Raw genomic sequence first — 288,358 nt, 5'->3', positions numbered from 1 at the left:
CTTCAATGACATGAACGATAACTTCTCCTTCTCTTTCACAGACTGGTGGTGGATCCTCATTGCATTCAGGTTCTACGGCAACAATGCTTCCGTTTTGTAAACAGTTGTACATGCAACAGCCTCTCGTGGACCCATTCCAGATCTCCCCAGCAGAGCGGGGTTGTCCTTTGTTGTCTGTACATGCTGAGAGAAAAACATTATAACTCTTCAAGAAGTGGAGAGCACAGGTTTCCTGTGAGCAACTATGAATTAGTTTGCTATCTAGGTAGCCTTATTGCATAAAATAAGAGCACTGCGGGGCATTATGATCAAGGAATCCAAGAAAAGATGATGACCTTAAAAACCTCCAATGAACAAATGCTTTGCTATGGGTGAAAATAATCAGTGAGTGCAGGGGAAAGAAGCTGTCTATGCTATTCCATCCTGAGTACTCCAGGAAAGAAAGCCTGGGAGCTACAGAACAATGACCATCATTTTTCCCCAACAAAAGTACATTGGCACTGGGTCTTGAATCCAAGTGAAGTGAAAGCACAAACTGCTGTAGCTTGAGATAAAGCTAGGCTCTGTTGAAGCAAGCTGTACCAAACGTACACCTACTGAGGACTGACATAGAATTTAAACATTGCTTGCACTGAGACGCAGTTAATATTAGCATATTTGCAAAACTACTCTGTCTTGCTGCACTTACTACATTTTTCTTCTGGTATACAGAGGTCAGAGTCTGTTCTATGCAGAATAGTGCCATTTTTACACACACAGTCTTCCCTTAAATAGGAACAGGGAGAATCTTCATAGAACCACTTATTCAAGCATGTTTTGGCTTCACAGGGTTGCACACAAGGCTGGTATTCCTTGCCCTCAGGACAACTCAATGCTGCAAGTCATAAAAATAGGAAATTGAGTGCTGCTATTATTCTTTCAGCATTTCACTGGATAAACAGGTAGTACAAACAAGTGAGTGTATCATAGAAAGCATACATTTATATTTTTAACAGTACTTTAGGTAAGCAACTAATTCAATCAAGACTAAAACTGATTCATAACACTTTAACTAAAACACCTTAATAACTTGTACCCTGACTTACTAATGCTGTGACAGAATGAGACAGTACTTCTAATAATAATAGAAAGAAATATATTTTTAAGTCATCACTAAACACTGCAGCAGTACAAAGCCACACTGGACTACAGAACATGGTTATCTGCTTACAACAGTAGTCAGGTGTCCTCCATTTAATGCAGATGTTGTGCTTGTTGCATAAAGCCACATATGCAGAAAGTGCATCACACTCATAATTCCAAAAATAAGTACTGTTGATCCACATCTTCTCACAAAACTCCTGTGGTGACACCTAGGAACATATTGTAATTGATAATTAACAAGTAGAAGAGCTTTCTGTAATTAAAAGAAATCATTAATTGCAAGAAATAATACAGCTGCAGGGGAAAAATTACAAGCAGTGTCTAAAGTAAAAAATACCATTCTTTTTCAGAGCACTCGTTCTGCAACACTTAAACCGCCAGAATTTTTATGCTCATTAGTAGGCACAGAACACAGTCCTAATAAGATTGTCACACTACTTACAAGAACTTTTGCAGTACAGTCCTGTCAGCTAAAGGTCAACAATCTCAGCTAAACATTGCTGCTATACCTTCCATAAATTCCTGCTGTGACTGAATTATTACTGTGCTCTGTTTCTGTGTCTATAGGACCCGACAGTCTATGTTACTGGGTCTAAATGCAGGTAGTCCAACCTATCTTATTTCTGCTGTTTTTATTTGCATACGCTTATAACAAGGTGGAAGAAGTCAGATTTTTGTTTTATTCTGCCTGTTAACTACTGTGCTGCAGCCCAGCTCTCCCTGTGGTTTCAGGAAACCTTCAAGCAGTCGCTCACTTCTGCCATAAAGTTCATCACGCTAATGACTCTCTTACGTGTTCTTGTCCGGTTACTTCATGCCCTGTGAAGCGCACAATACGCTTCATCCACTCTGGCTCTGCCACCATCGTGTCATGTATATGAAAGAAAACAAAGTTCGTATGGATGAACCAAGTGCTTGGCAATTTTGATGCTATGTCAGGTTTTGCTATAAACCAGGAAAAGATGCAATTGCATTGTATCTGAGGCTATGAGGGTTCTCCTGGAAGCATATATGAAGTAGGATTTCTGACTATTCATATTCCCTTTAATTACTTTTAAATGAGATATGTTAAAACAATTACGAAAAGCATCCTGCTACCCACTGGTGCTACTCTCCCTTCTTGGTTCCAAACTGCTTACCACTGCTCCCTCTCATTAAGTTTCTGTGGCAAATATCTATTAATATTAAAAAAAACCCCAAACCTCTTTAACCCCTTCCTTTCAGAACTCCCTCCTTTTTTTTCTACCTGGGGAAAGATAGAAGAGGTCTTGGGAGTTTGAAGGAAGGGGCTCAGCTGCCTGCAATACCTTTAACAGCATTTAAAGTGAGCGAACATCATTTTCTGTGATGAAAACCGAAGAATAACACAACACAAACCAAGGGTGGAAAGGCAGAACAGCAAGAAGTGAATCAGGAATCTGTACGCATCTATCTCTGAGAAAGAAAGGGCAACTTGAGTCATTAATCCTTTTTATTTTGAATTAAGTGGGAAAAGTAAGTCGGGCCTCAGAGATTTGGGGCTTCCTCATTTCCCATTCCGGGAAGCAGCTGTGCTGCACTACCCACCTCTAGTGGTAGTCTGCATGCTACAGATATATCCTCATTGGAAAGTACAGTGTCCAGAAAAAAATGATAATAATTCCTGTAAGAAATGCTACCAAATTGTCAATGTAATAGTGACTATGTCAAAATTTGTTTAACTGGAAATTTCTTTAGTCCAGTCAGTCTCAGACTGCATGAGTTGCTGTTGTATGCAGCAGAAGCATGAGGCTTTCCGTTCTAGTGCCCTGTGTCAAGCATTTATTAAAAATAACTCTTTTGGAAGAGACAATGATCTGATGTCTCTCCTTTGAGTTTTGTCTACTAAATAATTTAAGAAACAGCATAATAGCACAGGGATCCAAGTAGATGTGTGTTTACAATAGGCAACATGACAAAAGTATTAAAGCCATCACGACAGAGGTATTAAAGCCACCCATCCAGTTGTCAACTCATGAAAATAAGCAAAACATCATAAAAAATGTGCATATCTCTCTCACTCTTTTCTTAAATATACATCTTTTATTTAATTTGCACCTGGAATTTCTCAGATCTTCGTACTCACTTTCTTGTGACAAGGGATGAAAATGCTTCTGTTTAACAGTTCCATACAGTATGTGCAGTTATCTTCAGTACAGTTTCTTACTGGCCTCCTGGTTGTTACATCAAGGGATTTCTCAATTTCCCAACTCTTAATGAACACTTCAATTTCCTCCATATTTGTAATTATGGTCCTGTTCTGCATTTTCAGGTCATCAGTCGGATCTCCATTACACACCCCTGGAGACAAGGCATCACATTCAAAACGCAAGCAAACATGCCATGTTACTTCCTTTGGGAAAGAAGAGTGAACTTGATAAGGGAAGATTAACATTGCATCAGGCTCACCTGTGAGACTGAGTCATCTGAATTTATAAACAAAAGCAGCTATATGTCCACTGTAGTTCCGACTTTCTACTTGTGATTTTAGTTGCAGCTCAATGGCTTAGCAAAACAAGCAGATCATGCAATACAAGTAATGATACTTTTCCCAACAACGAATTAACTTTTGAGAAAAACTGCTACGAAAATGTGCTGTTGAGTGTAGCAAATTCACTGACATGGCACCAGATTCTGATCTCATTCTACTGAATAGCAATCAGCTCCATGGGAGTAAATGTAGATCGCTTTCAAATTAACTGCACGTTGCTGATGATTTGACACTATATTGAAACTTAATTGAACATTCTAAATGCAAGAAGTTATGAAAGGAATCTTTTGATGAACAAATTGCTTTCTCTAGCGAAAATATATTTCTTACTCAATTTATTAATACAAAACCACTGAAAAAAAGCCCCACCCAAACCCCTGACATCCACTGGCTACCTGAATTCATTATTGTATGCATTCAATTAATTCATCAAGGAAAACATATACTTCCTCTAAGCACATAACAAGTCAGTAATGCCAAAATTTTAATCTTCATAATACCGTGTTACATCCCAGGGACTGACCAGCCAAAGTTCCAATATCCTTTTTTCCCTTTCCTTCCGCATTGCTAACCACACCCTAAGTCCTTGCCTTCATGCTTCCAGCCCTGCATCCTGATACTCTCCAGGGTCCCTCGTTAGAACTGGGCTAGCCTGGCATGACAGGCTGTGATTCTCTCAGACAGTGTGGAGAAACACAGAAGGTCATATTTGCATGATAAGAAGCATTTGACAGTAGCACAGCATTCCAGTATTCTTAACACTTCTGCTTCTTGCTGCTGTCCTAATGCCATCCCACAAACTGTGCTGGCGTTAGAATTTGTAGGGCCACACTACAGAATTGCAGAATCAATACAGCTTTAAAATGAAAGCCAATTTACCACATAGTTGCACAATTTTCTTCAGTATGAGAGGGAGAGGGTAGGAAAATCCCAGACAGGAACAAACAGCAGAGAATAGGAAAGGAGCACCAAAGGAGGCGTCAGACTTTACTGCAAGATACCAGGTAGAACAATACTTTACAGCGGAGGTTGGATTTGTCTGCGTAGTCTTCCTCTTTCTGTCTTTTCACGGCAGAAAGAGTAACTATTCTATAATGCTTCCTACATTTGACCTCATCTCATCCCAATCTTTTTCAGCGTGCATAGAGAAGATGGCATGATACTGGGAAAAGTTGCAGTACATGCCAGGGCCAGCATTTGCCTTCTCTCACTAGATCTAGGAGAACTTTCCTTTTGTTCAAGCAGAATATAGCAATAGATTTTAAACAGTTAATTTGTTTATATGTGTATTTAAACCATATCTGAATTGTTTTGTTTGCTTTTAAAACTAAAAGCAGTTTAAAAGATTATAAAAAGTTCATTTCCCTGTTCAATATAGGGTAGATTCTGTAAAATTACAATGCACCAGAAAATGAACATTTATGATAGAATTAGAGTAACTCTAACATACCTGCTTACACTTTTCCATATAATTCATACTGGCAGAATTATAAAAAGGCTATCAGGGAAGCCTGAAACATTCAAAATTTACTATCGTTGCAATTTAAGTCTGAGACACCTCAGCACAGTTTTGGACCCTAGATCCAACCTTAAGAGGTCTGAATTTGGATTCACTATCCTCAGGGGACTTGGACCCTTCCCAAGATACACCTTTTATCAGTATTTGCATAGTGATAAGCTGCTGCTGCTAACAACTGACAGTTGTTCTTTTCTCCCATAATCACTGAAATACACTGTAGCTACCTGACCTTCTTCAGCAGCCACTTCTCCTTTGAAAATTTTCCCCTTTTCTTCACTTGACTTCAGCAATATTCTTAAACACAGGCAGAGATGAGTACATTTTTTAAAAGTTAATTAGATACAATGTACTGATCATTACTTGCTCTGCAAACTACTTCATTAGCAAGCAGTGCTTTGAAACAGAATTATTGATTTATTATTATTAATTAATAGAATTTCACAAGCCTACCTCAAATAGGATTGTCAGTATAGTTAGTGGGGGTCACAAGGAGAACTATAGGGACAGCAGGTCACAGACACAAAAGGGAAGAGTAAATTTTAAATGGGAAATTATTAAATAAGAAAAAATTGCCACCATAGCCTCACCACAAAGTCCTTCTGTCTTCATCGATATGTTAGAGTGTAATCCATACTGTATATCTATGATGCCTGTAACGTGAGCCCACTTGATGCTAATACCAGCTGGGGTATTAACGACATACATTGCACCAGTATCCTGAATATTCAGTCCTTCTTTTGAAAATGGTAATGATTGAATTACAGAATCCACTACTACCTAAAATAAACCAAACACATTTTAGGGATAAAAACAGATTGCAAGGATGTATTTTATCTGTCTTTACATCTTACAGCAAAAGACATTTTTTACAGCCTCTGCCACATACAATAATAGTCACAGTGCTTAAATCACAGAGCTTCCCATCAGTGCCATTTCCTATAACTGCAAATGAAGTAGACATGAGAAGAAATAATGATACAGAAATCTTTTCTAATTAAGGAAGCAATAAATCTTATTTATCACATATCATATGATAAAACAACAAAAAACTTTATCCCAGTTATTCAAAGTTATCTGTCCTGATCTGTTATTGACTAGCAGGAAAGACAGCTTAAGTATTTATCACGTCTTGGAACATTTCTGTTCGGTTCTAGGTTGTCTGGAAATATAGTCTCAAGTATAAATGACTTTTACAGCTTTTTTAAAATCTCAAAAGAACTTCGAAGTGTCATTTTGGATAAATGACATATAACTGAAACATGGTATCAGAAATGTATATTTTTTGCTTCTAGCACACTATGAATTACTGGGAACCTGAACTGCAAAAGTAATCCCAGTCCTGTAGTACGTTCACTATTAACCTGATCTATTGCATTCTACAACAGAATAGCTCTCCAGCTATCTTTTAAGTGTACACACGCTACATATTGGCGATATATACTTACTTTTCTTGCTAAACGATTGATAAGTAATTTATATGTGCGTGTTGTTACATTTAACTTCTTAAAACAGAGCCCTGAAGTGCTTGCAGGGGGAACCTTGAAAGAAAAGTGACAAACAAGTTTAGTTACTATTGTTTTTCTAATTCTGTACCAGTGCTATAGGGAATTTTTTCAATATGTCTAATATTATTGTATTTTATAATAAGAAAAAAAAAAAAGTACTCACTAGTTTTCTTATTGAATTTGCACTCTGAAAAACATTAAAAATAGATTAGAAGTGCAATGATAATCAGCAGCATTCTTATTTGGCAAAAATAAGTTGACTGTTTTGTTTGTGTTTGAAGTTCGTCTACAATCAGCTTCATAATTAAACTAATCTAATACATTCCTTACAAATAATAAAAAATACACATTTCCCAGCTAATGTAGGACACCTTTCTATGAACTATTTTTAGAAACTTGATTTACTTGTGAAAGATTTAAATTAAAGGGGTTTATGTGGAAATTAATACAGAAAAGAGAACACAATGACCTGAAGAAGTTGAATTAAAAATACATAAATATACAATGGTCATGCCAATAAAATTCCCTGCCCTAATTTTGATAAAACTGCTATTTTAACAGGCATCTTTCTGCACAAGATTGCAGCTTGTATATACCATACCTCAGCTGGCTTTTAACTAAACAGCTTTAACATTGAGAGCAACTCATTACCAGCATCATAAGATTCAGCATAAGCTTCAAAGCCCTTTCAAAATATATTTCTTAAAGAACTGCAGCTGCAGACTTCTAAAGCTCATCTGCCTGTGTGAGCTGCATTCACACCTTTAGACTGCAACCAAGAAACAGTGAAGAGTGCAATTTAAAAGAAAACCTCCAAAACAGTGTAAGACTCAGGACTTAAAAATCAAGTGTGCAGTTGCCCAGTGAGAGTAGGTAACAGACTAAGTAGGGATGGGAAGGAAAGCAGCTTGATGAAGATCCTCATCAGGAACTTCCACAAACCTCATCCACAAACCAAAGATGGAAATACAAGCCACTTGTTCAAGGGCTTCATAAATCAGGACTAGGGACAGTGCAAAGGAAATGTATGTACAGACTCTAAGGATGAGACTGACCCGACCTAAACTGGCAGTCTAAAAATAAAGTGGCTGGATCCCCTCTGTAGGCAATGCAGAGAGTTAGACAACTACAAAGAACAACTCATCACACTAATCCCAAACTCAGTAATACCTTCCTAAAATAACTACAAAATATTTCTGTGATGATTCAAAGTATTTTAGTATTTTGGAAATATTTTAGTATTTGGAAACATTCAAGGTCAGGCTGGATGGGGATCTGAGCAACCTGATCTAGTTTTAGATGTCCCTTCCAATTGCAGGGGGGATGGACTAGATGACCTTTAAAGGTCCCTTCCATCCCAAAGCATTCTATGATTCTATGATTTGACCATATAGTAAAGTATAAATTCAAGGCCTCAAGAAGATTTGTGGGTAGAGAGCCTGAAAGGAGACATGCAGATTCAGATGTTATGTAACCCCTGATGATTTAAAAGGAACCTACATTTGAATTTCCTTATAACATAATAAAACAATTACTATTTAACCTGAGATAAGATTCTTTTATCTAGACTGCATGATTAAGCATGCTCCTTGAAAATTAAATAACTTGCCATTTTTCAATGGATATGGCTTTTATCTGTAAGTTTTAAGTGGTACATTTTTGCAGAATTTCATACCTATAACACAAAAATTCAATAAACTACTACAATTATTGTGGAAATGCAAGAATCTTACCTGATTAGCAGGACATTTTTCAATATGAGCAACAATAATTTCTCCCGGTAACTTAACTAAAATGTAGGAAGCCATATTACAGAGGGCTATGTTGTTTCCATCAAATGTAATAACACTCAGTTCGGATAGTACAGAACATTGACCTAAAAAAGAACTGTCATTTAATGAGGTTACCACAAAACCGAATACAGGGCATTTCTAAAAACTTTCAGTTTTAGCAATATTTGCTTTCATATATATGTTCATATATATATTGATGACCTTGTTCTGCAGACAGCATACTGAGCCATAAGCAGAAGCAAGTATCTTATGTTACTCAGTGGCACTACCCTAACGTACTGCTATGTGCCCTGGGTAGGGGAGAAAGTATAAATAGGTGAAAATTTTCACTTAAGTCAATGTTTTACAGGCAAGGTCAATGAATCTGTACATTGTGAGATAAAATATATGCATTAAAATATACATATTTTTGAGATACTGATAGCAAGAGACTGATCTTGAGACAAATATTTAACAGTGTAATATTGGTTTTGGTAATCCTGCAAATTTTAATATGACTTCTCTTTGGCCTTTTTGTTCTCTTGGCAGACAGTCATCTTCCAGTTTCTGCAGTTTCTAAGTATGTGTAAAAACTGCAGTTAGAGCTAACTGAAATTTGGGGGTTCTGTCTTTCAGAAAATGCCAGTATTTAATTTGTTTTCTTTACAAAATGTTGAAATCTCAGCATTTCTACTGATAGAAATTCTGAAAAGTCTCAGCTGGAAAATGTTGATGTTCATGTTGCAGATTTCATTTCAATGTTTTCATTCAAAACAAAATATTTTGACTCTCTTGAATGTTAATTCAAAGATATCAAAACATTTAATATATTTCATTCTGTTTTGCTGATGAACAGCTCTTTTAAATTCATTCCAGTATTCAACCTTATATTCCCGCTGTAATAAAACCTTAATTTATTACTTGAAATTTACAGATCAAGGCTCTACGTTGTATTTAAAAATAAAAGAGTGACTTACAGGGACATTCCCATTCTGGGCAACAACTATCAGTGTTAACTTGAACTGGCATTCCTCGAAAACCACAGTCTGGCTTCTGCACATCCTTAGGGCAGTTCCTTGAAAGGTTGTACAACATCCAACCCGTATTAACACATACATACTGGCTACATTTGTCAACAGGCTCAAGGTATCTTGGCTGTCATATAAGGAAAAAACAATCAGAATCAACATTACATTCATTGCCCTTATCAAGTCCAAGCAATCACTTGTTCATAACCCTGCTCTGAGACAGAGTGAGCATATCTACATGACCCCTCATCAGTTATTTTGGAATGAATTGCTTTTGTGTGGTTGTAACAGGTGACAATGATGCACGTCCATTCACCCACACCCTTCCTGTTCCATCTAGCTTTGGTGGAATGCTCTATGTAAAGCATTATGCGTCAAGGCAACATGTTATATTGCGTAGTAATCTGAAGCATTTTAAGAAATACAGAATCATGCATTCCCATCATTTTAAACTCTGTGACAAAGAAACAAGTGGAAAAAAGAAAGACAGGGTGAGGTTATGCAGTAACCCAAAAATTCCATGGATTATGGCTTTTTCTGCACCTCAGAAATATATTTTGCTATCTAGAATCAACACATAGCTTTAAAAGTAACTTTTTTCCAGAGCAATACATCCAAGTTGCAGAACATACCAGGGCAGTATAAGAGCACAGATACAAGAATCATCTCAGAATAACTGAGTATTTTAAAATATACAAAAAAAACAAAAATAGGAGATATGTAAAATCTCTGGTATTATATGCATAGCGTATCAGAATGGACTGAAAAGCAATATATATTTTAACACATAGGGGCAAGTAAAACCGATCGTACCACACATTCGGAAGATGTAGATATCAGTGTGTACATCACTGTACCAAAGGAAGCCTTGTCAGCTATAGCTGGCATTGTTTCCATGCTTGCCAGAGAAGTTTGTGTTTCCACAGGCTCTGAAGAGGAAGGCAGAGCCATTCCACCACTAGAATGAGACAAATCTATTATAGTTCTGGTATGCAGCTCTGTGGGTTCTGTTAAACTGAAATAAGGTTTACTGGTTTTCTGTGTTGAGATTTTGGACCAATCTGATGTTGTTACATCCGGGGCCCCAGAAAGAGAGAGATTTCTTACTGAGGTTGCATTTCTTGAAAAAGGTGAACTCTGAACTGCAGATACTGTCAAATAAGGCAGGGAAGATTTCTCAGTTGTAGTTGACTTTGTCTTGGTAACATTCCTTTGCTCATGTGAAATCTGACCACTTTCTAAAATATCTACAGTTCTTTCAGATGAGGTTGTGTATTTAACTAATGAAGCTGTAAATGTGGTGCTCTTTGTCTGTGATGATGGACTTGTAGTACCAGTTGTTTTAATAATCATCATTTTGGAAGTTTCTTTAGTGCTCTGTGAAGCTTGAGTTACTGCAGATGTAAATAAAGATTTGTGTGACACATGCATGGGTGTTTCCATGGTGGTAGGAACTGAAGCTGAAGCCATATAAAACTCCAAATCGGCAACAAAAGAATCAGTGGGTTTTGTAGTAATCCTAGAGGCTACAGGAGTGCCAGAATCAACTAATAAACTGGCTGAAGAGCTAGGTGGTATTTTTGCAAAAATATAAGGTGCTTTTAAGGATGTAGCATTCACTGTTGTGTTCGTGATCATTGGCGTAGTGGATTGAGTGATGATTCCAGCTGATTTGGCCAATATTGTTCCATCTTCTTCTGAAGAACTTACTGAGGAACTCTGTTTTCCTAGAGAAATGGTAGAGATATGAGTGGTCTTAGGAGGAGGTGAAGACACAGAGACCCTACTGGACTGGCTTTCTAAAGTGGCTTCAGGAGTTGTAGGCATTAGTAAAGAGGGCATTACAATGGATGTTTTTAGCGCTGCTGAAAGGCTGGTAGAAGGGCTTATGTTTAAAGTGAATGTAGAAAAATCTACAGAAGTTGCAAAGTTTATAACTGGACTTTTTGATGTTCGTTGTGTATCTAGAGATGAAACTGATGTTTTGGTAGCAGTTATATTTTGTGTTAATGATGATGTCCTACTGACTATGGGAATCAATGAAGAACTTGTAGTTTGAGACGTCACATAAGATGGTACTGGTGTTGATAACAAGATTGTAAATAAAGATGATGACCTTGTAAGAGAAGGATCTTTAGGAAGGAAAGTGCCTGAACTTTGTGCCACAGGGTCAATTTTCAGTTCTGTATGTGAACTGCTTGGGTACTCTGTAATTTCTGAAGCGCTTATTAATGTAGCATTTAGAGGTAATACCAATGCCCTAAGAGGGAAGACTGTAGACATAATGGATTTCATTGGCTTTTTAGAAATGGATGACACTGAAAAGGAATCAGTGTGCATTATGTATTTATTTTCTGTTGAAGCTTTACTTGTTATAGACTTATCAGAGATTGTTGGATTGACTAGAAGAGTGGAAGCAGCAGAAGGTACTTTATAAAGACTTTTGGAGGCAACAGGGCCATCTGCCATAGCTTTGGGCCTCAGGGAGGTAATCAGAGAATGCACTGGTATAGATACTGTGTGTGTTACAGAGGGACTCAAAGAAGTGTTTATAGGGCTTTGAGAAGCAACTTGAGGTGAGGATACAGTCATTATGGGCAGAGCAGCAGAAATACTGCCTTTTATTAATGGAGATGTCTGCTTGGGAACAGTCACCGGAATGCCCACTGAAGATAAAAATGGCTTTGGAGAAAAACTAGCTAGAGAACTTGCATTTAATGATATCAGAGAAGCCTTAGACAAGGGTTTTGCTGTTTCAAAATATGAAACTGTGATTAATTGAGGAAAACCTGTCTCAAAGCTAGCAAATCTAGTAGTCATATGAATTTGAGGAGCAGTTGAAGTCAGTGCAGAAATGGGTGTTGGGTGAACTGCAGTTTGACCAATGCCAGACCTAGTTCTAACAGACAAAGTAGATATAGGAGAAGTAGATGTGCTTAGTGTCAACCGTGAACCTAGAAGAAATACAGGTCTTGTGAAAGTTGCTCTGCCAGACTGCAAAGCAGACAAAGACACTTCAGAGGATACTGCTGCTCCCCTAGAATGACTTTCTGAAGGACTCCTACTCTTCCCAATCCCTGCAGGCAGCTCAGAAGTGACAAAAGATGGCTTGGAGGTTAAAGTTGTTAATGCTGAGGTAGGGGGAACAGTTCCTAGCTGAGTGGTTGATATTTGAAGTGGAAATGGAACTACCACTAGGGAAGTGGGCGCTAGTAACGCAGAGTGTGTTGGAGTAGGACTTGCACTGAGCAGGGCTGTTGGAGTTGCTATTGTAATGGGTAAAGTTATAGATGCAGTAGAACTGACAGTACGTGATGTGACTGCTGAGGCTTGAGCAGCTGGAAAATCTGTTGAAGAGATGAGTCTGGAAAGGACAGTAGGGCTGGCTGTGATGTGAAGTACATCAGAAGGCTCCACTGTACTTGGTAATGAAAATGTTGAATAGGTGGCTGCATTAGATGCTTCTAATGAATAAAAATCTGTAATGGACTGTGCCGACATATTCATTCCCCTTAAAGTTGTGTTTGCCATCATGGTTATTTTGTCTGTCATACTGGTACGAGTTGACTCAGTCCCTGAAGTAACAAATAAAGGAGATGTCTGAGGAAATCTCTCCGTGGTAGCATCTGTGAGAGAGATTAACACTGAAGGTTTTGTTCTGATTGCTGATTCTGTAGGTGTCACAGGTATGCCTAAAAGGAAAAATGCATGTTTCACTGTCTTTTATGGATTATTGGTAAAACAAAATAGCAACATATATCTCTGTTCAAGTCCCATTTAAATATTAGCAAACCAGAGCACCATTTTGCTGAGAAGATAACTTTCCAGTGGTTCCAGGTTGCCTGATGACTTTGAGGAACTCAGCTGACTCAAGGAGTTTCCTAATTTTCTTTGCAAATGAAGTAGCTAATTTTTTATTATTAGTGAAAACCTTGATTTTGCAGAGCAGTTTTGAAGCAACAAGGGAATTCCCTGGAAAATTCAGTAAATCCAAAATAATAATATATTTTGAATAAATATATCTTTGGAAGGTAGTATACCGTATGAGATAACTTTGTACTAGCAAATATCAAACATAATGTATTTAATACAAAACTTGTAAAATAAAATAAAATACAGTATTAAAATGTAATTGTTATGTTAAAGGAATACTGTATCCCCAAACTAAGCAAATAATGTGGTATCTCCACACACCAGACATTATGAAATAGATGCACTGAATTTGTTAGTGGTGGCTTAACAACTGATAAGTCTGAACTTTTTGCCACAGCAGAATTTCTTCCATTTGGGATCTTTCTCTTATATACATATGATATACTAGCAGTATATAGTCAAATATAGTTGTGATGAGTATAACACCATCACAAAAGGTAAAATGTAACACACTATTAGAGAAATGAAAGAATTCAGCTTTAGATATGGCTTGTTTGGATGTAGGAGATGTATTTTGGATGACTGAGAATGGAGTCTATGACCCAGAGAGACATTCCTCAACAGAAAGATGTTCTGGTAAAGCATTTAATAAAAAACCCACAATGTACATTTGATTAAAACCTTTTCTGGGATCTCAAGAGTGATTTATAAGATTAGACCAATATAATAAAAAATACTTACAGTCTTCCGGATAAACACATTTAAGTGTGACCTCATCAAGGATCATGTTTTTGGGACAGTATGGCAAGCATCCTTCAACCCTTTAAAATATTGTATAGTTAATTCTAAAGTCACAGTAGAAATCTAAATTAATTTTTTTTTTTTTTTTCAAAATGAAACATTTAAATGTCTTCCTCATCAGGGTTCTGAGAACTTTCCAGTGTAATGGTGAACACAGTGTTTCGAGGCATTTTAAGGTCAAAAAGACATGGAACAGCACAATTCCGTTTCTAAATTTTTACTAATCAATTCTTTGTATAGGCTGACAAACATGATAGGTTTGGACAATTCTGCTTCCACAACCAGGTAGAAGTTCAGATCCCTAAGCAGAAAGGTTTTCCATAGGATGAAGAACTTCTCTACAAGACCTCTGTTTTATCCAGATGTCTCATTTGGGACATTAAAATAATTAGACAGACTCCATAGAAAGTCTCATTCTTGTGCACTTTTAGCATAGGGGAGTGCAGAGAAGTCCATATATTCCCTTAATTTTTCATTTTGGGGGGATTTTTAATAAGAAAATCATTACATTAGCAACCAGTGTGCCCATATGGAAAAAGCTGAGAATACCAACAGAGAAAATTAGTAATATTCCTAATCATAAACTGCATATGCTTAGGGAGGTAGTCTGAAATTCAAAATATCATTTATTTTCCACCAGATTTTTTGCCTTGAGTTTTTAGGCATTTTTCCTTTTAGTTTTTGGTGGTTCCATAGATGCCAGGGGAGATCCGTGAAGACAGGAAATCTTGTTACTAAGTAACAAGATAACAGCAGCCGTGTGAAATCCCTCCCGTCACGCCAATGAGCATCTCTTGGTATAAAGTTCCCTCCTCTTACAGGAGAGGGCGTAGTCCACCCTTACTATTCCTACAGTTTTTCATCTTTGTTGTTTAAACACCAGAAAGAGGTAGTCATTTACAGTATCATGGGATGCTAGTTTAGGATGTGAATATAAATCCATAGAAGGGAATAACCTCCATTTAACTTAATAGATTTCTACGTAACCACTGCCAGAACGTAATCCCCTAGGCTAAATACAAACCTTCTTATTCTTGTGTTGAAAGATCGCATGTGAACAGGAATACATACCATGGGAAATGAGAGGCTTGTTACAAATGTTTTCACGTGACTTGTGAGAGTTGCTCACAAGAGTGATACTGAAATCTTGTTGAGTAAAAATGAATGGATATTGCAGCTGCAGTAATTTTCAGACAGCATATGGTACGCATATTACAAAAAACAATACAGTAGCAATATGAGCTTAATTTTACTTACGGAGGAAGGAATTTACATGCTGTCCCTTCAGGATCACTACATGTTTTAACACAAGGATTAGCACAAGATTCGTATCGCCACTCACACATCCTTCTATAAGGCACAGACGCGCTGAGTTCTGAGAAAGAAGGAAAAGGTATTATTTATTGATCATATAGTCAATAAACTATAAATTTATAGTCTTTTCTATAATGTACATTGGGATTTTCAGAAAAATGAAAAAATGAAAACCAAGTAGAGAAATTCTTGAGAACTTTCAAATAGGTGAGATTTTATTCACTTTCAGTTTCATGTATTTTAAGTTCAATCAAGCTAAAAGGCACTGAAGCTTCAAAGATACAAATAGCTACTCACTTTTACAATATATTCTGCTTAAAAACCTTAACAATCAGTTAAACATAGTGAAGGTACTGTTGGTTGCAGAAGCAATACAGTTACTCCATTCATTTAAAAGAATAGAGATATCTAGCTCACTAACAAGACATTAACATGCAACTTTTTGTGACATGCCACATTCATTTTGAAAGAGTAAAACAATGAAAATGTAGTTCAAAGATAAAGTGATCTTCATATCTCCAAAAATTAGAAAATGATAGCATTTGGAGGCAGAATGGAAGACAAAGACAGAATAGTAATTAAAAATAGGTTAAAAAAAAATATGTTACTATTGCTGATGAAAGACAAGTGCTCTGAAGGCAACCAGAAAAAAACCATACTTATCCCTTGGGATTATGCAAAATTTACCTTCAATACTAAAGCTACTCAAACGTTTGAATTCTTCTGAATCATCGTACTTTGCCACTTTAACACCGGATGAGGTGAGAATGATGAAAACGCCTTTTTTGCTGTGCAGTTCAAAGGCACTGAGCCCTGGACTCCAGAGGCCCTGGTGGTGGAAGAAGGTGGCTCGTCTCTGAAAGGAGGCACTTGGCTGCCACTGTTCCAACCCAACGGTTTCATTGTCATGTACATACAGAAAGTAGTTTGGTCTTTCAGCAGATTCAAGGGAAACAAGAGAGAGAGCTTCCACAGAAGAAAAAAAAAAATAATAATAGTAAGATTTTCACAGCAAACAAAAGTGAGAGTAAAATCTATATATTGGCTGTTAAGTGGCTCCTTTTAAACAACTGCTTTTCACAAAAAAATATTTCAGGTTTAAGTAACACAAAAAAAGTTAGAAATGCAGGGTCTAAAGGAGACTTCAAGTGATCGCGTAATCCAGAGCCACCAGAGACCTAATCAGTTAGATCAAAACTACATTCAGCCTACTGCTACCAGCTTTTTAATTGATTCATAAGCAGTCTCAAATTGGGACTTGCTCAAATTGGGAGTTTTTTCTCAAATTCAGACACATGCCTGACAGATCAGCTGTACCAAAATTTCATTAGTAAATAACATCCCTCAAATATTGTAAGAACATGCTTGACTTCACCTTGAGGTCAGGCTTTTTTTACATACAGTCATATCCAGCAATACACTAAGAAAACCTGTGGCTAAATAAAAGAGTCAACCCTTTATTTGCTCTACCCATGCCAGAAATCAAAAGTGAAGAAAATTCTCTGAAAATTTAGGAACTTAGAAGAAGACTGACTTCATATTTGGTTTTCAACTTGAATAAAAACTTGAAGTGTCTTTAATCTAGATTAATACTATCTCATTCCTCACAGATGAGAACTACCTGTGTACGGCACAGATATAAGGAATGTTTTACTTCTACTTAACGTTGACAGGAGAATTGACAGGACTGAATTAATTCTTCTATTCTATGTACTTTCTCATTTCAAAATCATATATAAAAACCTAATTTCTCCACTGCAAAATTGTCAACTGTTTGTGAATATAGTTTCAAATTTTATTGCGAAGACCGCCCTTCTCTATGTTGATTTTTGAGGGTTTGGGATTTTTTCAACAAATTAAATTCTGTGAGAAAGCAATGACAAAATCTGTATTGACTTAATTGGCACAAACCCACTACATGTGAAGAAAGGAAAATATGTACAGAAGGAAAAATATTTAAACATATTTATTTTTGGTTGTATAGTTTGGATCAGTCTCTGGTAAGTGAAAAATACAGCTTAGGAATAGTTGTTCACTTAAGAAACTTCCTCCTACATTGTATGGAGATACTGCTTACTAACAATGCAGGAGAGAGACTGGTTGTTCTAAGTTGCACATTTTATAGTCCACTGAAAGTCACAAAAAAGAAGAAAACATAAAGTAGACATGATTTTACTGGAGACAAAAATATCCTGCATTCACCTTCAGTGTTGATACTTCCTAGATACATGTGCAAAATTTTCCAGTTTCCAGTTATACAAACTAATTAATATTTTTCACAAAAGAATTCTATTCACTTGCCTTTTGCCATATTTCTAAAACAATCTCTGAAAAGTCAGCTTTAAAGCTGGCATCAAGGTTTTCCAATACTTAAAGAAAAAAATTTAAAAAAACAGTATTCCTCCTCAGTTTTGAAATTGGCTGCTTCATCCTCACTTATTCCAATAACTAAAAATATCTAGACTATTTTAGGAGATTTAGAAGATGCAGCAAAAATCATTCATATAGTTTGAAAAATATGTATTGCATTAGCAAAATTGTTGAGAACACTTACATAAATCTTTATCTTTGAAAAGACCTGGAGTTACCATGAAACTGAAAAATACATTTCCATATGCTCCAGTTCTAGGCAGGGGAAATATCCTTCTACTGGATACGTTAGCTCCTACAATTGTGTCATTCTCTCCGTAACTTGCCAAAATATAGGGTCCTTCACCAAGACCTAAGGGAAGAAAAATCAAATAGAAAAAAAAATCTTCCTTGCATAACATACAAACCTTGAGTCTTAGTTGACATAATACATTGCCTTAAATATTTCACCATACTTGGAATCAAAGAAATTTGGAACTACAGCTCAATACCTCAAGGTATTATGCTGGAGTAGGTCTGTATCTATCTGTTCAATGTACTCCCTTATTTTTTGCTTGCTGCCCAGAATACAACAGATAGAAAGTGAGCACAAAAAAGTGTGGGTAGCTATCCTCAGAAAATGATCTGTACAAGAAAGCAATCTGGGCTGCTTTTTTATGGTATTTAGTCTTTTACATGTCTGTATCTCTATACTTTGAAAGATCAACAGAGCAACTTTAATATTATTCCCCAAATAGACAATAGGCAATTCCCCCCCCCCCAAAAAAAAAAAAAACAGATTTTAAATTATAAGGCTGTAATTCAACTTTTGGCAGCAATATCGCTTAAGCAGTTGTCTACTTCATCCTCTCCCACAAAACACTTGCTTCTGCCCCCCTACTGCCCCATTTATTATGCTATCTGAAGTGCTTCAGCAGTGAAGTGATCCAGCTGAAAAATAACCAGCTGATTTTTCCAGTCTGGTTCACCACATCGTCATTCAAAATCTTGTGCCAATATAACAGTGACAACAGCTTCAGCTGGTACCACTGCCAAAACAGTGCTGCCTAACCATGCCCCGCGGCAAACCCCTGGAGCTATTTCTGCTGGGCTGGAAAGGATCACAACGATACATCCAGATACAACAGCATCTGTCTTTGTCACTATATGCCACTGAAAGAACCAAGAGCAGCATAGTTCTAAAACATCACCTTGAGAGTAATAAACAAAATGTGTAAGTTTTGTGAAAGCTTTTAATCCTTACAGTGAAAAGACTGAACCCTTTTCCCAGCCTAAGACAGCTCCATTCAAATATGACTCTTCCCAGAGGAAGGGAATTCTCATAATAATGAGATTTGGCTCAGCTAGAAGTAAAACACCGATTTCTGAAGAAAACTGCATGAAAATAACCACTGTTTTTATGGAAACTATGTTGGAGCTCATATGCACATGAAGCCAACAAGCTTGCCACAAAATGACTGCTTTTAAAGAAATGGCAAGGCAATTTATCTTAAAAAGACTCTTTATTCTAAATCGATTGTTTATCCTTACATATTAACAGACATTTTGCCTATGACTTGAGCAAATGCAGGAGTGAGCTGTAATTGATAAAGTTGCCATAAAGATTCAACAGTTTGACATCATGCAGAACAAAAAAGAATTAGAGGAGGAGCCATCCTATGTCCCAAAAGGTGTTTTGCTGGCACTTGGTGGTGGAAACATGCGTAACACCGTCCTTGACTTTAACCCTGGTAGGCAGCTAAGCACCCCACAGCATCTTGCTCACTACCCCCCACAAGAAAATCAGAGAGGAAGAACTGAAAAAAATAGTGGGTTGAGATAAAGACAGTTTAGTAAGTTGTTTGTTTGTTTGTTTGTTTGTTTGTTTTTTAAATAAAAGGGAAAAGAAACAAAGGAAAACAAACCCAAGAAAAGTGATGCAAAAAACCCCATTGCTCACCACCAGCCGACCGATGCCTGGATGGACCCTGAGCAATGCCAGCCCCAGCAAACTTCCCGCCCAGTTTTTATTGCTGAGCATGACATCATATGTTCTGCAACAGCCCTTTGGTCAGTTGGGGTCAGCTCTCCCAGCTGTGTCCCCTCCCAACATCTTGCGCACCCCCATCCTACTCACTGGTGGGGCAGCGTGAGAAGCAGGAAAGGCCTTGACACTGTGTAAGCAGTAGCTAAAACATGGGTGTGTTATCAACACTGTTTTCATCACGGATCCAAAATATATCGCCATACTAACTATATGAAGAAAGGTAACTCTATCCAAGCCAAAACCAGTACACCTTACTACTTCTTAAATAAGATAAAATTCCGTGTTGCAAAGAAATTATGGAAAGTCAGCTATACCTGAAGAGATCTACGTGCTGCTACTGTACTGGGCCAGACTTCTTGGAGGAGAAAAAAAAAATCTACTATATGATGCTCATTATAGGATGCAAGTCACTAAAAAAGATGTATCAGAGTCACAAGCATATCATTGCATTTAGTCAAGTTTCCCTTCCTCTTCAATATCTTGCTCCCAACAAAGCACCTGCGCAGTATCCAAATATAAGATGGGATGCCACAGGAATTAAGTTTGTTAAATGAATACAACTCTCATTCTAAGGAACCATTCTTTACAGTACAATACTTGCGAGACTTGTGCATAAAATCCTGTAACCTATCAATTTCAAAATATAATAGGTCCCAGTTCTGAAATTTACAGTACAAGCTCAAGCTAACATCCCTCTCGAGCTTCTCCCTGACTGCCAAGATATGCTGCATGTTGCATTAATCCACCCCCACATTGAATATGATGAGCTTATTAATTGAGACATGAGGGATTACTAGGATCATTCAACACAGCTGGGCCACTGACCTTCACCTATTAAAAATAGAAGCAAGGTTAAAACTACATACAGCAAGTCAAAGAAAAAGCCCATCAATTAATTCAATTGGGTTTTTAATTGAACCAGAGCAATCTCTTCTATATGTCTTTTTTATATGAAAGAAGGAAAAATAAGACAAAGCAAGCCACTTCAGCATGAAAACCTAGAAGATAATTGCATAGTGTGACAAGTGTTCATAAAATTTATGAGGCTTTTTTATTTTTTTCCAAAAATCATACTGAATTAATTATTATTCTGATTAATCATAACTCAGTATCATCAGAGATGCATTATATCCACACCATTCATTTTTGCAGAAATGGACTTGAATTTCCCTGTGCCAAAGACAATTAGTTCAGTGAGGTGAAAATTCAAATGGTAATAACCGTGTATAACCTTCTAAGATGCACACTAATGTGTCAGTATTTGAATTCCTTACTAATATAGGATTGTCTGTTTGTATTTATATAGGACAAATCTCAAGTAATACATGAGATATTGCACAGAAGAACAGTGTTTTAGAGATCTATAGCAGAGCAGGAGGGAAGAAAAAGTCAGTATGATGACATAATGATATTAAATAGACAAGGAATATGTCACAAAATGACATACAATACTCCAAGCTACTCATACAAGTCACCCCTCCTTTCTAATGGATTTGAAGGTCCAGTGAGCTCAAGGGATTGTGATGGTGCAATCCTACCCTAGGGAACGGGGAGAACAGAAAAAAGAGAACCTCCAACACTGCTGCAGCTAACAGAGATTCTTCTCAGCACAAGCTATGAAGGATTTTAATTGCAGTGTGCACTGTATCATGTTTCATCTGAGATGCCAGATGTGTTGTTTTGCTTACGACTACGATGTTGGTTTCCATGCCACCACTGTCCCTGGACATAGAGCAGAAAGGCCATAGGGACTTGCTTCGCTAACTTGCTGAGCTCATTAAACTCACATACACAAATTAAGAGTACAAAAAAAATCATTGTAACCTGTGAAAGAGAGAAATTACCAAACTAAATTTTCTTCCAGGGTTAGTCTGAGTGACTTGATATAAGAAAAGTGTCTCTTTGGTATTTCTTTTTAAAAGAGAAACAAAACAAGGCAGGGTGGGTGGGGAGAGATAAATATCTCAAAATAGCATTATACAGAAAGAAAGATGATAGAACAGTATGTCAAAGACGCCTTCCGTATTCTAGAGTGGTCGATGTGAGGAATTAGCTGCAACTAAATGCTTCATAAAAATGGATTCCATTTTAGAACCAGGGAGTACAGACTTGTTTCGAGCACATAGCTAGCTGGTATGGTAGAAAACAGGAAGGGTAAGTGTATTCAGCAAGGTATATAAATATGAGGATGAATCAAAGACAGTAATATCAAATACTACATACCTTGATTGTAATATTCACAGTCATAAGCTAAAAGAAAAAGAAAACAAGCACATTATTATTACAAAGTAACAACAGAGAATGTAAAATTCACTGTCAACAGAGGAAGTTTCATTTCCCATAATGTATTTCAGTCAGTGACTTTATTTTCTTAGGCTTTTATTCAGTGACATACAGCTGTATTTAAATAGATGTGCCAGCACAGCAGACCTGAAACATGAATTATTCTACAGGCAAGAACCCTTCTCGCTGTCAATGAAAAGTAGAACGGACTGAATCTCTTTGCAGCCCTACACAGAACACTGGACATAACCCGGATCTGGTATACGGGTGCCTTTCCAACAGTCTCCGCGCTGGCACACCCTGAGCACAGCCAGTCCTCTTCAGTAAGGCAGCAAATTTGAGTGCATAAGACTAACAGCTAACACACAGACAGGTTGAAAAATGTGAAGAAATACATTTATTATCCACCTACTTCTGTCATATTTGTATTATTGGGCAGCAAAAGGCCGAAGATGCTTTGCAGATGAGCTCCAGTGCAAGGCCAGCCCAGGTACGTACCACAGAGTGAAGGAGATCGCCAGTGAATCGCTGCTCCTTGCTGGCAGCATTTGTGGGCATAAGCTGCAATACTGGTACACAAGCACTCGCAGTCCCCACCAAGATTGCAGTTGCATGTATCTGTGTGACAATTTTTGACAAAAGAAGTCACATCAATCTGGGGGGAAAAAAAAAAGAAAACAAAAAGAGAGCTGGTGACTTAATTGCATGAGCTGGACAAATTCCTGTTGCACCATTTTCAGCAGAAATGCTACCTCTGGACTGACTGAAAGAATTTAACACAAAAATAAGGCGTTTTCTAAGGTTTGGGTACATTCCTATACAAAAAGTACACTGCGAATTATCAGCTTGTACCTATGTCACAGGCCAAGAGAAAATTTCATTCAGTGACTCTTCACAAGTATGTCTGTCCATGCACTTGCTGTTCATTGATTTTGGAGAGTATATTGAAGCTGGCAGTTCTGTGTTTTTATAAGGCAAATACTGCCATCTATAGTCATCCTGTCAGTTTTGCATGAACAACAAAATCAGAGCTGCAGCTCTAACTATCAAGTAATTAAAGTAATAGTTTGTGGAGGGGATTTTGGTCAAGGAAAGAAAACTTGAGCATGCTAGTGACATTTTACAGGAAAATATTTCTGCACTTACCAAGATTTTAATATACTTTGCCCACAAACCTTCATTAGATCAGAAATCCATTTCTCCACTCTAAAATGCTATCACGTTATTTCATGGTTTTACATGATACATTATTTCTTGGGTTTTAATCATCTTTTTTTTGTAATGTTGAACAGTGTTTCCAAAACAGTGTTCTTACTCAACACATGGAATGTTTAAAGCAATGCTTTTTTTTGGTTTAGACTTGTTTTTAGACTCTAGCTTAGTTGTGGAGCACTCAAATGGCACACGTCAGATCACAGAGGTGCCATCACAGTAACAAAGCAGCACTTATCTAACACGGAGACAGCTTCTCAGCTGGCAGTTGGTAGAAGCTGGCAGTGATACGAAGACTGTTTTTGTGCCTTCAGTGGAAAGAGATGCTGTTTTGCTTTCATTCTTTTTCTTATTTTGAAAACAGGGATACCACTGGGGTGGGGGCATGAGCATTAGCTCCATTGAAAATGGCTGTAATAGCTTCACAGGAACCACCAAACACCAGATTGTCTCCAAAAGCTCAACCTGTCTCTCAACCTGTCTGCAGGACAGCATCTCTCCATGGGTCAGCAATATCCTGCTGTTGTGACAAACTGGCAGCCTAGAGTCAAAGCTCCTGCTGAGTTCAGGAGTTATGAGTAAGACCTTTTTTTCTGTGTTAAGGCTCCTCAGCCCCCACTGAGTTCAGTGCTCAGCTGGGCAACTGCAATCCATCAGTCACTGCAGCCAGAGATGCAAGATTTTGTCTCCCTGAAAACGAGGTTTTCCAGCCTCAGCTGAACTCTGAGGCCGCCTGTCCCACGGGCAGGAGCTTGCCTCCATGCACAGCAGGATCCTCCACCACCCACGCAGAAGGAGCGACTGTGAGAGTGCTGCACCAAGCACATCCTGAAACCCACATCTACGCTTTCTCTTCCTTCCGTGCCCCCAGTCTCAGTCTCTGCTTGGACTTTTTCCCTTGGCACCCAGTTCTCCACCTGTGCAGCCAGCTCCAGATATCCTTGATAGGAGGTCACTTTACATTACATTTGTAAGAGCTGTATTTTCACATGCTGATGAATAGGTTGTAAAAGCACCTGAAAGATGTTTGCTTTACAGGCTGTCCCATACAGGATGGATATCTGCATGTGAAAATACTTGACTACTAATTAAATGGCATGTTTTGCACCTGACATGCATTTTTTAACATAATTATGCTGCATTTTTGGCATAATGTTTGCAAATTTTAATCACAACATGGATAAGATACAGAAAATGAATGTTCAAGTGAAAACATCTTTCTTTATGAGTTATTACAATACAGCTCCTTAAAAATACTCAAAAGTTCCATTTTTATTTATTACTTTCCACTTTGAAAATACACTCATCACTATGTTCTCAGGCACATGCTCAAAAAATTCTTTACATAGTAACTAAAGTCAACATTAATAAATCTCTCGGGTTAAGCTACTGCAACCTCCTCCTCAGGCAAATTCCTAACCATGTTGATATCAAACTTCAGTCCTGAAAGTCAGGAGGTTCAGCTGGGACATCCAATGATCTCATTTAGTATTAATAGTCATAAAGAAAATAAGAGACTGAGATGAAATGTAGTGGTTCTTGCTTGCACAGGTGTAAAGAAGCACCTTCAATAACTAAAAACCTTTGGGAGGCTAAAGTCAGAAATAAGGAAAAATGCAAAGAGCATGTCTTGCGTTGATAAAGGGTGGACTAAAATGGAATAAAAGATTCCCACACAAGCTATTGTTGTCACCATCTTATCTAGACTGAACTTAAGGACATTCTTGAAACTCAAGTCCCTGGCTCAGCCAGGTATTGGGAAGACAAGGACACCAAACCTCAGAGTTTTGATAAAAAGCAGATGATACGCTCTCAGCCAATTAAAAATACCAATAGCTCTGAAGCTGACATCTCACTCTCTCAAATTTCTTTCTATATTGAGCAGGACAATTAACAAAAGAAAACCATTTCAGATAAGCTGTAGGCACTTTACACAAATGCTTATTTTAGAATCCTACAATATATACAAAAGCCTTAAAAATTTAGTTACCTATATAAATAAAAGATATAAATAAAACCTAAAGAGAACAGAACCTTGATTATCCAGTCTGCTAACTCATGGCTCCCTGTTATCACTATTATGTTTAGGCTCCAGTCTTGAAAGGAACAAGGATCTCTACACAAATATAGCCCACCCACATAGAGATACTTGCAGGGCTCTACTCTGTATCCTCCACAGCATTCAGACTGAGGGGAATAGCAAGAAGAAATTAATTACTGGAATTTCAATATTTTCCTACATGAGAGCACATCTTGGATATTTAATAAACTTACCACATTGCGACAAGGTGCAAAAACATCACTGTATAAAATTGAGCATTCTTTTTTGGCATAAGGGAACTTGCTCTGATGCACCTCACATGGTCTTAGTGTTTCATTTGGGCTCTTGCACTTAAAAACAAGGAAAAACACCACAAACATTTTATACAAAGGTGTGTTTACCATGGACTCAGGTACACTACAGTATCATATAATTCAATACCTGCATACTCAGAAAACAAAAATAAAGTTTAAATGCTATCTTCTTCATCTTCCCCTTTCCCTGATTTGTTGTTATAACTGAAAACATTTGCACAAAAAAGAATCTTTGTGTTTTGTTCTGAAGTACTAAAATGTTCCTGCTGTCTGCTCAGTGCATAAAGACAAAATGTTTTCTTTGTGACACATTATAATCATTACCAGAGCAACCAACTGTAACATCACAAACAAATCCATGGTCCAAATCCATCCCTGGTGGTTTTGCACTGACTTTAAATGGAGTCACACTACAGATGGCTTTAGCCCTGTAAGTTCAAATAAAGAAGCAGCAGTAGGAAGAGAGCAACCCATAAAAAAAATAGAGTCAAAGATCATCATGATAACTCAAAAATGGCTGAGATACAACTCCCTCTCTTAAAGTCTCTCTTCAAGAAGAAAACAAGCGAACAGAAAAATATAACAAAATTACACTCAACTCAGAAAACACGAGTTCATCCAAAACCATACTGTCTTGGTGCAGCAGGGAAGCTCAGGAAGGGGTAATGATGGATCCGTAGGCAGCACTGGTGTGTCCCGACACAGCCTCAGCTGCAGTGCAGTCACCCACCTACGTTGCCCTCCTGTGCAGATGCTTGGACAACGCTGCCATGGGGGCGTGTGCTGCCACTCCCAGGAGGGAGAAACCCTGGGAGCATCCCACACTTCACAGTGCTAATGAAAGCACGTTTACTAGTAGCAGAGTTGGGTTCTAGGCCTCCAGCTATCAAATACTCCTTTACAGTATTTAGATTTTGCAGAAAAGATGACCAGGATACATCTCTACGAAGGCCAAAGCTCCTTTCTGAAAAAATCCCGAACTCTTCATCACAGGCAGATGAAGTATCAAGTGTGCCTGAGCGCAGGCTGCCTGTGAGGTCAATATTGAACTCAGATCCTGAGTGCTCTGACAGTGACAGAGATTGGAATATTACATGAGATTTTACAAATATATGTGTATATGGCCACAAAAAGGCAAGTGGAAGTTTGGGCTGCATAAGCAAAGGTCATAACATCCTAGAAGTTAATGTGCTATGTAAACACTACACACTTGTAAAAGCAGCCACTGAACTGATAAATTGGAAAAGAAAAATTCATACAATTCATACAATTCATACATAGTATTTACACATTCCTTTATGTACCATCTTCTAGATGAGCAGTATAACCACCAACACTACACATTTGCCTCACTTGCTTACACAATTTAAACATTTTATGTAGAGTAAAATAGATCCAAAGGGAGATATTGAGGGAGAGAAGCCTCAAAATCTTTACTCCAAAGCAGAATAGGTGTCATATTCTTTCATGAGGTGAGAGGTTTTGGTTCAATTTCCTGCTGTGAGTCAAGGAGAGAACAGATTAAAAATTGGTTCTCACAGACATCCTAAGGGAGCGTTCTACAAACACTGATTTTTCAGGAGGTTCACAAGGCTATAAAACCTTACATCTCCTCAGCACAAATTAACAAAATACCTATTCTCCTGTGTTATAAAACACAACTGAGGTCATCCACTCTCTACAGCCTCTTCCCTTCTCCTCAGAAACTAAGTTTCCATACTGGGTTGTGTCTGTTGCTGTTCTGAGCCTTTTCTGTCTCACCCCTTCACCACTGCTGCTTTGTCAGTTTGTTCTCTGTTTACAGACTGCAACTAAAGAAAAATCACCAATTTTTTTTTCAGTGTTCAGAAAGAAACTTTTTTCCAGACATTTTTCCAGCCTTCAGATTCGGTTCACTTTCAATATCCTGATGCCTCCAATGCCAGAGAAATTACAATTGTTTTTAAAATTGGGCTGAATCCAAAATATCAGAAGCTATGTATCTAACTTTGTAGAAAATTGAAATCCAGACAGCTATGATAATTATCTTATATCGGAAAAAATATATTCTTCTCTGAAGAGATTGTTTGGTATCATTTAAATTCAGTATATGTTTGCTATGACATAAGACATTATTAACACATTTCACATCTACACACATAAAAATTAAAATGCCCTCTTATACATTGACCATGAGTTTAGAAAATGCCTGTACATCATGTGCTTATAACGTGTTCATTTATAAAAGAAAATTATCATCCTTTTTTGCTAAATTTTTACTGGACATGGGGCTTACCTGTCCTAATACCCAGCTGTCTCCAAACACCTGTGCATTTCTCACCTCCATGTTGTTTGATGTAGTCAGATCATTTGAAGTATATTTGTCAAAATTTCCACACAAACCTGCCAGTTTACCCTAAACGAGAAGATGGATTTTTTTTTTTACATATACTGACAGTCAATAATTGTTACAAATTACATACATGGAATAAAACATTCTTAAACTAAAAAAGGTGAATGCAACTCTGACTTATACTTTGAAAATATCTGACACTCTGTTATGCTTACAGTTCCATATTGCAAAAACTTTTAACAGAAATTTATGTTTTCCTTTTTCCTTCCTGTTTTCCAGAACCTGTTCTTACTGTCTGCCTGTAAAAAGGGACTGGAATCTAGTCCTATTTTTTTCTGAAATCTTAGTAGTGCATCCAGTCCAAAAGTCAAAAGTTCAGGTGAATTACCTCACGATTGTGAAGCCTGACTAGTTGTTGTCATTAAAACTTGCTGTCTCTAATTTTAGATCACAATAGCAAGAACATTTGTAATAGCAGTTACAAAAGAGACAGCTGCAACTTTCTTGTGTTGGGGTATGTGCTGCTGATGGAAAAAGTATATATACATGCATACACATATACATACGTAGAGAAAAAGGTATTTCTGCACAAGAGTAAAATGTAGAGTTGCATTTCTAGGGTGCTGTGGCTCACTCTAATGAATTCTTTTTCCTTAAGGTCTGCTGTAGACACTATCTTACTGAACTGGAGCCTCTGTAAAAAACAGTTATTGGAAACAGAAATAGCTTGACGTATTTCTGTCCTTGCATGCAACCCGTAGAACTCAGCTCCCTGCTAGCTTACTCAAAAACAGAAGAATTTTTTTTCACTATGTGTATTGATGGCTGATAAATCAATTTGTGTGTGAAGTAAGCATTTTATGGGTATTGGGAAAAAAAGCCTATAATAATGTCGCTTTAAAACCAGATTAGATGGTCACTGTAACTTTACTTACACTTCAAAAAATCTGATATTGTATTCTAGCATAGAGTGCTTTCTTTTCTTTTATTAGAAAGAGTCCCCTTTCAATATGCGTGTTCATGGTTGAGATGAAGCAGGAATGTAATTATTGAATGTGCAGATAAGGTTACTCTGCCAGGACCCAAAGACAGAGTTGCAGAAACACCAACGCAGATATGATGTAGGAACAGAACAGAGAAGAGCAACTGGCAAGAGAAGAAGCGTCGTATTCTTCCCTGCATCATGGCTGAGCCCTGTCACAGTATACTTATTAGGTTTAAATGTCAGTTTTTGTCTAGATCCTTTCCTGTATCTTGTCTTCTTAATTTAAACCCAAGATGTGACTCCATCTGTTCATCTCAGCAGCCTCTACTGTATCTCAGGGTGCAGTTCCATCATCGGCCTAATCCAATCTGTGTTACAAACCTGCTGTCTTCCATGTCACTAGGTATGGAAGCTTCTGTTCCATTGGCTTCAGCAGTTATGAAAACATGCAGTGAACTGGGTAACTCAAAACTAATCCTCTCTTCCCACCCTCAAAGTAACTTTGAGCCAGAGCTGAATCACTGCGTATCTGCAAGGCTGCAATGTGTGGAGCAACAGAGTAAATATGCATGTAGGAACCACCCCTTCTCTTCAGGAATCCAGCCATTAAATCACATTCTCCGTCTCTTCTTACCTGGGAAATGCTAGCAACCTGAACACCATGATAAACAGCTGTATCACTGGGAAAGTGAGTCACGAAGAAAAGACAATCACAGTTATTCAATCAGAGATCACATTAGCAACACAGAGAGCTACACAAAGTCTCAGGGTTTTATTTTGGCTCACCTTCCATCGAGGTCCAACTTTAACATGCATCATCGTCTTCTTATCCCACAGAATTGTAATGTCCTGTTCTGGAAAGTGTATCACAGTATAATATCCAGCCTTCCAAAGCTGATAGTTAGATTTTTTTTCCTGTCCCCTTAAGGTCTTCTGACAGAAATGAATATTTATTAAGATCTAATAAAGTAATTCTACCAAGGTATGCAGCCAATTAATAACAAAGTGTATACTGAAGAATACTTTATCTTTAGGATATAGCTGGATCAATAATATTACTAGAAATGTTGTTTAATACTTTGATATTTTGTCTTTTCAATCATTCAAGTTTTCTTTGATTTTATACTTTGGTTTCCCTTTCAAAACCAAGTGGAAAGAAACAAATAAATGCCAATATGCTTGAGGCTGTTGAGCAGTCATCTTTGTAGGACAAATAGAACTTGAAAAAAACAATGAAAAAATAAGGTTTTTCCTGGGACCTGCTGCTTTATCCAGGCTTAGGCACTTGTACTATGTTAACTCAGACTGAGAGGCATTTTCCAAAAACATGCTCCTTTAAAGTCGTAACTTTACAATGCTTATCTTAAAGGGCAACCCAAAAAAGAAAGAAAATAACTAACCTGCTTCTCAGAAGGTTCACTAAAATAAATCTCAGTGTCTCCAACAGTAATGAAAACATTCTTTGAGCAAACAATATCATTGTCAAAGCACTTTTTGTTCTGAGCAATTATAGATATATTTGAGTTATCTGTGCTCTGCAATATGAAGAAGAAATCATTTTACTTATAGATTCAATTGCATTTAATTACTGCAGATTTATTCCAGGCTTACCATGACAAAATGATGGATAACTTCGTATTTACACATCTTTGAAATTAAATTTAAGAAAGCTACCAAACAAGGAAATGCATTTTTAAATTCAAAGCTGAACCCACAACCAAATCAAACTTTGGAGTTAAACACAAAGAGCCACTACATTCAGCTGCGAGTCCTCTTTCTGAGGACTTCACAAACTCAGAGGATCAGCCTACCACTAAAATAAGAGTCTGGTTTACATGCTTACACGTGGAATTCAATATTTACTGCCACAGTATGGTTGTCAAAATCGAGACATGCTATAAAAAGAGCTTTATTTTTAAACCAAGGTACATGAGATCAAGCTGTTTTCATATTTTTAAAACCAAGAAACCTACCATCTGGCAGTAGTAGATAGAACAATTTTTGTACCACCACCCGTCAAAATTCACAAAACCATGAGTAATACTCAATGTTATTGGAGGGGGCAAAGGTTTCTGCTGATATTTTTGATTGTGGTTTTTTCTTTAACATTTAGAAGATTTTTCTGCTCTTGTCTTTTGATTTTCTGTGGTTTAGTACCCAAAATTCAAATTTACTGCCTTCCCAATCCCATATCTGTTGGCTTTCCAGCTTGTGGATTAATTTGCATTCTAGGCACATAAAATCACTGTTGCACCTTGGTTCAACATTTCTGTTTATTCACCTACAGCTTCTGTGGTTCGTCTGTACCCTGAGGGAAACACACATGCACCTTGTAATTCCCCATGCTAGGATTGGTACTGGAACAAAGGAGACCAGCTCTATTTTCAGAGTTGATAACACTACCACAAACAAAAATAAAGTTGAGTTACTCTTATTTCTTATTTTAATTTGCCGTTCAATTAATTTCTGTACCAATCCTTGCAAGTCAACAAGAAGCCATAACTATAGAAAAGACTTGAGAGAGTTAACTTCATAACATTAATATAAGCCAGTAACAGTGCTTCTGAATCCAGTTTAATTTTTGATCAAATTCAGCCCTACAGTCATTACAAACCTAGACAGATACGAAATAAAAATCTTGGAGGTGGCAAGCTACATATCTCGCCCACTGAGTCATCCAGTCTTATATGAGACACTTGGATAGTGCTGGAAACAAAAAGACATTTAAACTTCCCTTCTTACTCCCACCCTCCTTTAAACACTCTCTGAGACTATGACTAGCTGAAACTAATTGCAGGTTCTAATAGGCATGGTGGGCAAGATGGGAATAGTGGCTTTCAGCAGTTCCCCAGTCCTGGGAACTCCTCTGGGCTCCCAGCGGTGCTCTTGGAGAGCTCCACTTGGCCACAATGGGAGGGATCCCCTGTCTTGGTTTGTGCCCACATCATCTCTCCTCAGAGCTTTGCCCCCTCCCTTGGTCAGTGTACCCCAGAAAGGTGCTGGGTACATACTCCTAACTACTCCTTGCCTGTCTCACATTTGTACCCTTATTTGTTCTGTGCTCATCAGAATTCAAGAATAAAAAAACATATCAGCAATTTTTCCTCACCAGTGAGAAACATTGCATACAGAAAATATGGATGCTACAGGAAGCAGCTTTTTTTTTTTCCTTAATAAAAGTCACAATGACCAAACTGTTTAAAGAGCACTTTCAATCTAAAAAAAAAAACCAACCCCAACCCTAGACGATGGGGAGTGTAGAGGTATTTTTGTTGCCACACAGAGGAGGTGCTACAGCTTTGCTGCCCTTAGTGTAGCATGGCCCACGAGCCAGAGGATGCTGCTACTTGGCATAGAAAACACTCTACAGCAAGCATGAGCAAATGCAATGAACATAAGGTATGGGCGACTGCCTGCAAGCTTTATATTACCCTAATGCCAGGGCTTAAGAAACAGGCGGTCTGTGTTAGCAATTAGCTTGGAAGACAACAGCTAAGGTGGGTAAAGTTAGCCACTAGCTGCTGGTGGTAAGGGGGTATAGCAAGTCAGCTGTTAATGATTTAGTAGGGGAACTCAGTTTAAAAGTACTGAAAGCCTCAGGGTAAAGCAAAGTTCATCTGTTCCATTCTGTTGTAAAGTTGGTTTAGGTTGCACTCAGAATAAAATTGGTCACTACCTTTTTGGGAAATACACTGTGTTTTAATTAATCCAGGCTTGCTGCTGGAGTCAGTCCAGTAATTATTCCCCTCCAAGTCAGATAACAGCCCAGAGCATTTTTTGATATATTGGAGGTGATGTGGTAAATTAAAAAGAAGACAAACTCATTAGTTTGGTACATAGGATGTAAGCTGATACATTCTGTGCTGGCCAAATGAAAAGTGAGGAAAGAAGCTACCTCCCCACCATGAGTCAGTTCAGAAAAGGACTTTGCTTGCAGTCTATGGGTCTATTTGATGCCTAGGACATTGTGGGCTGTTTTCATTGCTGAGTTCATTCCTCTTCAGTTGGCTTAGCCTCAGCAAAGGGGACACTCTGAGTTAATAGGGAAGCAATGTCTTCACTGTAAGAGAAGAGACGGAGGGCTTTATTTTAAATAAGGATAGTTAATTCAGGCTAATTATCCCACAGTAAAATTACACCTTTTTTGGCAATGAAGACAAGTTCTTGGAGCAGCGCTGGGTAGCTGTATTCGCTATGCTAATTGAAGCTGCTGCCTGTGCCTTCTGACAGTCCAGGCCAATCCCTTCAGCTGAACAGCATCAACATACTCAAGTCAGAAGTTTTTGTGTATGGTTGGGATTTGAGCCAAGGGCAAAAGTTGAGTTATATTTCAAGTTAACTCTGCAGTAAAGAGAAGCCTGGAGACGGGGAGTGTTTTGCTGACCAAAGCCAGAACAGGGAGTCCTGAAGATATGTGAAGTACTTCCTTACTTGTAGGACTGCATGTTGGTGTTAAGTTACTAGAAATGATGCAGGATGGAAATGCAGAAAGACAGTGGTAGTGGTTCAGCAGATCTATAAGTAAACCAGACATTTAAGAAAAAGGGCTTTGCATTAAATCCTGAGTCTTCTGTGCTTTCTCTCTTTCTAATTAAATCTTAGACCTAAACCGAAATATATAAACACCATTATGGATTATGTACCTCTTGTGGCTGAAAGCTTTCATGAGGAGATTTGCTTTACATATATACCCTTGCCATTCTCTCTATACACCTCAATAAAAATTGGGTCTTTTCCCACCAGTACAGTACCAGCCAAATTGAAAGTTGAATGACAGTTTCTGTCTTGGTCTTCAAATTATTCTGTAACTGCTATATGTGCAGCCTCTGCTTTCAGCAGGGAAAAAATAAAGTGCAATTGAAACTTAGCACTTAACTATTGCCAACGCAAAAGAAAGAACAGGGACTATTTAGATAAAGTGAGGGTCATCTTTTAATGTTTGTATAAGACAGTGAGGCCTTGGGCAAATCTCGACAGCTCCTAGAGACTGTGATAGCATAAATGATAATGATCTAGTTCCATCTCTCTAGTCTGCACTGGATCCACACAGGTATGAGAACAAGCTTTTGTCACTACCGCTGGAAGAAATGTCCGAGTAGACACTAGGAGCAGGTCTAACGAATAACAAGGTGGGGAGTTTTGTTGGTTTTCTTTTTTTTTTTCTGCACAGTCTCTTTCCAAGGCAGAGTCACTCTTTACCTTTTTAGGTAAAATGCACCCAACAGGGGATGTACTACAGTTCATCATGTGAAACCTACTTATGCTGACAGAAACTAGAAATAAAATGGTTTTCCCACTGCAAGAGTATCTTCCCACGTAAATTACCATATCCAGCCTGTTCCAACTTAATATCAGTTTCTTTGTGATAACATGGAGTTGCCAAGCAACAGAGAAGACAGAGTCACAGCTCCGGGCAGTCAGTCAAAAGCTCATTGTCAGTCCCGCTTCTCGGGACATTCTTTTTCTAAACTTCACTGCACTTTTTTTCCATATTTCTTCCTAGCCGAAAAAGCAAAGCACTGCTTTCCTTTTTTTTTTTTTTTTTTAAAGTAGTGCTTGGGAATGCTAGGGTTTATTTTTGTTAGAAACTTTCTATTTCAATATCCCGTTAGAAATTTTCTATCACTATTAACCAATAACAACACTGTGCAGTGTGCTTACATAGTCAAAATGCAGCCTGGGAGAAGACAATTTAAAAGTGGCTGTATTTATCTTCTTTGAAAGTTTCATTAAAATCTCTCTAACTGTTCAGTGTAAAGACTCATTCTTTTCCATTCTTAATACCCTGTTTCCCCATTTTTTTTATTTCGTTCCCTACAATATGCTAACTTGCAAACTAGGGTGGCCATAAAAGCATCCAGGGACATACTGAGAACTGGATAGAGATAGATTAGTCCTATTTTCCTTCTGGTTTAATGACTCCTTAGAGGTTTTCATATATAGCCACACACACAAACAAATGCAAAAAGCTCTAAAAATACTGAAAAAAATATACAGTAGATTAAAAAAAGTAGAATTTACTTTCTCCTTCCTAGATATTTTCAGAGATATACCGTTAGCTCTGTTCAGACTTAACCTTTCAGGAAATTTTATGGAAACTCAGAATTAGTTTGGTCATTGTTTATTGGGCTCTGAGTTTCTTCTGAAGGAACTTAACATTTGAAACTATTACTTCTAGTGAGCTTAATCCTAGGAGAAGTAAAGCATCTTAGCTCAGATTTAGTGAGCATTTAGGCATAAATATTTAAGTGTTTTTGGAGAGCAGACAAATGCCTTGGCACCTGACATGATCATGCTCTGTTAGTTTCTTGTGCCATTTTACGGTGGGGTTGATCTCCAGATAATCAGTGAAAACACATTAATTATGCAAAACTCATTCACAACTTACACCAAGAAGCATCTCCTATTGGAAGGCTTTTTTCATTTTGCTGGTGTAATAATTTCTTCTGTACCATTTCAAAATTATATATATACATTCTGTGTAACTTTATTTAATCCCTGCTTTTTGCATCCTGTACAAATTTGTATTGTCAAATGCTTTTCCCCATAGCTATTCAAACATTGGAGCAATATTGCTTGGAGTCAGCAGATGGCACTGATACACACTGTCTCAGAACGGGAAGAAATCCACATGAAAGTTATAGGAAAGATAGTAGGTGATCCTGTTACAGGAGAGAGAAAAGGAATAATAGTAGTACTTATTTTTCCACTGATGTTATGTATTTCTATACAAGTATTTAAAGAAAAACACATTTAGGAACTAAGAACCTAAGAGCTAAATTGCTCATGCACGCACACATGCACATAAATTCTCTTTTCCTTAGCATCATCTACAGAGCTGCAGATTATGTGATTATTTTCACTCAAAATATGGCAAAGAAACTTGCAATACACCTGTAAGATATGAGACATTTCTAGCATTGTAGCACAGTTGAGTAGAAATGCGGGAGAGCAACATGACTGAGTAGATTCACTGATGCAAATTCAAAGGGAGTGAGATTATTCCAGCTACTGACTCACCCTCAAACAACTTCCAGATGTCTGCTAATGCATCCACGATAACTCTTTCCTACTTCTTTAAAAGTGACTTCCCAAAAGGATACACCTCAGGCAGAATAAACTCTCAACAACTCTTGAGAAAGATGCGTTACAAGTATCTGTGTGTATGTATACAAGCAACAGGAAAAATAAATCATTATATCATATTTTCTTCATTATGCATAGTTTTTTTGTAGTAGATTTTATGGCAATATAGAGTTGTTGGGTGTTCTGAGGTTTTGCCAACAATATTTTTTAAATCCAAATATTTTTTTAAAATATACTGCTGATAATGAAAAGTACATGACAGGGAATATTTTACTTGATATACTTCAAAACCTTGTTCTAAGTCAATGTTTCTTAATTTTGGAAAAGTTGGTTAATCAGATAGAGCTCACTGGAAAGGTTTTGGTTTTCTTTTTTGTATTTTAAGAGAACTATATTAAAAGGTTTGAGAAATGATCATTTAAAACAGATTTTGTTTTGTTTCATTTACTTAGCTTTGCCTGCTTGTGTATCAGATCTGGCTTTTGCACAGGTCACATTACTGCAATCCCTTTCTAATTAAAAATGAGATATTCTGAAGATTAAGGATTTGGGAACATTCAAGTATTTGTTTCCAAGTATTCTGCAACACGAGCTATTCTGAACCACAAATCAGCAGCACAGTTGGTGGTGTTAGTTTTAAATATCTAAACAGTTATTTATATGAGACCTATTAGTATTGTTTTACTAATAAGTGCATGATAAATGTCAATATTTTATCATTGTTGGTTGTAATGATAAAGCACAACATAACAGGAAAAAAAAGAACAAGACATAGTGGTGATAAATTTGCCTTTTCTGAGCTCCAGGAAATGATGGCAGGAGCTAGAAAGCTGGAACTTGCACAAAGCTTTAATTTTTTAAAATATAACGAATGTTAAATGTGTTCATTTACACTGCTCAAGTTTAGTTTCTATGTATTCAAAACCAAAAATACTCCTATCCTGACCTAAACCAGAGTAAATTTAATTCACAGTTCTCATAGCTCACCGACAACACTGAGAGTCAGAGGCCATAAACTGCTAAGCAGCATCCACAGGTGACTAGCCTGAGCATCCTCCCACTTCAAGCACAGCAAAAGGCTTTCATTTTACTGCTGCCAACATACTGCACAGCTTCCCGAAACAGCAGCACATGATGCTGGTTTTTGTTCATCTTTTACTGCTGTATCAGTAGAAGATGGGCATCAACAGCCCACAAAGCTGTACCCACCAGTGGCAATCCAACTCAGGCAGTCATTCTTACAGTGAACTGCCTTTTCAGGCAGCCATCAGGTTATGACATTTTAGAGTCAGTATAGCCAAAGGGCTGTTGGATGCTGAACATTAAGCCAAAAGCAGAAATTCAAGGTGAAAAGGTCACTTTCTTCAAGCTGTGTGGTCACTAAATGGCAAGGTCCTCAGAAAGAGGATCCAATTTCTGAGTCACACCATGCACACATTGCCTCCAAATCACCATTCTCATGGCAAGAAACTTCCCCAAGCCTTTCCTGGAAGCCCTCCATGCTAATCTGCACAAATGGAAAGAAATCTTTCCTTTGTTGCAGAATAAAAATGATTCATTCACTGCATAATTTAAAGGTCTGGAGAATCAGGTGGTGGAGACGGAAAGGCATGTAGAGGTAATTGAGTCTGAAATCATTGATCTGGAGAAAATGGAACCAGAGCATAAATCCATTGCCAACTGTAATCAAATCTTTTGCTCACAGAAAAGGTAGAACAAATGGAAAAATAGGTACAAGCCAACATTATCTGAGCACTGTGCTTCCCAGCTGAGGACAAGGATGGAAAGGGATGTCTCCCACAGGGAACTCACTACTGACCCTTACAGGGCTTCCAGAAACCCAGAAAAATGAGGGCATCCAGAAAGATTTCCCCTGAAATCATGGGACTGATGAAAAGCAAACTGTTGGTATTCTTTGCAACTAGAGCAGGGCAAACTATTCACAGTAAATAATATATTCACTGAAATGTAGTCTCTCTTTTTTTGGACACAAATTTGCACACAAATTGTCAAGAAACACATCATTATTTCTACACAGTTACTGTTGCTATAAATTATTTGACAAGTGTTTTATATTTGACAAGTGTTACATATTTTGGCACATCACTTACTCATGAAACTATTTGCTAGAATGTGGCTTCGAGGATTAGATATGTTAATTAAAAAATTAAAGGCATTCTGATTGGAACCCCATGTTACAGTTTTATTGCCTGAATAGATGAAAATTACTTCTAGAGTCAGGTTTCCAATTTAAAACATTTGTAATTTCAAATTCAACATTATTTACTTTCCCATTAAAATCTTCAGAGTCTATTAAAAGAAAATATTTGTCTTAACTATGAACAGTCAGCTTGACAATGGTAGTTAACCATGAACCTGCAGCTTTAGTCCTCCATAGAGTGACTAACAGCAAGCAGAACGTATTAATTTTACAAACAGTCTACGAGAGAGACCATGCAAAATACTATTTCATTCTGTAGGTTTGCCAGCTTCATGGATCTACAGACTGGCTACCTGGCACAAATGATGTTGAAAAAAGCTGCACAAAAAATTACAGATATTCAATAAGAAGACATGGGATAAAGGCTAATTCTGCCTCCTCAGATGTGACAAATGAGTCCTTGAAGAATTGTTGCTTTGCGTGTGATTGTTCCAGCTTATGCCCAGTCATCATTTAACAAATTTACCAATCAAGATAAATATATCAGCAAGTAACAGGTAAAAGATTATCAGTGTATCAACCAACTTCTGTGTTAAGCACTCTAATAAAAGTATCATAAAATAAGAGCTTTAAACTTGCCTCAAGTTAAAAAAGAAGGGGTATGCAAGAAAAGAGCTTCCTTGCTGTGTTCCCCAGGGCAGACCAGGTATCTAACACTGGGGACTGCTCATCGATAGGATAATCATTTGGGAAACTGTAGTACTGGTTAACCAGATCATGCATGTTTTGTTAAATGAACCTCTGCCTTAACAAATGGGCTCTCATGTGGTGTCTCCTGACCCAAAAGAGTTACATCTGCACTTCTAATTGGCATAACAGTTCAATTATTTGATCAAATGTCTGGTTGTTGCTTTCATAATCCTCCAGCACAATAAATCTGGTGATAACTTTGGCCATAAAGAGCCTTCATGGTTGCATCAAAAAGATTAAAAAGGTGACTTTAAAGTGGCCAAACCCCCAATGTCAGATGAAAAGAAGTGAAAATATTTTTATCGCATACTTTAAAGTTAGGACTAATCCATAAAATGTGAATACTTGAGGATGAGGGCTTAGTTCTGCTGACCTCCATCTTTCACGATACGGGAATAAAACAATCCTTCCTTTTCTTGGCTTTAGGACCATATTGACAGCCTTCTAAAGTTAATGGAAAGACTTCAGTGGGTTGTTTTGGCTTTTTTTTTTAAAGGCAGATAAGCATTACAACAGAGCTCCCTCTCATTCAAAGATATAGAATATCCCTTTAAATTCTTGCTTGGAGAGTCGCCCAAATCAGAGAAAATATAATTCTGCTTCTCAGAAAAGAACAAGTCTGAGGGGCTCGAAGGGCACTAACCCTACAAGCCTTACTAAATGCACTGAACTGCAGGACTGAAAACCACCACAAAGTTAGAAAAAGGCCAAGACATGTGATAGAAAGACAGCAATTTTACTATAAAAGCAGAAGTCTATGAAACAGGCAAGTGGAAGAAAGAGACCGCAAGTACAAATAACACTCAGTAAAAGTTTGCTAGAAAAATAACACCGTTTTATTAGGAAAAGAATGTAGCATCATCAGACAGAAGATAAGCAAGAAAATGGAAGAAAGCAAGATATTTAAATCTTTTTAATTAAGAAATTCATTGGCTTAAATTCATCAATATTCAGGTTAGCTAAAATGAAGGGTTTACATGATCTAAACTGATAAAACTTAAATGAGATGGTCTACTAAGATTGTTCTTTTTTTCCTTTGAAATTACTGAGGTTTTAAAATGTTAGAAGCAAATATTGATGTCTTCTCTTTGAATGTCATTTATCCATACAGGGACTTTACTTCTCTGTGTGTAATGTAACTCCTAATTCCTTGAAAAAGATTAAGTTATCGTTTCATGAGACATTACTGCCCTTATTTTCTTAATTGCTGCATTAAATCTTTTTGGTCATTTTCTGACCAACGGATAGATCTGTTGAACTAGTTATAAAGGGCTTTTTCATACACCTACTGTCACCTTAAACAAAAAGGCCTGACAGATGATACTAACGTTGAAAACAAAGTTTAAAGTTTCATAGTTGGCTGAAAGTTGATACTTGAATTTTCTCCCATAAGAGCACAAGAGCTCCTTATTAAAAACATAGTAAAAGGTAAGGATGACTTCTTTGTTTGGTACAGTGCAATACAGTGACAAATTAATGAGCTGTTCAAACAGATCACATTTAGGGAGGCTAACAGCCAAATCAACAGTGAGGCCTAGTAATGTGGATGGGAACAGTGCATTATCATGCCACTGGGGACATGGGATTCAGATTATAATTCTTGGACTCAGTTCTACATCTGGGAAGAACTAGTATGCCAACAAATTTACTGTAGTTATCATTTCCCTTATTGCACGGCTACAACACCTTTGTTTAGAGTATGTAAGATAGCAGAGACAAAGCAGTCCTCACAGGAAAAAGATTAGTAAAAGGGAAAGGACAAAGTTATTACAGTGTTGTATATACAATATTCTAACCACTTCAGCTGTTTTGATTTCAGGTGTTTGGTGAGCCTTTTACATGTTATCCATAAAAATCAGCCTCGTAATAGCACTGCGAACTACCATTAAGTCAATGGATAGTGTACTAGAAACTATCAAATCTATTATGTTCTGTAATACCTCACAGGTGGGGAACATGAAGCACACAGCACGTATCCCTCATGGCAGGGGAGCTGGACTAGGTGATCTTTAAATGTCCCTTCCAACCCAAACCATGCTGCGATTTAAGTTAAAAAATATATGTATGTTGGTTTGTAGAAAAGGTAGCATGGTTTAGGTGGCAAGACTGCCCTGGACAGCTGTGCCTGCCAAGGTGTTAGGCAAGGCATTTAAACTTTTGCAACTACATATACTTTCCCACCTTTCATCTGGCTTGTTTATTTGGATAACAGGCTGTAAGAGAAGGGGCTCTCTTGCATACCTTCTGAACAAAGAGTAGCTCAAGGGAGACTCATTATATTACTCTGATACTACTATTAAAAAATGTCCCTGCACATGGCCACAATGTAGGGGAGGATGAGTATGAAGAGGCAGTTGTGGAAACCTCTGCTCCAGGAACAATGAAGCTTATTTCAAAAACGAGCAGCCTCATCATGCTATCATGTCTGCACATATAACGTAGTTTAACCACATCAGTATGTGGTACAACTGCATACAGGTATGTGGTACAACTGTGGTGTAACTATGTACATGCAAATAAAAGCACATGTGAAATTGGAGAACAGATGACGCTTTGGATTATCACTCAGGCTGCCACTAGGAAGATGCCAATTACATCTGTTTCATATATTTTTCTCACATAAAATTCCATTCCTGCATAGTAGTAGCTAATTTAGTGCCTGTCTTCATGGTAGCATAGTTACAGTTATTTTTTCTGTTCACTGATTTGCATATTTTATTGTTGAATTTCATCCTCCATTTTATCATGCAGTGTTTTCTGCCATAAGAACTTCTGAAACTTTTGGTAGTCCATCTTTGTTTCAGCTATTCAGGCTGATTCTTTACCATCAGCATACTTCACCTCAATCCTCACACCACTTTTTCAAAATTGTTTCTGAAGATGCTGAACACAGGTCTCAGCATGGATCCCTGTGGGATGTCACTGGGATTTCTCCATTCTAAAAAAAGGCCATTTATTCCTATCTTTTAACTTCTAACTTATAATTTGTGTCTCAAAGAATCTTCACTTTCATCCTATGAGAGACTAGTCTCTAAAAAATATTTGTTGAAATCTGTTTCCAAAAGGTCTTTAAGCTAAAATACACACATATTGACCTGATCATCCTCATCCATATGTTTATTGTCTTCATGGAATAACTCTGAAGTTTCATCACGCAGGAATTTCTTTTACAAAAAAAAGAGTTCAACTCTTCCTCAATTGTCATTTCTCTTGATTATAATTTCGATTAATTTCCTTCATATGTAAATCAGACATATTGGTCTGCTCCTGCCAAATTCAGCTGTGGAATCCTTTAAAATTTTTCATTATACCGCCATATTTCATTCCTCTGATTCCAGGATTGCACATCACATATTTCACCAGTTCTGTGTTTTAGTTCCCTCAAACCTCTTGGGCACCTGCCATATAATCCCATCCTTTGTTTCTTTTGTTTTTTTCCCTAAAACCTCTCCAAACATTTCACAGTCAAAAATGAGCCCACAGATACATCATCTGTTCCAGACATAATTGTGCAGTGTCTAATTTATAATAAACAGTCCTTCAATATAGATCATGAAAGTTTTCCATATACTAAAGAGGAAAGAAAAAAGATAAACAAATTAGGCCATACTTTCTCACATTAGCTAAGTTTGGGGAAAAAAACAGTTTGAAAAGCTGAAAAAAAGTCTGAAAAGTCGAAAAGCAGATCTACGTAGGCAGCATTTTCGTCATTTGTGTCATCATGTTCACCTGAAGAAAGGCCTGTTGGCAGTGTGGCGCGTGCCTTAATTATGTGGCTGCCAACTTTATTCTTGGTCTCCAAATGCTCCCCACGGTTTGTTTCCAGATAGGTACTTTCTTATGCAGTAGAGTGGCAGGTGACATTTAATTGTAAAAGCAGAGCATTGCAGTATCATACTAAAGTTTGAAAAAGCAGCATAGATTTATATTACACACCTCTCTGGCTGGATGGCATAAGAAGAAATGACAACCTACCTTTCCACCTCATCATACAGGCAAGTTGATTTTACAGGTAAAGCAACCCCTATTTTTTGCATCTTAAAGGAGGAAGGTTTGTGCAAAGGTTCATATACCTCTAAGAGTAAGAGCTCTTTTATGAGACAATATGATACATGCCAGTTTACTATAAGGTATTCTTATTATCTTTACCAAACCTCTCTCTCTTTTTTTTTTTTTTTTAACAAAGAGAAAAATCTGGAACTAATCTATTTTACTTCACAGCTGTGAATATTCTACTAAAGCGTACATGAAATAAACTCTTTGCAGTAGTCCTTGTTGAGGAACCATGCTTTTTCTTAAGGTTAGACAGTCAGGGTTCACAGAAAATGAATATTCTTCTGAACACATTACTGTAACTCAGAAGACAGACTCTTGGCTTTAATAATAGCAACAATGATAATAAACAATAGTGTTGTTAGTAATAGAATATATTTCTAAATGTCAGTAGTGGTATTTTTAAACAAAAAAGGCCAGCAATGTACTGTAAATGTGTGCTATGAGGAACATTAGCATATAGCTGCCAGACAATCTCAATGAAGGATTTCATTGTTGAATTATGAAATCATTGTGTTTGATATTATTATACACATACACTCCAGATCCGATGCAGATCACATTCAAGAAGGATTCCAAGCAGCCTCAGAGGTTGCCATTAAACCTCTGCCAAGCAGAGTTTATAGATAATTATTAAATAAATCTATACATTATACCTAGTTCTAGAACAGTTTCTGTAGTGTTATTCTTCGCTCATTGTGATGAAAGCATGGTTAAGGTAGAACAGAAAACATTGTTTTCTATTTTTCTCTAGACCACATAGATATGTAAGGACACACCCATGTACCATTTTCAAATGGCTGAGCACGAAATGTCATTTACAGGTTCTTTCAGACACATCTGTTCTCCACCTGTTTTCTTAATGTTTGTTCCTATAGATCATCTCCCGATGTTCAAAATACTTGCCCTGTCATGGAAACTTTCACTTGGACGCATGGAAATGTATGAACAATCCTCCTACCTTTAGCAGGTAAGCTTGGCAGTCACTGACATAATCATACTCTAATCCGTCAAAGGTATAATAATGTCGATCTCCATAAATAGTGCAAACAGCAGGACAGGGGTAACTAGTGCAATTGAATATCCCTCTCCGACAAACACTGTAAGGAAAATTAACAATCAGTATCTTCTCATAGCAGGGTCATTTTCTTTTTATTTTCAAGAAGCAGCTTTCTTGGGTTCTTTATTTCAAGTCATACAGAAATTCCTGAAAGGAAGAAAATTCTCAGACCTTGAAACACAGAGCTATTCTGTGGATTGCTTCTGAAGTTATTGGTGATGCCATGGCAGAAAAGTGTTGAGCATTTTGCCATCAGCACATATGTACAATAAAAATGCATAAGAAATGAATGCAAAATCTTTATTTTTTTATGGCTTATGCAGGTATTTCCATCACTGCCTCCAGTATAGATAAGACACCATGCCACAACATGCTCATTCAGAAAACATCAATTTTATATTTTTTCTCAAGAAATTTTAATAAAAATCTGCACATTTTCAATGCAAAAGACCTCCAGTTGTTACCTGTAAGATTTCAGGGTATCAGACAAGTATGGAATGAGTTTAAGAAATAAATGCTCATATTTTGTGGAATTACTTTTCCTGTCAGCTACATTCAGTGACTTGCATGAATTTGTATTAAGGTAGTACTGACAGCTACTAGTTTTGCTTGTGTAAGTGTATAAGCTCAGTTGATTTGCCAATGAAATTTTAAAATGATTAAAAGCTTCCATGCCAAACTTTTTTTTTAATTATTAAATATATATGTAACTGAAGATAAATATTTTGGCTAGCAAATTATAATGGATGAAAAACTGTTTTGCGTCAGTATGAGTTAGGTAAGGCTCCTTAAAAAAGATGCTGGGCACTAGCTCATTTTCCAATTATAATGCTTTTTTATTTCCTTTTTTTTTTTTTTTAATTGCCCATCTTCTTCCTGTACAGTCGCTCATGCTGACTGGTAACTCACACTGCAAACAGTCCAGTTCCCAAAGGAGCAGACTGTTTACCACTGTCATATATTTAGTTTCTCTTTTTTTCTCCTTGGTTGTCTTTCATGATATTCTATTCTCCAAAATGCCAGATGTCTTTTCTTTCAGAGATTAACTGATATGTGTAGAATCAAGCATTTGTTCTTGACTGCTTTTTAATTTGGATATCTTCTGCTTCCTTTTCAGACCTGAAGAAGCACTCACCCAAGTCTTCCTACGCTTCCAAGTCTATTAGTGAGCCTAATAAAAGATATATCCTGTAACTGTCTATAAACAAGCATATACATCTTTTATTTTCAGTGTACTCAACGTGTTTTCTGTATCGATTTCCCTTTGTGGCTAGACCCAGATGATTTGGAAGTATGCAAAATGCATGTCACTCACCAGGTGTAACATGGTGTAGCTATCACTTCTCCTGACAGAAATTCCCTGTCTTTCCAGGTGCATGGACAACTGTCAGGAATATAACATTTCCCTCTATGCTCAGCCATCCTTCAAAATAAAAGAATTATTAAGATGAAAGCATAAATTCACAAGTAGATCAACATAACTGAATGTGTAGTGTATTGTCTAAATGCTGCCAAGGGCAACTGGTCTTCCATCCAGCCAAGGACAATTGTTTCAGCAGCAAAAAGCTGTCTGAATCGAATGATCTCCACTGTGCACAGCTGGAGGCCTTGAAAAGCTTACATCTGTGGCTCTCCTTCTATCTAGAAACAGGTATGTTGGTGTGGGGCAGCAGCTCCTATGCAAGACCACAAGCGGTGCAGGTACTCCTCCCTGCAAACTTCAGAGCATCTGTGTGTTATGCACGCTGCTGAGGCTGCAGCCGGGCTGCCCTTTCCTCTCTGCCATTCCGTTGTCCTCCTGTCCCAGGGAAGCAGCCAGACTGATGTGCCTGCTCCTCTGCACAGAGCAGCAACCGTCCTGTTCTGAGCACAGGATAGTGAGCCGGGCTATGGCAGCTGTTGCAGAGTTAGCAGGCCAAAAGAGACACAGTTTGTGAAGGGCGGTGGTGGAGGTTACCTGCCTACCCCGGGGAAGTGGAAACAACTATCAAGGTTAAGACAGAACAGCGGCATTTAATGCAAAAAGCGGCAAATCTAATTGCATCATGAATAAGTGACCCAGAGATGTGCTTAAACACTTTTTTGCCATCTCCTCATTTCCATCTGCTTATCAACATTAACTCTTAAAAAAAATGTTACTGACACTCCCATTGCTGCTTTTTAGGGGAGCAATTCCTGCAGTTGTCATTGCAACACACGGTTAAGAGTACAGAGATATTTTTTCAAAGTATGATCTTGAGATTGCTTCACTTGAAGTTAAAAGGAATACACAGATTAGTGTTTTCTTCTCCCCATAATTACTGGTTCATTAAAGATTAATTGGTTTTAAGTAAAAGAGTCAAGTGTTCAGAAAAAATGATTAAAGATAGGAAAGTACGAGAATGGATGGCTTGAGAAGGTCATTTAGAGTCTCTGTCAATGGAAGTTAAATATCTGCCAAGAATAACATAGGTATAGTTGATGCTACCTAAGGGCAGGAGAATAACTTCGCCCCATGAGGTCCATTTCCATATTACTCTTCTGTACTTCTGTAATTCAACTTATCCTCTTATATCTCCAGTTCAGGGCTAGCATGACTTTCAGTGTATCTTTGGGTGATGAATTTACTGTCATTCTCAGCTCATTTCCTCATGAAATTTTGAGCTATTCTATTCAATTTTTATAGCATACCAGAGACTTTCAGTGTTTCTTATTCTTTGCAACCTCTTTAACTACTGACTAAAAGAGCCACAAGCTGTTGTGCAAGAATTTTAACAATAGAAAATGTAAAACATTTTTACTTTAAGAGGACCATTTTTTGCATACTAGAGTCCATCCTGTCATGGGTTTCCAAAGGAAAGGGTTTCAATACCACGCACAAGCTGCTTTACTTTGTGAGCACCATAAATACCCAGGATGCTTGAACAAGGTGCTAGTCTCCAGGAGAATTCAAGATTCCACCCCAAAAGGTTAGCTCATTGGGTCAAGCAATGGGTAGTGGTAGAAATAAGGTGGGAAAAGAGAAACAAAGAGAAGAATGGCATCATAAGAGAATAAAAAAGTGACACAGCAGTAAAACTTCTCATAATAAGGCTTTCATGACTTGTCCATATAGATTTAATATAATGAGGTATATGCTTAACATTTTCTTGTATAAAAAAGAGAACTGCTGAACCCAATTTTTAAGATAACCCTGCTGATCCCTTCCTAGCTAAAAGCCATACTGACTTCTTCGAACCATGAGCCTGAAAGGCATAATGGCTCCGGAAATACAATTTAACACCGATGATAGTACTAACGACACTAGGTGTTACACATTTACTTTTCTATCTAATAGCAAATAAGTGTTTATTCTCTTACTTAACAAAATAATTCATGTGTTTTACTCCATTATTTGACAGAAACTTGGGATTTGTATTGTATGTACCCCTTTTATACTTTATCATTCAGAAAATAATCAAGTAACATTCAATTTGAGATGGTATAATACTACTTGACTGTGAGAGCAGGGCTTTAGCTCTGTTTTTTAAACTATATTTTAATTATTTCAAATTTTCAAATGAACTTTCATGACAATGCTGCTAGTTTAAGTTCATGCAAATAGCATGGTGATGTTTCAGTAAAAATGTACTAGTTTTTATACGATGCCTTGTACAGATTCATGCGTTTTTGTGTTAAAAATAATTGTTTATTCCTATTACACTAATGGTCTTGAAAGCTAACTCCTCAGTTGAGGCAGAGGTTGTAGAGGACTACAGAATACCAGGCAAGAAAACCTAGTGAAATCTTAAATAGCTATGCCTGAAATCTGTCCTTCACCAGTGCTTAGTCATCTATGAACATCACAAGTTGCTGAAAGGGGTATTCTGGCAGTCTCATTACACTCTGATCTGTACACAACTGATATACTCTCAGGGGACCATTGGCTACACATACAATGAAATAAAATCAAATGTTGAGAAAAAACAGGGAGCACTCCACCTAAGGTCAAATTGCAGCAATTTGCACAACATATTTGACTCTTCAAATCTGAAAGTGCACAGAGCAGGTATCAGGGGAGGGAATGGAAACAGATGGAGGGAGTGATAGTTGATCCTGATAGAAACTTACAACACATGCTTTTAGCTTTTGTACTTTGATTTGTCCCCTGCAAAGCTCAGCAGACTGTTTCTGGGCACCAAATCCAAATACATGAGCTGAGAAAACAAAAACTTCGGCTGAGTTCAGATGGGCAGAGAGAATGAAGGGGAAGAGGGCAGGATCCAGCCTGCACGCCGCCCTCCCTGCCCCAGGTTGGGCATCAATAGTGTAAGCCTGAGAAGAAGTCTAGGTGAGACAACTACTTGGGCATAAGCAGGAACACAGATGGTTTACATTACGATTTTTTGTCATGTTTGCTTCTACACTCAAATAAACGATACTGTGCAAGTGGTGGGAGTCATCTCCTGTCCAGAGAGTCCCAAATACCAGCCAACTGGACTGGTAGCAAGCTGGATATCTCATGGGATAGTGGAATCATGGTCTTAGGATGGAGAAACTGTGAGACTCCAACTGAGGAAGCATTATAGCATGGAGCCTCCCACCAGCAGGAAGGAGAAAAGGGCTCTCAGAGACAAAAGAAAAAGTTGGCCTTTTAACTGTGATTGTATATATGCAAAAAATTATAGAACAATAGCTTCAAAATTAGAGGTGTGATACCACTGGAATTTAAAAAGCAAAAAAAAAATATGCAGAGTGAAACTGTGAAAAATATGTATATGGCTTGTGCCCCAGGTTGTTCTGCCAAGGCTTACCCAGGGGGGCAAATGCAGCCACTTGCACAGGGTGGTGAGGGGACACAGGAGAAGTTCATCGCAAGGTTCGCACAAGAGATCCCGCAATTCACACCCGCTGCTGGTAATCCAGGCACAGGAGATCTGCAGTCATAGTAGATTTTTCCTTCAGGGCATATGTGAACTTCAAATGCAAAATGCAGGTTAAATGAGATCAATTGCTCTTTTACACTGAAGGTTTTCTATTTGTTTTTGTTCAAAATCTATTTATTTTAATGAACAGTCATCCTCATTGCAGTACACATAAGACCACAATCTGAATAAAAGTCTATAAGTTCATTTGTATTACAAAGATATAAAATTAATGTATGTTTTAATGAAAAAAAAAACCCAAACCAAACAAAACTTAACATTAAGCATCTGGATCTATGCACCCTGGATCTGATACACAGCCCATTCTTAAAGGTGGTAGAAGTGGCATAATTTTCAGTGTACTGAAATCCCTTCCAAAACCATTAGAAATTCCTTAAAAATTTACTTTCTAGAAATCAAGATCTTAAGGCTTCCTAAACATGAATAGTGAGCCTAATTTTAGGTATTCCCATGAGAACATATTGACCTACACCTCACATGTAATTATTTATTTTTTTTAATTTCCCAAGTGACTTAATAGTACAATTTGTGCTGCAGAAAAAGGAAAAAGAAAAAACCAAGACAACTTGTGCTCCTAACCTGCTATTTTAATATGTCATGACGTTTAGTATCCCATAATGAAAATACATATGAGGAGAAAACCAAATGACTATTTAATGTCAAAAACTTTCTCTGTGCACCTGTAATATGAGACAAGACTGCAAGTTACCTGTATTTTCTGTAGTGGCTTCAATACATTTCACTGTTCCATTCAAACACCGACTAGAAAAGAAAAGCAAACCAATCTTTATTCAAGGGGAAGATGTTTTGTAGTCACCATGTTAAAAAAGATAATACAACTTAACCCAATTTAAACAACAGGAATCAGGAAGAGAAGGAGGATTAAAATCTGAAAGCATGAGTTCTGATCAATTTTTTGTTGGTATTTTCTAACTGCTGATCTGTAATGAGGGCCCAAACTCACAAAGGTGTTTATGTACTATTTAATTGCCTAACTTTCACTGAAACAAAAAAGAAGCTGGGTATGTCAGCCTCTATGGGAATGTAGGGCCAGGTGATTCAGGATGCTGGCAGTGTAACACAAAACCTTATCTGCCTTGGTGAATATGGAAGGATACAGTATGCAAATTGCCAGTTGCACACATGTTAGGATACACAGCTGGATTCTTTTATGATAAAACACAGAACTGCAGAAAAACACATTTGACAATAAACCTAGTCCTTATTTTTTTTCCTTAAAAAAAATTGTGAAAAAAACAAAGCATTGCAGAGGCATAGCAATGGCAGAAAAATGAAGCCCCTACTCTCACCTCTTGAACTACATAATTACCAAGCTTCAGTTATAATGACTGTAATACCGAACACCTCAGCAAGAATCAACCTTGACACTCAAGCCACAGACATGATTTTAAATCAGCAGGTTGACAGCATTTCTTGTAAAATGAACAAGTTTTACCAGGAAACCTGGGAGGTTTCCCGACTTGTTTCAGTGAGGTCAGGATTCCATCATGAATTAATAATACAAAATGAAACAAATATAGCTCCCTGCAAGCCTTTGTTTGAAAGACTTTCCAAAATAGAATCACATTGTTTATTCTTCCGAAACCAGCCTCATATTGCTATATCATAATGCCCCCAGGCCTAAAAGCAGGACTGCAACCTCTATATGTGTGTTTTGAGATACTCTTTAGTCCCTGGCTTACAGAATTTTCCAAGTATCCTGTTGTTAAAATAAGCATGTATGTAATCCAATTTATATTAGGCTCCCTTTTACTCAGTGTGTAACAAAAATAAAATCTTGATCCAGGAGTCCTTCATTCTATGTGAAAAAATTCCAAGGCTCTCGAGTAGCATCCAAACTGTGATACATGAAAGATAAAACTCTTGGTGCTCAAACCTACCAGGAGCCTGTTGGCGTAGGGAGGATTTCTCCAGGCTGGAGGGCTTTGCCCTTGTAATGACAATGACAGGCAGATCTGTTAAAAGAATATTTATGCATGTAGATACAAAAGCAAGATGAAATGGGATTTAAGGGCAATCCATTTATCAAACTATTATGATAAGCAGGCCTTATAATTCATTAACTCAATCTTTATATTTACAATATACTTCTAAAGGCAAAAACTGAAGGATGACACTCTGACTGTATTGAAGTCAGTGACAAAACTCCTACTGCCTTCAACAAAGCCAGTATTTTCCTCAATCTCCATATTATTTATTTGCTGTTTCTGTGCATTAGTCTTATAGAAAGGAGCTTTTCTTCCCTGTTATGGGAGTAGTATGGCAGCGTGTAGTTCCCACTCAAAGTACTGTCAAAATCATCGGACAGAGGAATTATCATAGCAAAATCCATTAGCTCTGTCTGTGATAAGAGCCAGGTGGGATAGAACTTGCAACAGAATTCCCTAGAAAGCACATAAAAATATGGGAATACCAAGTTATCTCACACTCTTTAATAGTTTGAAACAGTCTTTATCCCTACAGTATGAACTTTACTGATCTTTCGAAAACATATGTCGCAATGAACAGCAATAACTCTGTATAATCTTGAAATTTATATAAATACTCATTCCGGTCTTTAATTCAGTACCTGAACTCAGTAACTCCCCATGGTCGTAAGCTGTAAAATTCTGGTATACAATGTACAAAAACTGTTTCCTTTCATTCACCATTTCCTCCCATTTAACTGAAGGGGTTTGCATTATGAGACAGAAAAAGAGACACTCTTAACCACTCTCTCCATACTATCCCTGACTTTATAGGTTGCTACTACGTAGATTCCTTCTCATTTTTTCTTAAGTGTTAAAAACAAGGTTTTCATGTGAAAATCCTTTCCCACTAATTAAAAACATTTCATCACCCTTCTCTAAGGCAGAGTGACATATCTTCTCTGAAGTGCAGTAGATGGCTGTACACACAGTAGGCGATGAGGCCCCGCGATTGATTAGTACAAAAGAATATGAAATCTTCACATATTGCTTGCTATCCTGTTTAGGCAGCTACATCTTGAGGGAAACAGCAGAAAAACTACTTCAAATCTTGCTGGAAAGAGGAAAATGTGCCTACACATATATTCTATTTTCTTATGACTTACATTGATACACAAAAGTTGACCGACTCTTCAAAATATTTCCCATCAGGACAATTACATCCTTCTGCACAGTCATCACCACAGATTTTTGCCATAGAAAGTGAAGCACAGGAGTGTTTACAAAAAGAAGAGCACTGACGATAAAGCATACCACTGTGACACATCACAGCTGGAGGAGAGAGAGGGAGAGGAAAGGAAGAGCAACATACTCTTAAAATGTGAAAAACAGAAAACAAAGCAGTATATCATGGGAGTGCAAAACAGCAAAGCAAAATGGTCTTTTGCTACACTTGGGTGAGTTAAAATGCATGAGAAAAATATGCTCTTTTACTGATTTCTTAAGTTAGAAATGTTTAGATTCAGGTGGGTTTATGTTAGACATTTCCTTGGCTGGAATTGTCTATTTTGTAAGCAGTAGGTGTCTATTCTTTATACATGTTAAGTGTGTGTATGTGTGGTGGGTGTGTCTATCTAGTTACTCAGGGTTCCAAGGGAGGAAGAATGGTCCAGTTAAGGTTGAGGCATTACTCTATGGTTTAGAAATGCCTTGTTTTAAATCATTGCTGTATCCTACTTGGGAAATCACTGCCCACCCTGCCCTGCCCACCCTGGGGAGCTCCTGACGTCCTGGCTTGCCTTCCCTTAGGGAACAGCCCTGCTTCTTTCCACTCCCTGACTACTTTCGCCTAACGGGGGCTTCTATGTGACTTAGGGGTTTAAAGCCAGAAATTTAAATTCTCTCTGTAGCCAATGGAAAGGGACAGGCACCCCCTGTGAGGCAGCTCAGGGTCCCCGACTCAGATGCTTAACATAAAGGCTATTAGCATTCTCCCCTGAGTATGTGATTAGCCCATGGCACAATTCTAGTTTCCCTGTATTTTGTGGAGAGAATTATATTTGTAGAATTTTACAGATTTCTAAAAGATACTCCATTCTGCAACCATTACTCACCACAGTAAGAAATATGAGATCTGAAGTCAACAGTGACCCCATGCTTGCCACAAACGTAAGCATAGTGTGCCAAAGCATTACACAAACAGCTGCTTCCGCATTTGCACGCGTCAAAGCGGCATAGCTGGTAGTATAATCCTGGACTGATGTAGGCATGGCAGGGAGCAAAAACTTCTTGATTGATGATATCACAGTGAGATGCATACCCAGCTAAGAGAAGGTGACATTGTTTTAGCCAGATCCATTTTAATATAACAGTTAGTCAAATGAATAGCACAGAATATAAAAACCAAACATAGCCAGTTGTGCAACAAAAACTTGTATACAATCTCTTTCTGCAAATTTCTATAGTTTAAAACTGATATTGTAAGCAACTCCCTCAACAATAAACTCCACTTAAGATAAAAATAACTATATAAAACCAGTTATGCCTTCCTCTAGTAGTGCAGGAAACTTAAATGGTAAAATAATATATTTCAAAAGAGTCCTCCAAAGCTTGGAATATGTTTTTCCTACTTGATGTTTCATTTAGCTTTGCAGTCAGCAATGGCCGTATACTTCTTAGCATGTGGACTCAGGAAGCATCATAAACTGGAGCTCAAGGGTATGCAAGTCCCAAGCTGGCCATATACCTTCTAGCGCCAACAGACCCTCCTCCTACCACTGAAGCATACTACCAGCACAAGTGGTGGAACATCTCAGGAACACCATAGTGTGGATCACATTTAAGCCAATTTTGCTGCTAAAAGAGTATCCCTACCCTTCATCTTCCCTGTTTATTCCCACATACACACACTGACACAAGGATTTCTGGAGTTTCTCAATAAACTAGATTCAAGGACTGAACTTGACTTGGTTGAAAAGTAACCTGACAAAATAAGTAAACAAACAAACCATCATTTCTTTTTCAGTTTCATCAGATTAAGATCATCACAGAACTGGAAAAAATGCTTGTGCTGGCTCAGCACAGGTGGTAGTGTGTGACAGGATGATTTACCCAGGGACTGCTTTTTTCAGTGATGATTACAGGATCACAGGAAAATTCAGGCTCAGAGGGACCTCAGAAGGTCATGCAGTCCACCCTCCTGCTCTCAGCAGCTTACATTTATGTCAAACTCCACCTTCGCTGAGGAAGCACAGAACTGAAGGTGAGGCATGAAGTATCTTAGAGAGAGAGAGCTAACTTGGCTGAGATGTACTGCTTTAGAAGACAGCAAATGCTGAAGGCATAAAAAGTCTTAGAATGCCCCAGATTCTTAAAGGTTTATGGTTATTCTAGGCTTGCTCCCACAGGCTCTAAATATGGCCAAATCCCACATCCTTAGTGAGATCTTATGTCTGAAACATTAAAAACATTAGACTAAATTCTGTCAGAATTGTCAACTACTGTCTGCCCATTGTCTTCATTAATTGAAAAGAACAGCAACGTGGAAAGGAGACAATGAAAGTCCAACGCAAAACATAGGCATGTCAGCCAGCCAAAACTAAAACTTTACTCAGGAATTTGAACAAATCCACAGATCTCAGATTGTTTGCATCACTTTGTGTCAGAAAGCATAGATGAAGGATAAGGAAACTTTTAATGCAACAAGCATGGAGAAGCCAGAGACAGGACTTTTGATCTGAACACTGTCTTGGCAAGACACTGACTCCCGTACTTTCTTTGTCAATCTACAAACATGCATCACATCATTCCTCTTGACTCGCGTAATTTACAGGACTACAGACGGTGTTCTGCCTAGCACTTTGCATGTATATTAGACAGCAGAATTTAGGTCTCATAGCCAGTACACCCAGCATTAAATGATCAACTAGCTTGTGTTTATGAAGGATTTATTTAATTTTACATGCTAAATGTACGGAAAGAATGGTCTTTGCCAAAAAAGAAAAAGGAAAGAAAGAGTGCACATCTAAAATTGAAGTTAAGATACAAGTAAGTGAACTCATTCACAGAGAAAACAAAAAATGTCCCATAATAATAAGATACAGCTAATTCTAGACTCCCATGTGAAAACATACCATTTTGCTGATGAACATTGCAGGGATCAACCACAGGAATATTGATAGGCACAGAACAAGCTGAGGAAACTTTCCATGCATTGGCATGAAGTTGTGGGGTCCCTTCTATCATCCCTGCTGGAGAACTGAAAAGGAAAAGATCAACACTGCAAGCATCCTGCTGACCTTATGAACTACATAGGTGAGGACGCAAGCACATCAAAAAGCCTTAGATGCATAGTCACACTGAACATTCAACGTGTCAAAAGAATTTTCATCTGTGAGGTATAAAAAAAGAGAGGGCTTGTGAAGCTTTTTCCTCAATATTTTAGTCATGCAAAAATATTCTTACACTCAAAGTCTGACCTCACTTACACTTAATTCAAGTACTCTGAAATCAGTTGGAGGAGGCGTTAATGAGAGGAGAATTTGGCCTTTATTCGAGTACATACATTCAGTGAAATGTCAAAAATTTGACCTGTTAGCTAATGTCAGTGTTCTAGAAGGGGGCTGTTTGCATTTTGATGCTGTTTTTCACCAAGTATTTCAAAAGCATTTATCATTGCTAGAAAAGTTTTGTGATATTATAGCTTGAGGAACTTTGGAGGAAATGAAGTAAAAGAATAACGAAAGTGTGCCATTCTAATTAAACTATTCCTGTGGTTCAGAATTACATCTTTTTCCATTAAAACTTGATGTAGGCAAAAAAAATCAACTGGTAGTAAGTGTTAATCAGTTGAGGATGATATTAGTATTATTATCCATTCTTTTTGTCAGTGCTCATGTATTTCCTCTGATGATAAGGGAGCAGCAAGGAAGAAAAAAAAGTGCATTCAAGCAATATCATCATCCAATAACTTCTATAAATAATATGGTATTTTTCTAGAATTACTTAGCTAAACATCTTAGAATGACTTTGCTAAATTTATGAGTTTCATATTTTAAAAAGTGACTAACATTTTCATTAAGAGATTTTATATTGGTTAGTTTAATAACGTATCAGCATGTTAATGAAATGAAATAATCAAGTGATTGCATTCAACAAAACTTTTCACTTGTTATTAAACACAAGCTAAATGTACAATATGCGACTTACAGAAAATCATCTCTTAAATTCCCATTGTACGTTCCACATAGTCCTAATGTTCTTTTCTTCCAGCCAACATCGACTTGAACATAGATCCTCTCTCCATCTTTAGCAAACAGTATCTTCAAACCAAAACTAGTTTTCAGTTGAACGAAGAAAGAAGATATATTCTGAATTTCAATAGCCCCTGCACATAGCAAAAGAAAAAGAAAAACAAAGTTACTGAAATCCAACTTCCAGGTTGTATTGGTTTACCCCTTATACAAAATAAATTTTGAAAATGCAGAAATAAAATGAGAAACTATGCACAACCTCACCTGCAGCCAAATAACCTCACCCATTCTCCATCCTTATGAGACTACATATCTTTTTCATTAGCAACACAAATCAGGAATTGCAGCTACTGTCGACAGTAAAAAATCTCTCACCTTTCTGTACCTGTGAGTTACCCAGAAACCACTCTTACATTTCATTTTTTTTAGAAAGCAATGCAACAGCATGCCTCTGGCAATGAGAAGACAAGACAAGAAACCGCTTGTTTCTTAGTCTCCAGGGATGTTATAAGATTAATTAACAGATGTCTATAAAGTGTATTGCAATCTTTTGATTGCAATCCCTTAGAAGGGTCTCTCTTACTACTATTGATATGACATCAGTATAGCTCCTTCCTTGGACTGTATGTGAACTAAGGCCCTATCAAATTCCCAGCTTTCCTTCCCAGGAAATCCATTATGCGAGGAAATGGAAATTTCACAGTCACAGCATTCATTTGCTACACATTGTTGGGCTACTTGCAGCTGCAGGCTTAAAGCAGATCTACCTTCACAGGCAGCCTCTACGCATGCACACACACACACTTAGGTGCATAAACTGAGAAGAGGCAGATAAAATGCTTATTTGAGCTTGAAGATGTTCTTAGCTGATAAGACTTACTAGATACACCCAATTATCAAGAATGTGACACCAAAGTATTTGTCATCATAGATTATATTTGTCACAGACTATGGAAAGAGACAAGAAAATTAATAAGGACTGGTTCAAAAGACATAAAATGAAATTATCAATGAAATTTTGAAGCAGAACTGTCAACATAACTGAAAGTATAACTGAGCTATGGAACTCATTGCCATTAGAAGTTGTGAATGCCAAAAGCAGAACTGTGACTGGACAAATTCAATGAGGAAAAGACATAGCTGTAACCACCAGCACAGAACTCTCTAACCTCTGTTTTGCTGGAGGCTGGGAAAGGAAAGGGGAACTCCCACTTTATTCTTCCAGAAAGAGGGCAAAAATCCAGTAAGAATTTACTACTGATCACTGTAAGATATGAAATTTAGCAATATCATTTCTGCCTTCAGTGCTTAATTTTATAACATCCTTTTAAGGCTGATTTATTTTACTATCCTTTCCAAAAAAATCACAACATAAGTCAGCACTGAAAGCAACGTAGATCCTGTAGAGTACATGGATTCTATTCCATGCCATTTATTCCAAAAGGCTTTAATCAAGCTAGGCCTTAACATCAGCATCAAGATGATTTCCAGCCTCTCTTCACCTCCTTTCTTTTTCTTACCTGCTCCCCCTAAACACAAACAAAATGAGTGGAATTTCTAGGTACTCTGCAGGATAAGAAATGCAAAGAAATGAGGGCATAATGAAGGACTCTCTTTCACAGGCTGAAAAAATACGTTGCTAGAACCATTACTAAGGTTATAAGAAGTAAGTGATCATACATTTCATAAGTTCTGTTTGAAGAAATTCCTTTTTCATAGACAGATATTATTAAAAAGCTCTGGAGCATATAAAAGAAAGAATGTGAACCCTGGTAAAATTCTACTCCATGCACTTCTTACCATTAAGGTTAAAAACGTGGTTAGGGCCAGTTTGGACTTGACCATATCTCGTGAGAGTTACTTGTTTGCTCGCATCATCTTCAAGAACTAGTGTTATAGACTCAATGCAGGCGTGGTCAAAGTTCTAAGTAGAAACAAGTTTCACCATCCAAAACAGGCAAAGACATTAATATTACCATAGAAAGCAAAACCAAACAAGCAGAGGAAAAAACAGTTGTGTAGAAAGGAAATACCAGAACTGTCATCAGGTAAATCAGTTGTAAACTATCACTCAAAGCATTAAACAGAGCACCCAAAATTGTGTGTAGAACATAATAAAACATTGCATATGCACTTAAGAGCAAGGAGAATGCATTTTAGCTATTATGGCAGGCTAGTAGCAAGTGGACAGAGGTCCCCAAGTACTGATACTGGGTTCAAAAGGCCATACTTGCATGGCCAGCCTGGGTACTCCTCATTGCTGGGTTAACCAGTGTTTGAGGAAGAGTCTGACCCCATATATATCAAGCTGGTGCAACCAGAGCCCAAATGCATCAATGCAGGAAAAAGAAACTGTCGCGCACATGAAGGTGCTTCTTGCCTTGAAATGTAGTCATGATCTCTGACTGCAGACCAAAAGGATAAAATCTCTCCAGAATTATACTACAATACTTTATAAATATCTGACTATCAAAAAATGGTGACTTATAAACTAATCACACCCATCATTTTAGAGTGCTATCCAGGCAGAATTTATGAACCTAAGTACAGGACAAAAGGTGACACATAACCAGCTTAAACCAAGCATCTTATGCTCCCCGGGGCCTCTATGTTTTCACCCAGAAACTTTCCAAGGTGCCTAGAGTTGTGCTAAGGGTCATTTCCAGTAGCATCCTTGTCTCTCAGTGGCTACCTAACCAACCATTTCATGCTTGAGATCACTTGAAATGCAGAAACAGGAGTAACACTTATGCAGGAGAAGGAGGTGCTTACAAAAAAAACAGAAGCACCACCTCATAGTCTAGCTTTTGAAGGGACACGAGAGGCAGTCCCATGATAGGGCAGCTTCAGTGCATCACTCTCTGCTGATGAGTTCAGGCACCCCAGCCTCAGCACACGGGCAGCTGTGAATCACAGTCTGAGAGCCCCTTATCCTGAGAGCCTAGGTGACTAACATCATTAAATCCAGTCTCATAGATAAGTACTTTTTATAAGCACCTCTATTCATAAAGCCTGTTGTTGGATACTTGCCAAAATACTTTCAAACAAATATATGTGGTGGCTAGTCTCTTCAATAGTTTTCTAAAAGGTGTTGTTCCAACAAATTAAATATGCTATAATATATGAAATAAAAATCTAAAGCTACCAAAAAAAAAAATCTCTTGCATAACTAGGAGTGTATTAAACCTGTTCAGTGCTGCCAGAAAGTTTTTCTAAAGCCTAAGACATCTGTTTGTCCCATAACCAAAGATGTATATCCTTGTTTAATGTGCATAAATGAATAACTCTTTAGACTTTAACCCCCTAAAGATGCAATTGATTTTACAAAGGGCAATACAACATGTAGCAATACAACTGCTTACAAAAAAGCTGCAAAATGGTTTCAATTTATATTTTTTATTAAACATAACCCAGTATTTTACAGTAGAACCTATACAAGATTGCCTGAAATATGAATGGACACGTTTGTTTCGAATGTTCAACAAAAATGTGACTTACCTGTCCACAGGGTGCTTTCTGTAAAGTGATTGTGAATTTGTTTTTCCCAGTGCCTTTTACCAAAATGTACTGGCAAATCCCAAGAAAGGTAAAATGACGTCCATCAAATGTTGTGAAATGAGAACTACCTGTGATGGAGCACTCAGCTTGAGAGAAAAAGGATAAACAAGAATGTTCACTTGAATAAGAATGTATCATTATTCTGTAAATGATGGAAGAGAGATAAATAAGAAACTTTCTCCTTATTTCTAAGCAATAATCCAGGCTAACTTTAATCTATCCAGCTATTACGGCATTTGGAAATAAAATGTTATATACACCTATTTCCATCAGATACCATCTCATATTGCACACACCGATGTGCAGCGTCTTTTGGTCCTAACTAGATGAGATGCCTTTGAGTCACGAGTTCTCTAAAATACAAAAGAGTTTTCTCTTTATTACAACTCTGAAGTTTTCTTCCTCATCATCTTTTGGCATGACTGAGTGTGAAAGAGGACAAGCTTCTTTCTTCTTCCTTGTAGGTACTATGGCACTGCTTGTTATTGCAGGTATGAAGAGGCTGCAGGTGTCTGTCTTCAGGGTGCCTCTATATTCTATATAATATATAATATATAATATATAATTTATAATTATATATTTCTATATAGAAAATATTCTTTATTTTTCAGTTCAGATCAGGAGTGCACTGTTGAAGCAAGTCTCCAGCACATCCCCACTTACTGCACTTTCATTCACACTATGGGGCAGCGTCAGAGCACAGGAACTAGATTCATTTTGGCTGCAATGACTGCAGGAGGTGCTCTGCGGGAGCACATCTAACTTGCTCCCGCTACTAACAGGCACTGAGTCGCTAGGAGCAGACTAGAGTAGTCATAATTAACCTCCCACATGCACACACAACGCACACAAGACGAATGGAGTGGTTCTCAGTGTCAGCTGTTTAACACTACAGATCCACCCTGTCAAGCCTTGCTTAGTAACTGTTAAGCCTTTTTTGTTACCTCATTTAGAGGGGGCTCCTTAATTTGTAAAAAATTTTCTCCTTCACAGGTTTCATAGCATAATCTTGTCTAAGATACAGAACTGTCAAGGGAGTTTCACTACCTGACTACTGCATGTTCCTCTGAGTAACTCATTACAGAGACATGCAATCTTTAAAGATAAGGAGCATTATCCAAACATAAATTGCTGTTACAAGGGAGAAAATACAGCACATTGAGCATCAGAGTGATGTTTTTCTTATTATTTGCATTACAATTGTACCTAGAGGTGAGGAGATCCTTGTACCTTGCCTAGGTATTGCACAGGCAGTAGAAATAAGCCGCTTGCCCCAAAGAACATAGAGTGTGAACAGGAGATAGCAAACAAGAGGTGGATGTAATACACTGAGTTACAGAAGCAAATGGGAAAGGTAAGATGAGTATGGTCAGGCAGTTAACAGCTTCACCCCAGCTGGCCCACTGCTACTCTCAACATCCATCTGCTTAATCTTTCTTCTTAAATTAGCATCCCAAGCCCTTGGATCATATTTGGTTCTGTTCTCTTCTGAAAAGTTTATCCCTTATGTTCATTGAGGAGGGAAAAGAATAATGAAATACAGATACCTGGGCAATCATGATCAGTGCAGTTCCAAATGCCACCAACACAAATACTAAAAAGAACAATCACAAAACACAGAAATTCAGTGTTCTGATCTTCAGCAAAAAGAGCAGCTTTGAGATAATTAATGTCTTGAATTCACCCTTTCCATAGAATAGCCTGCATATTTTAGTGATACCCAGAGCCCAGACTGTAAAACATAGATACTAACTATTCTTTAAAATGTAAGTGTGACTATGATATTAAACTAACTATGGGCAGCAGTCACAGAGAGAGGAAACACAGATGTGTGGCTTTCACATACCAGTTGCTACATTCTTGTTCAATTTTTGAGCCTACAGGGAATGCAGTTCCATGATAAATACAAGGACAATTCGACAGAGAGATACAAGTTCCATTTTCCATAATGAGACCTATTGGGAAGGAAGTTAATAAATGGGATAAAAAACAAATTAATGAACTCCGGATCACTGCTCGTCCCTCATCTGACTCAAACATTCAAATCTGCCAGAAGGTGATCTCACCAGTCAACTGGGGACCAGCAAAACGAGTCACCCAGTGAGTGCAGAGAGGTCAGAGTGATGAACAGCGAAGCTCTTTCAAAGCAGTTGTCACTCTGAATAGTTGCTTTATGAAAAATGTCTGCCTCTAAGCCTGTAAAACTGTACAGACTCAAAAATGAAAAGATTCTGAGATCACATAATCTTTAGTCCTTCTAGAACAGGACTGTTCATAGTCCAGTCCCTAATTTTTGTTGAGTATAGGTGTCAGGAAGTGTGTTTTCTTGTATAGAGCATAAGACACATTCTGTTTAAACAAAACCTCAATAGATTTTGGAATAATTCAAGTAAAGTGGATTAAATCTATGCAATATCTTATTGTAGCAAGCATTAGTGATGGCTCCAGATTTTAACTGATATTTCATTCTGAGCCATCTTTGTATTCTAGAGAAATGTTTAGAACACAACAAAAGGAAGAATCACAGTGAGAATAACAACAGCTAGAGCAGAATCAGACTAGATATAAGGAAGAAATTTTTCACAATGAGGATGGTGAAACACTGGAACGGGTTGCCCAGAGAGGTGGTAGGTGCCCCATCCTTGGAAACATTCAAGGACAGGCTGGATGAGGCTCTGAGCAACCTGATCTAGTTGTAGATGTCCCTGCCAGTTGCAGGGGGGATGGACCAGATGACCCTTAAAGGTCCCTTCCATCCCAAAGCATTCTATGATTCTATATTCATATTATCAGGCTTTAACTTTAAGCAGACTTTATTTTAATGTTGGATATTAGCTTTACACATATTTTTTCACATAAAATTGACAGTACTTACCATCTGGACAGTAACAACCATCTAAGCAGTGTAGGTTGCTGCCAAGACAATCTTTTTCAAATGTGCAGGTTGGTGGACAGCAACTGATACAGTCACGGTGTACAAAGCTGTCTTCACACTTCTCAGCTAGAAAAAATACATGGTACATTGAACATTAGTGCCATTTCTCTTTCCATACTGGAGAACCCCCCTCTCTCAAATAAACAGTTGTGCAGCATTTCTGGTATAGGTAATTATTCAGATCAGGTACGATGGATTGTTTGGAAAGGTTTTAACTGATGAACTGTGGTGGATCTCTCATCAGTATTTAAGTCTTTACCAAATACTTACATCACCCTCCAAAAGTTATAGTTTCTGTGACAGAGAAACATGTGCTCATACCTCAGCTAGTTCAGTCTTGTGCATGAGACTGAACTGCAATTGATGGGTGGTGGTAATAACTAGAAGCAGCTGGATTAACTGTATTAATTCTGTTATAGGGCCAGTAGAGGCTGAAAGGCCATCTAGGAAGAGAGGCAACATCAGATCTCCACAGACGTTTGTTCTTTGTCCTAGAATATGATCAGCACACATAATGTTTCAAGTAATCTGCAGAAATGTGAATTTTGTATGGATCTAGATCAGATCACAATGGAATGAAAATATTCCTCTAGCAAGTCATTAACTTCATTGTTTGCCAGCAATAGTGAAGCTGGCTGATCTACTTCAGTATCAGGTTTGAGTCCTACAGTGACAAATGTTGTCAAGATGGAATTATTTGAAATGAATACATGGGTTACCTCAAAGATCACATAGTATGCTTTATTAAAGAGTCTTACTACAGGCAGGAAAGTCATCCCTCCAGTCCCGCACTGGGGACCCAGCATGAGAGCATGCTCTAGCGTACTCTGTCACCGCCCTGCAGTATGTTTCATCGTCATCCACTCTGAAATGACAAAACAAGAGAGTAATCAAGGAACTCAAATCCCATCTACAAATCTCTTCCACAGGACACTGCACAGGATACTTCACACATAGCTGACACCACTCAGTCATAACAGCACGCAGTGAAAATACTATGAAAAGGAACAAGCTATACTGAAAACACTGTTGTGTTTTTATCATTTGATAATGATAAAAACACAAAAAGTTATTTCATTTTAATACTACCACAATGAACAAAACCACTAATTTATTTCAAAAAAGATAAATGCTGCTTATGGTGAAAGAGAAACATGACCTTGTCTTGAAGACAATGGACAACTCAACAGTCTCAAGATCCATGTCTGAGGCCCTCTCCCTCCTGCATGACGTGGAAACTCTGACCTAAACCGATAAAAAACATTCTGGTCCAAGTAATAAGTTCAAGTTTCCAATTGCCTGACAATCCTTGAACTTAGGCAAGAAGAACCCTGTTGGTGGACTCCTGACCTTGTGCTGAAGTGCTTGACACCAGAAGCATTATCCAATGGATACTGTAGACAGGCTAAGGGATTTACAGCATGACTTTGGGCAAAGACTTAGTCTATACAGTAGAAGCTGTACAGTGCGCTTTTGCCAGGATCAAGTAAAGAAATGTTCATCAGTGTTCAGGAAAACTCAAATTTTATTCAGAAGTCAGTCACATAAGGTGAGATACCACCAACCTTTTGTTACTGTGAAAGTTCAGCAACTCCCATCACTCACTGTGGAGGACTTGATGCCAAAATGAACTAGTCATAACACGACATTTCTATTATAAGCATGACTGTGACAGATCAGCTGAGTTTGTCTTTCACCACGCAAGATCATGCTTCCTGAAAATTAATTGTCTTAAGAATATATTATATTGTGTTCGTATTCTGCTTTCAACACATCTGTTATCAAATCAAACACCACTATGGTCTTTGTTACAGTGATCAGAGTCTCTCCAGCTTTCCTTATCTAATCCAATTAAATGGGTCTTAATAGAAAGAATACTTGGCATATACTATGGCCCCACAGAAAGCTTCATAGACTGACACTAAACCACAAGAAGAGAGGTCTCTTTTATAAACAAAATAAGCCTAAATTAATGAGGTTCTGAGACACAGAAGGTTCCTTCAAAGTTTTTAACATTCACGTAATTCACATCAATACGTATGCATGTTGACAAAAATCGAATCCACCTTAATGCCATGGCACTGATTCAGTATCACATTCGAAAATTTGTTTTACATTATACTTCTTTTGCTAAGAAAAAGTCACAATAAACTCCTGAGTTACAATTAGACCATACAGAGGCAACTCATCTCTTCTCCGAGCAAAATCAATGTACAGATCATAAACTTCAGGAAGCACACTTGGGAGATTTGCCTACAAACACAAATTCTTCCATCCTGAATTTATGGTAAAGCAGAAAACTAAAAATTCATCAAAAATGAACTAACAAGTTGTAATGGATTATACTGAGTAATTCTTACTTTTAGTCTTGTGATCCTTTTGTATGTTTTTGATTAAATTGATGATACTCTGAGAAGGCCATAATAGTATCTGGTGAAAATTCTACTATTTATAACAATTACTTCTTAATTTAAAAACCCTACTAAAAAGGAAGTGGTACACTGCTCAGTTATCTATTCAATTACACTCTGGAGCACCAGTTTAACTTGAATGACAAGAACTAAACAGGAATCTGGAGAGCTAAGGGAAAAATACCAGGTTGCATATAATGCCAGCAGCTGAGGGGGTGTAACTCCCACCAAAGCCAACAAGAGTTGAATTTCTTTTGACAACTCTGAATTTACATAAATAAAACAATGTTGAAAAATTCTACCATAGTGGTTGCTCATAAAAGCAGTCCAACTGTGTCAGACAAATGGTCCAACTCCCCCAGTATCATTGATATTTCCCCCTGGTATCATCTCCATGTATTTTTGATTCAGGACCTCCAGATACAGGTTTCAGGTTTTTTGTGATTAGCAGCTCCTCTTTTATCATTAGTGATTCTCCATGGATTTCTCTTCCATGGATTTCTCTTCCATGTATTTGTCTAGTATTTCCTTGAATCTATGTAAACCTTTAGCAATCAAAATATCCCTTGACAGCCTGGTTCTGTGTCCTTTGTTTCCACACTAAATCACCCACTGAGAAACCCCATCTCTTTTGCTTTGAACTTGGTTCCTCCTAACTTCCCTCAATGCTGCTCAGCTCTGGTCTCAAATGAAAGAGTGAGCATTCATTTCATTCATCAAAAATAAATACACAAGAACTCCAGTCTTACCTGCAAAGATCATTCATACAGCTAGAAATATAGGAATACGGATCTATGCTTTCATGACAGCTGAGAAAAGGAAACTGCAGGAATATTTGGCACTTGAAGAATATGTCCTGCGTATTAAGAAGAATCAGTAAACAACAGTTAGCAAATACTTTCTGAACAAGCGTAATTCTTTTTAGCTTTGTTTTCCTAGCCTAGGGTCCTTTATATCCCCATTAGAATTTGAGAATCTCACAGTTTCAATTTATTATTATGTCTCCTTCATTATTCTTCCTAAAATTTGTCCTCTCTGCCTAGGCTGTTTTGATTGCATGCTGCTTCTAAACCAGCTGGGATGAAAGAGTGTGAAATGACAAAAAAAGCATTTTGTTTCAATGCAGGAGCTGAGCATGTTACTTCAGCAGTATTTCACAATTTTAAAAATAATGAGGTGTAAGATGCCAGGACTGGAAACTGAACCCAAGTTTAATGCAGCAATGAAGTGCTCTGCCAGCAGACCTGTGCCGCTTGGCACATCCTATCTGAGCCTTTGTACTTTTAAGCTAAACATCTGAAGATCTTCAGACATTCCCTAGCAACAGTCCTGATCTGAATCTTTCTTTTCTCAAAGCCTCAATGCATTTAAGGCTTTTTTCAGCATGGTGTATATTGCTAGATTCTTGTACCATCACTAGGCAGTGAAGATTAAGAATATATATATATATACATACACACAACACAATTAATTTACCTCAGTGGATTCTGCATCAGCTGAACAAGGACTGGAAAAATCTGAGGCAGTAGGTACACAAGCTATGTCATCTGAGGTTTGCACAGCCCAGCTATTTGCAAATTCAGCAATGTCTTCTGTATATTCACCAACTGCACAAAAACATTGGAAGATCATCCAGGAAAAAAAAAAATTGTCAACACAAGAACAAAAGACAGCTTGGAAATTTCTGGTAGTTTTTCAATGTGTTCGTTACCTCAGTTACAGATATGTTCAGAGTATGAGTGGTGTAGAAAAATGTTATTTTTCTTTTTTAATTTCAGGTAGTATTTTATACTACATTTAAATGAAAAGATAAAAAAAATATGACAAGGTGTTGGTTGGGATTTTTTTAAGTGCGATCACTGACAATCTTATAACAAATATACAAATAAGGACAAACATTATGCATTGAATACTTAAGAAAAAATACATTTCTTTAGAACAATTTAAGGCTTTCATTATGTTTCACAAAGGTCAGTTAGCACTATTATCTCCCTCTTTTTCCCTTGCTGCAGAAAAGCCCTACAACAAACACACCACTACACACCCACCTCTCCTCACAGCATGAGCATGGGAGAATTAATGAACAAGATGCATGACTGGAAGTCATGGCAACAGACTGAGGAAGATACACGAGCATACAAGAAGGCTGGCAGTAAAGAAACAGACCCAAAATTTCCATATTTTTGCAGCAAGAACTAAATATTACATTTTCTCTATGTTCTTAATTATGTTAAAAAGGGTATGTTGCCTCTACTTCGAAGAACCTTAAAGTAATTGGTACCTATGCTACAGTTATCTATATCTATGCATGGTCAGGAGATAGGGTATTGAAATGAAATCAGCTACATTTTTTTTCACAGGGCTGTACTATCCAAAACTTAAACTAACGTCTTCCAGCACAAGATGTACAAAGGTTGACACTCTGCAATGTGGAAAGCCCCAAAGCACACTAATCAGATATTTGTACTTGGATCTCCACAAATAAACAAAGACAAGATCCTAACCACCAGTCTATTTTACTTAAGAGCCAGGGAGACTTAAAACATTTCTCCCTCTCTGACAGAATAATTCTTTACTTAGAAAACCCTTCCCAGACACAAAAAGATGGGTTTTGATCTAGAGGTAAACCTGTTGACATAACTCTAGTTCTGCAAAAACATTCAAAATATTTTATTTATGTTTCGACATGGCTTTAAAATAAATTTCTAAGTCCTCAAAAAATGCCACAAAATCGCTGTCCTTGAAACAGTTCTATACACAGATACAACCTTGTATATTAAAGCAATACAAAGGTGCCATTAAAGGTGAAGATAAGGAAACAGAAAAGGAGTTTGTTTTTAAAGTGTGCTTTGAGATGGAGTATTACATGCCTCTCAGCAACTTATTTATTTAGGACATTGCATATAGAAAACATTCAGACTCTGGAAGACTCAGGATAAACGTAAGAGTTTCCCTTACACTACTGGGTGAAGTAGTTTAGCTGGGGGACATAAATCATCATCCCAAATGATTTATAAGATTTGGAAACACTTAGAAAAATGTTGCGGCTTAGAAGTGATTTGAATTAGCAGTCTGTTCTTGTGAACGTATCAGAACTTTGTGCGTTATATTTGCACAGAGTCAAGGCACCACGTTATACAACTGGTTCAAGGTTAAAATGATTCATAGCACTCTTGATTGTACACTACAATAATACTATCATTTCTGATAAAGAAAAATGCTAGAAGAAATTATGATGGTGAAGAAATGTAGCTGCGGAAATGAAGAAAGCTAAAAGCTGGAAGTCTTTTATAACAGATAATACATTTAACGATACTGAAATTACTGTTTTTTAGAGATGATGTGAATTCATTATCCCCTCCAAACTCCATTTTTTCTTCATTATTACAGATCACCAGTTTTAACTAGTTATTAAACATACTGTACTCTGGTGTGCAAAAGTTAATGTATGAAGCAGGGAACTTACTGCTCCCATGGCAGAAGAGGTATGAGAAATTTATATTGGGCAGATTTTTAAAGGCTATACAAAGATACATACACTGTGTCTTCCTTCACTTAGAAAGTCAAAAAGCTCCACTGTCAACCATAAAAAATGGGGGAAAACAGAGGAAGGGAAAAATGTTACAGTGTGATAATTTTTGTGACTTTAGAATATGCAGGGCCATGGGACTAGATTCTCTCAGCAATTAATGGTAACAGTAAAACAGTCCTATCTTTGTTTTTATCAGAAGCTGAGAAAAATATTCATCATATTCTCAAGCTTGTTTGTTTTTTTTTCACATTAGGTGCAAGTAGGACAAAAGTCCCAACAGAGTATTCCCTACATCACAGACTACAGAATATTCTACCAGCTTAGCAAGTCATCTCTGCCTCAGACACAGCATTGGGCAATTCCTCATCCTACAGGGTAGTTGGAGGCCCATAATACACCATACCAACAAAGAAATACAAGGAACTCTCTGGCAACAGCTTTGAAATTTACATATTTCAACTAGCATTTTTATGATGCTCATATAAACGAATGACTGGAGATGGTGCTTTTTCCAAATATTAATATTTTGGCTCTTATCTCCTTCTCCCTCCATCCTTAAGCATAGAGAAAACCACAAGCATTTGTTTATTTATTTATTATTTGAAGGCACTTTCATGAGCTAAGATAAACATACCCCAAGTGCTTTGCTGAGCAAGAAAAGGCTAAAACATAGATATAAATACTTTCTTGAACTGGGACCTTTTCCCTTAACATCTTTAATGATGAGGAAAAGTAAAGCAGATACTCTTTTCTACTGAAATAACTGAAATGGGACTCTGCCTTTTTACAGTATTATATTTAAAGTGAACATGGAAGTTGTTGTATTTCTAAGCTATTTACTTACTATTTTGCAGTATCAGGTCATCATATTTATTGCCATTAAAATTTCCACAGAGGCCACAAGGTTTTCCCTTATGATCTTCTGTCAGCTTAATATAAATACCAGAGTTCCCATCCCAAGCAAGAGAAAAGCCAAAGGTAGTCTTCACCAGAATATAGTCAGCCAGTCTCTCAAGGAAAGCATTTCCAACTGTCTGAGGCAACATTAATCTGGAAAAATAAACAGCCTGCTTCAAAGATCTCAGATGAGATGAGGTTAGTGCTAGAAAAATACCACATAAAACATCACCTTCTAACTCACTAAGCCCTTTTTCCCAGGTGTATACAGTCACTTCCACTCAATTCTTCATTATGTTTTTACTAACTTTTCCTCTCTTTACTTCTCTATATCGACCATCAGAAATGAATGATTTTCTGCTGTATACACCTATCAGTTGTACCAATTATAAGCCTGAAAGAATAATGAATTTTCATTTTCAAAGTCCAGCATGGGCACATCGAGGAAAATATGACTTCATGTGCGTACTGCGTTGAGCAAGGAGCTATGTGACACTATGACCATCAACAGCCCTTCTGGACACAGGGTCCTCACTGGGTTAGACATCTACAAATGGGGGAACTTACAGTACAGAAAATCCTATTGCCCAATATACTGTATATTTTCCTCCTGTGGCCAAAGACCACTGGACATGAATATTGCAGTACGGATCTAATCCTAATCTTCCAAAGTTGCTTCTGTTGGGATGAAAAGCATCACTGTAGCTACCAGTCTCAGATGCTAATGGCTATAGTATTACATCAAAGCGGATGGCAAGAACACCTTAACAACTCTGAAATTTTCTGTACTTTATCAACCAGTAAAACATACTTATGATAGCCTTGCACTCATCTTTTTACTGATTAAAAAACAACTGGTAAATTTGGGAGTTTGATGTACCTCGGTGATGTTTTGTGGAGTTTTTGCCCCAAAGGGGCAAAGGGGATTTAAGATCTTTGATTCAACCAATTCAGACTTGTCTAGAAGATTATGTCTTACATTAAGTACATCTACCAAGAATAAATAATGACTGCCTTGTTCAAAATGGTATTAGCTAGAATTGTCTGATGCAGACTTTGTCTATAAAAAGTAGGGATGGGTAATTGTTAGGTTACAGCTGACAAGCTGAACTCAAGGTTTATGTGGGGAGTGTATGCTTTCCTCACTCAGGTATTACATCAGCACCATTACATCTGCTCACACTAGAGCTCTATCAGCCCCAATACAACACAGCTCAGGATCAGTAAAGATATATATCAAATTATTTTCTCTGGCTGGTGTAAAAAGCATCGATCTCCCAAACTCCACACTATCTTTTTGCAATAAAATGTTAAAAGCCACATTAGAACACTTACCTGATTCCTTCTTTTCTTACTTCATGTCCCGAAATAATTATTTCTTCTTGGTTTGAAAAAAATAAGCTGACGGACCTCTGACAATTATACACCGAACCATAACAATGAGGACTGTTATGAACCTTAGGGGGGAAAAATATACACACAATAAGAATAAATATTTGGTTTCAATAATTTCATGCAATTTTTCATAAATTCATATATAATATTTTACATTTCTATGCACCAATCACTGAAAGAGCTTTACAAATAAATATGTAAAATATTAAAAAGTCATAATTACAAAGATATGCAAACCTAGAAGTTCACGCTACCCAATACTACTGGGAAATATAAATACAGCAACTGTTTAATAGCACACGGCATCACAAGACAGTGGTTTAAACACTGGATGAAATACTCAGGTATTTTATGTAGATGAACTTCAGAGACACAGTAGTAAGCTAGCTTATAACTGCCAACTTAGGAGCTTGGTATTTGCACTCACGAGACACCCCTTTTGCTGTTTCTAGAGGTCTAATCTACAAGAGCGGACTACAAACCAACACGAAACCTCAGAGTAATACTAGCGTTCTCCATGCCAACTGAGACTGGCACCAGCTGAACTACAGCATGACTTCATGAACCACTCAGGATTTGTTGAGATTTTGGAGTGTTCCCACGGATTACTGCAGGCATCTAACTTACATGGATCTGTTAAAACCCGTTTTGTGCTGGCTTTGCAGCCCTGCTAATGGAGAAGGGGAGGCTTTTCTGAAGTCTGCCTCTCCCCATTATACATATATAGCATAGAGAGCCAGGGTATTGGTTTGAATCGCATATCAGCTTCCCTAGTTTGAATACAGCAATGGAAATACAAGTTTCAGTCAGTCAGAGAGAGATTTGCAAAACTGTGTCTCAGATATTAGCACTGTGTGACTTCCATGACTGCCTGCTACTAGAGAGAGGTGTTAACCTGATCCCAGATGCATGCTTCCAGAAATGAAAACCATGCAACTCCTATCTCAACATGTCTACAGTTTTATGGCAGTGAAGTAGATCTCACATAAAAAATGTATAATCAGACCTTGAAATAGGCATGATAAGCCAGCACTCTTCCTTTTTATAGTTCGGCAAAAAGAAGGCTACCCCTGAAGTCAGACTTCCTTTGCATTCCTGGCCTTTGGTGTGGCAGAACATGACTCCTGCAGGAAGGTCCTTTTCCACAGAGGCCACACAGCTTTCGTTGGCCAGGGTGTGCTCTCAGGACTTGAAGACTGGGCTCAGATTTACTCTGACTGATGATAGGGATATAGGTCTCCAAATTCCTGTGCATATGCTCTAACCAATTAACTACTACAGAGTTTTGAATTAAACTCACATAGTCTAAGTGAGTTTTAAGCACATACCTACTCCAAGGGTTTGAGCAAAACTTCAACTGCTTTCCTTAATCTCAGTGGGGCTGAGCCACACAAACCTGTGGGATGCCCTAGACTATGTTGCTTCAAAAGCCTGTGAGCTGATTTTAGACACCACTGAGGAGACAGAGGAATGTGTTGTGAATCTTAGATACCTATCACTAGCTAAATTAAAATGTAGACAGAGTTTAGATAGCTCAAATATGACTCCTATGACTGTGTGCATCACCATTCTCTGAGAAGGATAGGAGTTGCATTACCGGTTTACTTGATGGTGCTATGAAGCTAAATAGATTAGTAACTGGGAAACGTTTTGCCAACATAGTAATGGAGGCTGTAAAAGTAACTAGAGCTACCATTTTTGTAGAAAAGATCTGTTGGTAAACACATACAGTGCTAACACATACTCAAATTAATCTTCCTAAACTGATACTTAATCCTGGAAGTAAAAACCAGTTACTGTTTCTTTGAGTGAAATAAATCAAAGCAAGAAAAGCATTAGAGTTTTTACATGTATAAAGAAAATCATAATTAAAGACATAATAAATGTTACTAGTATTGACAGCTGGCTTCTATGTGAACCTGGCCCAAGACAGAAACACAATCAAGGAAAAGCAAAATAGTTCTTCTGTTTTCTTCTCTTAGAGAGGTGGATTATTAAAGCCAGAAGGACCATAATGTGAGGATTTGGCAAAGTTCTTGGCTCTCCATTGCCCAGCCTATAGTGACTGCAGTGCTTCAACATTACTTACAAGTTTTCTGAGTAAACATTTTCAGTATTTAGCAAAACATGGCATTTGTTCCAGCAATTGGATGGTAGTTTCTCTCTTCACAGAGCAACTGGAATCCACTGAAATATTGATTCTAGATTTTAATATAAACTTGGGCTTTGCTACAGCATTTTCTGAAAACTCCTAAAAGATCATAGCTGCACACAGAATCCAAAGAATTACAATGAAATAATGGAACGCGGGTGTAACAGCACCTGTCTATAACCTGAGTGAATAGAAATGGCAGTTCTAATGGCAGATTTATCTTCACGGGATGCTATTATCTGGGGGAGAGAAAGTCATGTGTTTATAAATGAAAACTACTCCTTGGAGCAGAAATCAGCATCTAGGTCTGCCCTTGCCCCTGCAAGCACTGTGACCAGCAGGGCTCGGAATTAGGACCCCTTTTGTCCCCTCTCCCCTGCCCAATCAGCACCAAATCCCAATCACTGTGTAAAAAATAACATAATGAGCTCTTATCCTCTCACCACAGTAACCAACAGCCTGATAAATAGGGCATCTGCCTGCAAAGAGGGTATAGGTTTGAACTCTACGTGACCCAAAGTCATTAACCATGGATACTCAGCAATTTGAGGAAATTACTAAAAATAGTTGCTTCCATACATAGGTCAAGATGAAGGCTTTTGAGCTGTTAATCTTCTCTGCATGACGTAGAGGTAATCCAAAATTAGAATGCAAATCCCCAGAGAGGACAGAGTTTTCCGTGGTCCAGGGAGGCGACTGCCCGTAGTGTGCCGATGGCTGTGAGTTGGGGCCCAGTACGCTCGGGTGCCCAGCTATCGGGCAGGTGATAGCTGTTTGCACTTTATTCAGCAGCTCAGGTTTTTTTACAAGGTGACAGCTAAAGTTTATTGAAGTTTCCGAGGTCTGCTTTAAGACTCACTTTTGCTCCCAGAAAGGAGAGATCAGAGATCCTTTTTAGGATAGAGGGAGTAAGAAATACTATTTTTAAGATACTGACTCTGCTGATTATCATTTCATCAGTGTTTTGAGTTACTGCACATAGGCTTAGACATTTTCCAGCAGCATAGTCTTATATTTAAGTAAGCAATGCAACGGTTTGATCCATTTATTGTCTCTTGACTTATTTTACTTATGATGACAAATAAGTCCTGTAATACAGGGATACTCAGTGTGTTATTTCTAGCGTATGTTCACATACTTACCCAAACCGTGTACTGGGGTTCTGGAGCACTGCAGTCTTTTGCAAAAATATAGGAGCAATTTCCTGGGAAGTAGTAGTAAATGCCATCGAATGTTTCAAAATGATACTGTCCCCACGATTTGCAAATCCCGTCTCGGTCCTTACCAGTGTTAGGTACTGGAGAGAACACACTGAGTTTACAACAAGCATGGTAATCAAAAATTGACAGGTGTCACAGGCATCTACAAAAGTAAGAGCTCAGAAAGGAAATAAGAGCTTATGAAGGAAATATATAGCAAGGAAAAAAGATGATAAACTCATTTCTTCAACTTTAAATAAAGTCAGTATATTTTTAATCTTTAGGCTGCAGTTTTCGTCATGTGCAAACATCATAAGCTTTTAATTTGCCTCTGTGGAGATATTTTAATAATAAGTAGAGGCAAGGGATTTAGATCTACTGCAGATCCTGGAAGACAATTCTTGTTGATCCCTACCACAGCAGATTCCAGAAACCAGTGCATTGAAATAGTTGGTAATTTTATTTGCAATAAGTCACTGTTTGTTAGAAAAATGCAATGACTTTTTGGTTGTTCAGCTAACTATAAAAAAGCTGGCTAGCTACTAATGTACTAGACAGTGATCTATCTGTTATGGTACCTATGTATCATTACAACCCAAGTGCTAAAATGTAGGCATTCCTGATGTTGCTCTCTATATATATCCTTAATGCATATCATTTTAATCCTCTTAGCTTCTAGGGGAATGACAGTCCTACTACAGAGGAACCACAAATATGCTTTTAACAGTGTTGTTTTAAAAACCTGCACCTTAAATCTCACTTGAAGCTGAAACTTGACTCTTTTGGCCCAAAACTTACCAATTTGGCACCTGCTTCCTTGAGCCTGAAATAACTGACAGTCACAGTCACCTGCCTCTGTGCAGGCTGCTCCATTAAGGCACTCCTGAGGACATGAACCTGTAAGCAAGCATAGCAGCCTTTTAGTAGATACAGTATTTTGCAAATAGGCTGAGAGATCCACATTGAATCTGTTTATTGTTAAATCATAAGCAGCTATATTAGCTAAGAAAATTAACCAACAACAATCCCCAGTTTTTAACATTTACTTTATTTTATCCTTTGTGTTCCTTGGTTAAAAGAAGCAGCAAGGTTCTCTCTCGTTTGGTTTGAGACTTGTAAACTAACAAAGGAGCAAAAGGTCAACCTCCTCCCAGCAAACAAAAGGTCAAGTTCCCATGTAAAGAAACCAAATCCCAGTCCTGCTGATCTTGAAATACACAGGACACAGATTATTCTAATTGACTAACTTCCGCACAATTTATACATATGTTCAGCTCCTCCCTCCTAAGCATTAAGATAAAGGGTACATTCAGCTTATGAACAGTCCAGAATATATAACTTACAGAGTCAAAGCAAATTACAAATAACCTTCCCCCCATGCTAAAAAAAAGTCAAAGGTTATTTCTCCTTAAGAGCTGACTGGAGTCAGAGACTTAAGATTCCATGGGAATAGCTTGTTTTATGTTATAATTAGTAATTGTTTCCAAAAGCAGTTTCATTAAAGGGTTTTATAGCCTGTTTGGAAGGTAAGACCTCACTGTCATCTACTAACCATTCGCTGAGGTTGTCTAAATCATAGTTCCCCAAAAGTGGAGAAGAAAGGTAGTCACAAAGCAAAATTTCATTAGGGGAAAAATGGGACCTTTACAGTAAAGCACACACAGAAGTTACCAAAGATTAAGAACATCAGCCTTTACTCCTTTCCATGCTTAGTTGTAAATTTTTTCCATTTAAGAATTGCTTTCCAAATATATACAGATACTCTGAAAGTAGCACCAAAGCAGAAAATACTCTTTCTAGAACAGCACTAATATGGAAAACTTCTTTGTTGTTGTTAGAATTGTAAGCTGTAAAATTACATATATTCATTTACATGGGAAAACACAACAGAAAGCACCTACCCAGGCATACGTGTTTTCCAAGAAGGATACCAAAGTTCAGTTGCATACAATGAACTTTTCTGCAAAACCACTTCTGTAACTTGGACCTGCTTTACGTGTTTATACAATGCTTAAAACCCTCCAGGAGCAGCTGCGTGCTCATTGTCTGAGCAGCCCTGTCCCTTTGCATACCCAGTTACACACCTCTCAGACATACTTACATCCTCTGCCAAGGCCAGAAAAAGTGGCAGAAAAGAAAAATTGCAATGGAATTAAACTTTAAAAAAAGTCAAAGGATTGGCTTAGTTAGCTGTTCAGATTTGGTTGTAAGACATTATTTTGAAAGTACAATTTTAACAGGAATTTTCCATGATTTAACATGGGTAAAATGAGAAAATGAGACAGGGCAGGGTTTTGTAGGGGACATAATGAGGAGGGATTCCACAACCCACAGTAACACAGAAGAGCTGGTAGGAAGACAGCATTTGTGGGACCATGTCTCCTCCTGTGGGTGAGGAGCACGGCACTGACCTCCTGGAGGACTCCGCGTCAAAGCCCCATGAAGGTGTGACCGAGGAGAGGCAGCTTGAATCTGTCAGAGAAATGCAAAAGCAAAATCAGGGTGTTTGTGCTTTACAAATGAGATGGTACAAGCCTGAGGCCTTGCAGCCTAACACTGGGTTGGGACTTGTAATACAGAAGAGTAATTTGTGGCTTGGCCAGCACATGTCACAACTGTGGGTGCTGCAGGAGGGATCGGCAGCCTGGGCCATGGGAAGGCAGCGACTGCAGCAACCGGCACTGTGGAGAGGGGAAGCACAGCTTTTGGGGCAATGGGGAAGGATATAGCTGTCCTGTGGGATCACCGCTGGCCTCTTCTCCATGCCCTCCAGTGCCAATGAACTAGTGGGACTCCACCTGGGGAGTTCTGCATTTACATTTGGAAGGAAGAGTGAGGGGCTGGAGAGCACTTGTGTTCTTCTCACTTTGGTCAAATACCAATAGCTGGACAGCTTGGAGATGTGATATCCCTCCGTTTCCTCCTCTCCGCTAACTCACGCTCTGTGCCGCACCCTGATCATCCCACTGTGGCCACTCCAGCTGTGATGGATTTCATGTCCTCCTTGAGATCCTTCAGAATTGCATTTCGGTTCACCCCAAACAAAAGCAGAGGCGGATCTGCCTGATATGCTTCCTGTCTTGTTTAGGAACCAGGGAGCATCGGACTATAAGGAAGCCCTGGATCTGACCCAGCACTGCACTACTGCAGTTTGTCACGTCGCATCGTCCCTTCCAAGAGCTGATCCCATTCCAGGCTGAAAGTACTCTGGGGTTTTTGCCCCCACTAGCCTGATTGGAGAGTTTACCAGGGTGAATTGCTGCGTAGTTAGATATTTTCCTCTTACATTTACTCATGACCAGTTTAAATCCTTTTGTTTTATAAAGCTTGGCCCTCTTGCTTAAATAGCTCTTCTTCCCTGTGGTTTTTATTTATTCCCTCTCTGATGTACTATGAGAAAACAGTTACCCTTCTGTGCTCCCCACAGACGTATACGCCAGCCTTCAGCTGCACGACTAAGCAAAACAAACTGTTTAAGTCTTCACTTGTAAGCTAATTTCTCTCTTCCCTCCTGCCGCCAGTCATTCTCCATGTCTGGGGATGGAACTAATGGATCTCAAAGTGAACGGCACTGCGCAAGGAACAGGTTAGGTTAAGTCTCACTAATGCCTTGCCAGTGACACAAAACCTTCCCTTTTCTAACTGGAAATACTTTGTGGGGTGCATCCAAGAAGCACAATCTGTCTAAAATCAACCTGAAATGGACTTCTATCAAACCACCACCTGGAAGGCCCACACACCAAAATTATTCCTGGTCCCCATGGCCCATCGTTTGCCGGAGAGGATCTTTTCCCTCTGCACAACAAGACCTGTTTCTAATTCCCCTGATAGCTACTCTGAGCCATCCTCCTCAGGAAAGCAGCTTTTGGCCTTTGCGTTATTTTGGGGAGGTAGAGCATCCTTGCTGAGGCAGCACTTCCCTGCTGAAGGCCCTCCTGGGACACCGTCAGTCCCAAAGGCCCATTTCCCTCAGAGGCTCGATTTGCCTTAACGCAGTGTTTCACACCAGCTACCTTCTGTCTCAGCCAGGAGACACGTAGATCTCAAAGGGACTCAGAGAAAATCATCCGTGGTTCAGCTGCAGGCTCCCCACAAGGCCCTGAGGAGGGACCGCCGGGGGCTTCACGCCTGCACCCATCGAACAGGGTTGTAACCCTTGTGTGGGCTCTGTAGCCTGAGACGTGTACCAGCGAGGGAATGAGATTCCCTCATTTACTATTAAATTTCAGCACAACATTGCCGGGATGCAGCGTTGAGGCAGCGGGGGGCTGGGGCAGTGGGAACCAGGGCCCAGGCCAGAGCCACCAGCACACCACATGTGGGAGGGAGCCTTGCGGGTGGCGCCGCCATTGCGCCTCTCACCAAACAAACACTAACAGCTTTCCAGGGCTCTCTCTTCACCCTGACAAAAGACAGAAGCATCGCGGTTTTATTTCCCATGGTGTGCGTCAGTCGGCTCGTCAGGGTGGGTCACCCACCAGGCTCTTTGCTGAGAGTGAATGAAGGCATGAAGCCACGGGCTCAGGCCGGGGGCGAGCAGGTAGGGAATAGCTGCTCCTCCTCACCATCCTCCTGTTACCAGGGCCCTTCTCCCCACAAAGGCTCCTTTGTATGGACAGCAAAGGCCCGGAGCAGAAAAGGGGGGAGGGCTTCCCCTCACTCCCACTTTTGGAGGTATAACCTACCTCGGCTGTTATGAGATCTCTTTTCTGTCGAGTAGCATTAAACTCATTTCTGGAAGAAAACAAAAAGGATCTTGTATAATCAAAGGTCCCTGGAGCAACCTGAATAAGCGGCTCCCCGGAGAGAAATGTTTCTCTCTGATTACCACCACTTTATCAAAGAGGTCTATTCTTGGGTTAACATTCTAAGAGGTGACTTTTTTTTCTCTTTTTTCTTTTCATGGTCTCATTTTACAGAATTGGGCAGCACTCCAATCTCTGCTTGGACAGGGAGGTACCTGCAGCTTGTGGGGGAGGCGTAAATAGGCAAAACAGGCTTACATGACAGGATACAAAATTGTAAAGCGGCTTCATATTTACTTGACTCTGCGTGTGAGTGGCTGCGAGTTCCCCCAAGTGTTATTTGAATATACTGTGATGGTACTTTTAATAGCAAGAGATGACTCTCCGGCTGTAGCTGACTTAAATTTGTGATTAAGTTTAGAAACAAGGGCATCAAACTATAAAACGTACTTAGTTTTATCAACAGTCCAAGATGGCATATGATTTGACGTGCATGTGTGTTCGCTAGATGTATCAGAGGTCGTTAGACATCCGAAGCTATGTCCAACTGGGTGCTTCCATCAAAATTGATGGCATAGTTCCCATTTAATTCAATGGGATCAGGAACATTCCCTAGTTTGGATTTTGTTTGGATTTCAGCTTCTACATGAAAACTTGTATTGAAAATGTTTATTTTAAGGCTGTATAGTACTTACTCTTCTGTGCTTCAAATAGCAGCTAGGATTTTATCATGCAATTAAAACTGTAGAAGGATATTCATTTAATGTATTTTTCCAGTCATGAAATCATGACCTCATCCTGGTTTCATTCCATTATTCCTCTAAGCTTTCTCGAGACCATAGAAGTATCATTTTTCATAAGGACCTCCATTTTTCAAACAGAGGACCCATGCCCTTTATGTAAATTCTTTGAAAAGAGTTGCAAACATTCTGAAAGTGTGTTTCGCATCCAGCGTACAATTACATGACATTTTACATGTCGAGTTCAAGGCTATATTTTACTTTCTACTTGCAGTGTGTCACACTTACTCATTCTTGTTCTGTTTGTAGGACTTGACAAGTAAGGAATAAAAACTTACCTTGAAGTTCTTCTCAAAAGAGAAAGCTTGCAATAAGATCCTGTAGATTAAAAAGTCATCAAGTTAAACGTTTTTTCTACAGCCTCACTCTGCACTTGGCAAACAACAGTTTGTTGAGTTTAAAACAACACTGTTGAATTTTGTTCTTTAATGATCCCAAGTTTTCCGGAGCATTTTTACACAAACTTTTTCTGTTTCCAAGGGATGTAGCACTACATGCTTTCCTTCCTGAGAGTTTGATTCTTTCAAGTACTCATCACCTGCAAGTTTCCATGGTCTCAGTTCTGGTGTATGCTACCACAAAAAAGAGCAAAGAGTTTGTAGTTCTTCAGAGGCTCAGACCAAAACTGATAAAATACAAGAGGTGCTCAGAGCTTTCCAGAATCAAACTTCTAGGGTGGTTACCTACAATCAGTTTCTGAATGTTACTTGTAAAACTCAATTGCAATGCACTTAACATGCTCTAGAGTCTATGCTTTAAAAAAAAAAAAAAGAAAAAAAAACACAACAAAACAACAAAAAAAACCCCAACCAAACAAAACACCCCTTCTTTCTCATATTGCCTTAGAAATTTTTATAATTGCTGCAAGAAAACTATCTACAAGACCCATTTGCATTACATAGAAAATAGGATCATTTCTATAACCAGAAGAGCGATTATTTACCCTAGCATTCTATAATTGCTGAAACAAACTGCAGGTGTAGTCTGATCAAACAAAATCATACACCACTGAAAATCATTATATGCTTACTCATCTAGCAATAATGGCAAGAAAGCCAAGAAACTTAAATTTTGTTCTTAATTAATTGTTTTGTAACAAATTCAGACAAAAAAAATGTATCTTTTGAAAAGAAAATAAGAGCTATATTTTAGTTTCTACATCTGTGAGAGAGAATGGTGATATATAGTTTTTTAACCTGTGTTAAAAAACTTTTTTATTTATGAATTCCAGCAAGGGTCAAAAAAATTGTTTTATAGTGATAGAAAAATAAGGAGCTGTATTATTAAAATATTTAGAAAGATCTTTTGAAAAGTTAGTATTACTACAAAAATGGAATATAGTTCTTACCTTGCAAAGAGGACAGCAGTGAATGAAGCAAGAATATACTCCACGGTATCATTAAATTGAGCTTTCCCACGATGTTCATTTCAGTATAACTTAGCAATAGGAAATTTATCCAAATTAATGGCTTTGATTACGATGGCATCTTAGAACTATGTATTTTTTACAGTGTCTTTAAATCCTTTAAAAGTTAGATAGTTGGATGCATTATTTAAAATAATGCAATACAAAAAAGGAAAAGAAAAGGAGACATCATGCTTGGTAGCTACATACAGCTTCAGGAGCTTTGCAAGCGTTGCGTGCAACTTTCTGGCTGCATGTGTCTCATTAGTAATGCATGGTAACTCCTCAGCAGAGTCTGTATTAGTTACACTTTCACTAGACCTGCAAGTATTACTCCTCTGTTGAATTGAATCAGCCCTTTATAACATAGCAGACAATGACATAGAAATGTTGCCATGTCATGATGGTTTGAGAGTTCCTTCAGTCGTCACACACCTTTGTGTGCTTTGAGGCTTGCGCTGAGTGCTGCCCTTTACAGCTTATTACAATGAAACACTTTTGCAAGACCCTGCAATGATGCTACTGTATAAATTATAACCAGATGGTTTTAGAGATTAACATATTAATGTTCCTTATCTGTTCTAAAAGGAGACACACAAACTTCCATTAAAAATACACCTGGATTTTTAAGAATATTGTAGATACATTTTTGTGTATAGTTTGCTTATATCACAAAAGGAGACTTCCCAGAGTATAATTATATTTCATTTTTAATAACACATTATGAACATCTCATATTAGCAAAAAGGAGAAAGAAGTCAACAGGCCAAATATGTTTTGTCTCTAATTTTCATTAAATTATAAAAAGGAAATTACACCAAAATTGAAAATTATCATCTTTTAAAATAGAAAAATCTTACCTGCTTTACCCTAGCATTAACAGAATCATCAAAAAGTGCCGTTTTAAAGACACATATAATGCTAATTGAAACTGCTACTACTTGTTTTATTTTGCGAAGCCTATCTTTTGCCTAACCCTCCACTCTCCCTAGGATGTGCTTTGTAAGACCCTCTGCACATGCTACAGAAGGCGGGTTTGGACCAAAATAAAATTGAGAAGTTGATGGCATCTCTCAAGTAAAAAGTTCTCCCATCATTTCTTCTAGCCCTTTGTCTTCCCCGCTCCCCAGCTGGACTAGAAGAGAAGGCAAAGGAAAACACTCAACCTCTCCAACCACAGACAAAGACAAAACCCTGTGTCCACACAGCACCCAACAGTACTCATGCAGGTTCGGGATCACTGGTGGCCCAAGGATACTTATTGCAACCTGATATATGTTATAATGCTACACTACGTTTAGAGGATTTCTTAAGAATTACTTTTATTCCTGTTGGATCTGAGAAGCTGACATTCACATAATTCACATTTCACAAGATTTTTTTTGCTTTTTTTTACTTCTGACTAGCTATGGGCTGGTCCCACAGACTTCCCTGCAGCTGGACTTCATCTCCCAGCTTAGCTTCATCAGCTCCATGTGGTCCAAAACCACTCCAGAGTGCAAACAGAAGGAAAGGAAGTGACTTCCTGATCCAAATTAACACACTGATACAGTTGTACTTACAGACTGTGAACTATTATGTGGGCACCTATCTCATAGGAGGTAGCATAGTCTACTCAACATTTCACCCTCTCATAAACCTACTCATAGAAGATGATGCCTTAGGTTGCTCTCAAGCTGAGATGAACGCAAGCATTAGAGCTTCCAAATTCCATTACCAGTCTCCGTGTTATCTTACCTTCAAGCTAAGTCTGGTTTAGAAACTGTTTCAAACTCTTCTGAGAAATCTGATCTGGGATTCTTCCCTTCCTCATGACCATATTTCACACCAAGCTTCATACGCAGCTTTACAAATAAATCTTTCCATTAATATAAATGAACTCTCTTGGTTTAACAGAAACTATCAAAAATAGCCTTTTTATTTTTTTTTACAATTTTTCTATAGCAAAGTTGAGGGACTGATTGGTGCGTGTTAATATTTCACAGTTGTTTAACTTCTAATATTTAAAAAGTAAGCTAAGCATCATCAGCTGCAACAGGACTTTGTAAGAGTTAGAGCAATAGCTTTCATTAGGACTGGATATCTCTGCTCAAGGCAGGGTAGGAAACAGCACAGTCTCAAGCACATGAAGGATGTTAGCTAATAAGGAAAAAGAATTATTCAGCCAAGTACACTGAACTGTAACTCAGAGGACTATATTAAGAAAGAGATTAAAAGAAAATGAATCAAATTATATCGAGGCAACAACACAGATTACCTACACATGTAGTAGAATACAGATTGGGACTTCTGAAAAATTTGAACAGAAAAAATGCATTAGAAAATAATCACTTTTGTAAGAAAACAAACACAATACAGAACACACTGGTCCATACGTAAAAAATGCTAGTGTTATATTTTTAAGTTACAGGTTTTTCTTTAAAAATAAGACTTAAACATTTCAATGTTAATATATTTGTATATTACTGTCAAAATTAATTTGTCCCAAAGTTTCCAACATAACATTTGAGATTACTTAATTTTATATACAGGTTACACTGTTTATCAGGATTATGAAAAAATGGGTGAGAAAATAACCACCTTCAGTGCCCCGTGGCACTGAACAAGCTTGCCCTGGTTTGGAATCAAATCCACTGTCGTCATTAACAAAACACGGTGCTTTTTAGAGCTCACACTCCAGCCTTCATTGAACTGGTATTTTCAACAAAGAATTCAAGTGAGGCCACATTTTGATGTGCACACCTGATCTTCCTAAGGAAACTAATGAAAGGGCTGGACGATATGAGGTTAGGGGCATTTCTTCTTTTCCAAGAACCACCTCCACAGCTGCTCAAGAACCTCGTTAGGGGCTTGAAGATCAAACTGTAACTATTTCTCTGTGAAGTGTGTCTCTGAGTGGTCAATGACAAAAGCTCAATTGCCATCCCTGCAGAATCAGGGCATCAGGAAAGGAAACATTTTTATGAACATGTTTTCTCCTTACACCTTCAAACTTCACGGTAGATGAAGTTAAGCCCTCTAGTGGGTGATCAGTAAGTAACCATTTAGAATAAAAATCTTCAGCCACCCAGGCAGACACCAGCCTGATTCCATGAACGTTTCTCATTTAGAAAGCAAGTCTGTGGGGATGACATCACTCTACAGGATTAATGGAGCATTTTTATAGGATCAGAGTTCAGTTCAGAAAGCATTTTTATTATGCTAAGAGCCTTTTGCTTGAAGAAATGACATGCAGATATCATCTCTGGATATATTAGTAGCAATGTGAGTTTTATTTTCAGCCTTTCCATAAAAGAACAGCAAAACAAAAATCCCCAATTGTTACAAGCTGTTCTGTGGGCAGAAAAACTGATACATCAGGTTTCCCCACAACGGTGAAATCTACCCTAGGGTTGCTGGCATCAGGTATTGCATCTCCCCCGCCTCCCCGAATTTCGCACCACAGTAACTTTGTGTCCTCTCTTTTTCCTTGCATCCAACTGCTCTAACAGCCAGGCAAGAATCAGTTCTGGACAAGCCACAGCACAGGGTACGTATGTGCCAACTGGCAGGCTAGTACACATTTCCTAAGAATGAGTGAGCCATTGCTTTTCAGTCACCACACGAGCCAAACAACTCAAAGGCTTATTTTTCCCCAGCTGAAGCTAATTAACATCTATCAAGATGCCAGTTTTCACAAAACTCATAGGAATTCAAGTAATCAAATTTGAAGTTAGCCCTGCATAGCATCTTTTCCTTAGAAAGCCAGGCTAGGAGGCAGAACATCGCAGTTTTCAGCAGCCTAAGAGCTAGAATAATTTGTGAGCAACTCTACTACAGGGTAGAAACTCTGAGGAACTCACTGGACAAGAAATGGGTCAGATCTGAGGGTGCAGAAAGGGGGGACTGAGGAAAGCAAACCATGCATCTTGCCAAAGAGACAGCAAGCGTCTGGAATAGAATATATCTCGTTCACTTAGTAAGACAAAAAATCCTGGTATGTAAATTGGCGATGGAATACACAACAGTCCCCTCAACTTCAATGGGAGTGTGAGGGGTTTGAACAAGAGTGTTCTACTTCTATTCAGGTCATGTAATGCAGTATTTTGTGGCAGACGCTGACAGCTAAAATGGGAGATGGATGGAGAATTCCTTTTCAGAAGGGATTTGTTCAAGTTACACGTTTAACTCTTGAATAACTACACTTCGGTGAAGATGACTTAAATGCCTTTCTACAGAAAAAGCAGAGACATCATAACAAATAAAAATTGCACCGGGGGAGGTTTATGTTGGATATTAGGAAAGACTTCTTCACTGAAAGGGTAGTCAGGCACTGGAACAGGCTGCCCGGGGAAGTGGTTGAGTCCCCATCCCTGGCAGTCTTTAAAAGACGGGTAGATGTGGTGCTTAGGGACATGGTTTAGTGGTGGACTTGGCAGTGCTAGGTTAATGGTTGGACTTGATGGTCTTAAAGGTCTTTTCCAACCTAAACAATTCTATGATTCTATGATTCCATGAAATCTATAAGGAGCCATAAGCACCCATTTTCCTAAACTAGAGCAAAAGGGCAAAATTGTACTATTCTTTCCAGTTCCCCAACCCAACTCACTAAGGAAGCCAACTGAACTTTGTGTTGACTGAGTACACTGAAATGACCTACCATTAAACAAGTGAGAGAAGAAATACCACGTTAATAGAAAGCTCAACAAAAATCTCAAGTACCAAGGTGCTCCTGTAACAATTTCAGTACCGGCATACAAAAGTATGATGGACACAAAAATACCAGGTTTAGAGAGCAATACATCAGAAGCTCTCTGTTGCTTCGTCTCCAATGTTTCTTCCAGTTCCTCTCCAAACTGGTTTTCAAACATAGGAAACTACAGTCCAGGGCTGTTCCCATGCCTGTTGGGTCAGCTCATATCCGAGGCCTCGCTCAACTACTTGCAACTCCTCTAAGGGACAGAATTAGCCTTTCCAACAGTCTTTTGTTGGCACATCCCATGTCTTACTCAGAACTTTAGTCATCTTCTTTGGATCATTTCCAAAACAAAAATCTTCAGTTTCAATGGACAAGAAACTGGAACTTCTCCAACATTTCATGTTTGATACACACACCCCCTAGCCAGACCTTTGAAAATTAGTCATATTTTCAGCTCCAGGTTTTTCCCACTTACTTCCCTAAGGCCTTCAAATTGCCTCACCTAGCTCATGACATAAGCAACTGCCTGACATCCACAGGGATTTTTCTTATTAAATCATTTAATGATGTTCTCCAGGTCTACATTCCTCTGTGCTTGTACTGCGTGAACATGTGGTTGAAGGATGAATAATTTAGACCCCATCTTATTTGTAACACAAAATCTTTTTTATGTTTTACAGTTACAAAATACTGGGTTTGAAACAGAATATATGGGGTTTGTTATTTCAAGGAAAAAAAAAAAAGTTTCCTACATTTAGACATACTAATCCAGAAAAGCCTGCCTCTGTATCATCTGGTATGGAAAGAGTTCAATAAACCTCCCTCCCCTGCCCCCATAATTACTTTGATTTTGACCATGTAAACTTTAAATACAAACATTAGAACAGCTGCCTGAATACCCCCTTTAGCACTATGTTGAGGGAGTTACCCTCGGGGGGGGGGGGTAAATTACTTGCCACTAACCGCTAAGCAAGTGCAAACAAAAGCAGTTCACGCAGATGACACCTCAAATACTGTGTTTGGGCCTCTCACTACAAGGACATTGAGGTGCTGGAGCGTGTCCAAAGAAGGGCAACGAAGCTGGTGAAGGGTCTGGAGCACAAGTCTTATAAGGAGCTGGGGTTGTTTAGTCTGGAGAAGAGGAGGCTGAGGGGAGACCTTCTTGCTCTCTGCAACTACCTGAAAGGAGGTTGTAGTGAGGTGGGGGTCGGTCTCTTCTCCCAAGTAGCAAGTGATACAACAAGAGGAAATGGCCTGAAGTTGTGCCAGGGGAAATTTAGATTAGATATTAGGAAAAATTTCTCCAGAGAGAGTGGTTAGGCATCGGAACAGACTGCCCAGGGAAGCGCTGCAATCACAGTCCCTGGAAGTATTCAAAAAACGTGTGGATGTGGTGCTTAGGGGCATGGTTTAGAGGTAGACCAGGCAGTTAGATTAACAGGTTGGACTCAATGATCTCAGAGGTCCTTTCCAACCTTTCTATTCTATGATTCTATAGACAATACTCATTGCCATAGAATATTCCATAGCAGTGCTTGGAACTTCACTGTCAGTGTGGTATTTCAGGTGAACATACAAGGAAAACAGAAGTCCTTTGCAAGAACACAAACTGCCAGCGCTGACATGTATGTAGAAAGATGCTTAATGCTGCATTACACTAGGGCGGCATACTAAAGCAAGTCACATAACACATGATATGCAGGCTATCAGCCAGGAGTTGGATCCGCACTCTCGTGCATTATGGACTAAGTCTGTAACTAAGCTGGGACAGATATTTTCACCAGGGAAGAACATAGGCTGCTCGCGTTGGTTCATAACACCATGAAGAGTGGCCGCCCAGGCACTGGAAAAGGTCCACATTTGTTTAGATTTACCAGAAAGGCGAAGATCGAACTCTGCTTTAATGAACTGCTACGCTGTTGCATGTACCCACAAAAAACAGGATGTAAGCCTTCTTTATGTTCTGATAACCACACATTCATCAACAGGAGAAAGCTATTCTTTATTCCCAAGACCCTATCTATCTAGACTTACTTACTAGGAAGGGATAAAAGAGAACAGCTCTCTGATTTTACTTTAATACTGATCAATTATCAATCTTAAGTTAACACACAGTGAAAAATCTATTTACCCATACAGAAAAACGCAACTTAGAAACATGAAATTTATCAAATTTTCTTTGTTTATTGACTGTCACATGATGTTAGAACAATTTTAACGGTAAGACTTCTGGTAGCGTGCACGAGCACCAGGTCCTCCAAATTTCTTGGATTCACAACGGCGAGGATCTGCAACCAGCAGGGTCCTGTCATACTGGATTAGAATATCCTTGATCTCTTTCTTGGAAGCTTCATCAACATCTGTGCAAAAAAAAAAAAAAAAATTAAAAAAATCTTCAGTTTAAGAAGTTTCACATGGAACAAATCCATATTAACGTTTTTTGCACCAAAACTACCGGAAAACATACATTTCCACTTAAGGCTAATATAACAATCAAAACAACTTACATTTTTGATAGTAAGCCACCAATGCTTTGGAAATAGCCTGACGGATAGCTGTTAAAAAAAAAAAAAAAAAAAGATAATGGATCAGTAAGGATTGCAAATGTACTTAAAAACTTAAACACAAAGTGCCAGTTATCTTCGAAACTTGCTGTCTTGTTTTCTGCCAAATTGTCCTTTTCCTCCTTAGTCTCCCCTCCCATACTCCACGTGACATTTACGTTGGCAAATCTTGAAGAAATCTGTGCCAAGAGGCCATCCACAGTTCATTTGTTGATTTGACAACTGCCGGCTAGCCAAGGAATTGTGCAAGGGCAGTCTTGATCACCTTCTCTTCAGACTACTAACGTAGGTTCATCTGCTACCTACAAGCATCCAACTTCCAAAACCCTTAGAAACACAATCCTCTGAAACATCTATACTTTTCAACAAGGATAAAATTGATCAGTGTGCTCAAAGACTAAGGAGGCAAAAGGGAAAACAGGATGGTATGAGCGGTTCTTCTAGCATACCTCAACAAAACAAGCCTGTAGCACAGTAACACAGTAATCAGAACTCAAAGCAGGAGCATAGGCCTAACTGTGAAGATTTTGTTAGGCTGTTATCTGTCAGAACATTAAGATCAGGACTTCAGTGAAAATCTGAATTTTCTGAAAAAATGAATGCAATCAACTTTGAGACTGAAACATGTCGCGGCTCTTCACGCAGCTTCAGCTCCATTTCACTAACCTATACCCAAACTGTGACAGCAGAACAAATCTATCATTTGTAAAAAGCAACTCTATCAACAGCTACTGCAAGCATGTTCTCAGTCTGCTCTGCAAGGGAAAAAACTACCTAGCTTTACAGGTCAGTTGCAAAATGCTTCTGAATAACATGGAAACTTACAACTACAGGTAAAATGTCTAATGATAAATCCCCTTTTCGCCTCCGAAAATCTTTCTGCTCAGCTGTGCTTCAACTGTCCTGTCAGACTGCCAAGACACAAAGATCATTTCCTCACGTTTCCTCATAATTTCATCAATTTACTTCATTCAACTTACTCTAGATGTTACAGCTCTGCACATAAAATATAACCAATAAGCCCTTAACAATAAATGAAAAAGAAACAGTCGAGATGCACGAGTTACCATTCTAAATTCAAGCCTCTTAAATATGTGGCTTGACTTGTTCTAGCCCACACCGAAGACCCCACACATAATCGTACCATAGATTTGTGCTACGTGGCCACCACCCTTGACACGGACTCTGATGTCGACACCAGCAAACCGTTCCTTCCCCAGGAGGAGGACAGGTTCAAGCAGCTGAGAAACAAAACAAAGAAAATTCACTTCTGATCAGAGACAACAAGGATTAGAGCTTGTAGTAGGTCTACCAAATGTGAAGTTATTAAATGTTCTGAAAAACGGAGCCTTGATTTTACAAGCACACACCCAAGTTAAGCACACCTCTTGCAGAGTTCTTTGACATCTACTAGTACTGTTGCAAAACAAACGTACTGAAGTCTTGAACTTTTTTTTTAAAGTTTCAAAAATCTTAATAGCTAAGCATATGTACATGGGAATTAAGAGCAAGGAAATAGTTTAAGTAGAATGCCATAATTACATCAGCACTAGAAAAATAAATCAAGTTATTAAAATTGAAGATCTGAAGTAATTTGTGAGTGGTTTTCTCCACTATTTATTACACTTTATGTTTATCTCGTCAGTTTTAGGTTCTCTCAGCAGTGTTCAAACAGCTACTGTATTAAGTTCTAAAGAATCTTCTAAAAAGGAGGGGTTTAAGTCACTCATTTCAATTTAAAAAATGGATGTGTCAATTTAAAAAATGGATGTGAAGTGCTGAAAATACTTCACGTTACATTAATATGCATTAATCCAATTAAGCAAAAAAACCCCACCCCTCCCAACGAGACAATCATAAAAAGACAGTTTTGTGAATTTTCATAACAGCATCTACACTTCAAGTGGTCAGGCAACACACCACCAAAAATTTAGTACTGTCAATATGGCAAGCAATTCCTCTCCACCGCCAAGCGATTATGCGTATAATAGTATTTTAATATCCAAGGGCAGTGGGGGAGGCTGGGTGAATGCTTACTTTATACTGCAGAGTTCTGGGCTCAATCATTTCCAGAGGTCTTCCATTCACTTTTATGAGGCCATTTCCTCTCTTGCAGTGGGCAACAGCAGTTGCTGTTTTCTAAAAATCCAAACGTGTATTAGTGCAGCACTTCATTTTTGCACTAGTGAATCTCTATTTAACAATCTAAAAATCTTAAATTTTATGCCCGAGATGAACATCTCACACTAAACAAAACAGTACACTCCTTACATTCCCACGTATTCACTCAAAATATTAAGGCATCGTCTTAACAAAGTTATATTTAGGTTAGAGTTATAAATGTTATATAGCTGTAAAATAGTTGTAAAATAAGGGAAAGGCACCATCTCCGTTCTGCAACACAGTGTTTTTGTGGCTCGTTTCCTCACAGGAGCCTGTTACCTAGAATTATTTGAGCCACTGGATCCCAGCAGTGCGAACTGTACCTTCCCACCACCCCCCCGTAACATGGCTCTCGGACACCGGCAATGATGACCCACGCCCCTACGGCCGGGGGCCGTAGTACTGCCAAGAGAGAGAGAGAGAGAGCAGAGCTCCGACCCAGGGGACCCGCGTCCCCTCCCTAAGAGACCAAATCTCCCCCCGCTCCCGCACGGCCCCGGGACCCGGCGCGCTGGGGCGCCCACGGAGCGGGACACGTGGGCTGCCCAGCAGGCCTCGCCACCGCCGGCCTTCCCGCCCGCCAGCCCCGCCACACGGCCCTGGCGAGGAGCCGGCGCCGCGGCTCCCGCGCTGGCGCCGAGGTACCCCTGGCGCCTACGGCCACGGGGCGCGGCCCAGCCCGAGAGCGAGCGGGAGACGGAGCGGGCCGCGGCGCCCCGGCCTCACCTTCCGCCCGAAGACCTGGACGCTCTGCAGGGGGCCCTTGGCCGGCATGACTCCTCCTGCAAGAGAGAGGGAGGCGGCGTTAGCGCTGCCGGGGGAGAGGGCGCGGGCAGGGCGGCGGAGGCCGGAGCCCCCCGGACACTCACCCTGCCCTCAGCGGCGGCACCGGGAAAAGGCCGAACGGGGTTTCCCAGCCTCTGCTCAGGGGCGGCTGGGCCGCAAAGCGCAACGCCGTCTTCCGGCAGTACGACAGAGCGCTGGGCCGCTCCTCCCCTGCCCGGCCGCGCTTTGCGGCAGCCCGGAACTTGGCGGGCAGGGGAGGGCGGGCGCGTGCCTTCCGTTAACCGCCGTCCCGCGGGAAGGGGGGCGGTGAGGCTCGGTAGGCGCTGGGGCGGTTAAACGGGGGTCGGCCGGGCCTTCGGTAAGGCCGCCGCGGGGGGGGCTGGGGCCCGCTGCGCCCGCACGCTCTCCCCCTCGGCGCGCTGGTGTAGGGTCACCCCGTCTCTTACCCCCCCCCCCCCCCCTCCGTTCTGCTCCGTTTTTGTTTTGTTGAGTTTTGCTTTTTTTTTTTTTAATTGCTTTCGTTGCACAGAGAATTACCTCACTTTCTGCGTTTTATGTAAAGGCATAGAGTCCCGTCAGCCTGCGTAGGCGCTGGGTAGGCGTTGTGCCCCTTTCAGAAGCCAGCTTCTCCCACCTTAACGCTGCTGCTGCTGCTGAATCTGCCCGCAGGGCCTTTCCCGCCGCTCCGCCGGAGGAGCGCGGCTGCCGCTCCCGGGAGGGAGCCCGGGCACCGCCCGGAGGAGGCCGGGCGCCTGCACGCTTGCTCCCAGCCAGCGGCCCAGCGCCGTGGCAGCAGCGCGGCCCGTCCTTAGGCGGGGAAGGGTCAGTCGCTGCCCGAGCTCTGACATGGATTACAGCAGCTTGGAGGACTTCTTGAGAGGGATAGAGGGGATGCGCAGCCTGCGGAGAGGCTTTTTCTTGAGTTACTTGTGAAACATCTAGTGTTGACACTGGCGTGCCATCTCTTAGGTATCCCGGTCACAAGCAGAACCCAGCGGGGGTTCTGGTGTAAAGAGAACAACATGATGCCTTCCCCGAAAGAATTACAGTCCGTCTTTGTACCTCCTTGAGATGCAGCAATACAAACTACGTAGGTTTTTTAGTTCTGAAGTTTAGTAAACAGCTGGAGAAGATGAAGCATTAAACCTTGTATTCTATTCTAGCATCTTGCACTGAGGCATATTCAGGCAATTCTTTATACCCACTTCAATAGTCCGGGACCATTATGTTTAAGATCAAGCCAAGGAGTTCTTAGACTCAGGGCATCCATGGAGCACCATCAATTTGAGCTTTTATTTCTGTTTTCCTTGTTTAATACCTGTCATAAAACATGGAATTTAAGTCACTTTCAGACTGAAAATATTTTACTTTTAAGGCTTGGTATTTAGAATGACAAATTTTCCAGAAGGACAAAAGCAGAATCTATCGATGAAGCAAGGTCATGCTTGTTAGATAATTCAAACGCTAGAGATTTAAATTACTATGATTAATTAGAAAGTTGACTGCTGAAATGAAACAATCAGTTCTTTTGTCTTTGGACAGGATTTTAAATACTGAACATTAGTCATCAGTCATGTGAGGATTTAAACAAGCACTTAGCTTTATGCAATTTGAGTGATTAGTTCTATTCAAGTGAATAGTACTGTGCAGAGCCTGTAAGCTTTAGCACATCTCAAACCCCCAATTGTACAAAGCTTTAGCATGTGACCTGAAAAGTGAATTTTTTTTTTTAAGGCTGTTTCCTAAGGAACAGTGTTTATGCAGTCACGTGTGTCTATCATCCACTCTTTCCACATCATTGGGGGAAGGGGAATGGTCACCAGCTTGTTGGCCGATTTCAGTTACTTTTCACAGAAGAGTGGAAATTTAAAAACCAATTTAGCCTGTACATATTTGGTGAAAATAAGTGGCTCTGTGTAAGAGAGATCTTTTGCTTGCATGATGAAAGCCGCTGCAGGAGCTGAAATACTAGATACTACAAAACCTTTATTTAAATTAAAAAGAGAAAACATAATACCCAATTATCCACTTAGACAAAAAGGTTCAACTAAGACTTGTGATCAACCCAAAGGTGAGCCATTAGTAACTGAGTTTTGTTGGGTGTTCAGGGAGCTTTTAAAGGAAAAGAAAACAAATCTAAATCTGTTCCTTTTGTGGGCATTATCTGAGGTCTGCTAATGAAGACCCGTGTTTTAATACCAAGTACATCATTAAACTGGGGGGGTTTCAAATATCTGCTTGTATAAAGCTTGCCTTTTGGGAGCATGCTTGCTTAGGTCCTGCAAAATTCACCCTCTTTTGGGTGTTCATCTGCTGCACACTCTTCCTGGAACTGAAAATGTTCATCCTAGAAGAACCTGTGCATAAAACCAGTGATAGGCCTACACATATATATCTTCCTGTTTTCTGTTAGCAAAATAAGATGATAACCAACATATATTGATAGTGTAGCCTAGAAAATAAGGTTAAAGGCTTTGTGCTGCCTGTTTCCTTTGCTTTCTAGCATAAAAATGGGAATAGAAGCTAAAAGGCATTTGGAGTCCACCTACCACAGAAATTAGGCTGTAACATGGGAAGCAAGAATTAGATCATAAATATCACCATATAGGAAAGAAACAAAAAGAAAGATACCAGAATGGAAAAAAAAATCAGGTAAGATACTATATTTTTAAGAAAAGTCCAAGCACTAACAATATCCCTATTTAGTCTTACTGTGCACCAAATACTTTAAGATGGTAATATATCTCTGATCTCAAAAATAATAACATAGTAAGAATCTCCAAGCACCACCCACAGACTCTTGTCTTTGCTTCCTCTTTATTAGTAAAATAATTGCACCTGTGGAATGTAAGGCACTTGTTTGGCAGCCTTTTTTTTTAAGCTTACTTTGCACCGGTGTGAAGAGTTACATAGCATTCAAAACAGTGAATAAGGCCCAGAGAAATTTAAGTTGTATTTGCTGGTAAGCCACTCTTACCAGAAGGAGCGTTTCAAGAGAGAGCTGGCAGGTTTGAACCCATCTTGACAGAGCATTTTTATTACTTTCTAACAGGAGGGAAAATATTTGGATTTGACTCAAGTCTAAGTGCTTGATTTCATCGTGATTCTGTATTGTACTAACACATGATCTCTTGTGTATCTTTGTACCAACAAGTATCTTACAAGCACTAAATCTTTTACATGGGTGTTTAGGGAGGCTTTAAGGGATTGAGAGTTTCTCACTGACTGACCTCCTCCACTGGAGCTGCTTTGACCTCGTTGCAGGCTGCGGTGTAAGATGCTGCTGTGACCTACTCTCCTCCCACAGACCAGGCACGCGCACTGCTCTGTCAGTTTGCTGGAAAAAGCTAGGGTATAGCAGCAGGGTATAGCACCATAGGGGAATGTCTCTGACGATGTCTCCAGTTCTTTCCTCACTTTGCGACAGGAGCACAAACCTTGCGTAGGTAACATGGCTCCATGGGGAGGAGGGCAGGAAGGGAATGGCAGGAGATGGGCAAAGGTGGAGCAAGCAGAGTCAGTGAGCTGGGCTGAGCAGAGCAGCATTGTGTCTGTTCATTTGGAAATTTGTCAGTGTGGAGCGTATGGAAAATTGCAGTACAAAACGTGGGTGTCAGTCCACTGCCTGCCAGTACTGTCAGGCTGATGTAGTGTAACCAATGAATTTTAAATATATACTCATTTGTTACTTGAGTGCTAACAGAGATTTTATTTGGTGTCCCTATGCAGGAGTCAAATCTATTGAAGATTTTTGCTATTTATGAGTTTGTGCGTTTTTTTTTTTTTTTCTGGGATTTTATGTAGTTTGGAATTTAAAATAGCAAGTGCCTGGACTTCTGTGTGGAATCATGATGTTGGTTCTCCACTTGGACCTTGTCACCTTTCAAATCAAGTTCACATATGAGTTCAAAAGGTAAACATTCCAAGGGGACGGCATTTTAGCTTCCACTTAACACCAAAGTATGTAGCTACTCTGAGTGTAAGGCAACAAAGAGTCAAGGTCAATATGTTAACAAGGCCAGCTGTAAGGTGACTCTAAATTTCCTCTTATTTAAAGGAGAGAAAATGCTCTCCATGGAAAAATAGTGTGAGAATCAGTGAGATTATCTTCCTCATGTATTACCTGAAACATGAATAGAAAGGCGAGAGCTATCACAAAATATGGTCAGTTACTTCTATGTATGTTGTCACAGAAAATAAAGAAAATTTTTGCAAAAGTAAAGCGGCATTTAAGGGAAATACGAAGAAACATTTCTTCTACATAGTCCATAGTCACATTAAAAAAAAAAAATCCATGCCTTCTACAAAAATGTCCTGATTTGCAATTGAATTATACAGTGTAGGATTTTTTTTTTTAGCAGAGTGGATAATTTTAGCCAGGGAAAAGATTTGTTCCCATTTCATGCATGATAAACAAAGCATATTCCCTGAAGTTTTTACTTCAGACAGCAAAATCATCTCTATATGCTTCAGAAGGCTTCTGTCTTGTACCTTTTGAAAATCAGTGGGTTCCTTCACTGAGAAGCATGAAGCATTTCAGAAAAGAAGATACTGACATGCTTTTTTTATGGCAGCTCTTACAATCTGAAAGATCTGGGATACCAGAATATAGTTCTCATATTACATTTTGCGACTGATGCATGACACTTGATGATAAAGTGTAATTAGCTAATGGATCCCATTATTTCTGATGCTTGCTTTTCACAGATCGTATTCATCCAGGCAGCAGCTGAAGAGTTTTCTAAACTCAATTAGTGCAAGAATGCTGTGACCAATGGAAAAATGTTTGATGCATGCCAGAAAACAAATCTTCCCAGCTCTTGGAAATATGCTCTGAAAACAAATAAGGATCACACAAGATTTTCATATTAATAAATTTTTTTTTTCCTAAGAAAATATTTAAAATCTAAAGTAAAATTTTTTGTTTAATTATCCTTCTCTAAGGAACCTCTATAACATAAGCTCTGGAACATAAAGATATGGATTATCCTGGTTGGTGTGAATACCGAGTCCCATTTGCAGATTATAAATGTTAATATCACATTGAGATTGAAAACACAAGCTAATTTGTAGTGTAGAAATTGACGCAGTGATAGGCATATTCACACTGAAATTTATTGCATGTAAATAATTAGCAATACAATAGGTCACTCAGGACCCACTCTTAGCATTGCTACTTGGGAAAAATCACAATTAAGGATTATCTTGACTTTAGTTTTGAATGAATAGGATAGCTCTTCCAGTACAATAAACAAAAGAAATACAAAGCCCATCTTGGATCTGAACATATAGACAGACATTAAGGCTCATTGTTTTAGCTCTGTTACCTGACTTGTTTCTGGAATCTGATAAGATGTTGTGACTTAAATTTACAACATGCATCCTATTTACAATGGCGGGAGATGCATATATTCAGTTAACATAGTTTAGCTGGAAAGTGATAGTGTATTAACTGCTCCTTTTAGAATCCATCCAGATATTAAAGGATAAAAACTAAAAATCTAGGACTTGGATTTGGAATATGACTTCATCTATGTTCGACCTCTCTTGCATTATACAAGGCTTTAGTGAAATTTATTGACAGTAAATTAGAATTACTTAAAACTCTTCTCCTGTACATCCACAGAGGCTGCTCTTAAGTATGGGTGCGTGAGCTCATACACTCACGCTTTTATATATCAACAGGAATCAAAGTTGTAAGAAGCTGACTGGGCAACAGCCCAATACCCCTAAGCTACACAAATAAGCTAACAAGTAAATAGAATCACATACATGAAACAATTTATTTTTTCAGAACAGAACAGCATCTCCAAGCTTCCTGCTGTATTTTGCTGCCCCTGGAGGCTGCTTCTCGGTTTAGTTCCCTTTTTTAGAAACTAAACACAGCAGGGTCCAGTGGGATCCAGCTGCCCTCTCTCAACTCTTCTGCAGCGAGAGGCATTGTCCTGGGTCTTAGCTTCCGCGGGCCTGTTGGGATCCTTTCTACTTTTCCATGTTAAAGAAATTGAGGGAAGAGTGATCATAGAAATGGACACCCGTTTTGCACATCTCTAAAATACAGGCTTCTTGCCTCAGTTGGTTTAGTTATGTTCAGATTACAAACACGGTATCGCACTCCATGATCTGTAGGTCTGCATTTCTCTTTAAATCTCACTTTTGATGTAACACATACAGAAAGTTGCTATCTTCTAGGTAGACAAAAAGGTGTGATTATTGTTATTGACTGCAGAAATAGACTATTAACTATGCACGTCCTTAATTTGCTGAAACATCAATTGTGGTTTAGAGCAGAAAGAGGTAGGTTTCTGTGAAGTTATATTAATCTCTACTGAGGTCATTTCTATTTCTGATTTTGAATCTGTTTGTTGTTTCAAGTGAAACATTTTCCATTGCCTGTTGTACGAGGGCAGATAAGGCAGAAGTATCAGAGCTCATGAACTGCTGTGTACTTACTGACCTACCAGAGAACTGAGACATTTTCTCCAGAAACTGGAGCAGTTGAACTCTGAAGGAGAATGAACCCTTTTGGCAAGGCTGTATAAGGGCTCGGGGTAGAAAATCTTGTGTTTATGAAGCAGAGTGAGCGAGCAGAAATGTAGTGGCTGTCCAGCTTGTAGTATTAAGGAAAAATAATAATGCATTTTATTCACACAGGGCTGAATACGGCTAGGTTATCTGGACGCTGCATGCTGCCGGGAATCGTGGAATCGTCGAACCCAGCAGAGTCCCCGTCTGGTGTAGGGTTGACAAAGTGGTTGTTACCTGTTACCAGCTGCAGCTCTTGAACTGAGACAGAGGTCAGTTCTCATGGTAATAGCTGATGCATTTTAAAGTAATCTGTCCGCCCTCACCTAGCCCTTTGTTCAGGGACTGCGGTGAAGAAGTCATAGGATCTGGTATCTCCAAATGGCTCTTCTGTCGTTCTTTCCTCCACTGTTCCCAAGAGAATCTAGCCTGTAATATCTACCCACTAGGAGATCTACACCCAGTTCACAGAAACACAAACACATGCAGTATTACAACACACATATTAAAATGACATTTTTTTACAAGATCAAAAACAGATAGAAAAAATAAAGTGCTGTGGGAAAGCTTTTACCAAATAAAAATGTCTGTGGAGGCTTGATCATATGTGGGCCTGTGAATAACACTCAGGAGACTATAAACTTTAGACAAACCAGATGGTTAGACAACAAGCCAGATGGTTTTATTTATGCAGACAAAGTTCACATTTAGGGAGGTACTTTGTTCTTCTAGAGAAGGTTTCACACACAAAATAATTACATACGTGTCCTATGATGCTGGACTGGAACATTCATGCAAATTTAAGTCTCAGGTAGTCCATTGTCCTTTTGACAGAAATATCATTGTAATGACATCATTGGGATACTCGTTGGCTGCTCTTGTAAATGGTGTTGCTTCTTCTTACTGCAGTAGTATTTAAAGGCTTTAGTGAGGATTATAAGCATCTTTTGTTACATGTTATAAAATTGCACAGGAAGATACAGTCCTTGCTCAGAAGAATTTAGTCTAAGAAAGATGGAATGCAATACAGGGGTTGACCAGTGATAGAGGGAAGTAAGAGGGAGATAATAGGCTGTTACTAAAAGAATTTGATGGGTTTCAACTAGGAACTAACGCTCCTTTTCAATATCTATGAAGTTAACCACACCAACCTTCTAGTCCTTTGGTTTTACTTTTACTGCAAACCCAGAAAGTACATTGATATTAATATGCATACCTACTTTTCCTTCTCTTTTAAAAGCTGCTTCATCAAAACCTGTTAAAATCTCCAGGTCCCTTGAAATGCCCTGTTTTGTGAACTGTCATCTGTACCCCATCAGTTGGGCTTCAGCCACTCCAAGAAACTGTTACCCTGTCTGGTGGAGGTCATTTCTCTGACAGAATGGCAAATATTAGGTGCATTCCAGATTATTTCAATGCAAAGTTAACATCTTGGGTTAGAAACCTTACACTGGCAGTAGCCTCCAGCAACACAGCAGTCATAGCAGCTGATGGTCTAGAATGTCTTAACACAATTCTTTTTTGAGTGTTTATCTGTGTCATAATTTCATGGGAGCTTTTGACCCAGATTTTTATTTTTTTTTTTTTTTTTCCCCGATGCTGCTACCTATAGCTTCTTGCTGATCTTAGGAAAAAGTATTTCTGGAAAGTGTATTTCTACAGCCTAATGTCGGTGTGGCATGTAGTGACACATATAGTGTGATTAGCAGATTAAGAAGTGAGAGAAATTGTTTTGGTGACTTTCTTAATATAGTTTAAAAAATCAGATGCATGAACTTTTACTCTCCGTTCCTTATGAAGAATCACACCTTAACTGTAAACACCTCTTGAACAGACATCTGTTCTGGACTCTCTTTATATTTACATTCCATCCAAATTTCAGCTTTGCTGAAAAATTCATCTTATCCATATTCTTGTTCAGCTATTGGTTTTATAAAAGTGTTCTTTAAGGGTTATAACTTCTCAGTAGAGCTATGGAGATTCAGAGAATACAGAGCAGATAAAATATTTCTTTTTCACTGGTAGTGAAAGTGTCAGGCTGATCTAAACATTGCAAAAACCACCTCATGATTTTTCCTGGAAAGAAATCTTCCAAATTATCTTTCCAAAATAAATATAGAAATGATGGCACTAGCATTGCATCTATGAACCACAACAAAAGGAAAATATGTATTTTTAAAAATCAAAATTAGTTATTTAATTTTATGGCAATCACAATCAAGGAAAACGTACAATATCTCAATTTGAGAAAAAACTGAAGTGGGAAAAAAATCCCAAACACTGAGCATATCAACACAGAAATGATAGTTCCCCTACAGAATAGGAGACCCGTATGCATTTCAGACTGTAAAAGAAATTCAGTAGGATTTTCCTTTAGTTATAGAATACAGAGATTGAATGTACACTGGTTGGAGAAATAATAATACCCTTGCCATAGCAAGACACCTCTCACAGTGTGAGATATGCATGCATTGTACGTGGCCCTTCATGCTCTAGCAGGTGCCTTGTGTGTTGTTTCACTTCTGTAGGTCAGATGCTGCTCTGAGCTCCATGGGAATCCCTGAGTTTGGCACCTTTTCTTTGCAAATAAAAATATGGTGTATCAACCATGCAGCATCAAACAAAGATACTACTCAGAACAGTGAGAAATAATCCTCCCACGCTGATTATCATTGCCTGTAGTCTTACACAGTGGAAGATACTGTTGATGCAAGCTTGCAGTCTTGTCAAATGAAGGAGTTTGGAGAGTAATATAAGTATGGCAATACAAACTGGTGATTTTATACCACACAAAAATCAGTAGTTAGGTGGGAAATGAACCCCAGGTTTCAAAAATGTTTAAACTGTATATGGCATGTAGGTGCCTAACTCCCAAAGGAATACAAAACCCCTGCCTTTAAGTGACTTAGGAGCCTGAGTTCTGTTTGCAGAATGACATAGATTCATAGTCTATATATAATTGAAAGTTCATTAGATTAGACTTTTGAAAATATCTGTAACTTTTGAAAATAAGACTTCTGTTCATTATCCCTGGAAGCCTTTGGAACATTTATTTTATATCCAACATGCTCTCTGTAGCGAGTGGAGTAGCCCTCCTGTTCTAGCAAATCCATTATTTGGTAGGAGCTGAGAGCAAACAGGTCAAGTTTCTCACAGACGAGCCAGGGTTGTGTTTGGGACAAATGCAGCAGAGTATTAAGGACTGAAAGAATGTATTCCATTGGATTTAAAGATACTCTGAACTGTTATTCTTATATAAGCACTTTTTCTTTTCCTTTTTTTTTTAAGATTGGAGTTAAAAGCTCTTCAAGTCTGTTTATTGTGCATTCTGGACTCGGTTGCTAGTTGTTTATTTTAAGAGTTAAAGTATTTTGACAAAAAAGTTCCATATAATCTCTACCGTGTAATTCCATTCCATGGTCAGTGACATTTTAGATAGATAAGCCATCAACATAACTTTTCACAATTTTCCATCGTCCCAAAATCAGTTTAATGATAGTTATGTATTTTTGTCACGTCATATGGAGCTGATATCAATACATTTTTTTAATCCATAGATGGCATCAGAATTCAAATCTGTTGGCATTTTATTTTAATGTATTTGGTGTTTATACATTTTTAATTAAAATAATAGAACACTTGAGATTTTCCATATTGTATTAATTTTTAAAACATCATTCATACAGTTCACATTTAATATAAATAATTTTAATCGTGCTTCCATAAAATATTAAAATGTGAAATATTGATTTATCATTTTGAACATAATTTTTTGCAGTTATTTGTATCTCATATAAGCTTGACAGGATACTTGGCTTTCAACAGCACAAATAATCAAACCATCATTTGTTGAAAAAGAAAAAAAGACCATCTTGTCTCTGTGATCTCAGCCTGTGCATGCAGGAATTTCCTCTGTGCAATTATCAAATCCTCTGAATACAAAGACTTAAACAAACTAACCAATAGTTCTGACTGAACATGCACAGAGCCCTTGCCTTCAGCAGCAGAAGCTGTACAGTCCCCATCAGTCTTCCTGATTTAATTTTAATTCAGTGCCTTTATTGATTGCTTGCAAAATATGGCCATTTGGAAACCGTAGCAACTGCAACCTTGCTTTCTATAAAGCAGTGTCAGTGCAGATTTCTCTGCTTAGAGTTTGCAATGCACATTTTATCTCAATTGTCTAGGTTCCTGTTAATGTCTGCATCTTTGGATTTCAAATTTTGTTGGTATATGTCCCTAAGTAGTGATATGACAACTGTTCAACAGGTAGCTGTGGTCCAAATGATATAACTCTGATCTAAAGAATATATGTAGTTATTCTTTCCCAAGCATCCAAAAGAAACAACCACTTTGTGGGCTGTTCTGAGAACAAGAGAGTAATCATGAAATGCAGTTTCTTTCTGCTATTCCTGCATCAACTCTCCAGAGGAAAGACTGGGCAGAGGGTTCAGGTCAGACAGAGGGTTTACCTCTTTTACAATGCCAGCTGATACCACTCGAACTAGACTATACGGACCAACCAATGATTTCACATGTGACCGTTGCATAACTATCTAGTGATCAGACCTCCAGTCTTTCTAATTTGAGCTAGATTTGAAATCAGTTCACTTAAAGTGACCTTTGCCACTTCTGTCAGCTGTTCGGGGTCCTGTACAAGTGCTTGTTACTGAAGGCCTTCTCAAACACAACTGAAAACTGTAGTAGGATTTTTTTTCAGCTAATGATCTATTCATCTCTTTCCCACTCCACATATGTATTCCTTCCATCTCTCCCCTCCTTATCCTTTAGCCCTTTGTCTCTCTACTTTGTCAGAGGATTGTGACAAGCCTGGAACAGAGTTAGTGCTGATCTAAGTGTATGTATGGTGGTGGTAGGGGATGGGGAGGGCGAAGCCGGGCTAGCACACAGCCCTCCGTACCTGTGAGTGCCCTTGGGACATGGAAGGGGGGATCACACTGCATCGGCATTACTGCCAGCTGCCATGGGGGTGAATGCTAAAGCTCCCTGAGCTTTTCCATCACCACCGAGCGAGAATCGCACCTCAAACCCCATCATTACTTAGTGGACAAGCTAAACTGAAGTGTGTTTGCGCTAACTCAAATTTGTCTCTACTAATCCCCACTAAAGAAATCAGCTGATTTACATTGGTTTCATTAACCTACCAAAGGGGCACCATCCCATGGGGGCTGGTCTCGGGGCTGGTAACGGGGTCCATTTCACAATTTTTTATTATATTGGTTTTGCAAGCATGGCTTTCTTTTTGATTTGTCTGTTTCTGTGAAAATCCTGCAAGCCCTGGTTACCACCTACTTATCAAGAGAAATACTTACTGCCTTAAATTGTTGTCATTGTAGTAGAAAAATATTGTGAGTCGATTAACTTTTTGTGAGCTTTGGTCCTTTTGAACTCTCCCGTGGCTCCTCTGGTAGCTGCAGCTGGCAGTCTGAGAAACCCTGCTCTAGCCAATAGTTTATATTGTCAGCAAACTGCTTTGTTAAATAAAAAAAAATATTAACCTGGAAGGAATCAGGCAGCTTTCTTGAACATGAAGCCACTTTTACTGAGATGCCTGCTGGAGTTTAGATAACTGTAGTATTTATTTGTAGTGAAATTGTCTCTAGAGGCCTCCACCACCCTAAAGTGTTTGCTGTTCTCCTCTCCTTAGGCGTGTGCATCCGGTGTCACCCCACAACCAAGAGGCTTGAAAAGAAACAGGAACCCGCCAGCGGTGGGTGGGGAGGAAAGCTGTGGGGCTGCCGAGGGGACCTGGTAGAGGACGAGCAGGCGGTGAGAGGCAGAGCTGCAGGCTCAGCTGGTCTGAGCCCTCCCCTACTGCTGCCCTCACTGAACTCCCCTCCCCATTAAAAAGTTTAGACTTCTCCATTTGCAGATCATCACTGATGCTTATATGCCTTTTTTTCCCTCCCTCTCCCCAATTCGTTCTCAAAAGGTTGTTTCTGCTGCCCCGGCAGAACGGCAGGAAGCCCCAGCTGCTCTGTGTTTCCCCATCTCACAGGTCCAACAGAGCCCTGGCTGTGCCAGCTTTACTCGCACACCCAGGGGTCCCTCTGCCATCTTGTAATGAGAACAGGAGAGATTAGGGTTCTCGCTTGTAACTCGTTCCACAACACTGAAACACATGCCTTCCTGTACAAGCTATACCCACCTCCGTATTTAGGTTACTTTAGCCCATGTATTTTATGTTTTTCTGACAGAAAAAAAAAATATGGGCCAGCTTCACGAGTTTGTTCAATCTGCTTTGTGGCACTCCAGCAATGCAAAGCAACTGTAAACCCTGCTTAATTGGGCAATTAAACTTTATGACTGCTCTGCATCCCTGAAGTGGTAAAAGGCAGCCAGAATGTGCCAGGAAATCTCGCCTGTCAGTTGGAAAAACTAAGGATGCACAAACACCTCCTCAGACCAGCCCCCGTACACAGAGTTTAGGCAGAGTTTACCTTTGCAGGAATGCAGGCATAGCCCCTTCTTTAAAATGTACTTTTCGTTGTTTATAATGTAAGTCCACTGAAGACAATGGTGCTTGAGGCGTAAAAATTGGACCCTGATCTCATCAAAACCTTAGGCTGTGTGTGAGCAGAAAACCCCCTGAAATCTGTGGTGATGTTTTTAGGATCAAATCTAACTTTTCAGGAGCACCGCTGATGTAAAATTTTGTCTTTGCTTCTAGTAACCCATCTGGAAATAGAAGAATAACTTTACTGCTAGCAGTCCCATGGCCATTTTGTTAGTCTTTCTTGGAGACTGTTGCAGTCACTAGCATTGTTTGTTTAAAAAATGAAAATAACAGAAGTGGTCTGAGCGGAGGAGGCAGGTCCAGGAGCAATGCCGGTCCCGGTCTCTGCTCTGAGTCTGCTCCTGACCCCGCAGGTGACCTTGAACCGAAGTCGTAGGTCTGAGCACTGCCTCCTTTGGGAAAGCTGAGGTCTAGGTTTCAAGCTTGCCTTTTAAACCTACCCCTTTAAATGTTTTCTGTAACTATCTGACAGTATTTACTTGAAACGCCTCTTCTGGAGGCGAGGTGTTAAATATACCAGGAAGGGGTTAAGTGGGTATGTCTGTTTCATAAAGGCAGGCATTTTGTTATTCCCTAAGGAAATGGGAGCTACTTTCTAGAGAAAGAGGGGACATGGGCTGTGCAGGGTTCTGAACTACCCACAGAAAGGCTCAAGATGAATTATGTAGAGATTGTAACTGGAATTTGAAGTTATTGCTAAATCCTTGTCAGTGAAAACTGTCTCTAGGAAAAAGAAGGGTTTTTATTCTAAAGCAAGAAGATTTAGTTTAAGATTATGTAAGTGAAGCACCCACACAAAACCTGCTATTCCTTTTCTTCACTCCATTCACATTAAAAAATATACTTGTTCAGTTATAAAGGACTTGTTTTGCACTTAGCCTTAGCAGTGCAAGTAGCTGGGAAATGTCCCTTTTAGATTTTGTGGCTGCTTAGTTACCACAACTTCTTGCTATCCAAATAAACTCGCTCTGTCAGGGCTGTGAGATGGGGAGGGATAAACACAGGGAGCAATCGTGGCTTCCTGCCACCAGCCCTGCTCAGAAAGCAAGAAAGCAATAGCAGATGAACCATTTCTGCAGCGGCAGTGGGAAGCTGCGGCCTCACAGGAATAGGGCAGCTGAAAAACACAACCAAATATCCTGAAAGCAGGATAAGTAACATCAAATAATGTGCTCTTTTCTAGTTCCACTTTGCTTGTGCAATAGTTTTGAGGCAGCCGTTACCCTGCCAGGAAACAGTCCGTGTAGATGTGCAGAGAAAGTGTCAGGTTTGAGGCAGTGCAGTGGGATGCTCTATATGCAAACCTATGATGGCGGCAGCCATAATTAAAAATGATGTAATAAATAGAGTCATTTATCAACTGGGATCGTTGCATCAGTGTTGCCTAAAAGTAACTGTCAGGTGTTGAGTTTTGTCACCTGGCCATACATTTTCCTTGTTTATTGAGTTTTGGAAACTGTGACTAGAAAGGAACAAAGAGAAAATTAGCTGATGGGAGAAAAAATAAGAGAAATGAAACAAAAACAATAAAGTTGAAATTAGAGAAGCACCAGCGGTGCAAAAGAGGCAAGATCCAAAACATGAGCAGCTCTCAAGGAAACCAGCCTTTCCGTTCACTTTGGTGAGGCGTCGAGCGTGGAACGGGCAGTTTTCCTATCAGAAACTGCACGACTCATTTCTGCTGTTGTAGGGCGTTGTAACAGGAGTTTAATCAGACCCACTTTTGCAGAGGGAGGGAAATAACATCATCTGTTTGTTGCTTTTTTAACTTTCAGCGAGGTTGCATTGGGTGCAATTAACTGGTGCTAACAGTAGCTAAGCCCAACCGTGTTTCTTGCTAAAGGAAAGTTACACAATCCTGTGGGTGGCAGAGTATTTCTGGGAGGCACACTTCGCTGCGGACTTTGCTTGCATCACTTCCTGAAATAGAGATGAACTGATACGATATATTTTTATTTTTATTCGGCTTTTTTCTCAAACCACACATTACACTCGCATGCTGTTTGCAGACTTAGGTTTCGAAGAGAAGACCATAAATGCTCAAACCAAGGTGCACTGTATTTTAATGTAAGCACTCCCTGACTTTTCCATTTTTTTTTCTGGCATCTCAGAATGGAAACTCTGCTAAAGCATTGAATAAAAAGGGAATGGCTTTATTGAATTAAAATTATATTCCTTGTGATATTTATCATCATTTTAATTCACTTTACTTTGGGCTGTCCTCAACTTGTGCTTTCTTAATGTGCTGCAGATTTCTGAGTTGACAGTGGGTAACTGTGAGGAGCCAAGAGCTGGTCAGGATGCACTTGGAGTTTTAACTCACAGGAAAGTGTAGGAGGTAGTTTAGAATTTAAGTTTTTTTTTTTTCCATGGGAAAAAGATACCTCTTCTCTGTCCCTTGTGCATGGGAGAGATGTGAAAGAAGGGAGGTCTGGTGATTTCCTGCTTTCCTACTTAGCAAACCCATGACAGCAACTGTCAGCGTCCTACCCTTTAGCCTACTATTTACCACTGACTGATTATTTTTGATGAAATGATTAACAGAAATGGATTTAATTATGATCTATTACACACTCAGATTCAATCTCTACCAGGACTAGAGGGGAATGCAACTCTGGGAAATGGTGTTTCGATTTGTTTGGCGTTTCTGCATGGCATTATTTAATCAAAACCCATTTGTTTCATTGAATTAGCCTTGATTATGCTTTTACTATTAATGTGGACTAGGCAACAAGTTTAGCTTTGAGAACTAAAATTTACCCTTTCTTGCGCTACAACAGTGAAGGATATGGGATGACAATCAAAAGTAGACATGGTTCATCACTCAAATATGACATCTCGTCAGCTGAGCTGTGTGAGTACTCTTAACTATAATGAAAATATAAATGTGCTTTTTCTGTAGTGGTTTAAATCCCTATATTTAACTTCTTATTTTCAACTCATGTATAGCTAATGAAACAGCTCAGAATCCAATTTCCAACAACAGTTACTTGAGAAAAACAAAAGTTGGAAGAAAAGGCATAAACCAACAAATTTCCTCCCTTTCCTGACCTATCCAGTGAACAGCTAGCGATTGGCTCTCCCTCTAATATAAACTGCACATGGATTTTCCTGTTTAATAGGCAGCTTTGGACCTACACTCCATGAATTTCTCTCATCTCTTTTTCTTAACTCATTTGTACTTTTAAGTCCAAATTCTGCAGTTCAGTTACTTCTGCATTAAGTAAAAAAAAAAATCAATTTGTTTTCAGTTTGCTGTCTACCAATTTCATTGGACGTCCCTTATCATAAGAAATAATGCATCGTAATTCTGTTCACCTTCTTGATCCCAACCATGGCTTTTTGTAGGTCCCCAGCATGTCTTTTTCACATGCATCTTTCCCAAGGTGAAAAAGTCGATCCACATGGCATTCTCACACAGGAGCTGGCCAGTGTCTGTTGTTCACCTCTAAGACATTTCTACCACTGCTTGCCCAAACTGATCACAGTATTCACATTTGGATCGTGGTGGCACAGTCATCTTCTTAAATTTTATTTGGCTTTTGACCATTGCTGACCATTGTGGGCATTTCTAGGTGAAGATCTGCTAGGTATTTTTTAGATTACCTTTAGAGATACACGCATCTCCCTGAGCCCTGAAGTGGAAGCCTATCTTCCAGTCATGGTTTTGTATTGCATTCTGATGGCCAGGTCCCTAATCTTCTATTGTCTGCTCTGTAATCAGTATGTATTCAGAGGATGGAATAGTGATCTTAAGTTTAGGAAACAGTGGATCTTTAGATATCTTTTGGACAGCAGAAAACTGGTTTGCATTACAAATTTACCCGCTTTAAGTCTTTTGCTCCTCTGCTCAATAATGTGTCATTTCCACAGAGGCTATGAGACATTGGAAAAAATAACCAGTAGGCTATGATGATATTTATTAATTAAAAGTATAACCTTAATTATTATGGTCTTTTATATCAGCATTGAGGCGTAATATTAAAATCCTTAATTTAATGTAGTGAAAATACCAGATCTATAACAAGGCATACTAAGCTGCATTCCATTTTTTCCTGCTTGGTGGTGGTCCTCATTGATCCCTACTTAACTTACTGCCTATAAAAAGAAACTCTAAATGAGCAGCACCTGGGAAGGTCAAAGAATGACTCTTCGAAAACTCTTGTTCAAATAGGCCAACAAGAAGTGGAGCAAAGTTACGGTGGCACTAGCACAGGAATTTGTAAGAGGTAAGGAAGGCTGGCTGTAGCCATAGAAGGGCTTTGGAAAAGGCGTGATTTTGCTTCTTCAGTATTGATTGTATCTGAAAGATCCTGTTTCCCTTCTTCTCCTGCACACGTCTTCTACAGATTAGATGAATATCTGTTTACACTGAAAAGGGGTTTTGCCCCTACCTTAGCTCTCTGTCTATCCTGCAATAACAGCTGCTAAAGAAAAACATACATTTCTTGCTGTTCTGCTCCGTAATCGTTGATGGAATCTGTCTTATTCCAATTAAAATGATAAATCATGGGGCCATGGCAAATTTCCCATGCTTTAATAGAGCCTCGCTTGAGACAGTTGTGTTCAGTTTGTTGTGTTGTGCAGAGGCTCGTTACTCAATACCTCTCAGTTTAAATGAAAGCTCCTTTTGTCTGGGAGCAGGAGCTGGAATGCCAACACATGGCACTGCCGCGGCACGCAGCTCCCCTCACTGCCATGGGGAATAGGTGCCGGGCTGCTCAGCCACCAGCTTCCCTCTGCTCTAAATCAAGATCTGTTGAAATAAGCACACCTCTCTCAGATGCTTCATCGCTCTGGGACTTCTGAGCTAAATGCTTATCAACCTGTTATTTCACCTTTTAGAAATATCGCGGCTCTCTCCAATGATGGATGAAACAGTTTTGTGGGGCATCCCAGGACCATACTTTGCCTCATCTTTGCCCAGAATGGTGCAAGTTCCATTTGCAAAGTATTCCCTAAAATAAACAAGCAAAAACCTGGAAATACTTAATGCTGCCATTGCACATCCACAGATGCCAGCAGTTTATGTCATATTAGAAATAATTTTTGGTTCTGGTCAGTATTTTAATTTCAAAGATCTTCTTTTCATAAAAATACTGATATAGTTTCATTTTCACCAAAATACTGATTTTGAAAAGCATGCTTTTGCACTTAGAAATATTCACCCAAATTTTGCTCAGTTTTGGGGATGTCAGTCCACATTTTGCTTCTAATTCTTTTTCGACTGAGAAAATGAAGAGCAGGAGATAAAAATATTGCTTCGTCTTCTCTTCTAAACATCTTTTGTGTTTTTCCACCTTGCCCATGAAGGGAGGAAAATAAATAAGACATAATAGTCCTCTACTTCCTCCATTGTTTTTCATCTTTTCCTAGGTCTGAACTATACTTGTACAGAATTGCACCAATAGTTTGGTAATTTGTTGTTTATCCTAATTTTTTATTTGTTTGTTAAGCTTTTAAAGTGGTATGAATTACTCAGAAACACAGTGAAGCTAAAGCTAATGCTAAAACACGATTATTTGTGTTTTAGAGGAATATTTTAGACACTCTACATTTTACAAGATCCCTGCACACGATCATTAATAATGGGTTTTTTTAAGAACACTCTCTGCTTCTTATAAAGCCAACAACATAAGAGATGGTAATCATAAACATAATAATATTATGGATATAAACAAACAATTAAAATCATCCCTCCCAATTTTGATTATTGAGATTTAAGTTAAAATATTGAACATCTTATTTTGCTCCATACTTTCAGTCGTAGCTAAAATCCACCAATGAGTACAAGAAATTCTCCATTGGTTTCACTGGAGTGTGGGTGAGATCCTACAGATTTAAATTATCGTGCAGTTTTGCAGAGAATCTAAGTGAAAGTACAAACAACTTGTTTAAAAGCTGTCTGCAGTTTGCATGTTTCCAACAGATTGCTCAATTAGAATGCAAGACCTGAGAGTTGTATTTATCTTTGTCTTTGAACTGTGAGTTTATTGTACCAAGGGTGACTTACATTTTTAAAAAATAGAACAAATTTTTCTGTCCTCTTCATATGCTAACACATCGGTGAGCTACTGTTTCAGCACACAAAAGCAAGAGACATGAAGTTTATTTTGATTTCTGAGTGCTTTTACATTTCTGCATCCAAAGGATGGGAGTGGTAATGAAGTGCTTTAAGTACTTGGAAAAATAATACACTAGGATTAACTATTCAACAAGTTTAGAGATCACGATGGGAACAGCCTGAGCTGTTTCTGAAGTTGCGGAGTTCCCTATTTTCTGAAAAGAGGAACAGTATGAGGCAGTAGATACTCAAAATAAGCAGATTTCACCAACCTCAGAGGGTGGTAGGTAAAGTCAGAGGGAAACAAATAAGCTGGGAGACCGGAGGATGGGAGAGGGAGCCAGGACTGAGAAGGCTCTGTTACCCACCCAGCTGCAGAAGAAGAATGCTAAAAACCTCAGCATGGCTGGAACAGTAAGAGAGCAACAGGCTATTAGGGAGGAAAAAAGCAGAAAGGCTACGGCTGTAAGGAGTAACAGGAAATCCTTCTGTAATTGCACTAAGAGTAAGAGGAAGGCTGAGAAAGCTTTGGTCCCCTGCACCGAGGGGAGGGAAGATGTAAACAGATGATGCCGAGAAGGCTAAAGTGTTTAATGCCTTTTTGCTGCAGAACTCTCTGCAAAGGACATCTGCTACTAGATGGCTGGCACAAATCACCCAAGTGACAAAGGGCTAGGGTAAAGAAAACACAAGCACTTAAGTACGTTTAAGATTCCCAAATCAGTTAGTGAGAATGTTGCCTGATAAAATTCATCCTGAAGCATTAGACAGAGTAAGCCTAGATCTGCTATGGGAGATTAACCTCATTTAAATGTAGCCAACTGAAAGTTCGGCATCCAGTGCAAACTGTTTCTTTATTTTAGGGGTCCCTGACCCCTCCCCGGGGCTCCTCCCACCCTGCCCACAGCCCAGGACCCTATTTCAGCCCCCTGGGACCATCAGTCCCTGCTCCAGTGACGCTGCAGCAGGGCCAGTCTCCAGCTCCCCACAGCCCTGTGCTGCAGGAATACTTAAGCTTAAAAATATATTACCAGGTGGTCTCACTCCCTTCTCAGTAAATATGTCTAAATAGGGAAGGGAAACATCCACCGACCCCTGTAACAATGCAGATTAAATCTTTTCCCTTGCATGCTCCAAAGTGTGGAAGAACCATTCCAAAATATCTGTGTCTGCCACCTGTTCCCTCCACATCCTGACCTCCATGCAAAATGACTTTGTTTTCCCAGCATGTCATTTAAATGAAGGTATTCGCTCCGCACATATCTGTAATACTTGCTCAGCTCTTAGAAACTGCAAGTATTCTGCACCTGGCAGATTGCATAATCCAGCACGATGAAAGAGAAATATGGTCAATAAGTCCTTAACATAACCCTTTCATCTCGCTTCTTGCCAGCAGCTTGTCGCTCTGCAGTTTCCTTTTACAGGGTGATTTGGAAGTTCCTTTTGAGTAGCTTACATTTTATCTCTGGTTGGACATGAAATAACTCCACATGCTGTACTGGAGGGAACATGTTGTTCTGCTATCATAGGCACAGCTGCCTGGGCAGAAGAGACTATTAATGAGGCATCCAGATAAAGTGAGTAGATACCTGCAAAAAAAATTGCTACCTCATTTGGTAGATCCCATTTGGCTAGTGAAATATGGAATGAAAGGACAAACACACAGATGATCCTTTTTAATCAGTTTAATTAAAAAGTAAGGCAAGTACCTACTTCTACTTCCTTTCATTTTAATCAAGCAAAAAATGTAATGTAATTTGTGTACCACAGGCAGCCAAAATAGTAGAAAAAACCTGCTGCACAGTTTTATCAGCTTAATCTTTTTCTTCTGAATGTCATTTGGCATTCGCACTCAGAACTCATATGGACAAAATCCTTAGAAAAATATTCAAAGGGAGAGCTGCCAAATTTGGTGGCTGTGTTCTAGTTAAGTTCTCTTTCCTCTTTTAGCTTTGTATTGCAAATGGAAGATACCCAAACAAGACTGTCCATCTGTGGGAAGGTTGATTACAAAGGTGCCTGGTGCCTGACTGCTATGTCGATAGAGAGAACTGTGATTTATTTATTTTTAATGGAAAAGTACCAGTCCCTCATCAAATGCACTTCTTGTTCAGCAGATGCGACTGCAGTGGCAACTGCAGAACCGTTGCAATCTCAGTCTCCCGTTACCCCCCGAGTCAGGAAAGGAGCCACTAGCACTCGTTCAGCAGCTTCCTAAGTCCTCTGAGTCTGCGGCTGAGTGTTTCTACTTAAGAGGCACAAGCTGGAAAGATCAAGGATATTTATATTTCTTTAGCTGTTCTGAAGGGACTTCTCTCGCTTCCTTACCACGCTCCTTTCATGTGATTTTCAACTGGCAGTCTTTCTGGATCCAGATTGTCACTGCTCAAAATGTGTCTATTCTAGAGCCTCTTGCCCTCGAAAGAACTCAGAAGAGTTAGTGTTTTACTAACTTTTCTTCAACTGTTTTTAAAAGTTATTGAATACAGACAGGCCTACCCATTTAGGTACATCTGAAGACCAAGGGAAAATTGATGTGACAGTCTATTTGCCTTTGAAACTGTCTCCAATATGATGACTAGACAACTCTAAGAGAGGGAGAGAGAGCACGTGAGAAAACGTGACTACATCAGGTCTTGGTTTACTAAGAGGAAAAGGTGACTGTGGTGGTATTTGGATAGTCTTCCTGTTACGAGGGGTTGCTCCAGGAAAGAGGACAAAGCAATTGCATGGGCTTTCCTCCTCCCTGCCTCTTGCTCCTGTCTTTTTGATTATCATCTTCCGCTGTTCATTTCCTTGTCTGTACAACCACCTTTTGATTGTATTTTTTTCTTTCTCTTCTCCCATTTATTTTCTGGGATTTACTATATGTACTGATAGCCTTTAGCACCAGAAGGCAGAGGTCCAGCAATTGAAAACTGCTTATGTCTAGTGTCTTCACAGAAAAAAGCCCTGTGAGCAGTTCTGGACAGAGGTGCATTAGCAGAGTTATATGGGCAGGTTTATCCATCTGAAATTGGTCTTGCTTAAGAAGGCAGGACAAGAGCACATTGCAAAGTAGTTTGGCTTTGCAAAATGTCATAGCCTAGTGCTTCCCTGCCTGCCCTGGTTTCAGGGTACTGACGTTCTTCACTCCTTTCCATGGGGGTTTAGGTTCCCTCCTATCACTCTGTTTGCATGTGAGTGGCTCTTCCAATTTTGCTCAGAATTGTTGGTTTGCTGCATGGTTCACTCCTCGCAGAAGGACCTTGCCTCCAGTGGGGCTTTATCACGTCCTAGGAGATGATTAGCACATTGTGGAATTGGGGCCTCTTTGCAGAGCAGTCTGGGAAATGTTTAGCCAGAAGGCACATCTTATGAAGCTCATTATTTACTCACATTTATAAAATTGCCTATAACATGTCTACACTCATGTTGATCTAATGTTAGAAAGCAATTATAAAGCATTCCTTAGGTTCAGTGTCAAGAATGAAGTATTCAAATCCTTGTGAAGCTAACCTTTCTCCTTCTTGACCTTACACGCAATCTTTAAATGTTTTTTTATTCACTGTGGTGTTATTGAGGACCTTATGCATTCAAACCAAATTTGTTCACCACTCTAGTACAATGTTTTTTAAGTCAAATTATAACTTTATAAAAGAGGCTACTGAAGAGCAAATTCATGGAAGTCAGCAAAGAAGATGAAATTGCCTTTGAAAAATTCTGCAGTGCTTTTGTAATATGAATTCCAAACAATCTGTCTGGATTTGCAGGCCACTGGATGTCACTTTTGCTTTACACTTATAAAACAAAACCTTGATTTTTAAGGTCTTTTGCTTTTTACATATAGATACATTTCTGATGCAGTGCTTGTGATAGTAGAGGATGGCACTTGGTGTCTTCTATTTCTTGATTTCCAGACAAATCTCTCTGAGGATTACCCATTCCTCTGTGTCATATCCTGGTAACTGAGGGCAATAGCAGTAAAACAGCTTGTAAGAAAAATATCCAAAAGCAGGGAAGGTTCTGTGAGAGGCATTAATCCGGGTCCCTTCCAATGAGGTATTCAGGAAAGAATGGTGTGTACATGGCCTCTTCGATCACATTGGAGGTGACTGTAGGCCCCCACTCAGGATCAGGTAGGAGGCTGGACAGAAACACAGCCTGAAATATCATTTTAAGGACCCCAGTGATGCAAGATGATGGATTGTTCTGTTGCTTTCTTATATTTGAATTATATTAATAAAAGACGGTCCTAGGAGAAAGCCTGAAAGACCGTGTTGATGGTGAAATCTTCAGTGGCTGAGAAAGAAGAACACTAGCAAGTAATTATTGCCTTAAAATCACTGTATCATGCAGCTCCTTGCATGGATATTCATTTTTGCTGACAAGACTCTTGCCTGTATTTCCCAGGAAGAATTTGAATGTTAAATTTTAGTAGTTGGCTATTGAGCTGGAAACAGCCTGGGACAAGGGACCAACTGAAGCATGAGAGAAACTTTTTTTTTTTTTTAACTTGTGTAAATTATAAAGGCTTGGTGCACAGAAAAGCTAAAGATGCAGAGCAAAGATCTATTGTGCTGGAAAACAGCAAATCTCATGAGAGCACAGGGGTAAATACACTTCTGGAGGTGGATTAATGTGGAAAATTCCCTTCACCTGACTCCTAAGACAAGTGCCTCTCACTGAGTATGCCGCCAGATGGTTCACACAGAGTGAGCCAGTAGGATCTGGACAGACAGCAGTATGGCCGGACCATTGGGCTGTAGTCACATACCCTTGTCCATGTACACATTAGTTGGAACAGGCTCAAACTTGCGGGCTAGCAGTGTGCAGGCACTGGTGATGCATCTACAGGAAAGCCATATGCGCATGGGTGCTACCACAGTTGCTGCTGCTAAGACTCCAGCTACCACTGGAGCAAGGACTGATCGCCCTCAGCCTGGTTCATCGCTGTGTTTTGTCATATATTTATTTTTCTGTGCATTTAAGTGCTGTGTATACAAGAGGGTGTGTTAGTGAAGGAAGACGTTACCTCGTAGCAGAGAACTGCAGATTACCCTGCTCTCACTGTTTTGTCCCCTCTGCACCAGGTAGGACCCACAAGCAGGACCAGGCTGCACCCTGGTATCAGGATGTGCAGCACCTCGAAACCAGCCTCGGGCAGAGGGGGTGAGCTCCGCCAAACATAAGCCAGGCATAAGTGGCAAACCTTGAGTTTCACATCAGGCTCCTGGACCACCAGGACTTTCTAATCTATTGCAATGATAGATGCAATATCATTGCATCTATTTCAGAGAGTGGAGGCAACTCACGCAGGAAAATACATACAAGGTTAATTTTTTAAACTAGATTTATATATGTATAAAGCTGCTAAGAAAAATAAAGGAGGTTTTTAATCCTAGGTGCTTATATTTCATTAAAAAACTGAATTTATTCAAGGTAACATACTTGAATATGTATGCCTAACATCTCCTTTTTAAAATATTAATATGATTTGATTTTGTAAATACAGTAGTGTGGTATGGCAATTGACATCCCAAAAGCATAATTAAGTAATGAATTAGTCATGATATCAAAAGAAGTCTGTTCCTAAAAATACATTTTCATGTATGTCTAGGAAGTTTAACAGAAAAAATGGTATAATATGGTATTTTTATCATGATCAGCATTTGCAAACATGCCATGCTTGAAAACTACATGAGGTTTCATATAAGTTCTAGTACTTCTGTAGGCCTCAGTTGCCATAGGAACAGCTTTGAGGTGCTAAGTATTTTTCTAGCATCTGTACTTTCCGATCTGTTTCCTCCTGGAGACATCATTCTCAGCAGCAGCCAAGGAGGGTATGTAGGAAGCAATGAAAAACGGTAGGCCTATAAAGTAGGAACACAGTATATGAAAACATCTACTCATAATGTGGACAGAGTCACCAAGGAAAGCAAATTTTTTTAAGTGCAACGAAATAGTACCACAATTGAACCATTGCTTCAGTTTTAATATGAAATGCTAAAACATGATGTACCTGATAATGATTTTTAAGTTATATACAGTATTTGACATAAAATTAGATTGGAAGCAATTGGGCATGAAATACAATACAAGACTGCAGATTAAGGGATTGTTTTCAAGATCAGTAAATGAAAAAGGAAGTAAGTGATGCCATTTTTAGTCTTCTTCAGTTTCTATGGCTACTGAAACCCAAGCTTAGAAACTGAATGATGTACGCTTAATATGGCAAATGAATAAACAAGTAAATAACAGTTTACTTCTGAACGTTATTCTAGCTTCCTGTACGTGAGGTTCCTTTACATGAGCTAGAGATGAGGTAGAGCATAATTACTTGTTTATTGCTTTTCGGAGAATAGACTGCAAGAAGCGATCTACAGCACCAGGAAAAGTTAACAGGAGTGTTTATATTTAAGCTGAACCTTCCATGGCACAATAATATGTTTATGATCAGCTGTTGAGGCTCAATCCAGTTAACCAAATGTAGGCAGCTTGTGTAACTTCACATGAACCAAAGGTCATCCGCCCTCGTCTCTACTTGCCGCTCGACAAGGATGTAGGTCTCCCCCGGATCTTGTGTTATCAGCTCTGATGGGTGGCTTAGATACCCCAGAGCTTCTCAAATAGCATCAGGCACCCAAGTTAGGCAACTGAATTGCTCTCTTAATGACTGAAATAGCCTTCAGGCTACTAGAACGACAGCTAAACAAATCCTGGGCTTATGCTCAGGCAGCAGGTAATGAACTAAAGGAATTATGCTGGGACATGTTAATTGCATCGAGGAATTACCAGGCAATGAATGGAAAAGTTCTTCTGCGAAGGGAACACGAAAAACAGTTTTGGAAATGATGCACTGAACAGAAAAAAAGAGACACGGGTTCTGTGTTCTGATAAGATCACGACAACTGATGTAACCTGCTTGCCTCTTGACGTATCAGATCATACTGGTACAACTTACATGCATCAGAATGATTGTCTGGCACAGAATACTGGAAATGATTCAGTATTTAAGTACTGTAGCAGGCAAAGCTCCTTTTTCCTCACAGGCCTTACACCTTGGCTCTCTGAGTACTCCTCTTGTAAACACAGGCTTTGTTTTTTAAGGTGCTATGCAAGTCATGCTGAGACTTTGTTAAACGTGTGCATTTTTTAGTTCATAGGAACACATACAATTTCTTCACTGACAAAAAACCCCACCCCAATATATAATTAATAGCTTGTTAAAATTAAGGCAACTTGATCTCTTCTGGTTTGGCCCTGCTCTTTGCTACTGCTGCTCTTCTCCCTGCAAGGCCACCACCCACTTTTTAATTCACAGAGGTATCCCCCTCCTCAGCTCCATCCTGCTGTTCCCGTGTGCTTTGCCTGGAAGGGCCTCACCTCCGCTGGCCTTGTGCCTTCATCGGCCCCGCCACACGGTGCTGAAATGGCAACCGCGCCAGCATCACAGCTGCACCCGTGGGTTTCTTCCAGTTACAATCTGTTTTCTCCTGGATAGCATGTTTCTCTTTTTAGTAATCACAAAGCTTCTCTTTTAGATCACACCTCTATGTAGAAATCAAAAGATGTTGCTTAAACTGAGGTTATGAACTTGCAACAATTTATGCTTTAGGAAATGTTTCTCACATCCAGTAGTCCTTTGGATCTCCTCTCTTTTCTATTTTCACCTTCCTGAAAACTTGGTATAAATCCAGCAGCTCTTTTACATGAGTATTCAATTAAGGTGGTGTAAATGGCACTAACTCTGTTTCCTTTTTTCCATTTAGGAAATGGAGATGATTTTGTGTCAGATGAATTAATTCAATTAAGACATTGTGTCAACACCACAATCGCCTTCATCATGCGTCAGTGTAAAAAATAAATTAAGAGTGATAGGCAGTGTAGTGCCCTGCCAAGTGAAGGTGTTCTGAGAGTCTGAAATGTAGCAGGGTCCAAACACAGTGCACTGCATTTGTTCAATTTGCCAGATTGACATTTCCTTTCATTTTCTTTTTGAATCTTCATCAGTTTGATTCTCTTCTTCTTTTGAAGCCATGTAAATTTGCCCCAGGTTCTATCATCTGATTTCTTTTGGTTTGTTTTCTTTTGGTTTGTTTTCTTTTGGTTTGTTTTGTTATACATACAGTATATGAGGATGGATGCTAAATTTTATCAAGATGACTTCAGTCACGACAGGAAAAAAGCATGCCTTCATTGGAGGCTTTACTGTAAAGTGTGAGTTCACAGGAGAGTTTTCCTTTATAAACAAGTGATACTTGATTTGAATCATTCATGGGGGTATCCAGCTGGATGAGCATATAGCTCCTACTGTCTTATGAGCTGTCCTGTGAGCTTTTGGCTGTTATAATGCAATCAGTTTTATTGCTGTAGATGGGAGAGACTTCTTTGACACTTGCATTCACATTTCTTTCCTCTAAAATATTCTAGAATGCTAATTAACAGGGATAGCAGTAGCAAGCAAATATGATGGAGGAAAAGGCTAAGTAGATCTAAAGCAACACAAACATTTTGTCCAGTTGGTTTTGTTTGGGACATGTTTAAATAAAGAAATGCACACTGTACAGTGAGACATGTACACAGCTTGGCAGAGTTTTTATAACTGAAATTAAACTACTCCCCAGCTACAAAGAAGGGTCCCAAACAAATCTCTTAAAAGCTATTTTTGCACTTCTTTGCATCAACATAAATTTACAGCAGTGCATCTAAGACAGCCATTGTATTAACATTTTTGCCAGTATTTACTGTGAGAATTAACTAATTTTATCACATGGTATGAACTACGGTGTTCTGCTTTTTAAACTTTATTATTATTATTATTATTATTATTATTATTATTATTATTATTATTATTATTATTATTATTATTATTATTATTATTATTTTCCAAGAGTATAATTATGCTGGCCTCCAAAAAGGGATTGGGCAATTTTCCCTGTTTAAAGGGAATGACGAAATGTTGGAAGTATTTGAAGCTCAAGGAGCTTCTGAAAAGATTTATAGAAGTTACTGCTATAACTGTCCAGCCCTGGAGAGCTGCCACTTGGAAGGGGCTGGCTAAGACTTTGAACTTAATTTGTCAGCATCACGTCTTTAAAATGTAATCTGCAGCACTTCAGCTGTCTCTCCAAAACTATAACACCAGTGCACTGGTAAATCAGGGCAGATCTGTGTGAGTCCGGGATCCCAGAGGAGTTGGTCACGAAGAGATTCCCCGAGAACAGCAAAAACCTCATATGCTATAAGCGTCTTTTGTCGCTCCCTCGCTGCGTGCTATTGGCACAAGGCAGTCAGACAGCACGGGCTTTGTGGTTCCTTTATGCTCCAATAATCCTGGCTACTAAAATAGCCCTTTTGAGACTGCTGGCATCTACACTAGCCTTTAAACTCTCTGCTATACACCAGCCCCAATAGGGTTCCACAACCAGGAGAAAATAAAGTTGGTGTTAAGCCAGTTTTACACAGCCTGGGTGCTGCACTGAACCCTCTCTTCACCACTCCGATGATCCGAACTTGTTTTGTGTTGAAAAGTTCACGCAGAAATAGCAAGACTGTATTTTTATGTAGTGAGCTTGTATTATTTTCTTCCAGCTCCAACTGAAAGCCTAATGGTTAGGGGAATAGCATCTGTGAAATGTTGTGTATTATTGTATAGTACGCGTAGGCTATAGTATTATTGATGTAAGCTCCAAATTCAAGATGCTGTGGTTGGGTGTATTAAGAAGTTACTAATCTTCATGCTGTCAAGTGGCAACTGAATTTCTTTAGCTAAAGGGCGCTACTGATCAGCTGTCACTGAAGTGACACATTGCTTTTCAAGACAAAAATCCTTGGTAACATATTCATTTGTTTTGTGAGGAAAAATGGCTGCATGTTGTGCCGTCCACAGAACGTTACGCACAATTACGCATAACTTTATGCATAACCATCTAGCACAATTAGAAGGGCTTCTAAGACAACCAGCCTTTGACATTGGCAACTTAAGCCATCTACTCTAGACTGATGCAGGGTCTAAAATAAATCATAACTATGTCACAAGCTAAATATCTGGAGTCGGTTTCTCTCTTAGTAAAACCAAAATCTATTGTAGAGGTGAGTTGCTGAATTTTTAGCCGCAAGTAAAAGCTCTAACCAGGCTTAATTTAACTGCCTCTGGGTATTGACAAGTCATTTTACATTAGGATAGAAATGAATGCCTTACATACTTCTAAGTTGAGATTTTCCTCATTTGATTTTTAACACAGTATTTAAGATCTCCTCCGAGAAATACTCATTGAGTGAAATCCTGGTCCCAATTAATGTAATGGCAAACCTCCCACTGACATTTGTGGGGCTGAGTTTTAACTCATAGCCTGAAAGCTGAGAGTAACTCTTGAATTCATTGGATAGAAACCTGAGATCCAGCAGGAAGGGCATATATTAAATAGATAAGAAGTTTATTTCTAGCCTGTATGCCAACAAGCAAGTAATAACATGTTTATATCATTTGCAATGACACAAGGAAAGCAACTACTCCCTACAAGTAATACAAGATGCAGCAAATATTTGTCCCACCCATTTTTTTCCATATTCAGAAAGATAGCCTATATTCTGAAGTATTTAATTTACTTCCTGAACCAAGATAATAGTCACAGCTTTTAAGAAAAAGAAAACCCTAGATTATATCTTTAGATAATGCCATTCATATTTAATGTGCAGAATTTTAAAACACACAAAATTAAGTAGGAGCTTTGATTTTATTATATATATACACACTACATTAAAAATACTCATCTGCATTTAGGAATACTTTACAGATTACTCTTTTGAGTGCAAGTTGCTGAATAATTGATCTGTTGCCAACTAATGATTAAATGAAACACAAAACAAGAAGCTTTCTAAACAGTTTTAAAATCGACTATAGAGATCTTGGGAGACACTTCATTACGTCCCTTTCTCATGGCATGGTCTGTCAAAGCAGCAAGGAGACAAAGAATTTCAAGAGTTTTCCCCAGATTCCCAGTGGAATAAGCAGCATAAAAGTAGATAGCCAGCCACCTACAAGTACTTCCAGATGAAATTACCTGCGGTGAACTCGGAGGGAAGAGCACATGTTGCAGGAAGGCAGAGCTTGGAGGCAGCACAGCCAGGCAAGTCGCGTGCCTCTGATTTGCTAGCGCGGTGTCCCGGGAAATGAGGCTGTTAATAAGGAGACAGTTCAATTTTAGAAACAGGGAGTCCTCTCGTGCTGATGTGCAGCATGCAGTACATGAAGCAGGGCAGTCAGAGGAATGTTTCCAGTGTCCATTAGTTTCTTCACCAGATGAGCTTGGCAAGAGAAGCTCGTGGACACAGAAAACAGAGGGGCTGCCTGATTATAAAAAAGAAATGTGCTCTGAGGCTAAGAAAAGTGAAGTTCCTCAGAGGCATTTCCATCCAGAAAGGGGGGTCCGAGGAAGAGTTAGGCCTGCCTAGCTTTCGAGTGAGACATTGTCTTGTCTCATGTTAACATTTTTCTCCCCAAGTGTAGTGCTCTGTTCCTATGAGTAAGTCATATTTTGTTTGGGAGAAACCTTTCTCAGTCACTGCGCCTACCTTCTCAGGCCCGGCTGCTGAAGGGCAGTCTCTGGCAGACATCAGATCCAGTCAGACCTGCTGCAGAGCGGTGGCTGAGTGCCGGAGGAGCTGGGGCCGTGGGTGGGAGAACGCCACGTCTCCACCTGGGGAGGGAGGGAGGGAGCGAGGGACGGAGGGCACAGCCCGCCACAGAAAGGGTGGATGTGGGACAGGCCGGTGAGATGTCGCAGGGGCGGTTTAGCTCGTAGGTATGGAAATAGCTGCTCTTGCACGCTGCGCTTCCCTGAAGCCAGGGTAAGCAGGCAGTGGTCATCCTGAAAGAAAAAAAAAAAAGAAAAAAGCTCCAGATACGTAAGGTGTACCAGAACAACTAACCATTCCGTAATGTGCATACACTAGTTCTCAGCTGATAACCATAGTAAACAGGACAGCGAGTGTCCTGGCCTCTTTCTTCAACATTAGGCTATAAATCAGATTTCCAAGGAAAGGAGCTTTTCAAGTAGTTCACCACTTCCTTGTTTAATATTAAAATTAGCCATAGAAATTTGAATTATGTCAAAACTTACTCCAACTTCCATCCTTGAATGAAAATGGAAAATTAAGTTTTATTGCTGTGTAAACATTGTGAATGAATGTTCACAAAGATGTTCAAAGATTTGTGGTCAAATAAGACATTTAAAGAGCAATCCCAGTAGGTGCCGTAATTAATGTACGTGTCTTGACCCACTGAAGTTAATAGTAACATTTCCATTTGCATGAGTGAAAAAGACATCACTCAGTCAATTTGCCATGCAATTTCCTGGTCTAGGGCTGGACCAAGAACTGGTCTAGGGCTATTCAATATGGTTACATTAGCAGATTTGCATTCAGTAGGTCTTATCCCATTGGAGCAATAGATAAAGATTTACCCGGGAGAAGCCAGTTTAGGAAGCTTCCCAGTCTCCTCCACCACCACCTGCCCCTCCTTGCTCCCTCCATCTCTTAACAACTTCATAGCACATACTCCCACATCACTTCCCTGCAAAGCCCCTTCCATATAAATCTGGCATGTATTCAGTCCTGAATGGAAAGGCAGGCCATCGGGTATTGGTTACCACTGGACAAAAGATTTTATTTGAAATTATTTGCTTTCAGAAAAAAAAAAAAACACCACCCCCTGTAGCTACAAGAAACAGTCTCTGCACTTGCTTGTCTTTGCTAAGGCTGGAAGCTGAAAAAGGTTATCTTTCTGCTTTCAGAGACTCCCACAGCATGTGCGTGTGCTTTTCTGTTCACGTCCAAAAGATCTCACCATTTTCTCTCCACCTTATCATTACCCAGTGACTTGTAATCATTCTGTCTTCCTCTGAGTGGAAGACTCCCTCACTCTCAAAAGTGGTGAATCAGTGATTTCATCTCAAGATGGAGTCTCCGATTTCTGAAAGGATTGCTCAGAAAACAACTCATATTGTGTTGGTTTTTGTTTAACTTTCCAGTAACTTCCTCTTAAGAAAGATCTTATGTTCCCTTACTATTCAGTCACAAGCACACATAACAATGTATTACTGTCTTTAGAATATTACGTCTCAGCTACACATTGCTTTAATGACACACATGTAATTGCTCTCAGTCAGGATCATCACCCACTACAGTCTCAGAACTATTACAAATTCATTTGTTACTCACATGAAATCAGAGAAGCAAAGTACATACTCCGTGTTTCAGGGATGGTGTGAATATAGGTATAGCCTTTGGAGTTGGGCAAGAAAGCCCCATGTCTGATTCTATTTGGGCCACTCACAGAGGGTGCATCGGTTTTCTAACATGGCACTGGAAAGTAGTCCCAGCTGAACTTGAAATTGTGACCTAAGCTGTAAAAGAAAGAAAGAGCTTCTTAAATATCTTTTACAATATTTAATTAACTCAAATAAATCAGTTAAATAGCATCATATAGGGGAAATATCACCTTCATACATTAAGGTGAGTTTCTTCAGCTTGCATTACAATAACATTTGTGATTTCATGTGAATAACTGGTGTAATAGAAAAAAATGTGCCAGGCTGAATTTATAAAATGTAAAGCAGATAAAACTTTTATGCTAGCTTTTAAGTAAAAACATGTGATTCCAGCAGTACTGTTGATGTTAACAGAGTCAAGGTTATGAACAACAAAGGACAGAATAAGTAAAATAGGTTTATGGCATGAATCACACCGCTGAGTTAACACTAAAAGGAAGCAGGGATGATATATTTATCATCATAATATGCACTTCATGACTCACCCAAACGCAAAAAAATAAAGTATGTGAATGATTAGGCAATGAAGATAGGTGTTAAGGAGGGAGGGACAATGGAAAATATTATTAAGCTTATAAAAACAACTTGACCTATTCATTAATTGGAAGATAATCTGTTGCTTTTCCAATTATCCTAAAACTAAACAGATTTTTTTGTCTATATGAAAGACAATTCCAACAATTTGGATGACAGTCAAATATGTTTGAATGACAGGCTGCATAAAATGATTTAAGGCTTTATTTGGCACATACTTTTCATGTGAATCAGCGTGCTTATTTTTCTTATGATTCCTCACCTCCATGCTTGCAGGGCCATATATCCAATCCTTAGTGTTCAGAAACTGGATGAAGAGTGGCAGCTGTAACATCTAAAGCATCAAGCCAAACCTGTAGTGTAAAAGTTTTTTCTACCAGATCATTTTGGGGATTACAGTCTCTGTTGATTTGGATTTTGTTGAACCTTTGTTTTATGTATAACATACAAATTGCCAACCTAAAAAGGTCAGTTGCATAAAAACCATGCAACAAGAGAGAGTTGTTTGGTACTGCCAACTCTAAATTCGTTCTTTTTCTGTTTAGAGCTGGAATTGTGGTTTTCACCATCTCCCTATTTCAAACTCCTTTTGGCTTCTCCGATCTACATGGGGTAGGACAATTCAAGATCTGTCTGACCAAATGTAAGTATCTTTAATGGGGGTATCAGCTGTTGAGCTAGTTGTCTGGGCTACCCTTCTAGTCAGTGGAAAGAAAGAGGGTCTTCCAAGATTCAAGTAGTTTCATCCAAGGTAGGAACCTCAATTGCATGAGATGAATCATGTCTCCAAGCACCTGTTTCTTTCCACTGTAAGGCAGGACGATGGGAGGATGGCTCAGGAGTTCATGTCTGAAGTCAGGAGAGATGAGTTCCACCCTGAAAGTCTGATCTGAGACTGAGTAACTGGGGAAGAGGTACGGAGGGAGGACACAGTAAACACATCTCACCGTTACAGAGCATGACTATGCAATATGCGTGGATTTGACAGGTCTAATTCACTTATCTGTTTCTTCCAATGTTTAAAAAACAAAGATAAAGATACTACGAGAGAGAGTGGCAGGAAGCAGGGAACTGACAGCAACTGACATATGGAAATGCAAAGGATTGCTGGGAGAGAAGGTGATCAGGGACAGAAGATGTAAGGGAAGATCTTATTTGGCTGTTATCATACAGGGGCTGATAGTTTCTGGGGGTCTTGTCACCCCAGTCGCTTCAATGGATGTGCACAGGCATAGCTGAGGGAATCACATTGCTAAGTGTGGAGAAAGCAAAGTTGAATGAATCCATGCAGATAAGATCAGAGCTTCTCTCAACCAAAATTGCAACTCACGCTTTTAGCGTTTCTTGCACATCTCTACTTACTTACAGAGCCTGAGAATGGTAAAACTGAAGCTCCCAGGGCCAGTGCCGTAAGAACTCTTTCTGATTTCTTCATAACCAAGAGGAACCAGAAATCACTCCCAAATATTGAAACCTGATTTTGGGAGATTTCTAAAGCAATAACACCAAGATGCATGTCTTGGAAATGTTTCTGTCACTAGCTTGGAGATACTTGCCATAAGGTTTCCAAAGGGATTTTCAGGATACTTCTCTTCCTTGCACTTAGCTAGGACATTAGACAGAACTAAATGAAAATGTGGTGACTTTGCTTTTTCAAAATAGGTTTGGTGTTGTTCATTGGCATGGAAATAAATGTCTTCTCTGTGCATCAGCACGCATATTGATGTACGTAAGCAATAAACACGAATGCACTGAAGCATAGCTTCCATCTCCTTTGTAAATGATGAGCTTTATTTATACTTATATTGTCTTAAGTTGACATGCTTAGAAATCTCCAGCCTGCTGGTGAATTCAACAGACCACAAATGCTTTTATAATCCAGATACAATCTGGATTATATCATCTGGATTAGGTAGAAATTTACCACAAAAAATTGAACCTAGCTGTATTCTGCAATGCTAATCATGCAGAATAACACCATGTCATTAGAACATTTCCACTGCATTTTGAAGGATTAGTATTTGTACGAGTAATGGTAGGAAAATAGGGACAAGAATAAATGTAATTTTTGATAAACAGCAATCTGGAATCTCTGTATCTAAAAACCTTACGTGGATAGTACGAAAAATGTCACAATCCTGGGATATTAGGCATGTAAATATTCAAACTGTATTGCTTTTGTAAACATTGAACCCTCCTATGTACTTCAGTTTTTAAAAAATGTAATTGAAACCAGAAATGACAACACCTTAGATCATGAGACGGAAGGAATACATCATACATAAAGTTTTACCTGAGAGATCTGATTAGCATAAACCACTGATGAACTCAGCTGAAAACCTTTTACAAACTGCTGGGTTTTCCATTTAATATCTCAATATTTGTATCATGTACTGACTTTTGTTCACTAAAGTGAGAATAATTAATCATTCCAGAGAAAAAATATTAATTAGGTGCAGTTGGATTAACAAACCAGTAGGGAATAGGGATGAGCTAGACAGAAGTACTTTCTATGCTTCTTTTAGGAAAATACTTACTAATCAGTAGTGTTAGCAGGAATGATAATTACTCTGTTAATTCTCTGGACTGAGAGCCAGGGGACTGAGTTTAGTTCTGGGCTGTCCCCCAGACATCACATGTAATGTTGTGCAAATCTTTCCAAAAGTGGCCTTTCATTCCTAATTCCTTGATTTCTGAGTAGTTGGCCTGAATTTCAGACTTGCTAGGTGCATACAGGTCCTGTTGACTTTAATTGAAACAACAAGTGTATAGCAGTCTTGAAAATGAGTTTCCAAGACTTGCCAATTTGGTTAATCAGAAGTTAAGCAACTCAAAGCTAATGATTGCTCGGAAATGTGGTCTTAGTGATGCTGCCTCAGTTTCTTCTTTTGCAAAGTGGACATAACAGTTTCCATGAAATACTTAAGAAGCAGCCTTTCATAAAATGACTTCATCCTATATATTTTAATGTAAATATATCAGCTAAAAGCGTGGATGAGGAGTGACTTATAAACATTTTAGATATGCAATTGCACATTGATTGCTGCATATGGAAATTTATTCCTTCCAGATTTTGGTAATGAAAACAAAGTATGTGTGAATAATGACTCTGGGGCTCCACTAAATCATTTGCCCATAGTGTTTGAATACCGTTTCCCATATAGGAGCAGAAACATTGTCAGTCTGGTGACTACAGTACTGAGGAAGGTGAAAGATAACATCTTTGGAATGAAACTGGAGAAATATGACTCATCCTTTTTTGTCGCTTGCCAAGCTTACCTTGACATTTATTTCTTTGCTGGAGTGCAGAACATGTTTACAGAAGTTTACTCCATGCAAATGCATCTGGATTTCCTCCGAACTGTCAGCAGCTTGCACAACGAGAAGCAAGATTCAGTTTACCACCTCATGGAATATTCTTTGTTCATGATGGTAAATTAAATGGTAATGTGGGTCTGAACGTTGACAGCTTACATGGGCAGCCTCGTATTTTGGAAACTTCATATCCCAGTGAGAACTCTGTAACCTCCCCCTGTCTTTAGAGGATGAAAACAAAACTTAGATGTGAGCTGGCTCAGACCTATCTGAGTATGAGCTTTGCATCTTAGGCCATGTTTCCAAATGACAAACATTGCAGAATTCCTGCAAAGACTGTAACTGTTTAACACAGTTTATAGGGTTTTTATTATTTAGGCCATGTCTGCATGAGAAGAGTTGTATTCCCGATCCATTTCAATGCAAAGCAAAATGCATTTGTTTAAACAAATCATTAGTGATTTACTCTGTACAAGGAATACACACACAGTTAGGAATCACCTCTTTGGTGAGGGAGAGTAATTTTCTTAATTTCTCTTTTACTGGAGTGGATACGATGGTACAACCAACCCAAAACTTAGTTTAGTTTCATATGGTAATGTACTGATACAAGCATAACAGCTTTTGCATGGTTTATGCCTTCTGAACACATGTTCATAAGGATTTACATTTGTAACTGGGCAAACATCTTAAATGTAGTTAGATTCATGCAGTTTTTACAGTCTAGACAAATCATCTTGGTGCCGTACAAATCAAGGCAATTCTGTTTACCTTCACAGGCATTAAATGCAACTGTTGTGCAGTCACAAAGCAGTCACCAGCACAAAGCTAAGGAAGACTGTCTACCGTCTAAAGGATTTGGAGCTGTAAAATGCATTCCCATTTAGACATTTGCCAGTATTTGCAGGTATGTTTTTTACTTCTTCATCAAGTATTTTTGTCTTGTAATCGCATTTTCAAACTAAACCCTTTTATATTATTGCATACGTTATAGAAGAAATAGCACAGGTAATATTTCTGTCTTAAATGACAGAATATGGTTCTCATGGAGAAGCTTCTAGGCATTAAGCAATGTACTTTGGATAATAACATTTACTTGTTACTATGTTATGATGACATAACAGAAGAAGTAACTCAATTTTTTCCACAGACTCTGTATTACTTAGAGAAATTATTTACTCCTGCCTACTTCACATTTATAAAATCAAAGAGAGGAAAAAGTAAGAATTGTATTATTGCAAGAGCAATCTTCAGTGACAGCAGCATCACGGGCATATTATATCATCACTTTTGTAATTATTTTAACAAAATTTGAAGCTGCTGTAATATATAATTTAACTGAGCCAGATAATTGTAGCCTGGATTGTATCTCCTGTTATTTGTTGTGTTTGGTAAACATGATTATATAGGTTTAAGTTCTCTATTTTGTATACATCTGTTTGATTTTAATGTTGTATATAATTGACTACATAAGTTGCTCTTTATTTAGTGCTTTTGCTGCATGGCCGTAAGCCGAACTACCCGAATAAGTAAACAAATGAGCCCAGACGGTTGCATGAATTTATCATACCTGACAGTCCTCAGGGACCCATACTCCTTATAGGATGTTTTTTCATCTGTGAAGAGTGGTGCAAGGCTTCTTGACTTTGAACAGCACCACTGTCTTTGAAGAAAATTATATGCATAATTTCAGTTAATTTTTTAATATTTATCCAATGTTTCAACTTTGAGAAAGTTAATGGAGAATGATAAGGAGCTACTTTAAGGTGTAGCTTCTTTAGAGTAGTACCAAATAGTTTTCAGGTAAAGTTTGCTCCTATGTCTTTCTGTGCTAATCTTCTCCAGACATGTATGGACTAATTCAGATCTTTGTATGTGAGATCCTTCTCTCACTTTCAGCCAGGTGATCAGAAGAGCCATACTGCTGGGGAACCAAACAGATTAAGGACTAATTCTCATTTAGATCTCCTTCTGCTAGCCAGGATCAAACTTCTGCTATGAGCTATGAACCTGCTCACTTAATGGAGCTGAAGACAGTCATATCTCCTCAGACCATTGCTTGTAATCACCAATTTCCCAGAGACTTTAAGTGCAACTTAATAGTATCTGACCTGAATATTCTCTGACCTCTGTATGCTTTCAAAATGTCCTGTACAAACACAGCAACTGCAGGAACTTACTGATGTACAACGTGGTACTGATGTTCCCTTGTGTTTTGGGAGTCTTGTGCCCTCGTGCCATTTATTTCATTAACCAGCAGAGGACTAAGAGCTAGTTTTGATTCCCTGCATGATTAGACCAGCTGAAAGTTTCCCACTATGAATCAGAACCAACCTCAAGACCTCATTTCTCTGACCTGAGTGTGCTGTCACCAAACATGCCTCCAATGTTGGCTCAATAATTTACATCTTCAATAATGTCCTCTTTCCTTTTGTTCAAGATTTGACCTAGCAGACACCAAAAAGCTAATGCCCATTTCAGAAGGCAAGAGTGCAATGACAGGAACAGTGTAGATAAATCTACCTTTTGGCATTTCCGTGAGCCATGCTGAAGCCCTATTTTTAGCTTCCCTGTAATATAAGTGGAAGGTCCTGACTTAGGATGTCACCGCAGAGGGCATTTCCAGGCTAGAAACGCTTTTCATCTGGCTAGGACAATCACAAAAGATAAGGAATCCCCTCTGTACTCTGCCTACCTGTTAAAGAATTGCTTTTCCCCAGCATTTAGCAGCAGAGCCTTTCTTTAAAGGTGTCATCAGCTCTCAGCACTGCCACCGTGCACAGGTCACCATGCCATCAACCTGGGCAGCTTTACTCTGTCCCCCAACACCGTCCACCTAGGGCATCAGAGAGCAGCTAATAGACATCATCTCTTCAGCAGACCCCCATCTCCTCCCTTGGTTCCAGTAGATGATTTCACTCAAACTGATAAAAAAGCCATTGGTCTGCCCTAGATCAGAAACTATATGCAAAAAAAGAGTTAATACTTGTGAGATGGTTTAAGGTCTTAGTCAGGAACAATCTACTTTGGAAAACTGTAGTAATTTACTTAGACCAGATGCAGCATGTTTCTCTGGCCAGATGTGGGCTAGGGATCAGGCTACGACTGCTGGCTAGTCATAAGGATCAGCCTCTTCTGGGGAGTGAAAAAGCTCCATCTTAACTTCCGAGTTTCTCTTTAACAAGAAGCCTAAAGGGACTTCAAATTAAGATGATGGCATCTTAAAAGAAACTCAGGTGAAACACTCCAGAGAAGCAGACTGGCTAGAAACTAAGCCACAAGAGTCCTACAAGGTTAACAGCAGTATGTTGTTAAAAGAGTTGCTATGGAATATTTTCAGTATGGGAGATGATATTAAATACTAAAATATATACAGTCACTCCTAACATATGTCATGGAAGCCTAAATAATTACAAATGCATGGTGAGCAATGAATGTACGAGAGCTCCAGATCACTAAACTCAGATTTCTCTATGAATACTTGGACTGAATCTGTGGTAAACCACCTTTACAGCATGCTTTATGTCTATTGCAGTTCTAGATCAGATAATTATATCAAAGCCTTATTATTCTGGTAGTTGACTAACATCTGCTCATTTGCCACAACAAACAAGCTATACAATAACAATGTAATTTCTTTTGAGATAGCTTAGTTGGTGCCTCCCTTGGGACCAGAAAACTGCATATCAAACTTATAATTTCTTGGTAGAAGGAAAATGCTGAGAGTGGTGTTTATTAGATTCCTATTATCCATTTGATTGATTCATTTTTAGATATTAATACAGGGCCATATCGGTCTGTATTTACACACCACATGAACTGTATTACTCCACAAATAGTTTCACTGAAGTGACTGACATACTTGTGATATGGAAACCCTTGTTATGAGGAGGGGTGTTACAATACATGGCCCAGCTCTTGTCTTCTCAGTTGCTAAGAAAACTCTAATCAAAAGAGAATCATTGCAGTTGCTTTGGGGTGAAAAGACACAGAAAGTCAAATGAAAATTTCCAGTTGTACTGTGGATTTGATGATTGGACTGTATTTCACAGATCTCCCAAGTACTCACTTCTCAATAAAGCTGTGAACTACAGATGCTCTACCAATTTTTAGGTTTGGGTCAATAAAGAATCTAGAATGGTAAATGAGGTTCCAATGCAGACTGTAATTCTTGCTTTATCACTGGTACAAAACATGCACATTTTAAAGAACAGATAACATTTGTTACCATATTTTAAAGTTTTCTATTTGATAATATTTATTGTATGTAGTAGTATTCATTCTTTATGCAGTGAAAAGAGCTGCTGATGGGAGTCATCACCTCGCTACTTAAATGCCTATTTATGGCATCTATCTATCTAAAGTTCTAGTGAAGTGTATAAAATTTGATCCAAATGCAAGCACATGAAAGAGATATAGGAAAAGTTAATTAAAAATCCAGGCCATAGCCATGCTGTATCTTTTGTGTACCAAAAGTATTGAAAACAATGCTGTCTTGATGAAATCCTCTGATTTTTAGGATATAATAGCAACTATTTTTAGAAGTCTTTTTCTTTCTACACTGTCACATGGCTTAATATATGTCATAAGTTGTCTCCTACAATCCAACGACCTTACTGATGTAACAGAGGAAGAATATACCCTACCAGTTCTTGGCTTTAGTCAAGGCGGAGATAAATGGCATCAGCAGTGTTGCCACTGAGGTAAACACCACACAAAGACGGTATATTTTCAGAAATTTATCCTGAATCAATACCATAATGCCCTATACCACCTTTGCAGTTCCCAAGCTGAGCAAGGTTGAGCTAAGTCTGTACTTGACTAGGAACCCTCCAAGAAAAATATACAGTGCCGTGGAAAGCAGTGTCGGTGTATATTGGACCCTTCCTTCTGACTCATTCTGAAACACATTCTCCAGCCAGTTGCTAGGAGGCAGTGTGCAGTCTGAGATGTCTCTTCTAATGGACCTGCTATAAATGGTCCTAATGGTCCTACTCTAAATTTTTGTGTAGCCTGTTAACCACTTGCCAGCTATTATCCTAGAACTGGGAGAGCAAAGCGATGCCTAGTTAGGAAATGTCCTGCTTTAACTATGCCTGTAGGCATCATGAAGTCTTAAAAGATGTAGATGCAGATATAATCATGGAGAGAACACCAGATCAGGCAGTCTTATCCCATCTAACAGCAATTATTAGGAATTGCATGAAACTTGCCATATCCTCTGTGTTATATGATCACTTGTGATTATACTAGAATAAAACTTAAGCTTTAAGACTCTATTCCTCTGAAAACAGAAAGCCTCTGCTGCTGTTGAATTTTATGTTGGTGGAAGCCATTCATGTAATTGAAGCCTATGGTGTTTCCATTCAAAACACAGACTGAGGAATCCAACTCCAAATCTGTCCTAGTGTAGCCAGTATAACGTACCTTATTCTTTGGATTAACTGGTTCAAAGCCTTATTGAATTTAATGACAGTCTCTCCATTGACCTCAGGGAGTTCTGGGCTGCACTTTGCATTTGGAGACTTGTTTGCTAATAAGCCTGCAGGGAGTAAGTCATGCTTGCCAGCAGCTCACCTCGGCAAGAGTCTAACCTCTCTGGAAAGAAAAAAAAAAGCTATCCTAGCATGGAGTCCCTAAAAAACGGGGTTTGTATAGAGCATTAAGGGAATATTGTTTACCTTTTCATAAATGAAAGCTTTAAGATTCAGTCAGCTGTGTCTTCTTTAATAACTTTTCTTAGCAAGTATTTATGAGAACGGTAGGAACATGAATAAACTGTAATTCAGATAATGGGCCATTGCTTGATAATGTTTAAAGATATTTTTCATGATCTAGTAGCCAAAGAAATTATAGGCAAATGTACTTTCGGGAAATTAAATTTTGTCATATTGCACTGTTTCAGATAACGGAAGATGAGCAGCTGAATTTATGTCATCTATTTTTTCATGATTATTTGTATGGAAAATAGATTACTAACCATGATTAGCTCTCCATCAGCACATGGCATCTTCCTTTAAATAAACTGTTCAATGTCAGAAAAGTTAAACACATCAAATAAAGTTCTGGCAAGACTCTTTCTCCATTACATCATTAAAATTTTATATTCCGATTAAGCTTTTTGTGTGAAATAGCTGTGTGTAGTGATGTATCTTGATTTTTAAATATGTGACAAAACCAGCTATTACATAATTCTCTGGGGTGGGTTTGTCCTTAGGAAAACAGGACAAAACAAGTGGAGCTGGTACATGCTGTGAGCGAGACTCCCACACCCGCGTGCCGTGCAGCACCCACCATGCTCCCTCCAGGAATGCCATCCCGCTGAAGCCAGCGAGAGACCCATCTGGGAGGAGGGGTCAGCACCCAAGCCAGGCAAAGCAGTAACAACAAACAAATCATTCACACACATTTGTGGAGGGTTGTTTTGTTCATATGCATTCGGTACACATACCGTTACAGCAAAGGAAGGCTGTCGTTTAAAATGATTCCCGTGTATCCATGGAAGAGAGAACCAAGTCTGATGGTGATGAAAGACTTTTTCCAGAGAGCACTGCCCTGAGCCCTGGCAAGGGATCTTCTTTATGGCAAGGGCACTAGGCCAGGGTATATATTACGTCACACATGAGATTCTCTGATTTTGAGTCAGCTCATTCAGACAGAAATAAGTCAGAGCACTGTGCAGCAATAATTGCTAGCTGACGCACTAATTGGAACAAATTGCCCTTAGGGGGGGAATTAAAAACAAAAGGATACAGCTTCCCATGATCTTTGCACTGCTGAATCCATTTACAGCAGCGAGTTCTCCATCACCGTGGGCAGGGGCAGCGGTGGGCTCTGAACCAGCGCTGAAATCTAATGGCTCTCAGCAGGTGCCACGAGGCCACTCTTCAGGAGGGAGAGAATAAGTCAGGCTTAAAGACTTCGTATTGTTTCTATGATTATATGGCTGGAGGGAAAAAAATTAAACCTTTAACTTTCTCATTCAGTATAGACATGATAAACAATGTGCCATAATAATAGGACCTTTCCTGTGCAAGGAACATACTATAGTAAAGCAAGAAACATTGGTTTCTTATGTTCCCTGGAGCAACTTGTAAAAAATATTTTTGCACATTCTACTCGTACCATTTCCCACTCCTAAAATGACGATCACTGAGACCAACAAATTGCATCTTCTTCTGGCATGGTCCTAAGGTCCAGAAGTGCACAGGGACTTGTGGGCCTAAACTGTTCTCTGGGAACTCTAGGCATATTCAGCTACATTTCCATTTCAGTCTTTTTCAAAATGTATTTAAATAATCTCACTGGGAGATTTTCTCCACCGGATTGCCTGTGGACAATACACACTGTGCCATTCTCTTTTTCCAGGAATGAAATAATTTTTTAATGGCTTCTTTTTCAGGTTCTTTCTTGAATATATGCAAGCTTGTTTTGACATTAGATAACTTAGCCGTTGCTGAGCTCCATAATGCTGTACGTATGCAGCAATAGGTCCCATCCTAGTTTGTTTGTCCTACCCTGAACAGCAGAGTCAGCTACTGAAGTCAGTCTGGTAGTGTCTGAAAGAGTGAGTTCAAGTAGCAGCAGTGTCAGGGACGGTGTATTTGAACTGTAAAGCACATCCAGACTGGTGGATCCACTGATTTGGAAATTTATGGATCTTTTCCCTGGGAGGCTGAAGGATGCTCCCTTTTTTAGAGAGGCTATATAAAGCAACGCTTCAACACTCCTCCAAAGTTAGAAGTTAATATATTCTGTTTTTTCTGATGGCTGAGTATAGAGCTGTAGGACTGAAAATCTCCTTAAATATCTATACCCCTTTCCCAAGATAGGATCAGCTCTATGTATGTCACTTCTCGCAGATGTTTGTCCAAGCATTTCTAAAAGGCTTTCTATTATAACAATACTACAACCTCCCTAGCAATCCATTCTAGTCCTCTATTCATGTTTGAAAACTTTAGCTATTTTTCTAATATCTAACCTGAATTTTTCTTCTTGACTACCTCTTTTCTTATGCATTGGATTTATCTCCTCTTTAGCAACTTTTTTAGGTACTGAAGGCTGTTACCATCAGCTTCTTACATCTTCTTTGGTTAACAATATCAACAGATTCAGTTTTACCCCTAGACTATGATCTTTTGGAAATCTAAAAAGATTTTCTTGCTGTAATTCCAGTTCTCTAAGGGTACAAAAACTGAACACAGAGTCAACACACTGAACACAGAGCTGTAGCTGAGGCCATGCCTGTGCTGAGCAGAACACGGCCATAGGTTTTATTTTGTGTTTATATATCTTAGTTTGCTATTTTCCTTTTTTCTGTAATAGCCAGGCATTGTTCAGTCTCTAACTCACTATCATTTCTAGCTCCTTTCCTAGGAAATTGCTGCCTAAACAGTTGTTCAGCATTCACAAAAATATAAATTGGTCAATAATAAATGGCTGAAATGGCTCCAGAGCAAATGGGGGCAAGGAGCCATAGACTTTTATGTCTCATTCCTGAACTGCACAAACATGAAAAGGCAGTAATTAGAATCAAGTCAATAGGCATATGGGCAATTACAACAACTTTTGCAGAGGGAATTTATACCTCAGAAGTCTTTTTGCATTCTCTGAAGGCCTCACCCAATGTCTGTCCAGGAGGGGCTCTAATTTGTTACGAAAGGTATTAACAATGCTCCTCACAAAAAGTTTTAAATAAACTAAACTCTCTATTCCCATATGTTAATAATGGGTTAAAGGATAGGAAACAGTAATTAGAAATAAACGTCCAGGTTTTACAACAGAGAGACTTCACTAATGGTTTTCCACAGGGATCTGTGCAAGGACTTCTGTTGTGAAATATATTTATATATGACCTTGGAAAGGGAAGAGAATAAGGTGACAAAGTTTACTGACTAAAATTATTCAGGGTAGTAGAAGAAAAATTATCTGCAAGAGTTGCAGAGGATCTAATGATACTGCAATAAAATGGCAGACAATGTTAATAAATGCAAAATGATGCACAGGAGGAAAACCAGACAGTTTATATGCAGAGTGACTCAATATTACGGCCTAGTAATCTCTAGGGATCTTGGAGTTATATTAGATTGTTCTATGAAAACATCAGCTCAGTGGCAGTCAAGCAAATGAGTGCAAAAAAGCAAATTGAGGAAAGAAAGCCAAAAACAAATCAAGAAAATACTGTTATGCTAAGGTTTAAACTCATGGTGTACCCACCTCTTGAATCATCCCTTTCTTCTACTCAGGAAGACTATTTTAGAACTGGAACAGTTACATGCTGACCAAAAAGAGAGATGAAAGGTACGGCTCAGTTCCCATACAAAAAGACATCAAAGAGTTGGGTTTGAAAAAAGATGCTGGTGGTGAATACCATAATCTATATAATCATGAGTGGTGTGGAGAAGGTGAGCAGAAATTTATCATTCATCATAATGCAAGAAATACGGAGGGACTCAAATCATGAGACAGAAAGAAGACAAAAGGAAATACTTTTTCACACAATCTACAACAGGGTGTTATTGGTCCCAAAAGATTAGGTGGGTTTACATACAATTAGTTGCATTTCTTGAAGAAAGAAATCACTAAGGAAGAGGAACTAAAGGTATCACCTCTTCCTTATGTAATCCCTGAGCCATGGAGTGCTGGGAAAATTAAGACTACACCAAGGACACATCATTATGTGTTTGCCCTGTTTTTATATTCTTCCATAAACAACTGCTTTAGCCATTGTCAGAGACAGGATACTGGGATAAGTGGAATCTTTGGTCTGACCCAACCTTGTTATTCCTCTTCTCTTATGTTCTTCTGATGAATTTATTTTCTGCTTCATTGACTCAATCTTCAGTCTGCAGGGCCCATTACCTTGCTATAAAGGAAATTAGATAGACAAATTATTCTTGAGAGTTCCTCAGGGGCTGCTACTCCTTACTCCTTGCTTTGCTATCCTCTCAGGAAGCACAGAGACAGACTGGGATATCTCTTATTTGGGCTTGCTTTTGCCAAAATCTCATATTTTTCCTATGGCAAAAGCAAAATAAAATTTTACTTTAGATATGTAGGTTACAGCAATATGGACTATTCTATACTTCCTCTAATTTTTATTTTCAAGCCAGCAGACTTTTCTTTGCAATAATTATTTTTTAGCCTCTAGATAAGAAGTGCTAAATTATTGCTTAAATAGTTGCTAAAGTCAGTAAAGATAGATATGAGGCCTGAGTGTTTAGTGTGCTGGTTAGATTGCCTATTTAAAAATGATGGTGTATAAGTTACATTAGAACCTAAATAATATAGCTGAAAAGCAATATGAGCAGTGTCTTTATATGTTAATCACCAGAGTGAGGAACTGCATGTTGTTTGATCATCATCATAATCACATTTGTTTCATACTGGCAAGATAAAAAACGGAATTCATTGTTCTGCCTCTAATAAATATATCCTTTGTTTTATAAAAACAGGAAGATCTTTAGAGGCATCAGCTATGCCTTTTTCTATGTAAAAAAAAAGATGCTGTGGAAAACTGTTGAAACACAACAAATTGGTGAAATTGGAAACATGCACATGATCCATCTCTTAACTGTCTCAGATGCTTTGCATTTGTTCGTTATGCTAGTTGGTTGCAACAGCATGAAATAAGTCATTAACTTCGGTCATGATGTACCAGAGGAGACTGTGCTGTTTGCTTCAGTAGAGAAAGGAAGTTACTAATATTGCTACTGCATCTTTTAATCCATCCTTTGACCTCCATTTCGCAGTTCAGTTGCAGCACGCTGAAAAATATTGCTTTCAGCAACTGCACTAGGAGTTGTAGAATAGGCAAATTGGGAATCTCAAGACGTAGGATAAACAGTACAACAGTCGTGGATTTAGTTCTGACTGAAGGGTGTTGTATGGGGATGCCACATCCCACACCGCAAGTACCAATTATACAACAAATTACTCCATTCACTGGTTACTTCTGACATGGCCTTCTTGCAACTCTATCACTTTCATACCTCAAATATATTTCTCATTCAAAGACAATGTTAGGTCTTCAAAGTCCTCCTGTTTACTGTTGTTTAGACAGTTAAAAGATTTTTAGACATCTATTACTGCTGGTTTAGATGAGGCATCAGTAACATTCTGAATTGGCTGGGTACAAGTTGCTAATTTTGTTTCTTTTAATACGATGATTACACAGCTGTTAACAACACTTTGACTGACAAAGAAGTCATGGTCAATGAGAGTTTATTTCAAATTTTTGAATTATTTTTAATTCTCTGAATATCTAGTTAGATGTCTGTCCAGCCTTCTTGACACATTTTTCACCAGGTCTATATGGTGTAGATGAGTATATGGCATGACAACATACAGGTGAAACAAATGAAAACATAGGTGAAAATATTATTTTATTCTATGATGTCATGAATTTCTTTAAACATAATGTATTCCTAAGTTCATGAGAGAGATTCTGAGGTACTCACGCAAAAAATAATGATTTTAGGTGATTAACATCCCTTGTCACTTTTTTTCCAAAACTTGAAGTGCTGCTAAATGTCTTGGCTCAGTCAAAATTCAGCAGGTTAGAGGGGTTTGGTATGAGCACTGAATGTTTTCTCCTCAGCCTGAATGGTCTCATTCAGATCTAGTTCTGTAATAAAGGTGCAAGAGCAAGTGCTGCTCACCCTGTGTGCTGGGCTTGCTCCAGAACTGAACATACCAAGGCTGAGTCTCTCCAATGCTTGTTTTGTAGGAGCTCACTCCACCCCTATTGAAGCTGTGGTGCAAATGTGCAGAAGATTCTTTCCTAGTTGCTTTTCTGTATATTTTTCTCGTTTTCTGCATATGTATTTGGAAATGTGTGTGGGACCAGGGAGGGCGGATGGAGGTTGTATGTGCACTTCCTGCATTCACGGTACCTTCAAAACAATCACTTTTTCTGAGGTCACCAAAAAAGTTAAAAGTGGCACTGGTCTTCCTTGCTCAATAGGGTTCTGTATCTCAAATCCACCCCTCACTGAGGACAACATGTACGTATTTTTACATTGTCTCTGCATTGTCTCAGGAGCTTTCTGCAATTCAGAGATGCCCAAGATCCAGCTCCGTGTGTTCACACCAGCCTCAGAGGCCTGAGTTTGGCCTGCCAAGCAATCCCACCTGATGCTGCAGCAGTCAGTGCATGTTGGGACCATGCTAGCTGTCAACCTTAACCATCCTTTCTGTCCAGTAGTGACCACTGCAGTGGCAGACGGGTGCTTGGAGGTGGCTGAGCCAAGCACAAGTAGAGCTTCTCTACATTGCAGAAAAGAACATATAATTTAAAGCATGTGGCATAGGTGATGGTTTCCTTCAGACATAATATATAGGTATCTCCAGGAGCATGCCAGTGAGGGAGCAGTGTGGACCTGTCACTATGCTTAGCCTTTGAGCTTGGCCTTAACACTTTCCTTTTAATAGTATGGCTATAACCACCACTGACTTCAGTGGATCTTAACTGATCCTTGTCTTTTTCATTATTGTTCTTTTTCTATTTATATCTCGCACAGTTAAATGTGGAACTTGTTTATATCAACATCGTTATGAATAGCTTGCTTGTGCCATTTAGCATATTATCATGACATAAATTATATATTTCTATACAAATACTAAGTTCTGCAGGAAACCACATAACTCATCAGGATATCCCTGATTCTGGGATGACCATTTTTCATAATGCAGCTTAGATGAAATTGAAAAGTTAAAGTCTTTTCATTCAAGAGCAAAAATTGGCTGGAGGGGAAAATAACGGATGTTTGTTCTGTAAGTTAAATTTAAAAGATTGAATTATAATGTTAAATATCCTTAGAAGAACTTAATGAGCCCCAGATACTTTTGAAATTAAAAAAAAAAAACCAAAAAACAACAACATTTAGACTGACCCAGAACCCTGGTATCAATTCACTGTTGGGAGCTTGATTTGCCAGTTCATTTTAACTTGTTTGTTGTTTTAGTTTTACCGAGCTTACCTGAAGGTAGAAATATACAATATCAAAAGCAGAACTATCACTCTGTTCCTCTTTTGTTTGTGTCTGTTTTCTTTGTTGCTAGACAACACATTATTTTTTAGTTGATTTCCCATCATTTAAAAAATGCCACTATAGTAGATAATATTAGAGAAAGCAAAATAACATACTGGCTCTTTTCTCCTAATAATGGGAAGGTATTTGTCTGGATAAGGTCACAGTTGCTTCTAAGTATAAATTACTTAATTGTTTTCAGTAGGGCTATTGTGAGCTCCAGGACTAGGCAATCTAATCTAAAGCAGAACTCTCCGCCTTTGAAAGAATGTTTCTGGGGACGATCTTTGCAGGATATAGGGACTGCTAGGTCACCGGGGGCTGGACAGCTTGGGTTTTATTAATACTTTTTATGAGGTTTTTGAAGAGAACACGGATAATAATGAAACTTCATTTTATTGACATTGTTTTCTATGGCCATATACTTTTGTTTCTTTGTATTGTTCAGGCAGAGAAGAGGCCACTGCCAAAACAAAGGTTGTCTTCACAACAGCTGCATACACCAGCTGCAAGTGTAGTTTGTGAGACATTTAATAACAGCCTGGTTTTTTTTATAGAAAAAGATTTTATGCTATTTATGTTATCCAGGTGGTAGCAAATATCAGTAAATTTATCAGGTAGACGTTCCAATGGTGCATTTTCAATGGAAGTAGGGGGAGAGTGGCTCCCCGTTAGCACTACCTGCGCATGTGCCTGATGCAGCTGGAACCACGTTGCTGTGCGCTCACAGGGCAGCTCCATCTTCCCGGATAAAAATAAATTTAATTCCATCTAAGTTTGTGTATGCCTTGAATATGGATGGACAAGCCTGTGTGCACGGCTTTGCAAAGAGCTCTCCCTCTGCATAAACACTCTCTCACAAAGCCAAAGCTGGAGGCCAGTTCAGTCAAGATATGTACCAGTTTAACAACAAATTGTACTCAAGATGGTTTTTTAATTGACATATCCGTGGGCAGTCTAACCCCTGCTTTAATCTGGCTTGTATCAACTAACAAACCCACAACTTTTGCGGGAAAATGAGCCCTGGCCTTACCCAAATCTTGTGCCTGTGCACAGAGTTTATAGAAAACTATGCAGCAGGCTGCATTAGTTACAGTGCAATCAAGGATTCACTGGGAGGGAAGAAAAGGACTCGTCCTTACATGAACTGTACATAAGATGCCTTTAATTCCTTGTGGGGGCTTTTGTGGTGACATAAACTGAGGGAATGTTGGAGACAGAATTACAACATAAATTTATGTAAGTTTTAGGACCACATTTGAAATTATTAATTAATCAGTTTTTAAATATCCCTTTTATTAGCCAAATGCATGCAACAGTTCTAAGATGGACAAATGCCAATACTGCAAGAATAAACTTAGCGTGCACCACTATGCTAATAAACAGTTATCCGAAACACAAGGCACAAGGGGAGCTGGATTTCAGGATGGGTTGGTTGGTTGGGGTTTTTTTTCAGATTTTCCTCTGGAAAGCTAGAGTAACCTTCTTGGGAGAAAAGAGGGCTTGCTTAGGAGCCTTTTCCAGGGCAAGCAGTACACATACACAAGCCTACACCTGCAAACACACAGACATACATACCCTACATTGCCTCAGCACCATTATGTCCAGCTCCAGCAGAAGGCGGCCTGTGGAACAGTCTCTCACTGGGCATGTAACAAAAGCAGGAATATAAATAAATATTTGAACAAATATTCGAAGTCTCACTGCTTAGCCCTGATTTTCAAGTAGCTTACTTCCAAAGGCATGTTACATGTCTGCATTACAATGTTTGACTTTCTTTTCTTTTCTCTGTCTTGAATCATGTTCTGTCTTTTCCCTCTGCCTCAATTTATTTGGTCCTTACATCCCTCCAGCTTGAGGCTTTGTTTGTAAACATCATAGTAAACTTAAATGTGGGAATCGATGACTTCACTTTATTATGCTTTTGGTGCTCAGCAATACTAATATAAACATTTCTGGTTTCACATTTTTATCTCAATTGTTTAATCTTCTGTGTGTTTAAATTGGACATCAGCATGGCTGCAATCCTTAGCAGGCAATCCCATTCCTTAAGCGAGGACCTGTTTTGTATAAAACATGTGATGTTAGAAAGGTTTGGTAACATATACAACAATGAGACAGCTAGGATGCCATCTATGGTTTTTGCTGTAGGCAATTATCTTATACAGTAGCTACAGCCTGATAAATGTTGTTTGAATGTCTCAAAGTGCATCTTTCTTTAGCATGATGCAAGGCGTTTATATATATGCAACTCCTGTTATTGTCCGTAGGATATACATCTACTGTGTGCTTCACTCTTGGCATGATACATTAACTATGGATTTATAGCTGCACTCTAAAAGAGCAAGGATTTCTGTATAGGTACTGCTGCATATATACAGGGATATCTTTTTTTACCATGTTCCACAGAAGAAAAGTTTGCTAATATCCTGTATATCTTGAGGTAGAGCTTAAAGAGCAAAAAAGGAATAATGTATAGCTGAAAAGCCTCACCACCACTGAAAGGCTCTGGAAAGCTGCAGCAGCACATAAATAAAGAGCAGCCCACCACTCTGTGCCAGCTACTACTTAGTTGGGAAACTATGCGATGATTAAACAATGAAATTAAACACATAGGACCTGGTACATTTAAATATTTAAATGCCACTTTTCATAACAAATCATACTAATGCATAACTATGAATCTGACCTTGCTCTAGGATGGCCTATAACACTGCAAGCAAGACAGCTAACTTTGTGAATTCCTCTACATCTTCAGTTAAGATCTGTGCTCTCACATAAAGGCAGGGCTACCTACATGAAACATCTTTGTTCATACATATTTATCAGGGATACGACTGTCGTTTTTAAGTTAAGGGAGTCTTCTTTCATATAAGCATACATCTGTAGCAAATCCATTGACCTCAGTAGTGCTACAGGAAAATGTGAGTCTAGTTTCCTGATGGCTGTTACTTAAAAATTTACTCATAGCATTTTAGCTACTACTTGCATTACCTTGCTGAATAACTCCATAGCTTTCTTCAGCAGAGTTACCTCCCCCTTCATCTGCCATTCAGGTAAACTTCATGGTGGAAGGTCTACATGGATGTCCTTCAGGAAAGAGGGTTACAGGTAGGAGGAAACCTCCGGCAGGAGGAAACCTCTGTAGCAGCTGTGTAACAAAGGAAAATACTGTTATGTGTTTCCAACAGAAGTTTATACTCCAAAAGGGGAGGGTTTGTAGGAGTCCATTCAGTGGCATACTGAGCAGTAGTTCTCAATTTTTTAGTGATTTTATTTATGTCAGCAAAGAACTGGTTATAAGATGTTGGCTCCTCCTTGTTTCCATGTCAAAACTGTATTATAAGATGCATGTAAATACATTAAGTGCTTTCCTAAAATTAATTTCCCTTGAAAGCAATTGCATGACTGTAACGGTATTGTGCAGTCGTTGAGAGGGTAACTTGCTGCTCTGTTTACGGCACGTCTACAGGGGAAAAAGAAGTGCCCTGTTAACAGCTAAGCTCACTTAACCAACAGGTTACAACAGCAAGAAAAACAAGGTAATTTGGGGTCTAAGTCTGGATAACAGCTCGAGTTCAAATCGGCATTTTCCACAGATCTTAACTCCAGGTGCCAAGCAGAGCTAAACCAGACTTGCACTGTCACTGTCTTAGCCAGGGCTTTGTGTAGCAGAAGGGGGTGGGAAACAGCTGAGTCTGGGACTATGCTGCTCTAAAGGTCACTCTGCCTTGCAGCAATGTGAATTCCTGAGTCAAGATGGTCAGGAAATGTTTTTTAGCTGAAACTACCTTTGAAACCATGTTTAAAAAAAAATCAATAAAAATGGATCATTCTCACAGAAGTCTCTTATCACGGGGGCATTCTCTCTTGGAGGCAATTTATCTTGATGGAAGTTTTTTAACCAGCTCTAATCCTAAAAAACATAGTATTTGTGGAATAGACATGCACTGGCCCTCAGGGATTATTATTGTAGCCCCACCCTGACACCTGCACATCTTCTGTTTGTTCAGGTTTTGCCCCAGGGAAAACATTTGCCCCTACGTGCAAACCTAAGAGTTTAAAAGGATTTTCTATCATGGATGTTCTGTCTCACAAGTCCAACTCATATTTTTGAAATCTGTCAAAGTATATACTAAGTGTATGCTAAGGCCTACTGACACATCCAGCTTCAGCTCCGTCATTCATTCTTTCTCAGTGATTCTTGTGGCATGCTTGTGTGTGGGTATCTAGCCCGCCATCCATCCATCCATCCATCCATCCATCCATCCATCCATCCATTCCATCTACCTGTCTGTATCTTTTCCCGTTCATAAGATAAATACAAACATAGATTGAAGAATCTTTTCACTTTCTGTTCACATCAACATGAAACAAATTATCCACATAGGCCGATAATATGGCTTTAGAGATGGCTAAGATAGAAACAATTTTCAATTGTAAATGACCGGTATATGTTACATGAAATTTCTTTAGGGCCTTTCTATGAAATGAAAGGCATGTTGTTTTTAGCCACCAATACAAGAAGATTTTTATTCCTTTTGTTTCTTGAAGTCTGTCTCTCTAATCATGTACCAAAACATTGCTCTACCCATTCAGCAATTAATTTTTTCTCTGGTTTATGATTTTAAAATAGCAAAGACTTCTTTGCCTTTATCCATATCCGCTATAAAATTGATTTCTTCCCTTCGATTAATTCTGATTTACTCATCCATTTCACCAGTTCTTAACAGTGGGCTTAGAGCAACATGCTACCCTTAACCTTTTAAAAAGCTGTTCTTGTAATGGTCTAGAAAAAGAAAGGGCAGACTTAGCCTATAAAGAGCAGGACTAAGTACTACATCATGGAGATCACACAATGGCACTGAGAGTGGAGGCAGGGCTGTTGGGCAGCAAGAGCGGTGGGGACGTGTGTCAGCGTGGCTGGGCTGTGGCCCTCTTGCCCCTAGGCTGAGAGGTCATGTTCAAATCTCATTTTCCGATGCTGTGGACAGAAGTCTGAACAATTAGTGGCTTCATCTCTCAAAGAAGATATTGACCTAGGGTTTCTGGAAGTTGAAGATTTCAAGGCGTATTTTGGAAAGAAAAGGGGAATAACCCCAATGCCTTGGCCAACATCCCAGTCTTCAGCATAACTTGTATCAAAACAGAATGATTAATGCTAAGTGCATAATGGCTGCCACATTTGCCTCTGCAAGCAGAAGGTCTCCTGCAAACCGGCTTTTTATTCTTTCTTTCTGGTTCTGGTTAAAAGTCACAAACTTTCCTTAAGTGCAGGAGAAGCATTGTAAAATATGTTGGTGCTCTAATGTTTTACAAAGATTATCTTGACTTATGAATATGTTTTCACTGCCAATTTTAAATTGATGTAATTTAAATGCTTTCAGAGCATTTCCATTCCTCTTAAAGACAACAGTCTGTGGCCTGAACTTATTCTCTTCAAACTCAACACTGCTGCTCTAATAATCTCTGTACAGACAGAATGGTACTTACTGTTCAAAGATGGCAATTCTGAGTGAAATAAAAAGCTTTTCTTGTTCCTGTTGCTCTTGAAATTTGATGTTGCTAATGCTGGAGACGCTTAAGTGGCCAAGTTTTGTTTGATTTTCAGAATTATACTCTCCCCCAAAATATGTGTTTAGAAAACCACTATGTTTTTGCTAACATGTTCTTAAGCACATAGGACCTCCGACTGCAGCTCAGACAGTTCCCATGCTAATCACATATGCTTCGAACTCAGCACATAGAGAAACTGCACTAGAAGCAAATGTTACAATAAAAAAATATCTTAAGCCATATAAAAATTCACTTTTCCAAGTGGTGAAGTTGGACTGCGGTAGCTATGTGGGGCAGTCAGCAGCCACTGTACAGCTCCTGGCTGGGGAGAAGAACACACCCTGAGCTACCTACCAGCCTTGCCCTTGCAGGAATTAAATCTCTAAAAAGTAGGAAATGAGTCATTAAAATGGCAGAAACTCGCGCTCCTAAAATGTAGGAAGTGCAGAGGTGAAATACATCCACTTCTGAAACACAGCCATAGCTCTGCCCTGAGGCCTACAAGGCCAACACTGCATGTATGAGCAAGCTGCAGCTGCAGATGTACTTTGGAGAGAAACCATATGAATATTGTAGTAAAGTACCTGTTTTAACACCTTCTCTTTGCTGTGGCAGAGCTCAGCTTCTCAGACACAGTGAACAGGAGCTACATACAGTTGGCTTATTTTCAAATACTCAGGGTCATGTCGGCACGAGGACGTTTACCTGCCGGGTTTTCTTCTGGCACGCAACTGCCAGCATCCCAGTTTGGATAGACCGGGTGAACAGCCAGTGCATTTGCCTGCGGTGGCCTTCCCTGAGGAACCCTGCAGGGTGATGGGCCCCAGCATCCCTTGCCGCACTGCCTGCTGTGGTGCTGCCCCAGGGGCGCAGCTTAGTGCTGTGCTGAGAGTCCAAAATCCCTTTTTTAGGTTTCTGATGGGACTTATGGGGAAAAGATCTTACATACCAGCCTAGGCGTCCTATAATCGTCTCTCCTCCTGTCTTTTATTTTGCATTTTCTCTGTAACACCCATATTCTTTTTCCTGTCACGGTTCATTCTCTTCATTAATTTGCATAGAAATACAGATGGTATGCAGGTCAATAGATGTTTTGGTATTAGAGACATAGAGCATCAGTTTGTTTTGTTTTGTTTTGTTTTGTTATTATTTGTAGAATTTCAACATTTACTAAAATGACTGGTTGTAAAGCAGTGGGAATAACTGGAGTGAACAATAAATTAGTTCCTGAATGTTACTGGCATTTAAATAACACCTACACTTGGTCAGGTAAAGCTACAGGGACTGCAAAACAAGTAATGAGAAGTGAGGCCGAACTGTCATATAAGCCTTGACGATCACCAGGAGGAGAGAGGCTATGGAAGATAACTCCCTTGGAGAGTTCAGCCCCAGCCCTCCAACTTGGCATCCACTGAATGATGAGAGCTTTGATGGAGGAAAAAGAGACGACACACTGCTGAAGACTATTATTTGGTTTTTCAGCAACTACGGGGAAGCTGAAAGATCTAAGGCATTTCATCCAAGACTGCAGAGTTACCAAGTCTGCATGGTATTGTGACCATGGGCAATATAGGGAAAGTAACAGAGGAACACAATGCAATTTGCCTCCCAAACTGTGCTTTAGAGGGAAGTAATATCACAACTTTGCCACCCACAGCCTCCTCTCTACTTTGCCAATGAAAGAAAAAGAGCTAATTTGCCAGAGTTGTGAAAATGTTATTGGGTCATTGGGGACATATCATTACTGTGAACACAACTGGTTGGGGACATCTTCCTAGACCAGCACATTCACATTGGTATTGTTGCCAGACTAACAGCTTCCTGAGGAACCGCCTATTTTTCCTGTTCATCATGGAGCCACTGGGATACAAAGAAGGATGTGAACCTAGCTTGAACATTTTGCATTGCTATGCAAAATGACTGTTTATGTGTATTTGTAGACGAATGCTGGAAACGCCTCATAATTAGACTGTGTCTAAGTAAGCCAAAATATTTTTGTTGTGATATTTGAATGTTGCATTTTACAGAATATTTGTAAAACAAGAAAGAAAATGCTACCAGAAAAGGGGGTAGGGACAGAAATACCTCTGCTGATTTTGAACTGCCAGACACAAAGGCAATTATCAGAGCAGACTGTGGAGATGTACACCTGAAGGAGGCCTTGAGGGCATGCTTTGACGGTATGTCAGAATCAGAGGAATATCTGCTTTGTGCTAATTTGTGTCATTGTAGTTGGCTTGCATGTAGACTTGAAATGAATTGCTGATTTTAAATGAATATGTCAGTTCTGAAAGCTAAAGTAAATCATGTTCTACATAAGAAATCATAGCAAGCAGAGGCATTTCTATGAAGATTTAAGCCATGAACAAAGAAGATTCAAGGTACTGACCATTCTGACATGAATCACAGATTGGAGTATCATTCCTCTTAGTGTACGCTGTGGTCAAGTGAAAAGACCTGGTTTGGCCATAATACGTTATCATGTGGCAGAAGATGGCTGTAACCTAGATCACAAAACCATCTGTACAGTACAGTAGCTCCTGGCAAGTAAATTATAGGTTCTTCTGTATCTTAATGCTTTGTAATACATTCTTTTGGTATTTGAAGGACTGCAAAACATCTTGTATGCTTCCTGAACCACCTTCTGGTTCTTCTACCCTCTCTTGAAAAGATACGTCCTTCACTTCTTAGCTTTTGCACACTCTTGACCAAGTTAGAGATCGTGTCCTCCTTTTTTCTATTTCTTCTTTCTTCTGGTTAAGTTTCTATACTTGCTTTTCAAGTATAGCAGAGAACGGCCACTGGGAAGTATCTGATGAGCAAGGAGAAAACCATAAATGAGAAAACTCTCTAAAGTTTTCCATAAGGATATTCTTAGAAGTATTTAATTTGCTTTTGATGGCTCATTCAGGACAGTGCAGCAAATCCCAGTATAATGAATACATGGAGGACAGGACCAATGGCCTGCTGGATGTCAACAGTGATGAAATAACTGACTATACTTGTGATTCTGACTGATATTTGGCTTGTCAGGGTGCCAAAGGGTCAGTGGAATAAACTGAAATGGATCAAGGACCTGTGCTATGGGATACTTCAGAGTGATAATTCTGCCAGAGTTTCATCGTTATTCCTGGGGTTGTTCTGCAGCCAAGCTTATCACTGATTCTTATCCACATGGACTGAGGAAGTGCAGGGCTTCTTTCCTGAGAACGCTGAGGAGCTAGACTTTGGCATTTTTTTCTTTAGATCTGCACCAAGTCATACCTTTATGCTTTAGAGGTGGAAGTCCCAGGAAACAGGCATTTTAAAAACACACTGGGAATTATAATGAAGGGAAAAGAGGGCTTTGAGATGTAATTGCTGAGACTTTGGGCCATGGAGTTCAAGTCAATAACATAAACAGTCCTAGGTGTAGGAACAGAGGCATCGGTGGTGAATGCAGCATCCAAACGTGCACTAATGGAAAAGGATCAAAAGGGAATACATGTTAGCTAGTTTTATTTAATCAGCAAACATTTGAGATTTTACCAACCAGAATTCAGATTGCAACATGCTAGTAAATGCCAAACCAGGGGTAGTTCTACTGGTAAAATCATGGTGGCTAGACCTTGCCTACCTATATTCAACAGTAGCCACATCAGATTTGCTAAATGTTAGCAGTCTTTATCATTATTCCGCCGATGTCTTGTAAAATATGCCAATCTTTACTCATCACCATGCCATAGAAGCTATAGTTACGCATGCAGACAGGCTGCTGACAATCAAATTGACAAGATATCTTTCTGCTTCTACTGTTTGCAATCTACAGCCTACAGACTCTGGTACATTAATTCCATCTATCCGGAAACCTGTCTTCATATCTCAGTTTATATAGCCACTGCTTAGGATCAGCCTTAAGGATCTCCTCCAACAGTGCAACTCAGTGAGAGTTTTTTCCCTGCCTTTCTTTAGGTCCCTGAATGCCTGAGTGCCAAAGGACTGGTTTATGAAACAAGAAAAGGCAGAGTGTATCTATCTCATGTCCCAGTTCAACAGAGTGGCCAGGCTGGAAGACATCAGAGGGTTGAGCTGGGAAAGTGATTATGTCTGGCTTTCAGGGCAAATACAAAGTCCACATTAATTATCAGCAAAGACATACCAACATAATAGCAATTCTTGCAACCTTCTCTAATTTGAGTCTTCATCATTCAATAAAGACAGACTTAATTCCACAAACCCATCTGGAATAGTTGCTAAAATTTAAATCTGTGGAAGCCAGCTCAAATAATGGCCTTTTAAAAAAATAAATAAATAAATAAATAAATAAATATTCTTCATCTCTGCTTATTATGAAACAGCAATTGCTGAATCATTTTGAGTCGCTATTACCACAACTCCATGGAAGCAACTGAGGCTTCTCTGCACTAATGGCATATACAATACCTCCTCAACAGTAGTTTCTTTTTAAGTAAATGTTTTTTACCCAAAGACTTTTTCCTTCAAAGACCCCTCTGAAATACAACTCATCTTTGGAATGCTGGAAAGACTTCATTACACCCAAGACACCGAAAATACTTCTCTAGCTCTTCCTAAAGAGAAACATCCAAATCTCTGTTGTGAGCAAGCACCTCCATGCACTATAGTCTAAAGCAGGGTCTTCCTCTCCTGCCAGTTGCTATAGTATTAATATTTTAACAGATTTAGGACACTAACTACCAGCAAAAAAGAATATTACTCTTATCACATCTCCCTTGAACACCTCATATGTATCTCTAAGGAAAATGTAGTAAACTAGACTGTGATTAATTTTACAGCATCCCCAGTGCTTCTGAACACTCCTCAAATTATACTCATTATCTGTATGCTGTTTCTAAATAAACTTTGTCAGTCTGGGTTATCTTAGTTTGCATCTGATTTTCTAAAACCTCAGAAATTTTACATGCACTATACCACTAACTCAAATTATTTTAAAATTAACCTTCTTTTGTGTGTCTTCCATTTTACTTTTGTTACTCTTCTTTAGAAGTTCTCTGTAAAATCAATTTCTGTGGTAAAAGCAGAGCTTTTGAGATAATATATTTTTAACCTGAATTTTCGAGCCTCTTCCAAAGGATTTAATAGACATGATAGCTTTTGTAAAGCAGTTATCAAATGTTACAGAGGCTGCACAAGGACCAGGTGTTTTTATTATTTACAATAAAATTTTAAAGTTACAGAAAAATAACTTTTATTAGTAGCCAAGTTAAATAACCTCTTTTAAATCATTCATCGCTATGGCATTAACACATACTTTTGTTGCCAGACCTCTCTGTTCTGAGCTGGAAGAATCTATTTACAGTGAGCTGGAGATTAAATGCTCTCATTGTCAGACCGAAAAGTTCATGCCTCGGGACAGCAGCAAATTGTTCTGAAACACTACAAATGTAAAAAGACTAAGGGTGATTTATTAGGAGCATATGTAATGAAATACAAGTTTTTAGATTAGCATCATTCACAGATTCACAGTAACTTCTGTAATGTCTTATTTGCTTCTAAAGAATGAAAACAAGCATCTATCTTCAGTTCTTTAAAAGAAAACTGAATTCTTCTCCCTGCATGTAAGACCCAGGATAGCTGGTTTATATCCACAACACACAAATGAATGTCACATAACAAAATAAAGTGAAAAACTGCAATTCTCCAATTGTTTTCTATTGTTCTAAATACAAGTGTTAGCAGGGCTGAAATAGCAGAGTGATGTAGTTCATCGCACAGATGTGCAGTAATATTATGTGCATTTTAATTAAAGGCAGTGGTCCTGGTCCTGCTGAGGACTTGGTCATTGACTTACAGTGGAGTGGGAACAGTCTCGGTAAGCAGTCGTCAGTACCTAGAAGCTGCACCTCCAGCAGGGTTTTTGTTCAGAATAATAGCGAGGTTTTGAAGTGAATCCTCTGATCGTCCCCACACACTGTGTGTTGGCTTGGTTTGCCGAGTGGGTTTGGTGCATACAAAAGATATTCTTCTGGGGGAAATGAAACTGTAACTTTCGCTCCAAAAGTATATCTACTGCGCTCCAAGCCTAATTAGGGCAGAAGGATTTTGAACCACATGAGTGGTAGGAACCGTCCACAATATAAACGTAGAAATAGTTCAAGCATCACAGTAAATCTGATCTAAGGTAAAATGCCCATATAGACAGAATATAAATGTAGGGCTCGGTGCCAGCCATTTCCCGCTGCTGATCTGCTCCTGTCGCATTGAATTGCTTGTTGATGTAGATGTGACCATGATGCCAACATAAGGTAGCATGCAGCTGACAGTAGTATTGAAATGAGGAGTTGGGTTCTGTAATATCACACATTGCCAAAACAGATCTACAAAGCATAGGATCAACAGTAAAAGCTGTAGAAATCCAAGAGCTATAACTAAAATTGTGAATAATAATGACGTCTTACAGGCGGTTGCTCTGCGAGGTAAGTCTCGTTTTGGATTCTGCTTCCTTTGCTCGTATCAGTTGCCTATAGTCAATGAGACTATGCAGGCTGAGATGTAATTGAAAGAGCTTGATTGATTCACTGTCCAGCCATTTACAGGCATGCAAACACAATGTTATAGGAATGTTTAAAATTATCCCACCAGAAGCTCAGTCCTTTCATTCCACTTTGCACTTGCATTTTGTTGGTTTAAATGTGTGTGAAGTGGGGGATATTAATGCTGCCTGACTTCAGGCACCCATCTTAGGAGAGCAGTCTCCTTGGACTCCATAGTCACTGGAAAGGGAAAGACATTTCCGGAGGGCAACTCTGATGACCTAGCTTTGATGACCAAACTCAGATTGTGGAAACACTCTCTAATATGTAGCAACAGAGAATCAAGCCTACTGTCAATAGAATTAGGACCTCTGCAATGTAAGAGTGCATTAAAATAGTGAATTAATGCATTTTAATGCATTAAAAATGATGAAAAATCAATTATTTTTGTACAGCATGGAATTTAAAATAAACATGGTTACTTCATGACAAACCCATGTATTTCTTAAATCTGATGCAACAGAATTTTAGGTTGTAGAACCAGAGGAAAATAATCCTGAAGCTTTGTAAAATTCTCCTTTTTAAATTACTTTGTAAATAGCAAACAGAAGAGTGCCTGCTTCAAAAAGAAAAGACCTGCCAAACCTTCCAGATAGGGCAAGGCTAATACATGATTATCGTCTGTTTACTGGGACATGATAAAGTAATCTGAAAAACACAAAGCACTGAAACCTCACGATTGCTTTGGATACATATCCTAAACATAATGTAAGATATGACATTACCTTTTTCATTTCCTTATTTAATGTGCAAGAAATATGAAAATGATTTGAAATTGTTGCTCTTTTTTTTTTTTTTCTGGCATAAACGAAGATCACTGTCAACAAATCCAGAAGATAAGTTACTGTGAGTGCATTCTATAATCTTAAGTATGTCACTGGAAGAAGAAAATTCTGTTTGAGGAAGATATCTGACAGAAACAAACAAACGTGGGTAATTCAGCATGTAGGCTAATTCCCTTTACTTAGACTTTCTCATGTACATTTATAGTTATATAAGAACATCCCATCCTGAAAAACTCATCTCATTACTGACAGTAATTAGTCTTACTAATAGTTTATAAGTCTAAAGGTAAGCTGGGGATGAATTGGTGCACTGCCTAAATGGCAAAGGCCAAAAGCTTTTTGTTTTTGAAGGACCAAAAGCTGGCATAGTGTCAAATGGCACTTTGGCAAAAGCCCAGCTTCTTGCATGTATATGTAAGCTTCACAGCTTTCCAGCTAAAAGCAGATGCAGCAAGGGAAAAAGACTCATATCCAGTTCTGTTGCACTGCACCAGAGCAATGGGTGCTACAGACATAACTGTTGTTGTATCTCTTTGGTTAGATTAATATAAATATCATAATTTATATATCATTAATCTCCTAGCAGTCATTTCACAGGCGCTGTGCAAAGATGTACACACCTCTGCAGCAAAATGTTTTATTATAATGACTGACACATGCCAGAAAGCTAACCCATCCTCTTGCACCACCTTCAGCCCTACGGGTACTGAAATGCCCAGTTCCACTGTTTATTACATGCTTTCATCCCCTTAAAAATTAAGGCTCCTGCTTATATTGAAGTAGAGGCCTTAATAAGTATATGCTTGCTTAATAAGCGTACATGTAAGCATATGCATACCTACCAGGCCTTATAGGTTTCAATGGGACCGATTACATGATTGCACCTCATTATATTGATTAATATTGTGTGGAAACAAACGTTCCACGGAGTTCTTTACAGTTCTGCTCTAACTTCATTAAAATTAATAAATGCAGTCCCTTCTAGGTATGACTATGCAATGACTAGCCAAGGAAGATGACTCTTCCTTCAAGCAGCCAGTCACTGGATGCTGTGCCCTCAGGAAATGGACCCGGCTTCCAAAACAGGCGGTATAGCCAGCAGACAGATGTCATTAGATGTTGGTAGATACATGTGTGCACAAAAGATGTCCTGAGAACAAGTACATTGGCTTGAACTCTGTTCTGTGCCTTGCCTCTAGGCCTGGTCTCTGTTGCTGTCTTTGGTTTCAGCATTCAGGATCCAGCTCGCATCTGCCGCCTGTTCAGTTGTAGTTCTGGCCCAGGCCGTCTGTCCTTGCTGCTGCTCTGTCTGCTCCTTCTCCTGGACCCACCTCATGAATTACACTCCCTTGCTTCCTGGCTCCATCTGAAGTTTAGTTATGCTCTTGTCAAGGTCTGTGCAAGCTCCCTGGCTTCTTGGTGCCAAACCCTACCTCCAACCGTATTCTTGCCTTGCCCTGTTAGGCTAATGAGTATTATATGTCTCTGGTTCGTGATTTCAGATTGCCTTAATTACATCACCTGGCTCCTGCCTCTACCCAGACTCCAGCCCGGGGCCTCACTATGAGGCTTGCAACACCCATGTCCCGTCATAACAGTCTACACGGACAGGTGCAGTCAGACAGCAGCTTGTTTCGCTAGTGCTCCAAGCTGGGCAGAAACAAGCTAGCTTTGGTCTAGGAGCTGTACACCTACATTACCTGAAAGGAAGAGCTCTTTTATTCCCAGACAAGATACACAGCAGCTTGGAGCGCAGACAAACTGAATCCACCTCTGTCTATACTTGCTCAGTTAGACATACTGTGTAAACCTATACTAACTTTTAGGGTACAGAGTAAATTTAAATACTAAATAGAGACAGACTGTGTAGATGTCTCAAATGTTTTCCCAGAGGTGGAGCAGCATCCCTTGTGACACACGGGTAGACAGAAATCTACTGTGTGGGTCAGAGGGGACCAAGGCAGAAAGATTTCTACTAAACTTTCTAAAAGCTGGTTTTAGCTTACCTGAGAACATCATCTATGTTCACCATGCCATTCAGGTGAAGCGTCGCAACTGTATTTCATGACATTTGGGTATCAACCAAATTCTAGTCTCAAGCACACTTTTGTGAATTAGGTGTCTCTCTCTGTTTCAGTAGAGTTAGTCTGGACTTTCTCAAAACATGTATTTCTATAAGTGAAACACAAATCTTATACCTAAAGTACTAAAATTTGAAGTTCAGGCCTTTATCCAGTGTAGTTACAATAAGTTTATACCAGCTGATGATTTGATCCTGTGTAACTTCCACACCATGAATCCTGTTGAAACACCAACAGATATAGAAGACGCCAGAAAGATGTGCTTCAGCTACCTTAAAACTAACTAGGTTGATTACTGGTGGTAGCACACCCAGAGCTGCATAAAGCTCAAGCGTAAACTACGTTAGTCTAGACTTAATTTAGACTACCACAATTTTGCAGCTGAGGCTGAGCTCGGTGCTTGCATAGCTTGTACCCAAGCCAGGTAACACAAACCTAACAAAGCCACTGTACACTGGAATCATTAAAGCAAATACTGAATCTAAATGGTGCTCATTTTACAGCAGTTTTAAAAGCAAATGAAGCATTTATTAACTTCCAAATTGTTTCTAATGCCCTAGTACCTCAATGGGACCACTCGTAAGTACCTTACAGTGTCAGCAACAACGGCAGGATCTGACCAGAAATGCTTTCAGACATGTGATAGAGACAGAGACTTTTGTGCTTTTGTTTCTAGGTAACTGCCTGGTTTTGTTTAACTATGTTTTGATTATGGTATGGAGCTCATTTAACACTGTATGGGCAAATGGCATGGTTTATGTTATATTTAGCTTTATCTCTCTATGTATGAGGACCGCGTGGGGTAATTGCTTCTCTGAGGCCTGATCCTCATCTCCGTACTAAAGCTAAAGTGTGAATCTGTGGGAACGTTATATAACAGGGGAATGCGATTCCAGATCTGCTATAATATGTTTAACCTGAATAAACAGTCAGGCTGGAAATTGCCTGTGTGTTGTATAACCCCATTATACGTTAACACATAATTCAATTTCATATTTTGGAACTTATACTGGAAATCATTGACTTGCATAAGTAACTCCAGTGGGATTCAGTGGGATATTTGTGGGAGCTAATACAAACTCACTAAAACAAGTAGGAGTTCCTAAATCGAGCCTTGACTGTTTTAAAGAAAAATAAATGAATGCAGCTAGGCATTCTCTAGACAGAGTGAGTATCTAATGTGACCTATGTATGTATCATCGCCTATACAATTATTATACTTCTGGAAGAAATTGTCATTAAAATTGCTGCATATATTTTGGGTATAAAATATTCAGAAAAGTGTTTTCCTTTGTGCTTACTGCTGCTGCAGAGAAGCACGAGTGTGACATGATGGTGACTGTATGCAGGATATGGTTGCAGGACACTCCTGTTTTGCGCAGGGAACTGCCTGGTGTCTCTTTGAAAGTAAGGATCTCCTGAAATATGCAATGCAGAAAAGCAGTGACATAGATTTTTAATTGTAAGTATGGATTAGCTATTTTTTACAGAAAGAAGACATCGGAATGGTACTTTAAGCTATTGATTTTTTACACAGTTTCCTTTTCTATGGTAGTTAGGCCCCTTCTCCAATCTTATCTAAATGCAAAGTGATGAAAAAGTAGGGCTAGCTCCTTCTCCTTTTGAAGTAATCATTTGCCATTTATTTTCCTGGGAGTAACACTGTGATTTTATCAAGATGATAATATTCAATATTATGCACAATTTCAAAATTATGCAAAACCTGATTTTTTTAAATATAGGACCCACAGAACGGTAACGCAGACATTTTAGCACAGAAATTGCTTTAGTGTTTTCTAACACACAAGAGCGTGTTTTTTCAGAGCGCTCCTTGCTCAATCAAAATTCCCACTGTAAAAGAAGCTGCAGCATTGGGTGCTTTATCTCCAGCAGACTTTTCTATCTTTATTACGGCTTTAATTTAAATCTTTTAAATTTTAAATTGTGAACACTGGGAGTGGAAGGATTCTAATTAATGTGATCAAAATTCTTTATTCAGCTCTTGAGGTTTAAATACAAACTGAGGTCAGAAATGAAAAATTAAGAACTTTGAGTTATTTACCCCATGTAAAATCAAGATTCAGATGCAGAGCCAGAAATGTTACAACTTCCTATTAGTTATTCTACTTATTGGCCCACAGTCCTAGATAAGTAACCAAAATGTTAATAATCAAAATAATCCAAACAATTCAATTTTTAAATTGTATCTTTAAACTATAATCATATACACAAGTAGAAAGTTAATTTTACTGTTATTACTAGTTGAAATAATGTCATTTCCCACCTACCTATCCACCCATTTGTCTCAAAATAAGTGTAATGTAGAACTTTTCTAGGATCAGCCTTTACTTTCTTGAGCCAGTTCCATTAGAGGGAGAGAGCAACAAAATGCACATAAATAAAAATACAAATCAAGGAATGCTTAACGCAACCTGGAGCCAAGTGTCTGATCTCGGCAAAATCAGTGTTTTAGATCTCGGTTAGTGCTTGAAGTCAAAGTATACTGTGACTGTTTCATGATCATAAAGAAGTAGCCATACCAGTGCTGCAGGCGGGGAGGTGACCGCAACCCAAACATGCCGGGGAGGAAGGGGCAGGTGGACATGGGAGACGAACGTCGGCATTGCCTGCTTGTGGCTGGGGGGTGAGTTTCAGCTGGGGTCCTGGCTCGCTTCATGCCGCTGTTGCTGTACAGCCAGGACTGGGTGTGTGCTAAGTGTGTCCTCTCAAGATTGTCGCTTTTTAAAATGATGACTTGCAAGAATGAGAAAGTTATTTTTATTATTTAATATGAAAATTGTCTAGCCCTCCACTCACTACCGTGTTTGCACACAATCCTATTTGCTAGCTGCCACGTGGAAACAAACAGAAAGCGAAACGCAGACACATTACCTCCATGGAGAAGACAAAATGGTGGGTAAAGGAGCATGGGGAATTAACTTGGCAGTGCTCGCTTGCCTTACTCTAGTTAGCAGATTTATTTTCCACAAGCCAGAATCCAGGTCCAAAGGACACCAAACCATTAAAGAAACCTTCCCAGAGAGGAAAAATAATGACTGGATGGTCACAGCTAGAACTACAGGTGAGATTTCATGTGATGGTTGAGCCTACATAATGTCTCCCTGGTTCGGAGGAGAGTGACTCTGTCCTTCCTCAGGCCTGGCCACGCGCTCCCATCTCTTTTGGAAGCCTCCTGTCCCTTTGATGAGTCTCTTAGTTTGCTACACCAGCAGAAAACCAGCCAAGCCAAGAAGTAAATAGTCTGCCAGTGCAGAAAACTCAGGTGCCAAATAAACACCAAAGCCTGAGGAAAGGTTGGGAATGGTGTCTGTGCATCCAGGGGCAGGGAACAGGCAGTACAAAGAAAGGAGGACTGGCCCTTTCCGTGGCAGTAACCTGCCTGAATGTCTCTGTCATCTAGTGAAACCTCAGCCTAGGTCTCTGAGAAAATGCTGGAAGAGATGCCTTTCTCTTGGGTAAAGACAAGGCTGCATCATAAATCCAAAATGTTTAGGGAAAGAAAAAATTTCGGCTAAGATCTAGATGTTACAGCCTTTTCCTCATCTTACACTATGTGATGAAATAATGCTTTGGTGGGAACAAGATGGTTTTGAGTTACTTTAAGCATCTGCTAAAGGAAAGGGGTTTTTACAGGTCCCTTCTCAATGGGGCCTTTTGAGTTACCGTGATGACTGACCGGGGGAGTTGCAGGCCAGCAAGCCAACTGAGGAATGGTTAGGAAATGTGATTTAATCAGATGAGGGCTGAAAGTCATAAGCCTGTCAAACCAGAAGCCGTTTAAGAAGATTCTGAAGTGTACATCTCTGTGCATTCACGATGTAGACATTAAAGCTTCTGGAGTACCTTAGTGTCACATTAGTGGTTGCTGCAGATGAATGATGCCTCAGATGAATTGTCTCAATTAAGTCACTCTTCTTTTGAACTGACAGGATGAAGCAATTCAATTTCTTTATGGCCTTGTGCTAAGGAACAATAGGAGGCCACCAAAGGAGTCACCTGATGGTTTGGGATGAAGTCTGATCAGTTAAGCTGTAGCCTGAGCAGTTACCTACAGAAGTAACTTTCCATAGCAAACACGGGGCTAGTAACAAATACAGGGGACAGAAAAGCAATAGCGGAAGCGTTTATTAGGAGACCGAACTACTAGAAAAAGTGATTTCTGAGCAAGGAAACTGCTTTCAGTTGCTTGTTTCTGTTGTATTCAGGGAAACTGGTCTTCATGAATATTCTTCTAGATAAGCATTGCTATACTCTATCAGCCAATTCTCTTTTTTAAAAAAAACACTTGGTTTTCCTTTGAATGGTATAGGACTATTAGCCTGAATAGGCTAAAGGATGGCATTATTTTTGCAGTGATATAGGTGTGTTACTTATGTTACTACATTGCTAAGACTAAACATGATGTGAGCGTGCAGTTATGTCGTACGCTCTGCTGGCTCATAAAAATAGAGCCCATGGGCACCATGAGCAGCAGGGCACACTCCTAGAGGCCCAAAATCCAAGCCGAGCCAATTGTTCAGCCACACAGAGATTTTAGTATTTTTAAACCCCAAGTTTGAGAAAGGACACTTTCGTATACCAAACCAAATATTTAAAAAGGAAATGCATATACCTTCTGGTAGCAGAAAGGCAGAAATCTAAGTGTCACAGCTGTCAATAACCCTTGAGTGCATGTGTATTTGCATTGCGAGTGAGCAGCTAGAACAGGCTGTCTTTCATTTCTCTTTGTCCACGTCGTCCTCCTGCAGCCCTGGAAGTATGTTTTTCAGCTGTGTTCAGATATGTTCAGAATGCAGCTCCCAGGGAACATCTTGCCTGCATTTCAGAGGGACAGGTCATTCCCTTCCCCCTCAGTATTTAAATCGTGCACTTCCACAGTATGCTCCTTGACTCGGGCCACACACGACAGTGGAAAAGAAACACTTTACCTGCAGAAATGCTGAACAGAGGTTCATAAAAGCTACTGTAAGATTATGTGGCCTTTTGGACATCAGAATAAAGCAAAGATATTTGTTCTCAACAGCAAGAGGCCAAAAGGGACAACTGTCACGGCAGAGTGTCTAACCCCATGTCTACATCCATGTACATGGAGCACTCCCAGGACTGCAGAGACTGAATAGAAACCGAGCGCCTGGATTTCTGTTACACAACACATGGCTCAGTTCTGTTTTTTCTTGAAGTGACTAGGCAAAACTTAAATTTAATTGAAAGTAAGAATGGTTTTATAAAGTCAATTCTATAAATAAGTGTATTTCCCTACTTCTAAAGGCCACGATGTTACTTTTTACTAGCCAAGACAACTATTTTTAGCTTAACCCATGCACTGTTGAAATTGTCAGTAGACCAAACGCTGGTTTAACAGATGGGTACACACAGAAGTATGTGAGAGCATCTCTATCTGACTCAAGTTTAAATGTTAGCTTGCATTGCCATCCAAGAATACGGAGAGAGCAATCTGCGTAAAGCTCATGAAAGACGCTGGGAGAAGACAACATTGCGAATCCGATTCAGAACTGCATCGTTTAGAAGTATGTGCCCTGGTTGCTATGGTAGTTTTGGTTTGGTGACTCAGGATTATGCAGCATCAAAAAGTAACCTGCCTTGAAATGTGGGGTTTCCATGTAAGAATCTTGCTCAGAACCGACAAAATCAAAGAGCGAGAAGTCTGCTTCTTACATAATTTACTTTAAAATTTTGATAGCACTTTGTGCATAGTTTTCTTACCTCTTTTTTCTGGCTAAGGAATGTACCAGAGTTTTCACTGTTACTTGTGTGGGTTTGTCACACAATCAGAGTAGAGAATACACCAGAATTAAAAATAGAAAGGACTATGACTATCAAATAAAAAAAAACCCTGAAATAAATGCCTTATTCTTATGATAAGTATCTCTGTCACGGACTTCTCATGTTGAAAAAGGCTTTTATATTTTCTCATCCCATCTCTCCTTTTACAATCCATGATTCTCTATAAAAATCTGGAAGATTTATCAGAAAGTTTTGTGTCTATATATACAGTATTTGTCACTATCTCTTCAAATAATCCATTTTTCCCAGAGCTGGAGTTGATGAAATTAACTTTGATATATTAGTTTTCTTCACCAGGGAGAGAAAAATGTTACGACAAAATTTTTAGAAGCCACACTGTGTCTGTTGCTGTTCAGAATGAAAGACAAGACAACAATTATCCTTAGGAGAACAAAAATTCTCCATCCCAGAAGCTGACTATTTTGGGTAGAGGAAAAGCTTCATCTGTGTACTTCTGTGGTCCAGAAGCCCGCGTGAAATAGCTTTGAACAATGGTTGTAATGATTTTAAGAAAAAAAGGAAAACCAGAAAGCACGCCGATAAGTCTCATTGCTAAATCATTTTATTGATCACTTGAAGCCTGACATTAAATTAACTGAAAATATATATACATGCATAGGTGCTATCTCTGAAAATGTTTACATGGTTACCTCTAGAGAAAAGTCATCCTACCAAATGCAGTGCTAGTATTTGTATGTGGAAAATTACATATTCAATCACCTTTAGCGCTATGTATATAGACACAACCAAAGGATTTTACAGCACATCTAGTGTGTTGGGTAGTCTGGTAGAGATACATCAAAACGGCCTGATAAAACTAGGTCTACTTAGTGTGTCCTTAAGTTGCACACATCAGTTACCTAAAATGTAAGTGTCTCTTGTCAGCATACTATTATTATTGTAAACACACATGCACACTTAGGCAGTTATCTAATTCAATCTTGTGATATATCGTCTTGCAGTAATGACTGTTTTAAGACAAATTTTATACTCGCTTTCAATATGGTCTTCAAAGAGAGCCTTAATAGATAGGGTTTGGTCTAACCTTCTGCACAGGTGAATTTCACCCTCCATGCTTAGGCAGATAATTGGAAAAGAATATCAGATTTCTGCAGCAAATATTATTGGTAATTGTATATGTTTATCTCAATTAGTACTGAATTAGAAGCTGTAGACGGTTTCATCTCCTCTCAGCTACACTGATTTTACAGTGATATTGAATGACATCAAACTGGTAGGATGGGGTAAAGAATACGGCCCAGTATGCTTTTGCTATTGAAGTTATAAACTTCGTATATATGTGAGATATGAGAGAGAAAAAATACAGAAATTAAAAACAAGTTTTAAGAATTATTATTATTACTTTTGTCATTATTCCCTTCTCGTTCTGAATTTTGTTGAATACAGAAAATGTGAACAATTGCAGAGATTAACCAGTTTACATGAATGACAGCTTTACTTTTTGCTTAAGGAAGACCATATGCTTTGCTAGATCACATTCAAGGACCACATATAATTTACTGCACAGCTCACAGCTATCTGGGAAAGGCACATATACTCCATATATATGGAATATCTGAATTTCAGCTGGCTGCATAAATGAATTACATGTTGCCTCTGGAGTCTGTAAAAAGCCTCAAACATAACATAACTTCCAAATGAAGTGCAACCCAAAAAACCAAAAAAGTCAAGGAAAAATAAAGTCAAGAATGTAGAACATACAAATAGCTGCAGTGTAAGGGAAGATATTTGCTGAAGTTCTCTGAAAAGGTGGAGCTGAATCAGTGAAAAATGCTCTGGAGAAAGGAATAAAAGGAAAGTATTAGATCTGGTCTTTAAAACCAGACTGTATGATACTTAAGAACAGAAAGGGATGTGCTTCTGAGCTGTAGAACCTCTGCATTTCACTAACGAGCCCAGAGGAGTGAGCTGAAGGAGTTAAAGCAGGATCCATGACCAGAAAGAAAAAGCTGAGCTGGAAGAATGAAGTTGAGGAGAGGGGACTGGAGCTCTGATGGAAACCTAAAAACATGCTCCATGACAATGAAATTCCTAAGAGAGTGCATTTTGAATAAATGCCTATCAATTTGCCTAGAATTACTTTGCTGCTAATAAAGTACTTGATTTAAATATTGCTTTCTGAAATCAGTGTATTACATTCTTCAGCTATGTGGTTTCTTTGAAGAGTCAAATTTTCAGACAGCCAACTGAGAGAGAGAAAGAGAGAAGCATGTTGGGGAGGGTACATGTAAAATATCAGAGCATCTGGGGAAGGAGGACTCAGCTGTTATCTTGTGTTACCTTTTTCTGGGTTATAGTTTTCAGCTCCTTAGGAAACGGCACTGGATTGAGAGTCTGTCCCCAAGGAAGTTTGTCCATGAGGACAAGACCAGAGCAGGCGGCTGGAGCCTGCACAAATACCCTCCTTAGAGGTGAGCCTGTCGATGCAGCCAAGCTCCCGGCCGGTAACTGTCCATACTGGCCCGACGGTACCAGCACTACGCCAAAGCACAACTCAGTCACCCGTGTGAGTAATAAACACTGCAAAGACTGCTTCTGAAGTGCATTATGCAGAGTCAGCCCTGCTTTCAAACCCAGGAGCCTAAACTGTACCTCTGGATAGTCACACAGGCTGCCAATGGGAAGGTATGAATTAGGCACCAGGTAATCGGTCATCCACCTACTTAGACTGCAAATCTTTCCCTGGCAAATCTTTCATCCTGACTACAAGATGTCGTCTTTCATTCACAATCACACTGCGCCTGCAAATTGTCAGTGCATTGTATCTCATGCATTGCTGTATGAGTAAACCTGATGGATACTATGCAAATATCTCCAGATGAAAATCTGTTCTGAAAGACCTTAAGATCAACACATTGCTGCAGGTACCTTACAACTACTATTTCTTGCAAAATGCCGTTGACATTTTTATCAATAGAAATGGAAATAATGAGGCCTGAGTAGGCTGTGAGACTGCCCACCATAAGAAGGAGACATTATAATTAGAAAAGAACAAACCATGCAAAATTTGAAGTGTATGAGGTTTGGTGACCCTCTCAAACTATACTTTGTTTCCTGTAATTAGTTGAAAATAAAACTTTTTTTCCAGTAAGTTTAAAACCACATTTTATCCCCAGAGATGATTCAATTTGAAACAAAATACATATTGCTTTTAGCTAAAGAAAACATGCTATACATGGAAAAAAATTTACTACGTATTATAGCTTGGTTCCTAGAAGTCGCAACTCTAAACGAATACATTTTAGTCTTTGTATCTTCAAATGCTATATGCTTTGTAACTCCTTGTTTTCTCCCAACAGAGAAGATGGATGTGCTACCCCAGGTTTTCAGATAATGGAAGTGAACTTTAAGTAAAACGGACAAGCACAGCGAGTTGTCCACTGCCACGCAGAAGCATCAGGACAACCGGGAGACGGTGCTTTTGTACAGCAGGCTGCCCCAACGCGGACATATCTGCCCTCCCAAAACAAAGGATCCCCAGTAAGTCGCCCCGTTTCTTCCCTTCTTTCCTCCAAGCGGCTGCATCCGCAAAGCCGCTGATGTTGTCGCACGTGAGGCAGAGGTGGCCGGTGGGGACACGCGGCACCTCCAAGCTGCCCGACAGAGGTGGAAGAGCACCGGGCTTCCAGCCGCAGAAGCCCCTGCGAACCGCACGCCCCAAGCCTGGCTTAGGTTTTTGGGTTTAAGCCCTACAGCAGAGGCCCCAGTAAACCACACCGGTCCCTCTCCCCCCACGCGTCGTTTCGGAGAAGTATGTCCCCGGCCACCCTTCGGCGTCGGCCGTTTTATTGGCAAGGCCCTCATCGCTTTTTGAGCCTATTTTTTCAGCCTTGAGGGCAGGCCCAGGCCGCGGCGGGAGCAGCCCGGTGCCCCTGCCGCCCCCGAGGCGAGGCCCGGGCAGGCAGCGGGCGCCGCGCCGCCGGACGCCTCTCGACCCGGTTCTTCCCCTGCGGTCGCGGGGATCTTCCGCCCCGGCGGGGCAAGGGAAGCCGGTGACCCCTCCGGCTGAACTCCTGAACTCACGGGCCCGGGACGAGGCAAACCGAGCCGGCCTCGCCCCACTCGCAACACCGCAACGGCGGCGGCGGCGGCGGCGGCGGCGGAGGCGCTCCCCCGCCCGGCCCCCGCCCGCCAGTGACGCCGCGCGCCCCGCCCCGCCCCGCCCCGCCCCGCCCCGCGCCGCTCGCGCGCCCCTTCCCGCGCTCCCGCATCGCTCGTTCCCTCCGCCCCGCCCTCCCCCGGCTCTTCCCAACCCCGGCGGGAAATCTCGCGGGATTATGCTAACGAGGCCGCCGCCGCCGCCGCCCCGCCCCCCGGTTTCCTCCCGCCCTGCGCCCTCCGCCTGGGTGGGTGCGCGAGCGAGGGCGAGTGTGGGCCGCGGTGCGCTGTGGGATACCGGCGGTATATAGCCTATCCTCGGTGCGGCGTTAGCGAGGGGGGCCAGGCAGGAGCGGGGTATGAAGATGGCGGACGCCAAGCAGAAGCGGAACGAGCAGCTGAAGCGCTGGATCGGCTCCGAGACCGACCTGGAGCCGCCCGTGGTCAAACGCAAAAAGACCAAGGTGAAGTTCGACGACGGCGCCGTCTTCCTGGCCGCCTGCTCCAGCGGGGACACCGAGGAGGTGCTGCGGCTGCTGGAGCGGGGCGCCGACATCAACTACGCCAATGTGGACGGGCTCACCGCGCTCCACCAGGTCGGTGCGGAGCCCTTCCCGCCGCCCCCGGTCGGCGGGGGGGGGCCTGGCCGAGCTCGGCGGCGGGACCGGGTCTGGGGCAGGCGGGGAAGGGGGGGGCGAGGCGAGGCCGGCCGGCGAAGTGCCCCCCCCGGGAGGAGGTGGAGGAGGAAGGGGCCGGAGGCGGCTGCTCTCCCCTCCGCTGGGGGGTGTCGGGGCGGGGAGGGGCCGGCAGCGCGGGGCGGGAGGCGGCGGCGACCGGGGTCAGGCTCGGGGGCGGCCGGCCGGCCGGAGGGGGCGGCGGGGGAGCGGCCGGCGGGGGAGCGGCCGGGGCCGGCTGGGCTGGAGGGGGCGAGAGGCTGCGCCTCCTCCCCGCAGGCCGGGCGTCGGAAGGGGGCGGTTGGGCCTCTCCTTCGGCGGGGAGGAGGTGCCGGTGACCCTCTTTCGCTTTCCCCGCTCGCCTCGCTCCCGCTGTTGGCAGCGCCTCCCTCGGGAGGGACGGGGGGAGCGGGGCCGGCCCCGAGTTGCCCGGGGGGGACGGGCACAGGTGCCCCCCGGCGGAAGGGTGGTGGCCGGCAGGTGAGGGGGCGGGCTGGCCCCGGGGGCGCTTCCCCGGCTGCCCCTGCCCTCCATCCCGGTGGCAGTTTCCTGCTTCCCCCGGTTTGGCAGCAGCTGAGCCGATGAAACCCCGCTCCTGTCTGCCCGCGGAGGGACGGATCATCTATTTCTCTCCGGTTTCTACGGGGAACCAGTGTTTTGTTCCTAATATAGAAACGTATATCAATAGCAGGCTGCTGGCTTTCTTTAGCGATGGCTTCTGCCGCAGTGTGAAAGCTGAACTTTAAGGGGAGCAGGGCCCTTACAGTTTCCTTTCGTGCGTTGGAGAGCCGGGGAAAACCGAGTCCATATTGCTTTGTTCTGGTGCGGGTATGTGGGAGGGGGGTTGGTGCTGAGGGAGATAACTTTCATTTGGGGCAGGGGGGGAATGGAAGGGAAACTGGCTGTGAAGTTTCCTCAAAATGGATGCTTTGTGCATGTTGAACTTCATAGCAGTCTGATTGGAATCTCAAAACGTTAGCCAAATAAGGAAAGGCTGTGGCAATCCAGAGATAATGCGGGTTTGCCTGAATAGTTTTTGCTTCTCTAGAAGGCCAAAAGCTTCCACACAATATTAAATCTACTGGATATCCAAAAAGCAAAAAATGCTCTTTGACGGGCTACCTTCTAGTTCTTAAGTTTAGAAGTTGTTAAGTAGTTAAAAAAAAAATATCTTAATGATTATGAGATGTAGGTTGACCAAGTAGAAGCCTTCCCAAAATGGTTAGGTGAGGTAATTAGGACTGTTGTTATACAGTGCTTTTCTTAAATCCACCACCTCATTTTTATTTCATGTATTTTATCCATCCCATATTGATTTTTCAAGGATGTGAGGCTCTACAAATACATAAGTTGCCCCATAGTACTGGATAGACTCCCCTCCTGAACATAAGATGTAAAATTGTACTACTCTTTGCTCCGTTTCCTGTGTGTAAGTTGGTGCTTGCTCCCCTGTAAAGGGTAGTGGTTTACTTTCAGTTGTGAACTGAACTGGAAGAATGAATGTGTGTTGTGGTTAAGCCTGTCAGCATGTTACTACAGCACAGTTACCTGACTTCAGGCTAGCCTCTCGCTTCATAGCGAGGTTTTATGTGTTTGTCCTTCTCTAATCAAGATACGATTGCTTCATGCTTCCAGGGAGCTCTGTATTAGAAGTCATACCTTAACTGGTTAGATTGTTCGGTCTACAAGTTACTGTACTCCAGTGATTGGTAGGAAAGGATGATGTTTGGTTTAACTATTGTTAGAATAAGAGATGAATGGCGTTGTCTCTCTTCATGAAATCCAGATGGCATTTTCAAAATGTCTTTGATACTATATACAACAAAGCTTTCATCAAGATCATTCTGAGCTTATTCTCCCCTTCTTTTTACCTGTAGTCAGCTTGCAGTTTGGAAGGGCAAAGTCTAAGGGAACAGAGGTGAAGATTTACATCACTGTTAAAACTCTTGCTCACTCTCCTCCTCCTCTTCTAGTGATACTGAAGAGCACTGTTCTGTTTTTATGATGGTAAAAACAAATAAGAAGATCAATTGTGAAGTTACAATCCTCTTGAGGCAGTCCTGTAAATTAATGTTGCCTGTTGATATTAAAAAAAAAAAGGGCATATAACAAATGCCTGTGCATGACCAACTCTGTATGGTTTCACTTCATTATTATCAATAAAACTTTTTCTCCTCTAATATGCCATATGAAAGGTGCAAATCATACATGATGCAGTCTGTATCATGAATTCATTTAATCAGGTTTGGCTGTGGCATGGAACAAAGCTGTATCTGTTCCTGACGGAAACTCTGCAAAAACTTGTCATTCTTCCTGACAGAGTTTTGTCTGACTGATTTCAATTGTGTCAAAGTCCAGGTTGTTGTGTTTAAGACTCCCATGGTTTGCTGTTGCTTTGTTTTTTCTTTGTGGTTTGTTTTTTTTTTTGTGTGTGTGTTGTCTGTCAAATCCCGTGTAGGTTTTACTGCTTCACAGGAATAAATTTATCTCAGTGAAGATAAAGTAACTCTACCTTTTTTGGGTTGTGTCCTTTTTGTCTTGCATCTAACTTTTTTTGCAGTTATTGAGAACAAATGCATGTGTCTGAAATGGCAGTAGAATGAAATATTTAATATACTATTCAGCCTTTGTTTTTCCAGCTAGCTATGACAGTTATAGGAAGAGACTCAAGCTGTGTTTTCTTTTCCACAGCCCAGGTGGTTGGAAGTGCTGAGGGGAAAGTACCATTAATCCTGAAATTCTGGTGAACTTCAGATCTGGTCTTTTAATGGAGCATCAAGCTTTGTTACTAAAGCCATTAGCCAAGCTTTTCCTACAGGCTAGAATGTCATCACCATCAGAAAGCTTTATGTAGAATTGTTTCTCTTAATGCATAGGGGGAAAAAAAATAACAATCGGCTTGGTAGCTTAGAGGAGGGAGGAGGAGAGCATATGTGGGTACTTTCTTCATCTCTTGACAGTGAGGTGATTTTGTTTTATATTTGCATGCACATAAATGAGTGGACTTGAGTGCATCATATCTGAGGACATGTCAATTAAATTTCTTTGAGTTAAAAATCTTGCAGAAGGGGAAACAATTGTCATTAGATTATGATTATTATTCCTGTATGTAGTATTGGGTTCAAATGTCATTCTCTTTAAGAACTTGTTTTAGCATACATTCAGGTTAGCCCTTCAGCACAAAGGACAAAACTGGGTATGCCATTCTTCTATCGATGGCAGATACATGCAGTCTAGGATATTGCAGCAGGGTAGTATGTATTCTGCTGGAATAGCCTACATCATATACGTGTTGTGTGTATAGGTCTGTAAAACCAGAAAACTTATTTTTAAATTAGACCCTAAATTTACAATCAGATGTCTGTTCCATTAATTCAGTGGAGGTTGAAGTTGATTGTTTTTAAATATTGCATTCATGGACAATTGTCATGCAGGATGAGATCTAACTTAGCGCAGCTTTTCTCGTCTGCCTTAACAATTGAACGTAAGGAGAAATTGGGAGAAAAATGGAGCCCAGAGGTGAGCTGTGACCTCACAGATTAATGTTTTCCGCAGAGTGTGTGTGTGGGGGGGGAATTGGCATATTCTGCAATAATGTAAAGAAGAGGTGATACACTGTTTTCCATAAAACGTGGTCCCTTCTAGGGCAGTCATATTTATTCGGAATGGGATTCAGTTCTGTCATCCTGAAAGCTTAGCACCTATCCTTCCTCAGAGTTTGGACTCTCTCTTCCTCTCTTTCCTTGCCTTCCATGAAAGAGGACTTGGTTCACTAGCTCTGGTTAGTTTATTGCTTAAGTGACTGAAAGTAGTTTGTCTAAAAGTTCCGCAGAGCTTTGTACAGCAAAGAGGAGCCCACCCTTTCTGGGCAGCACCATGGGAAGGCTGCATGTGGCGGGGAGGGACCACGATGCGACCAGTTTCCTGGAAGGCTGGATTTCCTATGCACGCTGCTCCCCTGGGAGCACAGAGTGTGCACTGTGGAGTACCTGCACGCTCCTGATAAAGAAGGTGGCTGAGATTAGGCTGTGGTTAGGTATGACAATGTATGCAGCCTGCTTTTTGGCTGCCCTTTTTCTTTGAGTCTGCTCAGACTTAGGAGGTGGTAACCTGGTTTTTGGCCTCATTCTCTCTGGTTGAGGAAGGTGGGTGCTGCGGCCTAATTCCACAACATAGTGTGAAAGGAGCATGTCCTGCTGTCTTGATCTTGCTGCTTTCTGGGGATGGTACTGCTTTGGAGGTAAGATAAGGGAAACTGTCTTGGCTGTTTGTGCGTGGGGATCATTGAGTACTGTAGGTGTTGTCACTGGTGAAGACTGAACAGCAAGAGAGGCTCTTTGTGCTTAATGAAGGATTCATGTGCTCTCTTTTGCCTAGGACAATACAGTTTAATTAAGCAAAGTTCCCCAAAGGCTATCTCTCTGCAAATATCTATATTTTTCTGCAAATCTTCGAGTACTAAATTGAATATGAAGGTGAGACTGTTTTACCACATCATAGTTATGTATTAGTTTGCAGGCATAGCAGCATGCAGTGTTAACCAGAAATTTTGATTTGATGCCGCTGCTGTAGGACTCTGCTGTGTTGATCTCTCAGTAGTAATTAAGATGCTGAGAAACTCTTCACGAGTGTGTTTCACTGAACACTGATTCTTTCTAACTGATTAAGGACAGTTATTGCTGTCTTAATATTTCCTGCGGGTTCTGTGGGATTTATTTCTTGGATAAGAAGTACCTTCCTTTACAGGACTTTCAGCAATAGTTTATGTGAAAAATTCTGTCAGGACTCCTGGTGACACACTCATCGTACCTGATACAGTAAAGGGTATCGTTGCAGTAGGCATCAACTGTTGTCCTTGTTACAACATCCTTTCAAACAGCAGGGAGTGATGAAAAAAAGACGTAAAATCTACCAGCACTGGATCCCTTTGGCTTAGAACTTGATAGAGGGCATTAAGACTGCACTGTCGGGATCCTTTTTGATGAATGATAACACAGCTCATGTATTTGAGCTGGGGCCACAGCATGTGGAGCATGTCAAGTCATAAGAGCAAAGAACAGGTTGCTACAGTCTTAAATCTCTAGGGTGTTTGCATCATAGCAGCAGCACCCAACAACCAAGGGTAAGGAAGGTATGGAAACATCTCAAAGCTGCCGTAGTAACCTCCTAGCTATGACTTCTGCACTGCCTCTTTTGGAGAGTGAAAATACTGCTGTGTATGGTAAACCTGTTAATTTTTCAAGACTGTCAAGTAAGAGAACTTCCTTTTGTGGAGAAAGGTTTGTACTCCGTTATGAACCTGATGCCTGAATCTCACTGTTTGGAGGGGAGAAAACCTCCTACCCACCAAACCGTCTAACGCTCTCCTTGTAAATGATGTACAACTGAGAATTTTGGAGTCATTTGCTCAGCCTGTGTTACATTATCCTGATTTATTTTCTTTAATTCTCTATCTGTACAATGAAGCACAGAGAAAATGAGTCCCAAAATAAATGTAATGTTGACTTCGCTCAGTGATTAGACTACAGAGACATATTTGTTTAAAATCCCCTTTGTAATAGGAGTTGGTTCTTGTGTGGGCTATAGATCTTTTTCTCCGTAGTTACAGTAGCTAGGTTCAGATTCTACAATAAGTACTTGTTAACTTCCTACTGATCTTGTCATCTAAGTTGTTTTTTTTTTTAACTCTTTGAAATGGAGGGAAGAAGAGGAAAGAGATATGTGATTCTTCATAATATACTTTAAGTATAATAGTGAAAACTTAAACGCTGCATTCAAAAGAATTGTGTTTTGCTTGGTGTTTTATGAAAGAAACAAGTAACAATCTTTTCACCTTTTTAGGTTTATTATCTCCAAGTGTCTCTTGGCCTCCTCATGGTCTGTCAGGTTTGAACCTGGAATTTCTATGTCTGGTTACATAGCAGTTTTCATTGCTACGGATATTTCTTATGCACAAATAGAACAACCCAAGTGAATTCTAGCACATAGTAATTATTTAAAGGAAGTTTCCATGTTAGTGTAACTGACAGATTTCTTAAACTTACCTAGTCATGGAGGAAGAGTTCTATGTTCAGTGTAAGGATGTATTCAGCTGGTAGAGCTTTAGTATTTACTGAAGCTAATATTCAGGGTGATTTCTGCTGGTCTGTAGCTATGAATTTCACTGTAGCATTAATACTGCTTTTACAGTAAAGCTTTATGCATGGTATTCTGGCATATTCTTGGTATTGTTAGAGCATCTTTTTTCACGATAAATTATCGAAAGCACCTTGTAAGAGTAGGTGATATGTGCTCTTGCATGTATGAATAAAGCTGATGTGAACACACTTGATTTGAGGCCTTTTTGATCTTGGCATTGTAGTAGCAAGCGTGTTATTTTTTACCAAATTACTAAATTTCAGTTTGTTAGCTAAGCCTTGAGGGTAGGAGACAGAAGCAGTCAATATAAATCATTAGTAGGGATACAACTTAAGTCTTCTAACTGAGGATCTGTATTCCAGGCTTAAGGGTATATGCTAAATTTTAGTTGGAACAGATGGCTTGACAGACTCTTGGCCAGTTCTTTACTTGTTTATCCCTTTGCTCGTACTCTCACTTGCTGTCTTTCTCTCAGAGTTGTTACTTGGGCTAGTAAGACACTTACTGCAATCTTCTCAAAAAATGAGAGCCCAGCAAATTGCTTGCTGCTTTCTGTGTAACTGTGACTTTTTTGAGGCTGGGCTGGCAGGACGTGGAGTTGAGGAACATGCACGTGTTCTTGCAAATACTTAAATTTTATCCAAGAATATATTCAGATGGGTTGGACTTAAGCAAACTAATACACTCTGAAAGGAATGTGGTGGTAGTTTTGGACAACTATAGCATGAGTACATCCTTCTGGGACTCTTGCAATGAAGAAATTGTAAATTATGTCTTGTTGCTTGCCATACTGTAGTATCAGTATAGAGTATGTGCATATAGAACGTGCAATGCATGAGGACATTTACCTAACAAATGTTGTATCAGTGCTTAACAATATCTTTCTTCATTGATCTGGGCAACTGTAAAAATGCAAACTGGAATGCAGCTGCAAGACAGTGGAGCTGTCGGTAAGCTGGGCAGCTTCTGATGCTTCTGGATGGGTGGAGACATTCCAAGCTGCTTTACTTTCCTATATGCATTCCTGAAATGACAGTCAATGGAAAGCATGGCATAAGAGTGGCAGCATTCCTCAGCTGTTTTCTTTCTAGTAATTTCAAGACTGTAAGGATAGAACAAGAAGGCAAAAGATGATCAGGGTACTTGGGGGTAGGGGGGGAAGCATTTCTGGATTTATTTTTTTTAAAAGCTTTGTTTTGACAAAACCTGGTACCCAGCTTTTCTGTCTGTTGTTTTTTGAGAACACTGAATCAGCCACTGTGCTTATCCTGGAAACACTGAATCTTTGATGACTCATTCACAAAACCAAAATTAGAGCAATATGATGAAGTCTTTGAACAAGACTGTTTCCCATTTATGCCTGAGTGGTGTTAGCACTTACCCCATTAACAATGTATTTCTTAGACTAATGGCTCCTAAAGGTCTGTTAAACAGAGTGAAGAGTGGAGTTGGCTTTAAGAAGAGGGCGAAACCTCTGAAAAAAACCATGACCAGCAAATGCAGCCTTCTTTTGGGCCTACACACAGAAGCAGGTTTGTCTTTGAGGCTGCAAGTAAATAGTTCCTGTAGTACTGTAACTTCTGAATACTTTCATTTTACATTTGGTCTATAACTGGCACATAACCATCTATTTTGATACTAAAATATCTGTAAGCTGTAGTTGTTAGAAATTGTTCCAGCTCTAAAACATTCTGTCAGGGGCCAAGTCTCATGGATTTTTTTTTTTTTTAAAAAAATCAGTCCGAAATATTCTTTGATTTATTTTCCCATGTTATGATTGTAATTAGTGGTCTTGAGTTCAAACTATGACAGCTTGCTTTGACAGGATCAGTTAGCCAGCCAGTGGTGATTACTATGCAAGTTTTAATTCTGCGGTGATTATTTATTTAGTTTTGCTGTTGCTGTTTTACCATTGTGGTAGTGAAGCTAGAAGAGTAACCAGAGTATCTTCTATACATATACTTGAGTATTTGAAGTTTCTTGTACATCAGGGGATTACATGCAAGTCTTGGCCTGCATTGTGGATCTGAAATACATATATATATATATATGCCACTTTTCATGTGAATTAATTTTCCTGTTATTTTTTTGGTTCTTTCACAGAATGACTAAGATGAATGTTAGCAACATGAAAGCTGTGTGTTAATAGTTCTGTTTCAAACTTATAGTATGAACTTACCTACCAGTATTTTTCTTAAAATTTCACACTTGAATTGAGTATTTGTCTAAGGCGAAATAACAATATCTTCATCTGGTAACAAAGGTGAACACAGCTGACGAGCGTATACACGGAGGTATATGTGTGGTCAGTGCTACCTTCTGAAACACTTAACTTGGATGAAGCTTTCACTGAGAAGCTGCATTCTTCTGTCAAATCCAGGATCCTTGTGGGCCCCTTTTGAAACCAAAATACTGGCTTGGACTTCTGGCTTTGAAACTTCAGGCTTACTAATGTCCTGAAATTTGCTATAGCATTCTTGATTGAAAACCTATGCTTCCATTACTGAAGTGGAAAATTTGGTATTTTAAAGCTGCAAAGCATGTCATCCCAAGTTTAACAAAAGCATTGTTGCTTGCAGTATGTTCACAAATGTATGCAATGATACTTGAATGAGTAGGCTTAATTAAGTGAATAATCTTAATGAAGAGTGTTTTCCAAAAGTGTGCCCTCCATCCCAGATCTGAAACAATCCAAAGCTATTGGTACTATCTCCTTGATCAGTCTTAAATTTGACTACCTACCCTGTATTCTGTAAAATACAAGTAACCCTGCTTATTGTTGTTGCAGCATTAAGGTTTTTTTTATCTAGTTACAGAAAGTCAACAACTCCTAAACTTGTTTTACTAACCTGTAAGTTAGTAAACACCTGGAAGTGTTTTCAAATCAGTCCAGCCTGGTGCTTTAGGTGCTGAACTTGCTGCAAACTTCGGCAAAAATGAATTGCCTTAGGTTTTAATCAAAGTGAAAAGTGAAGATTAGGGTGACAGCATTGTGCCTGTGGGCCAAATTGGGACTCCTACTGTTAAGTAATAATCTCATTTCTATCAAAACATATAAAACAATCTTTTTAGAAAGCTTGCCAAAGTTCACAATTTGCTATCACTTTTATTTTGTTCAACTACTGCAACTTGAATTATTTTAGGTCCTAATTACAAAGAATTTTTTTCATGAGGAGTATGTGCTTTGTCTCCTACTCAATGGGAAATGAAAGTTTAACACTTGATCTCTTTAAGAAGATTTTTTTGTGTGACATCAGCTTCTTGGCTTCTGAGAATAGCAGAGGATGGGTTGCACTAATGCTGCGGCTGTCACTGGGTTTTTGTTTGTGAATCTCTCTGGATGTGGCTTTCTGGTCACTCATTTCTTCCTTGCTTGCAGACAACCTAGCCAAATGCTTGGCATTTGTATCTGTGTAGCTGTGCTTGTATGTGTGTAATAGTGGTATTGAATGCTAATACTTGTATGTCACAGTGCTTATCGGGTATTGGTGTGGTTAGTAAGAGAAACAACTTTCCCCCATCTTTGTAAAGGAGTAACTTAGATCTAGTGGCTCTTGTGCTTAACACTTGTAATATACTTGTAAAATACTGAAGGTGGCCACTGAGAAGTGTATGATTGCCCTCTGTTCCAGCTGAGCTGGGTTTATGGAAAATAATTTCTTCATAGTTTCACCTGCAATTTGCAATGTCATTCCTTATCCACAGTCTTCCTGGCTTTGGCCTGATCTGTCAAATATGACTTGAAAGAAAGCTTGTGAAGTTACTATATAAACAAGTTTTACCTATAGCTGTAGGTAGATATAGCAGTGGTGATTTAAAAACTACCATTTCAAAGGAAAAAACAAGACAAGTTAGTGTGAATGCCAGAAGAGGTATTGCATATTTTGTGGAAGTGTTTTATCGGTTACTGACCTGTGTAAGAAGATGTGGTGGTGGGGAAGATCTTTTCCGATTGTTTTCTCAGCAACTGAAGAGGATGCTGTACTCCATAACACAGTAAAAAAACTATCAATTGTAATTATAGGTCTGCGTTTGCAAGCTCAAGTGGTGTTTGGATTTTTAGAATATGTTCTCTAATCTTTTAACAAAAGATTTGACTGCTGCAAATAAATACTGCTGGAAATGTTGCACTTGCTGCTTCTAGAATAAGAAGCAGAATTTTCATTTTGGTACACAAATACCTCCAGGTATAAACATAATGAACGTGAAGCTGGGGGGGGGGGATCTAAATTAATTTATAGATTGTAATAGCTTGTGAAAGGAAAGACTTAAGTTAGAGGAGCTGCAGTTGGGATCCAGGAAGAGGCTGTCTTGAGAAACATATGCTTTGGCAATGTATACTGCTGGATGTAGCTGTAGATACTGATGTGAAGTGTGGAAACACAGGCAACCTACGGCTGCTTGTATATAGGAATTCTTGTTTAAAAGAGGTATTACTTGTTTTTCTCAAAGTAGGATGAGAGGTGTGGGGGGATTTTATCCCTTCCCTGATTTCCTCTAGAGAGTTGTTCTTGAATTAGATTATCCTAGTGCTAACCTCTGTATGTAGTTATCCTTCACTTAAAACTAGTAATTCCTGACTAATGCCTTGCTAATGGGCTAGCTTTGCAGTAATGAATAGCAATGATAATCTAATTTCATAAGGCTGTTGAGTTTGGAATCCATGTGCTATTCTAGTGTCTAAGCAATGTTAAAGATAATGCTGTCTTATGATGAGGTTACTTTAAAAAAGGTAAATGCAGCCTAGGCATTTTTTTCTCTCCATAGAGGAGAGTAAGCTTCATATACTGATGACTGTAGCTAGTTGACTACCATTAATTGGGAAAAATATTTAGTGTGAGATACTCAGTTTACGTAATGCTGTGGTAGATTACTTCTGCCTCGTTGGTAGTACCAGCATGCCAAATGTAACCATTCCCTTTTCACAAAGGGGAATGTGCAAGAGAAGGTATTTATTTATGTTACTGGCAGGAAGAGCGCATTTCCATTTAGATGTCCCTTTGCCTTTTTTATCATATAATTCTTTTGTGGCAGCTTAAGATAATTGCTAGAGTCCATTCAGTGTATCTAAATTCTTAAACAATACTTTTGCCCACAGTTCTGAGAAAAGCAAAAATATGCTATATCGATAGGTGTGAGTATATCACAGACCATGGAAGTTTTGTTTGGAGAAACGTGCATCGTAGGCTTGAAGTGCCAGGTGATTCTGTGGTACTGTTTTAGCGGGCCTGAGAAGGACTGTTGATGTATCTTCTTGCTGGTTACAGATTAGCTAGTATTCAGGTTTAGTTTGTTGGTTTTGGTCTTGTTTAAGGCTGGAGGCTTCCCCATAGTGTTTGGATGTCACGTTGTCTTCAGTAAGAACTTCATGCTCAAACATGTCATTTCCCTTCTCCCTTCAAGAAAAACTAGTAACTTCAGTAAAATAACTACTGACTTCTGAATTTTTTTCTTAATCGGCATTTTCAGGTCACAATTCATAAAGATTGTGTAAAGTAAACATGAAACCTAAGTAGCAGGTACAACATTCAATACCTGGTTATATTTGGTGGGATGACTGGAGTCCTATAACTGATTAGTCAGTCACTTTAGTTGCCTTGTTTTGTGTCTAGCAATTGAGATGTATACATATGAACTCAGTCTGTCTAGTTTGAGAAGTGTGCTGTGTCCAGAATGCTATAGTAATTGCCAGTTCCTGATGCAAAGTGCCATCAACTAGACTTCTTTTCAGAACCTCCCAATTTCTGCCTAGGATTACAGATTTCCTATTGAAATTCAAATAAGCCTACTGTAACTATTTGGTGACTTGAATTTTTTCTTGGTTCTAGCATAATGCAACACTACAGGCTTGGGGAAGAGTGGCTGGAGAGCTGCCCGGTGGAAAAGAACCTGGGGGTGCTGGTTGACAGCCGGCTGAATGTGACCCAGCAGTGTGCCCAGGTGGCCAAGAAGGCCAATAGCATCCTGGCTTGCATCAGGAATAGTGTGGCCAGCAGGACTAGGGAGGTGATTATCCCCTTGTACTCGGCACTGGTGAGGCTGCACCTTCAATACTGTGTTTGGTTTTGGGCCCCTCACTACAAGAAGGACGCTGAGGTGCTAGAGTGTGTCCAAAGAAGGGCAACGAAGCTGGTGAAGGGTCTGGAGAACAGGTCTTATGAGGAGAGGCTGAAGGAACTGGGGTTGTTTAGTCTGGAGAAGAGGAGGCTGAGGGGAGACCTTCTTGCTCTCTACAACTACCTGAAGGGAGGTTGTAGCGAGGTGGGGGTTGGTCTCTTCTCCCAAGTAACACGTGATAGGATGAGAGGAAATGGCCTCAAGTTGTGCCAGGGCAGGTTTGAGTTGGATATTAGGAAAAACTTCTTCACCGAAAGGGTAGTCAGGCACTGGAACAGGCTGCCCAGGCAATTGGTTGAGTCTCCATCCCTGGAGGTATTTAAAAGAGGGGTAGATGTGGTGCTTGAAGACGTGGTTTAGTGGTGGACTTGGCAGTGCTAGGTTAATGGTTGGACTTGATGATCTTAAGGGTCTCTTCCAACCTAAACGGTTCTATGATTCTATAATTGTCCATCCTGTCACCAAGGCAGGCATGGTACAGTAACCCGAGAAGATGCCCATCTTCGTGTTCAGTGCAACAGAGAAGAAAAAATGTATGCACAACTCAAAATGAGGAGGGCACACTGCATTGGGTGAAGTTTTGTATTTTGATGTAGCAGATGGATTGACTGGATGACATGTTTGTGAGGGATTAAAATCAACTTAAATGTGTCTGGAGCTGTCATCTGGTTTTGCTGCAAGAAGCCTACCCATGTGAGAATTGCTGTACCTGTGAACAAGTTACCATAGCTTTCTGGAACCTAATCATTAGCAGATTCTCTGGCACAAGGAACATGGAAATACGGGAGTTTTTCTGGATGTATATGGAGCAGTTCCTGAGGGAAGGTCAGCTATTGGGTGTGAACTTCAGTTTGACTTATAAAAACAGATAAGCCTGCTAAAACAAAATACTTGATTCATGAGACTGGATTTTAGAAGCTGTTGATGCTATATGAGTTGTTTGGCATTCTTTTTTAGAGTAAGTGACCTGTCATGTCAGGTGTATGTGCTGGATTAAAACACGACAACAAGAAAATTCTGGTATGGAAAAACTTACATGACAGTAGTCTTATTAAAGATGTTTTTTAAGTTTTTACAAAATATGGTGTATAAATAAAAAGCATCAGTAAAAGTTCAAGGTATGCAAACTGTGGGGATTCCAATAAAAGACCAAATAGCACTTAAAAGTAACTTTCTGTTATGAAGCCTTGTTGACATCAGAGCCATAGATTCTTCAGTGACATAGTTTATCATCAACTATAGAGAGATATGACTCAAGTGTTTACTTGAAGAGCTGATGTGTAATTTCCCCCTTTTCGGAGGGCCTCCAGGGACTTTGTATCTCATCAGCTGTTTGCTTACCTGCACATATAGTAACAAGTTCTTAGTCCTTTCAAGACACTCTTGTGACTGTGTTTGTAAGGCTTTGCTGTCTTAATTTTCTTTCTTCTAGGATTTCGAGCACTTTTCAATTCTTCTCTATAATTATATCTATTTGCTATAGCTAAGTTAAATGACTTAAATGTGGGAAAATTTTCTTGGTGTTTTTCCCCGTTTGTTTTGCTTTGTCCTCTTTCACTGTTGATAATGTATTGGATAACATGCTTTGCATTCTATTAATACTTGGAAGGTAAGCAAATAACAGACTAAGTCAACTGATTTGGACTGCTCTATTGCAGCTTCAACTGTAAATATTGGGTATTAAAACCATTTAACCCTTAAGCCAGAACCTTCAGTTTTTAAAATGAAGATGGTTTAAAATCTGGCTTCAGATGTTTGGCAGTTGAGCTCATGTGATAGGCTGTAAACCTAGGAGTGTCACTTAACTAGGAATGACATCACTAATTTTTATCAATACACTTCTGTACTTACCTTTGATAGCTGTCTGATTCATGAGACCCACATTATGTCGTACAGTTGCATAAGCTGCTGTTTGAAGAAGTTCTTCAACCTGGACAAAGGTGGGCACAGGGAAAGACAAAGTAGAAAATATTCCCCTGATCATAAGATAGAACAGTGACAGAGGTAGGATTTTTTTTTAATCCAGGTAAATTGCCCCTTTTTCTTTTTTTTTTTTTTAATCCTCCTGTCTCTTTGCTCTGCTTGTGTTACAGAAACTGGATCTTGGCAATCAAGTTCTATTGTCTTGTAAGCATCACTGGTTAGTTATTTCTGCTTTTAGAGTTATAAAAGCAGGCTCTGAATTCAAGTCTGCATCTGTAGAGAGTTAAACAAGGTGCTGATGCTTAGGGAAACCCAGCCCTACTTTGACTTCTTCCTCCAAGAAAGGTCTGTTGCAGGTTTGTTTCCTTTCTTCGGTAATATCAGCAACCATTGAGACACAGGATATTTACACCTCTGCTCCTCTGGATTTCATGAGGATACCTAAGATGACACCTCATCCCTCCCAAACCCATGATTGTACTATAAATTTCTCTCTGGAATGTTTTAACTCTGTTTAATGCAAGGGATAGCAGAATATGAGGAGTTGTTCCTGTAAAGCCAATTATGTGAACCAAAGATTTCTGTGAACTCTTGTTTTTGTCAGTCTCAGTGTGCAGATTGTGAAATGCTTCTGGCGCTTCCGGTGAGTGTTGATTCACTGGGAATATGGATGACTCCGTTAGGCTATTTACCTTCTTGATCTCAAATATTTCTCGGTGAAGTCCAATTTTAGTAATGGCTTTAGAAGTTTATATAAAGAATCTTTCTTAAATTCTTATGTTAAGATCCAGATAATTTGCTTCCTTTAGGCACAGTGGATGTAGCATGTGGATTTTCTGCAACTTTCTTGACTTCTGAATATAAGACTTAGTTCCAGATACTTCAGTGACTGAGTTGTATCAGTTGGTGGAACCTGACTCCATGATAACAGAATGTTTGGAAAAAAGTTCTTAACCACTCCAGTGAATGCTGCAAAAAGTTGTCAGTCTCTTGGAGGAAAACGTGATTCCCTCCTTCCCTGAGACACTTTAGTCATACAACAATAATACTGTTGCCAATTTAGAAGAGGATGCTGAATGAAGGGAAGTTGCTGCTTACAAGATTGTGCTGATACGTGAAGGATGAGTAGCAGACTGTTGGTGGCCTGCTGGAATAACCAGGGAAAGGTAATTTGTCTGCCCCATCTGCTTTGTGGGAGTGGAGGGGATGAGAACAGCACTTACTTTGTGAAATTACACCTTCAGGTTGGCACGAAGTCTAAACTGAAAAATACAGTTAGGCGGCAAGTTACTGGCTAAATGGACTGTCTATCATGCCAAGAGAATCCTCTCTTTAGCCAGCAAGGCGTGCGTTTCTGCAGTTGAGCCAGCAGATACTTTGCTATCTTGTATTTGAATGTGTATTCTGAGGCCTGTTTAACCTGAGGCTTTTGACTTGTCATCAGGTTTATCCCGTTGGCTCTGTCTCAGCTAATGTCCACAAAAGCAAGAATCAAAGAGAAGTGCTGCATCTCAATGAATGAGACAGTGCAGACTGGACTGGTTATGGTAAAGGCTGTAGGAGTTTCAATATGAAGTAACGCTCACTGAAAAACTTGTGCAGAAGATGCTGTAGGTATAAGCGACTGAGGAGAAGAAAGGTTATGTTTTTGCAACAGAAATAGATACCCTTTATCAGCACGTATCAAGAGCTTATAGGTAAGCGCAAACTCTTAGTGGTTTTGATTATTTGTTTAGTTTTAAAAGTATTTGGAGGCATCTGACTTCCTGATCTGTCTATTCCACTTCAAGAGCTCTTTAGTTTTTAGCCCAAAGAGTGGTAGTGTATTTTTAAAACAGGCTGTTGTGATTTACAGTGTAAGTGTATATATTTTTCTCCCCTCCCACTTCAAGTGTGAACTACACTTATGGTTAATAATTCTTAACATTCTGAGTGGCTTTTCTTTGCAGCTATTAGGAGGAGATGTTTCCACGCCATATAGCTTATTGACTCTTGTGGCATCCCTTGAGTTCAGGGTTGAACAGGCAGGTGTGCTTTAGAACCTTCAGATGTATAGTAGTGATGTAATTAACCTGTAACACCTCCATGTTATTACTAGGCCTTCATACTGTTTTACTAGAGTTTTGGCAGCCTTGATTAACCAACAGTACAGGTGCTTAGCTGGTTGACAGTACTCTTCGGCCATACAACAAATAGTTAAAATTTTGGCTTTAATTATGTCTCTGAATCTTTGATGCAATAAACTTCTACAGCATTCTTTTTGAGCTTGGGAATTCAAGCAAATATGTCAGCAGTAACTTTTTTTAGAAGAACGTTCACATTGGCAAGCTTTAACTTTGTCCTCTCTAACTTATGTTTGCATTGGGTTTGACCTGTGACTTCAATATACATACCACATAATGACATAATTGTGAATTTTCTGTATTGTCATAATTCCTGCCTATGTTATGCCAGTAGTTATAACACTTTGTACTTCTGCTAAGTGCTGTAAGCCAGTAATCCTTTTTTTCTGAGTTCTTTCGAAGGACTGCAGGGAAGGAGACGCATGGATATTCTGCACTTGCTAATCGGCAAACACATGTTGAGTTGTACATGGCCACTGAATTTGAAGATAGACGAGTCTTTGAATGTGTGAAGCCAAAATGGTTACTCACCATTACTGTGATATGGGACTATTGAATTTGTAATTTCAACCAACACTTGAGCTAAAACTGCTAGAAGCAGGTGTTAAATTCTTCAGTAGTAGCTGAATCTCAGTAGTAAAGTTTAGTGCAACTTCTGCCTTAGCTGATGAAGTTCTAGTACACTTGCTTTGATAAACTTAGATTACGTTTTGTGCATGTACTGGCACAAGCAGATCCTTCAGCTCTTAACAAACCATGATGTGGAATCAAGGATAGCCAGATTGCTCTGACCTCCTGCAAGTTGGTCTCCTAAAATGGAAATTTATTCATTTTGCAGATGAAAATTGGAGACAAGCAGCTGTGAACTCCTGGAGACAAATACTGAGGCAAATTCATAGCTTTGCTCTTCCGTTCAACAAACAAATGATAGTTGATTCCAGTATTTGACATTTGCTTTCAGTCTGTGATTCAAAGATCTTTTCCATGAAGCCAGCAAGTATTTGTATGAGGACACTGCTTAATATCCAAAGTTTGTGTGTTTTTTTAATAAGTCTTTTCATAATCCTTTCCTCCCCTAAAACAACAAGCTTTTACTATTGCCCCAACCTTTACTTGGCTGCTGTTTCAGGGAGTTATTGTTAATTAGTGTTTAATCAGCTCTTACAGACTGAATGGCAGGAAACTAGGATAGTTTGACAACTTTGTGTGTACATTTTCCTATGCGTGCAGCAGAGGCTGATTACCTGCGATCTGAGAGGTCGGTGTGGAACTGCTGAACTAAAATGGCTATTACAAAAATAGAAGTCAGAAACTACATTTTTATAAATGACACTTCTATGAATCTATGCACCGCTGTGGCTCAGTATAAGTGTTCTTGCCTAGATGGAAGGTTTACTGTTCCATCCTTGGGTTAGTTTTGGAAATTAAAGACAAAAACTGGGTGAAATTGTATTACCACTATTGCTAGTGTTCTGTGCTGTTCCCAACGGACTACTTATTTAAACTTACAAAACCATCATCTAACTGATGTAGAAATTTTCAGTCTTGTGGGAAAGCTTTCTGTATGTTTCAGGTTTTGATGGAGGCTTGCAACTACCACAACTTCAGGTTTTGTTTCTGACAAAAATCTGACTTGTAAGCAAAAGCAAAGTTGGGAATATGTGCAGGCAAACTACCAAACACTTCTGTTAACGTGTGTCCAAGGGTCCTACATAAACTGGAAGAAAAGTCATGCAGCCTTCTTAAACTGCAGTCCTGGTAGCCGTATTCAAACCTTGCCTTTAAAGAAAGAAGGCTTTTGTAGTTGTGCCCTAGGGCTGCAAAAAACCTAATACAATGGCATACATATGCAGAATGGTTAGGATCCTTTCCTAATAGCCAGGTCAGACTAGGCATTCTTTTTGGTGGAAAGTGGACCATTAAGAAGGTGAAAGACAAAGCAGAGCTGTGGTTTGCTTAAAATTATTTTTTTTAAAATAGTCTTCTACTGGTCTTTGAAGACAAGAAGGTGCTGTTGTGTGGGTTTCACAACCTTCCTGATTTAGCTGTCACGGAGTAGACACTGTGAACATGGCACTGCTTTCTGTTATGAGGTGGGATGTATTTAAAGTGTATAAAGTACCTTCTAGATGCCAGCTGTTGAGTGCCCAGTGGAAGGCTGTACTACTTCTACCACTGAAGTATCTGGAAGATATTTGCTTAATCTTTGTCCGAGTACTTTTAGGTGAAATAAAAATGGGAGGGCTGTCTTCTGCTTAAAAAAAAAAGTGTTTAATCTGATTTATGTGGCTTTTGATTTATAGGGTCTAAGGAATTCTAACTTCCTCAAGTCCTTGGCCATGGAAGGCAAGTAAATATATGGAGACTGGGTACTTACCGCAGTTGGGGTACCAAACAGTCTTCTGTTTCCTGCTGTATTCTGGTTGGCTGTTATTGTGTTTGTGGCTTTTTTTGTTTGTTGTTTTTTTGTTTTTTGTTTTTTAGAGCCTTCAGAAAGAGCAGGATGATCTTTGCTTTGCTCTTCTTTTAACTATGTACATTTAGCAGACAGACAGTTTTAGAATGCAGTTTGGTTTTACACTGACCTCAATATCTTGTGGTGTGGTCTTTCCTGCTTCAGTCAGACCAAGCAATGAATTTCTCTCCAGTCTTAATGCAAGCTTCAGTCTGTTTCTGAAGTCTAAATGCAAAAATGCAAGCTTCAGTCTATTGAGAAGGGAAGGGATATGTCTCTGCTCAGCCTATTCCCAGACCTAAGAGCTTATTTCTTTGGCAGGTAGGTATGTGTTATTATCTTCCCACCTACTACAAAGTTAATCTGAGCAGAAGTTGTGCTCATCTTAAGTGGTCTTGGTTCCTGAAAAGCATGGTGTAGGAAGCAGAGAAACTAGTAGAGAGGAGGAATGGCAGCAGCATACCAAATAGAAAAGATTTGATGTGAAAAGAGAGTAACAAGTTTTGTTACAGCAAAGTATTCTTTGTTCCACAAAGCAGCGATGAAAAACGCAGTTAACTTTAATGCTGTATGAGTGAGTATTTAATATATGGGGTATCTTTTGCAGTACCTTTCTAGATTTTTGCAGCAATCTATGCCTTAGATTGACATTTTACTTTTTTTAAGATGTGACAAACGTGCAAATAGGTGAGGGGCACTGGGCTGATGAGAAATCAGTTTGAACAAAAGTATTTTTTTAATGAAAGTATGGTTTAGATTGTCATCTTTGAATAATCATTCTTAGAATTGGATGCAGAAATTTAGATACCCAAGGTAGTTTTTTTCAGCATTATTGTTTGAGAAGTTCAGGACTTTTGGTGACGTGCCAACTAATGCTCAGCTATTTATTTTAATTTTTTTTTTTCTTCCTTCCCTTTTCAGAGACTCTCCTGTCTCTGCTACACTCAGGCAGATTTTTTGGCTATCAAAGCAGAAACCTTTTCCAGAAAACCTAAATTGCTCCACAGATGTGGATATAGATGCTTCTGGAGATCCTGGTCTGTGTCTAGAGCTGCTAGGGGTTACAGTAATACAGGGAGTTATGTGGTAACTGCTGTATTCAATAGCTTTTATCCTATAATCTGCCTCACATACAGACCCAGCAGAAGTTTGTAACGAAACAGTGGCTTCACTTCTGCTAGGCTAAGTGCAGACCTCTGAAGACGACGTTCCTGCTCTGCAGTGCATCATAGCGGAAGATGTATCTGAAGTTTGGAGAGGAAGAATACAATCAAACACATAGAATTATGCTAGCTTGCATTTTAATGTCAGTTTTTTTGTTGAAGGAGAATAAATTTTCTGTCACAGGTAGGTTGTACTCCATTTGTATCTGCACCTGCAAATTGAGGGGCGCTATAGTAATACTGGGGGGAAAAAATGTCCACTGTTCCTGTGCTGCTCAGTTTTTGTTTTGTGGGTTTTTTCTTCCTTACCAGATTAATTTAATTTCAGTAGTTGGGTAGGAATAATTATTCAGAACTTCTTTAGCACAATTATACTCCAACTTTTAAATGTTTTTTTTATTCTTTGAAAACTGGAATACTATCAAATATGTCAAATTGTCCAATCCTGTAAACTGTAAGGATTCCTTTTTGTAATAGTGTATGCATGTATTTAGTGCAATAGCTATTAAAGAAACAAATATGCAATCTTGCTGTTCAGAGACTTTATCTGTAATGCAACAAAGCAGAGGATCTTTTAGCAGTCTGTAGTTCCTATTAAGTTTTCATTTATATAAAGCAAAGATCGTAAAGTAAAAAATTAAAGCTGTGGTGTAAGCTAAAATCCCTGGTGATAAATATCTATATGTTGGGCCCCTAACATCCATCCAAAAGGTGATAAAACTGTTGCTATTTGTTATTTGATGACAGAAGGAATGGGTGAAATTTTATATTTTGGTATTTAAGTATTGTACAGGTTTGTTTTTAAAGTAGGTGGGCCATAACTCTTGCTTCAAGCTCATTTTAATTGCTAATTTCAGCAAATTTTATCTTGCTTTAACAATAGTTCTGAAGTTGTGATGTTCTGAACATGCTTAGACTGAAAGCATCCAATAAAAACAAAGTGGCTTGCAGTAATGGAAAAAATGACTCAATACAAGTTGAGAACAGAAATTAGCTAAAAGGCAAACAGTAATCCTTAGAACAGAAGGTAAATTTAAGCAGTTCATAAACTAGGTTGAAGATCAGTCTATTCTGCTCGTTTTCCAGTTCCAGAAGCACTTCAGTCATAGTGTTCATATATAACTTTTACTAACATTTCCCAGTTTTGCCAAACAGATTTCACACTTTAATAATTGACCAACCCTAGAATACCACTTCTTTCAAGAACCATAAGCCAATGCAAGTGCAGTCATCTGAGATTAAGGTACAATTTAACTGAGGAAACTCATAGTGCACAGTTCAGAATGTCACCTGAAGAATAAGGATGGTACCAGTTTGCTTGTCTTCTGCTGGTTGTGCCAATAAGTGCATACTTTGTTGGAGTAATGAGGAGGTTGCTGGTGACTCAAGAGCCATCAACTGTTCAGCTTCTCTGGTTCTGTGTCTACGTAACAGAGTTCTGAGATGTAGATCAAATGAATCTCAAATGACAGAAATAAGCCATTTCCTTATGAGCAAGAAAAATCATGTATTGCAGTTCCACATTTAACCTTCAGACCTCATATCTTCAGTTCCAGACCTTAAGTACAGGCTAATTTTAAATATTAAGCATTAATAGGGAAGATTGCTGCAATTAGGGACTCATTACTTCATAGTTATGAATGAGGCTAGTTCATAGACATTTCATATGAAGAATGGTATTAATCAAATTAACAATAAGGTGCTACTTTCCTTGGATTCTTGTCTAATTCAAGAGCTGTTCTAACTGTACCTTTGCCCAAACTACAACTAATAACTAGAATATTCTGCTTAAACTACCTAGTCATATTCTGCCATGTTATACTCTGCGTTGCTAGACACGTTAGCAGGTACCTACCAAAACAATACCTGGAACTTGTGTTGTAATATGTGTTGCAATTGGGTAGACATTTATTTTATAGACACTTCTTTTGTTACCTCAGTACTCCCTAAATGTGCTTATAACATGGGAGGAACTCCTTCCTGTTTTTATGGCATCCAAATGAGCTCCAAATTACAGAAAACTGCCTTTGTCACCTGGTTTCCCAAGAGGAAGTGAAAATTAAACACAGCTTCTTCTTAATCACTTTTTTGAGGTGATAATTCTCAGTTTTACACTCCTTTTCCCTTCTCACATCCATTATCTGATTTTGGCTCCTGCATGAATGATGTCTCTATTATGTAGGTGACTTAAGGCACAAGCATGTGTAGACTTCTTCCCTAGATAGCATTAGCTTGCTAAATAAGAATGGCGAAGTTCCGAACAAGGGCTTTGGGTTACCTTTGTAAGCATTGGGCAGGTTTGAATCCAACATTTTCTAGTCTCATTGTTAGAGATAATGACTCTACAATCACCTGAACGCAATGATTTAAAACACCAGGAAAATAAATACAATTAATCCTTTTTGTTGTCTTACTCATGATAAAATTGATTCAGGTTACACTTGATAACTGCTTAACCAAATACTACTAATCATTCTTCTAAGAACACTATTAATCCATGTCTGACACCTTCATCTGAAAACCTCAATTATCAATGCTTGTCTAAGAAACAATGATTAATTTATTTACAAGTCTTTATAGGGTTCTACCGTAGACAGTAGTGAACACAGACTCAAGAACTGGATGTTGCTTCCTACAGCTGGAAACACTTAAACTCCTGTAAATTCCACAGCTTCAGTAGAATTATCCATAAGGTGTACCTAGCTGGGGCCAAACTCTACAGCCCCTCTTGGTATACTTGGAGCATCCTTTTGTCAATGCTCACATTTAAAATCATATTTTCTAGATTCTCCAAAACTGTAGCTATAACTTTAATGCAGCTTTCCAGTTTGCAAAGGCATGGTTTTCCCCATCTCTAGAACAATAAACAACTCTTACCTAAGCATGCAGTTTGCATCTGTTTTAACTAAATTGCTTAGCGCAAGGAACCATCTATGGTAATACCTAAACCTGTTCTACTGCAGACAATATCAAAGTACTCTTTTCTGGTCTGCTGGATAATTATATACTCTGCTTTTAGAATAGTGTGGTTAAACGCAAACCTCTAGAGCAGCAAGGTGCTGTGAGCGTCTTCTGTCTCACCACTGTTTCTACTTGCCATCTTCATGTGGGGCAAATCTGAGTTTGTCACAACTCAGCTGTTTATTCTACTTGGATAATAACCTCATTCATTCATAAGTGTGCTGCTGGTGTCCCTGATGTCCTGTTGCTTTTCATTAGGGCTGAGAAGACTGATTCTCATAACCATCTTAAAACAAAGCCTCTTCTTCTGAAACTCAGCATCTACATTGATTTTAATGCACATATATACACATGCTATTTTATTGATGAATATGTCAACAATATGGTGTTTTATGAAGATGCAAAGATACTGGAAGCTTCTTGGCCAGAAAGTGACTGAGTTGGATTTGGATTCAACTAGTCTGAATCTGGCTTTTTCTTCACTTTGACCTCAGAAAGGGACGTTTGCATTCTGCAACATCGTCTTCTTTCACAACTGTCCTCCACAGTTGTGAGATGCAACTTTGTGATAAGAATCAGGATGAGCAGTGCCCCAGCATGTGATCAAGGTCAGCTGTTTGTAGGTTTTGAAAGAGGAGTGCTTATTATTATTTGTGACCTTACAAGGCTTAACACTTGTCACTCATTAAACTAAGAAGGGTGTATGCTCTTGTTCTGCCCTGACCTGAATTTCCATTCTTTTCCTAAGTGATCATAAAGACTAATGGGCTGAATTTTGTTGATAATCAGTTACCCTCTCCACTCACAGTTCCTAGGCAGCAGGAGGGGAACGAGGAAGGGGCAAGATGTGAACTGATTCTAAAATTTTAAGCTAATGACTGCTAGTGAAGAAGGTCCAGAATGACCGTGCAGCATCAGCTGTTGTCTGGGTAGAATCCCACTCCTCGTACACTGCAGCTTAGGATATTTAAGTGCAAAGTACTCAGCTGTTTAGCAACCTGTTGTGTCTCACATTAGTTATTTCCATGGGAAGAAAGTAATCTATAGCCCAGACTAACTTGGAAAGGCAAAATCTCTCTGTCATTTCCCTCTCCCTCTTGCCTACTAGCACATTGCAGAGGACTTTGACCTGCTTATGGTATTCACATGTCTGCAGCATGCTACAGTTTGCTGTGTTTTTTACCTAATGTAATTTAGTCTAACAAGAGTTAGTCCTCAGCAGAGCGGTAGGTATTTTCTGTGCCATTCCTAAGGCCAGCAGTGTATTAATGCTATATTGCTTCAGCGTTAATCTGATGTTATATATTTAGTGCAGGACTGTTAGAAAATAACTTTGCTGGATTCTAGAAGCGCCTCAGTACTGAATACAATCCTTCCAAAGGAAAGCTCTCCATCCCAGCTGCCACAGAGGCAATTTCATAGGAGTTGGACGAGTACACTTCCTTAGACGTTTCTTCGAAGGAGAGCCTATATATGTGGCTTTTGGAGTCCAAGGCCATGTAAAACATGCTTTTAGCGAACTGATATCCTGCAGAGCAGAAATACAGTTGTAGCTACTATAAAGTTATCTGAAGTAGCTTGGTATAACGATCCTTTTTTCTGAACTAAGTGTGCATTTACTTCAGCTAGTTAGGGATGTCGATACTCTGAACTACAGTGCTGTCATTATTACGGACTAAATGCCTACTTAAGCACAGTACTTATTTGTTGACAGTTCCTGTACGTTCCTGTGCTCGTTCACTCTTGTGTAGAGAAGTTTAATTTGTCCACTTGGCAAGTCACGCGGTAGACGAGCTTGCAGTTGGAGTGCAGTAACTTCTAGAATACTGGTGTAAGAACTAATTGAGCAGTCCATTAAACTACTGCTTAGGACAAACCAATGATAAGATCTTGAGAACTGGAGTCTTAGCTCTCCTCTGTGGACAAAATCGCATAAATCTAAATGTTTACAGCTCCTTAAGGGATCTTTTTAATTTGGGAGAGTGCTAGCCAAATGAATTCCAAACTGGAATAGAGATGGCTCTGATTCCTAGTGTGGCACATAGGTTTCAAAGGTGGTTAGCGCTGGGGGCAAATTTAAGAAGAGACTGAAATGTCATCTTACACACAAACGTAGTTGGCATCTCTCCTCTTTGTGTGTGTATTTATACTGTGGTCACATATGTAGTTAATTTCTGTAATAAAACTGGTTATGGGTCCTGTTTGGCTACCCGCTGCTTTTTCTACTTTTTTTTTTTTTTTTAACTGGTGTAATTGCCTACACTATTCATCATATAAATCTTAGTGACTATGAGATCTTAAACATTGCACCTTTTTTTTTTTTAATTTAATATATATGCAAGGCGAAATTGAGATGTAAAGTTCATAAAGATCTGGCCCATAAGATTTTCTCTAGGTTCATTTTTCTCTCTTTATTGGTCCAGAATGACCTTTATTTCCTGATAATTAGATTTTGATGTTGGACTTCTGTACTAAACTTAGTAAGTGTGGAACCATGTGAAACCATGCTATATGGTTAAGTTTTCTTTAGTTATGAACAAAATCTTCAAGTCCATCGGAGTGTGGGGGAGAAACTAAGTGAAAGATTAGTCATGGAATGTCTGGACTTACTGATTTTTGAGACTTTTGCCAGTAACTCTCACCTCAGCTGGAATAGAAGAGGCATCTTCAGGAGATCTGTATGTATGCATTTATATAGTTTAATAGGAAAATTGTCTCTTAACAGAAAGTCCTGTTCTGACTTAAAGTGCTGGCCATCATTTTATATTAAATGACTGTGAAAAGGTCCCTCCCTGCCTAGGGTGTATTAAATAAATATCTTATGAGATGAGAAAGCAGTGGATTTGTTAATGCCTTCTAAAGCTTAATGCTTAGAAGATCATAGTGCCATTCATACGTATTAAATCTATGGGTGAAATCTTACTTGGTCGAAGATGTGTATCCCACCTGCCTCATAGATTTAGAACTTGAAGAGTTTGTTCTTTGGATGCCCAAACCAGCGTTTCCCCAGAAAAGCCAGATTTCTGAATCTTGCTGCTTTTATGTTGTGTACCAAATCTTGAGGACTGTCTCTCGAAATAAACTTTTTCTTTTGTCAGCCCATCCCATTCTGAATCTGTGTATTTGCATTGAGGAAAAAAACCCACATGTTCCTTTAGTTCTTGGAAGTCTGTTCTTAAAGTTCTCAGTGAGCAGAGAGTTGTTTGCGTTTATCAATTATGGCTGTTGTATTCTGGTTACGGATACAAATATAAGTCAGTATTGTACTTAGAATAGAAGGTTCATCCTTCTGTAAATGGTTTTGCTTTTCCAAATCAGAACCCTGTCTTTTGACTGTTGCCTTAACTAAAAATGCCAGTTAATGATTACGTAGAATTAAAACATTGAGGTAAGTGGAAACATAGCCTTCCTCTTTTCCTTGGGAAATTGAAAAAAAAAAATCAGAGCAAACCTAGGGGATGTAAAATTTAAGAAAAATCTTTGAAGTTTGCTTTCAATTTGAGATACAGGAATTGTTACGTGCAGGGGTGCCATAGTGATGTGATGGCTGGTTAGGCATTAGAGCACGTGGTGTGTGCGTTGACAGTTAACATAATTTTCCAGTGTGCTTGCAGGAAAAACTCAGATGCTTTTGTAGACAATACAATGTAAATGGTTACATTAATCTGAAACCCCTATATTTTTATGGAGGATATATGAAGTCACTACCTGTCATTTTACGGATTCTTTGATGTGAGTGTCTGGAATAGTAGCTAATAGATTGGTGGTGATGTCATTCAGTTTGTAAGCAGTTGGGTTGTGGCAGAGGGAATCCCAAAACAGCTATTAAAGATGAATAGCATAAGCCATATGCAATGGAGGAAGTATTTAAATTTTGAGTATTTAATGGATAGAATTGTTGGTGACTGATACTAATTACTATTTGTTATTACTGCATATTGTTTCACTGAGCATATCTTATTCCCATGATAGACAGGATAGCAACAATCTAAAATTTCACTTCTCTGTTAGGGGAAGGGAATTTTTAGGTAGAGAATTCTGCATTAAAAATACCAACCTCCAGCATCGTGCTACACGAGCCTGTGTCGTACAAGCAGTTGGTAACCAGTGCATACAGTAATGAGGAAGTAGGGATGCTTTCAAAAATTGCTGAGTATTATTTTTAATATTAGTACAGGGATTAGTGTCTATGTTAAATGGAGTATATTCTGAGGTGCAAGAGGCAGCTAGACCTGGCAGCAGCTGGTATTTATTGGAAGGAATAGTTCTGTTCAGATTGTATTGAACTACAGACACACTTGTCGTCCTTATGAATAAATAGACTATGTGTTGACTGAAGAATTATATTCTAGTCCCAGCTAAAGTAGGTGTAAATGTCCTCGTTAATTTAACAGATTGGGTAGTCTGGTATACAGAATACTGTGAGGTTTGTATATCTGTTTGAAAAGGAAATCCAGTGTTGACCAAGCTGTACAATGTATAGGGAAAATTGGGTTCTCATAAAGCATTAATCCGTGTTGTGAAATTCATACCTAAAAAGATTAATTTAATTAATTAACCTTTTAATAAACACAAGTAGTAAGTGAAGGTAGGATCTAAGAGGAATGGCAGAATTCTCTAGTTATTTTGGTACTGTGTTAGAAGTGTTGCTTCCCAATGTTTAAGTGTTTGATTCCTTCCGAAAAATAAATCCTAGAGTTAGGAAGATACTGTTGTCATGCTAGCACATACCTCTGACTAAGACTTTTTGTATTCCTGTATTTGTCTGTCTAACCCTAAAGTCCGCATGTATTTCTTTCTCGCCCCTTCTTTGAGACTGACAATGTTTTCCTTCCATCGTCTCAAAACCTCCCCTGCCCTTCTGATGTGGAAGCCCTGTGGTCCTCTTTATTTCACACCCCCGCCTGCTCAAGAATGGTGCTTTCTCCAGTTCTCCCTGCCCTTTCTCTGTAGACTGTGTATGACCATCTCCTTATAAGCCCTTGCTCGTTAGAGTTATTCTTGTTGGAATCTAGGCTACAAATAATCTTTCCATGCAGCAAGTTGCTGCCTCTGATAGATGCAGGCTGCAGCCAGCGGCTGTCAGGGAGATTCATTTGCTGTCAGACCCCTGAATTGTGAATTAGGCTTTTCTGGTACTTTTCATTTGCACCAAAATCTAGGACCTTGTGTTAATGAATGCTGCCTGCAGTTTTGAAATTGATCTAGTCTAATATTACCTAAATAAATGTATTCTGTTGAATGTTATGCTGTAGATTCTTCTGGAAGGCTACTTACATGAACTCAGTTAAGGCAAAAGTAATGCTGTATCTGTAAGATTTAATTCTGAAGTGCCTTTTAAAAATGTACTGCAACTGTTCGTATTAACTATAACACATAAACTAAAAAGACTGCATGGATCTGATTTGTGTAAGCATTTTCCATGGGAATCCCAGTGCCTTATATGGTCAACTTGCTTTGTAGTGTTTCAGTGAAATGAAGGCAGCCATCCAACAACAAAAAAAAAACAAAAAAACAGTCCAGCTGGCTTTAGCTTTGTCTATAATACCCTCTTTCTTGGCCTCCTTCAGTAGCACAGTAGCTAATTATTAAAACGAAAAATGTTGCAAGAGCCTATGTAGCTAGTAGAAGAAATTCCTTTTGTGGCAGTGACTGTATACTAAAGATTTAATGCTAATTTAATAAAGAATAGTAGCACATTGATAATACAGCTTTGTTACATAATGAACTTTTGCCATCAGATAAGCTTTACCCAAGCTTGTTGTAAACTGGTGATAATTCCTGTAGCTGTTATAAACAAAGTTTAGTCGACAGAATCCAGCATGCTTTTTTCCTGTGCGTTTGACCTGTTTATTAACTGCTTGAATAGATGCTAACAGTTTAAATAAGCGCCTGTTGAGGCTTGCATACTAAGGGATTGCTTCAGAGAGATCTGGTTCAGGTTCCTCTGGAAAGAGCATCCGAGTATGGTGGCACCAGTCATTGAAAATGACTATGTTTGCAGTGAGGTAAGCAACCCTCTATTTACTCTCAAGTATTAGGATGCACATAAGCTTTACTGTAATTCTTCTTGTGGTAACATATACCTATACTTTAAAAAACCCTCCTGAATGAGAGGCTAGACTGTTAAACTTAGTCATATCTCTTTATTCAGATACACAAATCCTGTTTTACAACAAGTATGATAAATTGAGAACGCAAGAACATCAGTACCTTTATTTGGAATACTAGTGACAAACAACATATTTTCTATTGCAGAAAAGAAAAAACAGAGCACTTTGTCACTTACCTACTGTGATGAGAGTAGTATGCAGTAAAAATGCTATTGTATTCATTTGACTTGCAGTGAAGAGAGGTTTTTTCTGTATCTGGGCTGCCTAAGGCCTTTAGGACTCTTTGTGTTAATCAAATAGCTCCAGTGCCTGATTTGTGTAAAAAGGAAAGGCCAATCTACTGAGCTCAGTAATAAGTCATCTCTGCTTCTGCTGCTATGGGGCATTCCGACCACCTTTTGAAAAAGCAGCTTTTGTTTTTTGATGTCTTTTGGTCTCAACTCTTACTAGCTTCACGTAATGACTTCAACTCCTTGTACTAGCGGAAAGGATGAACAGCTGATTCCTACTTAGTTTCTCCATATTACTCATGATTTTGTAGTCATTTATTATATGCTTGTCAAAGTCATTTTGTTCTAGGCTGAAGAGTTCTGGCCTATTGGATTCTTATTTTCTAGAAGATAGTCCATATCTTTGCTCAGAAGTACAGATCTCGACAAAGTCTGTTCTCTTATTATTTTCGGTGAAGAGCTATGAAGAAGGATGATACTGTCTTCTTTCTTCACCCAGTCAGGGTTGGGTTTGCTACCGTGGTGGGGCATTCTGTCAATTGTAGCTGCAGAATGACAGCTGGATGTTTTTATACTTAATCAGATTGGGAGAAGCAAAGAGAAAGTCTTCTTGGATGGATCTGTGTTTTTAATATTCTAGCATTTTGGAGGCTATTTAGGATTTTTCAGAATTCCTTTTTTCAAACATTTTCAGATTCACCAGAAGAGTGCTTCAGAGAAAAGCTGGTATCCAACGGAATTTACCAAGACCTAAAGAAAAACTGCAGTACTGTATAGTGGTATATCTAAGTTAATTTTGCATATGGTAATTCAAAGCATGGAAGCAGTACAGATACCAGGTTGCTGTGGCCTTTTAAAATCAGTTAGAGACATGCTAGCACTATCTGTGCTGTGACCTCTTTGCCTCCACTAGCACAGAGGAGGAAGCTGCAAGATGCAAAAATAAGAGTGGGGATGTAGGAGTGAGCCAGAAGAGTGGAGGCAAAAGCGAGCTGTCAGATGTGGGCTGGCTGTCAGGATGAAACTGAGAGTTAGGAAAATGAAATGGTGGTGTGGAAAAGGAAGTGGGAAAGAAAGGCTGATACTGGGAATTCTGAAATAATGGAACTCAGGTGGTGGTGTATTAGGTATCAGGTAATTAATGTTGCCAGTGAAATCTGTACTTGGACTTAACACACATTAACCTTTTAATACTCTATTATGTCATCATACCTAGATTATAGGGCCTGTATAGAGGATTTTCTCTTGGGATAGTTCAGGACATCTGATAAAAGATGCTGTTTGCGCGTGGGACTTCTGCTTTATCAGTGGGTGAAAAAAGAAGAGAATGGTATATGGAGTAGGAGACTGCAGGGAAATCTGTAGAACCATTATGCACTTGTGGCTGTAAGTGTAATGAAAGGAAGCTTTTCTTTAGACATATGAAATGATGTATATCCTCAAACCTCAGTTCAATGGTATTTCAAATTGTATGATTAAATCAGGGGATATGACTTATGTTGACCTTTCTGTTTACCATCTGTGAAATGATAACTTTTGTGGTGGAGGTTTTATGGAAATTCTGCTTATGTACCTAAATGGTGGTAAGTGCTGATAGGTGGAAGAGCCCATGAGAAAACGAGTTCCATTTGGAACAAGATTTGAGTAATGCAGCCGAACACTGAACAGTGAAGAAAAATCCATAATTTTGAATAGCTGCAGATTATAAAAGCGCTGATCATCTCATACATTGAATGAAACAGGTTCCTTTGGCCACAGGGAAATAAAGATCAAGTAGGACTGTACACAGGTCATATGCTTGTGGCACCAGTTGCTTTGGCTTAGGCAGCATTAATTAAAGCATTTCCTAGTACTGGAATATTTGGCTGTTTGGCCTTAGTATTGCTTATATATAGGGCTGTGCATAAATTAAAATTTAATGTAAAAGTGGAGTCCTTAGAGAAGCATAAAGCTTAAGCACGTTTTGGCTAATTTAATAGTGTAAATTAAGCTGGCAGAACAGCTTTCCCCTCCAGGAATTATTGTAGAGGTGTGCACCGTAGAGGAGAAAAAGCAAGCTCAAGGCAGCGAAGGTAGTCTTCTGGCATGTCAGGGAGTGGGTTTCTCTTTTGTGTTTAACATGGAGGCAGTTTCTCACGATGCACTCCAGGGGTTTTGGAGCATAGCCCCTAGCCAGACGGATAGGTCTTTCCCGAAAATAAATTGAGAACCAGTTTTAAAAACAGTTTGTGTTGCAGGAGCTTTCCGTTTGCAGCATGAATGGTGGGTGATTGAATAGTAGAGAAAGCCAGATGGGCCTTTGTCCGTTTGTCTGAAATGGGGAAACTTGGAAGTCTTCCCCGTCAAACCCTACCCCTGCCCTGGCTGCTGCTCTGTCCCTGCCAGGGCCACTGAAGGGTTACCTGCCAAAACTCTGCAGCGCATAGACTTTCCCCATGCTCAGGCAGTGTGCGTACTTTCTCCATATAATCAAATCTGTTTCATTTTTTTGTGTTTTTCTGCCTGTTTACTTTAGCACTTGTTCTTACGTATTTGTGGGGGAAATGCAGTAAGTAGAGTCACTCATGTTGCTGTGACTGACCTTGGCGCCAAGGTGCTTTTCAACAAGGCTTTCATTTTTGCGCTCTTTGATAATAATCATCTTTAGCTAGCAGTCTGATGTACAAGAAGCAGACTTTAAAACATTCATGATTAATTTCATGATGACGTGCATACTGCTAAGGTCAGGTAAACTTCTGGGTTCTTGTTATTTCTTTCAAGCTGACACAGTCCTGGCAAAGAGAAAGCTAGCGCGTTTTCTGTCCTGGTGCAATTCAAAGATGTCAGCAGTCTCTCAGAAGCTAGAAGGCCACACAAATGAGCTACTACATAATTAGAAATGTAGGCTTTTAGCCCCTTCTCCGGAATCCTTTCTGAGAAGGAAAGTCAGAAGTGGCTGCAGCTCCGGGTGCGACTAAGCCAGTACTGTACTTCGCTGCCTTGAAAGGACGTGCTCTTGCTTCTTCCTCCCACCATGCTGTTTTCTTTCCCTCTTGGTTTTTATTTATTTATTTCAATGGGTGGGGAGGGAGAAAGGGTTGTTTCTGCCTTGCTGGTGAGTTGAACTGGCTAATGGAGAGTCTGACAAATGCTTTTGGGAGTGTGCAGTTAAGAATGAGGAGGGAGACTGGGATCTCCCTGTTTGTCAACAGTGAGCTCGTGTGGAATCATGCCCTGAGTGATTAGCGTGTTAGCTCAAAGGAGTTAGGGTTTGCTGGTTTTATAACACTACCTCCTGCCGGCAACAGGATATTGCTTAAAACTCATATTGAAATATAGAAATGAAAATTATCCAACAGGGATGGTATTTATTAGTACTTTGAAACATTGCCATCTCCTGAATGTCAGAGATTCTAATGCAGAATATTCAGGTGAGGGTCCAGTTATTATCAGCTGGGGTATTATTTTTGTATAACTGCCTAAAATCAAGTGTAGCAGGGGAAGGAGGTCCAACAAGCTCAATTAGAACACTTTCTTAAAGTGTGTGTTTTTATCAGCATTTGACTACAAGAACTTTTACCAAAGATATCTTCTGCTAACTTCTTAAAAGTGGTGTTAGGTGCTGCTAAAGACAGTGGAAGAAATAGTCAGTGTCTTACTTTGACTCAAGTGAAAGCTTCCTGCAAAATGATACTGTTGATGAAGTAGTGAACGTAAGTACTTAACCTTTTTTAAGAAATATTTTGGTTTTCTAGTAAGTGTCTTTAGTGTCTTTTCTCCTTGAAACTGATGTCTGAGCTTCCAAAATCCGGCATGCAAGCCTGAGAAGCTAGAGATGAACTGCCGCGGCATGTGTAAGAATGTATGAATTCCTTGTGCTCTGGCAAAAGAGCAGATGACACGGGTTCCGTGCTGATTTTGGCATGTATGCTATGGGTTACAGTTGCTCATCCAGGTACAGTATTTTCCTATTGCTCGCTTGCTTGGATAAAATTACTCTTCAAATGGGTAGCGAGAAGTGGAAGATTTAGAGGTTACTAGATTACAGGTTTACCTTTACACACAAAGGGAACTTGGTTTGTGAGGACCTAAGGCTCCGTAGATCATGAGGAAAATACAGCTGTATTCTTGCCCTTTTTGTAAGCTCTCCCCTGCATGTTTGCAGAGAATTTGGCGATGGCAAGCGCAACCTCTGCAGGCAGTGCAAGTTGTGCCACACAGAATAGGCAGTGACCACGGCAGTGATTTGGTGAGTCCTTAAGTCCTGCCACATGAGATGCTGCAGATACACTGTGCAAGTGTTTGGTGGCAGTGGTGAAGGTGCTATAGTGTGAATCGTAGTATAAAATATGCCAGAATGAGTCCGGAGACATTGGTGGTAGTGGAGCATATGCAGCAATTTGAAGAAAAAGAAGCTGCTGCTTCCTTTCCTCCTGTATCAGAATACATACGGAGCTGAGGAGTCTGGTTTGCTTTTCCCTTTAATGCCATGAGGAGAACAGTAATGCTGGTTACAGATGCAGCCTGGAGACAGGCCCCTCCAAAATACCCAAATCTCTGGTGGCTTTTCATGCACTGTGTGCCAAAGCAATGGAGTTAGTCTTTGATACTTGGTGTGATGAGGGGCTACTATCGCTAAAAAAAAAAAAAAAAAAAAAAAAAAAAAAAAAGCACCTAAGGTGTCTTTGCTGCATGAAAGCTAATAAGCTTTCATGAACATTTATGAACAGTTGTCCCGTATGGAGTCAACTTTAATCTGGCAAGGCTACAAGCTTAAAAAGCCTTGATGGACCCATGTTTGTTCAAAACTGTGTTTGCTGGTGCCCTAGATCCTAGGAGTGTGTGTCAGTTGTGGTCCTTCAGTGTTGATCAGGTCTGGCCTCATGGTACAGAAAAGCAGTGGTGCTGTTGGTGAAGCTGAGCAAGCCTTTGAAGCAATATAGCTGTGCTGGCACGGTGTTGCCTTCCTGTTAATAAGCCTAATGAACCTCAATTATCTTAATATCTGTCGCATGGATTTTTTTTGTGTGTGTGTTTTTTAATTCTTTTATCCAGTATGGCTGACAGGCCAACTCATTTAGGCATCTGTGTTATTACTTTGTAGTCCTGCTGTAGTGTTAACAGTCCTCTGCTGTTTCCCAGGTATTTCAGGATCTGTTTAGAAAATAAATATCAGCAGACTTGAAGCTGTCTTAAGTTCTTGAATAGTGGCTAGAGAGCTGCCTAAGCATGCTTGTGATTTGTATTACCAAGATGTATCGAGTTAAACAGTGATCTGTGGGTTTTTAGTGTTTAATACTAGTAGACTGGAAAGTGGTATATAATCCTATTTATGCAAGGCAAATAAAACTTTCTGCTTCTTTCAAAACACAAAGCAGAGGTATTTGTTGACCAATTCTCTCTCTCCTATGTTATTCATATATATGCCCTATATCACTGGTATTTTTTTCCCCATTCTTAATATATTTAAGAAATGCCTTAGTATTCCAGCCCCTGCCAACTGTGTTTTTTCACTGATGTTCATAGCTTTCCTTTCCAAATTTCTACTCTTCGTTACTTAAAGTTTATACTGATTTATACTTTTTTTTTTTAAATTCTGATTTTATATTGATTTTCACAGTTTTATTTGTTAAACATTTTATTTTTAATTGCTGCCATTCCTTTGCTTGGTCTCTGTACTACTGTAACTTCCTAATCAAATTGCTTTGTAGAATAATGGCTTCTGGTCCGTGTGATACCCATTCAAAAAGAAAAAAAAAAAAAGAAAAAGACTTGAAAATTGGCCCTTTTAAAATGCCATGTATTGTCTATATAGAGTGGTATGTACTGTTGTAGGTGAGTCTATATAAACTTAGATTATTTTACATGTTGGCTGTTGTCTTCCCATCCATTTTTCAATGTAATTGGGATGTAAGCGGTTTCCTAGGAACTTGCGATTACTTGCAGTTCCTTCGTTAGTCTGTCGTAATGAGTTTCTAATGAGACAACCCGTACCAGAGTATTTCTTGTTTAGATAGACCAGAGGGAGTCCGAAGTGGAAGCTGGTAGTTCTCTTGTGGGTTTTTTTTGTGAGAAAGTTCACAAAGTGGATGTTGTTTTTACGTTTGTGGCTGGAGATAAATTGTTAGACGTCTCTGTGAAGAAGTACTCACGGCTGTTTTCTTGTGCTGGTGAAAAATTTGGATACAGTCAAAAGATAGCTGTGGGAGGTGGGACTGGGATTGCTGCCGGGGCAGAGGAAACACACACAAGCGAGCGCAGGTTTCCTCTTCGTTCCAGCCAGTGAGGGTTTGCTCAGCAAGTTGTGTGATGTGGCTAGCCTATTGAAAATAGAGTATTAAGTTACACCATGGCAAAAATGCCTTTTTTAGAAGTTGCAAACCATATCTGTGTAGATGAACAGCTGCATAGCTGGCCTTTAAGAGAGAGGGAGTTTGGTGTTGAATACTTCTTTTTATTCTTTATACTTGACAGAGGCTTGTCGTGCATTTGATTATCATCTCCTTATTTGTTTGTACAAACAGTTTTGTTATTTATACTAAAACATGGCAATGTATTTCGTGTAAGTTATTTTAGAAAATTGTTCAGCAAATTTAGCAAAGGCACAGCATGAGTACACCCTTATTTATCTTCGAAGGGATTCCTGAAGTGCCTAGTCTGACTCGAATTTTGGCTTTAGGTGTAGTCTGAGTTGATCTTATCCTTGCAGAGGATTTATTTGAGTCTTGGTGACCTTTGTCTGTTTCAAGTACCTTACCTTTTGGGGACCACAGTGACATTTCTTTGTGCAGATTAAATGAGAAAAAAGGCTTTGGACAGGTTGTTCCAAGTGATGCTGTGTGTTTACCTACAATGTGAAATATGAAAACGTATATGGAAATTACCTGACACCGAATTTTTCAGCATTGTCTCTACGTGCTCCCCTGAGTAGTTCCTTCAAACTTTCGGCAGATCGGAAAGCAAACCAAGTCCCAGTTTCTTTAGGTTTTAAGCTGAATATATTTCTGAAGTCAGAAATTAATTGAGCTATTTTAAAATGTAGTTATGTATATATGTGTGTACCACAGCCAGTCTTCTCTAAAAAGGGAAATCGGAGAGCTGATTCTTGTTTTTTCTGTTGAAAAGTGACGGTAAAATGCATATACGTTACTGTTGAGTGTAAAACATACTGTGCTGTTTTTAGGTGTTTAAAATGTTAACAGGATTATCCTGGAGATTTATCAACATGTCTGTGTTGTCCTGCTTCGGCGCTCGGGCTGCCCTGAGGAGCGCTGAGGTGTTCCTTCTGGTACAGCTGGCAGAGGTGGTGTCTGACACCCGCAGGGCTGCGGGGACTGGAAGCTGCAGGTTTCTCACCTTGTTACCGTCTGAATAGACAAAATCTGTATTAAAAATTACAGTTTTAAGAAAGAGCAACTGTTTGATATGTACTATAACAAGTTTGGCTAATTTGCTTTTGGATCATTTCACTAAAACTCTGTTTAATCAGTTTTTAGACAGTCCTTGGTTTTTTGCTAAAATTTTAGTGGGACTGTCAGAATACTCTGCTTTCATCATGAACCTGCTGGTTTGCAATCTACGTCATCTTCAAGACTTAGTAGCATTTTTGAAGAGCTGAAAATGCTTCCCAATTTATCTAATCAATTCAGTGAATAGTAAGTTTGATCATAAATTGAAAAATTTACTGGGATTTATATTAGAGAAGGATGGCTTTTCTTTTCCCAGTCTAGGAATAGAAAGTAGGAGTAGCAATATATTCCTTCCTTAAAAATGGAAAATGATGAGAAACAATTAGTTAAGTTTCCTGTTTATATGTAGTACTACCTTTGTTTAAGGGGTTTTGTGTACAAAATGCAGTTTTGATAAACTAATGTATGTACCACATTTAAGATAATTTGATAAATGTTTAAGCAATTCAAAATGCCACTTCTAATTCAATTCTTACTTCCATCCAGATATGACATGATTATATTAATTTTTTACATATAAAATGTATGTAAATCTGACATTCATACCTCACATGTACTTTTTTTATTCTATTATGTTAAATTGAATTATACAAATTAGTTGTTTATTTACATAGATTCCCCTACTTAGTGAGGGCAAAAGCCCTGAACGATACCAGCCTTATCAGCTTACTAAAGATATGCTTTTTACTTCTAATACATTGTATAATGATGAGGATATAACCACACATGGCAAGTGCTAAATGAATGAAGCATTCATAGGCGTGTAGTTGCAGATTTGAATGTCTTACTGCCTTTTTGTATCTGTACTCTTGGTTTCTTCTGTTAAAGGTGCTTTTTACTGTCAGCAGTAATGTGTAGTGGGAAAGTGAGCACACAAAGTCTGTCTTGGTTAGTTTAGTATGCAGTATCAACATGTATGTTTTTTTTTCCCTTGGTGGGATGAAGCGTTATCATTGATTTTACTAAATTCAGCATTATTACTTTTATTCTACTCAGCTTTGCCACTTCACTTGGCTAAAATTAGAAAGCAATGAGAACTTCCCCTGGATCCTGCTAAAGCAGAAGATTACATGTCAGTTGACGACTAGATCACTAATGTAGCCCGTCAGAGTTTACAGTGGAGCGCTGATAGATGTGATCAGGTTTGCTTTCTTCCAAGGCAGCGCAGTTTTCCTCTCCGAAGAGCTCAGAGCTGTATAGAGGTGACAGTCAGAAGCAGAGGCAAAAAAGGGAAACTTGGCACATGTGTTTTAAATTTAATCCAAGGAAGATAAAAGCGAACAAACCTGTTTATGTAAACAGATTCTTCTAGTAAGTTTTCTTGATGCCTTTTTGTTTTGCTAGATGATTAATTTGGTTAAGAATATGTATTAGAGGGTATCAGTATGTTAGCTATTTTAAATTGAAAAGCTGCTTTGGTGCATGAACTTGTTTAGTTGCCTGTATGCTAGAAGCAGATTATGTTTACTCATGAAAAAATTTAAGTATTTGAAATATGATTGGCGTATTCTTAAATTTGACTGAGATATATATATATATACACACACTATATGGCACTGCCTTCTCCTTCTCAAATTTAATATTTACATATTGTGTGACCATGAAAAGTAATCACTATCTGCCAAAATTATAATAATAAATGCTTAGTGAAAGCATAGCTGCATAATGGTACTGTATATTTACAGTACGAAAATTTTGTTTACTCCTAAAAACCATTTCTTTTCAATGAATAAAGACTGCTTCTGTACCAGTCAGGAGGTAGATGTGGAGGGCTGTATTGCTGTGTCCTACTGAGCGTGGTACATCAGCCACAACTGTTGAAATTGCCTCAGAAAGCAAACTGTGAAGGCACAGGCCAGAAGAATGAGAAACCCATTTGTGAAATGAATGAGTCTGAAATTCGGTTCTGGTTTTAACTCCCAAATTCACTGATTTGGTGCTGCTGGACAAATGGCATGGGTTTCAACACCGTGTAGCTAAAATGAGAATCTGTCATACATAATTTGTACATACCTACCTGCCTAAGTCTTCAGGGTTCAAGAGAGCTTGTGAATTTGTACATCTTAACTAGCTGTAATACCGTGCTGTCAGCCAGATCTTTATTTGTCCATTTTGCCCAGTGAACTCATGCTCTTTCACCTGCAGCGTGGTTATAAAGCTGACAAAGAAACCTGAATCTACATTTAAAAGCAAGTTCTGTTGTTCTACAGAAGGTACTAGTTTTGTTTTTAAATTGAAAGAAACCAGAAGGAACAGCAGAAGTTGTTTCTAAGATACTTAATATCATGAGTTTAAGGGAGAGCCTCATATGTGTGAAATTTAGGCAAAGGTTGCTTCATAGAGTCCTTCGTGTCCAGTATCTTCACCAACTTCGTGTCAGTATATTGAGCCAGGAGAAAAAAAGGGCATTCAGGCAAATAGATCTGCTCCAGTATCAGTACTTTAGTCTTTGAGTGCTGTTTGGTTTGATCTCTTCTAAAATAATTTTGTAAGGGCTAGCACTTTTTTCCATGACGTCTCATTTTTTCCAGTATTGTTTGGGGTTTTTTGGCAGGCTTTTTCTGGGTAATTTTTGGCAGGTTGTCTTGAGATTTTTCTTTGAGTTGAAATAAATGAATACCATTAAAAGTATACTACTAAACATTTAGTATGGTAATTTTAATTAAAAGAGAACTTTTAGTGTGGGGATTTCAAGTATTCCTGAAAATAGATTTGCACGCAGCTAAGAAAGAAAACAAATATTTATTTGAAAGTAGATTTGCATGTAATACTAGGTAGCTTGGAATAGTTGGGGTTTTTTTTCAGCACAAACAGGAAAGCAGGTACTAGACTGTGTTGTTTTGTCTGTAGAATGTCTGTCAGAATGAGTCTTGATCCATTACTGGGATTGCTAAGAGGAATGGCGGCATCACTAGTTATAGTAAATAACATGTTAGGGCCAACTGTTCTCTTCCCCTTATTTATCTCGGCAGGAAGTTAGAGGACAAGAATTCTGTCTCTACTTGAAGCACGCTAAACCCACTTAAATATATGTATTCTATTACAGTCCTGATTAAGAACTATGATTAAGCATTCATTAGGGTTTAAATAGTGGGAAGTCCCTATGAAATCAGTTTTATAACACGTAGATTATATCAGTCTCAACAGCGATAGATTTTAGTGTTTTTCATGAATTGTGCCCTTAATTAAATTTACAGATTTAACTATAAATTACAAACTAGCAAAGCTTAGGGGAATGTAATTAATTTACTAGTTCAGTGTAACAGAGAAAACAAGGCAAAACTGTAGTATAGAAAATACATTATGCTCTTACTGAATATTTGATCTAAACAATTGTCGATTTGGTGTAGCTCCTGGTTTTATCCACTTCTTGGAGCTGAAATAAAATCTAAGTGAACTTCTATTGAGATACACTCATGCATATGACAAGGTGTTTACATGAAGTGGAATTAATAGCTAGAGAAGTTTGCGTTCTGGAATGATTTGTCTATTTTTGTCAATGTTTGACAGCTCTGCAGCGTTCAGATTAAGTAATGATGGTTATGGGTGCTTTGTTTCAATAGTCTCTGCATGCCTTCCCCATGAGACCTGAATGGACATGAAACGTTGCATCAGCCTCAAGTAGTGTTTTCTCCTTAGGAGAAAGTGTCTCGCCCACCTGCTTTTGCAGGTGTCTAAAAGGATTCTCATTTTCTACACTTAGAAGTGAGACATTTCCAAGAAATTTCTCCGGAGAAAAATTTGCTGCCCTGCAGTGGGGGAAAGGATTTGACATTGAAATTTATGCCACGATTGACTCATATTCTGGGGTGAGAGAAGTACAAACAATAAACTTGAAACTCCTGGAACTTGCAGAAGCGATGAGACACTCTTGAAATGATTAGTTAATTTGAGTTATTGGATATGGCAACTATCATTTTAACAATTTTGTATGGACCAGCTCTCCAGGATTTTAAATAGTAGGCCATTCTTAACTGGAAATAACACACTCATGCATCATACGCACAATATTTATAAACAAGTTAAGCAAAATAACACTAGTATAGCAAAAGGGTAATATTACTAGGTTATCAAGAATATTTGCATGGTAAACTGTTGCATTTTTATTAGTAAGCGTGCTTTAAAAAAGTAAAATATTCAATCCTAAAACTAGATTTTGTCAGTATGCAGAGATATCCCGTATTACCCCAGCTTGCTGAGAAATAGAAGCTGTGACTTGTGGGTTGGCTAATTGAACTGGAAAGATTATACTTAATTTCATAATTGAGCAACATTTGTCATCTGTAATACTAGATTAGTGCCTGAAGTTCTGTTACAACACCAGAACTGTCCTGTTTCTTACCGTAAGTGTGAACATCAACAGCAGCCTTTCCACCCTGTATGTACCATATTAAAAAGAATACTCAGCAAATGTCAAATACATGCTTTTATAGTGATTCCTTAAATAGTAAATAAGTGTAATAATCACTAATATTTCATGACCTAATTTATTGGTCATTCTTATTACCCTTTATCCTGGAAGTGTTCCCAAATATTCAGTGAGTCTTAAGACATTGCCATTATTAATAGTAGACTCTTAAGATGTTACGCTTTGTACAAAAACATTGAATTAATGACCTATGAACAAATTTAAGGTGCAAAAAAATATTCCTCCTTTGTTCTACTGGCTGTAACTGCCAGGTTACCTCGAATCTATAGCTTGGAAGTTTAGATAAGGCTTATGTTTTCATTTCGTACGCCTTACTGCCACTTCACTTGTTTGTGCTGCATTCTTAATTAATGTGCAGCATAAGTATGTGACCTACCAAAAGTCGAGAGTGTTGCTCAAGCTTGCTTTGGATCTTTTGACCAAATTTCTTTTTATACCTTCTCAGTTAGTGGTTCATTGAAAGAAAATGAACAGATGATGTTCATGAAGAGAGTGACTAGTGAATTGTGATGTCCTCTGTCCTAACAAAACCTTTCCTCATGAGAGCAAAAATCATTGCAGACTGAGACTGGTGTTCAAACTGTGGGTATTATCTGGCGGTGCTGAGCTCCCTGGAGGGGCCAGCAAGAGGACCCAGGTAGAAGCGGTGGTTGTTGAGTTCACGCTGTGCTCTGTGGCAGCATTATTTCAGAGGACTCGTCTTTTAATCACCTCTTCATGACAAGTAGTGGATTTAATTCTCTTCAACCTCTATTCCTGTCTCAGTTTCCGTTGAAATTGCTGAGGGAGGGAGGACAGCCAGGTAGACAGTGAGTAACGTGATTCCCTTAGAAAGTCTGTACAAACAAGAAAGTGGGCTAAAATGGGTTATAAATTTAAAAGTGAGAGTGGTAGAAGTGATTGCAGATTTAGAAATGTGTTCTTCGAAAAGTGTCAGTTTGAAACAAGAAGCTTTAACACAGGGTTTGTAATGGGTGAAACTTCACAGTAAAACAAAATTTTGTTTTTCTGATAGTGGAATTAGGACATGAAGATGAATTTCAAAGAAGAATTCTCTGACTATAAAAAACGTTTTAATATAATCAAAGCAAATAATTATGCTCTAGTCCGATAAAGATAATAGTATATTGCTGTCCTTTTCTTACTTTATTTATTTTTAAATTCTTATTGCTTTTCTGATCCACTTTCGATCCAGTTCAGCAAAGTATGTCGGCATAGCTATAAGGGTGTGGTATGTGATGGCAGAGGCAACGAGCAATCCAGGGTGAAGGGAATACAAACTGCTTTTAACCAGTTCTGCTGCTAGGTGTGGATGCCCTTCCTTAATTTGATTCTTGGGTATGTTAACAAAGATGTTAATGTCCTTCTTAGTTCCATTGGACTCACTGAACTTGGTTCACTACATAAATCAAAGGAAGGGATAAATTCTCCAGGCCACTGCGTGAGGTCTTTCTCCTGTTTCCAGCATTCTGACAGGAATTCAAAATGATTGTTTGACTTGTTTTATCCCTTTAAGTCTAATGTATTACTCTGTGTTCGTATTTTTTACTTCTTTCTGTACTAAGGGTGAATAAGGAAAAATGAAGTTTGGTGACAGAGGTTAAACATACAATGTTTATTTTCTGCTACTAGAGGCAAAATATCTTAATTTGTGGAATACATCAGGATACTAATCAGGTAACAGTAAAAGGTTTTAATCTCTCTCTAGAAAATACTGGTGAAAAATTGAACACCTAAACCTCATTTAGATGTCATTACCTCATTAGATCTCATCAGTGATGAAAACCAATAGAAATTTTAGTCCAATGTAAGATACATACTGTATAGCTTTGCTGTATGTCTATGGGACAGTAGTCTAGCTGATTGCTTGTCTCTTTCCCAACAAGATTTCTGATTTTTTAAAAAAATATAGGCTTGTTTTTCCTGCCTTTTGGGGAGAAGTACTGTCTGCTAAATTCTTTAGGTGGTTACTTGCTGAGAGACCAAGCACTCTAGATACCTCTTTTAAAGCTATCTATTTTAAGGTTATTTACTAACTTAAGTCTACCCTTCACCTATGTACTTAACACCTGATAGTCAGGAGAGCCAGCTAGATCACATGCCACTTGCACTGGGAGATGAAGTCATGGTGAATACAGTTAAAATCCAGCATGTTCAGCAGGCATCTGGTTATCCCCTTCCAAGTGATCAGAAATTATTTCTGGGAAAAGTTTAAAACATTGTTTTGCTTAACATAGGCATGTTGGTTCCAGGACAAGTTGGACCTACCTCGGGTTGGTCTGTGTGGGAGCCAGGCGCTGCTGGTCTTTGCAGTCCAGGTTTCAGGTTATTGTACAAATAGAAAGTGGTTTTCTTTCCTGGGCCTTAATATACTTCCTTTGAGATTTCATCTCTGTTCTTATCAGAAAAGGTAACCAGACTTTGTATTATCAACTTTGCTTTGTTTTGCTTCTTTTATGACTAATTAGCCCAGTTTCTAAATTAGTTCCCAAAGGAAATGAGGTTTATATGATAGCACTGTCCAGCTGTTGTTCTGTTTGGGGCCTGTTGGCTAACTTCCATCACATTTGGCAGGGTAATGAGTGCTTTATGCAGAAATGCTGCCTTTCTACCAGTTTGTGGAGGCTGGGAATGGGGTTGAGAGACAGAACCAGTGCCTGGGATGAAGGGAATCTTGAGCGTGAGTTTCTTGCCCCAGACAGTGGCTGACGTGCGTGCTCTACAGATGTGATGGTTAGCAAGAACTCGGAAAGAGCTTCAGGACGACCTGGTGTGTCACTAAGTGGTAACTGAGGCTCTAGGTGGGAACTAAGGACCGTGAAGGGAGAGACTGGGGATGGGGAGATGAATGCTAAGAACTGACATTAATCCTAGAAAGATTGTAGCAGATGTGGAAGGGGAAGGCCTGTGGCTGTCTGTCCTCTGTGTGGAGACTGGGACAGAAGTCATCGTGGGAATTTGTCTTTTTGAGTCACTGTAACATCAGTGGAACTCTTGTTATTTATATCTTGCATGTACATTGCTTTTTCCTTTGTAATACTTTCAGGCTGAGGTCTAGAAGGGCAGACTTTTCGGAGGCTGATACTTTTAAGTCTATCATGCTGTTCTGACCAGCTTTCCTTTTGGGGTTGAGATGTCAGTCTTTAACAACAGAGGCACTTCTGGCACTTGATAAATATTGCTTTTAGAAGTGACTACGAAGATAGCACAATGACAATTGGAGTAGAAATGGAAAAACATTGAGATAAAATTTTTTGTAACATTTGTTTCTTGGCTTTCTGACTTAAGGCACCTGCTGATAGTCAGAGGTGTCTTTCATATGGCAAGTACTGAGAATGATAGGGTCCATCAAACACCTGCAGTGCTGTTAAGGTGAAAAAGGGGACAAGGAGAAATAAGATGTGTTATATACGCACTCTTCAGCAATAGAATTAATTGCATTTGCTTTTCTTCACCTTAAGATAGGTAATAAACTTCTTGGAGGCCATAGTGGGTTTTCTATAAAATATTTCTGGTACAAGGCTCATCTTTAAGTAATCTTTGTCTAAGGAGGCTCCAAGGTCATATTTTTTAAATTACACAACTGTCTTCCATTTCATCAACTTCAGCTTCTGTGGCTCTTGTCTAACTATAATAAAATAGTTAGAACAGTTGTTCAGATTGTATAATCAGTTATGAGGAACATTATTTAAACCTCACAAATGTGATCACTAGTAATGACAGTACTTTCCCATTTGCATATGCAAGTAAATTCTTCTGTTATCTTAATAGTTACCCTTCTCTCATCCTAATATACATAATCTCACAGATTGTTTATCTTTGCTTGTCATGAATGTGCAATCTCTGATAATACATGAGAGGTGTATTTGAGCTCTCCTGATTCTTGCCATGTATGGCACAATAAACTGCCCAAATTTGGTCAAATATTTTTAGCCACTTAGTCATATGTCTTTTAATGTGCTGCATATGTAAGCTTTTGATTCACTTAGCAACAGTATTTTTATGAGTATGTCTTGCCAGTTTTCCTTATGTATACTTGAAAAATGGGCAAGGGTTGTTCTGTGTTGGGCTCTGTCACAACCAGATGGTCTGGCTTTTTTTTTTTTTTTTTTTAATAGTGATAATCAATTTTAAGATATCCTTTTTTTACAGATTATGAATTTTAGAGGATTTTAAGGTATACAGTATGCAGCATATTGAAATGTAGTATTAAAAGATCTATACTTAAAAATGCTTAGGCAATTTCCAAGTTTTCTGATATAAATTTATTTTCCTTATAATAAATAGGTGCATATTATGCTCTACATAGGGTACCAGTGGTCAGGCAAATTGGATATCCAGGAGAACTGGATATATGGCATGTGTGAAATATGGCTAGGTTAATGTTTCTGTTAAGTGTAAACATCTGTGTTTCCTGAATTTGTTTTCCTCCTGAATGGTGTTATGATGTCTTGCATTTAGTTCCTTTTCATTTAAGTAACAAAATGCCTTGCAAAGAGAGGCGATTCTTTTATTTCAGAGCTTGTTACTAGCATGTAAGCATTGTACACTGATGATAAGTGGAAGAAATTGAAGAAAATATGCTTGAGGAATTTGTAGTCTTTATTGTTGGAATATGTTCATAAATTATTTTATCAAAAGAATTGCTGATTTTAGGGGTGCATATGACTAAAACGATAATTCGAAAAATCCTTTAGGAAGGCAGTTTTCAAGAATACCTGAAAAGGTAGGGAGTTTTAGGAATGTTTTTACTCAAGAATGTGTTTCTGTTTTTAATTGAAAAACTAATAATGCAAGCAGTATACTGCAGTCTAATTGCAAGTTTATGGATTAACAAGTCCAGCTGAGACTCATTAAAACAGTTCTGTGTTACATTCTAAACAAAGCCTTAAGTTTGTATCTAACTAAAGCAAATGGGGTCAAAAAGGGATAATTTCTTGCTGGTTTTGTTTGTCTGGGGCAGCAGCACATCTCCCTCATGGTGTAGCTGTTGCCTCAGCACTACAGAATGGAGGGAAGCTTCGGGATTCAATGTGGAAAGCACAATTGCTTAAAGAAGGAAATCTATTTTTTGCCAAAATAAAGCAAATATATAATTTTTAGTCTTTATTGCTGTAGAAGTATTCTGAAAAGTAAAATTTATACCTTAATTGCATAATACCTTTAATTAGAGGCATAATTCTCTAGAAGGATTTAGGAGCCCGGCAGTAAAAATTCTCATTTCAGCCTTCTGGTTATGTAGTATTGTTGATTTATTAAGCTAAAAAATTAATACCAGTCCTGCTGTTTTGAGTCCTTGCTGTCCTGAAATGCAGAGGGACTTTTCTCTGTGTTGCTCTGCCCTTTTAAGGGCAGCAGTATGGAAGTTGGCAAGAAAACTCAGTGAGCACCCTGTGAGAAAAATACTCAAACGCAGAGAAGAAAGGCAAAATAGGAGCCAGTCAAGATGGAGATCTGGAGAGCAGCAGTAGTTCTGCATCTGGGCAACACTGTTTGCTTGGTAATTAAGAGATGCGCACAAATGGTAATATCTTTGCAATGTGCCAAATTGATACTCAAGTTTAAGTTTATAAACATCAGTGATTAATACACTGTTAAAAGATGCATGACGGTATAGAATATGCTGCAGTAGAAAACAGCAGGGGGGGTGTTGAAGTGCAACGTAGCATCTCCTTCCATACTCCTTAGTCTCGACTGCATTATAATTAAAACCACGTTATGGTATTGTTTTCCAAACTGCTCCCCATCTCTTGGTCACAACAATTCTATTTCATGGTGTAGCTGTTTATTCAATTGTAATATCTGCTTAAGTGAGTGACCTGGGCCTGGGATGGAGCGAGGGCCTGGGGGCTTTATAAAGGGAACCACTTTGTACTGGAGAACAAGGGTGCAGTGGGGATTGTAAATGGCTCCTCAAAAAAACAGAACAAATTTACCTGAGGAAATCGTGTTTGTTGGTTTTGTTAAACTCTGTTTGAATTTGTTTATTTAACGATTTTTTTACAAATCTGTAACACCTGCTGCCTTTCTCTCAAATTCTTCATCTTGCTGTCAAACCCCAACAAATAAACCCTACTCCCTCATCAGACCTGAAAATACTTACCTTTTTCTTGAAGATGTTACTTTAAAGATGCACAGTATTGTAGAACAGCTTTAATATGAACTTATTTCTTAAATCTTTCTTTCTTTATAGGCTTGTATAGATGATAACGTAGATATGGTGAAATTTCTGGTGGAAAATGGAGCAAATATTAATCAACCAGATAATGAAGGCTGGATACCTCTACATGCAGCTGCTTCCTGTGGATATCTTGATATAGCAGAGTAAGGCTTTTTCCTCTATTTTTGAAATACATGTATTTTACTAATACATTGTTAAGAGGGGCAGTAGAAGCAGATGGCATTCATAAATTGTCTTTTTAGTTGCCTCTGGGGCGTGTAGTGAGAGAGAATGCTTTTATATTGTGTGTTGGTTGTGAAGTGCGCTGTGTGCATAACTATTTGTGCATTGCATTTTCTCTTTCTAGCTTTTTTACATTGTATCTTAGGTAGCTGTAAGAGGTGAACATTTAAGACTGTTCATGACTGTCAAATGATTTTTTTAAAAATTATTTTCTTCTGTAGAAAGGTTGTTATGGGGGGAGGCATGGGGAGAAAGTTCAAATTTACATTTTATTAGTAGTCTGAAACATTATCCCAGGATAAGTCTATGTGTAGGAGATTAATTTTGCAATTGTATTTGCAGTCTTGAAAAGTTTGTTTTTCAGGTGTGGTATAAAGTGGTGACTTCTGCTAATTATTTTGGCTGTGGAGCAAAATCTTACAGTTGAAGTTAGATGCCGGTTATGGTATTAGTTAAAGCTTACTCTGTACTAAATTCCAGGAGTGGTTTTGTTGTTATCCTTGAAGCCTGTTGAGGGCCACTGAAGATAGGCTAAAATCAAATTTTTCCAGAGGTTATCTGTTTTAACCTGAAGTAATGATTGATTTGAGAAAATGTGTGGCATATGTTGCTCAGCACGCTGTTCTTGCAGTAAAGAAGGTAATTGTGTCTTTCTAAAGACCCTTTGGGTAAACACAAACTTCATTAATTCTGCTAAACTCAGTGTGATGTCTGATCCAGTGTAAGACTTTGATAAAATAAAAAGTGGTATTTTATCATGTACTTATGTTACTGTACTAATTACAGTGGTGAAAGATGGAAATTGTCAGTTTAGGGGATGGTTTATTGATGTTCTGTTCTGTGAGTTTGAGAGGTTTAATTACTTTAATCTTAAGGGAAAGGAAAAATTCTGGAGTCTCTTGTATATCGTTTTCACTGGGAAAATTTTTTTTTTTATGTTCATAGAGTGAAGTGCTTTGTATATCCTTTTTATAGCTGGGACACTGTGTGACCGCTAACTTCTGTAATCTGCCTTTCTACACTATGCAGATGTTTGATGCTATAATCTCTCTTGCATGCACGCTGGAAGCGTTTACTTGTTGGCTATACTATGACAAGAATTTCCCTACAAACCGAGATAATATAAGCCTTTCTTCAGTGTAGTGGAGGTAAAACACCTGCCTTTTTTCCACACTAGGAAATAGTTGAATAAATGTTCTTGGTTTGGCATTGCAGCCTAGTATATGCAGATGTTCAGGGAAGAAAGAGCGATGTCGCTTGTCCACAAGACAGTTTTTCACTATTGACTTGAGTATTTGAAATCTATAATATTGCTGAAGATTGTCATCTGTTTTTTATTCTCTCAGACTGGGACAAGACCTGTGTGCATATTTTCTACAGATATCCTTTAAAGAAATTAGATTATTGGAGTAAAATCCTGTGGGATGTGGGACATTTAAGCTATTGGAAAAGCAGTGTTTTTAAGGTGCAAGGGGTTTTGAAGATAAGCTGTTGAAACAAATTTCCACGTACAGCTGAGAAGGATAACCTGACCTGAATGGAGCAATATTTATATCTGATGAGGCCCATAGAGTTTAGATTTTCTTCAAACTGCTTCTTCAGGAGCTCAGCTTCAAATAATTTACAAAACTGATAGCAGAATTTGTGACTGATGCAAAACTGGGGGAAGACGAAAGGATGATACAATAAATTACCAGATATTAGAAATCTGTTTTTTATTTGGCCCATAGTACATGCTGAGTCCAGCATCTGCTTTAGTGAGGATGCATCTTTCCTGGGAAGCATGAGAATGTGTGTTTGTGTGTCAGTGGCTGAATCTGATGTTTCATTTTTAGCACTAAATTTTCTGGTTCGTGGAAGGAAGCTTTTAATTTGGGTAGATTACGGAGCTTATATATGTAGCTCTGAAAAGATTACAGCTAATAGCTTGTCATCTTTCTGTCCTGGATGATATGGATTAGCATTTTTGTACAGAACATCATCTGTTCATTTCCTATTTTCTTGCAAGGTGCAAGAGAGAAGAGAGGGAATGGGTTCTGGTGTTTCCTAACTTTGTTAACGAAGAGCTGGAGAGAGTGTGACCTGTGCTTCCCTTTCTCCTCCCGTGGAACTGCCTGTTGCACAGCTTTGTAGAGCTTCTCAAATTGGAGACTCGGCAATCTATTTCTGCTTCCTCTGCTGCCATCTTAAGTCTTCTTAGGGGTTCCTTCAGATGTAAATAGCTGGAATTTATTTCTCTTGAAATAGCACAATCTGTGAAATCCTCCAAATAAGCAAATTTAATTAGTATATTGATTTTTGTTTACAGTGCTTATGTTTTTACAGTTCATAAGAAAAATGTGGCATGATAGCATACTTTCATTATTTCAAGTTTTCATGTCTTAAAATCTAAAATTATGTCTAAGAAAGCAACAGACCTAGGGGATGGAGATATTTTCTGTTATGAAATGCATTTCTATCTTTAGAATGTAATTTAGGGACTTTGCAGTGCCAAGTATGTCCTCTGTATGTTGACTATGTTCACCTTTCAACCCTAACATTCTTCATGTATGTGTGTACATCACTTTCTAGGCTTAAAAGAGGGGGAAAGAAAGCAGAAGTTCTGTTAACGTTGCATAATAACTCTTGCATGATTCATCACTAGGGTTAGAGTCTGTGAAATATAACTGAGATGGGGGGTTGTTGGAGTTTGCAGATCTGTTAATAGGATGTGAAACCTTGGGTCCGCTTTCAAAGTGAGAAAAAAAGGTTAATCATTACAAACCTTTATAGTACAGTCTTTATCATAGTTTTTCTCCTGATGCTCATTTGACTTCCATATTTGAGGTGGTTAATGTACTTTCTTATAGAGTGAGAAAGGTTTCTGTTCAGACTGCTTTTATAATTGATCAGTACACAAACAATCTCACAGTTCAGCTTTTCTTTCTGTGTTCTATCCATTTGCTATTAACACCCATTTCCTATTATGTACAGTAAATGGGAATGACTGGGAGTCACTCCGGATTAATACAGAATGGTGCCTGCCTATCTGATCAATGCAGGAACCTTCACATCATGCTGCGCTTTCACTGAACACCTGATTCTCTCTTTCTCTCTCTCTTGCTCTGTAATGTACACATTCTTCTTAAGTAGCACCTGCTGCTGCTCAGGTGTTCCTGAGTGAGTGCACCCATGTGCTGGAGATGGGGGAGAAGTACAGGATATGTAGATGGTAGGGAGCTTCTCCGAAAAAACTCTGGATGTTTCAGGGAGCCACCACTTCAGCCGTGTTTTGGTGCTGGTCCCATGCTAATTGCTAGTGAGCTGAGTGAATTTGTGACATAGCCCCGACTTGTCGGGGTTTTTATTTTGCTTTCGCTAACCGTCCAGCTAATGGGCTTCTCACTGCGGGTTTATTCTCTGTCCCTGTCATCTTCCACTGTATTCATCAGTCCTATGGCATCTTCTCCCAGCAGTATGTCCTGTCCCATTTCAGTTTTCCGCCCCTTTGGAACAGCTGCCTTCTCTTGAATATGCTTCCCATCTCCTCTAAAAAATGCATCTTCCAGTTTAAGGAATGTTAGTCTTGTAGAAGCCCACTTCGGGCAAAATACAGCAAGAGAACATAGTTTAGTGTGAAATAAAGTGTCAGCTGGTTGCAGATGGAGAGTTGTGCTGTAAAAGCAAAAACTCTGCCATGGAGGGCAACTGCTGCTTTTGTTTCCGTTGTTGTTTCTGAGATCTGTAAATGCTGGGGGTGCTTCAGCTTACTGGAAATTCTTTGAATGGTTTAATTTTAGAATTCCCTACTTAAGTTAGTGTTCATCTCGTCTATGATTATGTGAATTAGCTTACAAGTAACTGTAATATGAACGTGTTTTAAATTAAAATTCTTCAGAATTGCCAAAAAAGGTGGATTTTGTAGAGCGTGTTCTCTTTTTCTATCCTCAATTTTTTTCATATACAGAAAGCTTTACACAAAGGAGCCTTTTTGAATCCAATGTGTTAGTATGAATTAGAAATTCAGCATCAAATGCTTCGAAAAATTATAGTTATGTGGAAACAAAGTTTAATGCAGGAGGACTTAAACAGAAATTTTGTGTCCTTTTTTAAGATGGTGTTTAATGGGTAGGACCCTTAAATTTACCCTTGTAAAACTCTTGTAAAATTATTTGGGTGTATATAATGAATTTTTTTATCTATCTCTTCTACAATTTAAAAGCCTGTATATTATTTCGGTATCAAGGAATAAACAAATTCCTTTTTAGAACGCAAAAAATGTAATAGAGGAGAAAAATAGTGCAAAGTTGCATTTAAGAAACAGAATTTTAAAATGCTCACTTTTTTATTTCTCTCCGCTTTGTATTGTACCAGATTAATGTAAAATAAATCTGAAATGGTAGAAATTTCTCATCAAGAATTAAAGTTTGTGCTAAAAATGTATTGCCTTGTGGACTTTGTGCCATGCCTAGTTGTGTGTAGTTGATGTATTTTGAAGCTTGTTTGCAAGTATTTAGAGGCTACAGTACAGTTTTACTGCTTAAATACAAATGCTCTTCCGTTTTCCCCAGAATGAAAGAAGGTGCATCTTCCCAGCAAGTGTAAGAAAAGCATTTTTCAAAAATAACTTAGAAGTCAGTGACAGTTACACTTCTGTGGAAAAAACAAAAACAAACAAAAAAAACGCCCAAAAAACGAGGGGGAGGGAGATGTCTCCTGAGGGAAGAATAGGGTTTTTACACCTTCACGCAGTGGGTACTACATCTGAGTAACAGTTTGCCAAATGTTGCTGTAGATACTAAAATTTCTCATGGGTTCAAGGGATGAGAAATCCACTGAAGGTGGATACATAAAAAAATACAAATGAAGAATACATACATACAAATGGGATCTGGTTCGGAAAATCCATGAGAGTAGTTGGAGACTGGCAAGGTATTACAGGAAAAGTAGCATGTATTTCCCCCATTTTTACTCTCCTTGAAGATGTGCTCACTTTTGGAGACAGGGTAGATGTTAAATGGATGTTTGCTCTAACACAGTATGGTTGCTTTTATGTTTGAGAGGCATGTTTGATACATGTAGTTACACATACAGACCCTAAGACTTAGCACAGTTTCAAAATACACCACCTTTATTTTACAGGTTTTAAAAGCTGAAGCATATGATTACAGTTAGAAAGAGAATAACTTCTGAAGTTCAGAGCCTCCTCACTCAGATCATTTAAGAAGAGAATAGCAGCTTGACCAACTCTGCTGCTCTAAAACCCAGCTCACCCGCTTTCTTTCCTGCCCAGAGTTTCCAATGTTGTATCCCCTCCTGCCCCTAATATTTAAAGCAGACTTTAAAAGGCTTGTGTGTAACCACTGCCTTGCTGCTGATGCCCATCTGTTTTTCCAGACTCCAGACACCTGAAAGTGAACCCAGCCAAACTAGTTTGCTGAAGCCTCAGCAAGCCATTGTCCCAGGATTTCTCTATTTTAGTAACAGTGCATTAAGACTAAATGAGTGCTCGTTGTCTGGTATACGGAGGAGTGAGAGACAATCCTGCAAACCTGTAGTTGAATACATAGATGTTCGGTGATAGGTGGTTTACTTACAGCTCTGATTGCCTTGCGGGGACTGCTGCGGATGCTGGGTGGTAGCGATTCCTGCCTGTGGTACCGGAACAGAACCAGGGCTCATCTGGCAACAGCTAGTGAAGGGAACTCAGTGCAGTTTCACAATATGCTTAATGTGATCTAACTTGAGACTACTACAGAAATAGGCAGTCATTCCCTTCTCCCCTTGGTTTTCCCTCCTCCACAGGCTCTTACCCCCTCTCTTGCATTATCTAATGATCACACAGCAATGTGGGAACTATTAGTGTAAGACAGGCCTTCAGGGGGTTTGGAGGGTTTATTCTCTTTTGGATCAGTGAGCTGATCTGGCTTGCCAGCAGCAGCTGGCATAGATACGAGGGTATTAAAAAAAAGTCTGGGCTGCTTTTCAGACATAGCTTGTGCCTCTGATCAGAAGCCTGGCAGTGGAGAGCTGCCTGTGCTAAGGTGAAGTCCTCTCCTTCATCTCCCACCTCATGAGCCTGAGCCAGCTGGTACTGTTGAATGTTCTTCCACGATATCTGAGGGAGGTGGTGCCACAAAATATGTTTCAAAGCAATTGTTTCTAATCCATTTCTCTCTAAGTTTTTATAACTTGATCATCTGGAGCTATTACTTACTGGAGTGTTTTTAATCTAAACTCTTTCACTGTAACCCATTATAATCCTAGAAGAGCAAGACATTATTTAGGCAAAGCAGACTGATAAAAATGTCAGGGATGGCTCCCATCTCCTTTAGCTTTGATCCCAGTTATGGTTTTAACTAACTGAGTATGAAGTGATGTTATTAGTGATACATTCAGAAATGGATCTCTGGAGGATAATCAAAAGTTTGGGTTTCTGAATGGCAAGGTGAAGTTGGTGGTCTGATGTAAACCACATGCAAACTGATTATGCAAACTAATACGGGGTTTGGTCTGATAGAGATGCCACAAGGCGAATGAATGTTTTTGTCAGGATTCAAGATGTTACTTTAAATGACACAAGGAAATGTTAACCGGAGGAGTAGAATTAGAAGGAAAAAGGACCAAAGACCAGACTTGATACAACCCACTCAGAAAATGAGAAGAGGACTTCAGAAGGATATATTATAAAACAAGCCACGTGACAAAAGCAGGGAAAGAAGATATATTCCCAGCCAAAGACGAACAGCTCTTCTAGAAGAATGACTGACTTCTTACAAGCTGACACTGGTAAAGATTGCAGTGTTTGTTTTGAGAGCTGTGAAAAGGTCACTGCAGGCTTTGGAAGATTGTTTCAGTTAATTCATTCCTATTTGCTGCCTTGTTTCTTTCTGGAAGAACAGATTGGGAAAAAATGTTAATAGGAGAGAAGATATGCTAGTATGGTAGTCTCCCCCGTCCTGCCAAATCAAGGTGGGATGCTCGTTTTTTATCAGCAACGTAAATGTTCCTCCTGCTCCAAACTTGAATTAGATATCTGCAAGGATAAAGCTAAATTCCATTAGAGAAAGTCATGGAAAAACTTGGAGAAGATCAGTGAGCTAGTATCAGTTGGCATTTTTTTTTATGAGCATATACTGTGTACTGTTCTCAACATGTTTCTGCTGCATGTATGTACATCCTAAGAATAATGAAACACTAATTAAGTTGTTTAGGTTGATGGTGAAATTCCCTTTTTAAAATCATGTCATTATGTCATAGAGTTTAATCTTTTCTACTGTGTAGCTGTGATCTGATGTTTGGATAATAACCAGCTGGCAGAAATAGACAGTAAGATATGGTTGGTGGGTTAGAGGAAATTATAGGACCTATCTGATATGATACCTGTTTGTTCAACTGAGGGGAGTCTAGGAGAGCTGGTCACTCTAGGATGCACAAAGACGGTGTGTGCTCTATAGATGCCTTCTTCAGATTGGATTACTGTGTGCATCTCCACTTGTGACCCTAAATATTTGTTAGTACGTATATTACATTTCTGTTCTTCTAAAGGTAAATCTACTAGACCTTTAAGTTCAGAGATGTCTTCTTCAGGGACGTATGATTTAGTGGAAAGTATCTTTTTCCTTTTAATATGCTTTAGCAGTTCATTGGATCTAATGAAAAGTCAAGGGACTGATGCCCAATGTAAAGCTCAGAGCACTCTAATTTTTGGCTGAAAAAGAATTTGAAGGTGCAGCTCATGTCTAAAAAAGCCATCCTGCTTTGAGAAGTGATGTGCATAGGAAAGATAGTACTTGTTTATCACAGAGCATTGGTTTTATTGGTATCCTGAGAACAATTCAGAGTAGATACCTATGAATTCTGAAGTTGAATGTGATACATATGGAAGAGAAGACATATAGAAGAGTGATACATATGGAAGCCTGGGAGCTCAGGTAGACTCCTGAGAAACATAACACATCAGGCCCTCCCTGGATGATGGCGTGTAACTGCCTGTTGCTGCCAGTCAACTCCTAGGTATGACTGGAACATGGGAGAGCAGCTCTAGATACACGAGCAACCAGGTTTTGAATTGAGCAAGTGCTTGGTAGGTATGGCATACTGTGACTTGTGAGGGCCTCATCAACTAATTAAAAATTGCTGTTTCAGAAAGAGGCAGCAATAGATTCTTCTTAGACTGTGGAATCTATGGAATTGTTAGTGCCTTTAAATATTGAATATAGTATTTATTCAGTTATCTGGTATAAAAATAATTTAATTCACAGTAAAGTTGGTTTTCAGTGTTGTTTTCTAGGAGAAAACATGGGTGTGGTGTAGATTGTCACTCCAGTGCATCTAATTTTTTATTTTCTTTCAGCTTTTACTTGAGCATTTTTCTCTATTGTGAGTTTGACCTTGTTGTGCCACGTACAGTAGACTTTGTAATGACACTGAAGTAACTTATGACCTACTTACCCTTTCTTACAGCTGTGCCTTTTGTTGGATACCCTAAACTACGTCATTTTGGTGCAAATGATCCTAATCTGTGTGTATTTTTCTAGTGTTATCCCTGACTGAGGCAGGATAAAAGCTGCTTGAATTCTTCTGAAATCCATGTAAATATAGTGTGGTATCTCTAGAGACATAAGGCTGCTGTGCATTGATGAGAGTGAGTTATTTGGATACAATTCAGATACTAAGACACAAAAACGTATTTTTTGTTATAAACAGCAGGTATGACAGGAAAAAAGTATAAAAAAGAAATTTCTTGAGAAAGGAATTACTCTTGATTACAGATGAGGTACTGCTTATCAAATCTGAATAAAGAGTAAGAGTTTCTTTTGGAAGAAATGTATTTTCAAGGAAGTTCAAAGTGGACTGGACAGGTAAACAACTGCTATGAATTGCAGATTGCTGATACTTAATGAGGGGTCAGACTGAGTTCAGAACTACTGGGTGATGCTAAAAGCTGCACTGTGGTAACAATGTTGCTTCATAGAGAGATTTGGTCACTATATTATTGCATAATAGAATTACAAACAAGATAAGTTCCGTGATGGAGTGATTATATCTATGCTAATATCTGTTTAAGCACAGTAAAAGAATTGATCTTGGTTTAAACTTTTCTGATATAAATGCCAACACGTGGCTGTTGGAGGAAAATAAGGTTGTTAAGTTAGGTCCATCTTCAAAACTTCCACTGAAATAGAAAGCAGCAGTTAAAAATCAGAATTTGCGGTGCTACTATGGCCAAATCTAGCAATGCTACTCTTGGCACAAGGCAGGAGGGCTGGTGAGTTAGTGGTGTGATCACCTCTTGTTGGTGAGGAATTAGCTGAGGAAGGTGGGCAGCAGCATGGTTTTCCTTCTTCCTCCTCCTCTTCTGCCTCCATGCTGTTGTTACCTCTTCCTTTTAACCAGCATAATTCAGTCCCAAGTATTCACCTTCATGACACTTCCATAAATCAGCACAAATGCTTGGAGACTTGCTACAGGAAAGCATCCGGAGCATCGTGAGCTAGAGTTACTGTGTGTACTGTACGGACTCTTCTGCAGCTGCAACAAGATATGTTTCAAACTCAGCCTTCATTTTTGCACTATAGAGTGCAAGAAGGATAATGAGGTTTAGATAAAAACAGTCTTTATGGAGAAAAAAGAATAAATCAAAAAAACAGTTATCTGTGGTTGAAAAACAACATGTATTTTTGTTGGCAGACTTCATAATGTTTCAAAATTTCTGATACTTTTGGGAATGTTGGACTTCAAAACACATTGGTCTGATAACTTAAAACTTGGTTAATTCTTTGGGGGTTGAAATTTTTTTAGCTTTGTTTAGAAAATTTTGTGAATTTTGACATAAAGTTTTGCTATAAAACTTCCTATGCCTGAGCTTGAAAATCAGCATACATTTGCTGGCTAGCAGAAAAAGTATTTGTTTCTTAATTTTTCAAAGACTTCAAAGCAAAGGAGAGGAACACTTGTTCACAAAGTGCATGGTGAAATTAACATTTGATATGCACTTTAAAAATACTTCTTGTTTCGCTTTATTTCTTTCTGCCCTGCTGAAGTTTTTGCCCTGTGTTCATCCTGGCATTACCAGGCTCCAGTTCTTTTTTATATATATTTTTTTTTTTCCCTTTTTTAGTAAGTAAGTTATAGCATATGTTTCCCTATATAGCGTTCTTCATGTTTCCTACTTTCCTCTTTTCAGTCACTGTTTACTTTCACCTAAACATTTCTCTGACACCTCTCATATGTCTTTCCTCTGTATGGATACGGTAAAATATGAAGGCTTAGTTGCTTTTCATATCATGCCAGTAGGAATTTTTCCTGTTCCATCTTTGCATCGTTAATGTTTAGGTGGCTGCCTGTGTACAAATATTTCTAGAGCTTATTGCTGGCTTTTTTCAGAGGTTTCTTGGAACACAGGAGGACTAAGACTAACCAAATGCTGTTATCTACACTGTTTCTTCTATGCTCCAGCATACCAAGAAGGAAAACAGATGTGATTCTAGTTACTGTGCTTCCTTGGGTGTGCAACTTGCAGTGAAGGCTAGGGACAGCCAGCTCAGAGCTCAGTGATGTGTTGGTACATTGTAGAGTGTTGACACGTTGTGGAGTGTTGGCTTCATAAACGTAAATAAGTTTTTCATATAGGTACCGTATTTAGAATTGATAGAAAGTGCTGTTTGCGTAGGGGGAATCTTTTTGTCATCTCTGTGGCATGCTACTTTGATAGCTTTGGGAGTATTTGACAATTCTGAAGCAAAGATGTGTGTCTGTCCAAGATGCCTTGCATAACAGCTTCACGAGGGAGAATCAGAAGGTGGATTTGTTGCTGTCTGGAGGAGCTCTTGCATATTGAAGGACATAAAAAAGTCTTTTCAAACTGGTCCATAATTTAGAAAAACATGTATGCTGAAATCTGGATTAAACTGGTGAAAATTGAAAAGAAATGTCGCGTCCCATTTGCTTAAAATCATTTGGCCGTTTGTTTCTCAACTATTTTTTAAATTCATTTTTTTTAAATGTCTCTAACTATCTGACGTTCTCAGCTCTTGTGTTCTGCAAGAGAAAATCATAAATTTACTTCAGATCACTTGTTGATATCAGCTGTCTTAAAATCATCACTCGTGTATTTCGGGAGAAATAATTATCTAGTTTTGCCAAATAATCCTAATTGGCCTTATTTAACTTGGTGTTTTGTGTAGCTGCTGGCTGATGATACTGCTCATAGGGGGAATATTCCTATTTAGAAAGTGCTGCAGCTTTTTTTTTTTCCAAGAGAGAAAGATGTGAGTGAGAATCTTCTGGAATTTGCAAAGAACCATAACCTTAAAAGTGCCTGAGTTTTATCATGATTTGATTTTAATTTAAATGCCATCACAGAAGCCTGTCTTCTTATGTCAGTCTGTATTAAATTGTAAATGTTTAGAGGCAGAAGGTTGAGGCACAGCAGCCACTGACAGCGTGGGATGGCGTTTTGCAGAGTGCCTGAATAAGACATCCCTATGAGTTTGACTTAATTGTTTTTCAAGTCATTTGATTTCTTCTACATCGGTCTTGAAATGATGCGGGAGAAAGTATTCTTTTCAAAGCCCGGTTAGCAATTAAGCCATGTTTCCCTGGAAGGCCAAACTGAACACGTTTATTTTAAATGTACATACAACACATTGAACCTCTATTGAGCAAGAGATTTTTTAGGAGGGTCCCTCTCCTCACATTTTAGGAGTGAGAGGGTGCCGTCCAGTCCTCTGACTAGTCTGAAGGGACCTCTTGTTTTCGCTAGTGAGTCCCAATGAGCTCATTAACCAAATTTTAATGAACTGAATCAATTCAGTGGCCACTTCTCTGCCCTGCCTTGTGCTTGCCACCGTTCTGGTGACCTTCAGGTACAGTGAGTACTTAAAAGTTAATTATATCCCTAATGACATTGCAAACTTGTTTCCAGATATTGTGAACTGGAGCAAGGTTCGAAGGTAAACATAAGACCTTCTTTCTGTTGCTGAGATAAATAATATTGAAATGTTATCTGCAGCATATCTTCTTGTCTGCAGCTAACAAACTTTAGTAAACTCGAGGTTCAAATATCTTCCAGATTCTTAAGTAAGTACTTCCGAAATTCACAAATAAGACTCAAGTTTGGATATAACTGTCTTCAGAGGGAGGTATCTTCCTCTCCATTTACTTTGTATCTATATGCATTTTGTTAATAGACTTACACACAGAAGTCAGCTGTAAGGGTTTTCTGTTTGTTTGTTTTTTAATTCAGAGTGTAGGCCAAATTGCTAGGTAAAATTTTTAGCTTCCAGTTCCTAAGCTTGGTTTTGGTGTCAACTGTTGGACTTTTGCACAGTAATCTCAGAGGGTTATTTATTGTCTCAGAGATGCTGAGATTCTGACCCCTTATGAAAGGTATTGAAATGTATTTTTCATGAAATGATGGGAGAGAGCCTGTGTTTCATAATAATGATAGAAAATAAATGTTTCATTTTTTTTTCAAGGTTGTTAATTTCAGCCTATAATAATTCCTATTGAGGAATATACATCAGTGACTCCTAAAAGACAAATTTCAAATAGAAGTATTTTTGCTTTCATAAAACAAAGCAAACTTGTTCTTCTAGTCTTACCCAGACTGTGTAATGCTTGTCATGGAAACATCAGGGCAAAAGTATCAGGAAGGATTTTACTTTATTTTCCTGCTCTTGTCTTTCCTAGTATTCCTGGGATACTTGCAATTCTCTATCCTTAGACCACAAGGTACTCTTGTGTACCTCTTGTGTACCTCTGAATAAGGTACCTTTAGCTTCAATATCAACACTTGAAAGCTTTAGCTCCGAAAATAAGCATCGTATGGATCAAGCTACTGTTTCCTTCTCATTTATTTACATTTTGAATGAGCACCTACCAGAATGCTATATAAATTATGGGATTTTCTGAATTGTTCTTCTGTAGCTGTCTGTTGAACATAGCCGTTTTGCAACAAGTGAATTACAAAAGACTGAAATTTAAGTGCTGTACCAAAAGGTTTTGTAAGTAGGTAATGGTGGGAGTCCTGTATGTTTTAACTTTTCCACTACATCCAAGTTTGCAAAAAGCACCTTTTTCTGGACATGCTATCAAAGGGCATGGTTCTGGACTTTTTATTACAGGGCTCCAATTTCTTTTTCACCACATACATGTAACTGTATCAGTTAAGTATCAGCTGAGGAAATGCAAGTTATATTATGTTTACTTGCATTAGATGAAATTTCAAGATGAAGGTAGCACCTACTTAATAAGGACAAAATGCAAGCAATTATTTGCATGTTTGTTTTTTTTTTTCTTTAAACATGGATGACTTTTTTAATATGCATATATACCTACACACAATAATACACTGTTGCATGTGAAGATTTTAGTGTATGGTACCAGAATAACTGAAATGTCAAATACACACATATTTGAAGTCATACTATAGGTTTTAATTAACATTTAGGTTGAAGAACAATTTGTTTGGAAAGTAATTTAAAAAAAAAAACCCACTGAACCTTCAAATTTTTAGGATTAATCTGGTACTGGCTTCTGCTCAGCTATGCCTTACAAACTCAGAGCATCATTCTCTTGGTCCCGTTTACCAAATTTATTTCCTTTCTGTATGTGATGCAGAGTCAAGTTACCTACACGTCTGAAACGATTGCTCTCCTTTCCCTTGGTAGCACTAGGTTTCCTAATTAAAGCTATGATCCTGTAGGCACCGAAGTGACTTTATGCACCATCTGAACCCTGTCATTGCTTTGCTGAAACTATTTTTACTATAAATGAAGATAAACAAACACATAAACGTTTCCAGGACAGGGTCACCTGTTACTGAATGATGTGGAAAACAGAACAAACATGGATTTCATTACCAGGCTTAAAAGATGTCTTTAAAATAGTTGGAATTTGAATAATTTGGTTTAGACTGAGTATTGCTCTTTCACTGTTAATTTACTTGAGGCGATCACTGTTAATTTTCAGGTGGGGTAGCAGGGGGAGGCCTAGTTGGAGTGGCTGAAGGAAGGTGGGGAAAGGACCACTCTCACTTCCCTGGTGAGGAGCGTGCTGCCTTTCATCTTCCTCCAGTTTCTCCCGTTCCTTTAAGTCCTGTGAGCTCAGGGCAGGTTCACCCATCCTCCCTTTGCTGACCCAGGAAAACCAGAGCCCTGGAAGCACATGCAAGGGGGAACTCGGATAACTCTACTTCTCCAGCCCTACTAATGCCCCTAGCTCTGCTGATCTGGTCTTGGTCTGTAAGCAGCTTCATTTTTGGAGTCTACTTTAAAGGGTCATTTGATTGTGAAGTTGTTTATATATATGAATAATAACTTTATGAAATGCTACTGTAGCCTCTTGTTCATTGCCTACACTTTCTTAGTTATTACTCCGTTTATCATGTCTGATGTTATTGACCCGGTCGACCAAATGCAACCACTTTAATGAGATATGTATTTTCCTTACAAAAGTAGCATAATTTTTCCCTATAGCTATTATGTGGAAACAGGTAAAAATCTGTTTTTTTAAACGTCGCTTTTTTTCGTGTCTGTATTAGAAAAAAAGAAGTTGAAAGAACATGAATGTTGACTTGGGAATTTTTTATAAAGATATTTTTGTCAGTGGTTGACTTTGGTTTTGAATCAACGTTTTGACTTTGTAAGAAAGTTAGTTTCCCTACTGCTGTTTTTGGCTGTTTAGCGACACCCTGCATAGCAGTTATCTGATCTGTAACCTGGAAGGCTCTGTCACTGTTAAAACAGTACAACTGGTATTGTTGAGAAATGTTGTTACTTTGTATTAATTTTTCATTCCTGCAGAAGTTAAACCTTTAAACTGGAGAGAGATAAGAGTCACAGCGGCGCTCTTTTAAGAGGAACAGAATAAAAACAGCACCGCATACCAGCATCAAAGTTAGTGGTGGCAACTGATGATGCATATCCCAGGAGATACGGTTACACTTCTGGGAATTCATATCCATTTTGTGATCTGTCAGTTCTTACCTCTTCTTGACGTAATTACACAGGTTTAATAACAAGTGCTATTTAAATAATTAAAAAATAGAAATATATGAGAGTACTTGATGCTGAGTTATTGAATAAAGATAAGGAAAACATGATCCTAGATCTGGAATCTGTTATTGTTAGTTGGCAGTAGTTAAGCAGAAATACTTCAAAGCATTTGTATTAGTGTTGGATTAATTTTGTGACTGGCTCCTGCATCATTTGGCATTCTGCAATAGTGAGGTTAAGAAAGCACTTTTGATTTCATACACCCGTTACCAAATGGATAGCTAGTTCTTCAGGTCTGAGCATTGCCTGATTTTTTTGTTTTCTTAAATATATGCAAAGTGTAAATTAAGCTCCGCAAGGCAGGAGGTATGTTTGCAATTTTTTTGCTTATGTTGAGTGCTATCGTGGCTCAAACTGTTGAATTTGTTAGGGAAGTGGAAATGTTATGGTCAGAAGGTGTAAGACTGATCTGTATTGATGTTTTAATTATTGTTCATTGTCTGCTTAGAAACAGACTATATATTAAGCCATATGGTCTCAATAACTTTATAGTTTTATCGTTTAATACAATGAAGTAACTTAATCCTTTTGTGACTTATTGTTGGAATTGATCCATTTGACTTAATTTGAAATTCAGAAATAAATTCCACTGAGTCTAGATTGTTGACTCCTGAGACCGTAGTACTTCAAGTAAGAAAACACTTAGTGGGGCTGGAATAGAGTGTGAAGTACTGTTTCCTTTCTTCCCTTGCCTTTTTCCCCACCAAAAGCTGACCTTATGAATACTTACGAGCAGAGGTGATTCTGGTTTTATTAACTTTATGAAGCTGCCTCAGAGACCAGGAGTCATCATTCTGGCGAGTTATAGAAGCATAATTTGCCACTGAATTTGGAAGTTCTAGGAAGAGTGGCTTAATGTGCGGAGCTCATGGGAATCAGTGGTTCGACCCCTGTTAGCCTTGTGTTCACTTCTGTTCATCATCTAACCATTTTCTTCTTTCAGTTCTTGCAAGTATGTATTTCAACATGTCAGGAGTCTTTGTGACAAACTGGAGAGCAGAGTGCTATTTGTATGAATGGGTATTATGGTGAAAAGACATACAGATATTCAGGGATTGTAGACAGTCATGAGGTTTTTTGCTTATACCTAATACAGTTGTTTCTATGAATTGTATGTGTGCATGTATATACCCATTGCATGTGATATCCTAGTGGCTGCTATTTTTCTATTTTTTTTGCATCAGCTTTACTATGTTGCTTACAGGTTGTTTTTCTTTTTCAATTGACAGGTATTTAATTAGCCAAGGAGCACATGTAGGAGCTGTAAATAGTGAAGGAGACACTCCATTAGATATTGCTGAAGAAGAGGCAATGGAAGAGCTGCTTCAGAATGAAGTAAATAAACAAGGTAATTTTGAATATGGAAGGGTGATTTTGTTTATTGGAGAGTAAATATATTTTTCAAAACTTATGCTAAATTAGGAATTTTAAAGTCACTCAATTTATTTTCTGAAGAGAATCGTCAATACAATGTACAGTGCTCAAGCTGTCTTCTAGGCGTTTTTACTCAGCCCAGCCTCTTGTGAAGAAAGAGGTCAGAAGTATTGAACCCAGGTGTTGACTGGATTCCTGCATTCACTTAACTCAACAGAATTTAGATGGTATTCAGATACTATGGGTGGTATTCAGTGCATCTGGGATATAGACTTCTATATCCCAGCTTTAGACTATGTCTAAAGAAATTACTGCCTTAGAGAGGAGAGAAATGCACTGATGCATTGTGACAGTTTCATCTTCCATAGAATTGTAGAATCATGGAATGGTTTGGTTTTGAAGGGACCTTAAAGATCATCTAGTTTCAAAGCCCATCCAACTTGGCCTTGAACACTTCCAGGGAGGGGGCATCCACAACTTCTCTGGGCAACCTGTTCCAGTGCCTCACCACCCTCATAGTGAAGAATTTCTTCCTTATATCTAATCTAAATCTACCCTCTTTCAGTTTATAGCCATTACCCCTTATCCTGTCACTATGCTCCCTTGTAAAAAGTCCATCCCCAGCTTTCTTGTGGGCCCCCTTCAGGGACTGGAAGGCTGCTATAAGGTCTCCCCGGAGCCTTGTCTTCTCCAGGCTGAACAATCCCAACTCTCTCAGCCTGTCTTCCTAGGAGGGATGCCCCTTGGCGGTGTTGGTTGATGAGAAACTCAGCATGACCCAGCAATGCGTGCTCACAGCCCAGAAAGCCAAACGTATCCTGGGCTGCATCAAAAGAAGCACAACCACTGAGTGGTCCATCCGTCAAATCCATGTCTCTCCAATTTAGAGACAAGGATGTCGTGTGGGACAGTGTCAAATGCTTTGCACAAGTCCAGGTAGATGATGTCAGTTGCTCTTCCATTATCTACCAATGCTGTAACCCCGTCATAGAAGGCCACCAAATTTGTCAGGCACAATTTGCCCTTAGTGAAGCCATGTTGGCTCTCACCAATCACCTCCTTATTTTTCACGTGCCTTAGCATAGTTTCCAGGAGAATCTGCTCCATGATGTTGCTGGGCACAGAGGTGAGGCTGACTGGCCTGTAGTTCCCCAGGTCTTCCTTTTTTCCCTTTTTAAAAAAGGGAGTTATGTTTCCCCTTTTCCAGTCAGTGGGAACTTCACCGGACTGCCACACCTTCTCAGATATGATGGATAGTGGCTTAGCAACTTCATCTGCCAGTTCCCTCAGGACCCGCAGATGCATGTTGTCAGGTCCCGTGGACTTCTGTAGCTTCAGGTTCCTTAGATGGTCTTGAACCTGATCTTCTCCTACAGTGGGTGGTTCTTCATTCTCCCAGTCCCTGCCTTTGCCTTCTGCAGCTTGGGTGGTGTGGCTTGAGCACTTGCCAGTGAAGACTGAGGCAAAAAAGTTATTGAGTACTTCAACCTTCCCCACATCCCAGGTAACCAGGTCTCCCATTTCCTTCCGGAGACCACCCACATTTTCCCTAGTCTTCATTTTGTCACTGACATACTTATAGAAGCTTTTCTTGTTGCCCTTGACATCCCTGGCCAGATTTAATTCTATCAGGGCTTTAGCATTCCGAACCTGATCCCTGGCTGCTCAGACAATTGCTCTGTACTCCTCCCAGGCCACCTGTCCTTGCTTGCACCCTCTGTAGGCTTCCTTTTTGAGTTTGAGTTTGTCCAGGAGCTCCTTGTTCATCCACGCAGGCCTCCTGGCATTTTTCCTGACTTCCTCTTTGTTGGGATGCGTCTCTCCTGAGCTTGGAGGAGGTGATCCTTGAATATTAACCAGCTTTCTTGAGCCTCTTTCCCTCCAGGGCTTTATCCCATGGTACTCTACTGAGCAGATCCCTGAAGAGGCCAAAGTCTACTCTCCTGAAGTCCAGAGCAGTGAGCTTGCCATCCGCCCTCCTTGGTGCCCTAAGGATCTTGAACTCCACCATTTCATGGTCACTGCAGCCAAGGCTGCCCTTGAGCTTCACATTCCCCACCAGCACCTCCTGGTTGGTGAGAACAAGGTGCAGCATAGCACCTCTCCTCATTGGCTCCTCTATTACTTGGAGAAGGAAGTTATCATCAGTGCATTCCAGGAACCTCCTGGATTGCTTATGCCCTGCTGTGTTGTCCCTCCAACAGATGTCAGGGTGGTTGAAGTCCCCCATGAGGACAAGGGCTTGTGAACGTGAGGCTGCTCCTGTCTGTCTATAGAGGGTCTCATCCGCATGGTCTTCCTGGTCGGGTGGCCTGTAGCAGACCCCCACTATAATGTCACCTGTCCCTGCCCTCCCTTTAATCCTGACCCATAAGCTCTCGGTTGGCTCCTCATCCATCCCTGGGCAGAGCTCCATGCTGGTCATTGACACAAAGTCATGTTTGACTATACATGTGGCTGAATGCAATTATCCCTCCAGCTTTAGCATTGCTCCTCGTATCAAATAAAGCAGTGCCGCCGTTTTTATAACACAACTGTAGGGTCTGTGAAAAGATCCTGGGTGCCAAAAAATCTTACCTCTGTGTAGGTAAAACATGCAGCATGAAAATTATATAGACATTTTCTGTAACATTCTTGCCTTGCAACCTTGCCATGTGTGTTTATTCCAACATTTATTATAGTTTCATTTTTGTGTTGCTTGGTTAGTGCTGTGAGTGTGGCTTCCTACGTATTGGTGTCAGCAGAGTTGTTTGGTGGCAAAAGATTGCCTGGAAAGATCAGTCAGGTTCATTGTGATTTCAGATATGTGTAAGTGATGACATTTGATGTTTGTTTCTGGTAGAAATCTGAGGAGAATCACCATGGTAGCTTACTCGTTTTACTGCCTTTGCAGACCTTCAGGCTTTATAGGAAGAGTTAAAACAGAGCCTTCCAGCTGTGCAACTGTTCAGCCTTCTACAGATCATCAAGTTGTATTTATGCCCAGTTTTCACAGGTATTGAATTATATTATAAGGACATGTCTAACTACAGGACAAAAAATAGGAGCCTCTGGAGACACTAAATTCACAGAAATAAATTACAGAACACAATTCAGTTCTATGTGACATTATAGGTTTAATACAAGGAAAGATCTGCAGTGTTTGCTCATCCTGTTTTCACATTGAGACTCCAAAATCTGACCTGTCTGGAGAGGAGATGGTCAGTGATCCAAATTAATCTTCTTGTTTTACAAGTTCTGTTGTAAGGCTTGCTGGACATGAAAGAAGAGGGCTTTTGTATTATTATCCAATATCTTTCTTTCTTCGGTTATTCTGTGACACTTTTAAATTGCGACCCTTGGTTCAGGCTGCGGGCCAGAGGTCCCCCGACAAGGCCACCTTGTGTTCTGCTGCGCATACAGCGGAACCCTGTTGGTATAACGAACTGTCCTGTAGTTCCGAACTAATGGGCTAGCTACCCTATAAGTGAAGCCATAGCACTCCAATAGTAAGGAAAGTATTTTTCTACAAAGAGGAATTTCTTTTTTCCTTTTTCTTCAAAGGGAAATTATTGGCTTAATTATTTTTTAAGCTTAAAACCTAGTTTAGTTTTATATTTTGTGACAAGGTAAATTACATACACGCTTTAGGAAGGTATAAAGGTTTTTTGACACAAACACTTCACAAATAGCAAAACTAGGTGTTTTATGGGAACTATTCCACAGTAGTGCTGAATGGCTATTCTCGTTGTGTGCCACGTGTTTTAACTATTTCACGTGTTACACAAAAAAACTTCTCGTAGGACCTGTTTTGTTGTTTCTCCATATACCCGATATCTTTATCATGGCCCAACCCCCCCATGTATAAAGATGCCACTGCAATCCACAGAATTCTGTATCTTCATTTAAAATGTTATTATTCCCAGCTCCTTGATATGATCCCTTATGTTTCTGTTCTGCAATGTTTCAACTTTTTGTAGTTGTGGAAGTTGTCTTTTGCCAGTAGTGTAAAGTTTTCACCTGCAGTTGAGAGCGATGTTGCTTGGCTATTGGTTTAGTCCCGGCTAGCCCTGGCCAGTTTTAAATGTTGCCTCTCCACAGGTCTCGAGTAGGGTTAAATGTTATGGTTTGAAGTGATTTTTTTAGGTGTTTATCATCAGATGTCCTCTTAAAATTATTTTTAACTGCTTAAGCAGTTATTTTGAATATGGGAAACATTCTCGGGAGGTGAGTTAGTGGGGAGAGGTGACGTGAGGTGAATCGGGAGTTCATGGTACAGCATGGTAGCTATTCAGTAAGTATTAGAGAGATCACTTCTCCTTTCCCAAGGAGAAGCAAATGTTCCTCATTCTTAATTATAGGTAAATGTAACGAGACTCTCTTGGATGTATTGCTTAACTCCGCTTTGTTTACGTGGATAGAATGCGAACTATTACATTTGTATATAAACATTCACTACATGAAGTAAAAAGTGGGTTGATCTTCCATGCTGTATCTATGAAACATGCCTTTATATGGCTGAGGAGTCCTGAAACAATGATTCAGCATTTAATTTATGCTGAATTTCATTAAATGCTCACTGAACGGCACCCTGTTTTCAAACCTGATTGGAACTGTTGGATAACACTTGTTGATCCGAAAAAATTAAAGCATTTAGCAATAAATTATTAATGATTTAAGAAGTTGTTAGACTGCCAGAAGTTAAGCGTACTGGTGGTGTGAGTGAATACTCCCGCTGAAGTTGAGCTGGGAGGCAGCGCATTGCCATCTATGGGCCGTATGAAGAAAGTGTTTGAAACGTGTGACAAGCATTTTCTTCTTCCCTGGTATCTTAATAGAGTCTGGAAAACAAAAGCAAGGAGAAAGGTCCGTACAAGGTTGTTTAAAGGCTGTGTAAAGACTGTTTACATTCCGTTTTCTGTAGTTAATAATGAGAATTGTATTTAGCTTATCTCAGAGAGCAGCTTTTTTTCTATGACACAAAGTTCAATCCCCATTTTTGTGCCAGTTATTAATGTGGGATGTTTTATTTAGATTGGCAAGATTCTCCTACTTTCTTCTGTTGAAATATGATCAGAAATTTACTGTCTTGTAAAATAATGTATTGATGCAGCCATTATATTTTGTTTGGGCTTCAGAAATGCAATCGTTTGTGATGCTGATAGAAGTCTATATTCAGTATTAGTTACTTTTTCTGCAAAAGCATTGCTATTTTGACATAATTCTTTGGGATTTTAGGCATACCTGGGAAGTATGCTTAGACGTTAACCGTTAGAAGTTCAAGATCAGGGTTTGGGAAGAACTTTTTCTCTGTTTTTCCTTTATACAAAAGTGCCTCAAAATGACCAGCCACACACATGAACAGTTTTACACTGATGGGTGCTTATGTCAGATTCTTCAGGTGGAGAAGGTTACTCATGCTGATATGGATTCACAGATAGACCTCGGGCATGCAAAAAGGAGATAGACATAAATGTGACTAACAGATAATATACAAGCTGTTTATTTGCATAGTAGTGTTTTGCAGGCAACAGGGGCATGTAAATGACTGTACTCTAGAGAATTATTTTCCCAGGATCTGCTGATCTGCACTGCTGTGTCATTCTGAAAGGCAAGCAGATGCGAAGGCCCAAGGAAGTTACAATTTGCCAGTAGCTCATACATCAGTATGTAGGAGCCTTCTGGAGGAATGAGAATACGTGATTATCAATACGTTATTGATTCAAAATTCCTGGTTTTCCTTCTTCGTATATGTCAGAGTTATAAAGATTATTAGATATGTAAAATTTAATCTCTGTTCAGATTTATTTAGTCATGGATTGTCTTGAGAGAGACAGTTTTAGAAACTTCCACATATTTAATTTTTACCACAGCTTCTTTCAAACAAGTACCTTTTAGCTTTTTCCTCTGCTCAGTGCTTCAGCAGTCTTGTATCTTCCTGCATCTTGCAGACTTAGCCTCTGGATTAATGGCATTTCGTCAGTTTCTGATAAAACATAATTCTATTAATTTTTATTAAGATGCCAAAACTGAAATGATTGTTTTGGTCGATTAAGTGGATAAGTCCAGGAATTCAGTCGACTGCTTAAAACACTTAATGTATAACCTGCCTCAGTTATTTTATGATACTTAGTAAAGTTTTACCATGTCAGCTTTCCTTAGCATAAAGTTTTACCAGATTTACTTGCTGAACAGAATCTTTTCTCCAACTGATCTTTGTGTTTTGTTTTGGGTTTTTTTTAAATTAAATTCTTTTTTTTTTTTACATATTTGTAGACATGGAATTGTCAGAAGAATAATAAAAAAGAAGTAAACTCTTGTAGCCCTGTCATATGCTACCGCAAACCAAACAAATAACATGTTGTGTTTCCAAAAGCATGTAGTAATTACATTCCTTCTTTCTGCATTTCAGGAAATTTTGATTTGGGCATGTCATTTTCAAGGGTTTTCTTGCTGTATAATCAGGGAATTGCAGCATCTGTGAAATATTAACTCATACGTAACGTAACAGATATACTGGTCTGCTCTCCACTGCCTTAAGGGTATTTCAGCAGTGCCAATATAATTGCTTTCAGTTTGCCAGTTTGTTGCTCTGGCTTTATAGTTGCGAGTGGATTGATAAGAGGTCGATGAACCTGTTTTATTATAATCTGTTTTATCACGTTTTACACAACAGAATGATGCATTGCACTAGATATGATCATCTCTATATTAACTATGTTTTTTCATTTTGTGATATTAATAATTTCTTTAATGAAGGCCACATCACCCCTTAGTTCAGTTTCTGCTGCATGTCTAAATGGGCAACAGTCAAGTTCGATTTCATTTGATTTCTATATGCTGGGGATTCATTCACCTTGTAAAGGATTAATAGCTCAGTTTCTTTGAAGACATTAGAGCCTGAAATTGCTGTTCATTATAAGGACTTTGAAAATTAATTAAAATTAATTAATTATGTAGAGTAGTTTTGAAAAGAGGCGTTCTAGCTTTGCATAGTCTTGTTTGCGGTCTGCTTTATGTTGTTGTGCTTTGATTAGTTGGACAGTTAGGAGAGTTACGTGATGGAAACACGTTTGCTGGAGAAAAACAGTTTGGCGATAAATGAAGCTTCAGCAGGAAATACTGAAAGAAGACAGTATTAGACCTGAGTCAAGGAGCATCTCTCTCTCAAGTGTTTTAAAAATCATCTTAACTTCTACTTTATAGGCTATAAGGACTACTGTTGAAGCTTATGGTTTTATCTAGTCAATCAATACCTCTTTCTAGATTTCACTTGTTTTCATTATGTCCAAGTTAATGCTTTGCTCCACAAGAAGTTAAAAATTCAGAAGAACAGTATATATTTCCCAAGTCCCTGCATACCAGTGTCTAAGATTAGACAAATCATACACATAAAATAATTTTGCTGAAGGTTGGCCCGCTGATTTTGTGTTAGAGGTCAACCCAGATACAGTTTGTGCTCTCGATGACCACAATTCCTAAGTCCCTTTTCCTCACAAAGTTGTCACTGTTCAGTCAGCATAAATAGAGCAATGCTCACGCATAGTGCCATTCAAGACCCCTTTCCTGCTGTGTTCTTTAGGTTGCTCCGTGTGTTAGGAATTAAAAAATGCTTGCAAATACATGCTTTGCTTTGCCCATTCAGGGTCTGGGTTTTTTTTTTTTTCAATCTGTTTAACCTGATGTGTATACTTGTAAGTGTTATATTGTGTTCCTCTCTTTTAATCAATGTATGGTAATTTTTTGTGAGATGTACTATAAAAAGGTTTTTTTACTTGAGATACGAAGGGAGATTTCCGAAGGCTTGGCTATTTGAGTATGAGGTTTCTGTTTCACAGTGATAGAAGACAAACTGGTTTTAACGAGATATTCTTTAGAAAATATAAAAAATATAGCTCTATCTTTCTTGTAAGTATTCATCAATGTTGAGAAGCTAGGCTGTTCCTCTTCCCATAGATATCTCCTTGTAAAAAAATTGTAGCTGTATTCTACTTTCTACAGATACATCGAACCAGACTTATATTCTGGTGCTTAGAAGGATGAAATATAATTTTACTAATTTTTTAACAGGTCACTTCAGTGATTATTACTGTCACGGTAGACATTCTTAAAATGGAAGAGCCAGTTTTAGTAGCTTTCTTCTTTTTTTTTTTTTTTTTCCCCTTCTTTTGGAAAAAAACGTGCATTATGCATGCAGAGAGTCATGCAATAATGGATGTTTCCATAACCTCTTGGGGTTCATCTTCAAAAAGATACTCATATCTAACCGTGAACATTGTTCATATTGTTTAGCTGTTATTTTATTGTATCACATAAACATGGTATGAGATTTGTTACATAATTGAATTGAAGTATCTGAACTAAAATATTTTGTGTCCTCTCTTCCCCTCTCCCCCTCCCTATCTGAATTAGGGGTTGATATAGAGGCAGCTCGAAAAGAAGAAGAACGAATAATGCTAAGAGATGCAAGACAGTGGCTCAACAGCGGCCATATAAATGATGTCAGGCATGCAAAATCTGGTGGTACAGCACTTCATGTAGCTGCTGCTAAGGGCTATACAGAAGTCTTAAAGTAAGTGTGGTTTAAATGGAAATTTTTCGTATTTGGTTGTCTTGTTGATGTAATGCTCCTTGGAATTGATAGGATTGGACACTTCTCACTTTTAGGGATTATATCTTAGAAAATAACAATCTCTAGAACTGTCTTTTCCTCAAAGCTTGATTTTGTGTTTTCAAGCACTCATAAATCAGGATGCTGTTAGCTTTCTGGGTTATGTCATTCAAAATATGAACATGGTGTACATATTGAGCCTGAATGCTTATTTAAAAGAAGAAAGTTGACCAAAAACTTGCCCTCTTTCTAAAGCCAACTGTGTAAACAAGCTTAATACCTTTTTATAATGCCAGTTAGCATTCTAGTAGATGCATATTTTCAAGACACTGTATTTATTTGCATACATAAAGCAGAGTTTGTAATCCAGACTAAAGGTTTTTAGACCTAAAGAACAGAGAATTTAATTTTGCTTTTTTGATATGGTTGTTGAAAATTATGACTCTTCAAATCTTTCCTGGGATGCTTCAGGCTTTTGGTGTCCCCTAATTTACAGATAGCTTGTCAGTAGTACAATACAATACAATACAATACAATACAAGTATATACTGTAACAGAGGTTTAATTTGTTTTTCATCAAAGCTCTGCTTTTACTGAAGTAAAGCATACTTAATAATACATCGCCTTACTGTGATTGTAAATGTATTTGACTGCTTTGGCAGTACTAGGAGCAGTTCTATATTGTAACATGCATGAAAAGGAGCACACAGCCTGACTGTGTAAGTATTGCTACCTTTAAGGTCTGCAGAGCCTTGTAATGCTTTGTGAACACAGAAGTTGAGTGACAGAGCTTTTTTAATCATTATAACCATTACATACAATTTACTGAATGGGAGTTCTGCTTCAAAAAACCCTGATGCTTCAACATGATGAAGAGAAATTATTCTGCTGGAAAAGAATAATTTTTATCTTAGAATAGCATGTGTCTATAAGGGAATTATATCTATAACTGGGGGTTTTTTTACCTCTCTCAGTTAGTGTCTTTTTTGTAGTCCAGTCCATGTACTTTTCCTTGGAGGGGAAAAAATATATGCGCAGGCAATTTTCCTGATGGCTTCAAATTATCAAAAATGCGTGCTCTGTGTAGGATGCAAGACTGCAAGCCTTTGCAGCTGAGCATGTGTGAAAGTTGACTCACTGGAGGATATTACTATAAGCATATTGGCTCTTGAGAAATTGAGATAATTTTTTGAGACGAATAGTTCACGATTGTGTGATTTTTAATAATTATGGACAGTGTTTCAGAGAGCTGATAGCCCTTTACACAAAACTTGTGTTAAATGTCCATTGTCACTTTGGCATTCCCATCAGAACCATGCCAAATTTGAGTGTTGAATGCAGGCTGAAAAACGGGTCCTCTATTTGAGAAGCTTTGCTCCCTCGCAGAGAGCAATTGAAGCACGTAAACACCAGATTGTTAGGACATCAAATGTTAATGACAGGAGGAGATGCAAGTTTCAAACAACTACTAGTAGACTTAACAGCTTGAAGCAACAAATATTAGAATAGGAGGAGGGTTTAATAATTTACTAGATAAGAACACTGTATCTAACAATTTTTGACATTTTACAGCTTTCCTTTCCTTAAAAGGGCTTTTCTCTATTATTGCACATGTAGAGAAAAATGTCTAACTGTATAGAAACAATGGACTTTGAATGAAGAGGAAGTGAATAAAGAAGAAAATGGAAAAGGCTAATTTTCTTGAATTTTCCTTAAAAATACCTACTGAACAATGAAAAGGCACGTGTTTCTGTGAGGAAATAAAATTAATTAATTGTCAGTAGCCCAACTAAAATATGTATGATGAAAAAGGAGAAGGATATTATTGTAGAATAATTTTATGATTTTACGACAGTTTATTTATCCCTGTCAGCAGTGTCAAGATCTAATTCTTTAAATTTCTTTAGGCTTTTAATACAGGCTCGCTACGATGTAAATATTAAAGATTATGATGGCTGGACACCACTTCATGCTGCTGCTCACTGGGGTAAAGAAGAAGCATGCCGCATTTTAGTGGAAAACCTATGTGATATGGAGGCTGTCAACAAAGTGGTAGGATTTTTATGTAATCCTTGTCAAGATACAAAGTTCTGGTCTCTAAAGTGACTTTAGAAGCCAGGGTAAGAAAAGTGATGATAAACTGCTGTTTACTGTACGTGGAGCTTTATATAATGCATGTTTTGTCAAAACAGCATGCTTGTGTTCCAAACTAAGTTCTCTTGATTGTCTAAATTAATTTCTAGGCCCACTTTATGCTCAGTTCTATATTAAATGATCCATGTAATCTTTGACAGGGAAATTCAAAATAGAATGGGTTTATTGACATTTCAGAGGTACAAAATTAGTGACTTGATGGATTGCATACAGGCTTTCATTTGATTACTGAAGACAATGATGTGCTTTTGGGTAGTGTTTTAACTCTTAAAATCAGCTTGTGTTGGCATACTAAAGAGTTATCACTATATGCTGGTTTGGGTGCACTGGAAGAAACTTGTAGGTATCTCAGGACTCCCTAGACATAACTTGAATGCTTCCTAAGCTGTATTTCCTCAACTTTTACGCAAATGTCTGCGTAGCTTGCTGGCTTTGCAAGATCTTGCTCCCAACAGATATAAATGCGTTCATGATTCACATAGGCATCACAAGGATCCAAAACTTTTCATTCAACTGTGTAAGTGCTGAACCTCTCTTTCTTCTCTTTGCACTGTGTTTTACAGATAGATTCTAATCTGCTTCCAATTTCTGTCAATACTGTATATGTAAATTACCTGCCCAAGTTTTAGGACGGATTCTTCATTGATTTTTTTCATAAACTTTTTAAAATAAATCAGAGAGGTAGGCAGATACAGATAATGAATTAGGAACTATTTACTCTGTATAAGGGCAAAACTACTGCTGCTTAACATGTTTAGTCTTTGTCAACTTTTTCTTCCTTAGAAATTGAGGTTGCTTATAATAAAATCAATGAAATCTGGAATTCAATTTCAAATAGTTTCACCTCTGTTTCTATATATTGCTTATAGAACTTCTAAGTATCAGCTGTATAACTGTATTTTGTATCAGGCAATCAAAAGCTGATGCAATTAATTAAAGCCAGTTTATCAAGTTATCTGTTAGACTTTTTACTGGGATTGTGAGAAATGTGGAGGGTGGTATTCCAGAGAGCACTCTCGTGAAAATATGTTCCACTTGACTGGGGCAAGAATAAGAATAAAGGAGGGAGAGAGAGAGATAAGCTGTTTCATTTGGTATATGGGCTAGTCTGTGCAAGCTAGGAAAGTTTTGCCTGCTGCGTTCTTAAGTAAGCCAGTAAGTATTTTTGCTTTTGGGGATATGAAGATTGAAAGCTCCTCTGGATTTGGTTTCAGTCGTAGGTGCTTAGCATCTCAGAGAAGTCAGCCGTTATTGTTTAGGCACTTGACTTCAGGTATTAATTGTTATGGATTGGGTATGGATATAACCTTCCAACTACAATGTTTTGGTTTTTTTTTGCAAAGTGATGTTTTGTGGTGAAGGTAGGTCTAACTCATATTTTTTGGAAATAAACCCACTTAATAGCTATCTAAAAATAGAAGACCAGATTAAAAACTGTAGTCATAATACAAATATAAACTTGAGATAATTTTGTTGTCTAGTTTCCAGGTTAGTGCTGTGTTATACTAAATGTCACATGTCAGAGGACCTCAAGCTGTTTTCGGTAATACTTGGTGAAGCATGCATGTACTTCTGCTGTATGGTCAGAAGTTTTACGGATGTGAAAACTAGTGGTTTGAAGGTCCATCCTTTCTAACCAGTTAAGATAGCCTTCACAGTGTAATTAGGAATATGTTTGCCTTTAATTAACATTTCAAGAAATTGAAATAAGCAGAAACAAACATGAGCACTTTTAATTGTCTTTGTAAGTGGTGGTGACCACTTTTAAATGACAGCTCTGTCTTTATTGCTGGTCGTTGTACAGAAGCACTCACTTGACTGATCTTGTCATGATCCTCCCAGCATTTCAGTATGTCCATCCGGCGTTTTGGTGCAGCTGCATTTATACCAGTGGATCTAGAACTTTGCCTAGATTCCAGCCTTCTTGTATTTGAATGCAAACTTCCAAATACAAAACATTGTATTGCAGTATCAAAGTAAGTGAGGCTTTCTTTGTGAAACTGTGTGAGCTTCAGCCCTTCTCGTCTTCAAGTAGAGATGAAGAAAGGGAATTTTTGCAATCTTTACCAATTCAGACCTTAAAGATAGAATCTCATATCCTGTGGGCATCTGGTCTAGTTGAGCATTGCAGTGACTATGTAGATGTAAGATATAGCAAGCTGAGTAAATTCCAGCTAACAGCATTACTCTGTATTAATGAGTCACATTATGATCTGTTTATTCAAGTACATGTCCCATGGCATACAGTAAGGAAGGATAAGAACAAATGGTTGTAGCAGATCACTTCTAAAATGGAATGTAAAATGTAAAATACAGTTTTACTGTAAAAATATGAAAGCGTGACTATTTAAATTTAGTATAGCTTGCTTAAATAATTCAAACTTTAAAATATGAAGCTGTATATGGTAGTCTAAGATGGACAGGATACTGAACTTCTCAGTATCCGTCCATATGACTGCCACTGGGACAGTTGTTTGGAACTAATATTGTAAGAATTATATTCTTTCAATCTGTGTTCTTTTCCTTGATAGTTTTTTTTCCTTCAAAGGACAGCAAAATTTTATTGAAGTCATGTTTTTATCTCTTAAAAAACATGTTTACTCATCAGGTATAGATGTTTCTGTTTCAGTTAGCCAAAAAAAAAAAAATATTGCAAAACTGTTTTCAACTACTGACAGACTAACAGTTTGTAATAGAGCTTGGCTTATACTTTCTAATTTCCTTCTCTGAATGTGCTCCTTACCTGCATCGTCGTGTGATAAGGCATCGTAAGCCATTATATTTGAATTCTGCTGTACAATTATGGTGTTTCACTTCTTTCCCTTCTCCAGGGGCAGACAGCATTTGATGTGGCAGATGAAGATATTCTAGGATATTTAGAAGAATTACAAAAGAAGCAGAATCTGGTAGGCCTTTTGCATATAAAGATATTTATATCTGTGTTATACTTTATTATGATTCTGGTACACAGCTCAGAGCAGCATATAGATTAAGAACAAAGGTTTGATTTGGGGCTTCAATTCAGGTAATGCCATAGTCGTCTCAGAAGTTATTTCATGCCCTTATTTGGTCAATTATGGTGACCAAAAAGCCTTGGAAGAAAGAAGGTGCTCTTCTACTTGCCTTCTCCAGCAGGCATTTTATGATCTGAAGCATCAACAATTAACAGCTTACTTGGAATACCAGTTTCTGAGATTTTAGAATTTTGAACTTCGACACTTTGAAAGCTTATGCACATTCTAGTTTTTGTAGTAGTTAGAGAAGGTTTCCCTCCATTTGTAATTTTGTCATGCTGATAACCATTCTGTCAATTTAACTACATCATTCTATATGTTTTGAAGCTTCATAGTGAAAAACGGGAAAAGAAATCTCCTCTAATTGAATCCACAGCCAACATGGATAATAATCAGACACAGAAAACATTCAAAAAGTAAGTAAACTGGGAAAAATAATAAGCTCTTGATAAAAAAGATAACTTTACAAGCTGTCACAAAGTCCTACTTGACAGACTTCAATAAATTTTTTGGGACTTAGTAAGTATTTTTCTTTTCAAACTCAGTAAAGAGACATTGATTATGGAGCAAGAAAAGAATGCATCTAGTATAGAGTCTCTGGAGCAAGAAAAAGCAGATGAGGAAGAAGAGGGAAAGAAGGATGAATCCAGTTGTTCTAGCGAAGAGGAAGAGGATGACGACTCAGAATCCGAAGCAGAGACAGGTACATTATTTGGAGTATTGTCTTTCTTTAAGTTTTTGCTTTAGAAATACACTTATTTAATATACAGAGTTAAGTATCTTAAGTTGCACTTATTCTTCTGCATTCCACTAAGCTTCCAATCATTTTAAGGCAAGTTTATGTGTGTCTAAAGTCAGGGCATAACAGAGATATCAAAAAGATGTCTTTACTGGTGGCTATATAGGCTAAAGCTATTAACTTACTTATTTGATGGGCTACTTAACAATTGATACTTTTCATCAAATAGTTGGAATAATATAAGCCTTAAGTAGCGTGTCAGAAAACATTGAAGAAGTTAGAAATTTAAATCAGAAATGAAGTGTTTGCTTGTGGAACTGTTACAGAGATGGGAACAGCAGAAGTGCAAACATTCTCATTTGTTCTTGCCATCTTGGAAGTAAATACCAATTAATTGAGCAATCTTAGCTCATAAAGTAACAGTGCATATATTTAGTGTTCAGTGTGTACTGAAATAAACTTTTAAAGGTGCTGTTCTAATGTTAACAGTTACTTCATATACAACTTCATTTCAAGAGGAATGTTCTTTGAAAAGTTTGGAATTGTATGCAAAGAAACACATTACTCTGTACTTCTCTGTTCAGTGGAATTTAACTTTTTTTTTTTCTTGAACAATTATCAGAGTCTTAAAGCAAGTAGTGATGTAAGAATAGCATAGCATCTTTTTCTTTCAAATCAGAAAACAAATGTCAGACAATCAGTGTTTAAAGATGTGTGTTCAATCCTAATAAAGAATTTTAGAATTACAGTGCAGCGATACAATACATAGACATAGATGTCGTTAGAAATATCTTGTCAATATTTTATACTTATGCTTTTTAAAATAAGTAACCCTTTTTGGTGAGCTGTCAGTTCTCATTTTAAAACATTCTTTCCACTTTCTTCACCTGAAAAGGTAAGGCTAAGGAGGGATTTTAGAGCTAACCAATATATCATAAATATTTAACATAGGCAGAAATAAAAACAAGTTGTGAAACCAAACTTTCTATTATATTTTGATTATTTCTGTATTTTGAAATAAACCAGCATTTCAGTGTTAAGGTGGAAAAAATGTCTGTCAATCTTTGTAATTAGTCTTTGAACTTAGTATACTTGCATCCCTTATTTACAGAGACTGAGCTTTGATAAACTCAAACCACTTGTAACATATAACATGTAGTAATTTGTCAGTCACTGAACTAACTGTAATGTCTCCTGAACTTTATCACTCTGGTAACTGTGTTCTCTTCGTTACCAGTAGATTGTTTATGCCAGGAAAATTTGACTGTGACACAAGAATTAATTTATGTAAACTTTGGGTTTTTTAATATCAACAAGGCTTTATCATACTTTATTTGGCAAGCTAGACTTTAAGCTTTTCCCCGTAGAGCTGCATCTCTAAATTCCAAGCTTGTCCTTTCCCTTTTTTCCCATTATTCAGCTTAAGGTAGTTCTCTAGTGAAAAATCTTAAGATTATAAGAAGCATTCTCATTGTAGAATATTTTAACAGCATTCAATATTTTGAAGGGCTGGAAATTGTGATTTCTAATCTATTGGGATATTGGAAATATTTTCCTAAAACTTACATTCTGTTTCATTGATTATGTGAGAATACAGTTTAAAAATAAATACATTTCTGTCTGTAAGACCAAGAATGGAAATATGAATATGAAGCTGTCATCTCCTAAAGGACAGGGAAACAAGCTGAAAAATAAAATTTCCAGCAGTTCAGGTTTTTAAACTTACTTTGTTTGAGGTAGTTTAATGTTTTTTGAAAGTTAGTCAATATTAGCTCAGTCATGCATACAACTATGTTCTTGCTGTCCTTGAAATAATTTCAGAATACACTTGTGAAAAATCCATTTTTCTCCTTCCATGCTTTCACTCCTGATAACTTTTTCTGTATATTTTAACGCTGTATTACTCATTTGCAAATTTCCCGCAGAGCTGCCTGTGCATCATCTCAAATCATACTGTCAGTCTGCATTGCCCTGTTGAACTTTTTATCACCATGACCTAGAAGTTTGCCACCATTTATTTTCACTTATGTTTAAAAAGAACTTTCCATTAAGTGCACAGCTAGTCATGTAGGCTGATTTTTTTTATATTTGTATTTGTTTACTGCATAATTAATTATTCAAAGCATCTGTTCAACTATGTCCATAACTAAAACAAGTGTGTAACAGCAATACCGTTAATTATGCAATTTCCAGTCGTAGATTGGTGCTTTGCTGAATTTGAATGTTAGATATGAGAACACTGTATGAAAGCATTGCATGCTTTCTGAATTAGCTGCTCCTATGCTGTATGGGTAGTGTAGACATAAAGGTATGTTTGTAGTAGCGCCAAAACCAGTGGGAATACAACCCCATGTTGCTCCATATTGCACAGATAAGACGTAGCATCCTTCTCCAAAGAATATGCAATTTGAATGGGTGAAACAGAAGTGAGGTGTAAGATTATGAAGCTCAAGCAAGCGCAGTGATGACAGTTGTTGTATCACAACCATGACATTTTCTGTATGTTTCTGTAAGAGGGGTTAAGGTACACAGACAAAGGACAGAGGAAGAAACGTGGGCAGGAGGGACAAAGCAGAAGAGGACAGAGTAGGTCGATAGTGAAACTTAGGTAGGAAAAACAAGGGAGAGAGAAGGAATGAAGCAAAAGGAAGGTCGGAGCTCTGGAAGGCAAGGCCCTGCCTCAGCTCATTCGACTGACTGGAATCCCTGGCTGGGTTCTCTGTGCAGTTAATTATTTCTTTGCACTCAACATACACAGTTATCCAAGAATAAATGTTTTACTTTGATTTAGCATCTTCTGTAGTTCAAATTAACTATTACATGCCAACATACCTCCTACCGTTAAATGTTTACGGTCATTAGCCATCTACTAAAATACAGTCTGTCTGGGGAGACTGTGGAATCTCTTCCTCTAGAGGTTTTCAGGATCTGACTCATCAAAGCTGTGAGCAACCTGGTCTGTATGCAATATTGACCCTGCTTTAAGCAGGAGGTTGAATTAAGCGACCTCCCAAGGTCACTTTCGACCTCAATGATTCTGTGGTTCTCTCTCTGCATCTCTGAATGTTTAGCACTTCCTGAGTAACAAAAAAAAAAAGTTACATACATGAGTGCTACAGAAAAAATATGGACCTAAGATACACGTTGGGAGTGAGGGGGAAAACACTGAGGAATAAATAATAAAATGCTCTTGGGAAAGTTGACTGTCAAATCTGTTCAAAAGAAATTCAACCCTGTGTTGTAGAAGTGAAGAAATTGTGAATGAAAAATGAAAATTAAAATCTTGTAAATATTTTGCAGATAAGACCAAAACCTTGGCAGCTGTAACTAATAATGCAAATACCACAAGTACACAGTCAGCATCAGTAGCCGTGACAGCACCTTCAGTAGCCGGTGGCCAAGGGGCACCCACATCACCTGTTAAGAAGGTAAAATAAAATACCTTTCTCATGATTTTAGATTTCAGTTCTTCTGTGTAAGCATACATTTTTTGATTCTTGTATAAAAAGTGGATTGGGTTGTCCAGTGAATTGATGAAAATATGCGCAGATTCCTAAAATATTTTGTGTTTTTCTGCAGATACAGTTTCAATTTTTTAAAATTTTGAATGTTTTTCAGTCTAAACAGGGATCTAAAATACAGAACTACGAAATAGTTGTACGTAAGACTTTTAAAAAAGCAAAAATCTGTTGCACGGTGACTAGAATTCCTGTTTTTCTGAAGCTAAACTTCGTCTTTTGAAAGTCTTTTCTATGCCAAACTCCTCCAGAATTTCTAAAAACTACAGTTCTAGTGTCTCTCTCCATGCCTATATTTCTGATGCACTTAGGGCAAGGGAGACAGGCTTGACTAAGGTGTTCTTAGCAGTCCTTAGAAGCATTCAGCTGGTGCTTAGGCGCAGAAGTTGAAAGTGATACTTGAAATAAATAACTAGAGAGTGCTGTAGGTCCCAACACTGGTTTCAGTATGCTTAGGACCTCATGGAAGAGCTAGAGAATTGGGACACATGATTTATACAATGCACAGCTCAAAAACACACCTAGCAAAGCTGTATTGCATGCAGGGAGCCTTTTACAGCCTGATGTGAAATGTTAATTGGAATGAATTTTAGTTTTGCTTGTCAAAGGGAAGATATGTATGCCTGGGGCAAAAAATTATAGTAAATAATAATGCATAGTCAGAAGGTGGTATACAAGTCAAACTTTTAGAATATCTAAGCAAACTGGATAGTAAGTCAATAAGGCTTCCTTTGTCAATCATTACAACTTTTCTATAAACATCATAATCAAAGCGTAACCCTCTACTGATACTTCTGAAAAGCGTGTTTGGGAGAAATGGTAGCCATGATATACAGAAGCCACAGCAGAGAGAGAAGACGTACTGCTGGGCGAATAGTATGTATTGTATTTAGCTCGCGGGAGCTTACTGGAGCTATACTTTCATATTCACAATAGAACCTAATGGTGATTCATCTTACAAAGTATACTTTAATGTAACAGATTGTGGCGCGGCCTAACCACTCACCTGTGACACAGATGCAGGGAATGTGCTACCTAACTGGATCATATTATGTGATACTGTACAACAGGGTTGGGCCAACCTTCCTGATCCCAAGAGCTGCTTTACAAAAATCATTGTGACTGATGTCCACAAGATTTATCTAAAAAAAACCATGAGAGCGAAAGAGGAATTGTGGGCAGGGCTCACCAGCAGGAACGACTACTGTTTCCCCTTGCTGAGCTTTGTGGCTGGGCTGTCTAGCTGTCTGCTAGGTGCCAGGGTGATCGTGTGACATTAATCTAAAGAGTTCTTGCTGGCTCAGTAAGGAATTACGGTCCTCTATCATGGAAGCTGCATTTGCATTGCTCAGGAGCTGCACAGAACTTGAGACACAAGTTCTCCACACAAACCATAGCAAATGCGTGAGGGAGGGAAGACATGAGTAATTGCTGGTTTGCTAACTGTGCCTAACTGGAATGAATTCAACTATATAGTGTGAATTTTACTGCAAGGAAATAAGCCTACTTTATACAGTTTATTTTTTAAAATCTCTTCAGTAATACAATCATTTGTGACAGTTGGGCAATTTAACTGATGTGCTCTCCACCCAGTTTTTTTACTGCATTTAATTATCTTTGCACGCTGGAGATTCTAAGATATCTAACACTTCAAATGCTTCATTTTTCTTGTAATAGTCTGAACTTCATCTTGAAGTCAAAAGTTTCCTAGCTTGTCCCCTCCAATCAATTTATTTATATTATGCAAAAGCCTTCTAAGCTATATGACGTTCAGCTATAGGATGTTACCAAATTCTTGCTAGCTGGGGTGTGGCTTGGTATTCCAGGGTTGAATGATTAAACAGACATAATTTTTTGGTACATGATTAAATGATGATCTATGGGGGGGTAAAAAACTTTTTTATAAGAAGAAGAAATAAGTATGATTTTAAGCTGAATGATAACCTTTTATAAATCATTAATACACTGGCGTTTGTTCTAATTTTATTATTCAGTAATTAATGGCTTATCTTTTGGTCTTAAAGGTAAAAGGTGCAGGTTAAAAGTAAGCTGTAGTTATCTTTTAGTACTATATGTGAAAAAATCAGGGCCTTCTGTAGCTACAAAATAAGTGCACATTGATATCAAGACTGATCATCTTGTAGCATAGCATGTACATGTGATCTAAAGAAGCAGTTGCAGCTCATATCAATGAACAAAATGGCTTTAAATGTTTTTACTAATGAAGGTAAAACAGCACTGTATGTGTGATCTTGCACCTGCCTTTTCAGGTTTGCACTGTCTGTGCTACTGCAGCTACTCTTCTGATTTTACACCATAGATGGCCAAACTGTATGTTGCTCACCGGTGGTGCAGATGCAGTGTACTAAGCTTAAATTTGGGTTTTCTCCAGTCTATATGGCATTCAGCAATGCTGCTTTCTGTCTGAGGGTATTGAAGTTAGGCGAGTTTGGGAGTGAAGGTATGGCCTGGATAGCTAAGCTAGCATGGGATGTGATTAAGGGATATGAATGAAACATGGTAAGAAGATAAGAGATTATGTTAGTGTGAATCTTCCAGTATTCTCAACCATATGAGGATTTAGGCCATGGACCTTGTTAGGTCAACAGGCTTTGCTGTCCTCTTCTATGCAAACTGTAATTCTGTCTCTGAATTAGCTAAACATGCTGTGTTGTGTTTAGTAAGAATCTGTTACTAAGGTTTTAAGTCTCTTACTGCTTTTTCGTATTTTGTGCTGTAAGGAAGAGCTGCGTAACATAAATGTAGGAACAATATGTGGTTTTAAAACAACCTTTTGTTTCTGTTTTCCATTCTTTCAATCTTCATCTTTGTCTTGTCTTAATTGGCTTTAGTATGATTTCATTCCTCCTATCATGCCTGTCATGGAGTCAGTAGATCCTGCATCATGGAGGCAGGGCTTGCGCAAAACTGGCATTGTTCTTGTGCCCAATAAGGGTGAAAAGTCTATGGTGAGGTTCTGGTGTGCACAGGTTTGTGTACAGGTTGCAAAATAACATATTTAATCAAAAAGTTGGTACTGGATTTGCATGTTTCTAAGTTTGCATCTCATGATCACGGTGTGTATTACAAAGTGTGGGTTTTTCTAAGCTAACTTTTAGAGGAGTAGTATACCTTGACCAGTCTTACATTTCTTATCTCATTAACTAATTTAAGAGAAGAGTGTGTAGGTTGTCTCTCACCACAACTCCCCTATGAATTCAACACTTCTATGATTATTAAAAACAGTTGTGTTCTCAAATCTCTGCAAGGAGCATGCATTGCCACAGGTAATGTAAATTAATAAAGTAAATTCATTTACATGTGTTTTATAGTTTCCAACATCTACAACCAAGGTTTCTCCCAAAGAAGAAGAGAGGAAAGATGAATCTCCTGCTTCGTGGAGATTAGGTCTTAGAAAAACTGGTAGTTATGGTGCACTTGCAGAGATTACTGCTTCCAAAGAAGCTCAGAAAGAAAAGGACTCTGCAGGTGTTATGCGTTCTGCTTCAAGTCCTAGACTTTCCTCTTCATTGGACAACAAAGAAAAGGTAAGCATTTTCAGTGTGAAAACAACATTTTGAGGAACTGATCTACCTAACTTAGTATAGATGTTTATGATGTATTGTAGAAGTAAAACATTCTCTGTAGACTGTACTACACATCTATTCTTTACCAAAATTCCGAAAAGTAAAATTACACAGCTTCTGTGTAGTCTCTTAAAAAGTATAGTATGCACCTTCATTGTCTGGTGACCTCGTACATAGGTCTGGGGCTTTTCCCTTTTTGGGACTTGCAATGCTAGTAGTAGTTTTTACAGTTAAGGGAGATCAGAGGTTTGATAGTTTCAGCATCACTTGGAGAGTGATGTTGAAAGAATCTTATAAAAAAGGAGTCTCTTTTTGTATTCCATAGTCATTTTCTGTATACAAAAATTTTGTTCTATAATTAAACATGAATACACTGGATCAAGTGAAGGGCTAATTTGGAACAGGTAACTGAACAGCATGGAACTTGTGGTTCTGTTTCAAGTACAAACGTTTAAATGTTTTCAGGATTAAGAATAATACTATACTATATAAAAATACTAAAACAGTTGCTTTCAGTAATTGGTGTTGGAACTGTACTGCAGCAAAGCAGAAAAAAGGGAAATCAAGTCATTTGCATCACTAGAATGAAAACATAAACAGTTTCCTTTTCCTATTGTAGTCCTTATGATATTTAACTAAAGCTTAAAACTCATTTGTATAATCAGGTAACCATAAATACAGCTGAAGTTGTCATAATGATGGTTTTCCAGCCGATAGCAGTATAATCAGTAACAGTAACATTTAATAAAAAATACTTAATAAAAACACTTATAAGTGTTATTAAGTAATAAGTGTTATTAAGTAGTAAGTAAGTATAACACTTACTTAATAAAAAGCACTTAATAAAAAATACATGTTTTTTAGGAGAAAGATGGAAAAGGAACTCGACTTGCATATGTTGCACCTACAATACCAAGACGACTGGCCAGTACCTCCGACATTGATGAAAAAGAAAACAGGTGACTCTGAAATTATAATTTCTGTTAAATATAAAATTATTTTATTTTAGGGTGGCAGGCAAACTTATAGATTTTAAGACAATGCTAATTTATTGTATTATCCTGCTCTGTAGATTATGCTTATCAGTGGGGTAATCCAATTCCTGAAGGTTTTTGATCTTGTAAATTATAATTACCCTTTTTAAAATCCAGATTATTATATGACAAGATCAGAACTGGGCAATGAATGTTGTCTTCTTGGGGGAGAAAATAAATAAAATCCAAAGTACAAAGTTGTAAACTTAACCTCCTGAAGGGTGCTAAAAGCATTTTACTGCTTTGTCTTGAGCCGTGGAGTGCTGCTACTGGGCTCCATTATTAGTTTTGATAATAATAAAATGCTGTGTTTCTTACAGTCTTTGCTTAAAACCATATCGTGCAGCAGCAATGATTTACAAAAATTATAGTTAAGTTACAAAAGCAATTCTCTTTTTCTTGTTTAAATGTCGACCTTTCATCTTCTTTTGGAGATTTTTACTTTCTTTGCTGATATTTCTTCTGTAGCTTTCAATATAAAAGAAACAAACAGTTTAGGTGCATAGGCTTGTTACCTGTTAGGATTTGGGGTACTGTCATGGCATTATTTACATTGTCAGAACCTTTCCATTTTTCACTTCTCTCCTTTATTGAGATTCTACTCAGACATTTTCTTGAGTTATTATAGAAGTCTCCCTAATGTCTTGTTTCTGTTGGGTTGTATCTAGATAGCTGAATGTTGGATGACTTGAACTGAAAATCCTCTCATTTCTCAAAGTGTGCTGTTACAATCATTATAAGACTGATAAGCCTCCTTATGTCTGAAGAGGAGCTTCTTTGTTGCTGCTCTTGAGAATGGTTCATTTCAGCTCAAACACAAGATAAATACTGGCTTTTCTTAAGCTTACAGAATACTGTTACCTAAGTTTACTCTCTGGGTGACAAATTCTGTTTTGAAACATGGATATGCCAGCTCTCATGCCTTGCCTAAAGTTCAGCTTAGTTTGTTAGCATCTCTCATGTTACTTGGCCAGATTTTTTTTATCTTTATAACAGGGCAGTCTGGAGTTTCTGTTGGGCTGATCGTTCTCTGGAGTACTATATTCTTTGAGGCTGAGTCTGTCAGTTTTGGTTTGTTTATAAGAGAGATTATTATTTTTTCAATTTTTATTCTTTTAAGATCTTCTCAAAACCTCTTGTTCCCCAAAAGTGTCTTAACTAGATGATACCGTAAGATTGGGATAAATATTTCATTGCAATTTTATTTCTTAGAAGCTGTTATTGCTTGTAACAAAGGGATTAAATTTTGCTTCGGTGTTGAGGTTTATTTGTGTCCTTGATGTGCCAGTCTTAACCATTGTGGCTTATTCACAGACACAGTTCTAAAAGTGGGTATCAGCAGTAGCGTATTTTTCCACATATGTATTGGGTGAACTGGGGTCATCAGTCTCATTAGTCCCAGCGCTGACCACACAATTGAGGTGAGAACTTTCTGTATTCTTTGGTGTACCAGAGATGAAACCTGCTTTTAGGCCAGCCTATTTAGACACCAATACTTTGCCTCGCATACAATGTGGCAGACAACCCAGCTTACTTAAAGCCATAAGAGATTTTTGACGTTTAGTCTGACCTTCTTTACATGTAGAATTTAACCATCTGCCCAACAGGTACCTTAATAAATTATTAAGGTTTCTGCCTTTGTCCCAGATCTTTGTCCTTGTTGCTTAGCTTAATGCTGGGTTCTTGTTCTACCTGTCTGAACACCTGCTTGTCTAGCTTATCGATGATGTGGTGTAATCCAGCTAACATCCTGCTGTGGGAATGGAAAGGACTTCAAGATGAATCCCAGCTGGGCTTTTAGATTAACAAATCTCAGACATCCAGGCTCAGTCGACTAGCTAATGCTACAGCAAAAGTGGTGAAGTCTGTAGTGTCTTGGCAAAGGGAAACCTTCAGCAATTATGAAAAATTTGTCATGGCAGCAGGACCTTTCTGTGGTAGATGATAACTCAGAATTTATGTTTCTCTTTGATGGTAAGAAATAACACTGCATTGGTCTGTGTTTGATCATTTCCTAAGGTCGTTTCTGACTGCAGAAGCGCTAGCATAAATTTTTGTGCAAAAAGAGGTACATTCTGAAGGTCAAAGGTATCTGAGCATAAAATACATCTTTACAAAATTTTGGTTTATTTTCCCTCGCACACCTGGTTGTCTTTATGTATAGTTTTGTGAAAGACCTTTTTTTCTTCCTTCTATCTGAACTTCAAATCTTGAGCTGACATTTTTATTAGAAATTCAGTTTTTTGCATCTCAGTATCGGTTTTCAGGGTAGTTTTTCTAAGCAGGTTTTTGTAAGGTTATTTCTTGCTGCTAAAAACTGCAACAACAGCCTGGAAATTCCTTATGACTAAAGTAATGTCAGCTAGTGATATGTGACAGGCCACTCAGGAATGGCTACTGCAGACCTGTTTACACTAGTCTACAATATCATGAGTTCTAAAAGCTAGTCAGCTTTTGAACTTCTTGTAACATCCAAGAATGAAAAAACCCATGAAATCAATTTCTAAAAAACCTGCATACTTTTCCCTTTGTTGCACTGGATAGTCTCAGGAGCAAACAGAAAAGCCTCTTGTTCCTTTTTTTGAGAAAAATAAAGCCAGCGATGGTCACAGATAAAGCTGTTGATTGATTTCATGTTGATTAAATCCTCTTTAGCAGTTTTTCTTTTGATGGTACTTTTCTATTATATTTCTAACAGTGTTAGTATGAATGTAGTATTTTTCCACAGGAGCTTGAAAATCATTGTCCATAAAGGTCGTTTTATTCCTGTTCTGCATGGTTATGTTTAAGTGTGTTATCCAGCGTTTTAATCTTTAATTTGAAACTCCTTTTCAGCTCACATCAAGAACAACCTTCAATATGAGTTTGCTAAAATAAAATCATTTTTACAGGGACTCATCTGCTAGCTCAATACGTGGTGGAAGTTCCTATACCAGGAGAAAATGGGAGGAAGATGTCAAGAAAAACAGTTTGAATGAAGGTCCTACATCATTAAACACAAGTTATCAAAGAAGGTGTGGGATTTTCTCTTATCTTTTTTTAATCAAGATAAGCTTACAAATTAAAAGAAACAAATTAAGTACTGAATTGCTTTGTAAGGACAGTTTAAAATTGAATGGTGACATGTTGAAATGTTGTTCCTAATAATTACAAAGTAGGGACTTATGCTGATGCAATGCTCGTGCTGATTTTAAAGCTACAGCATTTTTACTAGCTTAGAGTGTTGCAGCAACTGCTATATGATTTTAATTATATGCTTCCTTTTTCCTATTGTTTATTTCAGTTTAAAGTTCTTTTGACTCTTTCCAGATTAGTTCAGTAGCCAAAGATAACTATTCTAAATGTTGGAATAGAAGTGATTCTGCTTGGTATTTGAAAAGAGAAGGGGAAAAATAATGACTCAGAAACTCTGTTGAATTTTGGTTTTGCATGACAGTCTCAGAAGTCTTGGGCTGCTCTCCATACTGGTACATTATAGCCACACCTACCTTGAGTATCAGCGTCATAGAATGCATACGTAAAACTAACTTGAATGCAAAGTAAATTATGATTAATATGAAAATAATTTTCAGGTGTGTGTGGTTCCTATCTTGCAGGATTTTCTCAAAAGGAATCATATCCTGCAAATACATACATGATTAACTTGTACTCCATTGTGTAGTTTCAGTGTAGCTATGTTGAGTGAAGTTCTTCATTGGAATTAATGGAGCAATAAATATCGAAAACTAATAGATCAAAAGAAAAGATTGTCATTCAGGTAGCTAAGCTGCATATTGATAAGTGCTGATGATGTCTGTGGTGATGGGTACTTAACTTTTTTTTTTTTGTCTTGACACTGATGATGTCAGTGGCATGTAGTCAGGCTGTTTCATACAGCATAATACATCTTATATCTTTGTTAACCTCCTGCCTTAAAAAGAAAACTCAATTTTCCTAACTTCAGGTTTAGGAAAGATGTTGCACAGGTTTCCTGTTCTGGATGGAAAATATCAACAGTTGATATATGAGAACAATCTTTGCATTTTAGCTTTTATCAGTATTGACGGTCCAGTCTTCAAACAAAGTGTACTCATCACTTTTAAATTGCATGTGGTGCTTTAATGGTGTATTTTCTTAGTTGTTATTCTACAACTATTGTTTCCTTGTCATTTTAGAATTGATAATAATACAAAAAATGATCAATTGCAGAATGACAAAGAAGCATCTTTCCATAAATCTTTCACAGTTAGTAATATGATGCTCTGTCTGTCTTAACTGTGGATTCTGAAGTTTAGTCATGGGCAAGCATCCTGACTTGGTAATGCAAAATTTGTTCAGCTAGAACCAATGAATAAAAATGTGGAAACCACTGGATCTTCTTTACAACTTGAAGAGCAAGGGAAAAGCATGTGTGGGAGGTTAATATTTCTGGGAATGATTAAAGTTTAAAAAAAAAAAAAGGCAGTACATTTAATTGGTTGAAAATTATAAGAGGAGTGATATTGATGACATTTTATTTTCTGACAAGCTGTGGAGTAAAATTCTGCATTTTCTGAGGTATTCAGTGTGGGTGAAACAGCAGTTTAAAAATGGGCTATTGGGGGCCCTGTATGAATACATCAGAAGATGCGATCAAGACAGTCATACATAAACCAGTGAGATTCCATTCTTTATCTCCTCTTCCTGTGGAGAAATGGTTGGGACTAGGGGACACTTCTGCTGCCCTCTGAAGTCGTAAATTGAAAGTCCTAGTCAAGGAAATAGTGAAGGAGATGACTTTTGAAAATGCTTCTTTTACCCCATAAGTTTCCGAGACTCAACTGAGACACAGATCACACAGGCAGGAATTTAATGGATCATTCACAGCTTTGCGATATTTCAGTGAGCAAACATAAGTAATACAAATGCATCCATTGTACATGTCTCTCCTTCAGTGGCTCCTTTGGTAGAAGACAAGATGATCTGATTAGTTCTAATGTTCCAAGTACTGCGTCAACAGTTACCTCTTCTGCTGGTCTTCAGAAAACACTGCCTGCCAGCACAAACACTACTACAAAGAGTACAACGGGTTCTACTTCAGCAGGTGTACAAAGCAGGTAATGGCACCAGCACACTTCTTTTTTTCTTTTTTTTTTGTCAGGTCTACTGTGTGCTTATGTATGTGCATGCGTTCTTGTTTAGTAGATCCTGGGGCTCTGGATTTTTTCACTTTGCTGTTAAATTTGTTTTAATTTTATACAATTTGGCTCGAAACTTGTGAATGGCTTTCTACTGCAAAGTGACAGCCATGTTGATATAACAGAATAAATCCAATGTTAGAAGGGTGTGAAGAATAAAAGTTCAATTATTGTGAACTGCTCAATTCTTAATTTATTCAATTTAATAGCTCAAGTTGAGCTTTCATAGTAGAGACATTTCTCAGTTTGCTTTAAAAAAAAAAAAATCCATCCCTCAATTTACATGTTATTAGTTGTTTAGTAAAGTGCTTTCATTGTTTAGCTGTTTCCTTTTCTCTTTTTTTGTGTTGCTGCTTGTTATGCTGTAGTACCTCAAATCGTTTGTGGGCTGAGGATAGTACTGAGAAAGAAAAGGACAGTGTTCCTACAGCAGTGACCGTTCCTGTTGCACCATCTGTTGTAAATGCTACAGCCACTACCACAGCCATGACTACAGCTACTTCTGGCACTGTGTCCTCAACATCAGAGGTCAGGGAGAGACGGAGGTGTGTAAAGGTCCTAAGAGTAATGTTGCTCTTATACAAAAGTTGGTTTTTTTTTTTTTTTTCCTCTTATTTAAAGGAATGTGTTGGTTACCACAAATTTGGATAGTACAGTATGTAAAGCAGTATTGCTTGCTTCCTGTGTATTGAAACGACTAGCAATGTGCCTCCATTTATGTAAGAGCTTACTACTGGTAGAGACCATTCATGAAATTTGAACTTTGATATTGTATATTTTTGGGTTCTCATTTGGTATGCAGTATTTTTGTATTTGTATTTCTGTTAATAGATTAAATGAGTCCTCTTAAAAATATCCATAATGAAACTGCAAAACCGCTGAATTAAAAATAAGAAAATCAATAATTAATTACTTCCTACAAGTGCATTGCTGCTGATTGAGCTACTGTGCCACTGGCAGTATGCTAGTAAGTTAAAATGTAGCATTTTTTCAGTATTTTGTTGCCTGACACTACTGAGAAAAGAGTATTGAACCCAACACATTCTGTTTTATTTCATTACATCATTTAGGGTCTCTTCTATTTGAAATGTAATATACAGTTGTAAATGCAATGGTTTAAGAGCTATTCAGTATGAAGAATGAGTAAGAATCTGACGTAAATCTCATTTTAAGAATACGGTGTTTTTTCTGTTACACTTACGTGAAGGATGAGTTAAGATTGGTGCATATTTACATTTCCATAAAGAGTTGTTACCTGCTATTTATGGAAGCATAAATAAGATTTCATAAGGTTGTTAATTCCTGTTAGCTTTCCCTGGGTTCTTCGTCTTCTGGATATTTATAAATGTTTATCCCTTAACCCTTCTGCTGAAATGCAAGTTCAGATTTCTGTGTTGCTCCTGTAGCAGTTTTGAAATGTAACTCCTGTATCAGTGCCAGATGTGTGTATCTCTGTGTGTTCACAGAGGTAATGAAGCTGTTCGTAGTTACAGAAGAAACGTGGATTCTTTTGGTTCACTTAAGGCAGCAACAACATTTAAAGATTCTTCATCGCTTTAGGCCTATGTAGGATAGTCCATTTTCCGTAGCGAAATTTGACTGAACCTGACAAAGCAAAAGCAAACCCAACAGAATGTATCTTTTTTTTTTCAAAAGTAGTTCCAATTTTAAAATGCAAATGCTATTTCAGTCTCATATGAGCTAGAAGAGCAAGGAAATTTAGAATTAAGGCTTTTGCTGTCTTGTTTGCTCTGACTAGTTTGTGTATACTAATGCGCATGTACTACATACGTTTTAGATACCTGCAATTGGCCTGAAATTCCTTGCTTTTATCTGACTCTGGGCTGATTGTATAATATGGTAGGGGATGTTTCTACATTTGTAAATATAGCAGCTATTTATAAATATTTTCCGGGGTTTTGGGGGTAATTTGTTTAGTAGAGATAGAACATGGGTAGTAACTGAAATTAGAACATGTGTAACTGAAATTTATTTTAAAAGCTTAGAATTGTTTTAGAACTGTTTTTGGTATGTACTAAGGCTGACAAATACATAATTCGGTGACCAAAGAACTGCTCTTTCCATAGATAAATGATTTAAGTGTTAATAAGTGATGGCTTCTCAAACATAATCATTAGTTAATTATTGAATCATTATCCAATTATTCTTAACTAATGAAATGTAAAAAGTATAGACAATCATAAAATATTACAGAATCTGACTCTACTATTTTTAATGTAGCTAATTTTATGATCTAAAGAAGCTCAGAGAAGTTTTGTGTTTTAAGCAACCTTTTAGCAGCCTTTTGATTTTGCTTTTTCAGATTTTTCTAATTTTTAGCTAATCTAAGGATTTTTTAAAAATGTTAAATTATAACAGCATCCCCAGAATATTCTGTAATAGAAAATCAACAAATGCATTAAAAACTTTAAAGTTCTTTAATGATGGCTTTACATACATATATATATTACAAACATACAAAAAATAAATTTATGCATGTGTAGTGTCTCTGTATAATTTTTTTTTACCCCAGTTGCCTGGCTTGGAGAATTTCTTTAAAGAGTCCAGACCTTGTATGCCTTCTCTAGTGGCCTTTTGGCTTTGCTTACAATTACCTGCTTACTCTGCAGGATTTTTGTGGGTTTCATGAGGATTTATTTTTAAGCACAGTTTTTTCAAAGGGGGTTGGATTACTTAAAGCATGGATGATTCATGTGAAAATATGGTAACCACCTCCTCAAGGATATTTGATCTCTGATATAATAGATGGTATAATTAGGTTTTCTTCATTAGCAGTACATTTAGCTTTTTCTATGTTAATACAAACACACACATGTTTTATGTATAAATGTGCAACTGGCTGAACCTCTGAGTTGTTCTACACCTATGTTAGTAGAGTAGTGAAAAAGCTTAAGTTATTTTTAGAGAAAATGGTAATAATAAATCTAAGTTAAGTAGGAAACTACTGTGTATTTTAATTGAGTTGTAAGGCTGCTATCTTTATGAGTAGATCATTGTGATATGGATGAAATGTCTAAAATGTAATCCATCTTATATAGTTAAAAATTTTCTTCTAACTGCTTTGGTTTTCAGTCATATCGTGTTGTGGGTTTTTTTTCTGACCATTTAATGCGTTTGTACAAAAATTACCTTTTGCCAATTTTGTTTGTAATTAACTCTTTAGATCATACCTCACTCCAGTACGGGATGAAGAGTCAGAGTCCCAAAGAAAAGCTAGATCCAGGCAAGCAAGGCAGTCTAGAAGATCTACGCAGGTATAGTTTTATTACAGCTTCTACATTTATGGAAACATACCCATGTAGCTCCCTGAGTACAGTGAAGTTGTAATTTCCCAATAAAGCTCCAAATAAACTGATAGGTCTTCCTGGTATAAAACAACTTGTATCAGATGAAATAAAGCCTCTTTTTTTTTTTTCCATTCTTTCCTGAAAGCTTTAGGACCCTTCATTGTGTACTGAAAGTTGCTTTTTCTAATCACTGAAGAGTGACTTAATACAAATTTGAAAGCACAGACTCCTCCACTGAAAGGAAGTTTTTGATTGCATTATGGTAAAATGGCTTACTCAAGTAATTGTATCTGATGTTATGTAGATGTTTAAATCTAAGACTTTTAATTCTCCAAGAACTAACAGCTATATGCTTCTGGCTGAAGACTTAATACTTGAGAAATAGGCATAGCATACTGTATTTACTTCCATTTTGAAGTCTTTTTTCTGTGCATGGACTATTGAAGATAATGCGATTGAGCTGACCAGCATATGGATAGCTAATAAGATCCATGGCATAGAAAAAAATATATTCAACCTAGTTTGCGTGGACATGGACAAGTACCGTGGAAGAGTTTTTTGTTACTTGCTAATAATCTAGAATCTAACTGCATGTCTCCTTTCAACATTTCCCTCTCTTAGTTTACATACTGATATATTTGGTGGTTCTTCCCGATTTCTGTCAGAACTACCTCATATTGAATTGCAACCAGTGCAATCCTGACATAGGAAAAGATGTGACGTAGTGAAATAGATTATCTCTAAATGGTCCTTGAACGTTCTTTAGGCAGTGGAGCAATTATCACACTCCTGGAGTGCGTCTACCCATCTCTTCTTGTGTCAGCTAACAAACTGAGAATAATGAGCAAATAGTCCCTGGATAAAACAACACAAAGAAATACTCTAACCATCGTCCTTTTCTGCTTTAAGGCCAAGTCTAGATCTACATTGTTTACTGATGTTATTTTCAAATCTTTGCAGCTTTAAACCCCTCAAATATTTCTGGTTACCTTTCCTGTTGAGAGATCTACACTGCTTGATAGAGGTTTATCTTACTGGAGTTCTTTTTCACCTCTTGATACTAATCCAGAGCCCTGAGAGATGGTCAAACCACAGGCCAACTATTGTTGAATCTTTACAGTGGAGAAACTGCAAGGAATTACTGTATTAAAACATTATCAACACAAAAAGCAATTAAATAACTGATAATGTGTGGTAGATCACATTAGGTCAAATGTTTGCCAGTAATCAAAGAAGGATGTTTGGTTCTGAGATTCAAGAGAAAAGCTTATAGGTAGAATATATAGGTAAAATTTATTTCTTAATAGATAGAATTAATTTTCTTCAGTTGAATTTTCTATTTAAGATATGTATTTCTATAATGTGATCATCTACATTAATATGAGTGATACATTGAAATGTTGTTTGCTGACTGCTGTTTTCACAGGGTGTAACACTGACAGATCTTCAAGAAGCTGAAAAAACTATAGGAAGAAGTCGTCCCACACGAACCAGAGAACAGGAAAATGAAGAAAAAGAAAAAGAAGAGAAAGAAAAGCAAGACAAAGAAAAACAAGAAGAAAAGAAAGAATCTGAAACTAAAGATGATGATTATAGACAAAGATATTCCCGAACTGTTGAAGAGGTATTTTCATGATGGGTCTCTTTAGGTAGAGAAATTATATGAATCCTAACTCCAACTACAATATTATAATTTTGGTATTACTATAAGAATTATTTATATATTCAAATGTTTTAATATCCTGTGGTTTATATTTGTTTAATCTTTGTAAATTAATTTTGACATTTTTCTGCTGAATAGCCATATCATCGCTATAGACCGACTTCAACTTCAACTTCTTCATCATCCACCTCTTCGCTGTCCACCTCCACTAGCTCTCTTTCAACTTCAAGTCAACTAAACAGACCAAACAGCCTTATAGGTATAACTTCTGCCTATTCTCGGAGTGGAACAAAAGAAAGTGAGAGAGGTAGGAGTACTGTTTATGAAGGGGGTTTTTTGTTTGTTTTAGTTGACTAAGGGCAGCTTATGTTTCTAAAGATAGTTCAAAATGGGGTGTGATATGTAAGACCACTGAGGATGTATCTTACTTCATCTTCCGTAAGAAATTCCAAAACTTGCCTATAGAGAGGAAAAAAAAATTCTGTACTTGGTGGTGTTTTGCAGCTGTTAAGTGTGTGAATCTGGGTTTTCCATTGGTGGGTCATAGAAACATCGAATATACTGCCATCAGTATCCACATAGTGCTTTCATTTCTGCTTTAACACAGCAACTATAATAAAATATCACATTTCAGAGTTTAAATACGTGCAGGTATTGAGGAGGAATTTTACTTGATTAAATAATTGCTAAATAGCTGGGATTTTGTTTCAGTCCTTCCACATTGAAGGACTGGAATGATGCTTTAATGTTTTAAGGACCTCTCATGGTTTCATGGGCAGCTGAAAGCAAAGGAGGGAAGGGGATACTTCTAGTGGTAGTGTGGTGTTAGTTCAGAATATTTAATGTAACCATACTTCCAGATACTTTAACTGGTTTATCTAATCTTAAGCTGAGGATCAGATGTGTGATTCAGAGGTTAGACAAAAGCTTTTCTCTGATGTCACAGAGTTTTTGCCCTCATTTCAAATGTGAATCATCTGCTATAATTCTCAGAAATATTGTGCCTGATTAGTTGCCTGCCAAAGGAGGAGGCTGTTGACACAGTGTGATCTCCTGTTCTCTTTCAGAGGCATTCCGCTGTTGACTTGGGAGAAATACTTTAATTCAAGTTATTGATTCAGTATAGGATTACTGATCAAAATTGATAATTTTGTTACACAGAGGATAAGATTAAATCATTCATTGATCAAATCTCCATGAAGTATATAGAAGTATTGCCATGTTCCCTAGACTGGTATTTTCTGAGGAAGTTATTGGGGCTAAGATTCAAGGGTATGCTTTCTGATTTTTTTCTCCTCTGTCCTAACATGAACTGAAATTTGGATTAAGATTCCTTGGTAATGCATGCTTACTGTAGGAAACTCTTTCTAGACTGTTTTATGGAAAAGATTTTCATGACTAAATATTAGCTACAGCAGGTTTTTTTTCAAATTATGACTTTAGGAGGAGAAATACATTACTGTCTGAAAGCCCAGAGGAAAAATCATCATTTATTTAATCAGGAAAGTTGTATGTTCACCATGAATATTTATGTTTCCTTCTTTTCTGTTTAATTCTTGCTTCTCAGTAAAATGTTTATTTACTTCTGAAGACTAGTGATGGTGATGTTAAGTTGGAAGTGATGCTTTGATCTGAACTCAAATCTGTGGTTTCTTTCTTTAATAAAAGAATAGCAGACTGAATAGAGTGCATGATAATAGGTAAATAACTTTGGTTTGGGCAGGTTTGTTTAATTTCTTTTGGTTTTTTACAAATTACTTGGAAACATAGAGGGGAGCAAACACAATCCTGAGGTATTTTGCTGGGTTTGAATTGCGATTGCATTTCTTTTAAAGAAAAAGGAAATCTGTAATATAGTATTAATCTAATCTAGGAGATCCTATTTTATTCTCTCTCAGAGGGGAAAATGGAAAGGACTGTGATGAAAAGGCAGACTGTAAGGACTAAACAGACTTTTAAAATAACCTTGTTTGATGAAGAATGGTGAAGAATTATCTTCTCTTATTTTGTACTTTTATACATCTACTGACTCATGATGTTTGAATTATTATGTGACAGTTTTGAAAATTGAATTTTAAGTCCAATTTGTAGTGTATTGCTATTATATTGAAACATTTTGTTTATGTGGATGAGATGGAATTAGTATTTTGCAGTTGCTATTCACCAATTGGAACAATATTTACAGTATTTTAGAGCTATGGTCTGAGCAATGTGTATTACAGCAAACCCTGTATGTGGTAAGAAGCTCTTTAGCGAATTCATTTTGGGTAAAAACATTAATTGTAAGCATTTTAAAGACTGAGAAGTATTTCAGAAAATTTTCAGAAAATTAGATTGTGTCATACTTCAATGAACAAGAAAGTTGTTATTAACAGAAGGGGGCAAAAAAGAGGAAGAAAAGGAAGAAGATAAGTCACAGACTAAGTCTATAAGGGAAAGGCGGCGACCAAGAGAAAAACGACGACCTACAGGAGTTTCTTTTTGGACTCAAGATGTAAGTGAATGACTGCTATTGCTGATTTGTAGCCTTAGCTTGTAGCAAGATGGAATGTGTATAGTGTATTCTTAAAACAGAGAATAGTTTAGAGTAATACAGTATATAACTAATTGTTCTGTAAAAACTAATGCTTGTTCAAGTCATGTGTTCTGTGTTTATCTGTTTTGAAGCTTTCGGGAGAAAAATCCATATTAAGTCTAAGTTATGTTGATAATGCCAAAAAGAATTCTAGAATACTATAGTAACCATAACTTAATAGGAATTAATCAGAATCTAAGGAAAAAATAATCATTGAACAATTCTCCTCTATTGCATGCATACCAAAGCTGTAAGAATGACACTCGTTATCTGACACATTACAAATGGCCGTGTACTTACAACTAAAAGAACTGCTGTCAGATTAGAAGGGTTATAGTTGATGTTTCAGCCACTTCCCTTTCCCTTTTCTTTGTCATGGGATCAGTATGTAATTTTGTAAAAGCAAGATTTTCATGTGCCGAGTGCAGTGTTCTGTTTCCTCTCCTTCTGGTACTGAAAGCATGTATTTGTTTGAGAATTTTCATCATATATCCTACACGTTCTCTGTACAATTTAGTTAGGTAGAATTCTACAGCTCTTAGGTTTTCGTATTAAAAGTCTAGAATGCCTTAAAATTTCCGTAAGCTTTCAACAGTTTAATTATTTGTCCTCTTGTGCCTCTTTTACCAGAGTGATGAAAATGAACAGGAGCACCAGTCCGATTCAGAAGAAGGAACAAATAAGAAAGAAACTCAGGTAATTTAAAAAAGATAATTAATTAACTTTCTAACAGACACATTTTAATCATAAAATTTTTCTTGCAGTTGGATTCAATTAAAAGAGTACTTACGGTAGAGTTCTTATGAGTGCTTTCTGATTCACAATTTGTGGCTATGGTTCCGTGCCATTTCCCTTGCAGACTTCAATAACAATTTTTAATGTATTAACAATGGCTAAAACTGATGTTTTTCTCTTCCATTATTATGCAGAATTAGCATCCAGAAAATGCAGGTGAAATTTGTGACACATAGGTCAGGGACATGTTGCAGCAAGTTACTGGAGGGAGCTTTCAGTTTCTACCTTGCAAAAATCTTTGTTCCATCTGCTCTGTTATGTTCAGATAAAGGATGCCCAGTGACTTATTGCACACTAATTAAAACCTCTTAAAATTAAACTCAGTGTTGTCAATAATGTAATTAACAAATAATATGAGAAGTTAATATAATGAAGCATTGAAGGTTGAAGAGCACAATGTACCTGATTTCTCCATTGAAGAAAATGGATTTCTGAACATCCTGATTCAGTATTATTAGTCTTGTTAAGAAGTCAGTGGAAAGCACTGTAATAGGCTTGATTTGATGGAAAAAAGTCCTTATGAACTGAATGGTGCATGACAGTGAGATGAAGAGGGGTTAAAAGGAAAGCAGTGACTTAAGCTGTACTATAAAATGGTATAGCAGAATGTATTTCTTTTGACCTAAACCCTGGAGTAACACGCTACAGAATCATTAATGAGGAATAAAACTCAAGTGATGTTTCTTTCCTTTTTGTAAAAGCTTCCATTACACATTCCTTAAATGTTTTAGTTAAGAGATTCATTCTGTGCGATTTTGCTTTGCTGTATTTTTTATTTCCGTGTCATGTTAACATAAATGCGTAGTCCTGTTTCTGTAATTACTCTGTATTCTGTTCTGTAGAAATTCATTTGGTAGAATGTGCACGTGGTTCTTCTGATAGAATTAAACTCATCTCAAACTACAGTGAAATAGTGGTAAATCAGGCCCAAAATTATTAATGTGATGTATGATTAAAAGGGTGGGTGTGTTGGGGTGGGATTGCCTGCCTAACCATGGCTTGACTTAGGAGTCAAAACATTCTCCTAGCCTGTATACTTCCTACAAAAGACTTTGCTAGTTTGGTTTCATTATAAATCAATATAATATCAGATTTGAGTTCATGGAGAGCTCTGAAATAAATTGAATGTGTGAACCAAGTTCACTGTCACCTAGCAACATAAATTGATTTTGCTTTGTTGATATAAGCTCTTTTGTCATATCAGCTGCAGAAAATACGAAAACAGAGTGAAAGTGAGTAGAATATCAAAATAAGTACTTCTTGTGTTTTTAAGTTTTCTTTTCAAATGCTGTCAAACCTACTACAGAATGCCCAGTATAGTATCAAAATTGCAAAAAACATCCTAGGCTTGTAATTATTATTAACTATGAGATATCTTAAAATTTGTATATAATAATTTCATTGTTTTCCTATTAAGGTGGTTTTTTCCTTTGCATATAAACAGTTTATCAGAGATTTAAGACTTTATGTAGATTTCAAGTAACTTCTCTCTTTGATAAACAACTATTTAGCATTTGTCAATGATAAACTGAGAACTAAATACATTACTTTTGACAGTGCAGTATTTTGCCACCGTACAAAAATAACAATGGAATAGATCTTGAACATTCTAAAAGGCAATTTGTTCCCAAATCCATGGCAAAAAGTGTTTTGGTTTTTTTCTAAATGCCTAAAGAAATTGCACTTTCCTTTTTGCAGTTGCTAAATCTACTTTCACTTTGACACAAATCTTGCATGCTTTATTGTAGAAACTCATTATTTGCTTATAAGCCTCTTCAGTTCTAGGAAGAGAAAAGGAAAGAGATATGAATAAACTAGATTTATAATGAAAGACATTCAAAAAATATTTATGCTTTTTCAGTTGTGCTGATTATTTGATGTACTGCTATTCAGAAGACAGAAACTTTGGAAATACTGAAATTCTCTGTTACTCCCTTATGTGGTGCTGCTGTTGTTTTTTTTTGCTTGGTGAAGCTACAAGCCAGAGGTAGAAGATGGTAACTATAAAATTCCAAGGGCTCTGGCAGTAACTCAAGAATTTAAACTAAAGAGAGGAGGTCAAGAACAAGCCTTGCACATGGGTGCATGCTACAAAAAAAATTAAAGGACCTTAGACAAAATAATTTCTAGCCTGAAATCTTTAAGGAACCAGAGAAATTATGATCTTATTCATCTCAGAGATCTTTGAAAGGACTGTCTTGTAAGATTTCAGTTTGTGCTTTCTTGTTCTTCAGGTCTTCAGAACTGTCTTTTGACTTCTTAGCTGATCATTTGTCCATAAAGGAGAGCTATTAAAGAGAAGTCAGACTTTGCTAAGCACTTTGATAGTTGGAGATTGTTCTAATGAAATTTTATTTGGGCTTTTTAATGATAAGAGCTGAGAATTTCTTCAATTGGCACAAAATATGCCATGTTACTTAAAGGAAATTGGTGTTCCTGCTAGAAGGATAGTCTTAGAACTAAGTTGTAGGATAGCAGTTCAAAACTACTAAGGAAGTCGGAAGATCACTTTGGCAACTGAAGGATTCTAAGTAAAAAAGTGTTTCCATGAAGCCTGTTTTTCAGTTTGATGTATTTAAAAAAAAAGAATTTGAATAGGTCGTACAACTGGGATTAGGTTATAATTAAATGGACTGAAATTTTATTTTGCTAGAGATCAGATATGTGACTTCCGAAAGGTGAAAGCTAGCAAATTAGGATAATAAATGCCATTAGGCCTTCTAATTCTGTGGGAATAAACGTGAGAAACTGGCATTAATAGTGTTGATTAAATGCTGTACGCAAATTTTGTTTCTCATTTTACTGCTGTGGCAGTTTTACAGAAACTTTCATTTATGACAGTACAGAAAATTCCACCTGACTGATACTTTAATTATCCTAACCTCACTAAAATGTAATGTGCCTGTCTAGAAGCTTAATGTACATTTTCAAATACACAGTTTCTTTTGGGGCACCTTTATGGTCTGTATAGACTGATGGCGTAGGGTTAGAAGTAAGTATTATTTCAGGTTGTGTAGATGAGGGTACGTACGTTTTAATTTTTCATTACTGCTTGTGTGCTGCCAACATAACTGTGGCTGCTCAGTCTGCTCAGTTCCGTGACGACGAAGAACATCCATCTCGTGTGATTTGGATGCACAGGGATATCTGCGTTGGCATCATTTCTTCTCAAGCTTTATGCAAAGTTTGTAGACTTACACCTTTTCACAATTTTTTTTGTCAAATGTCAAAAATTATGACTGAGGTGAACTGACAGAAATTGAAGGGGAAAATAAAGAAAGAAAACAGCTAAGACTGTGTTTAAAAAAAAAAAAAAAAACAAAGAAAAAAAAAAACCCAAATATGTTTTGTGAAAAGTGAGGGGAAGAAGAACAGGCATGTGCTTGAGAAATGTTCTGATCTTTCTGTGAGGTGTGGAGGCTGGATGGTGCTTGAGTGGCAGGAGCAGGGCTTCACAGCTTCCAGGGAATGGAAACCGCTGATGTACAGTTTTCTGAAGACTATGGAGTCCTTCTCCAGCTTCTCAGGTTCCCAGCCTCAGCTAGGAGAATGGGAACGGGCTGTGTCTGTGCTTTCCTGCCTCTAGTAATTAGTGCTCTCTTACCTTGCCAGTTCATTTGTTGTCCCCCTGTGTAGCTGGAAAATTTTGTTTCAAAGATGGTCTGTGTGGGTTAATAACTTGCCTTTCTGTTTGGGAGGCTATAGTGCAGCAGGGGAATGCAGATCTGGGAAGTTTTCACATTCCCACGGCACCATGGGGAGTCCACTAGAAGCAAAGAAAAACAGCCTTTAGAAAGTGTATTTGTTAAGAAATAATGTAGGAATGGTTTACTTCCTTGTGGTGGCTGTCCTACATTGTAGGTAAAGTTTAAAAGGACCAGCTTAGCATTTTTCTGTATATAGCATTCCTTCCAGGTAAAAAAAGAAAACCTAAAGTCTTTACGGACAAAGCTTTCTCTGTTTTGTTGAGGTGAGAAGGAAGCAGTGGAAAAGGGGTTTGTGTAGGTCACTGATTACATGGTGGAATTCTGTAATCTCACACTGATCTTACTTACATAACAGAACATACGATAATGCAAGGTAAGACTCATACTTAGGTGGAAGTTAATCTTATTGTGGCCAGTAGCTTAAAAACTACCCATGTATAGGTGCGTGCCACCTGACTGTGACATTTTCTACAAAATCTCTTCAGTTCTCAGCATTATGTGTGCTCTTAACAGAAAATAACAATGTTTCATTAGGAGTGGTTAGGCTACAGCATATAATTTTGATATCCTATGTGTAGTAAATGCACTTCAAGGTGTCAAAGGGGAAATTGAGTGTATTGTGGAGAATGTGCCTGTTTTCCTCTATGCAAGTTGAAAAAATACAGTTTCCTTATAAAAAAGGAAACCAAACAAACCACACCACCCCCCTAAAAACCCACCAGTGGGGGAGGCTTCAGCCACTGCTAGGTGAATAACATTGGAGGATGTCCAGGTGATGATACATCAATAGAGTTACTTGACTGAAATGTCTTCACTCAAGATTGTTATTATAGTTGGAATAAATGATGAATCTGTATTGACCACCCAGAGGGGAAAAAGGTTTGTATGACTGATGTAATGCTTAGAGGGCACTCCCTCACTCTTAAGTCATCACTTCTAATTAAATTTTGCTTGTCAAGTAAAGTGAGTGAACTTTGTGCCTGTGGATTCACCTGGAGTGAATGAATGAATGAAAGTAATATAAAGAACGAAATTATGTCATTTAAATTAAGTCTAATAAGTACTTCCTTATGTTGTTGGTATAGTAGCTTGTTTCCCATCGAGCTATGTCGAAACGATGACCTTGTAGCTTATTTTATATTATTATTTTAAGCTGAAGTCATTATTATGTTGACCTTTTGAAACATTATTGCTAATGTTGGAGAAAAGGAAGAAGGCATAGGGAATTCAGGGAACACAGTTCTGATGCCTTTGATAACAGGGAGGCAAATCGCAGAATGCACCGACTGCTGAAATGACTCCAGTGTTTAGGACAGTCCAGACTTTTAGAGTGTAATGTTAACGTCCTTGTAAATCATATTTTGGCAAGCACATTCTAGCACATATTTCTTTTCTGTTCCAGACATAACAAAATTGAAGCTTGACAATGTTCAGATAATACATACTGTTGGATAGTGTGTGCATTTAACGTAACTGTTTGGCTATACTTGTTCACAGATTGTTATATATTTTTTTAATTAAATTATTGACTTGATCTATTCTTTTTCTCTCCTTTTACCCCTCCCCACCTCAGAGTGATAGCCTTTCAAGGTATGTGCAATTTAAACAAATGAATTCAAAATCATTACACTTTTTGTTCGCGTATTCTCATTTTAAATTCTTTATGTACAAATTCAGCTTAACCCCAGTAGTCAGCTGGGTTGAGCTTTAAAAGGCGTTAATGATATTTAACATTTGTATGAAATACAGTTGTAAAGCTACAGTTCTGAATATTTCTTTCCATGTGTGGGTGGGATACTCCATTCTGGAGAATGCATTGAACTCTGTATGTGTAGTGCACTGAAGGCAGGCTGGGCATTTTGTAGAACACAGTGGGTACAGTACCATTCCCTACCAATTTTTCAGTATGAAGTCAGCTTTTACAAAGAAGACAAGAGGTTCTTGTTGCCTCTCTTTTAGAATACCCTACTGAAAATTTTCTAAGGAATCTCAAGAAAAGTACTACAGCCTCTGAAAATCAGATTTCCTTAAGATTTGTTAAAAAGGAAATGCAGAAATATCAATCATTTTAAAAAAAAGTTTTCATTTGTTTTTAGACCTTTAGAATTAATTATTAGATTTTGTTATGTTCTGTCTATGCTGAAAATCTGTTAAATAGAACTATTACAGCACCTGATCAGTGAAGAATGAGCAGGGTGACATTATTCTAAACTTTATTAATACTGGTTGTAATTTAGTGATTAGTAGGATAAAGACTTTGCTGAAGATCAGTTTCATAAACGGCTTCTGTTGAAATACTGGAATTTACAGCAAATAGTTTTGAAATCTCCTTGGTTTCTCTAATAAAACGTGGAGTATTCATCTAGACCAGTATTTTAGAGATTACTTTTTTAAAACCCTTCAATTAAAGTAATACATTTTTTAAAAAATTTACATTATAAATAAAGAAGAATTAAAGTATCTAAGCTAATATAAAGTCCTTCAAGGCATGTAAATATTTGCTGGAATTAAATAACTTAATTTAAAAAATTTCTCTGCATACAAGGCAGGCACTTACTTGGCAGACTGAGCAATTTGAAAAATTTTCACACAGAAAATCTTGAAGTACTGAGGGAATATAAAAATTAGATTTGCATCAAATTAGGAGACAGTAGCTTAACTAAAATACATAATTGCATTTGGTTGTTTTCAGCTGGATAACAGCAAACTCACAATGTTTGGTACAGTGAGTGGTCTCAGTTTCAACATAGAGGCAAAGAAAAATAAGAACTTTTCTTTTACAGATATGATACAGGATCCCTCAGTGTGTCTTCAGGTGACCGTTATGATTCAGCACAGGGGCGATCAGGGTCACAAAGTTACCTTGAAGATCGAAAACCGTACTGCAGTAGACTAGAAAAAGAAGATAGCACTGATTTTAAAAAGGTATCTGATCCAGTAATTTTGGTGTGAAAATAGGACATTATTATTGTTTATCAGAAATTGTCTGGAAGTAATCTCACATTGTATCACAAATGCTGCTTAAAGCAACTCAGCTGAATGGAGGAGCAGAGCAGCTACTACAGTGGGGGAAAATACATATTACATACCAGCTTCTGGCTTTTCCACTTTTCAAGGGAGAAATCCAGAGGAGCCAAGATCCATTTTTTATGACAAATACTATCATATTATTTTTTTAGTCGATTGTGTCATTAAAACTGCTTTATACATATGTGAAGCCTTTTATTTTATATGTTTGCTAGCTTACATACATATGATGTAAAAATTGGTTTAGATCTTGCTTTAAAATAGAGGAGGATTTTGTCGAAAAGGTTACTGTGGTGTCTAATCTGTGAAGTCTGAAGCAAAAAAAGTGGCAAGTATTTTTTTGTATGTGTAAGGTAAGTTATGTGCTCCCTATGCAAAGTTGCTTGTTTCTAGAAATGTTTGGTAACAGTTCTTTGAAGTGCTTGCTAATTCTAAACATCTTTAAAATCTGTAACTGATTTTAACTTTTTAGATTATTAATGTATTTGTTCATTTTACATGCAGCTCAATCATGGTTTTTAATTTTTTCAGCTAATCTCACTGAATTATTATTTGGTATTTTTTTAAATGAGTATTTTCTTTTAGCTTTATGAACAGATTCTAGCTGAAAATGAAAAACTGAAAGCACAGTTACATGATACCAACATGGAACTTACAGATCTTAAGCTACAGTTGGAGAAGACCACTCAGGTTTGTATGAAACAGAAAAGCCTGTACTTAGCTGACAAGGTAGATAGCAAACTAGAAGCACCCCAGGGTATGGGCAGCTCTTTACTAGGCATCAGCTTTGTTTCTTATCCAAAGATGGGAGCGAAGAAGGGTACCTCTCTGTTTCTAAAGAGAAAAGAGCGCAGGATTCTGGTCTTCAGCTATGAACAAAATGTGTGGAAGTGCCTCTTGCCTATTTAAGTACAAGTGGTTCTTGCCAGCATGTATTTTTAACTTCTTTGCAGGGTAGGGATAAACACTTTCTACACTGTTAAGCTTATATTCAAACTGTCAGTTTGGGATTGATTGATTAATTCATAAACTTGCTGGCAGATTGGCATAACCTGCCAGTTCTTCCTGGCTGCTTAGATAGCTTTATCTTAGAACTGAAAAGCAAATAGTGCACTCCAGTTACAGATAACTGCTGTCAGATAATAGTGCTGCATACAGTAATACCAAATATGTACACAAAAGTTAAATTCATCTTAAATTGCTGTCGAAAGAACGTTTCCTATTCTCAGAGCACATTTGCCACAATTTACCTGTGTAGGTACTTAAGCGTCCCCATAAATATCAGTGAAGTACATTAAAAAGATGTTTGTTTTCTAATGCTTTTAGATAGAAATACTATATTACTCCTATTTGCCAAAGGCTATGTTGTGATTAAATTACTTCGGGATGGTCACAGAGGAAGTGCATGATAAATCCAGTTCATTCTTCTTTATTCTTTATTTCAGTGTTACTTCCCCGAACACACTTTAAAATGCTTTTGAAGACATACTTCGGACAGAATACTAAAATGTCCAATTGAATTGTTTTTCCTCAGTTTTATGTTGTTTAAGAACAAGTACCAATGTCTTTATTAATTTTGTGTTTCAGAGACAAGAAAGATTTGCTGACAGATCACTCTTGGAAATGGAGAAAAGGGTGAGTTTCTGTCAAAGATCTTTTAAGTACTCCAATTCAGGCTTTGTTTTAGTTTGTTTTGCAACCCCTGGCTTTGATATATTTTAGTGGGAACAGAAGCCTTTCTTATAACTTGCATTTTTTTAGAAGATTTGGGGAGTTTAGGTTTCAAAGTGGCAATGAATATGAGATACTGTGAGATGGAATTACTCTTAAGAATTGCCTTCTGGTTGCCTGTTGGTTCATGATAACCAGGTTCTAAACCCCACTGCCCTCCAGGGATCTGCCACTTGTTGCATCTCATCAAAAACAATGTTGGCACTCCAGAGGGTTAAGCAGGTTCAGAGTGTGTCTCATCTTCTAATGCCTGTCCAACATTCAGAGACTTTAATTTTCTCAGAGCTTTCCAGAGGCATGCGTGTTGTTTCACCTGTTATTGTTGGTAATGAAGTAGCTGTTTCTGCCTCATGGACATGAGACCTTAAACCTGCTAATGATATAAAATTAACCATAATCTGTCTCTTTCCTTGTACTGTCACTTTTTCCAGGGGGAATATGATACTGGGGTGGGGGGGAGAATGAGTAAAGCAGTGTGAGAAGACAGGCATCAGAGTTAGAGACAATCCTAAACTGAATGGGAAACGAGTCATGTAGTAAATTTGTATGTGAGATAGGCTGCAGGGATTCTTTCAGAAGTTGGATACGTGATGACTTTAGGCTGTAGTTTCATGCTAGTTTAAAATCTGTCCCTACAAAAGTTTAGTTCCGCAGCAATGTAAAGCAAACTATGTTGGTTTTGTTGTGGTCCTGGCTTCCTTCATGACCCTGTCCACATGTTCCTTTCTCCTCCCCTGATCCTGCAGTGACACGTTAGACACTTAAACGGGAAGAAAACTAAATGAACTTTGACAGTAATAGGTGATATGATATACATTTGTTTATCCCTGGTAAACTTCACATTCGCTAGCCTTTTATGTTTACTTTCCAGTATATGAGGTTTAGAAAACAATTTTTAGTTCTACAAACCTGTCTGGTGTATAAACAAACACTTGGTAGATTTTATAGGAGCACATGGAGATGCAGAAATGCTGTCAGGCACTTCTTGAAGTTCCATTTTCTTTATCTTAATAATCTCTCCAGATAATTGCAGCGGCCTTTTAGCACCAATTTCTCCTTGGTTTTTGGCATCCTGCTGTAGACAGTGATTTCATCAGTAGAAAAGTTTCATCAGCAGCTTTAATTGGTTTCTTGCTTGCTATCATGGCCACACAAGTGGACATTTAATTATTTCATAGATTTAGCTGCATCCATTACTGTATAGGTTCCATACTGCAGAGCATTCAGTACTGCATAGCTAGACATCATTTCAGTTTTAAATTACCGCTTTGCTTTTTCCCAAAATAGGCCATTGCATTAAAACAATTGGCTATATTAGAATTTTTTGCACCTTTTTTTTGTAAAGACATTTAGTCCAACAGCAAAATGTCTTTCAGAAATGTTACTCTTCCTACAGGTATTAGTACTAAAGCGAGCAGGTAAAAAAAATAAAGTTAGTGATAATGCTGTATGGCTGAAACATGATTTACACAAGATCTAATATTTTATGATTTTAAACTTCTTTTCAGACAAGAATTTAAAACAGGAATTTATTTGTGATTGTATTTCCCTTGGTGGTGTTGAAATCTGGAGTTGCTTTCACTTTGAAAGGGAGTGAAGCAGGATTCTCAGCTGCTGATCTCTAGAAATAAGCTTACCAAATTCAGTTCAGATTGTGGATCTTTAAGAATAATTTTAAAGACACCTTTTTAATGTGTAATGTAACAACATAAATGTAAAAGGTAGAAACAAATTGTAGAGCTTTTCTAAGTATACTTTTCCAAGTATATGACTTCACTAAAATAAAATATAATCCTGAAGATCTTTAAATAAATTACACAGAGAAAAGGGGAGGGGAAAAGTAAAGTGGCGAGAATAAATTGGAAGAAATAAAAGGCTGGCAGAGAAAAACCTGAAGGCATCTTTGAACTATGGCATTTTCAAGCTGAAACATACCTTTTTGGTGAAGAAGATGGGAACATTTATTAAACCTAGAATTGCACAGGAATAAAATTTAGAAAAGACCGACTTTGAATTTTGTTTGAACACAGCCTTCAGAAGTGGGTTTCCACAATGTCATTTGGTGATGCATTGTCAATATTGTTCATTTGAGAACTGTTCACCAGAAAGGGGCTATTTCCATGGGGATGGGGGTACAGATCGGATCACAGATGCAAGGTCCTAGCATTACATAGGCAAAAATAATGGTTCCATTAACGACTTGCCACTCTGAAAAGTGCGCTGAAAGTCCTTTGCAGAATTTCATATGATGTGATAATAAAACTCAAACCGCAATGTTTCAGTCTGAATCAGAATTCTAGGTACCTTTAACCAGTTTCCTCCAAATTTAGAATTCATCATCTGGGAATTTGGGTTGTGGAGAGGTATATTTTTTGGTATTACTGAATTTACAAATATGTGTAGGTGTATACATCTGGTTTTACTTCTTAATAATTTTATAACTCTGGGGTCAATTTTTGACCTGTGTATATTCCCATACCTCCATCTCACTGCACCAAGACTGTGATTCCTAGTTGCTTTGATAAATACAAATGAGCTATTGTATTTTATAAGCTGACAGACTAGCATGTATTTTTTTTTCATTTTGAGGGTTACAAATGTTCCTTGGCGTACCTTATAGAGTTGTTGAAGTATATCATAAAATTTTAGACTGCGTAAATTTCAAACCCTTTCTTTGAGTCCAAGGACTAATCAAATAATACTGGCAAATCTTCCCAGTGAACCTGCAATGTGTTATTTTGTTGGCATTCCTCAACAGGAATTCCAGTTCGTAAAAGACTGAGCAGTTCCGGAAGAAGAGAAGCATAGCTTCATCTAATCAGAACAATACTTTTTTACAATAAATCTTACATCTAGGCCAGTCCATTTAAATGTTTCTTTTATATAATGTGAAGAATACAAAGTTAATGAAATAAGGATTTTATTTAATTGGCTTTTATTGCTAATAGTTGTTCTTAGACAAGCTCAACATACTAGTTAAGCAAATGCATCAAAAGGACTAACAATTTTTAACCATCTGAAATTTTGAGATTTATTTGATCATTCATCTTTTGGTAATTGCAGGAATTGTCGAATATTGCTTAATATAAGAGTACTGATAATACATGTTATTCTACAAAGCTAGTAAAATTTTAAGTAATGTAAGATGGTGTGGGTTTTTTGTTAGTCACTTGCTTACTGCAGTTAACTTGCTGGTACTTACTATGCCCATTACTGTCAGTCAGTATCGTTATGGGAAAAGTCTTAACTCGAAGGACTTAAGTACATTAAGTACTAACAACTGCAGTAATCTTTTACTTTGATGAACCTTTAAAGTTGTTTGCTAAAATGGGAAGATGTTGGGGTATTACTGCACTATGATTAAACTAAATTCAAATGATTTATATCTGAAAGGTGACCGGCAAGAGTCAGTATCTACTGGGCGGTATGATCTAACCAAAGTTTTACACACCTCAGTCAATGCTGCTTGCTGTTTGCATAACACCGTTGTATGCAGATGCATATGTCCACTTCGCAATAATCCGTTGCTTTTGCCTTTCACACTTTGGAAAAATTTGAATGTAGAGTACTGATAACCGCAGCTGCTTTTAAATGAGACACACTGCATTGTCTGACACAGGAAAGCAAGCAATCAAGCTATAAACCCCTGAAGTCTGTTGTATTAGCTATTCATCTGTCAGATGTGTTGAAAATTAGGTTTAAAAAAAATAACGTCTTTTAGAAATATGGTAGTGTGTCTGCACTGCAGACTGCAGCATAGTATAGAAAGCTCTAGGCTAACTTTCAATAAGCTAGCTTGGGTACTGTAATCAGTGTAATCAAAACAACCTGGAGTTCTCTACAAAGGATAATTTCTCCTGCTTCTCAGGTAAAAAAGAAAAAAAAGAAAACAAAACTATACTAGAAATGCAGAAAATAATCAGGAAACATTCGCTCAAGAAGCAGGTGGTCTTAACGTAGCTAGATTTCTTTGGTACTCAGCTGAACTCCTTTAATGTAAATCTGGGTGTATCTTACACTACATTGCAGTTTATAGCGTGGACAGATCCCACTGAGTGAGACATGTTTCAGCTGCGTTTGCTTGTGTATGAAAGCTTATGCTTTTGTGCTTGTTTCTTTTAATATTCTTGTTTGTTTCTGATAATTTTCTGCATTTCTTGTATATTAAGCTATTATGGAAGCCTAGCTCATGAAAAATAAGTCCAAACAAACGGTACTTAAAACCTGTCTAAATTTGTGTAAAGGAAGGAGTATATTTTGTAGGACTTGATATACATTTCTATAGCTCTTGCTCCTCAGATATTAAAATTCTATATTGACAAAATTTCTATATATCACTGCCATCACAAGTTTCCTGTCCACACTATGCTTTTGGTTGTATGATCTTTGAAACTTGAAGTATTTCACTGTTACCACAGCATTTACAAGCAGTAATTTTTAAAAAATAGTATTGTTCAGTGTTAACACACATCTTTTGATTTAGGAAAGAAGAGCTCTAGAAAGAAGGATATCTGAAATGGAAGAAGAACTGAAAGTAAGTAAATGATTACACATTAAACTATTAATAAAAAAGTGTATGACTATGTCAGGGCAACATGTAGTCTGGCAGTATTACTGGTCTCTATAATTTCATTAGAAAATAACTAAGTTATAGCTGCATTTCAAAATCTCTCAAGTCATACAGCTTGTAGCAAAGCCATTATGCCGCCATAAGCAGTCATACGTGTAGGACTTCTAAGAAGGTGCTGAGACTTATGCTTCTAGAACATATTGGCTAACAAGAAATATTCAGAAAGGGTTGGAGTGAAACATATTTTGATCTAATCAAGTTGGAATTGCAATCTATGTTTTTGATGTGATAATCTGTATTTTACTAACTTAAAAATAATGCATATAATTCCGTAGATATTTAAGCATTAAATGTTGCTTCAAACTTTATCTCATGCTCTTTAAATTATGTATTAGACAGCATGTTACCAACATCAAACTTTCATTTGTATAGAGCGAATAATAATCAGGTTTTAGTTAACAAAAGCAGCGGATAGATTTCAGACGCTGACAAGTAAGTACCATTTACCACATGCACTGTTTTCCGTTTTTTTTCAACTGTGTATAAACTGAATCCCAGAAGGAAAATACTTTTTTAATTCATTTCTGGCCTTTTTTTTTTTTAATCAGTCATGATACAACTTTTCTTATTTCCTGGTTTATCGATGTTAAGTCCTCTGATAGGATTAAGAAGGGTGAGAAATTTGGCAGGTTTGTTTTGTATTATGTCCTTGGATATAATATTGGATAGGGTCAACCAAGCTGATAGAATTAAAGTATGACTAGAAAACTAGTGGCACATGATGAAATAGAAAACATTTTTGCACTCCGAAATTTTAAAGAAGTACCACTGTTTTGACATTTGATATTTGTCATTGGTTGATAAAGTTTCCTTTCAAGCTCATTTTTGAGCTCCCTCTGGTGCTTGGAAACGGCATTAACTTCCAAATACTTTTCATTAAAATACGTGCACAAAGTTTTGTTGAAATAACTGAAGCTGACAGGCAGATGTAGGCAGAAGGCAATCACGATGCCTCTAGCTCCCTTGGATTCAGGCCAAGATAGTTTGCTGTAAGGGAGGACACAATGTCTGTGGTTCCTTGAGGGGTCTTTAGAAGTAAAATATGTAGAAAGCAAACTATGGTATAGGAAAATAATTGTGTCTAAGAGTGGAAGACGGGACGTGAGCTTCTATCATCAACCTGTAAATTCCTGTTAGGAAAGGTTGGGCTTTTGAGGAAAAACAGAGAATGCAAATATATTGCCTTTTTTCAAAAGCTTACTTTCAGTAAGCAATATGTGAAAGTTTTGAATTAAAGATTAAATACTCTTCCTATCATTTGTTGCACTGCTGTGTAAAAGTTTATGTTAAACGTGTCATTATTTACAGGCTTTTGAATAGGAGATTTAGTTTGTGCAATTAGGATGTTAAGTAAAGAATTCCAGGAATAGCTCTCATTGTTAATGTATCCTGAACTGTTTCGGAAGGCTGTGACGAATCACTGCTGGTTCTTAGATTGCTTTTCAAGAATGTGCCACTTGTTTGATACTTTCCTTTCACAGTGACTTACCTACTTTAAACAGGACTGTCTCTTCTAAGTTTTCTTTCAATTCTGCTTATCTCTAGTTCTTTTAAACATAATATACATGGTTTTTTTTCTCGTTTTCACTCCTATTTCTTTGATTTCTGCAGAACCTGCAACAAATAAAGCAGATTCAATCTTTGAGACACATAAATGAGCGACTGGTGACTGAGAATAGGGCCTTGACCCGAGTGGTTGCCAAGCTGTCAGGCTCCTGTAGGCAACTGCGCTCTGTGGACTTGTAATTTCTGCCTTCTCCTTTGTGTAGCCAGGCAGGTGTTGGCATTCAGTTTGTGCTTGGGTAGAATTTTACTATTAACACTTGTGTGTCAGATAACTGACTTCCTGCTGCTCGGTTATGGAAGTGTGGCTAAAGCATGGTGTCCGGTGTACCAACTACAGGTGTCGCAGATGTGTTGGTATGGTGTGGTATTGTCCTTACTAGCACTGAAGCTTGTCCTCCCTCATGTGAAGATAAATTGGCAATGATCCAGGAGACCTTTGACATGTTAAAACCTTGGCAACAATTGAAAGGATTTGAGTTTGCACTAGGATACACTGAAGTCACTCCCTTGTTTTGATGTTTGAGTAAGTGCTCACATAGATAGATCTGCCTCTAGTTTTCTAATAAATTGAAATTAAGAATTGAGCTTTCTTACTGCAGTATAATTGAAGTGCATAGAACTGATACAAATCTAGTCTCAACTAAAGAATGTTTGAGAAGCGGTTTCAGTGCTGTGCATTCCTGAACGGTTGCATGAGCAACTTTATTTCTTACATTTGTGTGGTTTAGCGTTTAGAGCGGACCAAAGTCTTTCCTTTCAAAAATGTATCAGAGTTTCAAATCAATTAATACTTTCACATAGTAACTTCCTGTGTGGTTCTGGCCCGTCCTTATTTTTATCTAGGCAGCTTAAAATATCCTGTTTTAGCACTGACTTAAGGTTATTGATTTATATTGCTATATATATAGGCATTCCAGTTGTGGACTGGAATCCTATCATGCAAGGGCTGTACAAACACAGACACAAAAAAACCTGCCTAGTGTGTCAGATTGGTTCATACTTACTAGGTCATCTGGTTCATTCCCCTTCTGTTACAGGTATGAACTGTCTTGAGTTTCATCTGGGAAAAAAAATACCAGTTTGTTGTCCTTAGTGTTATTGCAGGGCTGTTTCAGAAACCCACTAAAGATTCAAAACTTCTATGAGGAACAAAATGTGGTTTCATTCCACACCAAATCTATATGCCTTTCTTCCTCCTTTTATATAACAACTGTATAGGGCGGAGGTTTCATTGAGCTTTTAAGATCCGTATGTGGAAAAAAAAAAAAAATTCTTTCTGCACGGTGACTCTCACGAAACTGCTTCCCCTCACCTACCCCCCTTCCCGCTTAGAAGCAAGGCAATAAGCGTACATTTTTTCATTCTGCTCACAGAGTCCGATCTCTGGTTTTCCCCACTAAGAGGCATGAAATAAAGAGGTTTATCCTTCGGCTTCATGTCTTCCTGGAGTTGGTCTAACAATAGGATGTGGGCAGAAAGGTTGTTCCTGGTCCAGGCCCTGCATTCCTCAACGTTCCCTTGTGTTAACCCTTGCGAGTGAGTCAGGTTAGCTCACTGACCTGGCTAAAAACAAATCCCTTTATTCGTTCTATTACTTGATCCATCTCACCCCAGCGTTGTTGAATCACTAAACTAAGAGGCAGAAAGCAGCAGGAGCATACTGCTGCATGCGAAGGGAGAGCTGTCCCTTTAGGGCAACCCGTCTTACATCGGCTTCAGCTAACAATGTGGTTTTTCAACACAGCTGAGCTAATCTAATGACTGCTGTCCACAGCTACACATCCGTACTGTCTTTTTTTGCTAGCACCGGCATTCCTTTAACCATGGTAAGCCAGTTCAGGGTGTTAACCCACAGAAAACTATTCAGTATTCCTTTTTGTAGGGGGAGTTTTCGATGGCAGATCATTGTGAAGCTTGAGGAGCCTGTCTAGCAAAAGAAAAGCAATGGAAACACAGCAGGGAGGCTTGACATTATGATGGTAGCTTAACCATAGCAGTGTGCCTAATTAATCTGAACAGGTACCTTAACAGTTCATGAGCTTTTTGTAATCTTAATTTACAAAGCTGTTTTGTATGTAAAAACTGTTAAATCCTCCAGCAAACACAGACATCATTATTACTGTACAGATCTGAGTTGGCTCCACATATGTCAGGTGATTACTGAATAATTATTTGCTCAATGACAGCACTGCAAAGTTACTAGCTAGTCATATGTCGTGGTTTAACCCCAGCCGGCAACTAAGCACCACCCAGCTGCTCGCTCACTCCCCACCACTGGGATGGGGGAGAGAATCAGAAGAGTAAAAGTGAGAAAACTCGTGGGTTGAGACAAAGACAGCTTAACAGGTCAAGCAAAAGCCGCGCACACAAGCAAAGCAAAACAAGGAATTCGTTCGCTGCTTCCCATCAGCAGGCAGGTGTTCAGCCATCCTCAGGAAAGCAGGGCTCCATCACGTGTAATGGTTGCTTGGGAAGACAAACGCCATTGCTCTGAACGTGTGTGTGTGTGTGTGTGTGTGTCCCCTTCTTCTCCCAGCTTTATATGCTGATCATGACGTCATATGGTACGGAATAGCCCTTTGGTCAGTTGGGGTCAGCTGTCCCAGCTGTGTCCCCTCCCAGGTTCTTGTGCACCCCCTGCCTATTCACTGGTGGGGTGGTGTGAGAAGCAGAAAAGGCCTTGACTCTGTAAGTACTGCTCAGCAGTAACTAAAACATCCCTGTATTATCAACACTGTTTTCAGCACAGATCCAAAACATAGCCCCATACTAGCTACTGTGAAGAAAATTAACTCTACCCCAGCCAAAACCAGCACATCATATAACAGAGATAGGCAAAATAGTGCATTTGTAATCTTATTCAAGAATCTCATCACAGGAAGATACTTTGCTATTTTAGTGAGAAGCAAATTGGAATTCAAAGTCTTAAGTACAGTACGTAACTGTAATTTTACTGAATTTACTGCAAAGCTTTTTTTTCCTGCCTCCACACATTAAAGGTGTGTGGTGTCACTTCATGAGAAGTTTGAGTACCATAGGAATGCAGTGCTCCAAGAAAATTGTATAAATGTCTTTGGCTAGGTTTAAAGTATGTGGGGATTAGTATAGATGAGAAGCATAAGTGGTTTAGGTTACTTGAGCTTGTTCTTCCTGATCAATCTCCTATTACTCATAACTGCTTTTGTCTCCTACCAGTCTTCCCCTATTCTTCAGCAGACTCACAACAAAAGGGAAGATATTTTCTTCATACCTATTCTACCTATTAGTTTAATCAAGATTAAAATCTATCTTGAGATTTGCAGACATATAATGGTACTGGATTATGTTAAAGCTCTGAATTTGAACAGCTGCTTTTTTGTTAAAATAGAAAATATACCACTCTGTGGGTCTGCCCGTATGTAATGAAGCATTATGGGCTGCAGCTCCCTAGTCAGTAAGTTGAAAGAAGACTGTGACATTCCTGGCATTACTTTGAGGCTTCATTGGAAAGCATACACGACAACACATGTCGAGATACCTATTTAACAAGAACAAAACCAGACTCCCTTGCTTCCTTGTGCATGGTTAGATGAAGGCTGTTGTGGTTTCACCCAGGATCTTTGGTATGAAGTCCGTAACAGAATGGAGGAAGGAAAGGTGTTAGTTGTTTTGCCTGAACAAATGGCTGTTTCACTGTTTGTAGATACACGTCATCGAGCAACCCGGGGCTTATCAAAACATTAGAGGTGCATGCACAAATGCATGGTACACGGCGCCTGTTATCTGGGTATGATCCCTAGCACATGTATCTTGGGTGACACTAGTTGTTTTTTACAGCTTAGAAAACGTAACACAGATAATACTTGAAAATTGCCAAATGATTACTTGCGTTGCCCAATTTCAAACACCTTGACATGGTTTTTGAAAGTCATCAGCACTTTACAGCACCTTCTCTTCAAAGCACAGCTCTCACTTGACTATAATGGAAGCTTCCCTCTGACTCTGTGAAGAGCTCGGTTTAGGTGGCTTGCCGTAAGCTCCACCATGGAGCAGAGTTGGAATCCAGGTTAGCAGAATGATTTTTACTTACTCTAACTGTGGAGACCGCCTTTTTTCCTCTTATGATCTCCTGTCGTCTTCGTTTCACATGCTCTGATCTTGGCAGGTAAATAAACTAGAGATCCTATAACCTCAGCCATCTTCAGTGTACCACCATGTTTCACTCTGTGAGAGGGTCTGCTGTTTGGTGAACTGAGTGTGGACAGGGCTCCTTTGGAGGAAACGGGTAAATGAAGCCTCTAGTATAATGCACAGTTATTAACTGCATTTTTAAACTTCTCAGTTCTTTCTGTTCCATTGTAATTTTCTGGATAATTCTGGGGTTGAAATTATAATTTTGCTTGAATGAAATGAAAAGAAAAGAAAACTAGTGGCAAGGAAACTTCATCATGAAAAATTATGTAGCAGTCGTTATACAGGTCACCAGCTGGACTTGGACCTCTTGCATGCACTTGCACCTGAGGTTACTGAATAACTGCTCTGCAGGAATAGGCTGTTACCTCCTGTGTAAACCTGCTGCTAGAAACCATACACGTAATTTAGCCATGAGTATTACAGGTGGTTTGTTATCAGCGTGTGAATGTAGATATGGAGAACTGCTGAGATTACTTCTGGTTTCTCTGACAAGTTATATTCTCCCAGTACAAACCTCTGCGCAGTGACTTGTCCTTCTTTCCTGTCTGATCCTGTCCAACTCTCACCTCACTTGGCTTCTGCCTTCCAGCTTTTGTGCTTGTGTGTCACCCATCTCCTGTGGCAACCTTAACTTGCCATCTCCTAACTCGTATGCCTGAGTATGCAGCCTGGTGTTTCACTGATCTCTTTCAGTGATCTGATCTTGTGTGAACCAAGCTATTCAGGGATAGGATCTCAAATTATAGGATGTGTGCTTCAACACGAGTTTGGAAGTGGCTGGAAGATTAATGCTATGAGCTAACAAGCTGAATCACACTGTATCTGATCAGGATGAAATCATCCAAGAGCACAGTGGTAGATATGCTTAGCCACAGCATGTTTTTTTGAAACTGTGCAAGTGCAGTATAGACAAGCCTCTTTAAATTGTTGGTAATTAGCATTTTTTTTGTTTTGCACTGAAATTTGAAGCATTTAATTACTTCCCTCACACTACTATAAATGCTTTTGTTAGAGGCTTGTCGTCTGCACCACCGGGATTTATTTAGTGCATCTAATCCAAGCAAATAAAAATTCCTAATCTATAACTTTTAACTGTGTCATGCTAAAAGGTGAGATTTTTCTGAACTACTGCTATGAAGGGGGAGAACTGCCAAGATGCTTAAGCTGAATAAAGATTTTTATCCCCAGTGCTTGTCTAGTCTTGCTGCTTTTACTTGGGGTATAATAGCAAATAACCACCGTGTTTCATTTTTCATAGATGCTACCAGACCTGAAGGCAGACAACCAGAGGCTAAAAGATGAAAATGGGGCCTTGATCAGAGTTATAAGCAAACTTTCCAAATAAAGGGTTTACTACAGCAGCAAATAACGGTATTGCACATCACTAGTAACTCCAGTGGACCATAGTATGGCAGTCACTGGAAGTGTGGGAAGATCCCTTGGAGACTGTCGTTTTCAGATATCCTGCCAAACGCCCTCTTACCTGTGTGTTTTTTTGTATCAAGATCATTGTTTCTGTTAAAATGCAGCTGCTGAGAAGATAAAATGACTGAGAAATCTTGTTTACAGCTACAGCGTAATAAGGAAGGTGTTCAAGGCCAGATACGCCTCAGATATTTAACCAGTAAGCCTTAGTTGTACATAAACACTTTTACATCATCAAAAGCTTTCAGCTCTCACAGAAGACAGTTACTCAATAATGTTTTTGTTGTGCCACAATTCCCAGTTTTTTTCTATACTCAGTTTTTCTTTAAATCTTAAGTTTGGATTTTTTTTTTCCCTTCTAATTATTCATGTACCAGATTTTCTTGTACAGTGTTTTCACAGCTTTGCCATTTGCAGAGACCACACACCCTTTTAAATTACATATTTGTGTAGCTACCTAGAGTTGTATTGTCCAACCACCTGGAACAGATGTTTGGTGGAACATTTGCTTTCACTGTTTGTGCAATATGCATTTATTTCCTATACAAAATGCTTTAAAAGTCAGTTGAAACTAGAAATATTTTAAGAGTCCTGTTTTCTGCCTTTATTGGTCACTTTAAAAAAAAAAAAAAAAGACGTTTGTAGTGAAAGATGTTAGATCCTGTAATCGTCACATTCATTTGAGCAGGTACTGAGTGATGCTGTATATATAAATGTGTACTGGTTTGATTTTTCAGACCACCACGTGGCATGCTTGAATATATTTCCCTATTGCAAATGTCTGTTAATGCAAATTAGGCTACTCCAGAATAGTGTGTTTAACAAAGTTCATTAATTTTTATGGTATAAAGAATTTAGACATTGTACATTGTATGGAGCCCTATCTTTACAAAAGGTCTAAACTATATAAAATACTTTATTATCTTTTCCTCCCATTTTTTTTTTCATTTGATAGTGTTCACCATAATAAAAAATTGCATAAATATAACTGCTTCACTACATTTCACATACCTGTATTTATCTGAGTGCTGTCCAAAACTGTTGTGCTAGCCAAAGTAATGTACTAAATCATTTGAAAAACATAACCCATTACACTCACATTAATGTTTATATGCACTGTTGTTGCCATGTGAGAAGGCATCCAATTTGATAACACCATCATGTCAGACCATTTTATACATTTCAGTGGCCTTTAAAAACAAAAAAAAAATACTTAAGTGAAGATCGCTTTTGTTAGAAACAGCTTTTATATTTTCACTAAACCATTCAAAATACGACATCCTATTGGCACATAGTTTATTGCCTAAAACCACTGAACAGATCAGCCATTAAAACAAATTGTACATTGTAAAGCTTGTAGTAGCTATTGTATCATTGATTATATTGTATACTATATTAAATGTGAATTTGTACCCCTTCATTTAAAAAGGTCATTGTGTTCTACTGCCTACTTGGGGGGTGGGGGTTAGTTTTATGGGGGTGGGGTATGTTTTGGTAAGGAAGACATGATGTCCTCTCTCTGTTGATTGGTTTTTTGAAGATGTAAGGTTATGCTCTTACTACCAAGCTCAGGATTCTTGATTTTAAAGGTACATGGATAGTTTGAGATATCTTATTGTAATTGATCTGTATGAGAGGTGGATCTGAACCATAGGGACTTCCATTGTCGTAGGCTAACATAAAATAAAGAATTGA

The 288,358-nt window shown here is 38.5% G+C and overlaps 3 protein-coding genes across 10 annotated transcripts in view; 1 reads left to right on the top strand and 2 right to left on the bottom strand.

Annotated features, from left to right (window-relative positions):
* OTOGL (otogelin like) overlaps positions 1–82,198 on the bottom strand; it is a 98,315-nt gene extending 16,117 nt beyond the window's left edge. The window contains exons 1-47 of the mRNA XM_087764422.1: positions 82,111–82,198; positions 81,194–81,282; positions 80,124–80,163; positions 78,986–79,034; positions 76,712–76,772; positions 75,099–75,197; positions 74,244–74,398; positions 70,890–71,011; positions 69,502–69,707; positions 66,602–66,732; positions 65,875–65,981; positions 63,473–63,579; positions 62,655–62,780; positions 61,626–61,734; positions 61,327–61,373; positions 59,720–59,865; positions 58,022–58,145; positions 56,178–56,355; positions 55,103–55,227; positions 53,084–53,293; positions 52,136–52,301; positions 50,943–51,017; positions 49,751–49,803; positions 48,910–49,072; positions 45,453–45,560; positions 44,039–44,177; positions 30,428–30,562; positions 29,814–29,960; positions 27,986–28,105; positions 25,630–25,746; positions 22,642–22,798; positions 22,084–22,110; positions 18,019–18,186; positions 16,152–16,430; positions 15,408–15,525; positions 14,091–14,170; positions 12,899–13,168; positions 10,290–11,203; positions 9,426–9,603; positions 8,410–8,552; positions 6,840–6,863; positions 6,617–6,709; positions 5,759–5,948; positions 3,248–3,462; positions 1,211–1,352; positions 689–874; positions 1–183 (exon numbers count right to left, since the gene is read on the bottom strand). The exon at positions 1–183 is cut by the window's left edge and continues 30 nt beyond it. Coding sequence (XP_087620548.1) covers positions 1–183; positions 689–874; positions 1,211–1,352; positions 3,248–3,462; positions 5,759–5,948; positions 6,617–6,709; positions 6,840–6,863; positions 8,410–8,552; positions 9,426–9,603; positions 10,290–11,203; positions 12,899–13,168; positions 14,091–14,170; positions 15,408–15,525; positions 16,152–16,430; positions 18,019–18,186; positions 22,084–22,110; positions 22,642–22,798; positions 25,630–25,746; positions 27,986–28,105; positions 29,814–29,960; positions 30,428–30,562; positions 44,039–44,177; positions 45,453–45,560; positions 48,910–49,072; positions 49,751–49,803; positions 50,943–51,017; positions 52,136–52,301; positions 53,084–53,293; positions 55,103–55,227; positions 56,178–56,355; positions 58,022–58,145; positions 59,720–59,865; positions 61,327–61,373; positions 61,626–61,734; positions 62,655–62,780; positions 63,473–63,579; positions 65,875–65,981; positions 66,602–66,732; positions 69,502–69,707; positions 70,890–71,011; positions 74,244–74,398; positions 75,099–75,197; positions 76,712–76,772; positions 78,986–79,034; positions 80,124–80,163; positions 81,194–81,272 — 6,811 coding nt within the window. The 5' untranslated portion in view covers positions 81,273–81,282; positions 82,111–82,198. The remainder of the gene's footprint in view (positions 184–688; positions 875–1,210; positions 1,353–3,247; positions 3,463–5,758; positions 5,949–6,616; positions 6,710–6,839; positions 6,864–8,409; positions 8,553–9,425; positions 9,604–10,289; positions 11,204–12,898; positions 13,169–14,090; positions 14,171–15,407; positions 15,526–16,151; positions 16,431–18,018; positions 18,187–22,083; positions 22,111–22,641; positions 22,799–25,629; positions 25,747–27,985; positions 28,106–29,813; positions 29,961–30,427; positions 30,563–44,038; positions 44,178–45,452; positions 45,561–48,909; positions 49,073–49,750; positions 49,804–50,942; positions 51,018–52,135; positions 52,302–53,083; positions 53,294–55,102; positions 55,228–56,177; positions 56,356–58,021; positions 58,146–59,719; positions 59,866–61,326; positions 61,374–61,625; positions 61,735–62,654; positions 62,781–63,472; positions 63,580–65,874; positions 65,982–66,601; positions 66,733–69,501; positions 69,708–70,889; positions 71,012–74,243; positions 74,399–75,098; positions 75,198–76,711; positions 76,773–78,985; positions 79,035–80,123; positions 80,164–81,193; positions 81,283–82,110) is intronic.
* A 5,889-nt stretch (positions 82,199–88,087) lies between these two features.
* On the bottom strand, positions 88,088–91,625 carry RPS16 (ribosomal protein S16). 2 transcript variants are annotated; one of them, XM_087765189.1, is made up of 6 exons: positions 91,525–91,625; positions 91,382–91,437; positions 90,530–90,631; positions 89,637–89,733; positions 88,436–88,483; positions 88,088–88,288 (listed from the first exon to the last, which is right to left on the bottom strand). In XM_087765189.1, exons 2-6 carry the CDS (start codon positions 91,427–91,429, stop codon positions 88,143–88,145), a joined length of 441 nt encoding a protein of 146 aa, XP_087621315.1. In that variant the 5' UTR covers positions 91,430–91,437; positions 91,525–91,625; the 3' UTR covers positions 88,088–88,142. The 2 variants fall into 2 exon arrangements, with proteins under 2 accessions (XP_087621315.1, XP_087621316.1); XM_087765190.1 differs by lacking the exon at positions 91,525–91,625 and having other exon boundaries at positions 91,382–91,518.
* Positions 91,626–165,881: 74,256 nt separating this feature from the next.
* On the top strand, positions 165,882–288,083 carry PPP1R12A (protein phosphatase 1 regulatory subunit 12A). Of its 7 annotated transcripts, XM_087767949.1 has the most exons (26): positions 165,882–166,275; positions 213,647–213,777; positions 230,127–230,245; positions 238,663–238,822; positions 240,769–240,913; positions 243,847–243,921; positions 244,357–244,445; positions 244,575–244,732; positions 248,069–248,196; positions 251,139–251,255; positions 251,619–251,834; positions 252,738–252,832; positions 255,799–255,921; positions 257,821–257,982; positions 258,432–258,608; positions 261,248–261,338; positions 262,798–262,995; positions 263,173–263,341; positions 265,410–265,528; positions 266,240–266,305; positions 271,685–271,701; positions 272,895–273,036; positions 273,724–273,828; positions 274,726–274,773; positions 279,353–279,403; positions 286,497–288,083. In XM_087767949.1, exons 1-26 carry the CDS (start codon positions 166,039–166,041, stop codon positions 286,581–286,583), a joined length of 3,225 nt encoding a protein of 1,074 aa, XP_087624075.1. In that variant the 5' UTR covers positions 165,882–166,038; the 3' UTR covers positions 286,584–288,083. The 7 variants fall into 7 exon arrangements, with proteins under 7 accessions (XP_087624075.1, XP_087624077.1, XP_087624078.1 ...); XM_087767951.1 differs by lacking the exon at positions 251,139–251,255; XM_087767952.1 differs by lacking the exon at positions 258,432–258,608.
* The last annotated feature ends 275 nt before the right edge of the window (positions 288,084–288,358 follow it).

This window comes from Nipponia nippon, unplaced genomic scaffold (genome assembly GCF_047370975.1).
Source record: "Nipponia nippon isolate SJK-2023a ecotype South Korea unplaced genomic scaffold, ASM4737097v1 scaffold_3, whole genome shotgun sequence".
NCBI lineage: Eukaryota > Metazoa > Chordata > Aves > Pelecaniformes > Threskiornithidae > Nipponia > Nipponia nippon.
This window is presented reverse-complemented; position numbering and strand designations above follow the sequence as displayed.

Excerpts from the sequence above, each read along its gene's own strand:
- PPP1R12A (XM_087767949.1), top strand. The coding sequence starts at position 166,039 with ATGAAGATGGCGGACGCCAAGCAGAAGCGGAACGAGCAGCTGAAGCGC. Across the intron at positions 251,835-252,737 it reads CATTGGACAACAAAGAAAAG|GAGAAAGATGGAAAAGGAAC; the intron begins GTAAGCATTTTC and ends CATGTTTTTTAG. Across the intron at positions 257,983-258,431 it reads TCAGCAGGTGTACAAAGCAG|TACCTCAAATCGTTTGTGGG; the intron begins GTAATGGCACCA and ends GTTATGCTGTAG.
- RPS16 (XM_087765189.1), bottom strand. The coding sequence starts at position 91,429 with ATGCCGGCCAAGGGCCCCCTGCAGAGCGTCCAGGTCTTCGGGCGGAAG. Across the intron at positions 90,632-91,381 it reads TCCAGGTCTTCGGGCGGAAG|AAAACAGCAACTGCTGTTGC; the intron begins GTGAGGCCGGGG and ends TTGGATTTTTAG. Across the intron at positions 89,734-90,529 it reads CCAGAACTCTGCAGTATAAA|CTGCTTGAACCTGTCCTCCT; the intron begins GTAAGCATTCAC and ends TTTGTTTCTCAG.